General features: G+C 41.8%; 2 protein-coding genes across 2 annotated transcripts in view; one reads left to right on the top strand and one right to left on the bottom strand.

The window, feature by feature from the left end:
- Positions 1-3,762: 3,762 nt before the first annotated feature.
- Positions 3,763-174,500, bottom strand: DNTT (DNA nucleotidylexotransferase). Its single transcript, XM_032232153.1, has 12 exons — positions 174,298-174,500; positions 158,698-158,878; positions 154,706-154,736; positions 146,075-146,163; positions 119,718-119,888; positions 117,174-117,245; positions 111,567-111,690; positions 110,345-110,477; positions 63,401-63,503; positions 28,594-28,857; positions 24,446-24,529; positions 3,763-3,849 (listed from the first exon to the last, which is right to left on the bottom strand). The coding sequence occupies exons 1-12, from the start codon at positions 174,498-174,500 to the stop codon at positions 3,763-3,765; spliced, it is 1,542 nt and encodes a 513-aa protein (XP_032088044.1).
- A 37,497-nt stretch (positions 174,501-211,997) lies between these two features.
- Positions 211,998-227,343, top strand: part of BLNK (B cell linker) — a 105,643-nt gene continuing 90,297 nt past the window's right edge. Inside the window, exons 1-2 of the mRNA XM_032232356.1 lie at positions 211,998-212,120; positions 220,339-220,401. Coding sequence (XP_032088247.1) covers positions 212,046-212,120; positions 220,339-220,401 — 138 coding nt within the window. The 5' untranslated portion in view covers positions 211,998-212,045. The remainder of the gene's footprint in view (positions 212,121-220,338; positions 220,402-227,343) is intronic.

The following is a 227,343-nucleotide window of genomic DNA, read 5'->3' as shown; positions in this document are numbered from 1 at the left end:
GGAACCACCTTTGGTGGGAAGGGAACAGGGTTTCCGTGCGCCTTCGGCATTTAGTCACGCTGTCCACATGGCCATGGAGATGTCTTCGGACAGCGTTGGCTCTTCGGCTTTGAAACGAAGATGAGCATTGCCCCCTAGAGTTGGGAATGACTAGCACATAAGTGCTAGTCATTCCCAACAAAGGGGAATCTTTACCTTACCTCTATTATGCAACCTATTATTTTAAGTTCTGCATTCATAGAGCAGCATCACTAGGATCAACACAGCTGCAAAATCAATTGTAGCAGTGCAAATGGTTTAAGAAAAACTCTTTATAAACTGAACGGTTCCCAAATTGACCATATTGCTCATATATTTATTTATTTATTTATTTATTATTAATTAGACTTATATACCACTTCATAGGGCTTTCAGCCCTCTCTAAGCGGTTTACAATTTTTTTTTTTTTAGCAAATTGAGTCAGCAACTTGCCCCCACAGTCCGGGTCCTCATTTCACCCACCTCGGAAGGATGGAAGGCTGAGTCGACCTTGAGCCGGAGAGATTTGAACCGCTGAACTGCAGATAACAGTCAGCTGAAGTGGCCTGCAGTACTGCACCCTAACCACTGCGCCATCTCGGCTCAATATCTTTTTCTCTCATTTGAAAACAGATTAACTCAAACCTTGATACACAATGCATAGTGACAATCTACAGCTGTGAATCAGCTGTGCATCTCACTTTCTGTCTGATGTTTAAATAATGTTGTTAGACAACATTCTGTCCTGAAAAATTCATAATCCTTAATATCCAGTTATAGATTCCAATATTGGGATTCCAATACAGCTAAAAATAACATATATGCCATCAACAAACAAGGATTGATCCAGAGTTATATCTCAACATCAGCATAAAATGCTAATATATATAATAGGATAAGACTAAGCCATATGTTGTTGATGTTCCAAGTCCTGAATTATATCAACTTCAGCAGGTTAATTTGCAAGCAACCATCATTTGATTTACCAAAACAGGATATTCAAGCTTGTTATAAGTTGAACACGATTTCAAAAAAGTAATTTCATATTTTTAATTCTGTAAAAAAAAATCAACTTCTTCAGAGCTGAAATAATCAAAAGTAATGACTCAAAAATACAGATGTGGATACTATGTTTAAACGAAGCTTATTTAAATCTTGATATCAAATATCATCTTGTTGCCTTATTTAATAAAACCACTTACTATTTTATGCTAATCCTTTAGGGCCTGATCCAACACAATATACAAACAAGAATCTTTGGCATCAGGTTAAGCATAATCTTTACTTCTCAGAGCTATAATCTTATAAAAGAAAAAAAATACAAATATACAATATCAGTAGGGGGACAGAGAAATTGAAAAGTTGTACTGTTAGTACTCAGCATATCATAGATGAAGGATTAACTATAAAAAGCAGAATATATTAAGTTCTTTTTAACAAAAAGGGAAAGGATTTAAAAGTGTTTTTAAATGTCTGAGCTGAATACCAATGTGTCCACTATTTTATTATTTAAAGATAAATCTCTTAACAAAAAAAAGAGAGAAAGAACAGGGAAAAAAGCTAGTAAAAGTACTATTGAGTGAATAATATCTAACTTGCTCTTTGTTGTTTTCCTGATATTCAATATTTAAAAATATTCAAATTTTTCTCATTTTACTTCTTTAGCTAATTCTTTTCTCCCTAAAACCATGCTCCAAATGTTTCAGTTTGCCATGCTGCTAAGATATATGTACATGGACACCATTCTTGCTTAAATTTGGCCATACTTCTGTTATGAATATATGGTGTTAATTTTGCCATTGCTGCTTAGTTTCCAAATTTAAGCTCCCAATGGTAACACCTCTCTTTTCCAAAATTGTGCTAAGTTTATCCTCAAGACTGCCAACATGTATCTCAGTAAATTGTGAGCTTCTTATTGTTGTTGATCTGTGGTGGACTTATTCCTAATTTTAAAATCTGACTTTCATTCAAAGTTAGATTCTAAAACTTTTAGCATTATGATCCAGATCATAACTTATTATAATCTTCTGTTGGTATATATCAGAGTTTCCCAACCTCAGCAACCTTAAGGCACATGGACTTCAACTCCCACAATTCCCCAGCCAGCCACAGGTTCCTTGGTTGGGTTATATGGAAGATTGAGCAAAGGAATTACTCAAAACTTTGGGACAGTAATCACATCCCCACAAAATAAACATTCTCAACCTTTTTTTTTACACATGAAATGCTAGATGCAGTTGCCTGGTCGCAGGCATCATCTTGAATTGTGGTCCACTAAATTTTGATTTTTTATTCTGTCAAATGATGTTTCTACCTTGGGCATGAATGTCAATGAAGCAGGGGCGGGGGGAAGAATGAGAGTAATTTGGCAACAGCTACAGTATGTTTGCGTCATAGAAGTCAAATGATAGCCAGAACCATGTGGTCAGCATGCTCCTTTTGCCCACGCATGTGACATCAACATGTGCAAGAAGGTTAAGAGGTTTGAATGGTTACAGGTTTGATAATGTGGTTGTAGATGCCGCCTTGTTTGACTCTCCATGATGATGCCCCTGGGACAGATCCATAAGCAAGGGCTGGAAAAGGACAATACTGTACTAGGAATAGAAATCAATCAATTTGTTGCAGGTCTGAACTAATCAATATGATCAATTAGATTTAAATTTTAAAACGGACCCGGGTTTACCTCTGAATAAAATCACCCGCATTTATCATATTTCACTATAACAAAAGTTCTCCTACTGTACTCAGCTTTCTGAAATAAATAAGTTGAAATATCCATTCTGTAATATAAGAATTGCAGATGAAAGGAAGAAAGAAAGAGAGAGAGAGAGAGAGAGAGAGAGAGAGAGAGAGAGAGAGAGAGAGAGAGTTCTGTAATATAAGAATTGCAGATAGAAAGAAAGAGAGAGAGGAAGGGAGGGAGGGAGAGAAAGAGAGAGAGAGAGAGAGAGAGAGAGAGAGAGAGTTGTGTAATATAAGAATTGCAGATAGAAAGAAAGAGAGAGAGAGAGGGAGGGAGGGAGAGAGAGAGAGGGAGAGGGAGAGGGAGAGAGAGAGAGGGAGAGAGAGAGAATTTGGACCACTGCATTAATAGAAAAGTTAGTGTATAACTTTCAAATTAGTAAAAGTTCCATTAGCCAAACTAATTTCTTTACTAAAAAATTCTTTACTAACATTTATATCATGTTGGCAAACCATGAGTTCTTTTTTTTATATGGGTTGCATAAAGTTATTTGGAACAGTTGAAATTAGAATATTTTGGGGGTATTAATTATTTTTGCATAGTTAGCTATTTATTTCTTGTTCAAGTAGTTATTAAAACTAAAAACAAGGAAGCATTAAACATTAATAAGCTGAAAAAGCAGTAGGATAACGTTCTATTATTTCGGTCTGTTAGAGGGCAGGAATTCTAAAAGCTGCATCTGGAAGTACATCTGGAGGACACCAAGTTGAATGTCCACAGACATTCATTTTAAAATATGCATGATTTAGCAATCTCATCATGACTTCCTGCCAGTCCTTTCCATTTGATTGTATGGTTATCACAGGAGCAGGAAATTAGAACAAAGAAAACATTTCAAAATATCAATTGCCAACTATTCTAAGGAAATCCACACCTACAACAAATATCCATGGTGCATTTAAGCTCTTTCTTCTTTCTAAGTAATAATAATAAAGATATGCTCTGCAGGTAAAGAAAACTTTGCTTTGAAACAGTGAAAAGATAAAATCTTATTTTCTTTAGGCATTTCTTTCCCAGGGTTCAAGGTAATCCAAGCCAAGGTGTGAAAATATTTCTTCCTCATTTTCAGCACTCAGAAAAATTCTCTGGAAGGAGAGAAAAGTTCAGTATAAATAAAAGGAGACCATTTCTGAAATAACCACCCACAATTAATGTACTTAGCATTTCCCTTGATCTTGGCAAAAATTTGATAATCTGACTGTCAACATTCCAAATGAAAAATGTGTTCTTATTCTGCAAAGTAGATGAATACAGAAAAGCAAATCAACAGCATTGGGTTTTTTTTCCTCCTAAGATGTCATATTTTTAATACGGCATCAATTAGGTCTCTGCAGAACTCTTGCTTCGTTTCAATCAATTATTTCATAAATATTGCATTTAGGTAACATATATTTTCATTGACCTTTAAGTACACTTAATACAAAATGCCTGTTTTGCAAATGATTTCAGACTATGAATTCCATTTCTGTAGTTCTCATTATAGCTTCACTGATCAATAAGGAACAAGAAGCATGAAGTGAACAATTTTAATTAACATTTTAATCAATACGTGATTGCAATTTCACCAAGCCCAAATTTCATACTGTATTGAAGCACAACTTGCTTTTTTAAATATAACCTTAATACTACAAATGGGGCTTAAATGTTCAAATAGCACACAAATGTAGTTTTCCATAATTGCCCAAGAAGCCATTCCTGAATGCAAAATAGGATTTTCCAGTATCTTTGCCATTTTTTAAAATGTGTCCAATTTCTTTCATTTTATTCATTTTATTTGTCTTGTATGCCGCCCACTCCCGGAGGACTCCGGGCAGCTCACAACAGACAAGGGAAGGGGGATAAATAGACATAATAATCCTTAAACTGAGTGTAAAGTTGACATCTGAGTAAGCTGAATACATTAATAATATTAATTAGTTATAAATAAGAATGCATTCATTTTTTTTTCTTTTAACCCTGTAATCCCTTGCAGCGGGGTAGAATCAGGCAACTGAATGTGGTTGAGCATTTATTGGCCGGATGCTCTTCCTGATGCCTATGTGGAGTTCACAGCAAACAATTACTCATTGCCCCAGAGAGAGAAATAGTTGCTGTTACCTAGGATTGAACTCGCTAGCTGTTCTTCACAGGTGCCAGAAAATGGCCTGAAAACAGCCCCAAAAAATGGCCAAAACCCATATCATCTTCCGGGCAATTTTCAGGCTGTTTTTTGTGCCATTTTTAGGCCAAAAATGCCCCCAAAACAAGCATGCATGCACCGGCTAGCTGCTCTTTGGGTTTCTGATGCTCTGGTGTGCGTACACCCACACACACACATGTACATACATTTCGGTTTGGGTACTCAGTGCCAAAAAGATTCACCCTCTGTGGTATAGACTATATGTGTGTAGAAAGTATAGACTTCATCTCTGACCCATTGGACTTACAAGGCTGTATGGAGTCACATGGACACATATTTATCAGTCCGTTTATGCTTTCCACTACTACAACATCACAATGCCTGTTACAAATGAGTAGCAATAGCAATAGCAATAGCAGTTAGACTTATATAGCGCTTCATAGGGCTTTCAGCCTTCTCTAAGCGGTTTACAGAGTCAGCATATCGCCCCCCACAGTCTGGGTCCTCATTTCACCCACCTCGGAAGGATGGAAGGCTGAGTCAACCTTGAGCCGGTGAGATTTGAACCGCCGAACTGCAGATAGCAGTCAGCTGAAGTGGCCTGCAGTACTGCACCCTAACCACTGCGCCACCTCGGCTCCTAGGGTTAGGAGTAGGGCTTATATCATGTGCGAGTGATGCTGTTTTTATCAGACTGAGCCATTTCACCCCTATGGACACTTGTTCAACTTCATTTTCATAACCAATAGTTTTATCCAGCCCTGCCCAAATTAGCAATAGCAATAGCAATAGCAGTTAGACTTATATACCGCTTCATAGGGCTTTCAGCCCTCTCTAAGCGGTTTACAGAGTCAGCATATCGCCCCCAACAACAATCCGGGTCCTCATTTTACCCACCTCGGAAGGATGGAAGGCTGAGTCAACCCTGAGCCGGTGAGATTTGAACAGCCGAACTGCAGAACTGCAGTCAGCTGAAGTAGCCTGCAGTGCTGCATTTAACCACTGCGCCACCTCGGCTCTTCAAATTATCATTTGAAATATATGACATTTAACTACCACAGAACTCTCTACCATTAAAGAGACAAGAACAAATAGATTTCCAATCCTTTCCTTCCATTTCCATTTATCACTAGCTCAGGTAGATCCAGCCCTGGATTTAGAGAATCCAGAATAATGTGCAAATTAAAGAACACAAAAAGAGCATTTTCAAACTGAATTAACAAAATATGGATTGATCCTTCAAGCAAGAAAGTCACTACAGATTTTTTGTTTCCTGTCAAGTTTCAATAGGACGTTGCTTTCTGCAGGTTTTTTAGCCCAACTTTAGCCAATCAAGTCTAAATGTTGTTCAAGCCACAAAGCTATCATCATGAATTACTTTAAAGTCACCGTTTCAAATTACACACACAAGTTAAAACTGCAATAATCTCTGTGAGTTCATAGCTGGAAATTACTACCATGGCTGTTCCATCCTGGCTAGAGATTTGATGTGTCATTAAATGAAGTGTCTATAATGAGAATCAATCTCAAAGAGGAGTGGTTTTTTTTTGACATTAAGCTCCATGGACTGCAATGTCAACAGCAGGGAATCTGTGATTTGGATGCATTTTATTCAAACTTCTGATTCATTCATTTCTAGTTGGTTCGGTGTCAAAATACGGATGCATTCCCCATGACAGAAGGGGGAATGTGTCCTCATGATTGACGTTCAGAGAAGCATAGATGTCCACACTTTCACCAAACAGAAGGATCACATAAGCGGTGGGTTCTGTCTGAACTAGTCTCTGGAGATGAAGGAATCAAGTCAGCAAATGTTAATTCCTATTCATAATAATTTGAATCCAGGAAGTAAGAAAGGGAGACATCCATAAGTCAGTGGAAACGAGCCACAGAAAATGGAATAACCATGAGCTGTGAAACACTTGCAAAGAGTGAGGATTAAAGTCTAAAAGAGACACAGGGAAATAAGGAGGCCAACTGGGCCAATGAACCGAGCTCTTTGGAAGAATGGATATGCAATAACTGTAGCAGCACTATTAAAAAAAACCCATCCAGCTGACTTCCATATGTTGCATTTACATACATTCCTATTGTTTATGAGTTGGCAGAAAAGCAATGTATTGTACAGTACAATATATTGCTTTTCTGCCAACTCATAGATAGTGACGTGCGGTGAGGTTTATGGCTGGTGAGGCAGTCCTCTCCCCCGACACCCCGCTGAATAAAGCACTTTCTTTCGTCCACTTGAACTCGCTTTCTCTACTGTGCTTTCTCTACGGGTGTTTAAGGTTCAACTTGGCTTTATTGAGGCAAAAGACCCGCCCCTGCTGGCGGGCTGCCGTGGACACAGAGAAAGAAAGCTGGTGGGCTGCCCTCCCTGCCTCTTCCCCCTTCCCTCTCTTCCCTTTCAAACAAACTAGCAATAGCAGTTAGACTTATATACCGCTTCATAGGGCTTTCAGCCCTCTCTAAGCGGTTTACAGAGTCAGCATATATCACCCCCCCCCAGTCTGGGTCCTCATTTCTCCCACCTCGGAATGATGGAAGGCTGAGTCAACCTTGAGCTGGTGAGATTTGAACCGCCGAACTGCAGATAGCAGTCAGCTGAAGTGGCTTGCAGTACTGCACCCTAACCACTGCGCCACCTCAGCTCTTTCAAATTGAGAGTTTGTTTGAGTGAAGAAACAAACACACGCACACACACACACTCTCACATACACACACAGACACAAATTACTTACAATTACTTACAAATTACATTAATTTTGAATTCCTCCCCCTCCCTCCAACCCACATACCTTTTCCAGCTGTTTCACAATCACAGAGGATTTCAACTCTGCTCTTGCCTGCCATGATGAAAATGTAAAAATATAAAAGGAAAAAGGCAAGAGCTGCTGAGGTCAGGCTGAGCTAGCTGCTGCCAGAGTCTCCAATGGACGACTCTGCTTAACTGTTTAAAAAAGCCTCTAAAAAAGCGCCCTCTACAGGAGGAGGCGAGAGAACCACGTGCCTCCTTTGCATAAGGAATTTTTCGGCTTTTAACCCTTGCTTAACTCTGCTCGAGTGATCATAAAGAGAGAGTAAAGGAGGCACGTGGTTCTCTCGCCTCCTCCTGCAGTTAAGCACTAAGCAGAGTCATCCACTGTGACTCTGGCAGCAACTACCTCTGCCTTTCTCCTTTTACATTTGTTTTTCTTTTCAGGATGACAGTGATGGGGCCCTGCCTCCTCTGCCTGCATGTCACTGATTGTATTGCTCCCATGATTGAGCTAAATTCTACTTCAGCAATGAGCCAAAGAATGGTTCTTTCTTTGTAGATTTAATTCAGAACAGATCCAAAATAGCTTTCTAGGATTTTTAGGCTTCCTTTTTCTTTCTCCCACACAGCTTCTCCTTCCTCCTTAAGGAAAAACAACCACCATTTTCCTTAAGTGCACCATGTTAAGTTCTGGGCAATGAATGGAGGCCAGAGTGATTTCTAACAGCTCTTTATTCAATACTGCCTGTGAGGCAACTGAAACTCCCTGGCTGACAGAGCTGCTTTTATAGGAAACTGGTCAGCCAAACAACCAATCAGGAGAGAGGATTTTCCCGCTCCAACAGAGGACCAGAATGAGAACTTCAACTGACAACTATAGCCTCCCACCGTACAGTGCGATCCCACAGAGCCTCCTCAGGGTGCCGTCGGCCAGACAGTGTCGGCTGGCCACCCCCAGGGGGAGAGCCTTCTCTGTGGGAGCCCCTTCCCTCTGGAATGAGCTGCCCCCGGAGCTTCGTATAATCCCCGACCTCCGGTCCTTCCGACGCGCCCAAAAAAGTTGGCTTTCCCAGCAAGCCAGCCCGGCCTGAACAAAACAAATCAAATTATTGATCACTGTTAATTTTAATTTGAATTCTTTTTTTAAAAAAATGTCATTGTCAATTTTAATTGGGTTTGGGATATTCTATTTAATTTTGTTTAACTTTTGTATTATGTGTTTCTTTTAATGTCATACGCCACCCTGAGTCCTTGGGGGAAGGGCGGCATATAAATATAAATATGCCAATGGAGTGGTTGACAATTTCAGAGAGCATTGTATCAAAAGACTACACAACCATCAAGTGTGCACATCAACTACTTAACCTGTTTATGACTCAATGACATTTTCTTCTGATATATATAAAAAAGGGGGGGTGTTAATGGATACCCTATGTTGATTATGCAAAGTTCAACATGTTGAAATATCTAAAACAACATTGACTATATGATTTATGAGCCATAGAGACCACTCAAAGTTCTAGCAGAAGTTCACAAAAACACAGTGCCTATGAAGCCGTATAATCCAACTGGCTTGCAAATTATCACTTCCAGGTGGTAATAATCACTAATGAGAATATATATGTCAGGCATTAATTAGGTTTTTAATGAATAAGAGAGAATGGGGTAATAATACAATTATTGGTCAACCAAAGATGACAGTGAGACTTTTAGAGAAATAAAGACTTTCTCATTAATTGCTAGAACATCTAGGTTTTGTTCCTCTAAATCATAAATACAAAGCTTCAGGTCTCCCCTTAAGAATGAAAAGGTGCTTTGATTTCTTCTTTATCAGAATACACCAAATATATGTTATTGATCAGCAGTCATGGCAACATAAACATTAGACCAGTGTTTCTCAACCTTGGCAACTTGAAGACGTCCGGACTTCAACTCCCAGAATTCCCCAGCCAGCATTCGCTGGCTGGGGAATTCTGGGAGTTGAAGTCCGGACATCTTCAAGTTGCCAAGGTTGAGAAACACTGCATTAGACAATGAAGGATTATAAATGTCACAACAACAGTATCTCACCAGTCCAACTAAGTGGTAGTTCAGCTAAGGCCTGGCAAGAAAAAAGAATTGAACTTTGTTTCATACACCTAAGTTACACGACAGTCAAGTTATATATTTAAAAATGGGATTGAAGAGTTTAGGCAGAAAAATCTATCCCGCTCAGGCGCAAAGAACCATAATAATTCTATGAGCTGATCAGGGTTGCTTCTTTATGTTTACCTGCCTATTTACAAGAGTCTTGCCAGATTGGCTGCATTTATTTGGGGCCAGATAAAGGCTTCAGGGGTTTTTTTTGGGGGGGAGGACAAGTCTCCAAGACTTCCTCCCCTGCAAGACTGCCAATCATGCCAATTTCTTCACTCCCCTCCCTACTGTCACATTCTACCTTGATCCATTTGGATATTATTATTATTATTATTATTATTATTATTATTATTATTATTATTATTATTATTATTTATTAGACTTATATACCGCTTCATAGGGCTTTCAGCCCTCTCTAAGCGGTTTACAGAGTCAGCATATTGCCCCCACAGTCTGGGTTCTCATTTCACCCACCTCGGAAGGATGGAAGGCTGAGTCAACCTTGAGCCGGTGAGATTTGAACCGCTGAACTGCAGATCACAGTCAGCTGAAGTGGCCTGCAGTACTGCACCCTAACCACTGCCCCACCTCGGCTCTCTATAACAATAACAATTAAAACATTTATCAGGAAATAAATTGAAATAAAAATGGAAAAGATATAGCAGTTCAGTATTTGTGGATTCAGGAATGTATTAGATTATAAATCTATCTATATATAAATGGCTCTGTCTGTGTGTGTGTGTGTTTCAGCATAACTCTGGAACCCCTTGAGCAATTTCAATCAAACTTGGTACACAGATGACTTACTCTCTGGAAATAAATACTGTGGGGGGTAAGACACCTCTAACACCCCTCTGGGTGTGTGTTCTGTTAAGATACAGTCTGTTGTGCCTTAAAATGGCTTCTACCGTACTGCCGTAAAATGGCTTCTACTGTAATGCAGTGGAGTTGCCATGGTAACCGCTTCACAGTACTCCACAAGGGGCTCCCTCTGGTAAGGGGGAAATTCCAACATTAGAAATTACATTTGGTTTGGGATTATTTATGAGGACAAATGTATGGATTAGGATAAATAAATATCTGGGCAACGCCAGGTTATCAGCTAGTATTTAATAAAAAGTAAAAACCCAGACAGTTTGCTACTATGCTGGATTTATGTCTCCTAAAAATTTAAAAACGAATGTAATGGAAGGTTCTTGTTTAATGATTCCTATTAATAGTATGGACCATTTATAGACTTTGGCCAGAAGCCATTGGCTTGTTTACATGAGCTAAATGCAACCCTTCTGGATGACAGATCTGAAAGCATTCATTATACTCACAAACCAAGAGAGAAAAGTAAAGTAAGAAAAAATAAAAAAAGTAAAGACAATCTCTGTGATACGAGAAAATGGCTAAGGCTACTGCATCTAAGCAAACATGGAAGTTTATTAAACCTCCTCTTGAAATAAACTCTTGTTATGTTGTTTCATGCTCTTCTAAAAAGGCTCATGTCCTCAGAAGCAGATCTTTCTGTTCACTGACAAGGAAAGTCAATTCCATGTTGCAGAAAGCAGGGGGGAAAATTCAGCAAATCACAGCAAGGTTTGGGTCAGAAGTATCTGTGAGAATGGGGGTTCAAAAAGGAGATAGGTCTCCATTTATATTCCCTTTTTTTAAACTCCCTTCTCCCCACTGAAGACATCCTTGCTTCTCTCTCTGACACAGAATAAGTTTATAGTCTCTGTCGAGCCTTGATAGAAATTTTGGAAGTTCTGGGTAGGTATGCACTGATGGAGAAACCTAGGAGAGTTGGGAATTAATCAAGGAGCATGCTTCCATCCGTGTACTTTCGATATCTTTTGCACATATACATTAAGCTTGTAGAGATGCACTTTGAGTAGATGGAATGATCAAATCACACCCTGTTGCAGAAATATCTAGACGCTCCCTTTATTGACATTCGCTTTCCTGCAAGTCCCAAAATAGCACTTCGAGAGGATTTTTACCCCTTGTTCTCATACTCATTTCAATCCTCTGAGTCTGCAAAATTTGGCAGTATATCTCCTAAAGCACTGAAGAATGAATAACACCGAGCAGAAACATTAAAAAGGGAGATCGTAATGTGGCAACTTACAAGCCTGGGGTGAAGATCGCTAGAGAATGAAATGCAGTAAATGATCAATTGGAGAGAAGCCCGAAAGTCTCTTCGCTCAAGAATAATTTGCTTGATTCATTTCCATCAAGAGTTTGGAACTGGTTTTGGGCACTGAAATGGCCTTGATGGCCCACGGCATGATCTTTCTTGAGAAGGGAAAGTGACGTTATATTTATTCTTCTGGTCTGGGCTTCTTCAAAACCTGCTGCCAGGATATTGTAATAAAGGCCACGGTGGCTAGAAGGCAGTATTGCAGGCTAATTCTGCCAGCTGCCAGCAGTTCAATTCTCACCGGTTCAAGATTGACTCAACCTTCCATCCTTCCCAGGACCCAGTTTGTTGGTGGGAAAATGCCGACTCTGTAATCTGCTTACAGAAGACTGTAAAGCATTATGAAGCAGAATATAAATCTAAGTGCTATCGCTAAAAGGAGCTCTGATAACCTTAGAACCTTGTAGTAGTTCTGTCTCCAGATGATACTCAACAATTTCTGGTCAACTTCATGGCGTTTTTGTGCTGATGTTCTGCAAGTCTGTGCTTTAGCCCCCCATGCTGTCTAAAATAGCAATAGTACATAGAAATAGAATAGAATTAGAATAGAGCAGAACAGAACAGAATTCTTCTTTTTCCCTCGGTTTCTTTCTTTTTTTTCCTATTTATCATATACATTTATTCTTTGCACAACTATAAATGGGTGATGATATTAAAATTAGTCACAATTAGCATGGGTAGCATCCTCTGTAATCCAAATATCTTTATCTTTTATCTTATCTATCATCTTATCTTTCTTACGATTATTTGTATCATATCTTTGAGAATAATAAGTGGCCTATAAGTATTATGAGTAACTGTAAATAAAAATAATAGAATAACAGAATGACAGAGTTGGAAGGGACCCCGGCGATCTTCTAGCCCAGTGGTTCCCAAACTTGGCAACTTTAAGACTTGTGGACTTCAACTCCCAGAATTCTCCAGCTGGCTGGAGAATTCTGGGAGTTGAAGTCCACAAGTCTTAAAGTTGCCAAGTTTGGGAACCACTGTTCTAGCCCAACTCCCTGCTCAGGCAGGAAGCCCTATAGCATTTCAGACAAATGGTTGTCCAATCTCTTCTTCAAATGGGATTGAGGGACTTTATATGGGAACAAGTATATGACTATGTCCCATTGCTCCGTCAAACTTATCCAGCACAAGTAGGTATCAGCTCTGCGGGCAGCAGAATTCTCTAGCCCAGCATTTCTCAACCTCAGCAACTTTAAGCAGTGTGGACTTCTGGGAGTTGAAGTCCACAAATCTTAAAGCTGCTGACGTTGTGTGTGGAACACTGTTCTGGACTATTTGCTAATACCTAAAGGGGGATAAAATTCATTGCCCTCAGGCTTCCTTTTAAAAATTTTGTCCAGGTTTTTGCACAATGCACACTCCGGATGAGAACGCAAGATAAAATTAATTTGATTATCAATCTACGCAACAGCAATAAATCAAGTTGAGACTCGTCTCCGATGAGTTCTACTTCTGAAAAGACCTAATACGTGTCCCGATCATATTTGGTACCCAAAGCTTTTCTGAAAGGACACACATTACAGCTTCTCCTAAAAATGATTTCAAATGGGAAAATAAAGAGGAAAAAAAGCACACACAATAATAAAAAGGGTCATAAAGCGGCAGAGCAAATCCAATAGCATCGCAGTTATGGCTTTTATTAGAGATGAAATATGTAGATGGATAATTGGCTGACAAGGAAAGCATCTTCACTGAACGTATGGGAGGGCAGGGCAACTGTAGGTCATCAGAGCTATAGCAGAGATGAAATAAGAGGTAAAATCCAAAAAGGAAAATGGGATAACAGCATGGTTTTGTTTTTTTTAATGTGTTGTATCAAAATGGGGAAAAAGCAATCATGTGTTGGATTGTAATATTTGTATGTTTTTCACTTCGATAAAATAGTCTGCATGAGTAAACAATTGAATTTGCCTCCGGCATTACACTACGCAGCAAATGTAAATTTTATATTTAACTAGCATTATTTCATACAAATACGCACGCATAGCTCCAGCTCTGAAATCTAATCTACCCCAAATCCAGCAAGAAAATATATTGACAAATGTATCGGAAGGAAAGCCATCACTCTTTCAAATAAGATTATCGCAAACTCTGAACAAGGAATTTGAAAATAGTCAAGGCGATGGTTTTCCCAGTTGCAATGTATTGCTATGAAAGTTGGACCATAAGGAAGGCTGAGCGCCAAAGAATTGAGGCCTTTGAACTCTGGTGCTGGAGAAGACTCCTGTGAGTCCCTTGGACTGCAAGGTGATCAAATCGTTCAGTCCTAGAGGAGATCAACCCAGGCTGCTCTTTAGGAGGCCAGATCCTGAAGAGGAAATTCAAATACTTTGGCCACCTAATGAGAAGGAAGGACTCGCTAGAGAAGAGCCTAATGCTGGGAACGATGGAGGGCAAAAGAAGAAGGGGATGTCAGAGAATGAGGTGGCTGGATGGAGTCACTGAAGCAGTCTGTGTCAACTTAAATGGACTCCAGAGGATGGTAGAGGACAGGAAGGCCTGGAGGAATGTTGTCCATGGGGTTGCGATGGGTTGGACATGACTTCGCAACCAACAACAACAATTTAGGAATAGGTATCCTAATTTATTAAGCCATTATTAAAAAGAAGTACAACAGTAGATTGACAAATTTCTGGAAATCCTGAAATCCGGGTTAATAAAAAAATATATCCATCTGGATGATTCTCACTCGCTTCCAAAATATTTATATGCTCAACATGTTTTAATGCTATTTTACCTGAGTCCCCATTTCATTAAAGAGCCTTTTCTGTCACGGCACATGTTCTTTTCAACATCCTTTCCTAAGAACTTGATGGTCCCTGACCCTGTTGGCCTTTCGTCCCAAGACCTAGGAATTTTGGCGTGTGGTTTAACCTGTGCAATGTTTGTGTTGATCTATCATTTTCATCTGGGCTGCAAATCACAAGTGGTTTTCTTTAAAATTGTTTTATGGTTTTAAAAAAAACATATTTTACTCATAAGCTTATGGGGCGTTTGATGGAGGTCCCACATCAAACTCTAGACCATATCGTGACCAGCTGTAAGCTGAGGGCATATACTGGTCCAGTGTCTGATTTTTGATATATATAAACAATGTTGTGCTTCGGTGGTTGGATGGCGTAGGCCTTGGTATTGGAACATAGATCATTTTAACATTTATATTTTACTGGGTTCTACTAATCTAGATGAAATGTTAATATATATTGCTAAATCCATGTATGATATGCCATACGCTAAATAAATAAATAAATATGAGGAGTGGGGGAATGCAGAACCTGGTTTGAAAAATACTAACTGTAAATTAATTTGTCTGTCAAGAGTTCTACGTTCAGTTTGCATAATGAAGTACAACTCATGTAGAAAATCCCTTAAACTATGCACAAGCAGATTTGCTCACTTGACTGTGGAACTGTGCATAGAAATGAAGGCCACCTATTGAGTCTTCTTTCCCAGTCAAAACCCAACCGAAGGAAGAAAACAAAGCAATTAGCTTTTTTTTAAAAAAAATAAATAAATCTGGGAACAAAACAAAGACAATTGCATTTCTAGCACGTTTAGAATAAAAGCATTTGGTCTGTAGTGGAGCTCCACGTTGATCCCGATTTCAAAATATGTTATTGCGGTTTCGAATTGCAGTTTCAAACCATATGCAAAAAGAACTTAAAATGTTGTTTGTTTGTTTGTTGTTTATTAGTTTTGTATGCCGCCCACTCCCGAAGGACTCCGGGCGGCTCACAATAAACAGGGAAAGGGAAATAAATAAGACAATACAAAGAATTTAAAAATGCACAACATTCACAATTGAGGCGGGGCTGGATATTTCAACAGCCCCCAGCCTGTCGGAACAGCCAGGACTTGGTGGCTTTACGGAAGGCCGGGAGGGTAGTAAGGGTCCGGATCTCCACGGGGAGCTCGTTCCAGAGGGCCGGAGCAGCAACAGAAAAGGCCCTCCCCCGGGGGGTTGCCAGCCGACATTGGCTGGCCGATGGAACCTGGAGAAGGCCAAGCCTGTGAGATCGAATCGGTCTTTGGGAGGTAATCGGCAGGAGGCGGTCTCTCAGGTACCCAGGTCCGATGCCATGCAGGGCTTTATAAGTAATGACTAGCACCTTGAAGCGTGTCCGGAGACCAATGGGAAGCCAGTGCAGCTTGCGGAGGATAGGTGTAACATGGGTGTACCTGGGTGCACCCACAATCGTTCACACGGCTGCATTCTGGACTAGCTGAAGTCTTCGAACACTCTTCAAGGGCAGCCCCATGTAGAATGGCAATATCCAACGAATCAATTTTAAGTATGAGCTTGTAATGGATTCCCACGTTGTTGAGGACAAGATTCTTGGAAGTACTTGGTCTAAGGCTATATGGGGATGACCTTGAGACCAGTAGTCAGAAGCAGGGGTGGGGAGATAGCAGTCAGCTGAAGTGGCCTGCAGTACTGCACCCTAACCACTGCGCCACCTCGGCTCAATCCGGGCTGAACCGGCAGCAACCCAGCTGTGGCCAGAAGCCACTACGAAAGCATCCAGGGCAGAACAAAGCTTAAGCTTTGGGGAAATAGATAGGAAAGGACCAAGGCTGACTCCTCCCTGGCTTCTTGAGATGTAGGGTAGGGAGGAAATTTAAAACACAAGGCAGACCTACAAAATCCTATGAATAGAGTCTATCACAATATAGTTTTAGTCTTCTTGTGGAGTCAGTATAAATTTCTAGACAAGGCTTGAATGGCTCAGGTTGACCAGAACTTCCTCTTATGGCAAAATGGAAGTTGAATCAACTAGATTCTTCCTTCTTTAAAGTTGGGCCATTATGTCCACTGCCATAGCTAATTGTTTATGTAGGAATGATGCAGTGGTGGGTTTCAAAAAAAAAATTGAACCTACTCTGTGGGTGTGGCCTCCTTTGTGGGAGTGGCTTGCCGGCCATGTGACCTGGTGGGAGTGGCTTGCCGGCCATGTGTTTTCTTTCTCTCGCTCTCTCTCTCCTTCCTTTTGTCTCTCTGTCCCTTTTTTCCTTTTTTCTTTCATCTCTCTCTCACTCTTTTTCTTTCTTTTTTCTTTTTTTATTTCTTTCTTTCTTCCTTTCTTTCTCTTTCTCTCTCTCTCTGTGTCAGTCTGTCTGTCTGTCTATCTGTGAGTGTGTGTGGGCAGAAGGCCTTCTCTCTCTTTCTCTTTCTTTCTCTCTTTCTCTCTCTCTCTCTCTCTCATTCTCTCTCTCTCTTCCTTTCTTTTGTCTCTCTGTCCCTTTTTCCTTTTTTTCTTTCATCTCTCTCTCTCTCTCTTTCCTTTCTTTTGTCTCTCTGTCCCTTTTTCCTTTTTTTCTTTCATCTCTCTCTCACACACACTTTTTCTTTCTTTTTTCTTTTTTTCTTTCTTCCTTTCTTTCTCTTTCTCTCTCTCTCTCTGTGTGTGCATGTTTGTGTGAGTGGTGGGTTTCAAAAAATCTTTGGAGCCTCTTCTGTAGGTGTGGCCTGCTTTCCGGGTCCACTGGTGGAACCTCTTCTAACCGGTTTGGTAGATTTGACGAACCGGTTCTACCGAATAGGTGCGAACTGGTAGGAACCCACCTCTGGAATGATGGAAAAATGTGGGTTAGACAGCATCACCACCAGATGGATTTGTAATTGGCTGACCAACCTCACTCAACATGTAGTCCTTCATGGAAATGCCTGTACAGGGAGGGAAGTGAATGGTGGGGTATCCCAAGGCTCTGTCTTAGGCCCATTACGCTTCAAAATCTTCACCAATGGGGAGGGGGGCTAGAAGGGGAACTCATCAAATTTACAGACAACACCAAGCTGGCAGGAATAGCCAACACTCCAGAAGATAGGATTAAGATACAGAAGGATATTGACAGACCTGAACACTAGGCTCTATCTAATGAAATGAAATTCAATGTACAGAAAAGTAAGATTTTACATTTAGGCATGAAAAACCAAATGCACAATTATAGAATAGATGGGACCTGGCTCAACAGTAGTAACTGTGAGTGGGTGCCGGACTAGAAGACCTCTGAGGTCCCTTTCAACTCTGTCATGTTATTCTATTATTTTTATTTACAAGTATTCAAAATACTTATAGGCTACTTTAGGGAAAGTATTATTATTCTCAAAGATATGATACAAATAAAGATAAAAGAGAGAGGAGGGGAGAGGATGAAAAAAAAGAGAGAGAGAGAGGAGCCGAGGTGGCGCAGTGGTTAAAGGCAGCACTGCAGGCTACTTCAGCTGACTGCAGTTCTGCAGTTTGGCTGTTCAAATCTCACCGGCTCAAGGTTGACTCAGCCTTCCATCCTTCCGAGGTGGGTGAAATGAGGACCCGGATTGTTGTTGGGGGCGATATGCTGACTCTGTAAACCGCTTAGAGAGGGCTGAAAGCCCTATGAAGCGGTATATAAGTCTAACTGCTATTGCTATTGCTACGAGAAGAGATATTTGGGTTACAGAGGATGCTACCCATGCTAATCTTGACTGATTTTAATATTATCCACCATTTATAATTGTCCAAAAGACAAATGCATTTGAAACCAACTGGAAAAATAAGAAAAAGAAAAACACTCTTAGAAAAAAATCAATCAAAGCATTACTAGAAAACTATTCAATTTCAAATTCCCTTCCATTGTACTCCAAGTAAAACTTCCAATAGACATATTTAGAAGCATTGGAGTTATTTCCGACTATAGTAAGTTATCTTGCCTTTAAAAACAGTGTCTACATTTTCCTCGTGTGATCTATGAGAGCCAGGGGAACCATTCTCACTTAAATTTGGCATGCCTCTCTTTCGAACGTGTGCTGTTACTCTTGCTCTTGCTGCAAATTCCTCGAGTTTTGTTTCTGGTCTGATATCATTGGAAAATGTCTTTTTTTTCCCAAAACTGAGTCAATTTGTCTCCATCAAAGTTTAGGGTCAAATGTAGAATATACTGCTGCCTCCTTACAGCCAGCTCTGTAGCCTCTGGTTCAAATAACATATCTAGTACTTGAACCAATGAGAGTGACAACTCATCTACTCGTAAGAATAATGAAGATTCATCTAAATATGTCTATTGGAGGAGCCGAGGTGGCGCAGTGGTTAGGGTGCAGTACTGCAGGCCACTTCAGTTGACTGTTATCTGCAGTTCAGCGGTTCAAATCTCACCGGCTCAAGGTTGACTCAGCCTTCCATCCTTCCGAGGTGGGTGAAATGAGGACCAGGATTGTTGTTGGGGGCAATATGCTGACTCTGTAAACCGCTTAGAGAGGGCTGAAAGCCCTATGAAGCGGTATATAAGTCTAACTGCTATTGCTATTGCTATTGCTATTGCTATAGATAGATAGATAGATAGATAGATAGATAGATAGATAGATAGATAGATAGATGATAGATAGATAGATAGATAGATACATAGATAGATAGATAGATAGATAGATAGATAGATAGATAGATAGATAGATAGATAGATAAGAGCCGAGGTGGTGCAGTGGTTAGGGTGCAGTACTGCAGGCCACTTCAGCTGTTATCTGCAGTTCAGTGGTTCTAATCTCACCGGCTCAGGGTTGACTCAGCCTTCCATCCTTCCCAGGTGGGTGAAATGAGGACCCAGACTGTGCGGGTGATATGCTGACTCTGTAAACCGCTTAGAGGGGGCTGAAAGCCATATGAAGCGGTATATAAGTCTAACTGCTATTGCTATTGCTATTGACTGCAGCTCTGCAGTTCGGCTGTTCAAATCTCACCGGCTCAAGGTTGACTCAGCCTTCCATCCTTCCGAGGTGGGTGAAATGGGGACCCAGACTGTGGGGGTGATATGCTGACTCTGTAAACCGCTTAGAGGGGGCTGAAAGCCATATGAAGCGGTATATAAGTCTAACTGCTATTGCTATTGCTATCTTAGGAACTAAGCTTCTAAAAATATCTTGGCAGAGTTAAAGTAAAAAAAAAATGGACGCAGGGGCTTTAATAAGAAGTTAAAGAAAATAGTTGAAGAGTACCAATTATACTGACATGCTGAATTGATGCCTTTGGTTGTTCTGCCCAGTGCATTGTCTTGAACATGTGATTTCTTGATGTTTCATTAAAAGCAAACCAAAGCATCTAACCATGCTACGTTATATATATTTAGAGGATATGCACATTGGTTGCATAAAAAGTGACTCTGCGTTACGAATTGCCAGCCATCAAACTGAATCCTTCTGCAGAAAGCTTTGATGTGAATTGCGGCAAACGGCCGTTCCTTTTTATTGTGGATAAATACCAAGATGATTTTAACTCTTGATTTCTAAAGCAGGCCAGGTGCAGAGAAACATAAATCCCCAGACTTGGAAAGCGTAATTGCTGTTCTGCCCAGGGAAATAAAAATAAGGGGAGCACTTTAAGGGAGGAAAATGTACATCTGTTTAAATGACTCAGTGTTTAATTGAAGTAATGACTATGTGAGCAACACTGATCACATTGGAAATCAATATTATAAACTTGGAATCTTTATGTTTACTTTATGGCTAATCCAGTCATTACGGCAGACATCTAAACCAAACACTGCAGCTGTACCATGTTTAATTCATCAATATGTTCGCTCAAGACTGACTGCTTCTCTGTTAGCACTACATAATTTTAGCATCTGCCAAACTCCAGTCTGCAGCATTCCAGGTTTGTAAAGAACTATTGAAGATCCTTTTTTTAGATTGGCAAGTAAAGCCACTTCTGGTTTTTTTGATGATAAAACAGAGTATGAAAACAAACAAATCAACACAAACATTCTCAGTTGCTAGCAAAAGATTTGACAAATTAGGATGCTTTTATTGGCAATTTTGACCCGCTTTCTGTAACTTGTTGCTATCCAGATGTGTTGAGCTTCAACCATGTATTTATCTTCAGATAGAAAGCATTCATCCAGCGGTCAGATTCAAATAATTTAACAACCGGTTCTCTGCCCTAATGATTTCTTCCAACAACCAGTTCACCAAACTGCTCAGAAAGTTAACAACCGGTTCTCCCAAAGTGGTGTGAGCTGGCTGAATCCCACCACTGTATTCATCTTGAACACATTTGGAGGCCAGCAGGTTGCAGAAAGCTGGTCATAGCCTATATACATGGGCTAGGACCACTCCCAATGGCCAACCTCCCATGGCCAACTCATCCCATGGCCAACTCACCATGGTCAACTCATCATGGCCAACTCACCACAGTCAACTTATCATGGCCAACTCACCACGGTCAACTCATCATGGCCAACTCACCACAGTCAACTCATCATGGCCAACTCACCACGGTCAACTCATCATGGCCAACTCACCACAGTCAACTCATCATGGCCAACTCACCACGGTCAACTCATCATGGCCAACTCACCACGGTCAACTCATCATGGCCAACTCACCATGGTCAACTCATCATGGCCAACTCACCACGGTCAACTCATCATGGCCAACTCACCACGGTCAACTCATCATGGCCAACTCACCACGGTCAACTCATCATGGCCAACTCACCACGGTCAACTTTCCATGGCCAACACACCAGAGAAAAACTTACCATGGCAAATTTGCAGTAGGACAACTCTCTTCAGAACAAGAGTTTCACTAATATTAAAGAATTGTGAAATAGAATCATTAAAGAAAGGATACAAAAGCAGGGACAAAATGAAATGTGAATGACAAAAATTAAAATATTTTTATTTATTTTAAATAATTGAATTACTGAATTGTCCTGTGGTAAGTTGTCCCATGGCCATGGTGAGTTGTTCCATTCCGTACATACACAGTCCAAAACCCCAGAGGGATGCTTCATACAGGACGGGCTTCCCTAATTATATTTGATTGATTGTTCAATTTTTATGGCTGCCCATCTCTTATATGCAGTTCTGAGCAGAGAAGACTATTAAAACATCAGTACAACAAGAAGCAAAGTGAAAATAAGTCCTCGATAAGAATAAAACAGAAACATTGACGACGACGGTGAGATTTGAACCGCCGAACTGCAGATAGCAGTCAGCTGAAGTGGCCTGCAGTACTGCACCCTAACCACTGCGCCACCTCAAAAGAGTTGCTAAGCTTCTATCCATAGTAATTACATTAAAAAAAAACATCATGAAAGCATTGATGATGACACTGTGAAATGCCCTTTTTTCTTCTAGCATTTGTAAGTTATTCGATTTCTCTCACATCATATTTGATATTGTTTTATTCTCCCTTATTCTATTCTTATTCTCTTTTTTCTCTGGTTTTTAATATTCTATCTTGGGGAGTTTATATGGCCATTACATTATTTTATTGCATTTGGTCATTACTTTTCTTCTTATTATTGTTATTTGGTTATCTTGCTGGTCAATGGCTATAGCTAAATACATTTGATTTAATCGGCCTTGATTGGTAATTGCTAGCGATAGGCTAATTGTGCAAGTCATTTGAGGATTATCTTATGCTGTATTTATGGGAATACAGCATTGTGATCATAAAAAAATAATAACTGCTCTTTATTCTGCTCTAGTCTGGCCATATCTGGAGAGTTGTGTTTACTTCTTTCAAGAAAGGAGATAAATTGGAGCATGTTCACAGCAGGACATTCAGAATGGTGAAGGAAATGAAATAATTCTATCAGAAATGATTAAGTTATATTGGGGTCTCAGTTGAACCCAGCTAATAAAAAAAATGAAGCCTTCATTTTATTTTATTTTTTAAGGAGAGTAAATTTCACTCTTATCATGTAACAACATTTTGGGAATTGGAAAGAAGAGAAAAGAGAATGGGGAAATGTTTAAAATTTTTATTCGTTTTTCATTGCTTTCCGCATTTGACATTCTTATTTAATTCTGCTTAGTATGCTGCTAAATTCCGTATCTCTTTTTTACCCTTACTTCCCAGATAAAATCTAAAATTAAGGAATGAACTCCTATGTATACTTTAATAACCAACCTTTGGAAAGGTGTTTCAATTCTGAGAAAGGAGACTATAATCATTACATGCGTAGAGCCGAGGTGGCACAGTGGTTAGGGTGCAGCACTGCAGGCCACTTCAGCTGACTGCTATCTGCAGTTCGGCGGTTCAAATCTCACCGGCTCAAGGTTGACTCCGCCTTCCATCCTTCCGAGGTGGGTGAAATGAGGACCCAGACTGTGGGGGCGATATGCTGACTCTGTAAACCGCTTAGAGAGGGCTGAAAGCCCCATGAAGCGGTATATAAGTCTAACTGCTATTGCTATTGCTAAGATTCTGTTAATGTAGCCTTACAATAAAATAGAATTAATTCATGTTTCCAGTCTGTTTGGAGGTTCACAGAGCTGGTCAGAATACTAGCTAGCCACCCCTGAAAGGATCATACAATTATACTTGGGTATTCCTCAGCTTCTCAGGTGGCCTATTTTCAGATCAGTATAGCTTCAGAAGAAAATGTTCCCACGAGTTTCCAAAACATTCCATAGTCTTTGGACTATTACCAGAGGAATACATTTCTTTCCTTTGGATGAAGTATGCATAAAATTATTTTCGTTTCAGCTAGGCTTTGTTTTCAAGGCTAACTGAATCTTATTTATTTTATTCCTTTGGGGGATTAAGAAACAAGGAAGACGAGAAATTAAGTCTTTCTTTTTTTTTATACTCTGAGATCTTAGCTTCTATTCAAAACTTATTAATCTGAGCACTTGAGAGACAAGTTTTCCTTTCTCTCAGTCATTTAGCTAAATCAAATTAAAAGCATTCTATAGGTTGACGAAGTAAATTTTAACGATGATTTCAAACACCCACATTTTACGTTCCGGAGAATATAATTGGAATTTAAAATTAAATTGCTACTTTGACTTTAACTGGAAATTCTCTTCCATTAATATTCTTTCTGAAATGTTCCTCTAAGTGATGTTTTATTTCATATGTGCAATTTTCTCTGTAATACGAAATTGTTTGAATGACTATGCGAGTTCATTTAATTACTTAACACTCACTACCGTCCTTCAAGGTTAAGTCTCGTGGCCCTTGTAACAATAGGAAGCAAGTGAGAGTCGCATAGTAATAAGAGAAATAAAATAAAGGAAAAGAGGCTAGGGGCTGGAAAAAGGAAGGGATTAGGCTCAAATCCAAATCCATTAATTGTTTGTGTATAAATATGCAAGAAACCTGAATTTAAACAGAACGCTAGAATATTACCTGGTGGTAGAAGCTACATAGTTAACAATTTGTGTTTCTCACTGTGGGCATCATTTGCCAACAGGAAATCATATAAATATTGAATAAGTAGGCAGAAACCTTCTCTTCTACTAATCTTTAGAAAGGAAGGAAAAAATAGCCTCACTTCTACATTTTAAACTTTATTTAATTTATTTTTTCCCCTCTTTCTGTACAAAGCTACTCATGTGAAATATTTCAAGGTAATTGCAATTATTTGACCTTCAATTTATTTGACAATCAGAGGTCTAATTTCTGCTTAACAGATCGGGGGATGAAAAAGGCAGTGAACAGGGGAATGATTGATGAATTCAGTAATGACGGTAGAAAGGAAAAGACATTACCTTGGTTTTATCGTATAAGGCATGATTATCCAACATCATTTTCTTCTCATGGCTGGCATATCTCCGCAGATCACGTTCAAATTGCTGCATGCATATAAAATACTCAGTGTTATTACAGCAAAGCCAAATTATCTATCTATCTATCTCTCATCAATCTATCTTATCTATCTATCTATCTATCTATCTATCTATCTCTATCTATCTATCTATCTATCTATCTATATCTATCTATCTATCTATCTATCTATCTTTCTACATATCTTTCTCTCCATCTCTGTATCTCTCTTGATCTATCTATATCTATCATCTATATATATCCGTCTATCTGTCTGTCTGTCTATCTCCATCTTTGCATCTCTCTCTTTGTCTCTCTCTAGAACAATCCAGAGGAGGGCCTTCTCTGTGGCTGCTCCGACCCTCTGGAACGAACTTCCCGTGGAGATTCGAACCCTCACCACCCTCCAGGCCTTCCACAAAGCCCTTAAAACCTGGCTATTCCGGCAGGCCTGGGACTAAAGAGCTTCTGCCCCCCCTTCTCGAATGGTATGGTTGTTGTGTGTTTTTAAATTGTGTATTGTTTGTTTGTCTTTGTTATTCCTTGTTTGTATCTCCTTTCCCTTGACTGAGTTGTGAGCCGCCCTGAGTCCCCTTTGGGGAAAAGGGCGGCATATAAATGAAATAAATCCTAAATCCTAAATCTATAATCTATCATCTATCATCCATCATCTATATCCATCCATCCATCTATCTATCCATCCATCCATTCATTCATCTCTGTCTGTCTATCTATCTATCTGTCTATCTATCTATCGTCTAAATCCATCCCTCCATCCCTGTCTGTGTCTGTCTGTCTCTCTGTCTCTCTGTCTGTCTATCTATCTATCTATCTATCTATCTATCTATCTATCTATCTATCTATCTATCTATCTATCTATGTCTATCGTCTATCGTCTATCGTCTATCGTCTATCGTCTATCGTCTATCGTCTATCGTCTATCGTCTATCGTCTATCGTCTATCGTCTATCGTTTATCTATCTGTCTATCTATCTATCTATCTATCTATCTATCTATCTATCTATCTATCTATCTATCTATGTCTATCGTCTATCGTCTATCGTCTATCGTCTATCGTCTATCGTCTATCGTCTATCGTCTATCGTCTATCGTCTATCTATCTATCTATCTATCTATTTTAATCTATTGTAGCACTCTTTGTTATAAACTTTAATGAATGTACTGTCAATATAAATTTAGGATAAATTTAAGATAAATTGATATCGTCCCGCAATGACTTTTAAAATCCTAAAGTAAAGACGTTCCTCGGAGCTAATATTATAGACTAGTCATGAGGAAGCCTGCCAGGTCCTCATTACTGCACACATAACCATAAGTAATGTGATATTGTGATATTACATTACAAGTTTTGTAATGGATGTTCACCCAGAGCGACTCTGCTGCATGTACAATACTATATCACATTAGCTAATACTGTCTCCTTAAAAATTATAACTTTGTAAGAAGAGATGGTTGAAGTTTAATTGAAACACACAGTGGATTCCATTTGCTTCTGACTCACAGAAGATGCCTGAGTAAAACAAAAATCTTTAGGTGTTTGCACTTTTTCAGGAAACATTACAGTTTATAATATGTTTGTTGGTAGCTGCCTAGAGATTAGAAGCAACTGTCAAAAGAAACACAAAATACATACAATATTAAGGGAATCACTGAAGCCTCCAGCAATATTCAGAAATAAATAGCATTGGGTTAAATACTTACTCTAGAGTTAATATATAAATTACAGTTATAGTCTAGACTTCCTAAATTGTATTCAACAAACTTGGCTGATTCTTTCCTGAAAGCATGCTTCCCATTCTTCTGACCATTTCAGTGTTATCATTTTAGGGAGACAGGAAGACATGAACTAAAGGTTATTTTAAAAAAATATTCTGATTTCCCTATTTATTCCATAAAATCAAATTTCTATAAAATCAGAATGCAATACATTTTTAATTCAAATGTTGTACAGTTGTCTACAAAATATGTGAATTAATATTTGGGTTTTGCTTCGTTTATTTACATTTTTTTTAATCCCTGAAGCCTTCTGCTTATTAAAATTATATTTCCTTCTTTCACATTTACTCTAGAGTTTTTACACTTCTATTCCCTGCCTTTAGAAACTAGTTTAAAAAAACAGAAAACAGAAAATGAAAATGTCAGAATATTCATGAACTGGCAGAGACATAGCAATGTATAGGCATGGCAACTGGGTCAGCCAATAGGAACTCTATGAGAGCCATGCCAAATAGCTAGCAACCTGGGCATGGCTTAACTATGCAGCTCTGAGTCTGTGCAAGAGACCTAATTTAATCTGAATCAAACTTAAACAGTTCTCTGCTGATCTCTCCTCTGCCTGTGTTTATCTGTAATTACTACCAGGTTGGCGAATCCACTGTTGATATTGTATATTTATTATTCATGTTATGTATATAAAGAAGTTAATGAATCCTGATGAAACAGTTATCTTTGTGTGCTTTCTGAATGTGATTTCTCCAACAAACTCTAACAGAAAAGACAAGTGCATTTTCAAGCACATTTTCTCTTAAACATAACTGTTATTTTAAAGAAGTGTAGCACTAATTCCCATAACCAAGGAGAAAGATTTTGAAATACTCAAGTAAAGTCTCCTAAACAAGAGGAACAGATTGATGCATGACCTAATGAGTCTTCATATGCTCAAGAAATTCAAATTCTAAAAAAAGAAAGTAAGTTGTCATCATAGGTAACTAGTGTCAAACTTGAATTTTCCTGTGTGCAAAATTGTTGTTTTTCCTCCAGTGAATTTTGTATTTATAGCTTCTCTGAAATACTGAATCTGGATTGGGAAGACCAGGTAAGACTTACAGAGAGGAGAAATAATATTTTATCATTTCTTGATAAAGATGGCGCAGTGGTTAGGGTGCAGTACTGCAGGCCACTTCAGCTGACTGTTATCTGCAGTTCAGCGGTTCTAATCTCACCGGCTCAAGGTTGACTCAGCCTTCCATCCTTCCAAGGTGGGTAAAATGAGGACCCGGATTGTTGTTGGGGGCAATATGCTGACTCTGTAAACCGCTTAGAGAGGGCTGAAAGCCCTATGAAGCGGTATATAAGTCTAACTGCTATTGCTATTGCTATTGATGGGTCTGAAAGATATATTAGACAGTGCAGAACAGAAGAACTGAAACAGTTGATGAGTTGTTCTCTGTAACTGTTTCAGGATGGATTACAAAAACCATCTTGTTATCCCGTCTCAAGTGTGAAAGGACACGCTATATAGGTGCAATAAAGGGTACTGTTTAGGTTCTAGTATCAGTAGAAAGGGGTGAGCATGGAGCCCTTATAGGAATGTAGAATTTAGATGGATTGGACCAGAACATCGTTAAGTCATGCCATGTTGTTATTAGATGCTGCATTCAGCTGTAAAGAACACAGTATGATTTATATTGCATTCTGGATAATTTCTATGTTACAATTCTGGGAGACTATAACCCATAACCACGATTACAGCATTTCAGGACTCTTTTGCAACCTTGAGGTGGTCGAAGTGGCGCAGTGGTTAGGGTGCAGTACTGCAGGCCACTTCAGCTGACTGCTATCTGCAGTTCAGCGGTTCTAATCTCACCGGCTCAGGGTTGACTCAGCCTTCCATCCTTCCGAGGTGGGTGAAATGAGGACCCAGACTGTGGGGGCGATATGCTGACTCTGTAAACCGCTTAGAGAGGGCTGAAAACCCTATGAAGCGGTATATAAGTCTAACTGCTATTGCTATTGTGGCTGGGACCACAGTAATCACTATAGTTGTTCTCACCAATGAAAGATACTTCATTGCATCAATCAAAAAAATGCTTCCTTTCCTTGTTTAAAGTAGGTATTTTTCTACAACAGTTTATAAAATTCACTTGGTAACCTACACTATTTCAGAAAGTACTTTTCCACCTATTCAGGACATAAAGTACCATTGGACCCTTCAGACAAGAAACAAGAAAAAAATTAATATACACGTGATAAGCCAAAGAAATGAACAATTTTTTTCCCAGATGTATGGCACTGCAATTGTCTTATACAAGCTAGGATAGGAATATAAACAGGAGGAAAGGAAGTTATTTACCCTAGATCCCGTCCATCCTAAGAGAGCAAATGCATAATGTTGAAACGGAGTAACAACCAGATCCACACGAATTGCTTTCCAGTCTTTTGCTCCTTCGTCAGCAAAAAGCTTTGATTGGCTGGCGCTTCCTCTGTTCACGCTTTCCTTGTGGACTTTTAAAATTGCAAAGCACTTCTGGAAATGATCTAAAGCGTCGACGTTTCTGCTTGGCAACTTTGTATTTTCAAACGTTGATTCAATCAGATCATAATATAAGAGCAATTCCTAGAAGGAAACACATTTAGCATTATTTATGCTGAGAGCCAATGTGAGGTGATTGTTGCTGTTTGCATTAAGTTGTCCTCAGCATGAAGATAGCAATAGCAATAGCAGTTAGACTTATATACCGCTTCATAGGGCTTTCAGCCCTCTCTAAGCGGTTGACAGAGTCAGCATATTGCCCCCAACAATCCGGGTCCTCATTTTACCCGCCTCAGAAGGATGGAAGGATGAGTCAACCTTGAGCTGGTGAGATTAGAACCGCCGAACTGCAGAACTGCAGTCAGCTGAAGTAGCCTGCAGTGCTGCATTTAACCACTGCGCCACCCCGGCTCTAAGATACATTACGTGACTTTGGATCAATCTTAGCCCTTGCCTCCTAAGACTGAAATTGTGTGGAAATATTGGAGGAGGAGATGATATTCCACTTTGCCATAAGCCCCATTTTCCGCCGTTGCGGGCAGCGGGGATCGGAATGGATGGAAAATGGGACATGTGGAGGCTGAAAATGGGGCATGCACAGGACAAAAATGGGATGTGGGGGGCGAAAATAGGATGCGCAGAGGCGGCAATAGGCAATGGCAATCCCTGCAGCCTGAACAGCTGATCGTTGGGAGGCCGATCCAACCAACAATCAGCTGCTTGTGCTAATCAGGCTGAAACTGAACAGGCTGTTTGCTGCAAGGAGGCAAATTGCTGGGAGGCAGAGGCCAAAGGGTGGGGGCCAGTGGTGGGTGGGGCTACACTCAGCGTATAAGACGCACCCAAATTTTCACCCTCTTTTGGGGGAGAAGTGCATCTTATACTCCGAAAAAAGACGGTATTCAACCCGTACGTCTCAAAGCACATACATATGCCACAGCAACAATGTGGGTTGCAAAAATCTTTTGGTTTTTTTATATATATACATTTTTATTTTTATTACACAGACAACACATACACACACACACAAAAAAAGCATCATCACATAGAGCATGTTGTTTGGTTACAGGTGTTTTAACATCCATATTCTCGAATAACATTTACCATCTCAGATTTTTCATCTAGTATAACTAAATACCTCACTTTCATTGTACAGTATATGTTCAATTACGATTAGCATTATTTTTTCCCCAATAATTCATAGTTCCCTTACATTCTTGGTTATCTATTTGATAACAATATACCTTTATATAATCCCCATGTGAAAGAAAAGATTTTTTTGACCAACCATCACTATTTTCCATTATACATAATTCCACCAATCAACTATCAGGTATGCTTATATTCATTGTTATCCTTGTACCTCATACTTTCAAACATAAATCTTATTCCTTCATTTTTCAACAAAATATTCTAAATAGTCGCTGCATATATATATATATATATATATATATATATATATATATATATATATATATATATATATATATATATGTTTTCTGAGGTTTTCGCGGGTGTTAGTATGTAGGTCTCTAGTTGTTCGGGTTTTCTCCCGCGTAGAATTGGAGATGTCTTGGCGACGTTTCGACGAAGTCACATTTATCATCTTCAGGCTGCTGCTGACTACTTCAGGTTTGGTGTTTCCAGGAGTAGTGTGGGATCTTGGCTGTTTTGTTCCTTATAACAAAGGAACAAAATATAAGGAACAAAACAGCCAAGATCCCACACTACTCCTGGAAACACCAAACCTGAAGTAGTCAGCAGCAGCCTGAAGATGACGAATGTGACTTCGTCGAAACGTCGCCAAGACATCTCCAATTCTACACGGGAGAAAACCCGAACAACTAGAGACCTACATATATATATATATATATATATATATATATATATATATATATATATATATATATATATATATATATATATACACACACACACCAATTTTTAATTCTTCCCTTATTAAAATTATTTATCAACAATAAGATATCATTGTAATATGTTCTTAAGGTTATACATTATATCACCAATCCTCTATCAAGTATACATAAAATCGTTGTTATCCTTATCCTTTTTTAAGCAAAAAATTCTAGAGTATTCAATTCATAGACTAATCAGTTTTTCATTATATCGTTATTATCTATTTCAAAAAAATCTTTTGCAGAGAGTCTTAAGACTAATTCATTTTTATTTGGGAGGCTTGGATGCAACAGAATTTCAAAAATATGTATTGCAAAAAAAATCTTACTAAGAAAACGTTCTTCTAACATTGTCAGCATTCCCTAAATAAATATGAAGTTAGAGACAAAAGTATTACATTGATCTCCATGGGGTTCTTTCTTTCCAATGGAGGCTTTTGACAATCATGTGATTTGTGAACAGCAGTTCTGCACTATCATTGTAAGGATTGGAGCTTTAACAACTTGAGAGTTTATAACTATGCTAAAATAGTTTTTCAGAAATTATTCACATATCGCCTTTCATGTTTTGATGGGTAGAAGATTTCCACTTGAGCAAATATGAAAATGTCTTCATGATGCGGGATGTGATCCTAACTGATCCCATTCCAGATCAAACATTACAATCACAAAAGAGAACACCTTTTGATGTAGCAGTCAAGAAAATACAGTATTTTTTTTCTACATCATCTTGTAGAGCTTATATACAAGACGAAAAATGAAGTCCATAGTTTACCATCAAAGTTACCCAGCACATTATAGGATTATAAGCAGGACATCCTGGAGTTTTAAGCCCTTAATACGGTGGCAAAGATTATTTACGCAAAAATGTGGAAAGTAAAGTTACTATATATTAATAGCTAAGATTCATGTTACTCCCACATATCACAATTCAAAAAGCAGCTGTATATTTTTCTAATACCTGAGCCAAAGCTTCTATCCATGTTTTTCATATTTAAAATTTAGAAGAAACAATATAGGTTGCCACTATTCTGTTACAGAAGGCCTACAAAGTTTGCATTCTACAAATACTTACAGCTTTCCGTATAAACGTAGTCATACTTAGACAGGGGACATTAATTAAAAATTAATGCTTGTCTTCTGTTGCATTGGAACTTCCTGAGTGTGTGTCAATACGCTGCACAAACTGTTTAGTTGCTAGATTGCAGGCAATCTGGCTTGAAAGGAGAGTCTAGGTTACAGATTCTAGCATGAATGGAATAGCAGGAACATATTTGGGGCAAAATTTGGGCTTCCTTTTTTTCTTAAGCCTAATTCTTTTATGGCAAATGACAGTAATTGTTTTTACCAACAATTTTGCGCTCTACATGGGGTTACCCTTGAAAAGCGTTCGGAGACTGCAGCTAGTCCAGAATGCAGCCGCGTGAGCGATATTGGGTATACCGAGATACACTCACGTCACACCTATCCTCCGCGAGCTGCACTGGCTACCTATTGGTCTCCGGATGCAATTCAAGGTGTTGGTCATTACCTTTAAAGCCCTACATGGCTTAGGGCCAGCGTATCTGCGAGACCGCCTACTGTCACATACCTCCCTGCGGCCGGTGAGATCCCACAGGGTGGGCCTCCTTTAGATGCCGTCAGCCAGACAATGTCAGCTGATGGGCCCCCAGAGGAGGGCCTTCTCTGTGGCTGCTCCGACCCTTTGGAATGAGCTACCCCCAGAGATCCGGACCTTCCCCACTCTCATGGCCTTCAGGAAAGCTGTTAAAACCTGGCTGTTCCGGCAGGCCTGGGGCTGTTGACCTCATTGTTGAGGTCCAACCCCGATTAGAACAACTGCATGTGTTGTGATTTTAAATCTTGTCTTTTTTATTATTTCTTTCTTCCTCTTCTTTTTGTAAGCCGCCCGGAGTCCCTCGGGATTGGGCGACCTATAAATGTTATTAATAAATAAATAAATAATAAATACCAAAAGCAGAGACTGCTGAATGTGGCATGAGCATGTTTATAAACTAGTAACTTTGTCTAAAAACTTCATTAAAACGTGTTATGCGACAGAGTTGATTAACCCAATCCATGATGGGTGATAAGCCCATATTGTGGATCGGCTGTGATAACCAACTAGGAATATAGGAGAAGATACGAATTAACAAAGGAAAGGAGATCAGCTTGTTTATTTGTTTGTAGGAGAAAGGGAGAAATCTGAATAAAGGCAGCCTTATTTCTGGGATGCATTTAAATGATAAAAAATATGGATGTGGATGTGAAGTTTTGATTATAAATGAAAGAACCAAAGGATATGTCACAAAGTATGAGTCGGTACAACATGTGTAGGTAGTCCTTAACTCAGTGTTTTTCAACCTTTTTTGTGCAAAGGCACACTTTTTTCATGAAAAAAATCACGAGGCACACCACCATTAGAAAATGTTAAAAAAATTTAACTCTGTGCCTATATTGACTATATATAGAGTAATTTTCCCACGGCACACCTTACACTATGTCATGGCACACTAGTGTGCCACGGCACAGTGGTTGAAAAACACTGCCTTAACTTACAATGTGTCCAAAATCTCTGTTCCTAAGTGACACCATTGTTAAGTGAGTTATCCCCCATTTAATGTCCTTCCTTGCCAAAGTTATGAATCACTGCAGTTTTTAAGTTAGTAGCACGGTTATTAAATGACTCTGGCTTTTCTCATTCACCTTGTTTTTCAGAAGGTTAGAAAGGATGATCACATGAAGAAGAGCCGAGGTGGCGCAGTGGTTAGAGTGCAGTACTGCAGCCACTTCAGCTGACTGTTATCTGCAGTTCAGCAGTTCAAATCTCACCGGCTCAGGGTTGACTCAGCCTTCCATCCTTCCGAGGTGGGTGAAATGAGGACCTGGATTGTTGTTGGGGGGCGATATGCTGACTCTGTAAACCGCTTAGAGAGGGCTGAAAGCCCTATGAAGCGGTATATAAGTCTAACTGCTATTGCTATTGCTACATGAGCCTGGCACACTGCAACCGTCATAAAGTGGAGTGGTTGTAAGGGTGAAAGATGGTTTTTCAGTGCCATTTTAACTGCGGACAGTCACTAAATGAACTCTTGTAAATTGAGGACTGCCTGTATTAAGAAAGAGGGAATTCCTAGGCTGACATCAGTTAGATGTTTTACTCTAATGAATAATGAAAAACAGGGGGGGGGGGTGAGTTTTGCAGAAAACGGTGCAACGTTCTGAGTGAATGAGATCTAGGGAAAAGATTATTTTGCAGGCTGACAGAAACGCATGAGTTGGAGCTAGATGAAAAAGAAAAGAAGAATTTTGCAGAGACCCAAGAATGAATGAGAATGGTGATTTTTTAAAAAAATGACTGCTTGTTTTACGCCATAGTTTAAGCATCAATCTATTCATACATATACCACCACAACAACAACGACGAAAAACCTTCAACCACCCTGAATTGAACACAGGGCATGATGGATTTAAGAGTTTAGGATAAAGGGCTGAGAGAATTAGTGAAGGATTGCAAAGGTGATGAGATATTCTGAATCTGGGACAGATCATTTTTGGTAGAGTCAAGAATGAGACTTGGGGGGAAAAATATACATGGAAAAACATGAAAGAAATTAACAAAAACAGAGTGAATGCTGAACAATTGGAAAAAATAGAGGAAAAATGCAGATATTGTAGATGGTAGGTTAAAGTTCCAATAGAATAAAGGGAAGATGTGTACTCTATTATACCCAGAATAGAGTGGAAAATAAGAAGTGTGTGGAATTACCCTGATGTGAAATATGAAAAAGAATGCTTGGAAGACTGATAGTGGGAGGGGGATGAAAGATGGGTGTAAATGAGGATGGGGGGAAAAAAAATCACGTAAAAGAAGGATTTCTGGAAAAAAATGAATATCAAAGAACAATATTGCGCTACGTGTATATAAGGAAGAAGATAATTGCAAAGAATGTCGTTAGAGAAGAGCAAGGGACTGTTAAAATTAAAAGAGAGAAAGTGCAGAGCAATGTCAATGAAAAGCGAGAGGGGAAAAAAAAGAAATATTTTGGAAGTGGATGAAGAGAGACAAGCCAGGAGCCTCTAAGCGGAATGAATAAAATAAAAAAAATAAAAATAAAAAGGACAGAATGATTGGGGATGAAATTGAAGCAAGAGGACGCTAGAAGGACTATTTTAGAGATATGTATGAGAATGCTCGGGATGTGTGGAGGAATGAAGCAGAAATGAATGCTATAAATCTTCGTGTCCAAGGGGGGAAAAAAATTATGAAAATAAAGTCATAAAAGTCTCAAGAACGTTGAAAAATGATAGGGCTCCAGGTTTAGAAAGAATAATTGGAGAAATAGTAAAAAAAAAAGAAAATGAATACGTTTTGCTTATGGAGTGGCTGTGCAATTTGTTTAATGTATCTCTGAAGGCTGCATCTGTGCCTGATAATTTTTCCCCCATGGAAAAAGAACCGCAGGGAACGAATCCAGGCAGTTACCAGGAGTCAACTTCGACTCAAAGACACATAAAAACAAGAAATATATAAAACTATTTCCTCTCACTACGATATGCAGCGTGTGTGTGTGTCTGTGTCTGTGTGTGTGTGTGTGTGTGTGTGTATGGTTGTGTGTGTGTGTGTGTGTATACATATTTGGGCATACCAGGGGTTGTGACACAATACATACCTATTTCCCTGGCCTAGCTGATAAAGGAGGAGAGGCTGTGGCTTAAGGGCTAATATAACTGCCTGATATGTAATACAGCCCAGGTTCGAATCCCAGTAAGGGTATGGCTAGCTGATGAGAGCTAAATAGCTTGAAATAGATCTATACTAGTCTCCCTTTATTGATTTATCAGCACAAATGCAACACAAATGTAAAAAAGGCAACAGTAAAAATATTGGCTTTCTGTCGTGATGGTCTCTTGTGATGAGCCGATAGACAGAGAAAGGAAGCAGTAGGCTTCCTCCCATATTTGGGCATACCAGGGGTTGTGACACAATACATGTATGTATGTATATATATACACATACATATATGTATTTATATGTACATATATGTATCTACATATATATGTGTGTGTGTGTGTGTATATATATGTATGTATGTATGTATGTATGTATGTATGTGTGTATGTATATATATATATATATATATATATATATATATATATATATATATATATATATATATCTAGTTGTTCGGGTTTTCTCCCGCGTAGAATTGGAGATGTCTTGGCGACGTTTCGACGAAGTCACATTCGTCATCTTCAGGCTGCTGCTGACTACTTCAGGTTTGGTGTTTCCAGGAGTAGTGTGGGATCTGGGCTTGTTTGTTTTATATATATATATATATATATATATATATATATATATATATATATATATATATATATATATATATATATATATATATATATATATATATATATATATATATATATATATATATGTTGTTGTATTTGTGCTGATAAATAAATAAAGGGAGACTATATAGATCTATTTCAAGCTATTTAGCTCTCATCAGCTAGCTATACCCTTACTAGGATTTGAACCTTGGCTATATTACATACTAGGCAGACATCTTAGCCATTAGGCCACAGGCTCTTATCCATTATCAGCCAGGCCAGGGTGAAAGGTATCTATTAGATTTAATAGATTTATTTATCAGCACAAATACAACAAAATGTAACAAAAAGGCAACAGTAAAAATATTGGGTTTCTGCCTGGATGGTCTCTTATGACGAGCCGAAGGACAGAGAATGGAAGTAGTGACCTTCCTCCCATATTTGGGCATACCGGGGGTTGTAAAAATCCTATATATATACATACATACATACATACATACATACATACATACACACACACACACACACACATATATATACATACATACACACACATATACATACATACATACATGTATGTAGGCGGTGAGCTTATTGATTAGAAAGGTCAGCAATTCAGCGGTTCGAATCCCTAGTGCCATGTAACAGCTTCTGCCAACCTAGCAGTTCAAAAGCATGTAAAAAAATGCAAGTAGAAAAATAAGGACCACCTTTGGTGGGAAGGGAACAGTGTTCCGTGTGCCTTTGGCATTTAGTCACACCAGCCACATGACCACGGAGATGTCTTTGGACAGCGCTGGCTCTTCAGCTTTCAAACAGAGGTGAGCACCACCCCTAGAGTCAGGAACGACTAGCACATATGTGAGAGGGGAACCTTTACTTTTATACATACATTCACAACATATACACACACAGACATATGCATGCCTAAATATACACATACACACACATATAACACACACACACACATTGAATATACAAGTGAGAGGAATTAGTTTGCTAAGTGTGCCTGGGAAGGTCAAGCCAGACTTCTGATTGAAAGGCTACAGAAGGCGACAGCGTGCAAAATTTGGAATTGCAGTCTGCTTTTCTGACAGGCAGAAAATTTGCAAGCCAGATTTTTGCTCTTCAGCAGACCATTGAGAAATAAATGGATGCGAGAATCACGGACTTGTGAAGTTGGAAGAGTCTACTTTTTGAATATAGATCATTTGCATTGTTGGATGAGAGATTCGGTGATTTGCTGCAAATATTAGATAGGTAGGTACCTACTGTGACTAGGAATATGAATTTGAAGGTTGGTGTATCAAAAGTCAAGGCGGTTGTATATTTCTGACAGGGAAAAGATATATTCAGGTGGTGAAAAACAAGAACAGTGGATGGTTTTGTATATTTTACTAAAACGTTTATTAAAATGGAAAGGTGGACGGAAAAATCATTAAAATGGAAAAATGCATGGTAAATGTGATTAAAAAGGAGATTCGGCGGTAGGCGATTGGTTGTACGGTATGAGTGTTTATCGAAATAGATGAAAATGTGTGGGTGGAAAAATGTCATTCTGCTTACTGTTATATAAAAACATCGGGGTGGATAAGTCAAGAGAAACATAAAAGTCAGTTGTATATAATGAGAAATGATACTTATGAAGCGTATGCGATAAAACAAAGCAGAGATAGGGTCCAGAATGATTGGATTCTGAATGTATGTTGATTGATTACAACAATGAGTGATTCAGGACAAAAGAAGTTACTTGAATGAAGATCAAGTCACAAACGCAATATACCGTATGAAGGAAGAATGAATGTGTTAAAGGTGTTGGGAAAAAAACTATAGCTAATTTCCAGTGTAATTTGTAACAAGTGCAGTTCCAGTCAATCACTATGTTCAGATCAGAGCAAGCATACATGAAACTCAATATCACGAGCATAAAATGTTGAAAACATTTTTAAAAATTGGCAAAATTGGGGATATCGAGCAAAAGCAGGCAAGAATTCGCAGTATGTGTATATGTCTGTCTGTTTGTTTATCTCATTAATCAAAAGGCAAAGAACTGTTGAAAGCCAACGTATTTTACTATTTTAATGGATCTATTCCAGTGGTGTAAAACTCACAGCATCACAGCAGCATCACATGACGTTTCATGATTTTTCCCCCTGGACGTGGGCATAGCAATAGCAATAGCAGTTAGACTTATATACTGCTTCCTAGATCTCTCAGCCCTCTCTAAGCGGTTTACAGAGTCAGCATATCGCCCCCACAGTCTGGGTCCTCATTTCACCCACCTCGGAAGGATGGAAGGCTGAGTCAACCCTGAGCCGGTGAGATTTGAACAGCCGAACTGCAGAGCTGCAGTCAATAGCAATAGCAATAGCAGTTAGACTTATATACCACTTCATAGGGCTTTCAGCCCTCTCTAAGTGGTTTACAGAGTCAGCATATTGCCCCCACAGTCTGGGTCCTCATTTCACCCACCTCGGAAGGATGGAAGGCTGAGTCAACCTTTGAGCCGGTGAGATTTGAACAGCCGAACTGCAGATAACAGTCAGCTGAAGTGGCCTGCAGAACTGCACTCTAACCACTGCGCCACCTCGGCATGGCCAGAGTGTGACGCACCCGGCCCGTGGGTCACGAGTATGACAGCACTAATCTATTCTGTTGGTCTGATATGACCATAGGAATTTCAAGTTGATATTTATAATGTCCATTAACACTTAAAGATACTTTATACCTATTTTTTCTGTTTGTTGTAAAATAAAAAATATTTAAGCAACTCTGCCTAAGAATGGTTAGTCATAAAACTGACCGAGCAGGTAATCCTAGATTTAACTGTAAATGGTACCCATACCTTTTTGATATATAAGTATTTGTTCGGCTTCCTAAGAGCAGGAAGCAACTCCTTGTCCCAACAAAAAATCTCTTTTATTAATTTACTGTGAATTCTGCTCATTCACATCCAGCAAAGTCTTTCGAGGGAGGATTTACAGTCACAGACCTTATCTGGCTTGGAGAGCTGACAGGCCGAGATCTGCAAAACTTGGCAAGGAGCCTCGGAGAGTCACGAACCAATTAAGTGAATTAATTGTCTCCTGCAAACTCCACTCCCCTTTCGCTCCTCTTTTATTTCCTCTGGGAGGGGCCATTCATCATTCACCTGTGGTCTTTCTCCCAAATCAAACAGTTCTTTAGCTGTTCCCTTCATCTGGTACCTCTGCACATGCACACACTGGGAACAGGCTCCAGCTGTTCGTCTGCCTCACTGATGTCTGACTCTGAAGGCAGCTGATAACTGGCATACGGCTCTGGCCCCCTCTCTGCCTCCGACACAGAGCCCTCATCCGAGCCTTCCCCAGACTCCAGGACTGGCCCAGGTTCCTCCCCAACCCTCCTCACTGTCTGATTCTGCTGCCAGCTCTGCTGGTGGGCCACATCAGTATTGTTAAACTGATTAGAATTATTTTATAGCGACCAAATTTATTTTATATGCAAGATTAAACCTGCAATGAAGCCATTACAATTCTATTTGATTTGAAGGAGGTATCTTCTTTCAAACGAGAGGTTTGGTAAAATGTAAGTTGAAAGAGAAAATCAACAAGGTCAGATCTCTCCAGAATGCTTCAGATTAATTAAATCCACAATAATACAATTTATGCGCATTTGCGTGAATTTCAAGAGGTCACTAAAAATGGTCAACAAGCTACATTAAAGGAGCTAGCTATTAAAGAGAAGAAAGCTTTATTGAAATAATGGAAAGGAGAAGAATAAATATCACTTGAATGGTATAGTGATATAAAAGGGGATTTTTTTATAAGGGCATATCATTTTCATAAAGGCATATCATTAAGACTATTAAATTCAGCAAAGAACAATATTGTATCAGAAGTAGTAGAGAAATGATTGGATGAAAACAGAAGCAAATAGATATTAAAGAAAGATAAGAACTCTGTGAGGTTGAACAAATTCTTTCCATTTGTCTTCAGGGCAGAAATATCAAAGCCAAAGAGCCAGCGCTGTTCGAAGACGTCTCCGTGGTCATGTGGCCGGCATGACTAAACGCCAAAGGTGCACGGAACACTGTTATCTTCCCACCAAAGGTGGTTCCTATTTTTCTACTTGCATTTTTTACATGCTTTGGAGCTGCTAGCTTGGCGGAAGCTGGACAAATAATGGGAGCTCACTCCATTAAGTGGCGCTAGGGATTCGAACTGCCAAACTGCCAACCTTTCTGATCGACAAGCCCAGTGTCTTAGAGGTGTATAAATCATGCAATCCACACAAAAAAATGGTAAATCAAAACCTAGACTTACTTAGAGCTCGCTCTTTCCACAAATCTTTTAGTTTTGTGACTTGGGTTTATCTAGAGAGTATTCTTTTCCTGCTGGATGATTGTAGGTAATTATAGCCCATTAAGTAAGTTAGCATTAAGTGGGTTCCAACCAGTTCGCACCAGTTCGTCAAATCTACTGAACCAGTTAGAAGAGATTCCACCAGTGGACCTGGAAAGCAGGTCACACCTACAGAAGAGGTTCCAAAAAATTTTGAAACCCACCACACACACACACACACACACAGAGAGAGAGAGAGAGAGAGAGAAAGAGAAAGAAAGGAAGGAAGGAAGGAAGGAAGGAAGGAAGAAAGAAAGAAAGAAAGAAAGAAAGAAAGAAAGAAAGAAAGAAAGAAGGAAGGAAGGAAGGAAAAAGTAAGAGAGATGAAAGAAAAAAGGAAAAAGGGACAGAGAGACAAAAGGAAGGAAGGAAGGAGAGAGAAAGAGAGAGAGAGAGACAGACAGACAGACAGACAGAGAATACATGGCCGACAAGCCACTCCCACCAGGTCACATGGCCGGCAAGCCACTCCCACAAAGGAGGCCACACCCACAGAGTAGGTTCGAAAAAATTTTGAAACTCACCACTGACTCCCATGGAGAGTTTCAGAATTAGCAGCTCATGCTAAGTAGGAAATGTGATGAGGGAGGCCATTTTCGGGAATAAAATCCCTCTTAAGTTATTCTTTATAGCTTTCCCACCATTAGAAGGCTCCGCAGCTTGGAGAAGGCAAGTAGGGAGACCCATAAAGACCAGCAGACTGCAGACAGAGGTATCAATGTTTTCTTTTTTGCACTTAAGCAGCAATGACACAGGTGCTGACTTCAGCAAGTAATAAAAATTCGACTCCAACTTGAAATGCCGTTTTTTAAATAGAAATCAAGGCCCAGGGCTAGATCCATTGGGACAACCTTTCTGATTAATCTGATTTGATGAGGCTCTGGACAAGTCCCTTGTATTGCATTCATACAGCTGAAACGGCGATTCCCAAGCTGCACTCTTGATCTTTTTAGCCAAGCAGTTAGCTGTGGAAATTGTAAGAAGGTCTAATCTGAATGTTGCAGGCTACTGAGGATCAAATAAATAGCACCCTCGGCTGATTTTGCAGGCATCAACTCTTATTTTTGATGGTGGATAAAGCAACATGCAGGGATTTATTAATTTATTTCAGCGTTGATGAAGGAGTCAGATACAAGTGCTCTTTGTAAGACAAAAGGTCTTTTCCTAGACTCTTAAGACTGCTTCTTAACATTACGAGGGAAAGGGAAATCATTTTCCTTATTTATAACAATTATTTTGGTTTAAAGGATTTAAATTTTGTATTTATATCACCTAACGTTCCTTCAGTTTGGTTTCATGCAGTGGTAGGATTCAAAAAGTTTTACTGCCGGTTCTGTGGGCGTGGCTTGGTGGGCATGACATGGCTTGGTGGGCGTGGCTTGGTGGGCGTGGCAAGGGAAGGATACTGCAAAATCCCCATTCCCTGCTGATCAGCTGGGACTCAGGAGGCAGAGAATAGATGAGGGCAGGGCCAGTCAGAGGTGGTATTTCCCAGTTCTCCAAACTACTCAAAATTTCCGCTACCGGTTCTCCAGAACTGGTCAGAACCTGCTGAATAGCCCCTCTGATTTCATGCAAGTATTTTACGTTCCTTCAGTCTGAGGCATTTAAAAATGAACAATGAAAATATGAAGTGTGTCCCCCCCCCCTCTCCGGCACATGCTTATTTTTCCTTCTGTTAAGCCTTTCTAAAGTGAATGCTTTGAAAAGCAGAACACACAGAAATTAGTCAATAGCAATAGCAATAGCAGTTAGACTTATATACCGCTTCATAGGGGTTTCAGCCCTCTCTAAGCGGTTTAAAGAGTCAGCATATCGCCCCCAACAACAATCCGGGTCCTCATTTCACCCACCTCGGAAGGATGGAAGGCTGAGTCAACCTTGAGCCGGTGAGATTTGAACCGCCGAACTGCCGAACTAGCAGTCAGCTAAAGTAGCCTGCAGTGCTGCACTCTAACCACTGCACCACCTCGGCTTCATCGGTCAGTATCGATGAAGTTACCATGCCATTCTCATCCGGCATTCTTGTGTGTTATTCAGTCCACAATGGTAAAAACAAAGTCATATATGGAAGAGAAAAAAATCACCTGCCAGCATCAAGTTAGCTCCATCCTTAATCTAGAAATTATTTGGGCAGACGTTCTACATGAAGGCATGTGAATCATACGGCTGACCTCCTGCAACCCTCTGCTCCATTTTCACTGTCAGAGGCACCAGGGGCCAGGCATTTCCTGTTTCCAGGGCGTTCCCAGATCAAACCACTCTGTGGGCCAGATCCGGCCATCAGACCTCGAGTTTGACACCCTTGGACACTTGAATGTCCCTTTCTTCTTTTGCTATTCAGGGAGTCGATAAGGACTTGCTGTTCCAATAGTAGAGAATATATGCACTGAAGGTCGGGATTGAACTTGGAATTTTTGGGAATTTTAATAAATTTATATGCCGCCCTATCCCGTAGGACTCCGGGCGGCTTACAAAAACAAAATAAAAGATAAAAAGTTAAGAATAGAAAAGAGGAACAAGTTTAAAATAACACACCATACATTCAGTCTAGATGGGACTGGACCTCATTCATGAAGCCGAGGTGGCACAGTGGGTAGAGTGCAGTACTGCAGGCTACTTCATCTGACTGTTATCTGCAGTTCGGCGGTTCAAATTTCACCAGGCTCAAGGTTGACTCAGCCTTCCATCCTTCCGAGGTGGGTAAAATGAGGACCAGGAATGTTGTTGGGGGCGATATGCTGACTCTGTAAACCGCTTAGAGAGGGCTGAAAGCCCTATGAAGCGGTATATAAGTCTAACTGCTATTGCTATTGCTATTGCTATGAAGTCAACAGCCCCAGGCCTGCCGGAACAGCCAGGTTTTAGTGGCTTTTCGGAAGGCCGAGAGAGTGGGAAGGGTCCAGATCTCTACAGGTAGATCGTTCCACAGGGCCGGAGCAGCTACAGAGAAGGCCCTCCCCCGAGGGGTCGTCAGCCGGCATTGTCCGGTCGACGGCACCCGGAGAAGGCCCAACCTGTGAGATCTTATCGGCCGTTGGGAAGTATGTGGCAGTTGCCTTCTGTTGCCTTCTTGATATTATCTGAGTTTGGTTCTTTTGTTGCAAACATTTCATAATCTGGCTAGGTAGAACCACCAATAGCAACCTGACACTTGCTATTCAAACAGGCGGAGCACTTCGCTTGACCTTCTAGCAACGGAAGTTCTTGTCTCTGGGCTGATTGTGATTAATTCTCAATATCCTATATAATGTCAAGTGCCAGGGAAATCAAGGAGATTCAGGCAATGCAAATGAGTATAAAGGTTTATTGCAAGCTTAAGCTCTCTACAAGAACCTGAGCTACTAGCAGTCAAGGGAAATGAGTGGGAATTAAGAAAGCATTCAAAGAGGGTTGGACTTAAATCTCTTGTGGGCGTGCAGTGGCTCATGACTGATGACACATTTAACCCCTCCCTCAGGCTCAGCCTGATCATCTCCTACATATATACTATTTTGCTGATGCAAGAAAATAAAACAAAATGCATACTTAACTGAAGCAACAGGTGAGAAGAATAGTTTAGACTCTGTTCTATCCAGGATTCTGAACAATTCAGTCTATTCTACACTTTAGTGTGCTATCCTGCACTATCCAAATTGGATTTACTTCCATTTTTTAGGTCTGAATTCTGCTTATTTTGAAGCCAAGCTGCAGAGCTAATCTAGAACTGCCTTCTAGCTGAGCTTAACGAGCACAAATGTATTTATCTTTAGACAGATGCTAAATCAGTTGGTAAGAGTGAGACTAGTTACATGTAACAGGAAACTACAGTTCTAGCAACAGGAACAAGGGGAAATTATTAGGCTGGAAAAATTACAAATGGCATAATTTCAGGGTCCATCTAATATGTAAATCTTAAAAGCTTAAAAATGTCATTTCAATTATATATTTTTTTCAGTGACTAATCACAGCCTTGTTCAAAACTGATTTTCTGTTACTTCATTTTTAGATTGGGGAAAGAAAGAAAAGAGAAAAGAGAAAGGCTACTACAGTTGGTATTAGCAATCCTACTAAAATGACTGGAAAAGCAATGTTTGTGATTGCTGGATTTTTCAGGCAGGAAACATTTTCTCCTCCTTCTTGTTATAGCAATAGCAATAGCAGTTAGACTTATATACCACTTCATAGGGCTTTCAGCCCTCTCTAAGCGGTTTACAGAGTCAGCATATTGCCCCCAACAATCAGATAGATAGATGATAGATAGATAGATAGATAGATAGATAGATAGATAGATAGATAGATAGATAGGTAGATAGATACCAATAGCAATAGCAGTTAGACTTATATTCCGCTTCATAGGGCTTTCAGCCCTCTCTAAGCGGTTTACAGAGTCAGCATATCGCCCCCCAACAACAATCCGGGTCCTCATTTCACCCACCTCGGAAGGATGGAAGGCTGAGTCAACCCTGAGCCGGTGAGATTTGAACCGCCGAACGGCAGATAGCAGTCAGCTGAAGTGGCCTGCAGTACTGCACCCTAACCACTGCGCCACCTCGGCTCAATGTTCATTTGAGGTGAGGAAGAGGAAGAATTAAGAAAAATCTGTCTAAATTCCACGTTTTGGTTATCACAAATTTTGTAAACGTTAAGGTTTGAAACCCAATTGGAATCACACCAGGCTAAAAATTCTGATGTAGCAATAACTGAACAACTATTTATAGCACAAATAAGGGGGTGCAGGAATTCCAGTGAGGCTGAATGCAGGCATGTCTCCTGTCGTGTGTGTGTGTGTGTGTGTGTATGCGCACACGCATGCGTGCATGCATGCATGCGCTACAGATTGGAGGGAACAAAGAGCAGCAAGGTAACTAACTGAAGCATCTCCTACTTGAGGCTGTATTACCATTTATTTATTTGTTTGTTTGTTTCATTTTGTCAAACATGTATAATATAACAGATATAAGTATAAACGTGATTATGAATACAGGAAATGGATATGAATTAGTGGGGACAGTAGGAGAGGGACGGTAGGCACATTGGTGCACTGATGTACGCCCCTCACAGACCTCTTAGGAATGGGTTGAGGTCAACAGTAGACAATCTAAGATTAAAGAAGACTGGACTACTGCAATGCGCTCTACATGGGGCAGACCCTTGAAGAGCATTCGGAGACTTCAGCTCGTCCAGAATGCAGCCACGCAAGCGATCGTGGGTGCACCTCGGTACACCCACGTTACACCTATCCTCCGCGAGCTGCACTGGTTACCGATTGGTCTCCGGATACGCTTCAAGGTGTTAGTCGTCACTTATAAAGCCCTTCATGGTATTGGACCTGGGTACTTGAGAGACCGCCTGCTGCCAATTACCTCCCAAAGACCCATTAGATCACACAGGGCAGGCCTCCTCCAGGTTCCATCCACCAGCCAATGTCATCTGGCTACGACCCGGGGGAGGGCCTTCTCTGTGGCAGCTCCGGCCCTTTGGAACGAACTCCCTGCAGAGATTCGGACCCTCACCTCTCTCCAGGCCTTCTGAAAAGCCGTTAAAACCTGGCTGTGTCGGCAGGCCTGGGGTCGATGAGTTCCCTTCCCCTCTCGAATCGTGTGGCTGTTGGTTGTTTTTAATGCCTTGTATTTGTGTTTTTGTGTTCCCCTTTCCCTTCTTGGGTTTGTGTGCCGCCCTAAGTCCCTGCAGGGAATAGGGCGGCATATAAATAAAATGAAACTCAAACTCAAACTAAAGTTATGGGAGTTTGTGGATGAAACCACAGAGTCAGGTAGAGCATTCCAGCACTCTGTTGCTGAAGTCGTATTTTCTGCAATCAGGTTTGGAGAGGTTTACCTTGAGTTTGTATCTATTGTGTGCTTGTGAATTGTTGTGGTTGAAGCTGAAGTAGTCATTGACAGGTAGGACGTTGTAGCAGATAATTTTGTGCACTACACTCAGGTCAGACCGAAGGCGACATAGTTCTAAGTTGTCTAAGCCCAAAATTTCGAGCCTGGTGGCATAAGGTATTCCGTTGTGAGCAGACGAGTGGAGGACTCGTCTCGTGAAATATCTCTGGACTCTCTCAATTGTATTAATGTCCGATATGCAGTGCAGGTTCCAGACAAATAACTGAACAACTATTTATAACACAAATAAGGGGGTGCAGGGATTCCAGTGAGGCTGAATGCAGGCATGCCTCCTGTCGTGTGTGAGTGTGTGTGTGTGTGTGTGTGTGTGTGTGTGTGTTTTGGCTACAGATCGGCGGGAACAAAGAGCAGCAAAGTAGCTGAGGCATCTCCTACTTGAGGCTCTGTATTACCATCCTGTGGCTACCAACCATTTCGCACAGGGAGCCGAGCTATTTTGGAACGATCTCCCCGTGGAGATTCGTACCCTCACCACCGTCCAGGCCTTCCGCATAGCCCTCAAGACCTGGCTAGCCCGTCAGGCCTGGGGACAAGGATAGCCGCCCCTCCCGAATGATGAATGAATGTTGCTCATTATTTTTACTCTATGTGTGTCTATGTCATTGTTTGTATTCCCCCCTCCTGATTTTATGTAAGCCGCCCTGAGTCCCCTCAGGGAAAAGGGCGGCCTATAAATGTTAATAAACTATAAACTATAAACAACTATAAACTATTTCATCATTTTCCTGATTGATCAGCTGCCTTTGGCTCCCCGCAGATATGATCTCCCTGGCAGTGAGTCCACCAGGCTGCAGAGCAGAAAGAAATACGGAAAAAAAGCCATTACCTCTGCTAAATCATCGGCTGCCTCCAGTTCTCTCCAACTGCCACCTAGTTGGCAGGCAGAGCATCAGTGACCTGAACTGTTGACCTTTCAATTGGTCATAAGAGCTCTGTCTTTTAACAACGGACCCTTGAGTGTATTTCCTCCTTTTTTTTCAGCCCCTTTTCTTCCCTTGGAATTTTCTAGTGCAGGCTATAAATTTGAAAGTAGAGGCGGTCTTACTTGTAATGTGGTTTGGGAGCCTGTTTGGCTAATTAAAATATGTTGTAGTGAACCACATGGATAAGAGAGAGAGAGAGAGAGAGAGACAGAGAGACAGAAGCACGATAATACAGATAGGATGTGTATGTGTGTGTGTGTGTGATTCCATTCTAGTAAAGTATATAAAAATAATTTATATATCTTTTCCTACAAAGAGAAGTGGGCAGGTATGGCATCTTTACAACCTAGGGAATTCTGGGAGTTGAAGTTCACAGGTCGCAAAGTTGCCATAATTGCCCATCCTTATCCTAGTGGTGGGATTCAGCCAGTTCGCACCTATTCAGGAGAATGGGTTGTTAACTTTTTAAGCAATTCAGAGAACCGGTTGTTGGAAGAAATCTCTTTTCATTTTTTTCCCACTTTACAGGGTTAATCCTGTAAGGAAGGAAGGAAGGAAGGAAGGAAGGAAGGAAGGAAGGAAGGAAGGAAGGAAGGAAGGAAGGAAGGAAGGAAGGAAGGAAGGAAGGAAGGAAGGAAGGAAACATTCTGGTGTTATTTATTTATTTATTTATTTGTCTTGTATGCTGCCCACTCCCGGAGGACTCCGGGCGGCTCACAAAAGACAAGGGAAAGGGGGAAACGAGACAAAGACAACATATTAAAAACAAAGCCAACATTCACAATTTCCGTGGAGGTAGATGTTTCTTAGACCCCCCGGCCTGCTGGAGCAGCCAGGACTTGGTGGCTTTGCGGAAGGCCAGGAGGGTAGTAAGGGTCCAGATCTCGACAGGGAGATCATTCCAGAGGGCCAGAGCTGCAACAGAGAAGGCCCTCCCCCGGGGAGTTGCCAGCCGACATTGGCTGGCGGATGGAATCCGGAGGAGGCCTAACCTGTGAGATCTAATCGGTCTGAGGGAGGTAATCGGCAGGAGGTGGTCTCTCAGGTACCCAGGTCCGATGCCATGTAGGGCTTTATAGGTAGCGACCAGCATCTTGAAGCGGATTCGGAGACTAATAGGTAGCCAGTGCAGCTCGCGGACAATAGGTGTAACGTGGGTGTACCTTGGTGCACCCACAATTGCTTGCACGGCTGCATTCTGGACTAACTGGAGTCTTCGAACACTCTTCAAGGGCAGCCCCATGTAGAGCACATTACAATTGTTAGAAACAATGTTGTTTCTAGCCTGGTCTTTATTGCCCTGCTTACAGAAAATGCCTCTCCGGTTAACCCTTATTGCATTGTGACAACTTAGGCGAAGCTCCCATTGATGTGAGTGATGTTGAGTTGGCCACCCCCACCCAGTCACATGACCACCGAGCCACGCCTACCCAACTGGTCATTAGGGCAGAGAACCGGTTGTTAAATTATTCGAATCTCACCACTACCTAGAAGGACAAAACAACTTCAATCGGTGACCACCGTAATACAATAAAAATTGAATGTGCAGAATTACACCTTAGATCTCAACATTCTACATACTCTCAACCGAATGAAATCATTTTGTTATGATGGAACTAGGAAAAGTAGAATGAGGCTTATTCTGCAAAAGCTTCATTGTCTACTTATAGGAGTTGTGGTCCAGTTCAAGGTACTATTTGATAGCTATGAAGAGTTATATTGTTTGGGTCCTTATTAGCTTCTCCAAATTGAATCTGCCTTGACCTATATAATTTAACCAAGAGAGAATTTACAATTTGCCCATTGAGGCCTAGCTAGCAGATTAATGCAGGGCATTTAATGGAAGACAATGCAGACTCGATAAAGAGTTTAATATTTGGTTGATTTTATGGGTGTTGCAATGTGTATAGTTTATAAGCCAGGTAGATCATTTGAATTGGTGGAATGAACATGATTTTAATAAATAAATAATGAATGGATGAATGGATTGCAAAAAAAATAGCTTTCCTTCTTGCTGAACATAACATACTTTGCAACTGAATACAATTGCCTTGAATGAGAGAAACCCTTCCTGCATTTCTGTAGTGTTCTCATGTAAGATACTCGGAGGGTGAAATTTAGAGCTCTTAAAGAGGTGTGTGGGGGTGGGGGGGTGTATGTTGTGTTCTGGAGTACTTTGAAGACAATAGCTAAAAGTCTATAGATTTTTCAGTAGGATTCAGGATATTGATTTGGAAGCCAAGGACTGAGCTTACAAAATGAAAGGCATTATGCAGATCTGGATCTGGCATTGACTTTCATTGGCTATTATTTGATATTATGCTCCATATATTTTTTGTTGTTGTTGTTCAGAGCTAAAAGCTTGCATGCAGCTGAAGAATGCAAATCAATGTTGCCTTTGAGAAATGAAGCCTGGGAAATGGAGGAAAAGGCTAATTGCACAGCCATACAGATAAACAGGCCAATAGGGTAATTTCATTGTGCATTTTTTTTTTCCTCCTGTGCTATATCAACTGCCCCCTTTTCCATGTGTAGATCCTTTGCGTGGCATTCCTTTCCACAATTTCCAAGTCTCCAAATGTGTGGACTTCCACTTTAAGAGAGCCGAGGTGGCGCAGTGGTTAAATGCAGCACTGCAGGCTACTTCAGCTGACTGCAGTTCTGCAGTTCGGCGGTTCAAATCTCACCAGCTCAGGGTTGACTCAGCCTTCCATCCTTCCGAGGTGGGTAAAATGAGGACCCAGACTGTGGGGGTGATATGCTGACTCTGTAAACCGCTTAGAGAGGGCTGAAAGCCCTATGAAGCGGTATATAAGTCTAACTGCTATTGCTATTGCTATTGCTAAAGTTCTCAAGACAGCGTAGCCACTGCTGAGGAGGTAAAGTTTTGTCCTGTACAGGCAACCGGAATCACTTCGTGAACAAGGCCAAAGTAGATCTTTTATTGTTCATCATCTATATTTGTCAGGCGCAAAAGATCAAGCCCACATGTGAAGATCCAATTAAACTACTGTATTGCTAAACATGCATACAGGAGTCTTCACAACTAATGGTTAGCAGCTGCTAATGCCCAATGGTTCTGATTGAAGCGGGGCATCTGTCAGTGTGATGTGGCCTTTTGTGGGCATGGAGAGATGGAGATGGTAAAATAAGGATGAGGTTCGGACGGAAGAGAGAAGAATAGAATATGAAATAATTAGAACAGAATAGAATAGATACTGGAATGAAGAATAGAATTGGGATAGAATAGAATATGAAATAATTAGATTAGAATATGAAAAAATAGATTAGAATATCAAATAATTAAAAGAATAGGAAAGAATTTGAAAAAATAGAATAGAATATGGAATAGAATAGAATGTGAAATAATTAGAAGAACAGAATAGAATAGAAGAATGGAAAAAATGGAATGGAATGGAATTTAGAAGAGCAGAATGGAGAATGGAATGGAATGCAATGGAGTTAAATAAGCGGAGTCAATTGTGGTCTTAAGTCGAGGACTGCCTGTTGTCAGCTCCAAGGAGCCCACAGGCCTAGAGTTGCCATTCGGGAAGGGGGAAGCTGTGGGATTGTTGCCAGCTGGAGATCTCCATCCTCCAGAAGCAATCCAGCTGAGAACTCTCCCTAACTCTTCACGACCGACTGCTGGGTGGTTTCCACTGAGAACATCCCATAACTGATAATTGACTGAGAACAATCCATGATTGATTGCCGAGTGGTTTCCACTCTGGGTCACGAGGTGATGGGTGTCTACGTGGGACGTGGGGGGGGGGGGGATGTAGCCTAAATACAAAATAAACTATAAAAGACACATTAGGCTTTATTTATTTATCCATTGCCTTAGTGTTTTGTTGATCAGTTCATGCTGGAGGAAGATAAACTGCATTTTCAAACTGTGTATCCTTAACCCTTCGGAACCTGACATCTATACTAATGCTAGGATATATTCAGAAGACTCCTATTTTTTAAAAAATATACTTTTTAATTTTCCATTTTCATAACCTATAATCACATGTATACTATTACACATCCAATATCCTATTGTATTAAGTAGTAATTACATCAGTTCCTCTTGTCATCAACGCCCAGAAAGATTAAAACCCATTACTAGGTCTTCTGCTCTCCATACACCTCTTTCTTCTACCTCTCTCCTACCTCCTTTCTTCCCTCCATCATCCTTTTCTACTCTACTTCCCCTTCCTTTCTCCTTCTCCTCTCTCTTCATTCCACTCCTCCTTATCCTCCTCATCTTCCCCCCTTACCCTCTCTCCTATCCCTCTCTTCCCATCTTTCTTCTCTCCTCTGTTTCCCACTCTTCCTCTCATTGGTGTATTTCCGCTTCTGAGCAAACTCCATTCTATGTTGATGGTATTTATGCTTCCATATCAATATACTTAACATAACTTAGTTTTAAAGAAAAGATAAGAGAAGACAGTATACATGTGCAATCATATTACATTAAAATCTAACACCCCCCCCCCCGTCAAGCCTAATATACATCCCTCCCTCCCCCCTCCCCCCCCACAAGAAGTCTCCTATTTTTAAAGGATCCACTTTGATTTCATGTTCAGAAGCAGTCACTAAGACATTTTTCAGAAAATGGATGAAATGAAGGACATTGTATAGACAAGGGCTACCATATATATATGAGTTTGCAAAATTCAGGATGAATTCAAATGACAACAAAGAGATACCGAAAACTCTAACCCTTTATTGTCACATAATAACCACCCCAACTTTTGCAGCTGAGATCTGATCATTTCCTTAGAAGCATCAGGGGAAAAAATCAACCAGTCTAAAATGTAATTACTTTATTAGCAGGCGAAGAAGGCTGGTTAGAGCAATAAGGAATGGTGGAATGGTGGATTCTCCCAATTCAAATGAGTGGTGTTTCTACTCAAAAGTAAAATGTTTACAGTGAGTCTGGGTATGCTGTTTTAGCATACAAACCACCATTCAAAAAAAAACACTGTTCTAGTTGAACAATTGATCGGAGAAAATATCTCTGTTAAATTATAATCTTTGTGATGGTGGTTGTGTTTTATGTTGCAGCTGTGTGTCATTTATTTTGCCCACATCTATTCTTCCTTTCGTGGCTTTAAAAAAACCACGCAGTCATTTTTACTGAGAATCAAGTTAATCTAATATGAAATATTAAAATACTGGAAGAACACAGATGGCCTGGGACAAAACAGTTTAAATATAGCAGGTATTCAGATGTTCTGACAACAAAAGGTTAAATTATCATTTGCATTGTTCTATAGTTTTGATTGTTTTCATATATTTGCTAACCATTCCAAACCAGCAAGAAAGGTTGAATTAAAAAAAGGAGTGTTGGGTTTTCTAAAATGATATTGTACATATTTGGAAAAAATATATATTTAAAATTATGATATTGCCACTAGGCTTAGAATAAATAACATTCATACATAGAACCAGTTTGATCTAAATACAGGTAGTCCTTGACTTACAACCATTCATTTAATGACAGTTCAAAGTTGCAATGGCGCTGAAAAAAGTGACTTACGGCTGTTTTTCACACACTGACGATTATTGCAACATCCCCAAGGTCACGTGTTCAAAATTTGGATACTTGGCAACTGGCTCATATGTATGGCAGTTGCGGTGTTTTGGAGTCTTGTGATCAACTGTTGTGACAAGCAAAGTTAATGGGAATACCACATTCACTTAACAACCAGGTTACTAGCTTAACAACTGCAGTGATTGACTTAACAACTGTGGCCGGAAAGGTTATAAAATGGGCCAATAACAAATCTCTCATTTAGCAACATAAATATTGGCTCAACGGTAGTCATAAGTCGAGGGCTACTTGTAGCCAGTTTGGGTTAAGGCACCAAGCTAGAAACCAAGAGATTGTGAGTTCTAATCCTGCCACAGGTGTGAAAGACTACTGCCTAATTTTAGACTAGACACCAGTGGTGGGTTCCTACCGGTTTGGACCAGTTCGGCTGAACCAGTAGTAGTTTGGTGTAGTGGTGGGTTCTGGGAAGTACAGCCTGGTACGGCTGTACTGGTAGTAGCCGGGAGAAGCGGCCACCGTACTGGAACTGTGGCTCGTTTGGCCCACCCGCCCCCCAAGAGCCGAGGTGGCACAGTGGTTAGGGTGCAGCACTGCAGGCCACTTCAGCTGACTGTTATCTGCAGTTCGGCGGATCTAACCTCACCGGCTCAAGGTTGACTCAGCCTTCCATCCTTCCGAGGTGGGTGAAATGAGGACCCGGATTGTTGTTGGGGGCGATATGCTGACTCTGTAAACCGCTTAGAGAGGGCTGAAAGCCCTATGAAGCGGTATATAAGTCTAACTGCTATTGCTATTGCTATCTATCTATCTATCTATCAGCTGACTGCAGTTCTGCAGTTCGGCGGTTCTAATCTCACCGGCTCAAGGCTGACTCAGCCTTCCATCCTTCCGAGGTGGGTAAAATGAGGACCCGGATTGTTGTTGGGGGCAATATGCTGACTCTGTAAATCGCTTAGAGAGGGCTGGAAGCCCTATGAAGCGGTATATAAGTCTAACTGCTATTGCTATCGCTATTATGTGCAAATACACACACACGCGCACACCGAAGTGGCAGTAATGCCAGCAGAAACGCACCTCTCCTATTCACTGTTTCTCAGCGCAATTCATCTCACAAGTTATTATAGTGAGGAAAACAGAAGGAGGAAGGAAATAGGATTGTTCCTTCCTTTGACATGCCTATGGAGATTACCAGTCATTCAGGTCATGGTTGTCCCTAAAGAGCTTTCCAGCTCAGAGCTGAAGAACCTTCTTGGATGAGAAGCAAAATGCCTTCAAAAAAAAAAAAACCCAGAAAGTCCAGTTGCCTCTTGTAAAAGCACCTTTGGAATATACCTAAGATCTGTCCACTGAAAAACGTATAGTTTTTCACCTCAAAGCAATAGCAGTAGACTTATATACCGCTTCATAGGCCTTTCAGCCCTCTCTAAGCGGTTTACAGAGAGTCAGCATATTGCCCCCAACAACAATCTGGGTCCTCATTTTACCCACCTCGGAAGGATGGAAGGCTGAGTCAACCCTGAGCCAGTGAGATTTGAACCGCTGAACTGCTGATCTAGCAGTAGCCTGCAGTGCTGCATTTAACCACTGCGCCACCTTGGCTCTTAGATTTCCAATGTGTTGGAAAAACTGCACAACAGCACAGCCAATAGGGAAGTGATGTGATTTATCAGCAGTAGGATTCCACTAACTTTCTAATTCTATCTTCATCTGCACATTGAAATATCACATCAGATAAATAACTGTGCTATCTCTTTGTCCCCCCTGTGTGTGTGAGAGAGAGAGTGTGTGTGAGTATGTGTGTGTGTGTGTGTGTAAGTGTGTTTGTATATATGCATACATCCATATGTCTCATTTCAACATTACAAACTACATTAAAATCATGTGATAAGGCCCATGAAACAGGTTTTAAGATTATTGTACAAAATACTCTATGGACTACAATGCAACTTATCTTATTTATTTCCCTTTTAAGTTAAAAGAAGGAGGGGGGGGTCTTCCCAGACTCACTTCTCCCCCAGTGATGCTACATCAAAATGCATCGTAGTGTTGACTTACTCCATTTGTTTTCAACAGCCTTTAGGAGGGTTTGGTAATGTTAAACTTCCAACTGAGAGGAATAAATTCTTCCAAACTATTGGGCCCATGGGAAGGTGGGGTGGGGGGCTGGGGGGGGGGTTTAACCGCCGTTTACAAATCAAATACTGTGGAATGCTTTCTCCAGGAAGCAGATGAAAGGAAGTCAACGTGTGACCTCAGCCAGAACTTTTTTTGATGCATTTTAGGCTTTGAAGCGGCTGTACAAAAGCAGAAAAGAAGAGTTAAATACAGAGAGAGGCTTGCTGTCAAAAGTATGAAAGTGCTTTCCGTGAAAGATGCTTTGTTTTCTTCAGCTCCCCAAAAAGGCTAGAAAAGTATTCTTCCTTGCTTCGCTTTTTGATTTGTCTTTTTTAAAATAAATTGTTCTCGAAGCAAACACTTTCAGCCACGCTATTTAGGACTGAGATGATTTTTTAAAAAAAGAAATCCATATGAAGTTACTAAAAATTGGGCCCCGGATTACATGATGGGAATTGTGAAGATCACAACCCAACGTGGAAAGAGTATCATCTTATTTTTTTTTTTTCATGCCCCGTTTTGGATGGTCTACCATCTGGTTTTGATATCGCACATTCTGGATGTCCACCTTTGGATCGTATTTATCCGTGGGGAAAAAATTTAACCATCTTTAATAAGAGATTGGGCAAACATTTGTCTGAAGGGATGTAGAGTTTCCTGCTTGAACAGGGGGTCGGACTAGAACTGTGATGGCGAACATATGGCACGCGTGCCACAGGTGACAGGTGGAGCCATGTTTGCCGTCATGGCAGCTCTCCGCTGATTTTCGGCCTTATGGAGGGCCAGAGAAGACCGTTTACGCCCACCCCAGGCTTCAAGAAAGCCTCCACAGCCTAGGGACAGTGAAAAACAGGCCCAACAGGCCAACCTGAAGTTCTTTCCCGAAGTTCTGGTTGGACCATTGGGTCGTTTTTCTCCTCCCCAAGCTCTGGAGGCTTTCCTGAAGCCTTGGGAGGGCCAAAAACGGCTCAATGGGCAAACCAGAAGTTCAGGAAACTGGGGAGGGGGAAAACGGAGGGCCGTGGGAGGCCGTTTTCACCAGGGGTGGGTTCCTGCCAGTTCTAACCTCTTCTACAGAAGAGGTTCCACAAATCTACATTGCTGTTTAGAACCGGTTCCAGCTCCCTCCCCCTGCCCGTCCGCACATCATCAAGATGAAGAGAGAGAGAGAGGAATTCTGGGAGTTGAAGTCCACAAGTCTTAAAGCTGTCAACTTTGAACAACCCTGGGTTTTTTTTTCTAAAGGGTTAGGGGTGTGAGGGTCTGGTAATTTGACAGCTTGAAGACTTGCGTGCTTCAAATGCCAGAGTTCCTGAGCCAAGGTGAGTGGAGGAGGAATTCTGGGAGTTGAAGTCCACAAGTCTTAAATCTGTCAAGTTTGAACACCCCTGGGGTTTTTTTTCCTAAAGGGTTAGGGGTGCGAGGGTCTTGTAACTTGACAGCTTTAAGACTTGCACACTTCAAATGCCAGATTTTTTGAGCCAACATTTTGGTTGCTAAGCAAAAGCGTTGTTAAGTGAGTTTCACCACATTTTACAAGTTTACAAGCCACGCCCACCCAGTCACATGACTTCCAAGCCACTCCCACTCAGTCACATGGCAGGTAAGCCACTCCCGCCCAGTCACATGGCCAGGAGGCCACTCCCACAAAGCAGGCCACACCTACAGAAGAGGCTCTAAAAATATTTGAAACCCACCACTAATTTTTGCCCTCCCCAGGCTTCAGGAAAGCCTCCAGAGCCTGGGGAGGGTGAAAACTCCCCCCATGCAGGGGGGAGCACACACATGCAGGGGGGGGTCATGCATGCACAGGGGGGTTGTGTGCACATGCACAGGTGGGTGGGCATGCATGCATGCACAATGGTGCATCTGCACACAATTTTGGCACACTTTTAGAAAAAGGTTAGCCATCATTGGACTAGAAGACCTCCCAAGTCCCTTCCAACTCTGTTATTCTGTTATTGTTCTGTTGTGTTTGAAAACATAATGAGCTATTCTCCTGGTAACATATAATGGGCTGTTACTCGATCATGTTTTTCAGAAGGCAAACTCAGCAGACTTGTGGGCAATGCAATGGGAAGAAGAAAAACTTGAATTGTAGAGAAAGTAGTGCACTTGTGTCACATTAAATGTAACAATCTTTGTGTGTTTATCTCTTAGGGAATGCTGAAAATGGGCCTTGAAACTTATAATGTTGTTTTGCATGCACTTCCAATATAATTGGTATATATCCTAGTTGTTCAGGAGATATACGGTTCTTCCTTTGAGGACTGATCAAACTGTAGCTCCACTGTAGAATCACTGCAAGATGGATTTTGAATGGATATGTTTTTCACAACAATCTCACTCAGAGGCCTTCATTGCAGACCTTGATTTACTCTTATTTTAATTGATGTTTTTATACCACCTTTAACTCAGAGGTGGTTATTCAGCAGGTTCTGACCAGTTCTGGAAAACCGGCAGCAGAAATTTTGAGTAGTTTGGAGAACCAGTAAATACTCTCCTCTGACTGGCCCCAGAGAGGGGTGGGAATGGAGATTTTGCAGTTTCCTTCCCCTGGAGTGAGGAGGGAATGGAGATTTTGCAGTTTCCTTCCCCTGGAGTGAGGAGGGAATGGAGATTTTGCAGTTTCCTTCCCCTGGAGTGAGGAGGGAATGGAGATTTTGCAGTTTCCTTCCCCTGGAGTGAGGAGGGAATGGAGATTTTGCAGTTTCCTTCCCCTGGAGTGAGGAGGGAATGGAGATTTTGCAGTTTCCTTCCCCTGGAGTGAGGAGGGAATGGAGATTTTGCAGTTTCCTTCCCCTGGAGTGAGGAGGGAATGGAGATTTTGCAGTTTCCTTCTCCTGGAGTGGGGAGGGAATGGAGATTTTGGTGGGCGTGGCATGGCTTGGTGGGCATGGAGTGGCTTGGTGGGCGTGGCATGGGAAGGATATTGTAAAATCTCCATTCCCTCCCCACTCCAGGGGAAGGAAACTGCAAAATCCCCATTCCCTCCCAATCAGCTGGGACTTGGGAGCCAGAGGCGGGGCCAATCAGAGGTGGCATTTACCGGTTCTCCGAACTACTCAAAATAGCAATAGCAATAGCAGTTAGACTTATATACCGCTTCATAGGGCTTTCAGCCCTCTCTAAGCGGTTTACAGAGTCAGCCTATCGCCCCCAACAATCCGGGTCCTCATTTTACCCACCTCGGAAGGATGGAAGGCTGAGTCAACCTTGAGCCGGTGAGATTAGAACCGCTGAACTGCAGATAACAGTCAGCTGAAGTGGCTGCAGTACTGCCCCCTAACCACTGCGCTACCTCGGCTCAAATTTCTGCTACCGGTTCTCCAGAACTGGAAACAGCTGAATACCACCTCTGTAAAACACCAACATCCTGCCACCTGGCACAGGTATTTATTCCATTCATACACCTCTACCAAAGTGTTCCCTTACATTTTCCAACTAGCCTTTTCCTTTATTTTGAGTAGCTGTAGCTATCTGTCGTTTCTATTTTATTACAATGATTCTTTTGCTGAGGTTGGAAATAAAAAAAAAACCGGTTCTCTAAGACTTAAGTATTACTTTTCAGCATGGTTCATTTTTTTTTTTTAATATTGAAAAATGTAAAACATTTCCCTGGATGAGGATTGAAAAGAAAACAAATTATGTCCATAATGCTCACTAGGAAGTCAGGTGTGTTTATTTGTTTCCTTATACCTTGCCAATATTATTTTTACAAATAACTCAAGGTGGCAAACATATACAACACACCTTCCACCCAGTGGCGGGATTCACTTACCTTCCCTACCAGTTCACAAATGTGTGTGCATGTGCCACCTTCTGCCCATGCATACCACCTTCTGCGCATGAGCAGAAGATTACACATTACATCATGGCGGGTGGGCAGAGCCTCCCGCAGCTACCGGTTCGCCAGAACCAGAGAGAACTGGCTGAATTCCACCTCTTATTGTCCCCACCCTGTGAGGTGAGCTGGTTTGAGAGAAATTGACTGGCCCAAGATCACTCATCTGTCCATTAGAACCTACAACTGCTTCGTTTCTAGCCTGGATATCTCCGTGACCGCCTCCTGCCATATACCTCTCAGCGCCCAATAAGATCGCACAGGGTGGGCCTTCTCCGAGTACCGTCGGCTACGCAGTGCCGTCTGGCAGCTCCTCGGGGGAGAGCCATCTCTGTAGCTGCCCCAGCCCTCTGGAACGATCTACCCCCTGAGATCCGGACCCTCCCCACTCTCTTGGCCTTCCGTAAGTCTGTTAAGGGTTCCACCACAAAACCGCGTTCGACTAAACCGTGCTCGACGAAACCGCGTAGCTGACGTCATCAACAGCGTGACAACAGCGCGGAGACAGAAGCACGCTGTAAACGCTAAACCTAAAATTACCCCCTAAACCTAAACCTAACCCCCCTAAACCTAATCCTAAACCTAACCCTAAACCTAATCCTAAACCTAACCCTAAACCTAACCCTAAACCTAACCCTTAACCTAACCCTAAACCTAACCCTAACCCTTAACCTAACCCTAAACCTAACCCTAATCCTAACCCTTAACCTAACCCTAAACCTAACCCTAAAGCTAACCCTAAACCTAACCCTTAACTTAAGTTGAATCGGCTTGCTTTCAAAGCGCTATTTAAAGCGCCCTTCTTTCTCCGCGCTGGCTGTTGTCGCCCTGTTGATGACGTCAGCGACGCGGTTTAATCAGGCGCGGCTTAGTCGAGCGCGGTTTTGTCGTGCCACGCTGTTAAGACCTGGCTGTTCCGGCAGGCCTGGGGCTGTTGATCTTGACTAAGCTTCAGGCCCATTACAACTGAGTGCATGTTGTGCTTCTGTTTTTAAGTCGTTTTGTCTTGTGTTTTAATCTTTTTTAATATTTTTAAACTGCTTTTATGTGGGCTGCCCGGAGTCCTTCGGGATTGGGCGGCATACAAATCTATTAAAGATTGACAAATTGACAAATGGGTGCCTTAACTACTTGACCAAACTGGCAATAAGAAGCAAGGAGGACAGCAGGATTCAAGCTGTTCCAAAAAGTCTGATTCAGAATAAAAAAATCGATCTGTGATATTAGGTAATGAAAGATACCTTCAGGACATAATAAAATTTGGGAGACTTACTTAAGTGCTCTCTCTGTCTCTCAGGAACTGTGCATGCTCAGCAGAAGAAAAAAAACAGTTGGGAAATTTGTTAAAAACCACCAAGATAGCTAAGATGCTGAGATACCCAAAAAAAAGTTGTAGTGATCTGAATAATGACAATTCCGAGCAACTTTTTAAAGGAGTACAAGGCTGATTTGCGAGTTGATTTAGCACCAGTAGTGAATCCACTGTAGACAGATTCAAATTAAGGAATGTGAGGATAAAGTTGGAGACCAGAGAGCTGAAATGCCAGCTTCATCTCTTGAGACAAGTAGCTGGCTTTTTCTCAGATGTGGTAAGCCTTAAATGGAGAAGCCAAGTCTCTGAAGGAAGATGAAACTTTCAGTACTCAAAATACTCTACACTGAAAAAAAGTGACACTAACAGGAAACTGAGAAAAGGAAGTATTTGAGAAGGGAGAATTATCAATATGAATTTCCTTCTAGTTAGGTGACATGATACATACAGACACATCCTTGACTATTGATAAGGCATACAGGATCATCAACAAAAGTGGGGGTTTACAGCAACTACAACAATATTCTATACATTCTTAGGCCATCTGAACACATGTGCCTTGTTCACTCTTCAAAAAATATATAGCCTGCTTTTCTTCCTGCATTCAAAGCAGCTTGGCATTGTACTTTCATTTTGAAGGATAAAGTGTGTCAGTTAATTATATCAAATAAACCATTAATTAAGAGACAATGGGAAGCAAAGCTGAAGAAAAATGGGAAGAATTTTATGAAACAATAGTCCAAAATGATTAAGTTGACTCAGCCATTTTCATAGCAGTCCAGAAAACCCTAGGAGAAATGGATGTATTACATCTAGCATAAACAGAAGTTTGAAATTAACTACTTTAGGGTTTTGGAATTTTTAATGCATGATATTATGGCATGCTTTAGTTTTCATTGGCTGGTAAAAGGTGCAGTTAGTCTAGGATTCCAAACACCTGTGGATATGTTTAAACATATAAAAAGGTTTAAAAAGGTAAAGGTTTCCCTATCCAGTCATGTCTGACTCTAGAGCATGGTGCTCATCTCCATTTCTTGGCTGAAGGAGCCAGTATTGTCCAAAAACCATTTCCATGGTCATGTGCAGGAGTCAAATCAGCAGATTTTCACAGGTTCTGGAGTGGAAATTTTGAGTAGTTCAGAAAACTGGCAGATACCACCTCTGGCTGGCCCCAGAGAGCGGTGAGAATAGAGATTTCCCCACTCCAGGGGAAGGATACTGCAATATCCCCATTCCCTCCCCACCCCACTAACCTGCTTTCCAGCTCCGTTCTCCTGTTCAGGGCAACAAAAGAAGATCAGCTGGGAGGCAGCAGGGGCAGGGCCAGCCTCTTTGCTGGTTCTCCAAACTACTCAAAATTTCTGCTATCGGTTCTCCAGAACCTGTCAGAACTGACTGAATACCACCGCTGCTGACTTAGTATTTATCACTAATAGAAAGGCAGCCATGCCATGATATCAGGCCACTGCTAAGAGCAATATATTTTTGCTGACAAGCACCAGATTATCATCAACCTTTATTTATTTTTTCCTCCGAGTTACAGCTCTGTATTAGGGCTCAAATCCCCTTATTATCCTGAAGCTCACTGAGTTGACTTGGGCCAATCATACATTTCACAGCCTCATCTATCTCACAGGCTTGCCGTGATATAAATCAGGAAGCAAGAATCACGTTCGCTACCTGGATGAAATGTAGGACGGAAATGACCTATAAATGAATGAATTTTTCTCTTCCGTGAAAGAATCAAAGACTGGGGGACCTCACCTAAGATGCCAACTAGCCACTGATCAGGAACTGTTCAGGTCAACTTACATTCAAGGCATCCTGCAGCCTCATTCGATGGGTCAGTAAATGAAAATATACTTCGATAGCAATTTTCATTTCTATATTTATTGCCTCTCAGGAACTACTGCTGCTTGAGTCTTTCGTAGACTCAACCAATAGTATATTATGAGTAACTCTTCTTCGACCTACCATGCATGCACAGATAAACATATTGTGCACAGATGTGAGTATGTGTATGAGTCAGGGGTGAGTTCCAGCTTCTGTTACTGCCAGTTCGCTCAGGGACATGCTTCGAGCACATGTGTGCTTCGGGCACATGCATGCTTGATGCGTGCCATGCACACATGTGCAGTAGTGAAAAAATTATAGCAATAGCAATAGCAGTTCGACTTATATACTGCTTCATAGGGCTTTCAGCCCTCTCTAAGCGGTTTACAGAGTCAGCATATCGCCCCCACAGTCTGGGTCCTCACTTTACCCACCTCGGAAGGATGGAAGGCTGAGTCAACCTTGAGCTGGTGAGATTTGAACAGCCGAACTGCAGAACTGCAGTCAGCTAAAGTAGCCTGCAGTGCTGCATTTAACTTAATATTTTCCATACTTACCACTTTTGCAGCATCCCCATGGTCACCTGATCAAAATTCCAATGTTTTGCAACTGGCTCGTATTTACAATGGTTGCAGTGACCTGGGGTCACGTGACCTCCTTTTGCGACCTTCTGACAATCCAAGTCAACAGGGAAGCCAAATTCACTTAACAACTGTGTTACTAATGTAACAACTGCAGTGATTCACTTAACAACCCCGTGAAGCCAGGCCATTAAATGGGGCAAGACTCAATTCAAGAATATCTCACTTCACATTTTTGGGTCATACCCATCCATGAAATCATTAAATCGTGGAAAACAGAATCAGGGCATAGTGTTATATACAACTGGAGTTTGTTCAGAAAAATTAACTTCAGGTAGGAATAATAAATATGTGTCAATCTCAAAGGAGAATCCCCCAGTCATTCTAGCAAACAAAAGGACAATTAAGAGTCTGTGGCCTGGGAATAGATGAAAAGAAAGTAATTAGCACCTTTCCCCCCCCCCTATCTAGAGCTACTCACAAATTAACAGAAGCCAATAAGTGAGACTGAAAAACAACTGCTGTGGTGTTGATTGGCGCAGATAAAGTATTTAGCCGGCAAATATATTGTCTTCATATATACGGTATACATCAGGGGTGGGTTTCTCACCCCGTTCCAACCGGTTTGGTTGGAACGGGGCCGGTGGTGTCCTCGTGCACGCGTGCGGCGCGCGCGTGCGTACTAGCATCTGTGCGATGCTCCAGCTGCTCCTGGAGGATCGCGCAGGCGCTGTATGCGTCCTGTGCATGCGTGGAAGCGCAGAACTCTTCAAAACCGGGTAAGGAGTGCGGGCGGGCGGCTGGGCCCTTCGCCGTTCCTGGAAGTTATTTACTTCCGGGTTCGCCGACCAACCGGTTCGCAGGGACCGCCGCGAACCGGTTGAAACCCACCCCTGGTATACATCAAGCAAAAATTAGTGAACACTGTGACCTCAGGAGAGTTTTTCCTACCTGTTTCTTCCAGATATCAATCACGGTGTGTAACAATTCTTCTTCCTGCCTTGATCCTGGAACGGTAACCAGAAAGTCTACATCATGTCCAGTCTGCTTCCCCCTGTCAATCACAAGTTTAGAAAAAAAAAAGGAAGAACAAAATCATACGGTTTCTGTGGGAATTGGGCTCTGTTTTCAGAGACAGATGAGCTCTTTTTATTCCCTGCCTGTCACTCTTTCTTGCGAAAGAGAAGTTTAAAGGGCTTGATGTACTGTATTTTATCTCTAACTTGAAGTGGATCAATACACCTTTGGGGCAATGGGGGAATGTTGAATTTTTTTCTTCGTCTTATTTTTAGAAGGCTTTCCCCCCACCACCACCATTGGAGATGCAAAGCTGAATTGTGCCACTAATACAACTGACGGCCACAATGGAGCCCCCAAATTTCTGTTGTTAAGTGAAGCAGTTGTTAAATAGGAGCCGAGGTGGCGCAGTGGTTAGGGTGCAGTACTGCAGGCCACTTCAGCTGACTGAACCGCTGAACTGTTATTGCCCCCAACAATCCGGGTCCTCATTTCACCCACCTCGGAAGGATGGAAGGCTGAGTCAACCTTGAGCCGGTGAGATTTGAACCGCTGAACTGCAGATAACAGTCAGCTGAAGTGGCCTGCAGTACTGCACTCTACAGGCCTAATCCTTTACTGAAGGGAGGAAGGAAACATTCTGGTGTTGTTTCTAGCCTCATCTTTATTGCCCTGCTTACAGAAAATGCCTCTCCGGTTAACCCTTATTACATTATAACAGCTAAGGCGAAGCGCCCATCGACCTGAGTGATGTTGAGTTGGCCACGCCCACATGGTCACATGACCACCTACCCAGCTGGTCATAGAGCCAAGGTTGCGCAGTGGTTAGGGTGCAGTACTGCAGGCCACTTCAGCTGACTACTATCTGCAGTTCAGCAGTTCTAATCTCACCGGCTCAGGGTTGACTCAGCCTTCCATCCTTCCGAGGTGGGTAAAATGAGGACCTAGATTGTTGTTGGGGGCGATATGCTGACTCTGTAAACCGCTTAGAGGGGGCTGAAAGCCCTATGAAGCGGTATATGTCTAACTGCTATTGCTATAGATAGATGATAGATAGATAGATAGATAGATAGATAGATAGATAGATAGATAGATAGATAGATAGATAGATAGATATAGATAGATAGATAGATAGATAGATAGATAGATAGATAGATAGATAATGATAGATAGATAGATAGATAGATAGATAGATAGATAGATAGATAGATAGATAGATAGATAGATAGATGATAAACAGATATAATGCATGGATGGATGATAGATAGATAGATAGATAGATAGATAGATAGATAGATAGATAGATAGATAGATAGATAGATAGATAGATAGATAAGAGCCGAGGTGGTGCAGTGGTTAGGGTGCAGTACTGCAGGCCACTTCAGCTGACTGCTATCTGCAGTTCAGCGGTTCTAATCTCACCGGCTCAAGGTTGACTCAGCCTTCCATCCTTCCAAAGTGGGTGAAATGAGGACCCAGACTGTGGGGGGCGATATGCTGACTCTGTAAACCGCTTAGAGGGGGCTGAAAGCCCTATGAAGCGGTATATAAGTCTAACTGCTATTGCTATAGATAGATGATAGATAGATAGATAGATAGATAGATAGATAGATAGATAGATAGATAGATAGATAGATATAGATAGATAGATAGATAGATAGATAGATAGATAGATAGATAATGATAGATAGATAGATAGATAGATAGATAGATAGATAGATAGATAGATAGATAGATGATAAACAGATATAATGCATGGATGGATGATAGATAGATAGATAGATAGATAGATAGATAGATAGATAGATAGATAGATAGATAGATAGATAGATAGATAGATAGATAGATAAGAGCCGAGGTGGTGCAGTGGTTAGGGTGCAGTACTGCAGGCCACTTCAGCTGACTGCTATCTGCAGTTCAGCGGTTCTAATCTCACCGGCTCAAGGTTGACTCAGCCTTCCATCCTTCCAAAGTGGGTGAAATGAGGACCCAGACTGTGGGGGCGATATGCTGACTCTGTAAACTGCTTAGAGGGGGCTGAAAGCCCTATGAAGCGGTATATAAGTCTAACTGCTATTGCTATTGCTATAAGGGCAGAAAACCAGTTGTTAAATTACTTGAATCCCACCACTCTTGGGTAGAATATGGAATTGAGCACTACAATGGACATATTCCTAAACAATGTGAAACAAAATGTGAAAATGTTTTGAAGTAGCATAAAGAAATATCCACTAAGGTGTTTTTTTTTATTCACACTGGCCCCAAGTTTTGCATAGGTTTAGAAAAAAGAGGTCGTTGCCAGTTAATTGTAGCGTCACATTTGTTTTCCAAATCAAATTCTCAATACTTTCAGCATCCTTTATAATTACCAAGCTTAATTACATAGAGAAAAACCCAACATCAATTATTGTTGTGACTTCCCTTTGGATCCGTTTTATTCTATAATATTTTTAAAAAGACAGAAGAAGCCAGCATGTCTTTAAAGGTGGCGCAGTGGTTAGGGTGCAGTACTGCAGGCCACTTCAGCTGACTGTTATCTGCAGTTCAGCGGTTCAAATCTCACCGGCTCAGGATTGACTCAGCCTTCCATCCTTCCGAGGTGGGTGAAATGAGGACCCGGATTGTTGTTGGGGGCGATATGCTGACTCTGTAAACCGCTTAGAGAGGGCTGAAAGCCCTATGAAGCGGTATATAACTCTAACTGCTATTGCTATTGCTATTGCTAAAAGGCCCTTCTTTGGGATTTAATCCCTCTGGGAGTTAAGTAGACTCCATCAAAGAAATAAAACACACAGTTACACTTTGCTCACTGGCTGGTGTGACATGTAACCAAAGAAGACATGCCAGTAAATTAGGACCACCAAAATGCACGCAAACTGAAGACAAGATAAAATCTAACAAGTGGAGAACTTCATCCTCCAATGCTACCAAATGAGCTAAATCTCCTGTCTCATTCCATGCTTCCTTGGTTCCTTTTTTTTCCCCCAGTTCTTAGAAGCATCAAAATGAGATTTATATGAAAGGATACCATTCAAAATGATATTTCAAAATGATGAGATATGAAGAAAGATGTCGATTCTCAACATAAATCAGCCACTTTAAAGGACCTTCTGCTTTGCAATTTAACAGCTGCTTTCATTAACAGCAATCAAGTAAAAAAAAATAGCGAAAGGTAAACATCCTTGTTATGTATGTAGTGTTATATGAAACACCTTGAATAGGACTTACAGCTCTACTGCATTTTCAACTGCATGGGCCTATTGTGACTAAGGCTGAAATTGCTATGACTGTTTTACCAAGGACCCCACTGAATCTCAGCAAGTCTCCGTCACAAGCAAACACATCCATGCATGAATGGTTCATTCGTTTCATTTCATTTCATTTTATTGAGTTTGTATGCCGCATTGTTCCCGGGGACTGTCAGGGCGGCTAACAATAAGAAGGGAAGGGGGTACAAAAATAAAAACAACAATTAAAAATTCAGCAACAGTCATAACATTGGATGGGGCTGGATAATTCAACAGCCCCAGGCCTGCCGGAACAGCCAGGTCTTAACTGCTTTGCGGAAGGCCGGAAGGGTAGTAAGGGTCCGGATCTCCACGGGGAGCTCGTTCCAGAGGGCCAGAGCAGCCACAGAGAAGGCCCTCCCCCGAGGAGTCGCCAGCCGGCATTGGCCGGCAGATGGAATTCGGAGGAGGCCTAGTCTGTGCGATCAAATTGGTCATAGGGAGGTATGTGGCAGGAGGCGGTCTCTCAGGTACCCAGGTCCGATACCATGTAGGGCTTTAAAAGTAACGACCAGCACCTTGAAGCGTGTCCGGATGGGCAGCCAGTGCAGCTGGCGGAGGATAGGTATAACGTGGGTGTACCGAGGTGCACCCACAATCGCTCGCGCGGCTGCGTTCTGGACAAGATGAAGTCTTCGAACACTCTTCAAGGGCAGCCCCATGTAGAGTGCGTTACAGTAGTCCAGTCTTGAGGTGACGAGGGCATGAGTGACTATCCGAAGGGCCTCCCCGTCCAGGTAGGGCCGCAATTGGTGCACCAGGCGAACCTGGGCAAAGGTCCACCTGGTCACAGCCGACAGATGGTGTTCTAAAGTCAGCTGCGGATCCAGGAGGACTCTCAAATTGCGGGCCCTCTTTGAGGGGCGTATAATTTCACACACACCCCAGGCTGAGAGATGGAATAGCTGGACCATCTTTGGGAGGGAGCCACTCGGTCTTGTCGGGATTGAGCGCCAGCTTGTTCATTCCCATCCAGACCCTGATAACCTCCAGGCACTGGCACATCACTTCTACCGCTTCACTGAGTTGGCATGGGGCGGACAGATACAGCTGTGTATCGTCCGCATATTGATGATATTTAATTCAATTTGTATTCCACCCATAATACTTAAATGTCCCCAAACTGCTCACCCTTCCTTGGAAACAAAGATGGAAAGTCCCATAGAATTTAAGAGGGATCAGTTCTAATTTTCTTGTGGGTCTGCAACAATTCGAGGCTAACTCCCCGCTTGACCCTTCTTTCTTGCCTGGCTAGTAGTTTCCCAAAAGCAAGGCTTACTTTTGCCTTTTGAGATATTGGACCGTATTGTATCAGCACTTTACTGGCAAACTTTTCTTCATCCATTAGCTCATAAATGTGCCACTTTCTTTAAAGAAGTAATTATTTGGTTTCATTTTTACTCATTATCGTAGAGCGAGTTGAAGCAGCAAAATTAAAAAAACATGTATTTTATTTAAAAGATATATTTGGAAAAAAATGGGGCAGAGTCTTCAACAAGGCAATAATTGTTTTACAGGAAATTTATGCCGATTCTACATCTGGATAAGTATTCTATATATTTATGCAGATCCTGTCCCAATATTTGAGGGGCTGCCACAGAGATGAAGGGGTTGAGCTATTTTCCAAAACACATGAAGGGAAGATAAGAAACAATGGATGGAAACTAATCGAGGAGAGAAGCAGCTAAGAACTAAGGAGAATTTTTTTTTATTTTTTTTATTTTATCAATTTCATATATACATTCACAATTATATAATCTCATAACTGTTATTAATAATATGTATTTATAACAATTTTTTCCCTACGGTTGACAATATACCTGAAGATTGCTTTTTATCATCCCATAGATCCATCTTATCTTACAACGGTCCTACTTCTTCTTCCCTCCCTCCCTCTTTCCTCCCCTCGTTTCTTCTCTCCTACTCCCCTTCCTTCCCTCCCTCCTTCCCCTTCCCTCCTTCTCTCCTTCCCTCCTTCCTTCCCTCCTTCCTTCCTTCCCTCCTTTCTTTTCTCCTTCTCTCCTTCCTTTCCCCCTTCCTTCCCTCCTTCCTTCCCCCTTCCTTCTCTCCTATGTTCCCTCCTTCCTTCCCTCCTTCCTTCCCTCCTTTCTTCTCTCCTTCCTTCCCTCCTTTCTTCTCTCCTTCCTTCCCTCCTTCCTTCCCTCCTTTCTTCTCTCCTTCCTTCCCTCCTTTCTTCTCTCCTTCCTTCCCTCCTTCCTTCCCTCCTTTCTTCTCTCCTTCTCTCCTTCCTTCCCTCCTTCCTTCCCTCCTTGCTTCCCTCCCTCCTTCCCTCCCTCCTTCCTTCCCCTAGAACTAAGGAGAAATTAGTGAGAACCATCAACCAGCGGAATGGCTTGCCTTCAGATGTTGTGGGTGCCCCAACACTAGATGCTTTCAAGGAGACATTGTTGAGCCATTTGTCAAAAATGGTATAGGGTCTCCTGCTCGAGCATGGGTTGGACTAGATGACCTCCAAGATCCCTTCCAATTCTGTTATTGTTCTATCCGTCAGCATTTTTAGTAGAGATAATCATCAAATCCCAACAATAACGATGCTCATTTTACACTTCAAAATCTAAATACAAGTGTCAATTACTGGGCCTCTACTCTTATAAATTGACTAACCACATTGCAAAATAATGTCTTGAAATGCACAGAGACCGGAATTTCTACCTTGTTACGGGGCCCATTCACGCTAAAGATTTGAGGGAATCCTCCAAGTGTTCTCTGAAGTGGTGAAAGAAGTTTTAAAGGACGAGAAACCAGCAGAAAATCTAAATAGATACAAAAGTGCCTCAAATACACAACATGAAACGGATCATTACTCAATAAATTCCTGCCTTACTTAGTGGGAATTTGGCAAAGTGTTATTTGGAGGGAGGGTCCCCGCTCTCCTATTATATTAAATTAAGTTGAAAAAGCTCAAAAAAACTATTTTCATAGCGCGTGATAATTTGTCAAAACTTGCAAATTATTCAGAAATGTGCACATCTCTTACATAATGGGGAAATTCTCTTCTTCTATTTCTGTCCTTGCTTCCAGGTAAAATACTATATCTTTGTCATCCTTCTTTCCCTTGCGAAGGAGAAAAGAAAGCAAAAATTCAGGTGGGTAAGGCATTCAATGCTTGCATTAACCGGAGATGTGGGAAAAAAAAGTCCCTGTAAATTGAAAGTAAACCCTCTTGCAGTATTTCAGAATATGTTCATCACACAAGTTTCAGCTTTTACTTTGTCACTTAATTCCTGGTGGTGGGTGGAAGGAAATTAGATGCAAATATTCAACCCTAATCAGATCTTTTATAAATTAAGCAGATTAAGCACCGTGACTTTAATATTCACAAGTATTCCCCTTATTTACTATTCATAGTTTATAGAGCCGAGGTGGCGCAGTGGTTAAATGCAGCACTGCAGGCTACTTCAGCTGACTGCAGTTCTGCAGTTCGGCGGTTCAAATCTCACTGGCTCAAGGTTGACTCAGCTTTCCATCCTTCCGAGGTGGGTAAAATGAGGACCCGGATTGTTGTTGGGGGCCATATGCTGACTCTGTAAACCGCTTAGAGAGGGCTGAAAGCCCTATGAAGCGGTACATAAGTCTAACTGCTATTGCTATTGCTATTGCTATATTCCCAAAATGGTATATACTCAATAGAATATCTCAAAAATACAGTAATGATAGGTTTCAATTGGAATATGATATGCAGGATGGGTATGTTAGACCTAACTCAAAGACTGTACTTTAAAAACCTATATTTCAGATACTATTCATAGAGCACAAGATATCCCACGTCTTAAAATGTCATGGGATCAAAGATCAGAAGACAGTCCTTACAAAAAACAGAAATATGAGAACAGTCCTTTATATCATATTTGTTCACTCTCAGAACGCACCGCATGCTTCTGTTAAAACAGATCTACCCTAAAATGCACAAGGTTATATATTTACTGCTGAAGTAAATTGGATTATTTATGCCGTACTTTATATGAGGATTTATATTTAGCCTCTAATCCTATGTGCACACACAAAGCTGGAAATAGCTGCCATTTAGAGGTGTCGGGGAAAGGTTTTGTTGAAGGGGGCAACAACAAAAGTCACATCATGTCATCGTGATACAGCCTTCACCTCTCTTGTGCATGCAGTGTGATATCATTTGTTATTTTGATGCAAGTGTCATAGCCCATAGACACCTCTGTTTCCACTGAAATTAGGAAATGCCTGCCGACAGGAGCTGCTGTGAAAGTTAAAATCTAGCTCACTGCCATAGATTTAATTGATGGTTATGACTTATAGCTATTAGATGAGCCTTTCTGCCAGAAATAAGTAATTGTCCTTTCTACACAGTGAATCACTTAATATTACGAAGAACAAGGGCATATCTTCTTATCCCAATCTTCATTTTCGTTATTCGCTATTTACAATACAAAGAAGGGAATAGGAAAGCAGAATACAAATAACCTTATTTAATCAAATTACTCAGAAACCTATAACTGGGTACCATTATACTTTTATTGTGCATAATAGATGTAAACCAGCTATCTAAATGACTAAATTATAGCAATATCGATAGAGGGGTTTGGTCAATATTTCCAGCAGACGAATTTTTTTAAAACGTATTTGCTACCATAGAAAAATATTCAAAACCTTTCTTGTTTTCCAACCAGCCACTGGCTGTGTGTCTCCAAACAAGAAAACGTCTAGCAATTCTTTATGCTCTAAAGTATGATTTGGATTGTCTATATCTAGATCTACGATTAATATCATAGATCTGGGTTGTAATCTGTGCTCTTTTAATTTGTTTTAAAATACAACAGCAATAGCAGTTAGACTTATATACCGCTTCATAGGGCTTTCAGCCCTCTCTAAGCGGTTTACGGAGTCAGCATATCGCCCCCAACAATCCGATAGATAGATAGATAGATAGATAGATAGATAGATAGATAGATGATAGATAGATAGATAGATAGATAGATAGATAGATAGATGATAGATAGATAGATAGATAGATAGATAGATAGATAGATAGATAGATAGATAGCAATAGCAATAGCAGTTAGACTTATATACCGCTTCATAGGGCTTTCAGCCCTCTCTAAGCGGTTTACAGAGTCAGCATATATTTCCCCCAACAACAATCCGGGTCCTCATTTTACCCACCTCGGAAGGATGGAAGGCTGAGTCAACCTTGAGCCGGTGAGATTTGAACCGCTGAACTGCAGATAACAGTCAGCTGAAGTGGCCTGCAGTACTGCACCCTAACCATTGCACCACCTCGGCTCTCGGCTATTTATTTATTTTTGTCTGTGTGTATTTTTCTTATCCTGACATTGTCAGTTTAGTTTGGGGTATTTTGTATAGTCAAACCACAGTTCTCTTGTGCTGGTTAATGAGTTCAATAATGTTAAGTAGGACACTCTTCTGTTCCTTTGCAATTCTACGCACAGACATCCAGAAGTAAACCCTATGAAATGCAGCGGGATTGACTTTTAAGTAAAGAGGCATGAAATTGATTGGGCTGTCAAGCTTCAAGCGAAAATGTTTCCTCAAGAGAAGCCAGACCCTCCAATCTCACATGAACCAAGTGTTGACTGACATGTGTATAGTTCATATGGCATTCTATAATTGTATTCTAATGCAGGAAAGTCCAGCTTCAGTTAAAGGTTAAAATCTGGTTCCTAAAAAAAAATCTCCAAAGCAGTTTTTTCTATCGCTGGAATCCATTCCATATTTTATTATCCAAACCTAACACTGTTCTTAAGTTTTGACTCGCTGGAAATCCAGCCACAGGTTCATGTAAATAATAGAATTCTACCTGGCAGCCATTCACAATATTGTAAGCCTTTAAAGCTTAAAGCTTATGAAATGTAACGTGCCAATCTGTCACTGTTTTATATGAAGTCATAAAATACAGGGCTGGGGTTTTATTTTTGCTGCCTTGGCAGATCTCGTAAATTGCATTCGTTTCCAATCAAGCATTTCAAATGGTATCATGGCAACTTCCTGAATGCATAAATTTTTTTGTGAGTGCCAATCAATGCTGAAAGTCAGAAGTGTGGGGAGAGGAGATGGGTCGAGCGGCTCTAACAGATATGCGCATTCCACCGAATATTGATGAAGTTTGGGCACCAGCTACGCTCAGCTGAAATGTTAAGAGCGTACCATAATCCATTCTTTCATCTTAAAACATCTATCTGGATTTACATACATAGAAAATAACAGTCAGCACATTTTTCTCACGCTCGGCAGCACATTTTCTAACTGGTGCAAATGCCCTGTGCAGTGGGGTAAGGCAACATGGACAATCTAGAATGATGACTTTTGAATATGAAAAATGAACAAGGGGAGGGGGGGGGACACGCTACTGGTGAAATAAGCACTACGTATCCCAAGAGAGTATGGATTTTAAAAACAATGACTGTGTCAGATGAGACTTTTAAGGTTGCTTCCACCCGTGCGACAGTTTTTTAGCAGAGGGAGAGAAAATAAGCTGAGTCTTTTAATATTTCAGCTGCTACTACCTAAGCCTATTTCTCTGTTCTGAGCTAGGATTCCCCAGTAGCACGAAGCCAAGTCCTCATCCCAATAAAATCCCTTTTATTTAATTTACAGTGAATTCCTCTCCAGCAAAGTCCCGGCCCACAGTCTATCAAGATAGTTCACAATTACCAACCTTTATCAGGCTTGCAGAGTGGCTAGAACGATATCTTTCAGACGTTGCAATACTTGGCAAGAATGCAGGACTGAACTAATTAGCAATAGCAGTTAGACTTATATTCCGCTTCATAGGGCTTTCAGCCCCCTCTAAGCGGTTTACAGAGTCAGCCTCTTGCCCCCAACAACAATCCGGGTCCTCATTTTACCCACCTCGGAAGGATGGAAGGCAGAGTCAACCCTGAGCCAGTGAGATTTGAACCGCCGAACTGCAGATAACAGTCAGCTGAAGTGGCCTGCAGTGCTGCACCCTAACCACTGCGCCACCTCGGCTCTTCAATTGTCTCCTGCAAACACACCTTCCTTTTTGCTCCTCTTTTATTTCCTCTGGGTGGGGCCATTCGCCATCCACTTGTGGCTTTACTCCCAATTAACTAATGAATACTGAAATACCACAGCATCTTATTGTGAAGTGGTCTTGATTTTTATTCAAATCAATAGAAGTTCAGCTTTTCATATTAGAAGGTTTGCTAGGACAGTATCACTACTTCATTTTATTTTTACCAGTTTCCTCAACAAATATTTACCTTAAATATATGCATACTGTATATCTAAAGTATCAGAATTTTTTATGATAAGTTTCCCTCTTAGCACATTACCTGTTTGCTAGAATTATTAAATGAGAAAACATAATAATGGGAAGCCTTAGTCCCTGACAGATTTGCTCAAACAATAACTGATTGATTGCTTTAGTTTTCATTAATAATGTAGCAGTGGAAAAGAGAAAGGTCAGCTGCATAAAAATTATTTACTGAAATAAGTGGACAGTGTTTGAGGTTATTAATTATGAAAGCTCTGTACTTTAAAGGGAGATCTGATTTTATAAATCTATTTGTTGTGCTTACTGTTTTGTTTCGGGGTTTTTTTTAAAAAAAAAACCACTGGTAGAAAAGAGGTTTTGAAGCAAGACAATTTCCATTTACCAGTTCAGGTTTTTATTATCCAAAAGAGAGTTGTTTGTTTTGGAATTACATTTCTATTCTCTTCCTCAGAACCTCATTAATATATAAATATAAACTAGTGAGTCTGAGCTTTTAAATTTTCTGTGAAGGAAGTAGGAAGAAGACATGTTTCTTTACTGAGGCTCTAATAAAAATAACAAATTACTTAATGGCAGAGTGCTTGCTCAGTTAATGCATTCTATTCAGCTAGCAGAAACAAACATCCAGTTCTGACTCCCTCCTTTTATGGTTTTAAATGAATTATTTCATTGTCTTGTTTACCACTCCAATTTTTAACATGCTCTTATTGGGGAAACATCAATTTTAGTCTATTGGCAGGCAAAACAATGTTCCTTTTCTACAGCCCTTCAAAATATAACGTTGACAATCTGAAATTCTGTTGGTCCTTGGGTGCAATCTGGGTGCCTCCAATTACAAAAATGCAAAGGTTCCCCAAATGCTACCACGTAGGTGTAGAAAATGCTCCATTTGCTACTAAGTTGGTAATTGTCCATTTACATTTCCAGCTCTGTTGTAGGAGAAATTAAGTAAAGATGACAGCCTTTTTCATTAAATGCCGAGAAGTGGAAAACTGAAATTCACATTGGATTAGATAGGCATTTAACTTGAAATGGGAATTGTGTGTCTTGTCTCCATAAACTGGCACATATATAGCAATAGCAATAGCAGTTAGACTTATATACCGCTTCGTAGGGCTTTCAGCCCTCTCTAAGCGGTTTACAGAGTCAGCATATCACCCCCACAGTCTGGGTCCTCATTTCACCCACCCTGGAAGGATGGAAGGCTGAGTCAACCTTGAGCCGGTGAGATTAGAACCGCTGAACTGCAGATAACAGTCAGCTGAAGTGGCCTGCAGTACTGCACCCTAACCACTGTGCCATATATGTGTGTGTGTGCGTGTTTGTGTGTCTGTGTGGTGTGCAACTGTTTACAGCTGTTTACCTGCTGAAAATGTACCCTTTCCTCCGAATCGTTCCAAAAGAATGTAAGTCTTTACTGAAGCATAGCACAACAAATGACTTAACCATTGGTATGATGGGTTGGGATAAAACACAATCTGGTACAAGCTGAATTCTTAGCGAGCAGCTTTCTATGTTTCTAGGCTCTTCTTCCCCATGCAAATTATTGATAGCTTCAGAGGGTAATTTTAGTTCAGGAACTGGGATAAAGAAAAGGTTAAACTGTGGCCTGTTTAGGGACTAAGCAGATACTAAGAGGCATTGATAGAATCGTGGAATGATGGAGCTGAAAGGGATCTCAGGAGGATTATTCCCAGGAAAAAAAAAATGGCTGGGACACAAAAGGTGACGCTTTCGAAGACGTCTCCGTGGTCATGTGGCCGGCATGACTCAACGCTGAAGGCGCACGGAACACTGTTACCTTCCCACCAAAGGTGGTTCCTATTTTTCTACTTGCATTTTTTACATGCTTTCGAACTGCTAGGTTGGCAGAAGCTGGGAGAAGTAATGGGAGCTCACTCCGTTATGCAGCACTAGGGATTTAAATCGCCAACCTTTCTGTGATCAACAAGCTCAGCGCCTTAGCCACTGAAACACTTATCCCTTCCATAATTACATACTGGTTACCAAGTACCTGGATTTCGATCACATAGCCAGGGAGATGCTGTGACAGTCATAAGTGTGAGGACTGGTCGTAAGTCGCATTTTTGTGACTCCAAACTGTCTCTAAATGAATGGTCGTAACTCCAGGACTACCGGTATATCTTCAATATTTGTTTCAAAATAAATTCTTAGGGCTTTGGTTTTTTTTCCCCCACTGAAATTCATGTCTTAAAATTGCTTCAATCAATTTATTAACCTTTACGAAGTGAAATACCCACAACGGACAAGCACTTGCTGTGTGTTGTTGCCCTCTTTATAAAGCTTATGCTTGAAAAAAATAAAGCAATGATTAGGAAAACAGCAACAACATGGAAATGTACGGAATGAGTGTCACCATTACTAATGCAGCTTTCACGTCCCTGTGCTGATATATATTTCCCAATTTCCACAAAATCCACAAATCTAACTTTATGACATTTATCTTTCATAGATTAGATGCTCAAACAAGCTTCTCTGGAAACTTTTTCACTCAAGGTGCTCGCTGCGAATGGCTTGCCAATTTTATTGTGCAAATCATTTCCCATTATTTTCTTTAAAACGCTCTTGCTTTCCGAGGCCACAATTAAAATCCCTCCATATGGATCCAAGGGCAAATGGGCTTTGCTGAAACATTGCTAAGACTCTTTTGCAAATTACTTACTTTCATCCCCTCTGGATAATAGCTTCAGATGCTATCCAAGTTTCTTCTATGGCTCCCCTGGCATTGCTCATTTTGTAATAACCAAGCAGGAGCTCCCGCATCAGCAAGTTATCCACACTTTATGCAGAAATACGTTGTAGCCAGTGATGCAAAACAGGTGAGATATTCTTTTGGAAAGTCAGTTCGACCGTTATGAGCACTCGGATAATTTCATGACCCGACAAAAGCGTGCCGACAAAACCGCGTCGCTAAAACCGCGACGTCATCAACGCACCGACAACAGCGTGTCGACAACAGTGCGTCGACAGGAGGGCGGTTTACAACAGCGCGTCAGCAGAAGGGCGATTTAAGTTAAGGTTAAGAGTTAGGTTTAGGGTTAGGTTTAGGTTTAGGTTTAGGGTTAGGGTTAGGGTTAGGGTTAGGGTTAGGGTTAGGGTTAGGGTTAGGGTTAGGGTTAGGGTTACGGTTAGGGTTACGGTTAGGTTTAGGATTAGGATTAGGTTTAGGGTTAGGTTTAGGGTTAGGTTTAGGGTTAGGGTTAGGTTTAGGATTAGGTTAAGGGTTAGGGTTAGGTTTACAGCGCCCTTCTGTCGGCGCGCTGTTGTCGGCGCAATTCAGCACTCGTTCGTTGGCGCGGTTCAGAACTCGCCATTTTGTCACCGCGGTTTAGTCGGACGCGCTTTTGTCGGGCGCGCTTTTATCGGTGAACCAGATAATTTGACTTTAAATTCTATTTACCTGAAATGTGGAGATCTGAACCTACAGTTCAGTGACAAGCTGTATCATGTGGGTGAGATCTCTCTCCCAAATTCCATGCATAAGAACTGACCAATATGGGTGGCAACAGTTATTCCATCTGTCCCAGATCAATAGACAAGTTATTACAGCGAAGCAGTATATCTAAGTCTATAGCAATAGCACTTAGACTTACATACCGCTTCATAGTGCTTTATAGCCCTCTCTAAGCAGTTTACAGAGTCAGCATATTGCCCCCAACAATCCATGATGGTGAACCTATGGCACGGGTGCCACAGGTGGCATGCAGCGCCCCCTTCTGTAGGCCTGTGAGCCGTTGCCCTAGTTCAGCTCCGCCATACACACATGCGTGCCTCCCACCAGCCAGCTGGTTGTTGGGTCTCTGCCGCGCATGCACGGAGGTGGGCTGCGTGCAGGGGGTGCACGCACATGCACAGGGGCAATGTGTGCATACATGCACAGGGGGTGGGGTGCTTGCGCAGGTGCCACACACACGTTGCATTTTGGGTGTTCAGGCTAACACAGGCGCATTCTTGTGTGCTTTGGGCACTCGGTCTGGAAACGGTTAGCGACCACTCATCTAGGTCCTGATTTTATGAACCTCGGAAGGTTCAATGCTAAAGAAGCTGATAAAATTCAATGAAGAAGCTGATAAAATTTCTCATTTACTATATATGGATGATTTGAAGCTCTATGGAAAATCAGAAATAGAAATCCAATCACTGACAAACACAGTCCGAGTATTCAGCACCGATATTTCAATGCAGTTTGGCATGGAAAAATGCGCCACTGTATCCATAAAAAGGGGCAAAATCACTCCATGTGGGGGAATTGAAATGCCCAATGGCCAACTAATTAAATGCAGCGAAAATGAAGCCTACAAATACTTAGGCATCCTGCAGTTGGATAACATCAAGCATGGAGAAGTAAAAACTATTGTCAGGAGAGAGTACACCAAGAGAGTTAGGAAAAATTTGAAATCTAAATTGAATGGTGGAAATACAATCAAGGCCATAAATACCTGGGCAATACCAGTTATAAGATACACAGCTGGTATAGTTAACTGGACACAAGCAGATTTGGACATTCTGGACCGAAAAACCAGGAAACTAATGACAATGCACTACAGTTTACATCCACGTGGTGATACTGATAGACTCTACCTGCCCCGAAAATCAGGTGGCAGAGGATTATTACAAGTGAAGCAAATAGTTGAAGAAGAAAAACATGCACTGGCTGATTATTTAAAAGAAAGTCAAGAACATCTATTAATCGAAGTAAAGAACAAAAATCTACTGAAGGCCCAACAGACGAAACAAGAATACAGAAAAGATGTGATAAAATCAAGAATGGAGAGTTGGCAGAACAAAGCACTGCATGGCCAATTTCTGGAAAAAATAAAAGATAAAGTGGACAGTGAACAAACTTGGTTATGGTTAACAGCAGGTACATTAAAGAAAGAAACAGAGTCACTAATCCTGGCTGCCCAAGAACAAGCTATCCGCACAAATGCCATTAAGGCCAAAATCGAAAAATCCTCTGATGATGCCAAATGCAGACTTTGCAAAGAAGCTGATGAAACTGTTGATCACATACTCAGCTGCTGTAAAAAAATTGCACAGACTGATTATAAATTGTGGCACAATTCAGTAGTGCAAATGATCCATTGGAATTTGTGCAAAATTTTTAATATTAAAACAGCAACAAACTGGTGGGAACATCAGCCTGAAAAAGTCACTGAAAATCAGATGGTCAAGATCTTGTGGGATTTCCGTATACAAACGGACAAAATACTGGCGCATAATACACCAGACATCACACTGGTTGAGAAAAACAAGGTCACAATCATAGACATCGCAATACCAGGTGATAGCAGGGTCGCCAAGAAGGAACATGAAAAAATCGCAAAATACCAGGACTTAAAAATCAAAATTCAACGACTGTGGCACAAACCAGCAGTGGTAATTCCAGTGGTAATTGGCACACTGGGTGCTATTCCAAAAGCACTGGAATTACATTTAAAACAGTTAAAAATTGACAAAATCACCATCAGTCAAATGCAAAAAAGCCGCACTGCTTGGATCTGCACGCACATTATGAAAATATGTTACGACGTCCTAGGCCCCTGGGTGGGGCCCGACTAGTAACCAGTGCCAAATCCGGCGAAACAACTGGCCGCTGTGATACAATTAGCAATAGCAGTAGACTTATATACCGCTTCATAGGGCTTTCAGGCCTCTCTAAGCGGTTTACAGAGAGTCAGCATATTGCCCCCAACAATCTGGGTCCTCATTTTACCCACCTCGGAAGGATGGAAGGCTGAGTCAACCCTGAGCCGGTGAGATTTGAACCGCTGACCTGCTGATCTAGCAGTAGCCTGCAGTGCTGCATTTAACCACTGCGCCACCTTGGCTCTATTGAAGAATAATAATAATAATAATTGGTTATTCTAAATTCTCTCCTTAATTTCCTTTATTTTCGCTTCTATTTGCATTTCATCCCACAGTAAACTCTAATATAAGTTTCTTTTTAGAAAAAAAAAGCAAAGTTCAAAACTTCTAAAAAGACTCACTCTTATTAACTTTGAGATGAGTTCCACAAGGGAAAAGAAAATATCTCCGGCAAAGTTCCTCAGCCTTACCAAAATAAAACATTGACACTAAAGAAGACATATTTATGCATAAGATGGAGAGAAACAAAAGAACACTAGAATAGCAAGAACATGTCAAGCTTTTACTTGCATGCCTCAGGGGAAGGAATAAATGTTATTTAAAGATGAGCGTGTTTGTAAAGTATACATGAATAGATAGAAGCCAAATAAAAAGAAGTTGCTTTTGCTTTCAATTAGAGCACTGAGACATTACGTTGCCCTTTCATAATAATTAATTTTCTCAGTCTGTCTCAGTAAATACGGTAAGAGCAACGCTAATTACGATGCCATGGCTACCTTTTTTAGATAGTTTCAGTGTGCACAAACATGCGTGCCTACCTAATGCTAGTGGAGTTGTGGCTTGACAAGGAGCTATTTCTGGGAGTTTATGGCAATATTTCCTGACCCACTTTCATGTTAAGAGGGATGTGATAATAAATGTCAAAACAATCTTGGCAGATCTTAACACTACTGAGAGAGTACGAAAAGGAAGTAGACACTGCAAAGATGGAAATATCGCCAGTTTTTGGTCTTCGGCATCAGTAGCTATATTTAAAAGTCTTCCGATATCTCAGGGGTTGCCACAAAGAAGAGGGAGTCAAGCTATTCTCCAAGGCACCTGAGGGTAGAACAAGAAGCAATGGGTGGAAACTAATCAAGGAGAGAAGCAGCTTAGAACTGAGGAGAAATTTCCTGACAGTTAGAACAATTAATCAGTGGAACAGAAGTTGCCTCCAGAAGTTGTGAATGCCCCAACACTGCAAGTCTTTAAGAAGATGTTGGATAGCCATTTGTCTGAAGTGATGTGGGGTTTCCTGCCTAAGTAGGGGGTTGGACTAGAAGACCTCCAAGGTCCCTTCCAACGTGTGTGTGTGTGTGTGAGAGAGAGAGAGAGAGAGAAAGAGAGAGAGAGAATGTAGAATGCATTTGATTAATCCGAAGGGGGAAAATGAATCTGAATTGATCTAGGCATTTTTGTATTTTAGAATAGAATAGAATAACAGAGTTGGAAGGGATCTTAGAGGTCTTCTAGTCCAAACCCCTGCTTATATACATACATATACATGCATATGTGTGGCTCACTTCTGTGCAGCGAGTGGACAAGACCCTCATGAACCTTGCTGCTGCTGGCAAACGGTATGACCCTGCCTGGAGGGAACCACCCTGGGAATGTTTCTTTCTTCGCACAGTGTTGGTAAATGTGCCCGGTCCAACGTCTTTCTAGCAATTGAAAATTGTTTCTCACATGGACAATTATATGCTGCGTGTTCTGGAGTCGGCAAACCAGACAATCTCTATATCTGCACAGACAATGGAACAACAAAAAATATTGTATACCCACAAGCATTGTGAAATTAAACTTATTAGAAACTTACACTTTCTCTTTTCTTTCTTTTCCATTTAACCAGACTGGGCCACAGCAATGTGTGGCCGGGTATAGGTAGTGTATATATATTTATCATTTATCAACACAGCATGAACAGGTGGGACGGTACCTCCCGCCTGCCAGCCATTTGGAAGCCTGCCCTTATTGATAAACGAGTCCCTAACATGATGAATGACACCACACTTCCAAGAGCCACACAGGATGTCACCACCAAACACCCACAAAGAAAGCAGACAAAAACCCACACTGATGAGGAGGCACGACCAAGGACCAGAAGCCGGACTGCAAATGCACCATTAGCCTCTTCAAACCCCTCCTATCCTTACATGAAACACAAACCCCCAACCAATCAGAACACACCTCCACCCAATCAGAACACAGCCAAGCTCCCACCCAATCAGCTCAACCCCCCACTGGCAGTTAAAAGGAAGAAACAGCCGAGATCTCACATTGCTCCTGGAAGCACGAAGCCTGAAGATGACGAATGAGACTTGGTCGAAACGTCACCAAGACACCTCCAATTTTACGCGGGAGAAAACCCGAATAACCAAAGACCTACATATATATATATGATTCACCTCTGGATATATTGTCCAGTCTTGCCCTTCCACCCACTCCTCATACCCACTCCAGAGAGTAGGTGGATGGATGTTTGGTGCTGGCTTTTTTATAAACAAAACACAACTCCTGAGAATTGTGGTTGAAACTGGATACTTAGACAGCTCAAGTTCCTCTCTTGAAATGCAATTCTAAGAGTAGAAGGGTTAATGACTATTTAACCAGTTTAAGTCATAATACAGACAAAGCCTTTAAAACACTTGGCAGATTGCCACAATTATAATCTTTCGGCTTTATGCTTCACTCTGCCTTCTCACCACAGGAGGCTTTCTTCATCAGAGAAGCAGATGTATAAAACTCCTTAGCAAAACAATGACCCCTTTAAAAGCTTTTTAAGCTGTGGTGGCACAATGGTTAGAATCAGTGGTGGGATTCAAAGAATTTAACAACCGTTTCTCTGCCCTAATGATTTCTTCCAACCAAACTGCTCAGAAAGTTAACAACCGGTTCTCCCAAAGGGGTGCCAACTGGCTGAACCCCACTACTGGTTAGAATGCAGTATTGCAGGCTAATTCTGCCGACTGCCAGAAGTTCGATTTTCATGGGCTCAAGGTTACCTCAGCCTTCCATCTTTCTGAGGTTGGTCAAATGAGGACCCAGATTGTTGGGGGCAATAGGCTGACTCTCTCTGTCTTCACAGAAAAGGCTGTGCAATATATAAGTCCAAGTGCTATTGCTATTGCTATTTTCATCATGTCATTTGTATTTCTACCGAGATTTCTCCAGCTTTAACAATTGTTTATGATGGAGCTTTGTTCTGACCCCCTCCTCTGTCCAGTAACGAAAGCCGAGACACGCTTAATGAGAATGTCCTTTAATAACAAGACCAGACTCTCAGTGGCTGAAAGCCGAGTAAACAAACAGATAAGGACCTTGGCAGCAAGGCCGACAAACCTTGGCAGCAATTCAGACAAACTCTGGCAGCAATCCAGCCTGCCAAGTTTGTTTCTCTTTAGTCCCAAACGTTGACTTCTGCAAGAAGGGCGTGGCACAAGCAGTCTTTTTTATAGTCTGGAGAGGAGCCTAACGACCATCAGCTGAGCGTAATTACCTCCTGTAATTACGTAGTTGTTCTTGACACCGAGTAGCTCTTCGACGGCATGCATCCCGGAACAACTCACTGTTGCTTTCCGGCTCACTCTCCCTTGTCTCCTCCCCACTGATCCAAGGCTCAGGCGCCACCTGGTGGCCAACCAGTCTCTCTGCGTCCTGCTCGGAGTCGGAACCTTGTCCAGGGTCCTCCACATCCTCCAGGGCCGACTCATAGGGCCCCTCACTGTCGGAGTCTGGTGGCAGCTCCAACGGTTCCTGCTGGGCCACAACAGAGCTCTAACAATGCAATGAACTCTGCAATGAACAATTAGTTCCTTGCAATGAACTAATATCCTTTCATTTCCCCCCCCCCCCCACTAGCATTAATCCATGTATTCTACTGTCACATAGATATAGGATTCAGTTCTGGATATATTTACCAATCTTCTCCTTCCAGCTCTTCCATGTTACATACTTCACAAACTAGATAAATGCAGCTGAAAAAGGTAGCCCAGACGGTAATGCTATTATTGTCCCGGGGGCATAATTGAGCTTAAATTGTAGGCCAAGTATCCAGATGTTGATGCAAATTTGGAAACAAATTGGAATATAGCCGCAGTTCCAGCCTTATCTTCTTGTCTTTCTTTCTCTTCCAGGTTCATGGCAAAGCTTGAAAAAGGTTGGACTGCTTCAATGAACTGTGAGGAGTGGCAGATTTCTGCAGCTTTTGCCAAACCTCTTCAAAATAAGTGCATCCCTAATTTGGATGTGGCTGTGATCATGCAGAAGCCTGTTTTTAAAAAACGTTACCTTGTTTTTTAAAATTTAAAAGCTACGGACGCAGGCAGTCTTTGACTTATGACCACAATTGGACCCAAAATTTATGTTGCTAAGTGAAACGTTTGTTACGTGAGTTTGCCCCATTTTACGACCTTTCTTGCCGGCGTTGTAAAGTGAATCTCTGCGGTTGTTGAGTTAGTAATACAGTTCAGTGAATCTGGTTTTCCCCATTGCTGGTCAGAAGTTCACAAAAGGTGATCACATGACCCCCATGGACACTGCAACCCTCATAATGTGAGTCAGTTGGCAAGCATTTCAAATTTTCATCGCATGGGAGTGCTGCAATGGTTGTTAAGTGTGAAAAGTGGTCAGAACTCACTTTTTTACTTCAAATGGTCACTGAACAAACTGTTGTAAGTCAAGGACTGCCTGGATTTACTTTCAGCCTTACAGCTATTTCTTCCCTATTGATTCTTGTTTGGAACAATTCCAATGAAATTATAAGCTCACGGAAGAAATTTCCAGCACAGGACAGGAGTAACCATCCCTGATTTATTGCTAGTGGATAATAACAACTCCACTGCACAATATTTTATATATATATTTAGTGTCACAACCCCTGGTATGCCCAAATATGGGAGGAAGCAGACTGCTTCCTTTCTCTGTCTATCGGCTCGTCACAAGAGACCATCACGACAGAAAGCCATTATTTTTACTGTTGCCTTTTTGTTACATTTGTGTTGCATTTGTGCTGATAAATAAATAAATAAAGGGAGACTAGTATAGATCTATTTCAAGCTATTTAGCTCTCATCAGCTAGCCATACCCTTACTGGGATTCGAACCTGGGCTGTATTATATATCAGGCAGTTATATTAGCCACTAAGCCACAGCCTCTCTTCCTTTATCAGATAGGCCAGGGAATTAGGTATGTATTGTGTCACAACCCCTGGTATGCCCAAATATGGGAGGAGGCATACTGCTTCCTTTCTCTGTCTATCGGCTCGTCACAAGAGACCATCACGACAGAAAGCCATTATTTTTAATGTTGCCTTTTTGTTACATTTGTGTTGCATTTGTGCTGATAAATAAATAAATAAAGGGAGACTAGTATAGATCTATTTCAAGCTATTTAGCTCTCATCAGCTAGCCATACCCTTACTCATCCAAACCAGTCCGAACCGGTAGGTGAACCATTGGACCAAACTGGCTAATAATACTGCAAATACTATTGCTGAAGTCGTTAAGCTTCCTTACAGAAAAATCTACTTGACATTCTTGCTACAGATTTTGAAAATATAGTTCATTCAAACTATAGTTCATTGATATTGTGTTAATATCAAGCAAAAAAAACCGACATTGCTTACATCTAATAAGAACAATGTTTTTATATTTGCATTATATTCTCACATCATCTTCCTTGGCAATATTGATTCATAAATCATCAGAACACTTGATGTGCAGAAACACATCAGTGGTTAAATGCAGCACTGCAGGCTACTGCTAGATCAGCAGTTCAGCGGTTCAAATCTCACCGGCTCAGGGTTGACTCAGCCTTCCATCCTTCCGAGGTGGGTAAAATGAGGACCCAGATTGTTGGGGGCAATATGCTGACTCTCTGTAAACCGCTTAGAGAGGGCTGAAAGCCCTATGAAGCGGTATATAAGTCCACTGCTATTGCTATTGCTATTTGGAACCACCAATTCTAACACCTAAATTACCTTATAAATCAAGTTTCAAAAAAGTGAGCGTGTACCACCCGATTATCACTTCAATGCAAGTGAATCTTAGTAGGAGGTGATGAGTATAACACGGTCTTAATAGATATATGTCTTAAATAGAATTAACGTGGTAATTGGTGTTATGTTTGATCCCAAGCACATTTATAGAGATAAACACACATAAAAATACATTATCTCTGCCTTGAGGAGAACTATCAATATATTTTGAGCAAGGCTCGTCAAAATGCAACCAACATTTGATTCAGAAGGAAACTGTGGCAGTTTCCTAGCTACATTTGTTAATATTTAAGATGCCGCAAAATCCTTCTTTTTTTTGTTGGTTTGTATGGCTCTTCCCATATAAATTGATTTCTTTGCTGTTGTTGTTTCTGTTATCTCTGATTTCTCACGATTGTGGTGTTGTGGCAAGTATATCGCCTACAAAAACAATTAAGAGCTATGAGTGGTGCAGTGCAGTTGTGGGTTTCCAATTTTTTTTTACTACTGGTTCGCTTGTGCATGTGCGTATACTTCAGGGGTGGGTTTCTCGCCCCGTTCCAACCGGTTCGGTTGGAACGGGGCCAGCGGCGTCCTCGTGCACGCGCGCAGTGCACGCATGCGTAGTAGCGCCTGTGCGATGCTCCAGCTGCTCCTGGAGGATCGCGCAGGCACGGTATGCGTTCTGCGCATGCATGGAAGCGCAGAACTAGTCAAAACTGGGTAAGAAACGCGGGCGGGTGGGCCCTTCGCCGTTCCCGGAAGTTACTTACTTCCGGGTTCGCCGACCAACCGGTTCGCAGGGACCGCCACGAACCGGTTGAAACCCACCCCTGGTTCAGTCGACCTTGACTTTCTGAGAAAGAATCTTATTATAGCTACATAGCACCCACACTGTGTATAATCCTCCCTCCCATTTTCCCACAGTAGAAAATGTGGCGGGCCCGAAGTCCTGTTATTCTGTTGTGTTAATTCTGTAAAAATCAGAAAACAAACAAAAATGGCCACGTCACCAAGGAAAAGTATAGATAAGTAACCCAAAGCTATAACTATTGAGCTATTAAAAAAAAATAAGTGGAGGTTAAAATGAGTATGTATGTATATATGTTCCAGAGGTGGGTTCCTACCAGTTTGCACCTATTCGTCAAATCTACCAAACCGGTTAGAAGAGATTCCACCAGTGGACCCGGAAAGCAGGCCACACCTACAGAAGAGGTTCCAAAAATTTTTGAAACCCACCACTGATATGTTCACGCTTAAAGGAAAAAGAATGTATATCAGTCCTCAATGAAAATAGAAAACTGCTAGAAAATAATCAATCAGTATCAATCAATCAATAATAAATCAGTCTCTTTAACAAAAGAAGAACACATTTGTCCAGGAAATGGTAAGGTACAGGATAAAGGAGATGAATGAAATCCCAAGACTGTAAAAAAGAAAACTCATAAGACTATATTTAAGAAGAAGAATTCTACATTTCCAGCATTGCATCAAAGATACTGGGGGGAAAAATAGATGGTGGTTTATCCGGTCCTTTTTAAATTATCTTTGAGCAATTTTGGAGAACTCGTGAAGCACGTATTGTCCAATATTCATGGAAGAGGGTACGGGAAGATTCCCAACAAAATCATTTCAAATGGACTCATTCGAGTGTATCGGGAGCTGTAATGTAGCCAGCACCTGAAACGGATCCCTAGGAATGAAACCATGGAATTTGGCTTATAACTGAATGGAGGTTCCAGACCAAAAGAGGATTTCTTGGTCTTATTATCGGTCTTTTAGAACGAATGAGTGCCTTCCTCTTGCAGAGAGGATCACTTCCTTTAACATGAGGCCAGTCCCATCCTGATTGATAAAATCAGACCGGAGAGGATTTAGGGTTGAGTGAATGAGCAGTAATTATCATCTCTCCAGACCATCTGTTCTCAAGACTTACAAGCCAAAAATTAAAAAAAATTGTTACCAATACTACATCCCAATGATTTGCTCTAGCAGGTCCAAACTGAGAAGGGAAATGTAGCATGTATGGAAAGAAACAGCGCATATTGTTCACAGCAAGTCACTCCCCAGCCCCATTCTGATTTTTCTTGGGGGAGGAACCCTGCGTAATATTGAAAAGGCGATACTGCTCTGCTCTTTATGGACTTGATGTTTGTAAAGCACTTTACGCTGGCTCGGAAAAGAGCTTAATGAGGCCCCCTCTGTTCTTGATCTGATCCATCACAAGAATTCCTCCATATGTACTCCAGCTGAGGTCCCATCTGCTTCATTGCGCTCAGCTCTTTAATAAACCAAGAGGAAACCATCTGGATCCATCAGACTTTGAGGTGAAACTGTTTTAACTTGGAAAAATTTATGGCAACTCTCTGACTAAAACTGACCAGGGAGGGAGTTTTATAAGAGACATGACAGGCAATCCCACCCAAAGCACAAAGCATTAATCTGAACTCTACCATCCAAGCTGCAGCATCCTGGTGAGATCTTGTTTATGTATTTGATCAGTTTACTGGGCCGCCCAACTTAGAAATTTTGATTCGCACCAAAAGCAGGGACTACCGGATGAAATATAACACAGAAGAGATCATTCCATCTATTACAGATGGGCTTATCTGGCCCAATGCCTGTGAGAAAAACTGGTTTTTCACTTCCTTTACAGGCCACCAAATCTTGAGGAGGACGCTGCTTTAAAGGGCAGGGACTGCTAAAGAGAAGGCGACCTCCTGGGTTTTGCAAGATGACATTGTGTTATAGAAGGGAACTCCATTTCCCCTCCTCTCAATTTCCCTAGCTTTGTCTTTCTTCTGTCAGAGGATCCTTCCCCTTAGCTGTACAGGCCCACGATCACCCATGCTCTCAACCATCTAGGCATCTCTTTTTCTCCATTCCCTATAATATACTTCATTATATGTTGTGCAAAAAAGGAATCATGCGCTGTGAGTTCGATCCTAGATAGAGGCAGATATACTCCACATTGACGACAAGAAGGGCATCCAGCCATTAAAACACTCTGCCCAGACTCCACCTCGCAAGGTATTATGGGGTTGTTAAAAGAAGATATGTTGTACAAACAGTTCTTGGTGCTCTCTGAGCTTGGTTGTTTTCTTGCAGGTGTTTCGTTTACCCAAATAGGTGACTTCATCAGTGCTGACGAGCACCAGTACTGCACTGATGATGCTACCTGGTTGGGTAATGAAATGTCTTCAATAAATCAATCTAGTTCAGGGGACACTAAGGGCCCCAACAGTTCAGAGTTGAATTAAAAATATTTTCTTCTACTGATTAGGTAAAGTCTCCGCTTTCATGAAAATAAAATAAAGCACGGAATACGTGCTCCATCTTAAGGAATAAAAATAAGATAGAAACAATAGCAATAGCAATAGCAGTTAGACTTATATACTGCTTCATAGGGCTTTCAGCCCTCTCTAAGCGGTTTACAGAGTCAGCATATCGCCCCCAACAACAATCCGGGTCCTCATTTCACCCACCTCGGAAGGATGGAAGGCTGAGTCAACCTTGAGCCGGTGAGATTTGAACCGCTGAACTGCTGGTAACAGTCAGCTGAAGTGGCCTGCAGTACTGCACCCTAACCACTGCGCCACCTCGGCTCTTACGAACATTTCCTTTACGAACATTTTCTTATGAGGAAACAAACATTTCCTCATAAGAAAATATTGAGCATCCATCCTGAATTGTCAACCCGTTGTTTATATTTCAACTTTAAAAAGAATAGCATTAAAATCTTATTAAGATTATAAAAATAAGAATATGATGCTGTCAACAGAAAGAAGAAGAGAACCAGTAGCAAAGATGCCTTTTAAGAGAGAAGTACATTTAGTAAAATTAAGTTAAATAACAATAGCGTAGTAGACAACATTGCAATTATTTTCAGCAATTATTCTTCCATGGGGAATGGAGAAACGTTCTAACCTAAGAATTAATCTCGTGGCTCCTCCTGCTTAGCATTCAAGGCGAAATCTTTCCATATCCCGAATTCTAAATATGAGTAAGGTTTTATCTCAGTGGGGGTCTCCACTTTATCAAGACAGTTCTGAGAGACTGTCGTAAGGGGGGGGGAACCTAAATAAAACTGGAGCAATGCTATTGTGAGCACACCAAAGGAATAGAGTCGCTCTCTCAAAGCATGATCATAATTTGGTTATTTATAAGCTTGTAAGTCTCTAAATGCATAAATTGGCCATGAAAGCATTCAATTAAATCATATTACATGAACACTGAATAAATGGCTCTAAAGACCCCAGGGAGCATCTAACCTTGTTTGGAGATCATGCCATATGCAAGGTAGAGAGAGAGGTGGGGGGGAAAGAGATAGAGAGAGAAGAGGGGATGGTGATGAAGTTAATCATAATACTTATGATTTCCATTTCACATCAAGTGGTTTTCACTTAGACATTTCCTTTTAATATTGGCTAACAGCTTGTTTTCGCTTCTTATTCAATACGGTGGGTTTTTTAAAAAATTCTACACAAACTTCATACCCCTGAACCCATACTAAACAAGGACTAAACTTTTTAATTAATAAATTGACGGCACGAAGGTGAATATTGGCATTTCATAAATAATTTAAAAAATCACCTTTGTTTATGCAAAGGGTATCAAGTTTGCTTTGCCTTAAAAATTGAACTAATTGAAGAGGCTATTCAGGTCAGCTCCTGGTAGTAAAGTTGACTGGATTACATTGTGATGTTTCAAAAGGATGTGATCGGGCAAAAGAAAAGGAAAAAAAAAATAAAAAAAGGAAGAAAGAAAAGTAAGCCAAGGCTGTGAAAATTTAATTTGACTGAGCAACACCATTAACATTTCAGTTTTATGCAATGGGAGGGGGGGGTTCTAAAAATATGCCTGCATAATTTAACCACCCAGAGTTGCCAAGTGGAGAGTTCCCACGTAGAAAAAAAATAGGATGTGTGACCTTAAAAGAGAAATTACAGAAAGAATCAAAGGTGACAACTTTATTGGCTCCCAGGGATAACTGACAGACTAGCCTTAGGAAGCATGGAGGTGAATGAATTTTCATGAGTCGCAATGCGAGCAGATGGCTCAATTTTGGGACTCGTTGGCTTTGTATCAACTCTTCTCCTTTTATGACTGCCGTCTTTAGTGTCGCTGAGAGTTTTGAGGCACCACAGGAGATTATGCAAATGGGCAGTTATGACGCTGAGTTAATTACTGGCAAGCATGTGTCAATCTTGTCAGAATCAAGTTAAACACGAGCGCATAGGCCCGCTCTGGAGAGTAACAGAACAAATGCAAAACTGAGCAATAACCATCCATCATCTTATTTCTGATGAAGAAGATTGGAGAATATGCATGACTCATACTAATACAGAAGGAAGCAGGATTGCTCCAGATTAAGTGAATAGCAATAGCAATAGCAGTTAGACTTAAATACCGCTTCATAGGGCTTTCAGCCCTCTCTAAGCGGTTTACAGAGTCAGCATATCGCCCCCAACAACAATCCGGGTCCTCATTTCACCCACCTCGGAAGGATGGAAGGCTGAGTCAACCCTGAGCCGGTGAGATTTGAACCGCCGAACTGCAGATAACAGTCAGCTGAAGTGGCCTGCAGTGCTGCACCCTAACCACTGCGCCACCTCGACGAAGGAAACTTCTGGTCCAGATTTCATTTAACAGGGTACTAAGCACCTTATATTTCACATTGTTTAGAATTTAGTCTAAAGGTATTTTAAGGGAAACATAATTCTGTGTTAAATCAAAGGGGTAGCATCTACGGCCAAGCAATATTTCTAAGCTTCAAGTTCTAGCAACATTGATATGCCCATTGTTCCTAACCTTCTGCCTTTTAGGTAGCAATAGCACTTAGATCTATATACCACTTTACAGTACATTGCAGCCCTCTTTAAGTGGTTCACAGAGTCAGCCCCCAACCATCTGGGTCCTCATTTTACCCACCTCGGAAGGATGGATGGATGAGTCAACCTTGAGCTTGGTGAAACTCGAACTGCCAAATTGCAGGCAGCCAGCAGTCAGCAGATGCAGCCTGCAGTACTGCACTCTAACCACTGCGCCACCATGGCTCAATAGCAATAGCAATAGCAGTTAGACTTATATACCGCTTCCTAGGGCTTTCAGCCCTCTCTAAGCGGTTTACAGAGTCAGCACATCGCCCCCACAGTCTGGGTCCTCATTTCACCCACCTCGGAAGGATGGAAGGCTGAGTCAACCTTGAGCCGGTGAGATTTGAACAGCCGAACTGCAGATAGCAGTCAGCTGAAGTGGCCTGCAGTACTGCACTCTAACCACTGCGCCACCTCAGCTCAAAATAAGGATGCAAATTATTCATGGCTAGAAGCTAAACACTGTGATCCGACATGTTTCTCCTTTGCTTTTCACACAGAGGCCATCACAGATAATTCTGTTATTTTATTTATTTTCACATCGATCGCTTTCCTGTTATTTCAGAAACTCAGTAAAGCCTAATTGTCTTTTTCCCTTTGCATTCTGTGAGATGGATCAGGACGATGGAGAAAATGATAGTGATTTCACAGCTGGATGGGTAGTTAGAGACGACTTTCCCGGTTCCTAATCCAACTTTGTAACCATTGCTGGTAGAAAGGGTTTAAAAAAACTGCCGTCTTATTTCATAGCAGCAATATTCTTTTTCTTTGCAGCAATATTCATATTTATTAATAATTTGCATCTTTAGTTTTTTAAAACTAAAGGTTTTTACAGGGTTAAACTCTGAAGTAGGTACTTTTCATTTGTTCATTTGTTTGTGTCTGCCTTCATTATTTTTACAAACAATTCAAGGGAGTGAGCATGTCAACACAATTTCCTCCTGTTTTTTACCCCCCAACAGTGAGGTGAGTTGGGCTGAGAATCACTAGCCCAAAAGCTCCTGTAGGAGCTTGAACCCATGATCTCCTGCTTTCTAGCCTGACAATTTAAGTGTCTTTAAGCCAAAACTTAATTTAAAGTTTGGGTCCTTTCAGCCTTCCACCACCTAAAAACCAGATAAAATATACAAGAGGGAAATCACAGAAGCTGAAAATTTCAACCCAACTTTTTCCAGTAATCCTATGATGTCATTGGCCCTGCTTCTTCGGTCCCCTGGCAGGGCAAAAAAAGAAAACAGATCAAATAAACCCTGGGGCCAAAGAAAGATGCTGATTTCTATAAGGAGCAGATGGATGGGTAAACAATGAATAACGAATGAGGTGAGAGAATAAATTAGTGCAAATAATCAGCCACAAAAATATCCTCATAAAACTAAACAATTAGAAGAAGAAAAAGGAACAAATTAAGGTTCTTACAACTTGCTTTGAGTTTGAATGTTTTCAATGATTTTATTGGGTTCTTTTAAAAAAATAATAATGCTTTAAGGGTGTTTTATTGGTTTAAGGTTAGGTTTAATAAATTTATATGCCGCCCAATCCCGAATACTAAAAAATTTAAAATAAAGAGACAAGGCAAGTTAAAAGACACAACATGCACTCAACCTTAGTGGGGGCTGGACCTCAATCAAGAGGTCAACAGCCCCAGGCCTGCCGGAATAGCCAGGTCTTAGTAGACTTTCGGAAGGCCGCGAGAGTGGGGAGGGTCCGGATCTCTGGGGGTAGATCGTTCCATAGGGCCGGGGCAGCTACAGAGAAGGCCCTCCCCTGAGGAGCCGCCAGACAACATTGTCTAGCCGACGGCACCCGGAGAAGGCCCATCCTGTGAGATCTTATCAGACGCTGGGAGGTATGTGGCAGGAGACGGTCTCGCAGATATTGGGTTGGCCACCTTTGTTATCTTGACATAATTTAAGGAACAGACAGAGTGCAGAAGGAAGAAGAAATTGATGTCTTGTCCTTGAGTGTTTCCGGCATCAATGAAATTCAGCTCCTTCTGTCATCCACTCTGGAAAACAGAAGGAAGCAAACCTAATTCTGATTATGGCAGCATCTTTGCCTTCTCCTTCTTGTCAGGGATGAGAACTTGGAAGGAAACCTACAATGAACGTTCAGCAGTGATCTTCAGAGAAAGAAGTGAAACCAGTGAGCGAAATGGTCCATCAAAATCCCTGTGCCCAGGGCCGGATTTTCCTATAGGCTAACTAGGCTTCAGCCTAGGGCCTCGAGATCAAGAGGGGCCTCCATTCAAATTGTTAGCAAAATTAAAATCACGCTATTCTAAAAACAGTGAACACTAAAACACTGAACCGAAAAGAAGGAGAAATTCTATGCATATGACTAATAAACAAACATAAAAATGTATTGGTTAAGATCGTTCCAGCACCGCGGCAGTTGGGGAGCCCGCCCACATTCCTGGCAACGGCGGTCGGGCAAGAGGCGCGGCCGCTCCCAGTAGCCGCCCCGTCGACGCGGAGCCCACCAGCGGCCAGGCAGGTGAGGGCGAGGGGGCCGAGCCGGGCAGCTGAGCGCAGCAGGGGAGGCGGCTGGCCTCGCTGCCTTTGCCGCAGAGCAGAGCCGCCCTCCGTCGGGAGGCCAGTTATATATATTGATATATATTGATATATATCACAGTAATGATGTATTTTATTGTCTCTCATGTCATTTACAAGCTTAAAAATGGGAGGTGAAAGGGCCTCATAAGTGGAATAGCCGAGGGCCTCTTTTCATCTAAATCCGGCCCTGCCTGTTCCTAAAGGCATTCAGGACCTACCTTAAAAAACATGCACTCCACACATCATGAGCGAAGGAGTAATCCCGCTCAATATTGAGACATGGACATACCATCCATCACCCTATGCTCATTTCTGCTGCTTGGAAACAGATAGTGTTCAAAAGCTATAAAGCCCAGGAGAATTGCAGAGAAGTTGGGTGACTCAGAAGCACATTGGAATGCAAACGTTTTATTTTTGCCTTTTAGTTTTTACTTTCCTCTTTCTTCCACTGTGGCTTTTGATTGATGCTATTGTTGCATTTTACTGCTTGAAGAAGTGTTTGTCTCGGAAGCCTTATATAAACATGCCAAATAATAAACGAATAAAATCTTGAGGAAACAGGAGAGTCCTTTGGGATTCTCAAACATTCTGGAGTCAGTTTTACGGTGATCATCTTGCTCATTTCTCTTACCAAAGGCTTTTCTGAAGACAGCAAAGCGGGGGCTTCTTCTAACCTTAACTGAAAAAGAGTACATGGAAGGTACTTCAGGAGGTTCTCTGTAGGAAAAGAACTGTGGTTCCCTAGAGAAGAACTGCACGGAACTGAGATGTGGAGCATGTTCAAAAAATCTTCTTGAAATCCTGTCCTTGACAGAGTCTTCCAATCCCTGTAGGAATTCTTTCACTTGGAACCTTTGTCCATTCTCTCAGAGGTTCCCTGAGCAAAATCACCACAATGAAAACTTGTTTTCATAACAATTTGAAATCAACACTTGACCAGTGAAGCCAGGGGTGAGATCCTACTGGTTTAACAACTGGTTCGCTGTACGGACGCACACAGTTTTGAGAATACTTTCCTTCTGCATTGCTACTGGGGAGGGAAACAGCTGAGATGAGGCATTCCACTCTGCCACGCGACTCAGCTTAGAAGATAAAGCTCAATAGCAATAGCAGTTAAACTTATATACCGCTTCATAGGGCTTTCAGCCCTCTCTAAGCGCTTTACAGAGTCAGCATATCGCCCCCAACAACAATCCAGGTCCTCATTTTACCCACCTTGGAAGGATGGAAGGCTGAGTCAACCTTGAGCCGGTGAGATTAGAACCGCTGAACTGCAGATAATAGTCAGCTGAAGTGGCCTGCACCCTAACCACTGCACCACCTCGGTGGGCACAGGTGGGCTCACTTGATCGTCAAAGCGAACCGATTCACTCCCAGCTGATCAATGGAGCTACCGGTTCACCCGAAATCAGTCCGAACCGGTAGACTCCACCCCTAAAGGTAGCTGTTCTGTAGCTGGCTTTCTTAGAGTTGTCAACAGTGGAAAATACAAAAAAAATTATAGTCATTTCAACTTCAGCATCTCGGTGCATTTTTTTTTTCCCCTGAGTTAGATATAACTGTGTTTTGGAGAGGGGAGAAGAGGGGTGATCATAAATTCGGTGATAGCAGCTTCACTACAAAACAATACAGTGACATGTTTTCCAACACTAGGATTCATGTACCTTAACTCCCTCCTGAGACTGATAGCAACATCACTGCATATTTAAGGCGATAATCTACACCTTTCTAGCATTGGCAATGTCAGACAAACGGTTCTTCTACTAACGGTTAACTTCTGCCGAGCTTTTGCAATTCCCCCATTCCAGAAGCTTGGAAGCATGTGACTCCCCCACTATTGATTGTTTCCAAGCTGAGCCGCGTGAAACAGGCACCATATGTGGCAAGGGGCTTGTTTTACCTATGACTGAGTTTCCACTGTTGTCTTAGTCGCCCGAAACAATGTGAGCTAGGTGTGAAGACAGCATCTGTTGTCCTCATTAAACTTAATCTCCTTAGACTGGATTTTCAGCGGAGTTCTCAAAGCAATTGAGATGTTCTAGGGGAGGGGGAGGGAAATCATCAAGGCCATCTGGAGGAACTTGTAAAATCATCATTTCTGCTTCCTATTTCAAAAGTGATTCGGCCTCAAGCAAATCATCTTTCATCTTCGACCCTTCCTGTTCAAAGGGAAGCTTTCACTCTCTTCTGTGGATAATGCTGATGGAAGCTCTAGAACAGCTTGGCCTCTGCCTGGCTTGATTCATTACTATAAGTTCTTTCTCCATTATATAACAGCTCCAGGGTCAAATTTATAGGTGACTCCAAAGGACAAAAATGTTGACTTTTAATGCTTCCGCTTACGAAATGCTGGCACTTCTTAGAATATATGCATTTATTTTATTGACTGCATGATGACAGCCAACCTTCATACGGGCAGCCCTTAACATACAACCAATTGCTTAGTGATTGAAATTATAATGGACTCAAAAAAAAAAAGTCCTGAAGGTTGCGACTGCTGCATCACCCCCGTGGACACGTGATTGTATTTCAATCATTTGGCAACCGGCTCACATTGTTGACTGGTGGCAACCTCCTGAAGTCACACAATCATATTGGGTGTCATTTTTATCATTTTCTGTTTCATTGGCAAAACAATCATCCATTGGATGATATGGGTTCAGACTTACAATTCACTTAATCACCATGGGATTCACTTAAAGGCTGCAGCAACTCATTTGACACCCATCGTAACAAGCGTCATAAATTTATGTCTGGTCATGTGGTGATTCAGCTTACAACTGCAAGTACTTCCGGTCTCAAATGCGGTCGTAAGTCAAGACTACATGTCCGAAGTGGCGCAGTAGTTAGGGTGCAGTACTAGAATAGAATAGAATAATAATGGAATGGAATGGGATGGGATGGGATGGGATGGGATGGGATGGGATGGGATGGAATAGAATAGAATAGAATAGAATAGAATAGAATAGAATAATAATGGAATGGAATGGAATGGAATGGAATGGAATGGAATGGAATGGAATGGAATGGAATGGAATGGAATGGAATAGAATAGAATAGAATAGAATAGAATAGAATAGAATAGAATAGAATAATAATGGAATAGAATAGAATAGAATAGAATAGAATAGAATAGAATAGAATAGAATAGAATAGAATAGAATAGAATAGAATAGAATAGAATTCTTTATTGGCCAAGTATGATTGGACACACAAGGAATTTAATTTTGGTGCATATGCTCTCAGTGTCCATAAGGAGAATAAAATACATTCATCAAGAATAAAGAGATACAACCCTTAGCGCTAGTCAAGGTTACTAATAAGCTATCAAATCGTACTAGGAAACAAATAAAAAACAATGCAAGTTGAAAGATACAAGCAACATGGTTATAGTCATAAGTGGGGAGAGTTAGGTACTAGGAAGGAAGGGAAGAATAATAGTATGCTTTATTGTGTTTTTATTTTCTGTAAACCGTCTAGAGTCGCCGCAAGTAGGCAGCTGTATAAATTTTTCTAAATAAATAAATATTAAGGACATATTTATGTGACATCAGCTGGGGAATCCCAGCGTTGACTCAAAGCAATAGCTTGTGGTTGAGGAAGGTATGTAGTGCAATGAAGCGTTGGGTACCGTTCTGCTGTGTCTAGTCTTTGGGGGGGAAAACCCTCTCACAGGATGAATGGCAAGGTGGCGCAGTGGTTAGAGCTGAGGTGGCGCAGTGTTTAGAGTGCAGTACTGCAGGCCACGTCAGCTGACTGCTATCTGCAGTTCAGCGGTTCTAATCTCACCGGCTCAAGGTTGACTCAGCCTTCCATCCTTCCGAGGTGGGTGAAATGAGGACCCAGACTGTGGGGGCAATATGCTGACTCTGTAAACCGCTTAGAGAGGGCTGAAAGCCCTATGAAGTGGTATATAAGTCTAACTGCTATTGCTATTGCTATTGCTAATGCATTTGTCAAAACTCGTCTGATGAGATAAACCAGGCAGAATCATGTTATATTTTACAATCAACCAAACTGTGCTCATTATTCAAAACAATGCTACAAATATCCACCAAATGGGACATTTTTAAGAGATCAGCCATCTCTTTGAGCCTGTGGCTACGTCTGCCCAATTTCTCAAGTGGATTTAATGTCTGCAGATGGGCTGCCAAGCCCCAAGGATCTCTGCAGAATAGTACTTTCATTCAGTACCACAAACGCTCCTTCCATGCTAATAATGGCTTCTTTGCAAGTTTCTCTCACCCAAATTTTCAAAGATCTAACAATTAAGCCCCTTCTGCTGCTGCCCTTGGATTCTGGGCTCATTGCCAAGACTTAAACTGGCGGGAAAACACAGATAAGAACCAGCTTGCTAATCTACCCGAGGACCTTGAGAAGACCAAAACAGAAACTTTGCTGAGAATGTCTTTATTATGGGCCCACGTAAGGAAATAAGTGAACATCACAAAGAAATAACACATTCATGTACACAGACAAACATTTGTTTCTTTGGTTTATGTCCTGGTTTTTTTGTAGAGGACCTTAAGTTGGCATATAAAGGGCTCCTTCCGATTTTCCTGCACAGTAACAACTATGGTTGAGCCGAAATAGCAATAGCAATAGCAGTTAGTCTTATATACCGCTTCATAGGGCTTTCAGCCCCCTCTAAGCGGTTTACAGAGTCAGCATATCGCCCCCAACAACAATCCGGGTCCTCATTTCACCCACCTCAGAAGGATGGAAGGCTGAGTCAACCCTGAGCCGGTGAGATTAGAACCGCCGAACTGCAGATAGCAGTCAGCTGAAGTGGCCTGCAGTACAGCACTCTAACCACTGCGCCACCTATCAAGTGTCTATGATTGAAATGCAGTGTCAAATTTCAGGGGTGAGCAGGTGTGTCAAACTCAAGGCCTGTGGGCCAGACCTGACCCATGGGGTGCTTAGATCTGGCCCGTGGGGCTACCCTGGAACCAGCAAAGGACCGGCCCGCAGTTCCTCTGCCAGCAAAAATGGGCTCTCGGTCTCCATGTTTGGCTGGGACAGCCTCTTGCAACCCTCTGCCAGCAAAAATGGAGCTCCTGAAATTGGAGCAAGGGCCACCACAAGTACCCCTGACACAAGTGATGTCCAGCTGCCCACACCCACCCACGTCCGCCCCAGCTCTCCGAGGTCAAACACAACCCTGATTTCAACCCTCAATGAAATCGAGTTTGACATCCGTGAATTAGATTCAGAGTCTCTCTATTCCTTACCCAGCATTACACCACACAAACTATATACACACACACACAGAGTGATGTTTCTTATACTATACAATACACTATACACAAAACATAACATGGGACCAGGATATTTGAGGGGCTGCCTCTCCCTGGCTACATCCATTCATCCCATCTACTAGGAGAAACAAGTCCCATCTACTAAGGAATGTCATCTTATGGAACCCAGGTAGAGATCTATATTGGAACGTATGAATTATTTGGGGAAAGAGAGAAAGAGATGCTCTCTAGGAAACCATCAGACAAGAGAAGCCCACAGTCGCTTAGCAGTCAGGGAAAGGAAATTAGGTAAGACCCACCCTAAAGACAGGAAGTTGTTCCTTCAGTCCAGAGGTGGGTTCCTATCAGTTCTCATCAGTTCGGTAGAACCGGTTCGTCAAATCTACCGAACCAGTTAGAAGAGGTTTCGCCAGTGGACCCGGAAAGCAGGCCACACCTACAGAAGAGGCTCCAAAAAAATTTGAAACCCACCACTAACAGACACACACACACACAGACTCACACAGAGAAAGAGAAAGAGAAAGAAAGGAAGGAAGAAATAAAGAAAAAAAGAAAGAAAAGTGAGAGAGAGATGAAAGAAAAAATGAAAAAGGGACAGAGAGACAAAAGGAAGGAGAGAGCGAGAGAGTGAGAGAGAAAGAAAGGAAGGAAGGAAGGAAGGAAGGAAGGAAGGAAGGAAGAAAGGAAGAAAGGAAAAAAGAAAAAGTGAGAGAGATGAAAGAAAAAAGGAAAAAGGGACAGAGACAAAAGGAAGGAGAGAGAGAGAGAGAGAGAGAAAGAAAGAAAGAAAGAAAGAAAGAAAGAAAGAAAGAAAGAAAGGAAAAAAAGAAAAAGTGAGAGAGATGAAAGAAAAAAAGGAAAAATGGACAGAGAGACAAAAGGAAGGAAAGAGAGAGAGAGAGAGAAAGAGAAAACACATGGCCGGCAAGCCACTCCCACCAGGTCACATGGCCAGCAAGCCACTCCCACAAAGGAGGCCACACCCACAGAGTAGGTTCAAAAAAAATTTGAAACCCACCACTGCTTCAATCTGTAAATGTAGCCTTACAAAAAAGTAGAATTAGTTCATCTTGTTGTGTTTCCTACCTGCTTTACCTGGGAAGACTGGCAACAACCTTTTCTGCTGTGCTCCCTACTCCATGATACATAATTACTCCTGAACCCTAAACAGACCTAGGTCCCAGGCTTTAGGAAAGGCTCTGTCTTAAAACCACACAAAGCAACAATCCTTGTGGATTGGGCCTACCCTAAGAAATCTACCCTGTAAATCAGGGGGATCTGTTTCAATTTCATTGACGGCCACATCAGGGTTGGGTTGACTTCAAGGGGGGGGAGTGTGGACACGGCTGGATAGTTGCAGCTGTCTGGGTGGGCGTGGCTGGGGTGGGTGTGGCCAGCTTGATGTCGCTCCTCGAGTACCTGTGGTAGCCCGCACAGGGCTGGGGAGATCCATTGTCTCCAGCATGCTCCGAGGGATGGAGTTAGATTGGCTTCAGGGCAGCCCCACGGAGCTTAGGCTGACCACGTTCCAGCACAGATGGTAACCACCAAGTTGTAGATCAATGGCCGGCTGGCCGGATGCCAGGGACCAAGTCCTTCAATGTTTCCAAGGCAGCTCCACGGGCCAGATCTAACCATATTGTGGGCTGGATCTGGCCCGCAGGCCCTGAGTTTGGTTCACCGACAAAAGGGTGAACGACAAAAGCACGCCCGACTAAACCGTGGTGACAAAAACGTGAGTTCTAAAGCACGCTGAAAGAGCGCTGAAGCGCAGCAACAACAGCGCGGCGACAGAAGCGCGCTGTAAACCTAACCCTAACCCTAACACTAACACTAACACTAACACTAAACCTATAGCAATAGCAATAGCAATAGCAATAGCAGTTAGACTTATATACCGCTTCATAGGGCTTTCAGCCCTCTCTAAGTGGTTTACAGAGTCAGCATATCGCCCCCAACAGCAATCTGGGTCCTCATTTTACCCACCTCGGAAGGATGGAAGGCTGAGTCAACCCTGAGCCGGTGAGATTTGAACCGCTGAACTGCTGATCTAGCAGTAGCCTGCAGTGCTGCATTTAACCACTGCGCCACCTCGGCTCCTCCTAACCGTAAACCTAACCCTTACCTTAACTTAAATCGCGCTTCTGTCGGCGCGCTGTTGTCGTCGCGTTGATGACATCGTGTTGATGACGTCGCAGTTTTAGAGCCGTGATTTTGTCGGTGCGCTTTTGTCATACACGCATTTGTCGGGTCACGCCTGAGTTTGACACCCCTACTGTAACTTGTTGATTACAGATGTGTAAGAGACATGCTTATTCCAAAACTACAGAGACAAAAGTTCCTTTGAAACCAGCCAAAACTGCACCCAAGGAAGGGATCAGATACCGGTAGTCTTTGACTTAAAACAATTTCATTTAGTGACCATTGGGAGTCACAACGGCCCTGAAAAAGTGACTTATGACCATTTTTCATACTTATGACTGTTGCACCATCCCATGGCCATGGGACCAAAATCCAGACGCTTGCATCGAAAGCTAAGCTCTTTCTTAATATTCTGTCCGGCTTCATCCCATTCTAAGAATGTTTCCTAGAGATGCCTTATGCACAGCCTGTTAATAATTTTAAGTGGACCGGCTGGCCTGTAATTAGCTAGATCAAAGCATTTCTGTTTTTTATAGATCCAGAACTACAATAACTAGACTCTGATCCCGGGGGATATTACATTGTCTGATCAGTACAAGTACAATTAGTCAAAAGATTAGCCAACATTACTCTTCATCATTCTACATTTACTTTTCTTAATTCTGGTGGTCAAAGATCACCTCCTGGGGGTTTCCCAAGCTTAATTTGAGCGTGGTGTCCCCTTGATGAGAACTAGAGTCACCGACTTTTCTGTCATTCCTAAAGTTCATTTTGTAATTAATTTGATTTGTTTTATTCTGCAACCACGTACTTCTTAGGTCTGTACAATAATTGCCCTTTATCAGTAAGTATAAGCTTGATTGTCATTGTACTTAAATACAATGAAATTGGTTTTAACCTGACTGGTGCAAAATTATAACAGAAACGAAAAAAGAAAGAAAAAGGGGGAAAAAACTAGCTTGTGCATGGAATGATTGTGGTTATATTTAAAAGTCTGACAGCCCAAGGATAGAAACTATCTTTAAACCTGTTTGTTCGGCTGGCTATACTTTGATGTCTTCTGCCCGATGGTAGAAGTGCAAAGAGACACTGACAGAGTCTGAATCATCTCTGAGTATCTTCCTTACTCTGCTAAAGCAGAGAGATATGGCGATGTCATCCAGCGGTGTCAGAGGGCAACCAATGGTTTCTTCTGCCGAATTGATCACTCTCTATAGCGCCTTCCTGTCCGCAGCTGTTAAACCAGCATATCATACTGTAATGCAATATGTGAGGACACTTTCTATGGTGGACCGATAGAAAGAGGTCATCAGCCGTGGTTCCACCTGGTTTTTTCGCAGGACTCTAAGGAAATGAAGTCTCTGTTGGGCCTTTCCAATCACCAGAGATGTGGGTTGTTACCATGTGTTCGTGGAGGGTCTTGTTCACCCCAATCAGAGGTGGGTTCCTACCAGTTCACACCTATTCGGTAGAACCGGTTCGTCAAATCTACCGAACCGGTTAGAGGAGGTTCCACCAGTGGACCCGGAAAGCAGGCCACACCTACAGAAGAGCTTCCAAACTGTTTTGAAACCCACCACTGGTCCTTGGATAGGATTATTCTACACTATCATGCTCCTATTTATAAAACTCAGGGCCTCTGTGAAAGGTAAGGATGACTACTGTGTTTGTGGTGCAATCAGAACATTGCGTGTGTTGAAGTTGTTTTAACGCAAACCAAAGATGCCTTTTAAAAAACAAGTTTGCATCCTATTCTTATGCATGCCAGTGCTGTGTGGGAGGTCATTTAAGGTGGTTCTGACAAGTGTCGTCGGCATCTTCATATCCGGTCATATGGGCGGCAAGCCACTCCCATCCGGTCACATGGGTGGCAAGCCACTCCCACAAAGGAGGCCACACCCACAGAGTAGGTTCAAACAATTTTTGAAACCCACCACAATGATGCTCTGAGCTCTAATGGCAGGAATGAAAGCGTCATCTACTAAAAGCCCCGGAAAGATAAGAGCTTTCATCATATATATAAGAGAGTGGTGCATACTTGAATCCAAGGAATCTTAGGATGAAACTAACACAACGGAATGCACTGACGCAGAACTTTTAGACGAATAAAGAAATGAGCATTAGAGCTATATAAAAGAAAGACCTTTGCTCAATTTATCACACATATCTTTTCGGTTCAGATTCCCTAAGATATTTATATAGATATTGAAAGTCTCCTAAATAAATAAACAATAGTATGTGAGCTGTACAAATTACAGCTTTCCGTTCTCCCAGCTCCGAGATTTGTCTTTTTGTAATCAGCAGCCTCAACGGGCAAGGACAAAGCATAATTCCACGTACAAGTATTTCCATAGTAATGCTCTATAGCCTCCCTCTACCATTGCTATGGTGATAGAAAGCCTTCATTAATGATGCATCGCCATAGTGATGGTCGGATGACACCATAAATTGCTTCTATGGAAAGCTTCCTTGAAAGGCAATGTTAATAAGCATCCACGTTTTGCTTCATTTTCTTCTTAGGCCATCTTCCTTTTGTTGTACTTTCAATTGTTTCATTCCTACAATTTCATTTGCCGTTCTATAACTGTCTGGCTTGGTACAGCAAGCAAACAGGACAGGTAGAGACTTCAACGGATAGGTAGGACTGCAGGAAAAAGAACAATTACAACCTTCCATTGAGGACCTGTATACTGGGCCAGAAACAGGGCTGATGTTCTGACCCAGCTCCCCAAACATGACAGGCCCTCTGAAGCGTGGCACGACAAAACCGCGGTCCACTAAAGCGCGCCCGATTAAACCGCGTCACTGACATCATCAGCAGCGCGACAACAGCGACTGCGGAGAAAAAAGGGCGCTTTAAAAAGCGCTTTGAAAGCAAGCCGATTCAAGTTAAGGTAAGGGTTAGGTTTAGGGTTAGGGTTAGGGTTAGGGTTAGGTTAAGGGTTAGGTTTAGGGTTAGGTTTAGGGTTAGGTTAAGGGTTAGGGTTAGGTTTAGCGTTAGGTTAAGGGTTAGGTTTAAGGTTAGGTTTAGGGTTAGGGTTAGGTTTAGGGTTAGGGTTAGGTTAAGGGTTAGGGTTAGGTTTAGCGTTAGGTTAAGGGTTAGGTTTAGGGTTAGGTTTAGGGTTAGGGTTAGGTTTAGGGGAGTTAGGTTTAGGGGTTAATTTTAGCTTTAGCGTTCACAGCGTGCTTTTTTCGTCACGCTGTGATGACGTCAGGTACGTGGTTTCATCGAGAGCGCTTTAGTCGAACGCGGTTTTGTGGTGGAACCCTCTGAAGTGGACTCAAAGATTCCTTTATTAGGAGTGCTGGCAGCCCCGGCAAAAAGTTTATCTCTCGCAGCAGGCTAACAAGTCTGTCCGGCCGGAAGATGAATAGTTGTCTGCCACCTCTGTTTATCTCCGCCCCCTGCCTTTGATCCCCAGAGCTAGGGTGGGCCTTTGATAGCAGTGGTGGCTCTTCCTTCCCAGGGATCAGCCCACGGATTTCCACTGCCCTCCTCTCCTCTGACTTCTGCGCATCCGTGCATCAGGCACTGGACCCAGCTGTTCCTCCTCTTCCTCATCAGCCACCTCCAGACATGGGGGCTGTTGACTCTCCATCTGAGGGCTAATAGCCCAAGCTCCGTGACCCGACAAATGCACGCACGACAATAGCGCGCCGACGAAAACGCGGTGAGAAAACCGCGATGTCATAAATGCGCCCACAACAACACGCCGACAAAACCGCGCCCACAAAAGGATGATTTAAGTTACAGTAAGGGTTAGGGTTAGGGTTAGGGTTGTTAGGATTAGGGTTATGGTTAGGGTTGTTAGGGTTAGGGTTAGGGTTATTACGTTGTTTTCGTTGTTTTTTGATGGCGCGCTTTGATCGGCGCGCATTTGTCGGCGCGCTTCTGTGCACATATGTCGGCGCGATTTCAACCTCGTGGTTTTCTCGCCGCGGTTTTGTTGGCACGCTTTTGTCGAGCGCGCGTTTGTCGGTGAACCCCAAGCTCCACCTCCCGCCTCCTCTGATTCAGCTGCTAGAGGGGCCATGGCCGACAGGCCACTACAACTGTGAAAATATCTACAGACCCCTCACAATCTGTACATAAACTGTTTCAACTCCTCCCTTTCAGGACGCTGCTCCAGGGCATTTCATTGTAAAACAACTGGACACAGAGACAGTTTTTTCCTTGTGCCCTCACTCTGCTGAACACCTAATTCCCACAGTAGTGGGAATTATGTCTAAGGATATTTACCCATGTAGTAGGGCTGTATTACTATTATCCTTGTCATCGTTTCTACTATCTTCTCTTATCGGTATCGTTATTATGATCATCCTTCAGCACCGATAAAGCTTCTTGGATGAGAAGCGAAATGTCTTCTCCCTTCTCAAGGAAAAAACAGTCCAGTTGCCTTTTGCGAAAGCACTTTTGAGACATATTTATAATGTAATATGAGCAGGCATACACACATACAGTATGTCCCATTTATAGGTAATTATTGAGAGGGGGGAAGCAGGTCATATTTTGTGAAAGCAAGTGAGTAAGAGACTTTTAAGATAACCTTTCTGACTATGTGGTACCTGACCGGATTAGATAATCTTTCCGGGGGGAAAAACAGGAAAATAAAAACAGAAAGTGGGCAAGAAAGCTACTAAAACAACAGCAATTTAGCAAAAGGCATTCTACTGAACACGTCTGAGATAAAAGGAGAATATCTACCTCAAATTATTAGTCTGTCAAAATATGAAGCCGAAAAAATATTCAATGCAGTTCTGGTTTATAAAACTTCAGGCTTTGCTATACTCTTTTTTTAAAAAAAAATACATAATCGTGAAGTCCCTACTGTAATTGACTTCGTAAAATACTTTTTGCTTCTGTTTTGATGTAAGGAGCTAGCTATCATAGGGCATCATTATATAATATGCGACACTAAATCCAAATACAGTATGCACATACTTTACAATAATTTATTGAAACATATTCCGACTTCCTTTGTATGGTGTTCAGTCAAGACCCTTGCTAAGAACACCATGAATTCATTCCCAGTGACATTGTGGGTGGAAAAAGAGATACTTTTAGGGGGTTTTTTATCACCGTTTTCTTGCTCTGCAATATTTTTTTTTTTAAATTACTCAGATAAAAGTATGATTCCTGAAAGGCATTTTTATCATATCCTAACCCAGTGCAGCAGATATAAACAGGCAAAAAGTCACAAGGCACAGATTAATAAAAGAATATTTAGAATTCAGTTGTGTTAGTGTCCATGATGCATACATGGCATAACAGCACAATTTCCAGAAAGCTTGATCTTAAATGCCTTTATTCAGAGCAAAGCAAAACAAATATTCTTCCAGGAAATTAGTTTAATGTTAGTGAAATCCTGTAGTCCTTTGACATCAAAGGAAGACGTCTGTTTACAGAAAGTGGAATCTGAAGTTTTGCCCTAGCAAAAGCTTCAGGAAATAAAGCCAGGACATTTCAGGTGAAATTCTCAGGTAACTGTATCGCATATTGCTAATTTAGACTGACCCTTCAACATTTTAGATCAGCGTTTTTCAAACTTGACAACCTTAAGATGTGCGGACTTCACCTTCCAGAATTCCCTATGCTGACTGAGGACTGTCCACACATCTTAAAGTTGCCAAGTTTGAAAACTTGGTCACCTCCTACACAAGATGCTTCCCTGAGTGCTACTCACTATAATTCAATGGGAGGGGAGCATGATTTTAGGATAAAGGTAAGAAGTTATGGAAATATGGCATTACGGCATAAGTTTTTCATACATTCATACATCCATACCAGCACCCAGAACTACAGCTGAATCTAATTTAGTCTTGCAGTTATGTGCAGTTCAGCAGTTCAAATCTCACCGGCTCAGGGTTGACTCAGCCTTCCATCCTTCCGAGGTGGGTAAAATGAGGACCCGGATTGTTGTTGGGGGCAATATGCTGACTCTGTAAACCGCTTAGAGAGGGCTGAAAGCCCTATGAAGCGGTATATAAGTCTAACTGCTATCGCTATTGCTATGTTACTACTATTGCTGCAATATTAAACTAACTATAATAATATTGCTAGACTATTACATTTCAATATCAAGTAAAGATCTATTCTTATGCCCCTGTATCATTATCTGTGGATTCCTTATTGACGCCTGATATTTTCCAGACTTTTTTTTATTCAGGAATACCGGCGAGATCAGAACAGATGTCATTTTTATACATAAGTAACTCAAATACATAGGAACAGTGCTGATTATTTATTTAAACATAGAAGCCCCGAGTTTTCTCACCCTTTCAACTATTTTCATGTAAGGTTTGTAGCCTGTGATCTGTTGGAAGGAATTCATGTTTGCCAAAAGCAGCAAGAAGTGTTGCGCATAAGGGTGTGTGTCTTCCAATTTTACTAAATGGATATGTCATATCAAGAGAAAAATAACCACTGAATGCAGTGAGAATCCTTTACTTAAGACATGTGCATGGTACAACAGAGATAGGGGCCAAGAATGAGTGGTTTCTGAATAGATGTGGATTGAATACAAAAATGTGTGACGCTACAACAGAAGTATATGGGGGACAGCGTTACGGGAGTAGCGTTAGCATACAGACAGGAGTGATATAAATTGTTTAAAGTTAGCCTAGCAAGGAGGAGCTAAGTTCAATGTAAAGTTGTTATCAATTTTCTATTCTTTTTTCCAATATATTTTAGACTGTTTTTGTTAAAGATTTATACCGTGTATGGGTTCTGGGAAGTCAGGGGAGGGAAGGCTGGGGGGGGGGGGGCAGGGTGGGAGGGAGGGATGAATATTAGGCTTGACGAGGGGTGTTAGATTTTAATGTAATATGATTGCACATGTATACTGTCTTCTCTTATTTTTTCTTTAAAACTAAGATACGTTAAGTATATTGATATGGAAGCATAAATACCATCAACATAGAATGGAGTTTGCTCAGAAGCGGAAATACACCAATGAGAGGAAGAGTGGGAAACAGAGGAGAGAAGAAAGATAGGAAGAGAAGGATAGGAGAGAGGGTAAGGGGGGAAGATGAGGAGTGGTAAGGGGAGAGAGGAGAAGGAGAAAGGAAGGGGAAGTAGAGTAGGAAAGGATGATGGAGGGAAGAAAGGAGGTAGGAGAGAGGTAGAAGAAAGAGGTGTATGGAGAGTAGAAGAGCTAATAATGGGTTTTTATCTTTCTGGGCGTTGATGACAAGAGGAACTGATGTAATTACTACTTAATACAATAGGACATTGGCTATGTAATAGTATACATGTGATTGTATGTTATGAAAATGGAAAATAAAAAAAGTATATTTCATTAGCATACAGACAGAATGGTTGAAGATAGAATTGCAAAATAAATATATTGAATGAAGGAGTGAATGGGACAAGAAGAAGAAGTTGATGAGACCTTGAAAAGAATGAGGTGAGAAAACATTGTATGAAGTAACACACCTATGTGTAGAAAAAAAGTAGGAAAAAACAAAATGAAAAGTATTGGAGTAAACTAATTTTGACTATTTGTTTTCTTATTTTGTGCTTTTAATTTCTTAACATTTCATACAAAAGAGCCATGGTGGCGCAACGGTTAGAATGCAGCATTGAAGGCTAATTCTGCCGACTACCGGCAGTTCAATCCCGACCAGCTTAAGGTTGACGCCACCTTCCATCCTTCTGAGGTCAGTAAAATTGTTGGTGGCAATATGCTGATTCTGTAAAGGCACTTAGAGAGGACTCGAAAGCACTATGAAGCGTTGTATAAGTGCTATTGCTATTTCTTTCCAATAGTCTGTATAACATACTTACTTTGAAAGGAAATACCATGATGAGTACGTGTTTGTATTTGTATAGCAGGCCACTAATTTTTCAGTTAAAAGGGCGTGGGTAAAAATCTGTGTCACTCCAGATGTCATTTAAGCTACAACTTGGAACATCCCTCAACATTATAGCAATGCTGGTTGAAGTTAATTAAAATTAAAGTTCATCGAAAGCAACATCACACGCCATTATTCTATAATAGTGTTTCTCAACCTTGGGAACTTTTAAGACATGTAGATTTCAAGTCCTAGAATTCTGGGAGTTGAAGTTCACTTACCTTGGACCAAGATTAGGGCTAACCCCATCACAGAGAAAGGTAGGAAATCTGTAAGTATTTTCTCTCCATCCTTTGGGGACAATGAATACTCCAAGTTCTTGTCTACAAATTGGTTGTTTCTAAAACCCTATCAACATTCATCTCACTCTGTCCTGAAATTATTTAGCAATTTTTTTTCAATGCAAAACATTTGTATAACGTATTTTATTTTAAATATCTGACCTGATTCAACCTGGCATTGGCATGGTTTGCAAAAACACTAACCCAGCCCTTCCACACAGTGGTGGGTTTCAAAAAAATTTTGAACCTACTCTGTGGGTGTGGCCTCCTTTGTGGGAGTGGCTTGCCGGCCATGTGACCTGATAGGAGTGGCTTGCCGGCCATGTGTTTTCTCTCTCTCTCTCTCTCTCTCTCTCTCTCTCTCTCTCTCTCTCTCTCTCTCTCTCTCTCCCCTTCCTTTTGTCTCTCTGTCCCTTTTTACTTTTTTCTTTCATCTCTCTCTCACTTTTTCTTTCTTTTTTCTTTTTTATTTATTTATTTCTTCCTTCCTTTCTCTTTCTCTCTCTGTGTCAGTCTCTGTCTGTCTGTCTGTCTGTCTGTCTGTCTGTCTGTCTGTGTGTCAGTGGTGGGTTTCAAAAAATTTTGGAAGCTGTTCTGTAGGTGCGGCCTGCTTTCCGGGTCCACTGGTGGAACCTCTTCTAACCCGTTCGGGAGATTAGACGAACCGGTTCTACCGAATAGGTGCGAACTGGTAGGAACCCACCTCTGCTTCCACAGATAAAAATTTCCAGAAAAGCTGTATTTTATACTTACCTTCGGAAGCCACCAGTTAATGTTACAATTGCATGGGGTGAAATTCTCCACACTGTATCTTGAACAATCCGGGTTGCTGCGTCTGCTTCGGCTTTAGATACACAGCTAATAAGGTCATCGTAGTACAAGAAACCTGAAAAAATGGTTCTTATATTATACATCTCGTATCATTGTACAATTCAAAGTACTGATTTAATAGCCGAGGGGCTGGTTGTTTGTAGCACTGCTTCTCTCCAAAGCCTGTTCTATTCACTCTGATAGGATAGGAAAACTCTAAATCCCTTCCCTTAAATGTTACCATTTAGTGGGACCCAAACACTTCTGGTGGGCCTTGCCCTTTGGAACATCTCCCTGGGATCCAAAAGTACCCCCATCTCTTACTCTTCTGAAAAGTCTTGAATATATGGCTTGTCCCATCAGCATGCGGGGTAGTATGAGGGTGCAGTCTCCTAAAGTTGTTTGTGAACAGATGGAAATGTCTGCAAGTACCAGGAGGTTACATGTTGGCTTTTCTGCTTTCCATTATTTTGTTGCTGTTTATAAGTAACCTAAGATTGTGTTGCTTAAGATGGGCAGATATACGCATCTTCTAAACACCTTATAAAGAAAATAAATAAATGATGAAGTTGTCCAGGACAGCGTTTCTCAACTTGAGCAAAATTTCCGCTACCGGTTCTCCAGAACTGGTCAGAACCTGCTGAATACCACCTCTGCCATACAGATATATCCATGTTATGCAACCAAAGAGCTTAGAACTGAGACCCTTCTAAAAATATACTGTACGTATTTTACATCCAAAACAATGTTTATTTTGATAAAACATGAACCATCTTACTAACAACTGAAAAGGTGACTCTCCAAAAATATATTTACTACTTTGTGTTATTTGCCTCGTAAAGTTACAAGGAACAAACCTCAAACTAATATGTAACTTTATTGTAGGAATGGGGGAGACAGGCAGTTTAGAAAAAGAAATAAACATTATGAAATGTGTCCGACTGAATGTTCTTCTGATACTCTGGGATTATTGGGATTACAACTCCCAGATTTTCTGGCCATTCTGATGAGGAACCCTAGGAATTGCAACCACTATATATCTGGGAATCCCACATTAGGGGACGCTGCATTAACCAAACAGAGCATATTTGCACACCTATCAGGGGTTTAACTAAGTAGTTTAATGCTGTTTTCAAGACTGAACATACAGTTAGATAATGTTTACCTGCTCTTTGCATTCTTGTCAATGTTAGGTTCTTGTTACATTTGACTTCTTCCAGAGTTCGTAGTCCCATTCGGTACCATTTGTCAGATGTCTTCAGTCCAACTCCAAAAACAGAAGTGAAGAGCTACGTAGAGTAGAAATGTGTTCAGTTTAATAGTCTGCGGAGTGCTAGGCCATATGCAGAGTTTCATATTTTCTCTTGAATTGCAATACAAATGTAAGAGTTCCAGCCATACTGTAATTAATGTATGAAACTCTATGGAAATGCAGCCATAGAGTCCCCATTCCCACCCACCCCCACACGCACCATCTGTGATGGCATAATTACAAGCCAGTCACTGAGCATCTGTATATCAAATGCATGTCCATGGAGATACTAAGATGTCCATAATTACAATAGAATAATACAGTAGCAGAGTTGGAAGGGACCTTGGAGGTCTTCTAGTCCAACCCCCTGCCTAGGCAGGAAACCCTATACCGTTTCAGACAGATGGCTACCCAACATCTTCTTAAAGACTTCCAGTGTTGGGCCATTCACAACTTCTGGAGGCAACTTCTGTTCCACTGATTAATTGTTCTAACAGTCAGGAAATTTCTCCTCGGTTCTAAGTTGCTTCTCTCCTTGATTAGTTTCCACCCATTTCTTCTTGTTCTGCCCTCAGGTGCCTTGGAGAATAGTTTGACTCCCTCTTCTTTGGGGCAACCCCTGAGATATTGGAAGATGCTATCATGTCTCCCCTGGTCCTTCTTTTCATTAAACTTGACATACCCAATTCCAGCAACCGTTCTTCATATGTTTTAGACTCCAGTCCCCTAATCCTCTTTCTTGCTCTTCTCTCCACTCTTTCTAGAGTCTCCACTCCTTGCTAAAATTTGTGAAGCCTACTCCTGAATACAATGCCCCCCCCCCCGGGCCGGTCTTCTCGCTCTCTTTTCTGTAATACATCACCCCAAAAAAGGAGGTTTTTAAGCCTTTTCCCTTTTTCTTCGTTTTGGTAAAAATCATGTTCTAAGGCCTTGATGGCGAACCTATGGCCTTCTTTTGAGGCCGTTTTTTTGCCCTCCGGAGCCTTCAGGGAAACCTCCGGAGCGCAAAAAAAAAAACGCCCCTATGGGGAAACCGGAAGTTCAGGAACAGACTTCCGGTTTGCTCGTAGGTCTGTTTTTCGCCCTCCCGAGCCTTCAGGAGGCTTCCCTGAAGGCTCCTGAGGGCAAAAAACAGCCCTGGGGACAAACCGGAAGTCACCATTTCCGAACTTCCGGGTTCCCCGTAGGTCCATTTTTCGCCCTCTGGAAGCTTCAGGGAAGCTCCTGAACCCTCCGGAGGGCCTGTGGGGGTGGGAGCTGTTTTCGCCCTTCCCAGGCTCCTAGAAAGCCTCTGGAGTCTGGGGAGGGCAAAAAAACCGTGGCAAAAGCCGTGTGGGGTTGCAGGTCGCGCCCATGCGCATGTGCACTCGGAGGAGAGCCTTCTTGGTGGCTGCTCCGACTCTTTGGAACCAGCTCCCCCTGGAAATCCGGACCATACCCACTCTGATGGCCTTCAGGAAAGCCGTAAAAACTTGGCTGTTCTGGCAGGCCTGGGGCTGTTGACCTCACTGTTGAGGTCCAGCCCCGATTAGAATGAATTTATGATGGATGATTGTTGTTTTAAATTGTATTATTGTTATGTTTTTTATATATTCTGTTTGTAAGCTGCCCGGAGTCCTTTGGGATTGGGTGGCATATAAAAGCTTTAAATAAATAAATAAAACTAAATAATAAGTTGTCGTGCACATAGCATTAAGGGTGTGGCACGCCCATGCACGACCCCCACTGCGCTCCCCCCCGCTTTTGGCATGGGAGCCCAAAAAAGTTAGCGATCACTAGTCTATGACGTAGTTCTCTCCTAGATCAAGTAGATAGCAATAGCACTTACACTCCTATACCGCCCCACAGTGCATTACAGCACTCTCAAGAGTGGTTTACAAAGTCAGCATAAGGTGACTTTGAGCCGAGGTGGCGCAGTGGTTAGGGTGCAGTACTGCAGGCCACTTCAGCTGACTGCTATCTGCAGTTCAGCGGTTCAAATCTCACCGGCTCAAGGTTGACTCAGCCTTCCATCCTTCCGAGGTGGGTGAAATGAGGACCCGGATTGTGGGGGCGATATGCTGACTCTGTAAACCGCTTAGAGAGGGCTGAAAGCCCTATGAAGCAGTATATAAGTCTAACTGCTATTGCTATTAACCCTAACCCCAAAAATCTAGATCCTCGTTTTACCAACCTCGGAAAGATAGAAGGCTGAGCCAATCTTGAGCTCTGTCAGGATGAAACCCCAGCCTATGGGCCGTGTTTAATCACTATGCCATCGGGACTCCCAGCCATAAAGTTTTGTTGGTGCTTTAACTAGAGACTTGTTGATCCTAGAAAGCTATTGAGAAAACAAAGCAATGATCTTCACACAAGCTGATATCTCAGAAGATCAATGCATCTATTATGTATGTGCCACCTTGTAAATGGATTGTTTCTCAGAGTTTCATTGCAAGTAATTGAATTCATTGAATTTTAGAACTGGCTGGAAAGGCCTATTTAAATCTTCCTTTGTGCTGAATCTCCAAGCTTTGAATATGGGTCATTGCTAATTTATCTTGTATTCCCAAGAAGATTATTTATTATTGCAAAAACAATAAAGAAAAGAAAAGCATGATTCTGGAATATGTATGGCTTGTCATTTTAGATACAGCAAGTGAAATTATCTATTCTTTGTGGAAAGCATGGTGCTTGTGAGGAAGAGCTATTATATTTTGTAATCTCATTTGTCAGAAATTACTTAAATTCTTATCTATTAATTCTCTAGCATTTTGTTAATGGGATCATGACAATTCACAGAATTGTTATTAGCTCTTGCACAATGGTCAGAATAAAGTTTATAAAGCATGAGTTATCTGTGGCAAAAAAAGGAAACAAAATTAAACTTTTCCATCACTCAGAAAAATTATCTGCTTTTTAAAACACTCTCAGTAAAGTTGGATTTCTTCATGGCCATCTTCCTGTAGTAAATCACTTTATGTGCAATTAAACTTCAACCTAAACAAATTTACTTGGAAATCAGGCTTAAATGAGCCAACTAAATGGATTTAAAATTAAGGGTAAATCCTGATGACTTATATGCCACTGTTAGCACAATTAGTAACAGATAAATGAAATGGTTAATTAATTAATTACTACGCTTGTATCTTGTCTCATTCAATAGATGTTGGGCAGTTGAAAAATTATTCATTAAATGTGGGGATTGCTGTTCATTTAGAACAAAGAAGGATTGCAAATGCACTCTTTCAAGAAGTAGGTTTTCAGAGCAGATTCTGAGGTTTATATTTGACATCTGGATAAAGCTTCTCCAGTGTCCAGGTGCTCAAATCCATGCTATAGACAAATATTTATTGTAAGTTTTGTATCTCATCACTAAAGTCATTTTATAAAGACAACAACAATCCTGTTGTTTGGAGAAATTCTCAGGGTTCCAAATAGCATCCAAAATTAAATCAGAATCCAAGGCAAAGTATTGCTCAAAGTTCCAATTTATTAAGAGAGCCATGTTGGCACATCTGGGAAAACCCGAAATCTGGAAGCTTCCCGGTTTTCCCCACCTAGTTGAAAGTTCAAGATCTTGCCCCCACACCCACGTGATTCCATCACGTGGTCCAATCTCCCACTGCCACGCTGGCAGTTCCACCCATTCCAGTTCCGGTCAGGTGCAAAGGCAAAGGATGACCTTGGGTTTCTAGAAAGAATTTTTGTTTTGGCTACGCAGTAGGTAATTCATACCTCCCAGCGCCCAATAAGATCGCACAGGGTGGGCCTTCTCCGGGTGCCATCGACTGCACAATGCTGTTTGACAGCTCCTCGGAGGAGAGCCTTCTCTATAGCAGCCCCGGCCCTCTGGAATGATCTACCCCCTGAAATCCGGACCCTCCCCACTCTCTCGGCCTTCCGAAAGTCTGTTAAGACCTGACTGTTCCGGCAGGCCTGGGGCTGTTGATCTTGATTGACCTTCAGCCCCACTAAGATCGAGTGCATGTTGTGTCCTGTTTTAATTTGTTCTGTCTTATATGTTAAATTTTTAATATCTTCTTTTTAAAACTGTTTTTATGTAAGGAACCCGGAGTCCCCCGGGATTGGGCGGCATACAAATCTATTAAAATTGAAATTGAAATTGAATTCTGTAGAATCCCCCCTCCCATTTTCCCACAATAGAAAAAGGCATAGTAGAATAATAGAAAGTGTGGCAGGCCAAAGATCCAAAAGGAAGCTGCACCAGAATAATGAGGCATCTAAAAATCACTCAGTATATCCCACATAGGGGTGAGAGGGTTAAATTTGAATGCTAGATTTCCATTCACTGGCACCACACATACTTTTCATATACCTAACATTGGAAAAGTAAAGTATCAAAGTCATTTGCCATTCACTAATTACATTTCCAAAGGATGTCCAGCAGAATTTTCAGATGTCCCGTATTCATTACAGGCGATCCTTGACTTACAACAATTTCCTTAGTGGCCATTTGAAGTTACAATGCCACTGAAAAAAGTGACTTATGACCATTTTCCACACTTAACAACCATTGCAGCATCCTCATGTCCACGTAATTAAAACTCAGACCTCAGCAACTGACCCATATTTATGACCAATGCAGGGTCCCGAGATCAAGTGATCCCCTTTTGCAACCTTCTGATAGGCAATGTGGAATCCAGATCCATGTAACAACCATCTTAACAACTGAGTGATTTGCTGAACAACTGTGGCAAGAAAGGTCGTAAAATGCGGTAAAACTCATTGAATAAATGTCTCACTTAGCGGCAGAAATTTTGGGCTCTGTTCTGGTCATAAGTTGAGGACTTACCTGTACACTGTATTGAATAATGTGCTGGGATGACATGTCCCAAAGGTGCTTTTTTCAAGACTTTCAACTAGACTTTCTGGTTTTTCTTTGAAGACGTTTCACTTCCTTCGCCACTGCATTTCCTTCTCAACAGTGGTGGATTTCAAAAATTTTTCGAACCTACTCTGTGGGTGTGGCCTCCTTTGTGGGAGTGGCTTGCCAGCCATGTGACCTGATGGGAGTGGCTTGCCAGCCATGTGTTCTCTCTCTCTCTCTCTCTCTCTCTCTCTCTCTCTCTCTCTCTCTCTATCTATCTATCTATCTATCTATCTATCTTTCCTTCCTTTTGTCTCTCTGTCCCTTTTTCCTTTTTTTCTTTCATCTCTCACTTTTTCTTTCTTTTTTCTTCCTTTCTTTCTTCCTTTCTTTCTCTTTCTCTTTCTCTCTCTGTGTGAGTCTATCTGTGTGTATGTGTCAGTGGTGGGTTTCAAAAAAAATTTGGAACCTCTTCTGTAGGTGTGGCCTGCTTTCTGGTGGAACCTCTTCAAACCAGTTCGGTAGATTTGACGAACCGGTTCTACCGAAGAGGTGCGAACTGGTAGGAACCCACCTCTGCTTCTCAACCAAACCAGGGTTAGATTTCCTTCTTCCTTGCAATCCTGTCTGGAGACTCAGAGGAAGAAACGCAGAGAAAATGTATATACACACCCCTTGGCGACTGTCAAAACGAAAAGTAGAATCCGACTTACTTTAATTGATCTGTAGCTTTCATCGTTTAGCACCGCGTTCACTTTAGAACTCTCCCCTTCTTCTAATATATCCTGAATGCATAGGAGAGAGATATTTGTGCAGGTTTATACACATTTCTGTGGTATTTATGTTGCAATCTAATTACTTCTAATAGCCTCTCAGTGCTTTAGCAATCCTGTTTTAAAATTCAGGCTGAACCCTTTACACATACTTAAGTGTTGTTGGTTTTGTTGCAAGATAAGCATGCGAGGCATTTTTTTTAAAGGCTGCTGAGCTTTCTACTGTTGCACAATAAACCGAAAGGAGAATCTGAACAGCGATTCTAAGGCAGCATTTAATTATAGTGTCCCCCTCCTCTTCCTTTACATCCATCCACATTGCAAAGAGGGAAATACGTCTGTTGCTAAAAGTGATCAGGGGAAGGGGCTGTTTTAGCAAATTATCTTTAATTTTAATGCTTCGGTATAAAAGTGATTCCTAGAGACTCTCAACAAAAATTAACACAATGGAATGATCTTGTTTCGAAAAGAGAATGGGAGGGATTTCTAATGTTTCTTGCTAAGTGGTAGAAGGGATGTTATTGCCTTGAGACTCCCTTGTACCCAGAGAGAGCTAAACTACACGCAATGTTTGAGGTGTAACATGCTAAATATTTTCTTTCTTATCTCAGGGATCAGGTCTAGATCAGAATCCCAGCATTATATCCCAGGGGAGACAGGATAGCAATGTTCCAATATTTGATGGGCTGCCGCAGAGAGGAAGGGGTCAAGCTATTTTCCAAGGCACTTGAAGGCCAGGACAAGGAATAATGGATGAAAACTGAACAAGGAGAGATTCAACCTAGAAATGAGGAATTTTCTGACAGTGAGAACAATCAACGCATGGAACAGAAGTTGCCTTTAGAGGTTATGGGAACTTCATCACTGGAAGCTTTCAAGAAGAGACTGGGCTGCCATCTGTCAGAAATGGTGAAGGGCCGAAAGAAAAAAGAGGAAAGGAGAGGAAGAAAGGGAGGGGAAATGAGAGTAGGAGAGAGGGCAAGAAGGAGAAGAAGAGAGGAGGAGTGGGGGAGAAGGAGAGGAAGAAGAAGGAGAAAAGAAGAAGGAGAGGAGGAAAGAAGAAGGTAGAGAAGGGAGGTCGGGAAGAAAGAAGGAGTAAGGTTGTTGCAAAATAAGATGGAGATGCTTGGTGACAAGAAAGCAAACCCACTTGTGTTTATGATATTTATTATATTTATTATATTCCTTCGGGATAGGGCGGCATATAAATTCATTAAATTTACAATTTTTAAGCTGATTGTGATCAATGCTAGATGTCAATAGATAAATGTTAATAGTATTTGCAAGAATGTATATTTGTGAATGCATATGGAAAGGAAAAAAATAAAACTTTTAACAGGAAGAAAAAAGAAATGGTGTAGGGTCTCCTGCTTGGGTGGTGGGTTGGGCTAGATGACCTACAAGGTCCCTTCCAACTCTGTTAATCTGCATCTTTATATTTGCATGTGGTATATTTTATTGTTCCCGCCACACCGTTTTATACAAGATGAATACAGATAGCCCTTGGCTATGTCCTCAATTGGGACCAGATTTAAGGTTGGTAAGCAAAATGGTTATAGCAATAGCAATAGCAATAGCAGTTAGACTTATACACCGCTTCATAGGGCTTTCAGCCCTCTCTAAGCGGTTTACAGAGTCAGCATATATTGCCCCCAACAACAATCTGGGTCCTCATTTTACCCACCTCGGAAGGATGGAAGGCTGAGTCAACCTTGAGCCGGTGAGATTTGAACCGCTGAACTGCAGAACTGCAGTCAGCTGAAGTGGCCTGCAGTACTGCACTCTAACCACTGCGCCACCTCGGTTATGAAATGAGTTGCAACTGATTTTATGACCGTTTGGGTCCATGTTTCTTTTAAGCCAATCCCTGCAGCTGTTGATTGAATCACGTGGTCGTTAAGCAAATCCAGCTTCCTCTATTGACTGTGCTTATCGGAAGCAGGCTGGGAAGGTCACACATGGCAATCCCACGACCCTGGGATGTTGTAACCATTATAAATACATTCCTTTTGCCAAGCACCCTAATTTGCACCATGTGATCGTAGTGCAAAAACCAGACATAAGTCTTTTCTTTTTTCCAGTGCCATTGTAACTCTGAACAGCCGCTAATAGCAGTAGCAATAGCAGTTAGACTTATATACCGCTTCATAGGGCTTTCAGCCCTCTCTAAGCGGTTTACAGAGTCAGCATATCGCCCCCAACAACAATCCGGGTCCTCATTTCACCCACCTCGGAAGGATGGAAGGCTGAGTCAACCTTGAGCCGGTGAGATTAGAACTGCTGAACTGCAGATAGTAGTCAGCTGAAGTGGCCTGCAGTACTGCACCCTAACCACTGCGCCACCTCGGCTAATGAATTATTATAAATCAAGGATGATCTGTATTGAGAGGAGAAAGACCAAGATGGGCGCAAGGGGATCCTGGATAGGTGTTTCTGAGTGGGAATGCTTTCAAAAAGCCTTTTGTGACATCTCACATAACATACCTCAATTACTTCTTTGACTCGTTCTCCCATCCAGGGAAGCCCTTCAATGTTACTCACTCGGACTACAGGGAATGGAAGATACTTCAGCACGGAAGCTGCTCTTCCAAATGTAAGGCACAATTCTTTATTTTCATTGAATTCACAGTGTTCAGCCAGGATTTCAAAGGCATCCTTGAAGCAGGAAACAGAGGAAACAGGGCGAAAGTTAGTAACAATTTAGAGCAGGCAGAAAGTTTCAAACTTGTAAGTGGATGAACGTATGTCTTTATATTGTGATAAATGTGAAATACAATTGCTAACCCACTAAATATTTTGCTCATGGCTATCTTTAACCCCAAGAGTTGGCAGAACAAAGCATTTGCATGGCCAATTTCTGGGGAAAATAAAAGATAAAGTGGACAGTGAACAAACTTGGTTATGGTTAACAGCAGGTACATTAAAGAAAGAAACAGAGTCACTAATCCTGGCTGCACAAGAACAAGCTATCCGCACAAATGCCATTAAGGCCAAAATCGAAAAATCCTCTGATGATGCCAAATGCAGACTTTGCAAAGAAGCTGATGAAACTTTTGATCACATACTCAGCTGCTGTAAAAAAAAATTGCGCAGACTGGTTATAAATTGCGGCACAATTCAGTAGCACAAATGATCCATTGGAATTTGTGCAAAAAATATAATATTAAAACAGCAACAAACTGGTGAGAACATCAGCCTGAAAAAGTCACAGAAAATGAGATGGTCAAGATCTTGTGGGATTTTCGCATACAAACAGACAAAATACTGGCGCATAATACACCAGACATCACACTGGTTGAGAAAAACAAGGTCACAATCATAGACATCGCAATACCAGGTGATAGCAGGGTCGCCGAGAAGGAACATGAAAAAATAGCAAAATACCAGGACTTAAAAATTGAAATTCAACGACTATGGCACAAACCAGCAGTGGTAATTCCAGTGGTAATTGGCACACTGGGTGCTATTCCAAAAGCACTGGAATTACATTTAAAACAGTTAAAAATTGACAAAATCACCATCAGTCAAATGCAAAAAGCCGCACTGTAAGAAGTAAGGTTATTATTACTTTAGACAACTACTGCAAATTGAAACTTGATCATATAAAAAAAATTCTGAAATCCCCGTAGATGCTGAAATCTTCAGGTTTTAGAAACTTACAACATAGTACATGCTCTAACATACACATACATAAACACACACACGTGTGTGTGTGTATATGCATATATTGTTACTAAAACATTGCTTGGAATAAAATGTGTGTACTAGGAAAGGCATGTATAAATATATACTGGGTATATGAATATCAAAGTCATTAAAAGCAGGGCTGAACATAATTAAGAATGACTAAAATAAGAGCTAAAAAACAACACTGACAGAATCATAGAAACTTCACAGTATCAGAATTGTTTGTTTTTCACAGTTAAAGCAAGAACACTCAAAATAGTTTCTCTGCACAAGAAGAAACTTAACAGCCATGGTTCACATTGACAACATGGTGTGCTGTATCAGTCCAATAAACTTGGTATCTTGGCAAATTAAACTTAGAAGAGAGGTAGTTGCTAAAACTAACATTTCTTTCCTGCCTTCTTAGCAATAGCAATGGCAGTTAGACTTATATACCGCTTCATAGGGCTTTCAGCCCTCTCTAAGTGGTTTACAGAGTCAGCATATCGCCCCAATAGTCTGGGTCCTCATTTCACCCACCCCGGAAGGATGAAAGACTGAGTCAACCCTGAGTCTAGTGAGATTCGAACCGCCGAACTGCAGATAACAGTCAGCTGAAGTGGCCTGCAGTGCTGCACCCTAACCACTGCGCCACCTCGGCTTTTCTTCTCTATTGAGAAGCCAGTTTGGGTCACTCAGATGCAGGAAATACTCACAAAATGTCAAAAAATATTTGTTGCTTAAAATACTAGAGTAAAGTACGCATTATTTTGTTCTACTGGAGGACAATGGAGGTTAAGTTTCCCTTTTGTATAAAGCTTTTCTTTTGGCATGTCTTGTAAATGAAATGAATAACCAGCTAGTATTAAGGTTGTAGGCTATTTTTTTTTTAATAAATTTTTATTTTAAACACATAAGCACATCAACAGAAACAAACACATGACTTAAAAACAACATAGGAACAATAAGTTCCAACGTACTGTATATACTCGAGTATAAGCCTAGTTTTTCAGCCCACTTTTTGGGCTGAAAAAAGCCGCCTCGGCTTATACTCGAGTCAGTGAAAAATTTGCCCGAAATGGAGGAGAAAAAGGGGCGGAGCCATGCCGCTGGGTGACACTCGTGAATGGCCCGGCGCCCCTGTGAGTTTCCCCTCCCTCTGTGTCAGTTTGCCGTGCAGCGCGCACCGCACCATCCCCCCTCCTCACGTTCTAATGTAATGCAGGGCTGTCTTACGATTCCCCTTCCTCCCCCTCCTGCCGCTCTGCAACGATGTCCCACCTCCTCCTTGTTATGGCAAGCAGCCACATAGCGATGTCCCACCTCCTCTGGTACAGTGATCCAATGATAGGAATCACTGTGCCGTGTGTCATAGGAGGCGGGACATCGCTCCCGCGGCTGCACGGGACATCATCATCACAGCGGGACATCAGCATCATGAGGTGAGTGAAGTATTTCATTGAATACACCGCTAGTTTACTGTTTTTCTTTGAAATAAATATTCAAAAACATTATTGGTATCTATTTTTATTTTTGAAATTTACCGGTAGCTGCTGCATTTCCCACCCTAGGCTTATACTCGAGTCAATAACTTTTCCAGTTTTTTGTGGTAAAATTAGGCGCCTCGGCTTATATTCGGGTCGGCCTATACTCGAGTATATACGGTATATCATTCAGCAATTCTGAATCGGTTTCGTTGCAGTTAGTGTTTTCCCTTCTATACATTTCTATCTTGCGTTCATAATCTCCTTATTCGTTATCCATGTACAATTCTTGATTTATTTGTACTTAGCTACTTATGACCAAATATTATTTACCTATATTGTGCTTTATATTTTTACTGTCATTTATTCTCTTACATACAGTTATAGATATACATTCACATAGTTATTCTTTTTCTTTGCCATTCTTATATTATTATTATTCCATTTAAAAGGTTATAAGGTATAGTTTGGAATGCTTTGTTTACCATCCTTCGCACCTGCTATGACACCACCTTATTTTCTTTCTTTTATTTTCTCCCTCCCTTCCTTCTCTACTTCCTTCCTTCCTCCTCTCCATCCCCTTCTTCCTTCCCTTACTCCTCCCCTACTCCTACCCTCTGTCTTCTCTTTCCTATCCTCTCTCCTTCTTTCTCTCTCTTCCTCCCTCCTCTCCTTCTCTTTCCCTCCTACCCACCTCTCCTTACTTCTTTCTTCTTCCCCTACCTCTCCTCCACAACTCACCTTATTTTCTCTTTCTTTTCTTTTCTCCCTCCTTTCCTTCTCTACTTCCTTCCTTCCTTCCTCCTCTCCTTCCCCTTCTTCCTTCCCTTACTTCTCCCCTACTCCTACCCTCTGTATTCTCCTTCCTACCCTCTCTCCTTCTCTTTCTCTCTCTTCCTCCCTCCCCTCCTTCTCTTTCTCTCCCTCCCACCCGCCTCTCCTTACTTCTTTCTTCTTCCCCTACCTCTCCTCCACAACTCACCTTATTTTCTCTTTCTTTTCTCCCTCCCTTCCTTCTCTACTTCCATCCTTCCTCCTCTCCTTCCCCTTCTTCCTTCCCTTACTTCTCCCCTACTCCTACCCTCTGTCTTCTCCTTCCTACCCTCTCTCCTTCTCTTTTTCTCTCTGCCTCCCTCCTCTTCTTCCAGCAGAATGAAAAAAAGTAGACATAAGGAAAAAAGATGCGGAAATTGTTTGACGGAGAATGAAAAGAATTATGCGTCCAAAAAAGCATATGGAATTATGCTAAGAAATATTTAAAAGATGTTTCATGGAATGATAAAATAAAAGTGGCTGATGATTTAAAAAATGGTTATAAGTGAACAATTTCTTCCCCCCCCCAAAAAAAGAACTATTGTATAATGTGTATGTGGAGTAGATGAGGTCAACTTTTTCAATAGACTTATTCTAGCTTATTTCTTTATTTTATTAACCACGCAAATCTTTTTTGATCCTATGAAAGTTCAATTGTTTTTTCTTAAAATTTGCTGGGAGGTAATTGGTTCATTATTATTTTTTCTGAAAGTATTAATATTTTATTAGACCTTTAATTCAGTTTTGAGCATTTAAGGGAGCTTAATTTTATCGGTATTTTATCACTGATATTTTATTTCAATTTATTCCTATTTTAATATTTTAATTGTCTCTAGCATTGCACTTAGCTTGTTTTTTCTGCTAATGCATCTGCTGGGGGGCTTAATCTTAGTTTCTCTTATATTTCATAGTTTCTGTTTTGATGCCATATTCTTTAAATTGACATTATTGGTCAATGAACGCAGTTGGTGGATTGGTTGCTGGTCGGCTGGCTGGCTGTGCACAGAAAGCAAAATATTCTTGCAAGCAGCTGCAAGAAACAGGTTAAGAATAAAGGTAAAAACAATGCAGGTCAATTTTTATGGGAATGTATGGGGTTTGGGTCAGTGAATGTGTAATGGGGCCAAGGAGGGGTAAACACGAAAATCCCAGCATCCTGGAAGAACTGTTCTGGAGATTTATACTTAGAAGAAGGTAGTGATATATTAAACAGCAGAATTAAAATCAATGTAATAAAAGTTAAGAGTTAGGAGAAGTAAAGAGGGGGGGAATGATAGAAAGAAAATAAAAAACACCATGAACCTGTTGAAAAATGACAGGGATGCCAGCATAGATGGTGTAATTGGAGAGACGTTGAAATATGGATATGATAGCAAGTCTTCTACTAAATGCCCAAAAATGGAAGGATATTTCAATTCCCACCATGGACGGATGGCTATAGAAGCTGATGGAGTTGGCAGACATGGCTAAATTGACCGTTTTGATCAAAGAAAAGAATATAAGTACTTCTGTTTGCTACATGGACACCACTTCTGGACTTTGTGCTTGAGGTGGGGGGAAAAAATGAGACTTTGATTTTAGGTTTTATTGATTCGATTCAGAGGCGGTATTCAGCAGGTTCTGATCAGTTCTGGAGAACCAGCAGCTGAAATTTTGAGTGGTTCGGAGAAGCAGTAAATACCACCTCTGGCTGGCCCCGCCCCCCCATCTATTCTCTGCCTCCTCACCTCCAGCTGATCGGGAGGGAATGGGGATTTTGCAGTAACCTTCCCCTGCAAGGCCCACCAAGCCACGCCCACCAAGCCACACCCACAGAACCGCTAGTACAAAAATTTGAATCCCACCACTGATCCGATTGATTTGTTTCTATAGAAATGGCTAGTTTATATTATTATGGAAAAGTAAAAAAGTTGTAGTTCGATGTTAATGCTTTATTTTATGGCAATAGAGGGAGTCAGAAGTCAACATATTTTTTTTCTTTTCTCCTTCCCCCACTCATTTTTCTTTCCCCTTCTTCTCCCCCCCCCCATTAAGTGACGTTAGCCAGAGTGAATGCGAATTTCACTGAAGTTCCCACAGTTTAACCCTAATATTCTCTTCTATGAAAAATATGGTGGATATGTGTTTTTGTATAAATAAACAGTACACACTCATTCATTGCCGCTGCTTTGTGAAAAGCTGGAACTGCAGAAGGTTCCGACTTCTTTCAATGTGCTAACTTTCTAAGGCATTATAGGCCAGCATATTAGATCAAGTCAACTTAAAAAGCATGCAAGAAACTGATCTCTGCAGGTAGGTATTAGCTGAAATGCAATTTATCTGGCCAAACCAGGCATCAAGCATGATTCTCTAGAACCTTTGAAAATGACTGATTTAAAAAGTATCAAAGATTACTTAGTACATTACCAGCATACCAAAGGAGACCAGAAAGCCAGAGGGACTTTAAAAGAAACATCAATAGCTTCCTTATGGAATTAAAGACACACAGAGAAAGGCAAGAAAAATCACCCCATTCCCCCTATCTGCATAACCTCTCAAGATAAATTAAATAAAACAAAATAATTGGGGAAGGGGGGAGCATTATAGTTTTAAATTGAGGGGGAAGCTAAAATGCTAAATATGTCTAATCAAATACTGTTGGCAATCAATTGAAAGATGTCAGCGAGTCTTCCATTTCAAACAGTGATTTCATTACTCAATGTTTTCTCCCACTACTAGGAACTCATTAAGACGTTTTAAATAAAAATTAAGTCAACACTGAATATATATTCCTCCTTCAACAAAACATTGTTGATGAATGCAGAAATAAATTATGCAGTTGCCTTTTTTTCTATAAGACACATTTTGGCATGTTTTGATTTATTTACTCACAATTTTTTTTAAAAAAATGTCATTATTTCTATCTTTGTTCAACTGGGTATAATTTGAACTGACTGCACGCGCGCACACAAGCACACAAATACACACACACACACACACACAACAAAGAAATAAACACAGCACTTCAGATTCAACACACGTTTAATAAAGTGAAGGTCTTCTTTTTAGGGTTCACCGACAAATGCGCGATAGACATATGCGCGCCGACAAAACCGCGATGGACAAATGAGCGCGGTCAAAATTGCTAATTGATTTTTGACAATAGCGCGCCGACAAATGTGTGCTGACAAAATCGCGCCAGTGAGTAACCCTAACCCTAACCCTAACCCTAACCCTAACAGTAATTTTTTTGATTTTTGCTTATCATCGTGCTTTTGTCGGCGCGATTTTGACGTCACGTTTTAATCGGCGCTATTTTGTCGGCGCGCATATGTCTATCACGCAATTGTCAGGTTACGCTTTTTAGGACATTTTAGGACTATGTAATATAAAGAGTTATGTGCTTGACTGCTGTTGTACATTAAATAATAAAACAGATATTTCACTGCCACCAGGGTGGACTGCTGGGGGTTCGCAGGGGTTCAAGAGAACCTCTAGCTAAGATTCTTTGCCGTTTGGAGAACCCCCAAATCCCACTCCTGGCTGGCCCTGCCCACCCCACCCTTCCTCTCCCAGGAATCCCCACGTGGCCCCTTTTGGTAAGTGCAGGCCACACACGGAGGCTCGGGGATGGCGGAAAACGGGCCTACCGCCTCCAGAGGCCCTCCAGAGCCTGGGGAGGCCATTTTCACCCTCCTGGTGGCTTAAGGAAAGCCTCCAGAGTCCGGGGAGGCCAAAAAGCCCCCCCCTGCCATGGTCATGAGGCCGACTAGGCCATGCCCAACATGGCCATGCCCACCGAGCAACCACGCAGAGAACCCCTGCTAAAAATCCAGCCACCCAATCTGTTTCTATGGCTGAGGATAGATTTGACTCTGGGCTGTTCTAATCGTAATCCAATACTTCACTTATATACCAGTACAAGTCAAATGGCTGCCCATCAATCACCTTGTAATTTAGATTATTATTATTTTTAATCCCATGCTCCACTAATGAAGTTGTCACCAAATCTACAAAGAAGGAAGACAATATTTCTTTATTAAGTTGAATAAAAATAGTCACCTAAAGATATTCATTAATAATATAATCGCGACTACAGCTTTGTCTGAAAGTTTTCCCAAACCCTCGTAATAAAGTGGACTCCACTAGGACAGCAGAAAATAGATGAACTATTTCTCATGTATGCATTTGTGTATCTTTGCTGTACCAATTTATCGTCCGTGTGCAACCAAACATTTTCTTAAACGCATACAAATTTAAATACACTTTCCCGTAATTCCTTTTCAGAGCATCAAGAGGGGGAGGGAGAAGATAAGATACACCAAAAGGATGCCTCATCCCCAGATTGGTTTGCAGGTAGTCAAACCAATGGAGGATACAGGTAAGTCCTTGACTTAGAACCATTCAATTAGTGATGGTTCGAAGTTACGACGGCACTGGGGAAAAAATGGCTTATGAATGTTTTTCGCGCTTGCGACTATTACAGAATTTTACCTTTTATCATTCATTTCTTATTTAAGTAACTTCGTTGGTGGGTTGTGCTCTAAACAATACTTTGCTTGTTCAGAACAATCAAATTCCTAGAAACAATCATGTTCCCAGAACTGTGTTTTTGCTTACTGTTTTGACACGCCAAATGGTGAATTTCTTTTCCCTAAAGACTTTTCCGCACTACAAAGAATATTGCTTAGAAGATATATACCTTTCAATATTCTGCCACCTGTGAGAAGCCAAATGTAACTTTTTAAAAAAAGAGAAGTGCTTTCTGATTTAAAGCTGTATTGTATTTAAAGTCTTGCTTTCTGATTTAAAGCTGTATTAATAATAATTTTTGTTTATCGATATTTGTTTATCGAATGACGAAGCCGTTTCTCTTTTAAAAAATACAAATGGAAAAGAAAAAGAATTGCTCTTCCCAGATACAGTGAGACATCAGGTACTCACAATATTCAAATATACACTTCCTTATTATCATGAGTAATGGCCTGGAGGACAAGGCATTTGTAATGAACTTCGGGATGGCACCAACCTTTTATTCCAGACTTAACTAGTTCCTCCTCTCAAAATTAAATTGTATTTGTCTACAAGAAAAATGCCTTTCTGAGTTCATGGCAGCTTACAATTAATATCGCCATCCAAACCAACTCCTCGTGGGGAATGCGGGTGTGGGAGAAAGAATACAATTTTTTATCTTACCTCATAAAAAATCACCCTGCAAACCTGAATTGCACCTTCAGTGGGGGGAGATGGATAGGCAAGGAAGTTTTTGGTGCATTAAGGCAAGAAGAATAGCTTGCCACCATCAAATAAGTCAGGGATATTATTAAAATTGCATCATGAAAGTGAAGAAAAAATATTCAGCGATCTGCAGATAAACGATTTATTATGCGACTTGACCACAAAAATCATGATTATGCCGCTATTTGACAAAAATCAATTTTCTGACTGACAATTCTCAAAGTTCGGAGGGTTGAGCTCCCTCCATGGTCGCATGATTAAACTTTGGACGCCCAGCAAGAAGGCCACAATTGCTGTGCTTGCAGTGGCCCGTGGTCATCTGACCACGTTTTATGACAATTTTGCTGAAAAACAAAGCACTTGTTTTCAGCAAAATCGCATCCATAATAAACCATTGTTTGCTTAACAACCATGCTGTTCGCTTAACGACTGCTGCAAAGAGGTCATAAAATTAGGGTCAATCACATTTTATGATCATTACGACATACAACCATACTAGGCAAGCTCCATTAGGTTGTATATCAAGGACTACCTGCAAACCAATCTGGGGGTGAGGCATCCTTAGCAATAGCAATAGGAATGGCAGTTAGACTTATATACCGCTTCATAGGGCTTTCAGCCCTCCCTACACGGTTTACAGAGTCAGCATGTTGCCCCCAACAATCCGGGTCCTCATTTCACCCACCTCGGAAGGATGGAAGGCTGAGTCAACCTTGAGCTGGTGAGATTTGAACCGCCGAACTGCAAATAGCAATCAGCTGAAGTGGCCTGCAGTACTGCACCCTAAACACTGCGCCACCTCAGCTCCTTGTTTCCAACCTCCTCAAATATCTTCCCAGGGAATCCCCATCTTTTAGTAGGACAGAATAAGATCATCAAACACGTTTAGCAGATCTGTAGCTTCCATTCCTGCTCAGATGCACGGATGTTTTAGCTGCCATTTTGACCAGTAGACACATAACAATAGCAGTAGCAATAGCAGTTAGACTTATATACCGCTTCATAGGGCTTTCAGCCCTCTCTAAGCGGTTTACAGAGTCAGCATATCGCCCCCAGAGTCTGGGTCCTCATTTCACCCACCTCGGAAGGATGGAAGGCTGAGTCAACCCTGAGCCGGTGAGATTTGAACCGCTGAACTGCAGATAGCAGTCAGCTGAAGTGGCCTGCAGTACTGCACCCTAACCACTGCGCCACCTCGGCTCTGTGTCTGCAGCAATACCACATCCTCTTTGCCTGAGTAAGAAGAGCTGGTATTGCTGCAGACACAAATAACACCGATTCTCAGTTGGCAGAGGAGTCCTAATCTGAGAAATTCTCAGGCATGTGGCATGCTGAGAAACACAACAGGCCCTGCACAAGCTCACACCTGGGCAGGCAGGCACTGGGCTTACCTGTATCCTGAACATGACACATTTATAAGAGGGAGAAGCAGAGTTGGTACGGCTGGTGTGTGAGACTGTGGCTACAGGCCTAATGCGCACATTAGTTTTAGCCAGCTCTTCATTGGGATGGATCCAAAATCCATGCACCCTTGTTAGTATTTTAAACTTTTGTCCTTAAAGTTTCTTGCTCTCACTGGCAAAGTGATGTCAGGAAAAAAGGAGGATGTTTCAAAGCAATACTCGGCCATCAAGACTTCGCTTAAACAGTGATATATTTTAAAAGAAATAAACATCAGCAAACGATTTCATAGTGTAAACTCTTGAATCCATTATGAACAAACAATTCAGATAATATAAGTAGAGAACAACGGATAAGAATTTGCCTTCTGTATGAATGACAATTCTAGGCAATTATTTTAAAATGTTTTCTAGATGTCATTTCTTTCTTTATGTGAAATTTCTGCCTTATTATTAATCACAAAAACAGCATATCCCAGTGTATGTGTGTGTGTATACATACATACGCATATACACATACACATACATACATATATACATACTAATAGAGCCGAGGTGGGGCAGTGGTTAAATGCAGCACTGCAGGCTACTTCAGCTGACTGCAATTCTGCAGTTCGGCGGTTCAAATCTCACCAGCTCAAGGTTGACTCAGCCTTCCATCCTTCCGAGGTGGGTAAAATGAGGACCCGGATTGTTGTTGGGGGCAAGAGGCTGACTCTGTAAACCGCTTAGAGATACTGCAAAATCTCCTTCCCCTGGAGTAGGGAGGGAATGGAGATTTTGCAGTATCCTTCCCCTGGAGTGGGGAGGGAATGGAGATTTTGCAGTGTCCTTCCCCTGGAATGGGGAGGGAAAGGGGATTTTGTAGTATCCTTCCCCTGGAGTAGGGAGGGAATGGAGATTTTGCAGTATCCTTCCCCTGGAATGGGGAGGGAATGGGGATTTTGTAATATCCTTCCCCTGGAGTGGGGAGGGGATGGAGATTTTGCAATATCCTTCCCCTGGAGTGGGGAGGGAATGGAGATTTTGCAGTATCCTTCCCCTGGAGAGGGAAGGGAATGGAGATTTTTCAGTATCCTTCCCCTGGAGTGGGGAGGGAATGGAGATTTTTCAGTATCCTTCCCCTGGAGTGGGGAGGGAATGGAGATTTTGCAGTATCCTTCCCCTGGAATGGGGAGGGAATGGGGATTTTGTAGTATCCTTCCCCTGGAATGGGGAGGGAATGGGGATTTTGTAGTATCCTTCCCCTGGAGTGGGGAGGGAATGGAGTTTTTGCAGTATTCTTCCCCTGGAGTGGGGAGGGAATGGAGATTTTTCAGTATCCTTCCCCTGGAGTGGGGAGGGAATGGAGATTTTGCAGTATCCTTCCCCTGGAGTGGGGAGGGAATGGGGATTTTGTAGTATCCTTCCCCTGGAATGGGGAGGGAATGGGGATTTTGTAGTATCCTTCCCCTGGAGTGGGGAGGGAATGGAGATTTTGCAGTATTCTTCCCCTGGAGTGGGGAGGGAATGGAGATTTTTCAGTATCCTTCCCCTGGAGTGGGGAGGGAATGGAGATTTTTCAGTATCCTTCCCCTGGAATGGGGAGGGAATGGGGATTTTGTAGTATCCTTCCCCTGGAGTGGGGAGGGAATGGAGATTTTGCAGTATCCTTCCCCTGGAGAGGGAAGGGAATGGAGATTTTTCAGTATCCTTCCCCTGGAGTGGGGAGGGAATGGAGATTTTTCAGTATCCTTCCCCTGGAGTGGGGAGGGAATGGAGATTTTGCAGTATCCTTCCCCTGGAATGGGGAGGGAATGGGGATTTTGTAGTATCCTTCCCCTGGAGTGGGGAGGGAATGGAGATTTTGCAGTATTCTTCCCCTGGAGTGGGGTGGGAATGGAGATTTTGCAGTATCCTTCCCCTGGAGTGGGGAGGGAATGGAGATTTTGCAGTATCCTTCCCCTGGAGAGGGAAGGGAATGGAGATTTTTCAGTATCCTTCCCCTGGAGTGGGGAGGGAATGGAGATTTTGCAGTATCCTTCCCCTGGAATGGGGAGGGAATGGAGATTTTGCAGTATCCTTCCCCTGGAATGGGGAGGGAATGGGGATTTTGTAGTATCCTTCCCCTGGAATGGGGAGGGAATGGGGATTTTGTAGTATCCTTCCCCTGGAGTGGGGAGGGAATGGAGATTTTGCAGTATTCTTCCCCTGGAGTGGGGAGGGGATGGAGATTTTGCAATATCCTTCCCCTGGAGTGGGGAGGGAATGGAGATTTTGCAGTATCCTTCCCCTGGAGAGGGAAGGGAATGGAGATTTTGCAGTATCCTTCCCCTGGAATGGGGAGGGAATGGGGATTTTGTAGTATCCTTCCCCTGGAGTGGGGAGGGAATGGAGATTTTGCAGTATTCTTCCCCTGGAGTGGGGTGGGAATGGAGATTTTGCAGTATCCTTCCCCTGGAGTGGGGAGGGAATGGAGATTTTGCAGTATCCTTCCCCTGGAGAGGGAAGGGAATGGAGATTTTTCAGTATCCTTCCCCTGGAGTGGGGAGGGAATGGAGATTTTGCAGTATCCTTCCCCTGGAATGGGGAGGGAATGGAGATTTTGCAGTATCCTTCCCCTGGAATGGGGAGGGAATGGGGATTTTGTAGTATCCTTCCCCTGGAATGGGGAGGGAATGGGGATTTTGTAGTATCCTTCCCCTGGAGTGGGGAGGGAATGGAGATTTTGCAGTATTCTTCCCCTGGAGTGGGGAGGGGATGGAGATTTTGCAATATCCTTCCCCTGGAGTGGGGAGGGAATGGAGATTTTGCAGTATCCTTCCCCTGGAGAGGGAAGGGAATGGAGATTTTTCAGTATCCTTCCCCTGGAGTGGGGAGGGAATGGAGATTTTTCAGTATCCTTCCCTGGAGTGGGGAGGGAATGGAGATTTTGCAGTATCCTTCCCCTGGAATGGGGAGGGAATGGGGATTTTGTAGTATCCTTCCCCTGGAATGGGGAGGGAATGGGGATTTTGTAGTATCCTTCCCCTGGAGTGGGGAGGGAATGGAGTTTTTGCAGTATTCTTCCCCTGGAGTGGGGAGGGAATGGAGATTTTTCAGTATCCTTCCCCTGGAGTGGGGAGGGAATGGAGATTTTGCAGTATCCTTCCCCTGGAGTGGGGAGGGAATGGGGATTTTGTAGTATCCTTCCCCTGGAATGGGGAGGGAATGGGGATTTTGTAGTATCCTTCCCCTGGAGTGGGGAGGGAATGGAGATTTTGCAGTATTCTTCCCCTGGAGTGGGGAGGGAATGGAGATTTTTCAGTATCCTTCCCCTGGAGTGGGGAGGGAATGGAGATTTTTCAGTATCCTTCCCCTGGAATGGGGAGGGAATGGGGATTTTGTAGTATCCTTCCCCTGGAGTGGGGAGGGAATGGAGATTTTGCAGTATCCTTCCCCTGGAGAGGGAAGGGAATGGAGATTTTTCAGTATCCTTCCCCTGGAGTGGGGAGGGAATGGAGATTTTTCAGTATCCTTCCCCTGGAGTGGGGAGGGAATGGAGATTTTGCAGTATCCTTCCCCTGGAATGGGGAGGGAATGGGGATTTTGTAGTATCCTTCCCCTGGAGTGGGGAGGGAATGGAGATTTTGCAGTATTCTTCCCCTGGAGTGGGGTGGGAATGGAGATTTTGCAGTATCCTTCCCCTGGAGTGGGGAGGGAATGGAGATTTTGCAGTATCCTTCCCCTGGAGAGGGAAGGGAATGGAGATTTTTCAGTATCCTTCCCCTGGAGTGGGGAGGGAATGGAGATTTTGCAGTATCCTTCCCCTGGAATGGGGAGGGAATGGGGATTTTGTAGTATCCTTCCCCTGGAGTGGGGAGGGAATGGAGATTTTGCAGTAACCTTCCCCTGCCACACCTACCAAGCCATGCCCACAGAATCAGTAGTGATAAAAAATTAATTTCACCACTGAAGTAGGCCCTGAACTTCAACATACAAAACACTCCTTTGCCAAGGCCTGTGGGCATGGTTTTATTTTTTATTTTTCTTAGCTTGAAGACAGTGCCAGCCCCACCTAGTCTCAGCGCCAAGATCCCTCTCAAGATGAAGCCCAAGGAAAGCAACAAAACAAGCCATCTTCCCACCAGCAAAACAATTCTGGCCAAATAATACTCTTTGCCCAAATATTGTCCCACCAGAAACAGCTGCTTTTAGAGTGTCTGAAGCATCTAAAGAAACGGACCATTGTCAGTTTCCTGTTCAATAGCATTTCTCACAATGCACAGGCTTCAGGCCAAGCATAATGGGATTCTTTTCCAAAAGTATCGCAATTATGCACACTTAGGACATTAGAGTATCTCCGGCATTCACAGATCTGAATACAGGTGCAAATGAAAGGTGCCTGGTTTGCGAAATACTTATCTAAAAGGCCTTGCCTGCTATTTAGAGATGAGCTCAAACGGTGCCTGAAAAACGTATGTTGATTATAATTCAGGCTGAAAATTAAATGGACGTTTTCTCCCCTGGAAGTAAACACTGAAAACTCTCAGCCGTTATCTAAGAGTTGCTGCCAGGTTAACAAAGCACCTGTTGTCTTGTTTGGTTGTCGGTATGGAAAATGCCACATTTAATTGCCTTTATAAAACAGCTCCTTTTCTACACAAGAGTTCCGAAAAGGCATTGTGAAATCTCAGAGGCCCCCTCGAAGTTGAAAGAGCTGGGGGTGGGGGGGTGGGGGGGGGAGAAATATCCTGTATTTATCAAAGATTTCACAACCAGCACAGGGTGAAGCTGTGACATCGAAAGCTAAAAATAAAAACAGAAGGGGGAGAAAAAGATCATCAAGTTGCAAAAGGAAGAAAAGGCAATGCGCCTGTATCTTAAAATTAAGTGGTTCTAACAAGATGCTATCGCTGACACATAATTCAGGATGCTCTTGGACCTAATTTGCCGCTTACATGGCACTCAGCCAGAGACAATGCAGCATTTAATGGTTGAATGCCCACAGCTTGTGTAAGTAAATTACACAGATGCCTCATTGAAGCTCCATATTTGCATAGAAAATAATATTTGGGGACATATTTTTCTAAGCATATGAATTACAGTCACAGTGCAAGCATCAGATAAAAACAGCAGGATTTAAGATTATAAAACTGTTGGTATATTGAGTATCTTTTGGGGTAAGTACAAGTCCCCCATTTTCCTATACTACATGTCATTTGGTAGTCACAAGGCAATTTGCTGGTCATTTGAGGCCACCTGCCCAGCCAATCTTTGCTTGTTTTATAACAATTTAGATTTCTGTTAAAGAAATGTGGAAGTTGTCCATTATCTTCAAAAGCTCTTCTGGGCCCTCCAGAGACCTCTAGTCCACAAAATTCCTGGAGAGTGAAAACGAGCTTATAGCTCGGAACATCTTTCTCCAATCTGCTGTGCTCCAGATGTGTTGAATACCCAGCACATTTTTGTCATGTTATTTTGAGTATTTGGGGAAATGCAGTCCCAATACATCTGGACAACATTCAGTTGAGGAAAGCCAATACAGCTAAAACTTGTTTTTTTCAGATGCTGGTGTGCATGTAAAATGAATGTGTGTTCATCAAGGCAGCCCATTCTGCCCTTCGACCTATTTATCCTTGGGAAAAGTCTCAGGATGACCATGCTCAATTTCTGTGGTTGCTGCCCCACAGATGCTTTTTGAAAAGGCAACTGGATTTTGTTTTTCCTTCAAGGTGTTTCGCTTCTGATCCAAGAAGCTTCTTCAGTTCTGACTGAATGGTAGAGGATGGAAGGATTTATATTCCTTGCAGTCCTCTGGTCATTCAGTCAAAGACCAGATGACTGCAAGGAACATACCATATTTTTCGGAGTATAAGGCGCTCCAGACTATAAGACCCGCCTAGCTTTTGGGGAGGAAAACAAGGGGAAAAAATCTCCCTGTGCCTCCCAGCAATTTGCCTCCTTGCAGCAAACAGTCTGGTCAGCTTCAGCACAGCCTCATTAAGTGTGAACAGCTGATTGGCAGTTGGATCGGCCTTCCAGAATATCGATCCGCTGTTCCAGGTTGTGGGGATCACCGTTGCCCCATCGGTGGCGGTGGTAGCCATCGGCATCACTACCTATTGCTAGTTTAACACATCCTGAAGAATGCATGACCTCTTCCTTCCATCTCAGGCGTCAAAACATCTAGTAACTGTAATTGTGTCAGTACTGGCATAGAGTTCTGAAATGTATCTGGAGACAGATGTTTCGTTTAAGGATGCAGAATTTAACAGAACTGCTAAGGAAATCAGGAAATTTGTCTTAGCTCATTTATCCATTGGCAATTTACAGTAATTCAGGCTTTAGCCCAAGAGTCTTTTGAGACTGCAGTGGTTTATGAGTCTCGTTCATTTATTTTATTTTATTTTATAATTTTTATTTATTTATTTTCAAAACAAGCATACAACTCCTCCTTCTTCACATATTGTAGAAAGTGTATCAGCTGGTTACAAAGGGCTTTTGTGCATCTCTTCCACCGTCATCAAATATAATTCGTATTAATTCAAATATCTTAACTCAAATATTTACTGATATTAACATCATCACACCTCCACTTTTATTTGACTATAGTTATTTAAACATCCTTCATCCTTAAATATACCAAGATTCAATACATAGCCACATGCTGGCATTTCATTTACTTATTTGCAAAATCCTCCATTAACGTTTTATTTTATTTTATTAAATTTAAAGACCACCCACCTCACTTTCAGAGTGACTAAAAACATAAATAATCACCATTGTACCAACATAAAAAGAGCCATGGTGGAGCAATGGTTAAAATACAGTATTGCAGGCTACTTCTGCTGACTGCCAACCACCAGCAATTCAGCAGTTCGATTCTCACCAGGCTCACGGTTGACTCAGCCTTCCATCCTTCCGAGGTCAATAAAATGATGACCCGGATTGTTGGGGGCAAGAGGCTGACTCTATAAACTGCTTAGAGGGGGCTATAAAGCATTGTGAAGCAGTATATAAATGTACGTGATATTGCTATAACAGTAATAAGAACAGTTCTACGACACTTCGGTATAAGTGAAGCCCTTCAACCAGTAGTGGAAAAATGGCCTTAAGCTGATAAGTTTCATTTTACTTCATTAAGCTTTCCCAGTCTAATATAGTCATATAATTAGGTAAAGGTTCCCCTCGCACATATGTGCTAGTCATTCCTGACTCTAGGGGGCGGTGCTCCTCTCCGTTTCAAAGCCAAAGAGCCAGCGCTGTCCGAAGACGTCTCCATGGTCATGTGGCTGGCATGACTAAATGCTGAAGGCGCACGGAACACTGTTACCTTCCCACCAAAGGTGGTTCCTATTTTTCTAGGAAATTGTATTTCGAACTGCTAGGTTGGCAGAAGCTGGGACAAGTAACAGGAGCTCAGGGATTCGAACCACTGAACTGCCAACCTTTCTGATCGACAAGCTCAGCATCTTAGCCACTGAGTCACCGTGCCCTTAGTCATATAATTACATTTCTATAATAAAAACCCTTCACATTTTCCAGTGCCATTGTAACTGTTGTAAATGGAGGACTACTGTATATCCAATTTCCGCACGTCAGTCAAAGACATAGGGAATTGCAATGCAAAAACACCATATTATATCCGCAGCACACAAACTAGGAAGACTTTGAAAGTTGTTAAGACTTTAAAAAGTCAGGATCCATGCAACCGCTTCGCTTTGAGTTTCCTGGTTAACAATTATGCCTGACAATCTTCCAACAGACTAAGCGTGCCCAGTCATTGAAAGTGCAAAAAATTACTTTTTTGAACTTATACAAACTATAGTGCTACCTCCACGTTTCATTGGCTGTAAGAACTATGCAAGCAGAAACTCAATAATAGTGACACTAATAAAGTTTACTCCTCAGTTATTTTTACTAGGTATATGTACTGACTTTACAGCGGTAGAGACTAATTTGGTTCTACACCTAATAACGGCAGCAAGACTGTTGGTGGCGCAATACTGGAAGAAGGAAGACTTGCCTACAACTCAAGAATGGACATTGAAAGTTACAAACTTTAGCCGAGATGGCGAAAATATCGGCATATCTTAAAGACTATTCAAATGAGAGATATAAATGAGACTGGAAAAAAATGGATTGACTATATACAAAACAAATACGGGACTAAGAAATTCCAGATAGCCTATGCTTAAGATTAGGAATAATTTAAACTGCTCAAAGTTAGTGTAACAGGAAGAAGCTGAGTTCAATGCAGAGATATTATTAATTTCCTTTTTTTAAAATTTCCTTTGTCTTAATATATTTTAGACTGTGTTTGTTAAAAATCTATACCGTGTACAGGCTCTGGGAAGTCGGGGGGGGGGGAAGGGAGGTGGGGTGTTAGGGGGAGGGGGGAGGGGGGATATATAGTATGTGATAGATTTTAAAGTAACGTGACTGCACTTGTATACTGTTGCTCTTTAATTCCACTGTAAAAATAGGATAAGCTGAATATATTAATAGATAGTAGAAATACACCGAAGGGAGGAGTAGAGGGATAGAAGAAAGAGGGGTAGAGAGGGCGGGAGAGAGGACTGGAGGGAGGGTGAGAAGGAAAGGAGGGAGTGTACCGGGAGAGGGGAGTGGTAGAGGGGGAGGGGAAGTAGGGTAGAGGGGAATGATGGAGGGAAGAAGGGAAGTTGGAGGGGGGCAAAAGAAAGGGTGTATGGAGGGTCGAAGAGGTACATTGGGTTTCTATTTTGGGGGGTATTGTTGACAAGAGGAATGGCTGTGTTTATTGTTTAATGTTATATGGCCCCGGTTATGCCCAGTTTATATGTGACTGTACGAAAATGAAAATGGAAAATAAAAAACACATTTACAGCAATAATAGTGACACTACATATTTACCAGTCCTAGGATTCACACAAATCTATGTTGCTATTCTAACATATCTTACACACAACACTAGTAACTTTCTAACGTCAAAACAAAACCAAAAGTTTCTTCCTCAATTAAGTGATATTATGAGTGCACGGATCATTTTCATCCATGCTTGAAATCACTGCTGTTCATAAACCCAGTTGCAAATAATTTTAGGTTCTTAATTTCTTTTTTCTAGAATTCAAGTTTTACGTTCCCTATTCCAAAAGGACAACGGTATGCCTTGCCATCTCTCTTACTTTCATTATCTTCTTAACTAATTATTGAACAAAGCACAGTCTGAAACAGATTGAGGCTGTCCGGAGTTATTTACCTTCATACAGTAGTAAATCTTGCAAATTCTAGGCTATAAATATTAATTGAAAAATGAAGGGAAAGACGTAGCTGTTTAACAGTATTGACGCAAATGAGACAGAACAATATATTCTGGAACAGATTTCAGATATGTCGTGTAGCAGGCACACAAAAACTTTATAATAATATTCCTGTTTTGGGATGTCAATTCAGCTATGCAAAGTAACAAAGAAGTTTCAAACAAAGCAATATATCTTAATGTTAAAATATATCTGAAATAATAATGGGCGGGGGGGGGAGAGTCACACAGTGAGTGTGGTGTACGGTGAATTTCCTAAGTGAAGAAAACAACTTAGTAGTGTGAACAATTTCTGAATTATTAGTGATGTGGTGGATCGAAATTTAGCACCTAGCAGAACCTGCTTGCCGTCTGACATTCAACGCAGCCAATCTGTTCCTCATTTCAGTGGAGTGATTAGCATTCTTTTCATCCTGAAAATATACATATATTCATATTTAATGCACAGAGAGAGCAACAGCAAGGATGCTTTGAAAGCCCATCTCCCAGTTCGTGGAACTGATTTCACAGTTGCTCCAAGAGGTCTCGGTAACCTTTGCAACAATTCTATATTCGTACGTCAACCAAGCACCAAAAAATAGATCAAAGAAATGGTCAACCCTGCACAGCCTTGTCTTAACAGCAGTGATAGGCAAGAGGCATCTGTACCCAACACCTACAAAATATTAAGAATGTTCCTATTAAGAGCCGAGGTGGCGGAGTGGTTAAATGCAGCACTGCAGGCTACTTCAGCTGACTGCAGTTCCGCAGTTCGGCTGTTCAAATCTCACCGGCTCAGGGTTGACTCAGCCTTCCATCCTTCCGAGGTGGGTGAAATGAGGACCCGGATTGTTGTTGGGGGCGATATGCTGACTCTGTAAACCGCTTAGAGGGGGCTGAAAGCCCTATGAAGCGGTAGATAAGTCTAACTGCTATTGCTATGCTATATCTATCTGTCTGTCTGTCTATCTATCTATCTATCTATCTATCTATCTATCTATCTATCTATCTATCTATCTATCTTCTGTATCTATCTTATCTATTATCTATCCATCCAAGGCTTAAGGTTGACTCAGCTTTCCATCCTTCCGAGGTGGGTGAAATGAGGACCCAGACTGTGGGGGTGATATGCTGACTCTGTAAACCGCTTAGAGAGGGTTGAAAGCCCTATGAAGCGGTATATAAGTCTAACTGCTATTGCTATTGCTATGCAAGTTTAATGCAGCAGGCTAGAACAGACTTGGCATTTTATGGCTCCCGGTGCACAGTAGTATTTTTTTTTTCAATTTACATAGGTGCATACCTGCACACCTATGCACCTTTACAGCCCTATTGGTTCAGCCCTTCACAACAGCCCCAGTTTTTCGTGTGGCTCCCTGGAAAAATCAACTCCCTCCCCGTGCACTAGAGATTGGGAGATTGGGAGTTCTATTCCTGCCTTAGGCATGAAACCACCTGATGACTTTGGGCCAGTCATTTTCTCTCAGCCCTAGGAAAGAGGCAAGATTTATTCCCCAAGAAATGATAGGCCTGAATCTAAATCAGAATAACAGAATAACTGAGTTGAAAGGGACCTGGGGTGGGGGGGGCGTCTTCTAGTCCAACCCACTGCTCAAGCAGGAGACCCTCCACCATTTCAGACAAACGTCTGTCCAATCTCTCTCTTCCTAAAAGAAAACTTCTTAAAAGTTTTCTTTCAATGGGTATGAGAAGCTTCTCACTGGGGCTTCTTCTGGATGCTTTCCTCTTAGTGATACTCAGTGCCAGATTTAGATGAAAAGAGGCCCTAGGCTATTCCACTTATGAGGCCCTTTCACCTCCCATTTTTAAGTTTGTAAATTACATGAGAGACAATAAAATACATCATTACTGTGATATATATCAATATATATCAATATATATAACTGGCCTCCCGACGGAGGGTGGCTCTGCTCTGCGGCAAAGGCAGCGAGGCCAGCCGCCTCCCCTGCTGCGCTCAGCTGCCCGGCTCGGCCCCCTCGCCCTCACCTGCCTGGCCGCTGGTGGGCTCCGCGTCGACGGGGCGGCTACTGGGAGCGGCCGCGCCTCTCTCCCGACCGCCAGTGCCGGGAACGTGGGCGGGCTCCCCAACTGCCGCGGCGCTGGAACGATCTTAGCCAATACATTTTTATGTTTGTTTATTAGTCATCTGCGTAGAATTTCTCCTTATTTTCGGTTCAGTGTCTTAGTGTTCACTGTTTTTAGAATAGTGCAATTTTAATGTTGCTAAGAATTTGAATGGAGGCCCCTCTTGATCTCGAGGCCCTAGGCGGAAGCCTAGTTAGCCTATAGGAAAATCTGGCCCTGGTGATACTATTTACATCAGAGGTGTCAAACTCGTTGCCTGTGGGCCGGATGTGTCATGTGCTGGCCAGGCCTCCCCCATTTGAGCAGAGGAGGAAAAATTCACGATACGACACGTGCTGCCAACACGGGTTTGACACCCCTGATTTAGGTAATCAAAAAACGAAATACTTATTTCACTGACTAACTTAATAATTTTTATTCCAAAAACTTTTTATTGCATCATTACTTTTCTTCCCCCCCCCCCAAAAAAAAAATTGTGGTTGAAATAATAGCAATTTACTTCCAGTTTCGGAGCCCCAAGTCAGAATGAATCCTGCAGAGTGAAGAGCTCTAATTGATTACAGCAGATTGTTAATGACTGTGCTCTGAAACAACCCATCTGATTGATTCCATGTTTGCCAAGCTCAGAACTCAATCGCTCTTCACTCTTCAAATCATTTGATTGTAAATGCCACTACCAATATTGAAAAAAAAGACAGCTTGAAGATCTCAGCTGGGCACACACTGAAACTATCAGAGGTATGGGAACCCTCTCCCACATACAGAAGAATGGAATATTTTGGGAAATATTTTAAAAAGGCAGAATGTTATATTTCCCTAATGGAGAAACATGTTTTTAGAGGCAGAAAGCAGCCAGCAAGTCTTTCTTAATAGCTCCCAGCGGATCAGTGGCAGGTTGCAGGCGGTACACCCCGGTACCAGTGCCTGCCGGGAGCACTGAGTATCATTCTGGTATGGTGCTCCGCCTTACCTGTATTTGAGCTCTTTGGCGCTTCCGCGCACGCACATGGAGAGTACAATGCCTGTGCGATGCTCCGCCAAGCAGCTGGAACATCGCAGAGACGTCGCGGAACATCACAGGAGGTAAGGAGGCAAGCGCGTGCTGCGTGCATGAGCACGCAAGCTGCGCACGTTCATGTGGTGGATGTCGGGCTGTGTTGCACCGTACCGGTTGCAACGTTGATCCGGAACCCACCACTGCAGCAGATATTTTGAGCCCATTAAGAAACATTGGGCCAGCATGTTCACAAAACAAAAGGACTTCCCCTCCAAGGATGGGATTAAAATTTACATTCTCCTTCCACCCAAAATTCTAAGAACAGGACATGACCCTTTAGGACATAATAGGATTAGCCCACCGCCATTTAACAAAAAAAACACAAACCCCTTCATTGCACAATCCCCCAGAAGAGTTCAAACTTGAAAGTCAGAGGAACCTTTAAAGATGCATCCACTCCTTCAACCATTTGGCCAGTCGCTCTAGAAGTGCTGCTGGTTCTGCTTCATCAATAAACTTCCTTTCCAGTCAGCCCCCATGTTGTTTCCAGCAACTTTCTCCCAACTTGGAACGGAACCAGATGGATTTTTCCTCCAACAGAGGCCTATCTAGGATGTTAGCACCCCATTTCCTAGAGAAATGAAGAAGCCGAGGTGGCGCAGTGGTTAAGTGCAGCACTGCAGGCCACTTCAGCTGACTGCTAGCTGCAGTTCGGCGGTTCTAATCTCACCGGCTCAGGGTTGACTCAGCCTTCCATCCTTCCGAGGTGGGTGAAATGAGGACCCAGACTGTGGGGGCGATATGCTGACTCTGTAAACCGCTTAGAGAGGGCTGAAAGCCCTATGAAGCGGTATATAAGTCTCACTGCTATTGCTAAATGAAATATCCTGGGAAATATTGAAAAGGTAGAATATTTCCCTGGAACAGAAATGGAGAAAGATGGTTTTAGGCAGGAAACAGGCTCACTCTTAATAGCCCCCACTTTTGTTAATGGGCCACTTTAAAAAACCTGGGGCAGTCCATTCTACATAACAAAGACCCCTCCCCTTCAGTTCCAGGGTGATGGGATTAAGGCACGATAGTAATAACCGTTTACCCAACTCGCCACATGGCATCTGAGAACTCAACCAAACGTGGACTCAAAGCGCAGCCTAGAGAGTTGCCCCTGCATGGCCCCGTGGGAGTCTGACAACCAATCAGAATACATGTCTTACACAGGAACAGGAAACAGAGAGGTGGGGCTGAACAGAGTATTAAAAAACCAGCAAGCCCCTTCTCTCTTCTTCTTCTTCTTCTTCACCCAACATCTGGAACCATAGGATCACATTTTTCCCCAGGACCTCAAGCCATGTGGTCCTGTCCACCATTAAACCATCTTTCCAGAAGGACATTATTATTGGAAAAGAATTTTGACAAAAAAAGGATTCATTTATCAAGCCTTCAGATAGGTAGTAATCTCTCCCTTGCTAGGGTGTTTCCAAGCAGATCCTGGAGAGCGGAAATACCCTGACTATTAATTTCCTGCATGAAGCAGAAATTGAAATAGATGTCTTATTATCCTCCACTTTTATGATTGACCATATGAACATCAGTTTGCTAATTGCTTAGTTATTGCTGGGCTTATATGTTGTCCAATCAATAGCAACTCTGAGCAATTGGTATACTGGGAAATATAGAGCCGAGGTGGCGCAGTGGTTAGGGTGCAGTACTGCAGGCCACTTCAGCTGACTGTTATCTGCAGTTCAGCGGTTCTAATCTCACCGGCTCAAGGTTGACTCAGCCTTCCATCCTTCCGAGGTGGGTGAAATGAGGACCCAGACTGTGGGGGCGATATGCTGACTCTGTAAACCGCTTAGAGAGGGCTGAAAGCCCTATGAAGCGGTATATAAGTCTAACTGCTATTGCTATTGCTAGATAGATGATAGATAGATGATAGATAGATAGATAGATAGATAGATAGATAGATAGATAGATAGATAGATAGATGATAAACATATAATGCATGGATGATAGATAGATAGATAGATAGATAGATAGATAGATAGATAGATAGATAGATAGATAGATAGATAGATAGATAGATAGATGATAGATGATAGATAGATAGATAGATAGATAGATAGATAGATAGATAGATAGATGATAAACAGATATAATGCATGGATGGATGGATGACAGATAGATAGATAGATAGATAGATAGATAGATAGATAGATAGATAGATAGATAGATAGATAGATAGATAGATAAGAGCCGAGGTGGTGCAGTGGTTAGGGTGCAGTACTGCAGGCCACTTCAGCTGACTGTTATCTGCAGTTCAGCGGTTCTAATCTCACCGGCTCAAGGTTGACTCAGCCTTCCATCCTTCCGAGGTGGGTGAAATGGGGACCCAGACTGTGGGGGCGATATGCTGACTCTGTAAACCGCTTAGAGGGGGCTGAAAGCCCCATGAAGTGGTATATAAGTCTAACTGCTATTGCTAACTGCTATTGCTATACTCTAGAAATCATGTCCCATTGCTCTTCAGGTCCCAAGAGAGATAAATTTGTCTCAGAAATCCCTGCAGCCAATTGCTATGAAGATTTATCTGGGAGAGAAAGAGGGCTGTTTGAGTTGGCTTTCCCCTGCACACATATAAAGAGAGAGGGAAACACAAGGAAGGAGAGAAAACAGGGTGTGATTCACACCCTCTGGTGTAGCTTATGATGCTGGGACTGTGTGTGTGAACTGAAGTAAGTAACCATGTGGGAAAGGGCTAATAGCACGCATGTTTCCTTCACACTTCCTCCTTGCAGGGATGCTGATTAGCTCAGAATGGATCTGTCTCCACATTTTCTTCACTCAGACACAATTCCCAGCCATTTGACAAGTAGCTCCAATTACTCTGGGTGGATGAGATCAAAGGAACTGTCATTCATTCACAAGTATCTTTGGCCAATTGTTACCTGCCAATGTATTGGAACAACTATTCTCAGAAAACGTGTTCAAGGTAATAAACTCCAGAAACGATTAGGTTGCAGCTCGCATACAAGTCTCTCCATGCATATCAAAGGACTCCAGTGCGGAGAAAACTCCATTCTACTGATGGAGATTCAAGTTCTATGATATCACCAACAATGTGTAACAATGGGGGAAAGCTCCTTGTCACTCAGTGTTGAATTTTGCATGAAACTGTAGCGCCTATACGGAGCTTTATGATCAAAGAGTTTGTAAATGTGTAAGATTTAATCCAAAATTATCCAAACATTGTATGAATATTTGCTTAAAACTAAATCCAATTGTAATTTACAGGAATTCTTTCCAAATGGGGGGGAAAAAACTGGAACAGTTATTTCTGATGAGTATATAATCCACAGATTTATGACTCACAATTTGCATATGAAAATATTAGCAAAATTCCTTTAACCTTGGCAGTAAAACTATATATATGTATGTATGTACATATAGGAAAGGAAGCAGTAGACTTCCTCCCATATTTGGGCATACCAGGGGCTGTGACACTAAATACAAACCTATTTCCCTGGCTCAGCTGATAAAAGGAGAAGAACCTTGTGGCTTAGTGGTTAACACATCTGCCTAATATGTAATACAGCCCAGGTACCGCCACTTTCCCCATGCGCTTTGAGTACCTCTCTCAGTCCAACACCTGCACCATGACGGATCTAAAAAAACACCGACGCCCCCCCCCCCCACCCCCAAATATATTAAGATTCTGGAATTATAAGAAGAGAATTTTTCATCACACAATGTTTATACGAACATATATAAGTGGTTAACACATCTGCCTGATATGTAATACAGCCCAGGTTCGAATCCCAGTAAGGGTATGGCTAGCTGATGAGAGCTAAATAGCTTGAAATAGATCTAGTCTCCCTTTATTTATTTATCAGCACAAATACAACACATATATGTGTTACCGTCAACTTTTGGTTGAAATTCTTTAAAGTTGTCCTTCTCTGGCAGGCATACGGGGAAATGCGAATTCCGCCAATATCTGGAGTAGCAGAATGATCTTCATCTACCTAAACAGATGGTGGGAAAGGAGGATACCATTTGTCAATCCAATAAGTCGGAGAACAAAGGTTTCAAACCATTTCAAATGAGTACCCTGATCTGCCATAAGTATATTTTCTGCACAATCACCTCCAACCATATTCACATTGAAGTGGATACAGATAAAGCTGTAAGATGAAGAGAGTAAAAAAAACTTGTGTGCGTAATGGATGGGTATAGGCCTACCTATGGAACCAACCAGTTAAAAAATAAATATGTGGCCTTAAGGTGAAGCACAAACATTTTAAACGTACATATTCATGTTTTTATTCAGAGCAACGTTTACGAAGTTAAATGTGATCAGAAAAACCATTATTATTAAAGCTTCTAAAGGGTGATCAGATTCAAACAAACGTACCTCTCCTTTCTACAAAGTTTTTTTTTCTCCAAAGGCTACTGTTGTAAATATTTTCATTCTAGTGCAAATTCACACCGTTTTATGTCACTAACCAAGTCCTATTTTAGTCTAGTCCAGTAAAAAGCTGTTGTTTTTGGCCACTGTGTAGAACTTGTACATTGAGCTAAATTGGGGGGAGGGGGTTTGGTCTGATCTAATAACTGTCTTCTTCTTCTTAAGGAATGTCGTCATGCAGGTGTTAAAGTAGGCAACAAGAAGAATTATATAGAGTTTTCTTTTTGGGTTAAGCAATCAGGGCTATCCTAGATCTGCTTCTTTTATTATTCCCCTCTTTTAGCAATATCAATAGCAGTTAGACTTATATACCGCTTCATAAGGCTTTCATCCCTCTCTAAGCGGTTTACAGAGTCAGCATATCGCCCCCAACAACAATCCGGGTCCTCATTTCACCCACCTCGGAAGGATGGAAGGCTGAGTCAACCCTGAGCCGGTGAGATTTGAACAGCCGAACTGCAGAACTAACAGTCAGCTGAAGTAGCCTGCAGTACTGCACTCTAACCACTGCGCCCATTTCTTTTCCTTTTCTTGTAAATTTTTTGGGGCCTTGAATTTTCACCAATTATCTAGTCCCGTGATGGCGAACATCTGGCGTGCCATAGGGGCTATATCTGCCGGCAATCAAGCCATTAACTCCAGTGTCCATGCATGCACCGGCTAGCTAATTTTCGGACTTCCAGAAGACTGGAAGGACTGTGGGGGGGGGGGGTGTTGTGTGTGCATGTGCACGAGGGGGGGCGCTTTGCATTATGGGTGTGGCGCAAACACGTGCTGTCGTGCACGCGCCCTCAGGTTTTTGGCACTCAACAACAAAATGATTAGCCATCATTGGTCTAGTCTCTGCCTTGAAATACAATAATATTTCCTCGATTTAGGCAGAATTGTTTTCAGGAAAGTAAAAGTGTTAACATAGGAAAATCTGATGCAACAGAAACTTTGTACTTCCGACTTAAAGTTACAAATACATTATCCTATACATCTGTGTTGTAGGAGTAGCACCCATTTAATTCTGCACGAACAGAACGATTAACGGAAATCTCAAAAGAACTTTTTCGTTCCAAGATTTTTAATTTTTGTACAAACACATCAATGTGTTAACAGGGTGGCACCCGAGTATCATACATTTTAATGCAAATAAAATAGTATCAATCATATTTGTTTCATTTGACAAGCTCATATAAACCTTGTAATGATACACGTATTTTTATCAAATTATATTCTTTCATTATTTAATCATTCAATACTTCAACGTGTCATTTCTATGCCAATCACCCAATTCTAATTGACTTGATTATTAGTCATATTTATTACTTTTAGCAAGCTTATGTAATTCTAATAATAGTATGGACATTTATGCTAAATTGAAATCTTCCATTATTTGCATGTTCAATTTATAATCCTTCATTTTTTAATTATTCGATATTTCAATATGTTATTTTTATGTCGATCACCATATTCTGCATGTCATACATTTTATTACCAATAAAGTATTTTTAATCATTATTTGTTACATTTAGCAAGCATACACCTATTCAGGGGGGGGGGGGATTAAGGCTCACTGGTGTCCTAAGCACTGACCAATCTTGGTGCCCCCCCTTCCTTTGTACATACTCTACAAATCTTCATTGAGGTTTTTTCTTTCTTTCTCAACTCTTGGGCCTGGTGCCCCAAGACCAGGCTTAGTCTGCTTAATGGTTAATACACCACCGCACCTATTCATATTAAATTATAATCTTTCATTAGATTAGCTGACTTTAGATCACCAGTTATCGGCTGTGACCAGGGGGACCTTTGCCCAGGTTCGCCTGGTGCACCAATTGCGACCCTATCTGGACTGGGAGGCCCTTGTGATAGTCACTCACGCCCTCGTGACCTCAAGACTGGACTACTGTAATGCGCTTTACATGGGGCTGCCCTTGAAAAGGGCTCTACATGGGGTTGCCCTTAAAGTGCATCCGGCGACTGCAGTTAGTCCAGAATGCAGCCGCGCGAGTGATAGTGGGCGCACCGCGGTTCGCCCACGTTACACCCATCCTCCGCGAGCTGCACTGGCTACCTGTCGATCTCCGGGTGTGCTTCAGGGTATTGATGACCACCTTTAAAGCACTCCATGGTAGTGGATCTGGGTACTTGAGAGACCGCCTTCTGCCGATCACCTCCCTCCGACCGATTAGATCGCACAGACTGGGCCTCCTCCGAATCCCATCCGCCAGTCAATGTCGACTGGCGACTACACGGAGGAGAGCCTTTTCTGTTGCAGCTCCGACCCTGTGGAACGATCTCCCCGTCGAGATACGCACCCTCACCACCGTCCAGGCCTTCCGCGCAGCCCTCAAGACCTGGCTCTCCCAACAGGCCTGGGGATAAGTCTTTAATTTGCCCCACCCGAGTGTTGAATGTTGAATGCAAGTTGTGTTTTTATCACTTTATTTTGTTCACATATTGTTTATTTTGAATTGCACCCCCTCCCTAATGATTGTAAGCCGCCCTGAGTCCCCTCAGGGAAAAGGGCGGCCTATAAATCTTAATAAAAAAAATACTAAATACTGAGAGACCGCCTCCTGCCAATTACCTCCCAAAGACCAATTCGATCGCACAGGCTTGGCCTTCTCCGGGTTCCATCTGCCAGCCAATGCCGGCTGGCGACCCCCCGGGGGAGAGCCTTCCCTGTTGCTGCTCCGGCCCTATGGAACGAGCTCCCCGTGGAGATCCGGACCCTCACTACCCGCTCGACCTTCCGTAAAGCTACTAAGTCCTGGCTGTTCCGGCAGGCTGGGGGCTGTTAAAGCACCCAGCCCCGTCTTAATTGTGACTGTCGTGGGTTTTAAAATTGTTTGTATTGTCTTATTTATTCCCTCCCCTGTTTATTGTGAGCCGCCCGGAGTCCTTCGGGAGTGGGCGGCATACAAAACCAATAAACCAACCAACCAAACGAACCAACCAACCATGTAATCAATAGCTCAATATGTATATAACAAATGAACTTTGTATAACCAAAAACGCAGAGCAGAATTCCCATAAAAATTGTAATGAAATAAAACCAGGTAGAAGAATATGTTTAAAGATGCTTGAGATGCTTTGCTTCCCCCGAATGAACTTAGTGCAGGCTACTTTGCAACCTCTAGAAATAAGGAAGAGTTGAAATAAAGGTTAATTGGTTTTTAAGGGTTTTCAAATTAATTCTGCTGTAATTTAATTGGAGCTACATGAAATAGACATTGCTTATGTTACGATCAGCTAATTTTAGATGAGGGTCAGTGACAAATGTTGGACTCTGGTAGAGTGGCAAGACTTGCCCACCGCGGGGCACCCAGAGAGGTCACTCTTACCTGGGAGGTGAGGGAAAACTGCTATGATTTGATGCTGTAATTAGGCAGAATAAGGCAAATTTAGGCTATCGGCATAGAACAGCAAATTGTGTATTTAAAGAAGTCTTTGCGTTCCCCGCAATCCAGCTCCAGTTATTTTTTTTTAGCTTGAAATGATCATATAATTGATCTAAAACTGTTCAGGTAATCAAACAATTACAAAATTAGGGACATTCAAACCTCAGTCGAGGCAATAATCATTTCGTTAATTCATTCAATATGCTTATCGGATATCTTGGAGATTAAAAGAAAAGGGCTGTTGTGAGGAGGTAGAATAATGAAACATGTTGCCTACACTAAAGTCATGGCTGATAATTTATAACAGCCTGAAAGCAAATTGAATTAAAATGGCTCACCCCACCCAATGAGATAATCAAATTAAAACAGATTCCATTCAGCATCTCAGTGGCACCCATAAAAGGAAGCAATAAAGAAAAAAAATTATCATTTGAGCTCTTCTAAGAGACTATGAGGGTGAGATCTGACACTCTCCTGCATTATCTATCATAGCAGTCAAACTCTTTTTAGAACAGTGTTTCTCAACCTTGGCCACTTGAAGATGTCTGGACTTCAACTCCCAGAATTCCCCAGCCAGCATTCGCTGGCTGGGGAATTCTGGGAGTTGAAGTCCAGACATCTTCAAGTGGCCAAGGTTGAGGAACACTGTTTTAGAACATTAAGTAATAAACCACGTCATAAAGACATACACCCAGAGAGCATCAAGTAACTATCAAGATCATTGATAAAGTATACAGAAAAAGGGTTGTTTTAACTCACCTTTTGAACATGATCAAAAGGTGTTGAGGCGTGCCAAAAGTGGGGGGGGAGCAGGGGGGTTATGCGTGCGTGTGCCCACGCCCATAATGCAATGCCCTTCCCTCCTGTGCATGCATAAGAAGCTTATATATATGTTTACAGACATCATCACTTTTATATTTTCGTTTGTGGCATGCTGGAATAAGAAATCAGGTTCAATCAAGTTGTGTGTTTACTTACATGGTGTTATGAGTTTCACATAACATGTTAACACATTTAAGTTTATAGGGAAACATAAAAGGCCCCCCATACATGCGTGCTAAGCGTTTCTGGCTCTAGGGGCAGTGCGCATCTCTACTTCTAAAGCTGAAGAGCCAGTGATATCTGAAGACGACTCCGTATTCATGTGGCTGGCAGGACCTTCCCACCAATGGTGGCTCCTATTTTTCTACTTGCATTTTTTACATGCTTTTGAACTGCTAGGTTGGCAGAAGCTGGGAGAAGTAACAGGAGCTCACTCCATTACACTAGGGATTCGAACCACTGAACTGCTGACTTTTCTGATCCATAAGCTCAGCTTTGTTCATAGATGTCCTCTACGCCTCTCCTGTAACATCCTTAAGAATGGAATTTTTTTAATTATTGACCAATCTGTGTCAGTTAGTGACTACGGTAGTTAGAGTTTAAGCAGCACTCAAGAATATGTACTGTCATACAGCTTTATCTCTTCCTGCTATAAATGCAGGCTCAGCTAGTAAGAATAAGTACAATCTTCACCCATTTTATATATCAAAGTGGTTGTAGGAATATAATGTTTTCAAAACGATGAATGATATATACTGTGTTTGTGTTTCTTCCATTTCCTTATCAGTTGCAAAGCAAATCTTTATTTGTTTGGAACCTTCTGGGAAGTCTGGGAAGATGCTCAAACCATCTTTGATTGATTATCCGTGTGCGATCTGTGTAACCTTGGTCTTTTGCTCTTGGCATTTCTAGGTGTGAGAGACCAGGAAGTCACTTAACCTGCTAGCTTTGGACTGAATAAAATGGCCATTTGGACCTTCTCAATTTCCTTGTTTCTTGATAAGTGATTTTTACCAAGACACAGTTTTAAGCACTTCAAATTTCAGAGGCTTAACTCTGAATCTCCCACCTAGATTACTTTTTCAATCCTTTTGGTGGAAAACGTATTATGGATTGAGAACCAAGGCACCAAACAGGTGTTTCCTTCTGCAAAAGAGCGGAAACAGTGTTTGTAGAAATCACCTATAAAAACATGAAATTATTTGTTATAATTCTCATTTGCCCCGATGTCTTTGATTTTTTTAGGAGACATAATTGCGGCATCCACTTAGCTACCGTATGTTTCATACTATTTCCCCCCCAAAAAAATCTGGGTGGGAATGTCTGTGCGTCTTATAGAGTGAATATTGTGATGGAGGGATGGGGGTTGGTGTGGCGGTAGCATTTGCCTGTCGCACACACACACACAAATGCACACGCACGCACACACAGAGACCCACACGCTTCTCTGTGTACTTACTCTTCCTTTTCTACTTAAAGATGTCAGTAAAAAAAACTAATCTATCCGGAACTACATACTGTGTTTTTCAAACCGGACTGTTCTATATAATTTCGAGTCGTGAAACACATTTTTTAAAGAAAGGAAGCAGCGTCCTTCTGCTAAACTCTGTGTTTTTCCCACAGGGATACCACTTATCCTCCACTCAGTCTATTCTTGGATTTCGGGAGCCCAGTTTAAATGTCCCCACGTTACTGTGTCCGCTTAATATTTTGGCAGCCTTCTTGGTTGTGGGAGGGGAGGGGTGCATGCATTTACCTTATACAACACACGGCACAGAAATCGTTTAATAATATCGGACAGAGGCTGTGTTGCCCATTGGACGACAAAAGTGGTCATCTCGGTGAAATACACCAAGTGAATGAGAAGAAGAGTGGGAAGTAGAGGAGAGAAGAACGATAGGAAGAGAGGGATAGGAGAGAGGGCAAGAGTCGAGGTGGCGCAGTGCTTAGGGTGCAGTACTGCAGGCCACTTCAGCTGACTGTGATCTGCAGTTCGGCGGTTCTAATCTCACCGGCTCAGGGTTGACTCAGCCTTCCATCCTTCCGAGGTGGGTGAAATGAGGACCCAGACTGTGGGGGGCGATATGCTGACTCTGTAAACCGCTTAGAGAGGGCTGAAAGCCCAATGAAGTGGTATATAAGTCTAATAAATAAATAAATAAATAAATAAATAAATAAATAAATAAAGGGGGGGAAGATGAGGAGAATAAGGAGGAGTGGAAAGAGGAGAGAGGAGAAGGAGAAAGGAAGGGGAAGTAGAGTAGAAAAGGATGATGGAGGGAAGAAAGGACGTAGGGAGGGGGAGGAGAGAGGCAGAAGAAAGTGTTGGATAAGGCATAAACAGGGTGTATGGAGAGCAGAAGAGCCAATAATTGACTTTCATTTCCCCCCCCCCCGGAGTTGATGGCAAGACGAACTGATGTAATTAATAATTAGTACAATATGATATTGGCTATGTAATAGAATACATGTGATTATATGTTATGGAAATGGAAAATAAAAAAGTTTTGCTTTAAAAAAAAGTGGTCATCTCCTTCTGGGGTAAATCCCCAACTTTTCAGGTAAAAGCCCTTTGTTATTCTAAGATATCTCCAAGTAGGGTCAAGATCTTGAAGCATTAACACCAGTCTATAGATAATCTTGAGTTATATAATTTGCCTTGGTATAGCAGGTTCTTAGATACCTATGCTTATTCAATTAGGAATGTTGAATTTTTCCCCCCTGAAAAAACTAACGTTTTGCAACAAAGAGGATGAACATTTTTATTTTATTTTATTTTAGTTTGAAACAGAGATCTGGGGAAATATCATGGCCAGAAGTGCTGCAATTATATCAGAGGGATGAATTAGAATGGGCTTTTTTAAAAAGCAAGGATCCCCCTTTGATCTAAATAACTCATATTCAGCCATTCCTTTATAGATCAATAGATCTCATCAGTTATAGCATGTCAATAATGCTATATATCTCATTTCATTTAAAGGCGATATACAAATCTTAAGTTAATTACAATGAACTCTTCAGAAAGTATTTTCAAACTCTGGATGATTTCGATGTTGGAAGTTAATAAATCTGCTGGGAGCATTTGATAGCATTAAATTTCCTTTTAAATCCATTTTAGCAAGTCAGTGAAAATTGACTGGAAAGATAATCCATAATGCTGTTATATATGACACGAGATCAATTGCAACTTCTGTAGATTGTATTGGGGTAATTGAGCAAATTTTTACATGCTACTGTAGGAAATTAGCACCCATCTCTGTCCTAGAAAAATGAAATATTTTTCGAAACATTAAAAAGACAGAATATTTCCCTTAAAAGGGGGGCAGAAACTCACACACACACACACACTTTGTCAATGGGCCATTAAGATCTGAGCCAGTCTATTCTACATAACAAAGATTCAGGCAGAGCCATGGTAGGAATTGCCCAAATCACCCAGCAAGAGTCAACCAAGCCTGGGACTCAGGACAGCCTACAGAGTTGCCCCTGCTTGGCCCCTTGGGAGTCTGACAACCAATCAGAATACAAATTCAAGTTCAAAAGTCCAGATAGGGTATAAAACTCAGGCACTCTCAGCATCTCTGCCCGTTTTCTTGTCTTCACCCAACATCTTCAAGGCATGTGGTCCTGTCCACCATTAAAACCATCTTTCCAAACAACCTCCATGTTTCCAGTGTCCTTCTCCATACTTGGAACTGAACCCAGAAGGGCATTTCTTCCAACTCTACCCTCTTGGGCGTCATTCAGGTGGCGCAGTGTTTAGGGTGCAGTACTGCTGGCCACTTCAGCTGACTATTATCTGCAGTTCGGCGGTTCCAATCTCACCGGCTCAGGGTTGACTCAGCCTTCCATCCTTCCGAGGTGGGTGAAATGAGGACCCGGATTGTTGTTGGGGGCAATATGCTGACTCTGTAAACCACTTAGAGAGGGCTGAAAGCCCTATGAAGCGGTATATAAGTCTAACTGCTATTGCTATTCCTTTTTGTGAAAATGGTTTTACGAGAAATCGGAAAAATTCAGCTAAGGCGCATACAATGATGAAGCATAAGAAATTAATTCAGTTTTCCAATTTATGGGAAATTGAAACACATACACTATTGTATTTCTCAAAAGAACAATATTGTAAAGGGAAAGGAGATGGAAGAAAAACTCAAGCTGTGACCTGCAGGTAACTTAAACTCTTCAAAATCTATATTTTAATGACATCAGACAAGTATATAGCCTTCGTGTGGCCAAGGGTTCTACTTGACACGAGCACTCGCTAGGGAAGCCCACTTCAAAGGTGAGGGCAGAGAAAGGAGGTGTGAGGTGCTCTCACATTCAACTTTCTAACTTAAGAGGCAGTTTGGGAAAAGATTTGGGAATTATTCTCTAAACACTAATAGCAATAGCAGTTAGACTTATATATCGCTTCATAGGGCTTTCAGCCCTCTCTAAGCGGTTTACAGAGTCAGCATATTGCCCCCAACAACAATCCGGGTCCTCATTTCACCCACCTCGGAAGGATGGAAGGCTGAGGGAAGGAGGAAAGAAGGGAGGGAGGAGGGAAGGAAGGAAGGAAGGAAGGAAGGAAGGAAGGAAGGAAGGAAGGAAGGAAGGAAGGAAGGAAGGAAGGAAAAGCAATAGCAGTTAGACTTATATACCGCTTCATAGAGCTTTCAGCCCTCTCTAAGCGGTTTACAGAGTCAGCATATTGCCCCCAACAACAATCCGGGTCCTCATTTCACCCACCTCGGAAGGATGGAAGGCTGAGGGAAGGAGGAAAGAAGGGAGGGAGGAGGGAAGGAAGGAAGGAAGGAAGGAAGGAAGGAAGGAAAAGCAATAGCAGTTAGACTTATATACCGCTTCATAGGGCTTTCAGCCCTCTGTAAACGGTTTACAGAGTCAGCTTATCGCCCCCAACAACAATCCGGGTCCTCATTTCACCCACCTCGGAAGGATGGAAGGCTGAGTCAACCTTGAGCCGGTGAGATTTGAACCGCTGAACTGCAGATAGCAGTCAGCTGAAGTAGCCTGCAGTGCTGCATTTAACCACTGCGCCACCTCGGCTCTAAGAGAAGTAAATAGCCCTAGAGCAGAGGTGTCAAACTTGATTTCATTGAGGGCCGCATCCGGGTTGTGTTAGACCTCGGGGAGGCTGGGCGGGCGTTGCCAGGGTGGGTGTGGCTAGCTCGATGTCACTCATGTTGGGGGCACCTGTGGTGGCCCAAGTGTTCTGCCAACAAAAATGGGCAGCTCCAAGCTCCGTTTTTGGCTGCGACGGCCTCCTGCAATCCTCTGCCGGTGAAAATCGAGCTTGCAAGACTGACCATGTTTTCGCTGACACAGGCACTGAGGGCTGGTCCTTCTCTGTTTCCAGGCCACCCCCGTGGGCCAGATCTAAGCGCCCGTGGACTGGATCAGGCCCCCAGGCTTTGAGTTTGACACCCCTGCCCTAGAGATTCTGATTGGTCCTGTCTGACGAGAGAATTGTTCTCATAGAGTTGAGCCTTGTTCAGTCAGCAATTAACTCTGATTCGGTAGACCAACAAACGAACAACCTAAGCTGAAAATAAGTCCAAAAAATAAGGTTTTCAGAAAAAAAGAACATGTGAAAGGAGAGATGTGAGACTAAAACAGAATTGGAGTGGCCATTAAGAGCTGGTGCCCATGGGCAAAAATGAAGACGAGAGCTAGAATCCAGATGCTGGATCATAATAACACCTCCAGTTTAGATTTATGGGTTCAATGGTGCATGTAGAATAATTGAGGAAAAACTGCTGGCAGAAACTGCTAATCCTTAGTAGTACTCCTAAAATAGTAGCACTGGCACTATTGATTGGGCATGTTAATGCATGCCACATTAGTTAATTATGGTGGATGCTTTACTCTTGATTTGCGTACTTTCAAGCACACAGTTCATTTGTTGTTTCTTGTCTTACAAAATACATTTTGAGGTTGGTATCTGCCCCCATGCCAGGCAGTGTGCCCAGTCACGAATTTATGCCTACGTATTAAGAAGTCTAACTTTACAGCTTTGAACTTTGTAGGTTTACTCTATTTTTTAACCCTTTTTAAAATCTTCTTCTTCAAGACAATAATGGCTAAAAATACAATTCCTGCGACGTTCTAAGCAATAGCGCCACTTGGTGGAGCATTCTGGATTCTTGCTGTAGGATTGAATACAGTAGATCCATTTTTTTCAGACTCATTCAAAATTCAGTCATTAGTTCATGAATTGCCTTAATGCAAGTAAACGGAGTGTAAACATACTGTGATGAATTGTACAACACAACGGCCTCAAGAAATTTCAGACAGTCTTATATTTGCATCAGGCTGTACAGACCAACATCTCTACAAATGTTACCTCCTGCAAAATCCAGATGAGAAGATCGGAATAGAGCTGGAAGGGACCTTGGAGGTCTTCTAGTCCAACCCCTTGCTCAAGCAGGAGACCCTAGACCATTTCAATCCATCAATCAATCAGAATAGAGCTGGAAAGGACCTTGGAGGTCTTCTAGTCCAACCCCCTGCTCAAGCAGGAGGCCCTATGCCATTCAGACAGGTGGCTGCCCAGTCTCTTCTTAAAAACCTCCAGGGATGAAGCACACACAATTTCTGAAGGCCAGCCGTTCCACTGGTTCATTGTCCCCACTGTTAGGAAGTTTCTCCTAAATTCCAGCTTGCTTCTCTCCTTGATTAGTTTCCATTCATTGTTTCTTGTCTTGCCTTCCGGTGCTTTGGAGAATAATTTGACCCCCTCTTCTTTGTAGCAGCCCCTCAAATACTGGAATACTGCTATCGTGTCACCCCTAGTCCTTCTTTCCTGTAGACTAAACATACCCAATTCCTGCACCCGTTCTCCATATGTTTTGGTCTCCTCGCCTTTCATCATTTTAGTTGATCTTCTTAGTAATAGCAATAGCAGTTAGACTTATATACCGCTTCATAGGGCTTTCAGCCCTCTCTAAGTGGTTTACAGAGTCAGCATATTGCCCCCACAGTCTGGGTCCTCATTTCACCCACCTCGGAAGGATGGAAGGCTGAGTCAACCTTGAGCCGGTGAGATTTGAACAGCCGAACTGCAGATAACAGTCAGCTGAAATGGCCTGCAGTGCTGCACCCTATCCACTGCACCACCTCGGCTCACCTCGGTGAACATTGGGCAGCATACAACAAAATTAAAACATTATTTTGTTCTTCTCTGGGGACACATAACACATTAGAAAAACTGTTGCAAGGAATATCTCTATCTCTTAGTCATCCGATCCTATGTACAAAAAAGAGATTGAGCTAAAGAAAAGTATTCAGTAAAGACTTTGGGTAGATATAATGTTGCCTCTAATCCATCCAAGGTCCATTTAGTCCCACTTTCTCTTTGTACCAGCGGCCAATCAGAAGCCTAAGAGAAGTTAACTGGCATGAAGAATATAGTCACCTATCACTGTTTTTGTACTATTGATATTGATAGTACTATTTTGTACTATTGATATTTTGTACTGTTTGAACATGTAGAAGATTGCTTTAATATACTGCAAGTTATTATAGCAATTAGACTTATATACCGCTTCATAGGGCTTCCAGCCCTCTCTAAGCGGTTTACAGAGAGTCAGCATATCGCCCCCAACAACAATCCGGGTCCTCATTTCACCCACCTCGGAAGGATGGAAGGCTGAGTCAACCTTGAGCCGGTGAGATTTGAACCGCCGAACTGCAGATAGCAGTCAGCTGAAGTGGCCTGCAGTACTGCACCCTACCCACTGCGCCACCTCGGCTCTTAGATGGTTAAGCTTAGATGTCTAGCTTAACCATCTATCCGTCATGGCCCATCTCGCTTTGTAACTCTTGATGCTCTTCCCATCCCATTGCTTTCACATTGTTCCACTTGACTTACAGGAAGCTGATATTTCTCAAAATCCACTGGTCTTCCCACCTCCATGCAGGCTGTCAACCAGCTGATATCAAGAATCCTGAATCTTGAGCTGTCCTCCATCTTGTGTTTATGCAGCCATCCAAGGATTTCGGAGCAGGAATTATTCTCAGCCACAATGTGGGTGACACAATCACTAGAGAAACAAGCATAAAGGTTGAACTTCCTCTTGAGCAAGCAATAGCAATAGCATTTAGACTTATATACCCCTTCACAGTGTTTTACAGCCTTTTCTAAATGGTTTAGCATCAGCGTCATAGCAATAGCAACAGCAGTTAGACTTATATACCGCTTCATAGGGCTTTCAGCCCTCTCTAAGCGGTTTACAGAGTCAGCATATCGCCCCCAACAACAATCCGGGTCCTCATTTTACCCACCTCGGAAGGATGGAAGGCTGAGAGTCAACCTTGAGCCTGGTAAGATTTGAACAGCCGAACTGCAGAACTGCAGTCAGCTGAAGAAGAGCCAAGGTGGCGCAGTGGTTAAATGCAGCACTGCAGGCTACTTCAGCTGACTGCAGTTCTGCAGTTCGGCTGTTCAAATCTTACCGGCTCAGGGTTGACTCAGCCTTCCATCCTTCCGAGGTGGGTGAAATGAGGACCCGGATTGTTGTTGGGGGCAATATGCTGACTCTGTAAACCGCTTAGAGAGGGCTGAAAGCCCTATGAAGCAGTATATAAGTCTAACTGCTATTGCTATTGCTATTGCTGCATTTAACCACTCGGCTCCATGTTGCCCCTAACAATCCGGGTCCTCATTTTACCCACCTCAAAAGGATGGAAGGCTGAATTAACCGTGAGCTGATCAGGATCGAACTGCTGATAGTCGGCAGAATTAGCCTGCAATCCTGCATTCTAACCACTGCGCCACCACAGCTCTTAGCAAGATTTTATAACAGCAAACAGGAGAACTGCCAGGGAAGGAGGGAGGGAGGGAGGGAGATGCAATTTGATGTTATAGGAACTCCAAATATGTTATCATATTGCAATGATTCTCTGAAACTCAGACTTAGTATCAATTAACAGCCTCGTAAGGTAAAAGTCTGTAGAGGTTCTCAATCATCCAGGTCATGGTTGACCCAAAGGTGCTTTTTCAGGAGGCAACTGGACTTTTTTTTCTTTTGAAGATGTTTTGCTTCTCACCCAAGAATCTTCTTCCCCTCTGACTGGATGGTGGGGAATGGAAAAATGGATACTCCTTGCAGACAAATCCTTCCATTCCCCACCATCCAGTCAGAGGGGAAGAAGATTCTTGAATGAGAAGGAAAACATCTTCAAAGCAAAAACACAGTCCAGTTACCTCCTGAAAAACCACCTTTGAGACAGCCTCATAAGTTGCATTTTCCTCAGCCATTTCATGCCTGCAGTATGAAAAAAAATGCTATGCTTATATCCTATAATAATGAAGAATCTTAATATTACCCAGATTGCCTTCTGAATAAATTGTGTGCCTGGTCAGTGTCTGGAATATAGCCCAAAAAAATCTCTTTGGTGCTAAATATTTTAAGCATTTCATTGCTAATATTTTCCACTAAACTTCAAACCTCGAAAGTAAACCCTTTGTACATAACAATTTGTTAAGCATACATGAAATAATCCCTTTGAACTATGTGCTGTATATAGCAAGCAAGCACATCTTTAAGTGTAAGCATAACAGTCTGTGCTACACTGATATTTTAGTTGTGGCTTTAATGAAACTTTAATGATTGGGTGACTAGGTAACTAATTATAACGGTTCTTAAATCACTACTCAAACAGACGTCCTTATGGCATATTATGCAAAGCATTAGAAATGGGCAGGCCACAAGATGTGTTCTCTGAGAGGGTTAGCACAATTGTTTCAAAAGGTTTCCTTCGCACATATGTGCTAGTCGTTCCCGACTCTAGGGGCTGATACTCATCTCCGTTTCAAAGCCAGAGATCCAGCGCTGTCCGAAGACGTCTCCGTGGTCATGTGGCTGACATGACTAAATGCCGAAGGCGCATGGAACGCTGTTCCCTTCCCATCAAAGGTGGTTCCTATTTTTCTACTTGCATTTTTACATGCTTTCGAACTGCTAGGTTGGCAGAAGCTGGGACAAGTAACGGGAGCTCACTCCATTACGCGGCACTAGGGATTCGAGCCGCCAAACTGCCGACCTTTCTGATCGACAAGTTCAGTGTCTTAGCCACTGACCCACTGCGTCCCTATGCATATGTGTGTCTATAATCCCTTCACTTCACTGGGGGTTTTAGCAGAAGAGTTGTTGGTTCATGAACACAAGTGCAGGCAGCTTCAAAACAACCATGCCAACTCTTTTAGAAGACCCACTCCAAATACTAGAAATGTGTAACGTTCCCTGCTATTCACCCACAGAATGTAATGACCCCACAGCTCCCTTTCAGTGGCAGTGACGTAAACAATGACTTGCCATAACATACAATCACATGTATACTATTACATAGCCAATATCCTATTGTATTAAGTAGTAATTACATCAGTTCCTCTTGTCATCAATGCCCAGAAAGATAAAAACCCATTATTAGCTCTTCGGCTCTCCATACACCTCTTTCTTCTGCCTCTCTCCTACCTCCTTTCTTCCCTCCATCATCCTTTTTCTACTCTACTTCCCCTTCCTTTCTCCTTCTCCTCTCTCTTCATTCCACTCCTCCTTCTCCTCCTCATCTTCCCCCCTTACCCTCTCTCCTATCCCTCTCTTCCCATCTTTCTTCTCTCCTCTGTTTCCCACTCTTCCTCCCATTGGTGTATTTCCGCTTCTGAGCAAACTCCATTCTATGTTGATGGCATTTATGCTTCCATATCAATATACTTAACATATCTTAGTTTTAAAGAAAAAATAAGAGAAGACAGTATACATGTGCAATCATATTACATTAAAATCTAACACCCCTCGTCAAGCCTAATATTCATCCCTCCCTCCCCCCCAACCCCCCCCCAACCTTCCCTCCCCTGACTTCCCAGAACCCATACACGGTATAAATCTTTAACAAAAACAGTCTAAAATATATTGGAAAAAAGAATAGAAAATTGATAACATCTTTACATTGAACTTAGCTCCTCCTTGCTAGGCTAACTTTAAACAATTTATATCAGTCCTGATCTTAAGCATAAGCTATCTGGAATTTCTTAGTCCCATATTTATTTTGTATATAATCGATCCATTTTTTCGTCTTGTTTATATCTCTCGTTTGAGTGGTCCTTAAGATATGCAGATATTTTAGCCATCTCGGCTAAATTTGTGACTTTCAATGTCCATTCTTGAATTGTAGACAAGTCTTCCTTCTGCCAGTATTGCGCCACCAACAATCTAGCTGTTAGTCTTCTCATCCTTCCTATCACCCATCTCCTCCCACTTATGACTTCAGGACTGTAACTTTGCTGCTTGTATCCTTACGATTGATATTGATTGTTTCCTGATTGCTTATTTTCACCCTATGACTATCATTAATTGTTGATTCGTGATGAACATATCTTTTCTTTTATGTACACTGAGAGGATATGCACCAAAGACAAATTCCTTGTGTGTCCAATCACATTTGGACAATAAAGAATTATATTCTATTCAGTGAATTAAGGAAGTTTCTTTCGAAGCTACTTCTAAATGTTATTTCATAGCTCTGGTCTTAAAGCAATATTTCAGCCCCTTTTGCCTAGGTATCAGTTCCTTCATATTTCCATCAAGCCTTTTTTTCTTTCTTTCTGCAAGTTCCCAGAGGCAATAAAGCAGCAAATTGCTGAACATCGGAAATGTGATTATCTGTTGATTTGGGGCAGGAAATGAAATAAGAGACATCCAGTCTTTGGATAGATTTAATGCATTTTAAATGTAGCTTCCCAGCTTGCCATGATAACAGAAAACATAACAGAAGCGGTGACATCACAATTCCTTCCACTCTTGCATCCCAATAATCACAAGAAGGAGCATGAAATGTGGCATTTGATTGGGGCAATCCAATCACAGCACATTTCATCATTTCCCCCTCTCGGACCTGTGGAGACCCATGACCTTAAATTGCAAATTTTAAAAACCAAGATTGACACACATCTCAAAGCCACATCTTTGGAAGTCTATGGAGATTCTCAGTCATCCAAGTCCTGGTTGTCTCAAAGGTGGGTTTTTTTTCAAGAGGCAACTGGATTTTCTGGGTTTTCTTTGAAGTTGTTTTACTACTCATCCAAGGAGCTTCTTCAGCTCTGACTGGATGGTGGGGAATGGAAGGATTTATATTCCTTGCAGGCAACACAACTCCTTTCAACAGTTCCAAGAAGGCTGCACAACCATTTGCACCACTCAGGTGACCCTCACAACACAGATTAACCCCCAGGTCACCTTAACAACTTGCTAAAAAGAATGGAAATGACCAGCTGTATGAAAAGGAGTATAAATCCTTCCATTCCCCAACATCCAGTCTCAGCTGAAGGACGAGAAGTGAAACATCTTCAAAGAAAAACCAGAAATTTCCTCTTGCCTCTTGAAAAAAAAAAACACTTTTGGGATGCATCTCTTGAAATTAACCTGGCCTTTTGCACAATATCATGGCATGACCCAGGATTGCTAGTCCTGATCACTGCAAATAATCTCTCAGTCAAAAAGAAGGATGCTTCGCCCAAAAATGGAACAACAAAGAGAAGAATAAATAATAAATAAGATACTAACATGCACAGAAATGGACAGACTGATTCTAGAGCTCAAGGACAAGGGTGAGACGGGATACTACGAAATCTGGGAGAAATGTTTACCAATGGTTAGAAACGAGGGGGAAAGTTCGGGACAGAAAAACATAGATAAGTTAAGAATTGGAAATATGATATTAACATTGTAGGATAGGTAGGAATTGGATATGTATATGTACTGGTAGTAACTATATAATGAAAGGGATTAATGGGTAGGTAATTTGACTGATTCCACATATCTACATAAGAGATAGCAATAGCAGTTAGACTTATATACCGCTTCATAGGGCTTTCAGCCCTCTCTAAGCGGTTTACAGAGTCAGCATATCGCCCCCAACAACAATCCGGGTCCTCATTTTACCCACCTCGGAAGGATGGAAGGCTGAGTCAACCCTGAGCCTTGGATGGATAGATAATAGATAAGATAGATATAGAAGATAGATAGATAGATAGATAGATAGATAGATAGATAGATAGATAGATAGATAGATAGATAGATAGATAGATAGATAGCAATAGCAATAGCAATAGCAATAGCAATAGCAATAGCAGTTAGACTTATATACCGCTTCATAGGGCTTTCAGCTCTCTCTAAGCGGTTTACAGAGTCAGCATATCGCCCCCAACAACAATCCGGGTCCTCATTTTACCCACCTCGGAAGGATGGAAGGCTGAGTCAACCCTGAGCCGGTGAGATTTGAACAGCCGAACTGCAGAACTGCAGTCAGCTGAAGTAGCCTGCAGTGCTGCATTTAACCACTGCGCCACCTCGGCTCTCTCCAGATATAAACTGTTATTGTTGTAAGATCTAAGAACTCTGTGGAAATGACTATACCAGAGATGATGTACTATGTCCAACGTTTTTAATGTTTACCTAATAAAAATCTTTTTTTTAAAAAAAAGGGATGCTTCCGTGATCATCCCCTTTTTCCATTTTTAAATGGAGTTCCTGGCTTAAGTTTTATGGCTCTTGTGTTGTTTCCTTTGTGTCTTGAGAATCCCCTACTTTATGCAACTCACTGGGCTTGGCTCACTTTAGGGGATGTCAGCAAGAGCTTTGAAAGCTAATCCAGAATTCTACTTTCATATCAGTCCCACCAGCTGTTAACAAAAATGATAGAGATTGGATTTACGCTCCACACTTTCTTATTATTCTCTAGTCCAACTTCCCGGAAGGGAGAATTAGAAGAGCTTTATACTGTCATACTATACTATATATACACAAATATACCACTGTATATAAGCACATTTGTATCTGTGACAATATAGTATTGTACTATGTTGTATATTTATTCCATTTTAAATCATTCTGAGCATTCGTTTACACTGGAACAGTGTGATATAAGTTGTCCTGGGTAAGTCGACGCTACGGATATTTGCTCAAAAGAAAGTCTCATTCAATTCAGTGGGTGGCGCAGTGGTTAGGGTGCAGTACTGCGGGCCACTTCAGCTGACTGCTATCTGCAGTTCGGCGGTTCAAATCTCACCGGCTCAAGGTTGACTCAGCCCTCCATCCTTCCGAGGTGGGTAAAATGAGGACCCGGATTGTTGGGGGCAATATGCTGACTCTGTAAACTGCTTAGAGAGGGCTGAAAGCCCTATGAAGCGGTATATAAGTCTAACTGCCATTGCTATTGCTATTGCTAAGCGGCTCAGGGTTGACTCAGCCTTCCATCCTTCCGAGGTGGGTGAAATGAGGACCCAGACTGTGGGGGCGATATGCTGACTCTGTAAACCGCTTAGAGAGCGGCTGAAAGCCCTATGAAGCGGGATATAAGTCTAACTGCTATTGCTACTATTGCTATTGCTATTTATTCTGGGAAAATGAAACTGAACTGTAGTACTTCAGATTCGAAGTAAAAAAAAATGCTCTTGAAATGTGCGTTTCTATGGATCACACAGAAGCTGTGGCGAGCAGTCACAGGTTCCTGGGAAAATTTAAACAGCTGCCAATTTAAAGAGCTAAAAACAGTCACATAAGAATTCCTACGTATTCCATATCACATTTTTTTTAATATATGGGCCTGGAATGATGTCCACTTCTAAGAACATCTTTCCCCAAACTTGTGTCTAGATATGATGAGATTTCTGCTTGCAAATTTCTAGCCGGTGCCCAACTGGTGGGTCCCAGGTTGAGGAAAGCCAAAATAAAAAAAAGATTTCAGCAGAGAAGCATAATCCTATGCATGCTTGCTCAGAAGTAAGTCCCACTGAGCTCAATTAGACTTCTTTCCAGCAAACCCAGATAGGACTGTAGTCTGTTATCTTAATGATCAAACTGGTTACACATCATTTTTCAAATCAACACTGTGTTGCCTTCCCCCTTTAATTAAACTGATGTGATCTGCTTTGTTGTCTCAAACAACAACAAAAAAATTCAGTTAAGAGTTGTTTAACTTCTGCTTCCTGTGGTTTATATCCCTTTATATAAAATGTGCATATTTAATGTATTTTGTACATAGCTGAAGTTCTGGGAACTCTGCCATTTCTGCACTCACAATAACAGATCAGCCAGCATGCCCTACTTTTCTTCTGTTATTCTACAGCTGCGTTGTATCCTTGGTCCAAAAAAAAAAAAAAATAATGTAAAAAACGTAGAATTTCCACCGATATTGTTGACATATTTTTTTTTTTAAAAAAAAATAGATTGACAGTTAAATTGTCCTGGTTGAAGTGAATTCAAAACGGTTTCCAGTCAAACAAGGAACACCTCCCAGGGCCTGGATAAAATAAATAAATAAACCAAAATTGTCAAGTCCTCTTTTCTTCTTCACATTTGCTCTGGCTGAAGTTATCAATTTGCTATGAGGGGCGGGAAGAGACAGAAAGAAAAGAGGTCACTTGCTTTTCCTCTGTCCAGCTAGGAAGATGTGTCTAGCTGACTCGAAAATGTTAAATGGAATTGAATTGGGGGGGGGGTCAAAGCCTGCGTGGGAATCCACAGTCCATCCCATTTAGAGAAATCTAAAAGTATCCAGCAAGAAGACCGTGGCAATTTATACTTTCACCAAGAGTAGCAGGGGTGAAATTCAGCAGGTTCTGACAAGTTCTGGAGAACTGATAGCGGAAATTTTGAGTAGTTTGGAGAACCAGCAAATACCACCTCTGGTCTGCCCCAGAATGGGGTGGGAATGGGGATTTTATAGCACCCTTCCCCTGGAGCGGGGTGGGAATGGAGATTTTACAGTATCCTTCTCCTGGAGTGGGGAAGGAATGAAGATTTTATAGTATCCTTCCCCCGGAGTGGGATAGGAATGAAGATTTTACAGCAACCTTCCCCTGGAGTGGTGAGGGAATGAAGATATTACAGTATCCTTCCCCTGGAGAGGGAATGGGGATTTTACACTATCCTTCCCCTGGAGTGGGCAGGGAATGGAGATTTTACAGTATCCTTCCCCTGGAGTGGGGAAGAAATGGAGATTTTACAGCAACCTTCCCCTGGAGTGGTGAGGAAATGAAGATATTACAGTATCCTTCCCCTGGAGTAGGAAGGGAATGGGGATTTTGCATTATCCTTCCCCTGCCATGCCTACCAAACCACACGCACAGAACTGGTAGTTAAAAAAAATTGAATTTCACCACTGAAGAGTAGGGTTGGGGATTAAGGGCACATAGATGTGCCCAAGAACTCACCAGCCTGAAGAAGATTTTTGCACTCCTGACTGATTTTTGTCTCTCCTACACTGGCAGCTGCAAATGCCAACTAGCCATTGATCATTTAAGAATATTTTTTGGGGGAAAATGGAACAGACACTATTTGGGTCCTAGTTTCTGACCATATTTATTTTTGGGTCAGCCCAGACAAAAATAGCAATAGCAATAGCAATAGCAGTTAGACTTATATACCGCTTCATAGGGCTTTCAGCCATCTCTAAGCGGTTTACAGAGTCAGCATATCGCCCCCACAGTCTGGGTCCTCATTTCACCCACCTCAGAAGGATGGAAGGCTGAGTCAACCTTGAGCCGGTGAGATTTGAACCGCTGAACTGCAGATAACAGTCAGCTGAAGTGGCCTGCAGTACTGCACCCTAACCACTGCACCACCTCAGCTCTTAGCTCCATATAGCAGAAAACATGAGCAATTGCACCAAGGCGCTTAATGGCAGGTGAGATGGCAGGCGGGCCTTAGAAACCGAAGGGCCAGAGAGCTCCATACATTCCAGATGTTTATAATCTCCAGTATCATCTCCCTAAGTAACGATACATGTGTTTATTCAAGATAGATCCCTCCCTCAATTTTGCATCAGTGTAACTGATGTGCTTCCACATATGTAACAGATATAATGTTCATGTAATAGAAAAAAGGCAGCTGATAGAAACCCTCCTCGTGTAAGATGGCCAGGAGCAAAGTTAATTTAATTGTGGCTATAACATTCAGCGCTAGTGCTATATTAAGATGCCTGAGTGTTCTTTCAACACTTGGCTAATGAGATTCTCCAAATTAAGAAGGTTTATTTACAGGAACAAGATATTATGCACTGTGATATTATTTTCCTTTAACATCTGCTATTGAAATTTTCCACATTTGGCCATTTAGGTTAGCTCAGATTTTGGGATAGAGATCATTGCGTGGATCAACATTTTATAAAAATGTGACATCCAATGTGGATCAGAGGGCTAGGACCTTGTCCCCATCCCCGTGTTACACTTCTGATCTAGATATCACGCTATAGCTTTGGGAAGAATCCTTCTTTCCAAAACATATATCAACAGTATCTCAGAAACCACCAACAGACTATTACCACCACGTGGAATCAGCAAAGCACCAACTAAAGCCCTTCAAAACATCCTTTAAAAACCAGAAGATTCGGCAACCACAGAAGTAGAAAAAAAAACGAGAGGCATCTACAACGTACAGTGTAATGACTGTAACAGTGGCTGTGTAGGAGAAATAGGCAGAAGTCTGGCAGAATGCACCCATGAACATCAATTAGCAACGAGAAGTCATGATGAAATCTCTTTAATTTCACAACATAGGGACAGACTTAACCAGACTTAACAACTGGGAGATTGTGACCATTGTAACTATCCTAGATGAAGCCAAGTCAAAAAATGCTAAACAATTCCTAGAAGCTTGGCACCCTGACAACAGCCATCAATAGACACATAAACGATGTCTGTTGTGGCCCGGCAGTTGCCGTTGGAGCTGCGCGCCAGACTCCGACAGCGAGGGGTCTTATGAGTCGGCCCTGGAGGAGGTGGAGGACCCTGGACAGGGTGCCGACTCCGAGCAGGGCGAGGAGAGACTGGTTGGCCACCAGGTGGCGCTGGAGCCTTGGATCAGAGGGAGTGATCAGGAAAACACTTGTGAGTTGTTTCGGGATGCACGCCGTAGAAGGGCTACTCGGCGGCAAGAACAACTGCGTAATCATAGGAGATGATTACGCTCAGTTGATGCTTATTAAGATCCTCTCCTGATTATAAAAGAAACCACGCCCTTGTGCAGAAGTTAAGGACTAACCAGAAACAAACTTGGCAGGCTGGATTGCTGCCAGAGTTTGTGTGCATTGCTGCCATCTTTTTGTTTATGTGGCTTGCAGCCAATGAGAGTCTGGACTGATTAAAAGAAACCTTTTTAGTTACATGGGTTTTGGCTTTCGTTCCTGGATGGAGGAAGGGGGTCAGAACAGAAACAGAAAGACTAAAACACCTCCTCACCAGCAATCAATACCCAGATGATCATAGATTTAACTCATGGGTGGGCTTCAAAAATTTCACCAATGGGTTTTCTGCCTGGTTGCTGGGTGGACATGGCCATGGTGGGTGTGGCCTAGTCGGACTCCTGCAACACAGCGGGGGGGGGGGTGTTTTCCCCTTCCCCAGGCTCCGGAGGCTTTCCTCGAGCCTCTGGGAGGGCGAAAACTGCATCCCTCAGGCTCTGAAGGCCCTCCAGAGGCCAGAAACAGGCCTGTTTTTGGCCTTCCGGAATGTTCAGGAGGCCCATTTTTCCCCCTCCCCTCACATTCAAAACGGGCCATGTGGAGACTCCGGGGAGGGATGGGAGGGGCGGGTGGGCGGGTTCAGCCAGGGGTGGGATTTGGAGGTTCTCCGAAATGGCCATAACATTAACTATGGGTTCTCCTGAAACTGTGCAGACCCATAGCAGCCCACCCCTAGATTAACTCCAAAATTAATATTAGACCAACTGTTCTGACACCCCCCCCCCTCTTCGCTCATTCACAAACGACAGTCAGACAGAACTTCAAAGGAAATATCTTTATCAGTCCTGGCTCAAGCTGGCTGCGAGCCCAAAAATAAATGTAGATAAAGTCTCTGGCAAAAAGTTACACAGCAAAAGCAAAAACAAAAAGCTCTTACAGCAAACCAGGTTTACAGAAAGCAAATCACTTATCCAAGTGCCTCTTGGAATCAGGTTTACAGAAAGCAAATCACTTATCCAAGTGCCTCTTTGAATCTCGAAACGATGAACCACACACGACGAACGACGAACCACGAATGTTGACTTCTGCCACTAAGGCATGGCACCATCCGTCTTTTATCTGCAGAAGACGACCCTAACGAGCAACAGCTGCTCATTATTCCTGCATCCCGACGCAACTCACGGCAAGCTGCTGCTGAGTCACAACAACCAACAATCAAGAATTGAACAATGCCCCAATTGAGGAACTGCCGAACAAGCTAACAGTAAACAGCCCAACCAAAGAACCTCCGAGACCATTTCCACCAACACTGCTACGGCAAGCTTCTAGAATATTAATTGAGAGTCCCCACTCCTACTAGCGCTGATGATGTTACCTAGTTTGGGTAACGAAACACATGCAAGAAAACAGCCAAGCTCATCAAGGACCCCTCAAGAATCCTTCTGCTGTCTGGAATAGCAGCTTTCTTTCCAAACTAGGCAGCAGCTTCCAAATATTCAGATTTACAATAGTGACAGCTAAGAAATATATACTGATAAAGCAGTGACGTGCGGTGAGGTTTATGGCTGGTGAGGCGCTGACACAGTGGTGGGTTTCAAATTTTTTTAGACTTGTGGACTTCAACTCCCAGAATTCCACAGCCAGGCATGCTCAGTTCCGATTTAAAGCGACAGCATTTGTTTTTCTCCTTTGCGAAAAAGTTTTCCTTCATTCTTTTTCTTCTCCGTGCCTCATCTACGTCAGGAATTTTTCGGCTTTTAACCCTTGCTTGGCTCTGCTTGAGGGATCATAAAGTCAGACTAGATGAGGCACCTCGTTCTCCTGCCTCCTCCTGCAGAGGGCAATTTTTTTAGAGGCTTTTTTAAACAGTTAAGCACTAAGCAGAGTCATCCATGGTGACTCTGGCAGCAACTAGCTCAGCCTACATGTTTAGCAGAGAAACAGCCCGCTGTGTAGATAGTTTAGAAGGGAAACACCCCAAATGTAACAGATTCTATTCATAATTGATCTTAAGTAAAAGTTAGACATAAAGTATTGACATTTTGTCTTGTAGAAGTAAAACATTTACTCATTTTGCTTCAGCAAATAGGACCACATTCAGCTCCTCTCACTCCATATTGGTGGCACCCAAAAAACCCTTTCCCTTCAAAATCATAACCACCAAACTTCACTGGCTTATTCCTGATTTTCAGTGACATGGTTTTATATTGGTCTTCTTTTTAAGTCGTAGCTTTTTGCTAATCTTAACTGAACCTGAATAACCCAAGCAGACCAGATTATTATTTAGTATAAATCTCAGGGTCGTAGGGTAAACTGGGAAGTTGAAAAACCACATCCTGTAAAAAAGCAATAGCAACCTGGTTCCATGTTGTGGCCAAGAAAATGACAAGGATGCGTCCAACTAGTTTTTGAGAATAAGGGAGATGGCTTTGGTAAAGATTTTCAGGCTCCATAGCCTAGTCAAAAGGGGCTAAATCTGAAGAGGAGAGGAGAGGAGAGGAGAGGAGAGGAGAGGAGAGGAGAGAAGAGAAGAGAAGAGAAGAGAAGAGAAGAGAAGAGAAGAGAAGAGAAGAGAAGAGAAGAGAAGAGAAGAGAAGAGACAAATTAGAATAGAATTATTTATTGGCCAAGTGTGATTGGACACACAATTTGTCCTTGGTGCATATGCTCTCAGTGTCCATAAGGAGAATAAAATACATTCATCAAGAATAAAAGGATACGACCCTTAGTGCTAGTCAAGGTTACTAATAAGCTATCAAATCGTGCTAGGAAACAAATAAAAAACAATATAAATTGAAAGATACAAGCAACATGGTTATAGTCATAAGTGGGGAGAGATAGATACTAGGAAGCAAGAGAAGAATAATAGTATGGGTGGATAATGTTCAGAAGTGGATCTCCTTATTAAAAAGAGGGAGGCAGTGTAGCAAAATCAGACTTGCAAGTTTACCTCATTATAGCCAAATGTCAATAAAAGTAGTTTTAGCCCTCCCATGCATCTGATTTCCTGGTCAGATCAACCTACTTGGGCTGATAGTACTCATCAGGAGGTGCACTTGAGTTGAGAGAGACTTCACCTAAACTGGTGCATTAGACTTCTGCAGAAATAATACATTCCTTATACATTGAATGAGCTTCTCCCGCCTTCTCCAAAATTGTCCCAAAGTTTCAAACCTTCCCTCTCTTGAAACATAACCACACACCTAGCTCAGGGGTGAAATCCACTTACCTCTGCTACCTATTCGGTAGCAATGTGAGTGTGTGCATGATTGCTTTGCTCGCAGGCACCACCTCTGCACATGTGCAGGACCTTCCGTGCATGCGCAGAACATCAAAATGACATCCGAGGGGGCGGGGCCTGCTACTGAGTGCGCCTGGCAAGCAAGTAAGCGAACAGCAAGGTAAGCGAACAGCAAGGTAAGCGAACAGCGAGGGGGAGGGAATCAGCTGTGCCATGCGATTTAGATTAGCTAGAAAGCAGGAAATCCCCTGCTTTCTAGTTAATATAAATCGCACAGCAGAGTTGATCGTCAGGAAAACCAGTTCACCCAAACTGGCAGCATTTTTTTTTTGCTAACGGTTCGGGCGAACAGCTGGCATCTTTGCTACCAATTCAGGTGAACCGGTCCAAACCGGTAGCATATCACCCCTGACCTAACCACAATTTTACGCTCCCACGTGTTAATGCACACACTTTAAGAAAAGAGGGGGGGGGGGAGTTCACTCTTGCCTTTGGGAACTGGTCTAGATTTGCAGCTAGAATTGTGGGAAGGCAACCTGATTCCTTCAGAGCAGGATTCCCAATCAGGTTTTCCCTCCTAAACAACCCCAATTAAAAATCTGCAGTTATTAATTGCCTGCTGAGTGGGTACCATAATATCAGGGGTGGGTTTCTCGCCCCGTTCCAACCGGATCGGTTGGAACGAGGCCGGCGGCGTCCTCGCGCACGCACGTGGCGTCCTCGCGCACGCACGCGGTGCGCGTGTGCACACGCGCAATGCGCGCGTGCGTACTAGCGTCTGCACGATGCTCCAGCTGCTCCTGGAGGATCGCGCAGGCGTTCTGCGCATGCGTGGAAAGCGCGAAATTCAAAAAAAACGGGTAAGGAGCGGGCGCGGGTGTGCGGGCGCGCGTGGGCGCGGGGGGGGGGGGCTTCGCCGTTCCCGGAAGTTACTTACTTCCGGGTTCGGCGACCAACCGGATCGCAGGGACCGGTGCGAACCGGTCGAAACCCAGCCCTGCATAATATATCCAGCTCCTTCACACGCCTTCTCTATTGAAATAATAAGGATGGCCCACTTGTAGAAAGCCTTCTTATTTACTATAAAACGCCCACGTTACTTTGAACTAGGGCACTGAAATCAGAGCACTGCAAAACGCACGGAAATATCATTACACACAAGACTAAAATCTCATTCCATAATTGCCACGTAGTAAAATATGCTTAAATTTAACCCTATATGCAGAATTAATTATTTAACAACGAGGAGGACCTCATTCTGAATGTATAGATATTTACCATCAACATACAGGCAGTCCCCGAATTACAACAGTTCATTAAGTGACTGATCAAAGCTACCACAGCCCTGAAAAAAGGGACTTACGACCCATTTTTCACACTTACAACCGTTACAACGTCCCCATGGTCATGTGATCAAAAATCAAGCGCTTGTGCAACTGACTCATATTTTTTGACGGTTCGAGTGTTTCAGGGTCATGTGATCAGCTTTCGCGACAAGGAAGTCAAGGAGAGTCAGTGGGGGGAGCCAAATTCACTTAACAACCTTGTGACTAACTTAACACCTGCAGTGACTCATTTAACGACCGTGGCGAGAAAGGTCACAAAACGGGGCAGACTCACTTAACAAATGTCTCACTTAGTGGCAAAACTTTCAAGCTCAATTGTGGACATAATTCGAGGAGTGCCGGTACCGCTAAACGCAGTTGTATATCAATAACTATTGTTATAGGACTAAATGAAGCTAGACATAAATGCTACTCAACAAGCTACTTATTCTAAAGCTGCATTTATATTTCATATTAAAGCTTGACGCTTTGTTGTTTTGCTAGCACCTTTTCAAATGTGGGAAATGTATACAATTACTAAAAAGATCTTCAGAAACACACTTTCTGGTACTTCGCACACTCCAGATGCACAGACATGTAGGAGCTGAGGACAACACTTGAGTCCCAAATCATGCTGGGGGAAGCTCACATCAAAAGAAAACGCACTTGGCATGACATTTAATAGGCACCAATAGAATTAAATGAACTTCAGACCATATGATTATTTCATATTTTTTCCCATCCTATCACATTAAAGATTATTAGACTGAGCCAGAAGCTCTGGGGCATCTCTCAAAGTTTCTCAAAGAGGTATCTGTGCTTTTTAGTGCTCAGACGCTTCAAACCTGTTGAACACACTTATCTACACGGATATGCATAGACTTGCACTAAACACTTTTTCAAGCCAACCTTCCATACAAAGAACTTTTTGTACCTGAGTTCATTCTCTACCCGGAAGCCTTTTCTTCTTGCTAGATCCATCAGGAAGGTTCTCCTGGTCATTCCCATTTTCCTCTCCACAATGAAAATAATGATGTCCCTAAAGTCTATTTTGTAGCTGCTCGGAGGAACTGCAATTTGCATTCTTTTCTGCCTCTTCCTCATGGGACTGAAGTTGGTAGTTTTGATCTCATTCATGACAAAACATCTACTGTCTTTCGTTTGCTAAAGCCTAGACTTCACTCGGGGGAAAAAAATAAAGCCTGCAGTCGATCTGTCTGGCCAACCAAAAGCCTGCTTTTGAAGTTACCATCCAGTGATATCACTTGCTCTCTTTTCCCCCAGTCACCCAAAAGAAAGTTTTATACTGTAAACCTATTTATCACTTTTCAGAGCGCTCCTGAGTCAGACAATGGCAAGTACTTTCCAGAAAATCAGAAGAGACAAAATTACTGTCTTTTTGTCTGTCCTATGTGAAAGAATAACTTCCATGAAACTTATTTGCAGAGGGCTTTTGAAATAATAGCCCAATTTATCTAGGGAACTATAGCAATAGCAATAGCAATAGCAATAGTAATAGCAATAGCAATAGCAATAGCAATAGCAATAGCAATAGCAATAGTTAGACTTATATACCGCTTCATAGGGCTTTCAGCCCTCTCTAAGCGGTTTACAGAGTCAGCATATTGCCCCCAACAACAATCCGGGTCCTCATTTCACCCACCTCGGAAGGATGGAAGGCTGAGTCAACCTTGAGCCGGTGAGATTTGAACAGCCGAACTGCAGAACTGCAGTCAGCTGAAGTAGCCTGCAGTGCTGCATTTAACCACTGATGCCACCTCGGCTCCTATACAGCAGGCAAATGTCTCGTATAAACAAAATGGCTTCAGTGTAAGATAATCAACCAAGCTGTACAGAGGCTAATTTAGCTAACTAGTCAAAATATTGTCCTCATTTTCAAGTACAAAGTACTGAGCACATTTTCAAAGATAGCTTCTTAGTACAATGGGGTGGGAACTAATGTCCTGAGCACAAAAATCTATATGGATTTATAATATTCCTGCTCAAATGCTTGCCCATTCAATATCACATGTAAAATTCCTTACTTCTCCAATGTAACCTTAATTTAAGATGGAAATCTAAAGAGGCATGACATGTATACACACACTGCAAATGTATGTAGTGGATCTGGGTACTTGAGAGACCGCCTACTGCCAATTACCTCCACGCGACCTATTAGATCGCATAGATTGGGCCTCCTCCGAGTTCCATCTGCCGGTCAATGCCGCCTGGCAACTACGCGGAGGAGAGCCTTCTCGGTGGCTGCTCCGACCCTATGGAACGATCTCCCCGTGGAGATTCGTACCCTCACCACCCTCCAGACCTTCCGCACAGCCCTCAGAATCTGGCTATCCCGTCAGGCCTGGGGCTAAGACTGTAACCCGCCCGAATGGTATGAATGTTGTGTTTTAATTATGTATTGTCTTATATGTTAAAAGTTTGTCTCCCCCTCCCCCTTGGGTTGTGAGCCGCCCTGAGTCCCCCCCAGGGAAAAGGGCAGCATATAAATAAACTTCTACAATCTACAATCTACAATGTGCCTATATACCTATGAGGTAACATGCGTGCTACATGTTTTCCAGCTCTAGGGGGCGGTGCTCATCTCCGTTTCAAAGCCGAAGAGCCAGCGCTGTCCAAAGACGTCTCCGTGGTCATGTGGCCGCCATGACTCAATGCCAAAGGAGCACGGAACACTGTTACTTTCCCACCAAAGGTGGCTCCTATTTTTCTACTTGCATTTTTTACATGCTCTTGAACTGCTAGGTTGGCAGAAGCTGGGACACTTAACAGGAGCTCACCCCATTAGGTGATGCTAGGAATTTGAACCACCGAACTGCCGACCTTCTGATTGACAAGCTCAGCAGCTTAGCCATTGAGCCACCACGTCCCCTATATATATATACACCTATATTTATACCTCTATACATACAAACATACACACACGTATGTATGTATGCATTACATAGTTTCTCAGTGAGAATGTTCTATCAGTGTTTTATCAGTGTTAGGCCTCAAGTCTTGCTCACCTAATCTCATGAAGACATCTCTTTCAAGGGGAATATCAACAACTGGGTGAAATATATGGTTCTCTACCAAATGACCAAGGTAATTCTCTTGATCTAATTCAGTGTTTCTCAACCTTGGCAACTTGAAGATGTCTGGACTTCAAGTCCCAGAATTCCCCAGCCAGCAAATGCTGGCTGGGGAATTCTGGGACTTGAAGTCCAGACATCTTCAAGTTGCCAAGGTTGAGAAACACTGATCTAATTAGATTAATGCAGAGTTTTGCAAACTTTTCCTTCATCAGATATCATTACATGATGTCATATAATTGGTCAGAGTCAAAACAACTGGCCACATTTCTCTGAGGCTACCCGATTTTAGAAAGTAGCTATTTAAAGTTGTGATTTAGTACAAGCTTATTCAGGAGATGTTGGCAATCTCCAGAGATTTCAGCCATTGAATCTGCACACAAGAGAGGTGGTAGATAATAATTTCATAAAAGTTGCAGCTTCTGGGGCTTCTGGAATATGCATCACCTCGGGCGTATAAATCCAGAAGACTGCCTAGAAAGTGGAAACCCTTCCTGTGAATTTTTGACAAAAGTTGAACAATTCCCTTTCCATTCTTCAATTAAATTTTGGAAGACATTTTGAGGAAAATGGATTTTCTCTTGTGATGCTTATATATCTGTGGCAATTCCTTTTTATGAGAGCCAGGTTAAGGCATGAATTCTAAGCCTAAAGCCAGCTAAATGACCTTGAGCCAGTCGCTCTCTCTTAGATCTAAGAAGGAACCCCCAAATCACTTCCAAAATTTTGCCAAAAAAAACTGCGGGCTGTCTTGGAAACACTAGAAAAGAAAGAAAAAAGAAAATCCTTTCTTCACGCTTTGTATCATGGCTTCTAGACGCCACTAATTGATTCAGAAATCATGATAGAAAACTCAGCAATCTGAAACAATTGCAGTGTCAGAGCTGCCTCAGCTTGAACCTCTAAGTAAAATACGATCCCTAACTCCAGTCGTTGAGAAAGGTATCCTTTACTGGTTAGGGCAGTGTTTTTCAACCACTGTGCCGCGGCACACTAGTGTGCCATGACATAGTATAAGGTGTGCCGTGGGAAAAACACTTTATATATAGTCAATATAGGCACAGAGTTAAATTTTTTTAACATTTTCTAATGGTGGTGTGCCTCGTGATTTTTTTCATGAAAAAAGTGTGCCTTTGCACAAAAAAGGTTGAAAAACACTGGCGTTAGGGTGCAGAACTGCAGGCCACTTCAGCTGACTGTTATCTGCAGTTCGGCTGTTCAAATCTCACCGGCTCAAGGTTGACTCAGCCTTCCATCCTTCCGAGGTGGGTGAAATGAGGACCCGGATTGTTGTTGGGGGCGATATGCTGACTCTGTAAACCGCTTAGGGAGGGCTGAAAGCCCTATGAAGCGGTATATAAGTCTAACTGCTATTGCTATTGCTAGATAGATAGAGATAGATAGATAGATAGATAGATAGATAGATAGATAGATGATAGATAGATGATAGATAGATAGATAGATAGATAGATAGATAGATAGATAGATAGATAGATAGATAGATAGATAGATGATAAACAGATATAATGGATGGATGGATGATAGATAGAGATAGATAGATAGATAGATGATAGATAGATAGATAGATAGATAGATAGATAGATAGATAGATAGATAGATAGATAGATAGATAGATAGATAGATAGATAAGAGCCGAGGTGGTGCAGTGGTTAGGGTGCAGTACTGCAGGCCACTTCAGCTGACTGTTATCTGCAGTTCAGCGGTTCTAATCTCACCGGCTCAAGGTTGACTCAGCCTTCCATCCTTCCGAGGTGGGTGAAATGAGGACCCAGACTGTTGGGGGCGATATGCTGACTCTGTAAACCGCTTAGAGAGGCAGTATATGAAGCAGTATATAAGTCTAACTGCTATTGCTACTGCTATTGCTACTGAAATTCAAAGCCTAGTTAAAAAGTCAAAGAAAAAGATCTATTAGAAAGTTCTGATTTTTTTTTTAAAGTGTTAAAAAAATTTTTAGTACTTTGAAGAAAAAAAGAGTGGAAAAAAGAGGGATCCCCCCCCTTTTTTTTCCCCCAGTAAGTTCAAAGAACTTGAAACAATACAATGAATCCTGTAAATAAAAATGGTGACAGTTAACAAAGATTATTAGGTGCAAATAGAAACACATTCTATTTCCATAGCAAGGAAGATAAAGCAGGAATGAATAAATTGATTACTTTATTCAAAGAGGAAAATATGTTTTCATTTGAATATCACTGCTGGACCTTGTGCTTATGATGAAAAAAAATGAAACGACTTTGGTTTTGTTGATCAGAAAGATGTCGTTATAAAAATGGCTAGTTATGCATTATTGTGTAAAAGCAAAAACTTGAGTTTGGAGTGTTTTTATCTTGTACTGTGTTAAGAAGAGTTGGAACTCAATGCTCTTCTCTCTCTCCCTCTCTTTCTCTCTCTCTCTCCCTCCCTCCCTTTTCCCCACTCCCTTTTTTCCCCTGAATTTCCCATTTTTTTCTTCTCTTCTTTACATTTTATGTAATAAAACTAGTTAAAGTGCAAAATATTAACTTCTTCATTGGCACTTATAAAGCCCGCAGAACCAGTCACACACTGGCTGGCAAGATTCCAGCTTCACGAAGCGCTTCGGGGCTTCCTGTTATCTGAGTCATAGCACCATGTGCCATATCTCATTCTTCATTACCCATGATTAGAGATATAAAACCACATTGGCCACAGAACTGTTTGCAGTGAAATGTTATGTCATAAGACTTCCTTCAGATCCTCATCAGTGGATTTCCTTGAGAAACGTGCGCAGCACTACCAAAGTGAGGGAGATTAAAACTTTGTTTTCAAAGACGCCTCTGGGCTATGGGGAGCTATAAGCCTTCTATGGCAGTTTGAGGAACGGGATGAAGAATACTTTATTCTCATTGTAGGTACATACACAGTATAACCATACAACGAAATTCACATAACACCCAGAGACCAGGCCCAACACACACGACAATACCCAAACACACCCCCACCCACCCAAAAATTCCCCGCCCCTAAATCACCCAAGCATCCACACAACAGACCAAGTAATGCTATCCAACACCTCACTGACGGTGGCCCTTTAATTCATTGTTGAGTGCAATGATATCTCTGGGATAAAAGCTATTCAGAAGATGTGTAGTCCCAGTTTTAATTGTTCTGTATCTTCTGCCAGAAGGCAACAATCTAAAAAAGATTGTAAGCAGGATGGGAAGAGTCTCTGAGAATGTTGTGCAACATCCTCAAACAGAGAGATGCGAAGATGGTTAGCTGGAGCCCGGTGATATTCTGGGCAGTTTTAATGATTCTCTGTAGAGCATTTTTCTCTGCTACAGAGCTGCTCTCATACCATGCAAGAATGCCATATGCCAGGACCAGGAGTAGGTTGCTCCGGGCATTACTGCCAGTTCGGTGCACGCAAAAAAAAATTTTTTTAAAGAAAAAAATTGCATTTGTGCAATTACAATTGTTCTGCACATGCGCAGAACCGAAAATCAAGATGTCGTCCCTGTAGGAGAACCAGTTCAGATGGTAGCAAGAGCAATAGCAGTTAGACTTATATACCGCTTCATAGGGCTTTCAGCCCTCTCTAAGCAGTTTACAGAGTCAGCATATCGCCCCCAACAACAATCCGGGTCCTCATTTCACCCACCTCGGAAGGATGGAAGGCTGAGTCAACCTTGAGCCGGTGAGATTTGAACAGCCGAACTGCAGATATCAGTCAGCTGAAGTGGCCTGCAGTGCTGCACCCTAACCACTGCGCCACCTTGGCTCTATGGTGCTGCAATGGTGCTGTGATAGTAGGACAGAAGTAGATGCCGAGATAGATTTATCTTCCTGAGCATTCTCAGGAAGTGCAGCCTCTCCTGTGCCTTCTTCACAAGCATATTAACATTCATAGTCCATGAGAGGTCCTCCAAGATATAAATTTAAAGCTACCAACCGTCTCCACCTCTTCGACGTTTATGTACAATAGGATAACGATTATTAATAAGCAGTTTTGGTTAAATTGTGCCTGGTGAAGCTTTAGACAATAAACAGTAAGGCGCGGTTTATCCTAGATTAGATTATAGTCTAATTGTCCATTGTGTGGATTAACAATCTTATGCCCTCCACTTATTTTAGTCCATAGCTCCCATGTTATTGGTCATGTTGTAGAGAGCCGAGGTGGCGCAGTGGTTAAATGCAGCACTGCAGGCCACTTCAGCTGACTTCTATCTGCAGTTCAGCGGTTCAAATCTCACCGGCTCAAGGTTGACTCAGCCTTCCATCCTTCCGAAGTGGGTGAAATGAGGACCCAGACTGTTGGGGGCGATATGCTGACTTTGTAAACCGCTTAGAGAGGGCTGAAAGCCCTATGAAGCGGTATAGAAGTCTAACTGCTATTGCTATTGCTATTCCCCACCTAGTTGAAGTTCAAGACCTTGACCCACACCCACGATTCCATCACATGGTCCAATCTCCCACTGCCATGTTGGCAGTTCCACCCATCCAGTTCCGGTTAGGTTCAGAAATAATTCTTTCTTCCTAGAAAGAATTTTGTCTAGGCTACACAGTAAGTAACTCTGTGCAATTCCCCCTCCCATCTTTCCCATAGTAGAAAAAAGCATAGTAGGATAGCAATAGCAATAGCAGTTAGACTTATATACCGCTTCATAGGGCTTTCAGCCCTCTCTAAGCGGTTTACAGAGTCAGTATATCGCCCCCACAGTCTGGGTCCTCATTTCACCCACCTCGGGAGGATGGAAGGCTGAGTCAACCTTGAGCCGGTGAGATTTGAACCGCTGAACTGCTGGTAACAGTCAGCTGAAGTGGCCTGCAGTGCTGCACCCTAACCACTGCGCCACCTCGCATAATAGACAATGTGGCACGCCAAAGATCCAAAAGAAAACTGCAGGCCTGACACCTCTTAAAGGAACAATCTGTGTTCTCATGTTGAGAACGAATGAGTTTAGGATGCAGCCCATCAACACCTTGCCCGTGATACAACAAAACTCTCACACTGACTTTGACAGGCTGCAGAATCCTTAAAGGACTCTTGGTGGCAACATTCTTCTTCTAGCATATCATATCAAGAGGTTCATCTAGAAACGGGAAGGAGATGAAACAGCATTGCAAAAACACCACTAATTCATAAACAGCTCCAGAGGCCACGAAAAACCCAGCGGCTCATGTGGGGTTTGGCATCGACCGACCTCAGCTGTCAGGTCCATGTGTCCATTTATTTATTTCTCTTTATTTTAGCATCCAAGTTATGCAACATGTGATCCGCCCCGAACGAAAATGAAGACACGGCTCTAATTACCTAGTTTCTTTTTTTTTTCCTTCTGTGATTCTTTTTTATTTTTAATTAGCTTTTTGCTATTTCTCCGCACATCTTCACTGTCATTTCTGCAGCCCTTCTGTTATTCGTTTCTCCTGTGAGACCTGCTAGTGGCTCGAGAACCGTTTGTAGGGTTATTTATTTATTTATCCCCCCCGTTCATTCATTCCTCCGCTACGAGCGTTCCATCTGTCGCTAGCGCCAGTTAGAGAAAAGTTTAGAATATATTTGAAAGTATCTCGCTTGCCACCACCAGTTCTTTGAAGGATTTTTGTTTTAACAAGATCTCACAGTGGGGCAGATTGAGAATGAAAATAGAGCTTGTGAGCATTATTTTTTGCTTTTTAAAAAAAAAACCAAGCCAAAAATAGCACAGAGTCAGATATCTGCAAAGATATAGCACCTAGCTCGAAGGAGGGATGGATAGGATGCATTCTAAAGTTGTTTTCTAAGTTTCTGTTTCTTTTGTTTTCCATGTGTTAATTTCCTATCACTTCAGGCATCTGCTCTGATTACCACCAGGGAATCATTCTGCATTCATTACAGCTTGCAACTTCTGTTCATAATCCAAACTCGGTCTGAGCAAAGTGTTAATTAGTTGCTGTCACTGTCAAGTTGGCAACCCCAGGCTTCTACAAAATATAACTGTTGTATCAGACTCCGAGGGTTCAGATTATACTCGATAGACACAAAGGATCTGCTTGACTTATAGAGGCGGTGGGCCTTGAGCTACATCAGCATGGCCTTTGAAAGGCTCAAACCGTATCTATCTATTTCCAGAGACAATGTTCTCACAGCATTTTCCCAGTATAAATGATGACAAAGTGTGCGCTGAGGTTTAATTCAAGCCACTATGCCATTAAAGAAACAGTGTGTGATGCTCTCCTACTTTAAAATGATGATGACCTCCGAGGTGAGTCCGCCGTAGAGCCGGATAATTGTGTCAGTGAAATTCAACAGTTTTGGATTAAAGCAGGAGTGTGCAACTTTTTCTGGTGGGGGGGAGGCGGATTGAGGCTGTTTTTGTCTTTTGAATGGCCTCACAGAAGGGGGTATAAAATGAAAAAGAGCGAGGGGAGCTTGGACAACAATTAAACTTAGATTTATTTTGTTTCCACTACACTTTGCAGAATTAAATTAAAAAATGGTATGATTACTCCCCAGCCATCTATGTAGCAATAGCAATAGCAGTAGACTTATATACCGCTTCATAGGCCTTTCAGGCCTCTCTAAGCGGTTTACAGAGAGTCAGCATATTGCCCCCAACAATCTGGGTCCTCATTTTATCCACCTCGGAAGGATGGAAGGCTGAGTCAACCCTGAGCCGGTGAGATTTGAACCGCTGACCTGCTGATCTAGCAGTAGCCTGCAGTGCTGCATTTAACCACTGCGCCACCTTGGCTCTTAATCACTTCCCCCATTTTAACGCATTAAAGATTATAATTTGTTAACCGTGTCTGAAGGTTACTGGAATTCAGGTTTTCAAAGGCCTCTTTCAAAAACAATATGTCCCAAAAACAGCTTGTCCTCTTTGATAATCTCAAGGCTCAGATAAACTGACAGTTTGCAAATTAATAACGTACAACTGAAAACAAACCAATCCATTAACCAATGGAGGAGTGGGAGATAGTAGATGTAAGCCAGTTCCTGCTAAAACTCCTTAGCTCCTTCTATTCTTTCCCGCTGTTTTATGAGCTTTCAAAGAAAAAATGCTCAGCAATTAGAAAGGCATAGAAAATGAGTTACTAATTCTGCGTTCTACATGGGGCTAGCCCTGAAGAGTGTTCAAAGACTACAGTTGGTCCAGAATGCAGCCGCGCGAGCGATAATGGGTGTACCTAGATACACCCATGTTACACCTATCCTCTGCGAGCTGCACTGGCTCCCTATTGGTCTCCGGACGCGCTTCAAGGTGCTAGTCATTACTTTTAAAGCCCTACATGGTATTGGACCTGGCTACCTGAGAGACCGCCTCCTGCCATTTACCTCCCAACGACCAATAAGATCGCACAGGTTGGGCCTTCTTCGGGTACCGTCGACCGGACAATGCTGGCTGGCGGCCCCTCGGGGGAGGGCCTTCTCTGTAGCTGCGCCGGCCCTATGGAACGAACTACCCGTAGAGATCCGGACCCTCACCACTCTCCCGGCCTTCCGTAAAGCCACCAAGACCTGGCTGTTCCGACAGGCCTGGGGCTGTTGATTAATATCCAGCCCCTCTTGGATAGAATGGATGTTGTGTTAATTTTAATATTGTATTTCTTATTTTTAAATTTTTAAAAATGCTTTTATCTTGCCTGTGAGCCGCCCAGAGTCCCAATGGGAGTGGGCGGCATACAAATTTCATTAAACTAAACTAAACTAAACTTGTTTCAATTTTCATTCTACAAATATTGGTCAAAAGGATGGTAGACATGATAGTGGTAAAAAGTGACTGGGGAAATATGCAAAAATGTTACCTAAGTGTTGTGGCTCGGAAGGAGCCTTTGGAGCTGCTATCAGACTGACACAGAAACCTCCTGTGAGTGGTTTCAGGATGCTCACAGGAGAGGATAACGAGCAGCTGTGGCTCGTTAAGGATCTCCTCCTGCGGATAAAAGACTGATGGTGCCACGCCCTAGTTGCAGAAGTCAACGTTCGTTCGTTCCGTTCCTGTTCTAGTCAAGGTTCCCCGTTCGTGTTCATGATTCAGAGAAACCAACTTGGAGAAGTGGTTTGTTGTAAGAGTTTGTTTTTGCATTTGCTGTTTAACTTTTTTGCCAGAGAATTTATCTGTGTTTATTTTGGGCTCACAGCCAGCAAAAGCTGGGACTGATAAAAATATTTCCTTTGAAGTTCTGTTTGGCTATAGTTTCTGAATGAGCAAGGTGGGGGTCAGAACACCTAAGTAAAGGGGGCAAACATATTGTCATATTGGCACGTCTGGGAAAGCCCGAATCTGAAGCCTCCCGGGTTTTCCCCACCCAAAGGAAAGTCAAAGTCCCTTACCCTGCCCCCACATGTCCATCACATGGTCCAATCAGGTCACCATCCAAACTGGAGTTGTTTCCCAGTCACGCCTCTCCAGGTGCATACTCAACATCCTTGACTTCCAGTGAAAGAATGTTGTTGTTGTTATGACTATTCTTCTCACCCCGTCGCCATCCAACCTCCCTCCCAGTTCCCGCAACATGCCCATCCACCAAGTGTGGCAGCCCTGAAGATCAAGAGATGTCCTCCAGGGCTGACGCTACCTTCTCCTATTGGCATATTATGGTTTATCAATTGTTGTTTGTATCTAGAGGCGAGGTGGCGCAGTGGTTAGAGTGCAGCACTGCAGGCTACTTCAGCTGTTCAAATCTCACCGGCTCAAGGTTGACTCAGCCTCCCATCCTTCCGAGGTGGGTGAAACGAGGACCCAGATTGTTGTTGGGGGCAATATGCTGACTCTGTAAACCGCTTAGAGAGGGCTGGAAGCCCTATGAAGCGGTATATAAGTCTAACTGCTATTGCTGCTATTGCTATCTTATGATTTATGATCTATGACTTATCACTTTGTTGCTTGTATGTACCCTGACAGCTTATGCTCCAGAGACAAATTCTTTGTATGTCCAATCACACTTGACCAATAAAGAATTCCATTCTAAAAATAATAACAATGTTTAGAAACTGTGTGACTAGATTTTAACCACTATTGCTTGTTCCAAATCAATCCATCTCATTGCAATATTTTTTGAAATCTGCATTCCAGTTTGAATTATTTAGTTCAGCGTCCCTCCTTTCTGTTATCTGAAACTTATTATTCCTTAGATTAGAGAAGCTGTAAGTGGCACCAAACAGTGATTGAATGATTACAAAGTATTATGTATAATTTGGGATAAAAAGAAACCCCTCATCACAATAACAGATGCAAATTAATGAGCTGAAAAATAAAAGACTGGAGAGAGTCAGAGTCAGACTTAATTACGATATATTATTTAAGTGATAAGGAACAGCATTTTGATGTTATAGAAGAGTCTTTAACATATAAATGTGGAATAGCAGTCAATTTCTACAAAATATATCAGAGTGAAGCCATGCCCCTTTTTAAGTGCATTAATAGATACAAAGATATGGGGATTTTATTTTACTGCTGTAATGAGCATGTTGACTTTTTTACAGATAGTCTTTAGTGACCATTCAAAGTTACAACAGCATTGGAAAAAGTGACTTATGACCATTTTTCACACCTGTGAGCATGGCAGCATTCTCATGGTCACATGATCAAAATTCGGATCCTTGACCACTGGATGGTCGCAGTGTCCCTGGGTCATGTGATCATCAAGAGCCGAGGTGGCGCAGTGGTTAAATGCAGCACTGCAGGCTACTTCAGCTGACTGCCATTCTGCAGTTCGGCTGTTCAAATCTCACCGGCTCAGGGTTGACTCAGCCTTCCATCCCTCCGAGGTGGGTAAAATGAGGACCCGGATTGTTGTTGGGGGCAATATGCTGACTCTGTAAACCGCTTAGAGAGGGCTGAAAGCCCTATGAAGCGGTATATAAGTCTAACTGCTATCACTGTTGCTATTTTATGCAAAGTCAGTGGGAAACAAAATTTACTTAACAACCCTTGGCAAGAAAGGTTTCATTTAACAACTGCAGTGATTCACTCAGCACCTGTGGCAAGAAAGGTCATAAAATTCATGCAATGATCACTTAGCTGTCTTGCTTAGCAACAGAAACGTCGCTTTCCCGCATGCTGCAAAATGTGTCCTGGGGGACTTTTATAGAGCTCAATTGCTTTTTACAAGGTTAAAAAGGAAAACCACAGAGTAATGTGCAGCTGTATTATGTTTTTTTCCATTTAATAACCTCCAATGGATCTATGAGACCCAGGCCAGAAGCATCTCTAGTAGAAGGTTAAAAAAAAAAAAAACCCTCAACAGGGTAGCGTTGAAGGCATGCCATCTTCACCGTTTTGATCTCCATGCCAAGGCCGCTCTCTTTAATACAACTGAGGAAGGAAGTTTGAAACAGTCAAGCCATTTAATGTAATTGTAGTCCTTTTGTCATTTTTGGGGGAGTGGGAAATGTCTGTGAACGTTTAATAATTTGTTTTAACTGAGGCTTAAACAAACGGTTGGACGATGCCCAGGAACCATACAGAGCCAGTGGGTAAAAACGGTCTACCATCAAACCAAAAATGCACAAAGAAATAAATATCAGAATCTGGTGCATGGGGGGAAGCTTCTCGTGTCTTCTGCAAATGGTGCAGCTAAGTCAATTTATTCTGTCCTTTCATTATTAAGCGAAAGGTGTCAAGCTGTTGTTTATCACGCAGATGAATACTAAAGGATGGGTTTGCTCTGCGTTCAGAAGAGATCGCAGACACTGAAATGGTGTGTGTGTCGCGGGGGGAAGAGTGAAACACGTGCCTTGGAGAGGACCGAGCAGGTGTTTAACCATAAGATGAGACATGAGATTTTCCTCCTCCCAAGTGAAGGTTCAAAATCAATTAACTGACTCTTTTACTCTGAAAACATTAATTGGAAACGGCCCGCAAAAACTCCAGGAACACCAAAGGGAGAGACAAACTTCCCCCTGAGTTCTGAGAAAGCGGCTGTTTCACTAATGCTGGTGCCTGCATTGTTATATTCTCAGGCATTTTTCTCTCTTCGTTTTAATGCGGAATTAATTGCTAAGCCCCCCAAAAAAAGCAAGCAGAGCATGCCATTAATGAGCCATTATGAAAAAAATTGTTTCATTTCTCCAGCTGATTATTTTTAGATCCTTGGTCGTTGGTGTCACAGCAACGTGTGAATGCACTAGTCGAGCGCAGTCCAGGCCTGCATAAATTTAATCAAAAATAAATCCAATTTATTTCAATGGCGCTTACTCCCAAGAAAATATGCCCAGTTTGGCAGACTAAACTATTTTTGAACCAAAAGTGCACCAGACTAAAATGCAGTAATCAGAGCTGAGTTCAAAACTTTCGCCTTGGAGATTGTGCACTTACACAAATACATTATTTAGTTAGAGTGTCATTCCTTAGTAAGTTACGTAGTGGTACAAGGCTCAGTGGATTTGATCAGACGTGTTCTCTTGAGGTCAAGAGGAATTCACAAATTGATTAACTGGACTTCCTATATTTCTTTTATTATATTCAATCTAAAATGTATTGAATATATGTAGCGTATGAGGAATGCTAGGCTGGGTAGACACCAGTCAGGGCATAGAAAAACTCATAGAAGTTGTGGAAGATTGGAAGATGTGGGAAGACCTGGCCCATATAATTGCCAAGAGTTGGACAATGAATCATCATTAATATGGATGGGTATGTGGCAGTGGTGGGTTTCAAAAATTGTTTGAACCTACTCTGTGGGTGTGGCCTCCTTTGTGGGAGTGGCTTGCCACCCATGTGACCGGATGGGAGTGGCTTTCCGCCCATGTGACCGGATATGAAGATGCCGACGACACTTGTCAGAACCACCTTAAATGACCTCTCACACAGCACCGGCATGCATAAGAATAGGATGTAAACTTGTTTTTTAAAAGGCATCTTTGGTTTGCGTTAAAACAACTTCAACACACGCAATGTTCTGATTGCGCCACAAACGCAGTAGTCATCCTTACCTTTCGCAGAGGCACTGAGTTTTATAAATAGGAGCATGATAGTGTAGAATAATCATATCCAAGGACCAGTGGTGGGTTTCAAAACATTTTGGAACCTCTTCTGTAGGTGTGGCCTGCTTTCCGGGTCCACTGGTGGAACCTCTTCTAACCGGTTCGGTAGATTTGATGAACTGGTTCTACCAAATAGGTGCGAACTGGTAGGAATCCACCTCTGGTATATGGGTGAGTGTTGTGTTGGTGCTGGCAATAGTTACATTCCCATGAACTGAACAGCAAAATAATGTAGCTACAAGACAATTGAAGTGTCTACCAATTGCTCCATGAAACTGTTCCCTGAAGTCAGAACCGATGTGCCATCAGCACTACAAAACAATATTTATGTAGCCAGTTTTCACAATATTACCCAAAGAAAGAACAGATGTGCTCCTAAAAAGCTTCCTGCAAAATCAAACTCCCAAGGATTTGTCCCAAGCAAGTGAAGAAAACCACATTAAAAGAAAAAAGAAAAGAAAAGTAAGATGTCAGGGAGGAGGGGAGTGATCTCTTTGGAGATGAGAATGATAAAAAGAATTGCAAAACGCGATGCTGTATCTGATCACAAATGACCAAAAACAGCATTTCATACAGTAGTGGGATTGAAAAAAAAATTACTACTGGTTCTGTGGGTGTGGCTTGGTGGGTGTGGCTTAGCAGGGGTGGCAGGGGAAGGACACTGTAAAATCTTCATTCTCTCCCCACTCCAGGGGAAGGATACTGTAAAATCTTCATTCCCTCACCACTCCAGGGGAAGGATACTGTAAAATCTTCATTCCCTCACCACTCAAGGGGAAGGACACTGTAAAGTCTTCGTTCCCTCCCCACTCAAGGGGAAGGACACTGTAAAATCTTCATTCCCTCACCACTCAAGGGGAAGGACACTGTAAAATCTTCATTCCGTCACCACTCAAGGGGAAGGACACTGTAAAATCTTCATTCCCTCACCACTCAAGGGGAAGGACACTGTAAAATCTTCATTCCCTCACCACCAAGGGGAAGGATACTGTAAAATCTTCATTCCCTCACCACTCAAGGGGAAGGACACTGTAAAATCTTCATTCCCTCACCACTCAAGGGGAAGGATACTGTAAAATCTTCATTCCCTCACCACTCAAGGGGAAGGACACTGTAAAGTCTTCATTCCCTCCCCACTCAAGGGGAAGGACACTGTAAAATCTTCATTCCGTCACCACTCAAGGGGAAGGACACTGTAAAATCTTCATTCCCTCACCACTCAAGGGGAAGGACACTGTAAAATCTTCATTCCCTCACCACCAAGGGGAAGGATACTGTAAAATCTTCATTCCCTCACCACTCAAGGGGAAGGACACTGTAAAATCTTCATTCCCTCACCACTCAAGGGGAAGGATACTGTAAAATCTTCATTCCCTCACCACTCAAGGGGAAGGACACTGTAAAGTCTTCATTCCCTCCCCACTCAAGGGGAAGGACACTGTAAAATCTTCATTCCCTCACCACTCAAGGGGAAGGACACTGTAAAATCTTCATTCCCTCACCACTCAAGGGGAAGGACACTGTAAAATCTTCATTCCCTCACCACTCAAGGGGAAGGACACTGTAAAATCTTCATTCCGTCACCACTCAAGGGGAAGGACACTGTAAAGTCTTCGTTCCCTCCCCACTCCAGGGGAAGGAAACTGTAAAATCTTCATTCCCTCACCACTCAAGGGGAAGGACACTGTAAAATCTTCGTTCCCTCACCACTCCAGGGGAAGGATACTGTAAAATCTTCATTCCCTCACCACTCAAGGGGAAGGACACTGTAAAATCTTCATTCCCTCACCACTCAAGGGGAAGGATACTGTAAAGTCTTCGTTCCCTCCCCACTCCAGGGGAAGCATACTGTAAAGTCTTCGTTCCCTCCCCATTCCAGGGGAAGGACACTGTAAAATCTTCATTCCGTCACCACTCAAGGGGAAGGACACTGTAAAGTCTTCGTTCCCTCCCCACTCCAGGGGAAGGAAACTGTAAAATCTTCATTCCCTCACCACTCAAGGGGAAGGACACTGTAAAATCTTCGTTCCCTCACCACTCCAGGGGAAGGATACTGTAAAATCTTCATTCCCAACCCACTCCAGGGGAAGGATACTGTAAAATCTTCATTCCCTCACCACTCAAGGGGAAGCATACTGTAAAGTCTTCGTTCCCTCCCCATTCCAGGGGAAGGACACTGTAAAATCTTCATTCCCTCACCACTCAAGGGGAAGGATGCTGTAAAATCTTCATTCCATCCCCACTCCAGGGGAAGAACACTGTAAAATCTTCATTCCCTCCCCACTCCAGAAGAAGGTTCCTGCAAAATCCCCATTTCCTCATGATCAGCTGGGACTTGGGAGACAGAGAATAGATGGGGGAGGGGCCAGTCAGAGGTGCTATTTACCGGTTCTCTGAATTATTCAAAATTTCCGCTACTGGTTCTCCAGAACTGATCAGAACCTGCTGAATGCCACCTCTGATTACATAGTGAACTGCCTTGATGGAAAGTGATGAGGAGATGGTACGGATACAAAGGTATTGAAATGCCAGCCAAGATTGAAATATATTTTATACTTGATATATTTATTTAGAAAATTAAAAACCTAACCTTTTCCTTGAAACATGAAATGAATGGTCACAGCCAAGGTGGCCAGATGGACAATTGCCATGACAAATGGAGAAGTCATCCCAGTAATAATGTGATCATTCCCAGTTTGCAGAGAACATCCCCCCAAAATGATATGGAGCATTGGAGAATATTCTCCAGTTTCTCCTCAGGTCGTAGAAATCTTTTGGCCTTTACTAAAATTACTTCTAGTATACCAAACAATCTTATTTGTTTTAATGAGTGTGGTTATCAGCTGAAACTCTCTTCAGGTCTCCCCAAAGTCCTTGCTCTTTTATTATTTAGAAGCAATTTGGTTTGGCTATGTCTTACCACAAGATTTTTTTTTATTGTATCATTACAGATATACTAATAATTCATTGTTGTATTTTTCATTGGCTTTTCCCTGAAATATCCTGGGACACACAAAGAAACAGCCCTTGAAAATCATCGCTGATGCAAGCAGAAATTTCAGTTTGTATCCTAAAAAGAACCTTATCTTTATTTTCCAATGGCTGCAAATCTTATTAGAAATGAACTTGCATTCCTCAGACCAAGAAATAAATATAGTGGGTAGAATGCTATGGTAGGTTTCCATAAAGTTTGCAGAATGGAAATGGGTGCTACTCTCCATCCATAGTCTAGAATTTGTTCTAGAGGATACCTGAAGCAACTGAAGTATATTTTGGAAGTATGGAGACATTTTGTGAAGGGGGAGGACAAAAGGCAGTCCAAGTGTATGAGCAGAATACTTTTCCAGTGAATAAAGATAAAGGTAAAGTTTTCCCTGTCAGTCGTGTCCAACTCTAGGGTGTGGTACTCATCTTCATTTCTTGGCCAAGGAACCCAGTGTTATCCAAAGACAACTTCCGTGGTCATGTGGCCAGCATATGCCGAAGGTAAACGGAATGCTGTTACTTTCCCATCAAATGGTACCAGTGGTGGGATTCAAAAAAATTTACTACCAATTATTTGGGTGGTGGCTTTGTGGGCATGATTTTGTGGGCATGACAGAGGAAGGAAACTGCAAAATCCCCATTCCCTCCCCCTCCTCTAACCTGCTTTCCAACTCTGTTCCCCTGTTCAGGGCAACAAAGGAAGAGCTGGGAGGCTGAGAGGCAAAGCGGGTGGCACCAGCCTATTTAGCAATAGCAATAGCAGTTAGACTTATATACCGCTTCATAGGGCTTTCAGCCCTCTCTAAGCGGTTTACAGAATCAGCATATTGCCCCCAACAACAATCCGGGTCCTCATTTTACCCACCGTGGAAGGATGGAAGGCTGAGTCAACCTTGAGCCGGTGAGATTTGAACAGCCGAACTGCAGAACTGCAGTCAGCTGAAGTAGCCTGCAGTACTGCACCCTAACCACTGCGCCACCTCGGCTCTATTTGACGGTTGTCCGAACTACTCAAAATTTCTGCTACCAGTTCTCCAGAACCTGTCAGAACTGACTGAATACCACCTCCGAGTGGTACCTATTAACCTACTTTCATTTGCATGCTTTTGAACTGCTAGGTGGGCAGAAGCTGGGATGAGTAACAGGAGCTCACCCCATTATGTGGAGCTCGGTCTTAAACCAAGGCTGTCTGCTCTCCAGCTGACACAGTCAGTATCTTTAACCATTGAGCAATGAATAGCACCCATTCAATCCTGCATAAATTAAATATTAACCTCTACGTTATTTATAAATTCCATTAATGGTTATGCCAGTGGGATGTCACCCACTCAAATTCAACTAGAGAAATCTTTACTAGTCCAGACTCTCCTAAATATATATATTTGATATATATTTATATCAAATATAAATTATATATAAATTATATAAATTATATCAAATATAATTATACCCTCCTGATAAGGAGGAGACCTGTGGCTTAATGGCTAAGACGTTTGCCTAAGATGCAATACACCACAGGTTCAAATCCCAGTAAGGGTATGGCTAGCTGATGAGAGCTAAATAGCTTGAAATAGATCTATACTAGTCTCTCTTTATTTATCAGCCCAAATAACACACACACACACACACACACACACATATATATATACATATATACATATATACATATATACATATACACATATACACATATACACATATACACATATACACATACACACATACACACATACACACATACACACATACACACACACATACACATACACATATATATATATATGACCAAGGGATATATATATCCCTTTCATCCTATATATCTACTTTATCCATTCTCTTCTTTTTCTTCTATTTCTATCAACCTTGCCAAGGTTAATCATTTTTCCCCTCATCCATCATCAGCTACACATGTCCCAAAGAAGAGTCAGCCATCCTTTGATCCAAGATCAATCAATTGATTCTTATTTGTGGTCTCCAAATCCACAAGTCAAAGGCATTTGCCTTTTTCTCCCCCCCCCCCCTTCTGTACTTGCAGAAATCAACTATCACTTTCATCCAACATACAGGAAAAACCATCGCTTTCACTCTTCTGAAGTGCCCTTATCTTGTGGAAATTTCTCATTGCGGTTCCTCCAGGATGAACCCCTGTATACCATTCATCTTTTGTTTATTCTTCAGCCCAAGGAAACAAAATTATTTATCACTTTCACTTCTTTGCCATTAGCCAAATGCTCATTAAATATTAACTGAGATAGTTTAGTGTTCATATTTATGTTCATAAAGAGCTTGTCTAAGTCATCTTTGTCTAATGAAGTAATGTCATCTGCATATTTCAAATGGTTAATCAATCTAATTTTTATTCTAATTGTCACTTGTACCAGTCTTGACGTTCTTACTATAAATTCATTGTATGTATTAAACATGCGCAGGGATATTATACATCCTTGTCTCGCTCCCTTCCGTCTGTTTCTCCGGATTTAGTTCTTGCAGTAGCTTCTTGAATCTTGTAAAGATTCCTCGGAGAATATTTCAGTGAGGGGAACTCCTTGAATCCTTCGGCTCTTTCTAATATCATCTTACATTAGCTATTTGTTCCCATGTTCCTTTGCTACTTCTGAAACCTCCTGGTAACACATTATTATTTTTCCCCTTGGTTTAACAAAATCTGCCTGGGAAAAGAGAGGGGGGGGAGGGAGGGAGAAAGAGAAAGGAAGGAAGGAAGGAAGGAAGGAAGGAAGGAAGGAAGGAAGGAAGGAAGGAAGGAAGGAGGGTGTCAGGCTCTGCTTTGCTGTTGCTTCGGTTGCCATGAAACAGGGAGGGAGGGCATGGTATTTGGGAGGGGTTACTCATTGTGCTGGAGGAAGGTTCTGGAGTTCACCGGCTGATTGGACTACGCATGCGTGGGAGTTTCCCGCCAGGACTAACGGCACCGACATTCCATCTTTGTGATGCCTTTTGAAGTTATCTCACACCTGACACTTGGAAGAATTATGATTGGACTGGAACTGTGATGCCAAGGGGTGGGGAATGGGCTATTCTATATATCAATCGCTTTCGCGCCTAAATAATCAGACTTCGCTTCGCTATGCCTTTAATCATTCTTAATTAGTAAAAGTACACTTGATTTCCACACATGGAGTCTTGTGGTCTTTCTTTCCTAATTAATTAATGGAGAGGTGCTGACAGAGGGAGGGAGGGAGGGAGGGAGGGAGGGAGGAAGGAAGAAAGAAGGAAAGAAGGAAAGAAAGAAAGAAAGAAAGAAAGAAAGAAAGAAAGAAAGAAAGAAAGAAAGAAAGAAAGAAAGAAAGAAAGAAAGAAAGTCAGCCTTAGGGTATCCCACTCACAATCTTCTGCATGTCTTGCCTGGTTTAACTATAATTTTCCTTGGCTTTAATAAAATACAAGTTCAAGTCACAGCTTGAAAACAATCGTTTCCTGAGATCTGTATAATTGGCACATAATTCTTCCATTCACATAGAAAAGTGGGATGGTCAAATTGGCAATACTGCATAAAACCATTGATTCTCATCCTTTCTATCCACTCTATCCCATGATCTGTATTACGGTGGGAATATTAAAAGCTATCACCAGACAGAAACGGAAGATTCTCTAAATTTTGCTGAAATCCTCCTTCCGACAATCGCAGCTTCTGTTGCAACAGTCCATTTGTGAACATGGCAGAAATTTATACTCGTATATTTGTGCACATAATTGTAGATTTTTTCCCCCTAATGCGATGCATGCTACTGTTTTATGCATTTATTTTTGTCACAAGAACCTGGATATGTTCCTTCTGATCAGACACACATGGAGACTTACAGCTATAGATAAATATACGTACTAATAACATAAAACATACTTTCACAAAATTCTAAGAGAAAATCACTGTGCTCTTGTGGGTTTGTGGATTTCACACATTCGTTTATTATTTGCGACAAAGGGGAAACATGGAAAAGAACAGATGTTGGTATAAACATGGGTATTGTGGTGGTGCATTGGCCTAGAGGTGGAGCTGTCACCTCACAATCAGGAGGCTGTGAGTTCAATCGTAGGTAGCGGCAGTTAATTCTCTCTCTGGGTACAATGAGTAAATATTAGCTGTGAACTCTGCATTGGCAACAGGAAGGGGATCAGGCCAGTAAACCCTCAGCTCCATTCTGTTGCTCCGACTTCACCTCACAAGGGATTACGGGGTCATTAAAATATGGGGGTGGGGAGTTAATTGTAGCAGCAGCTTACCAAAATCTCAGCAGTTACTGAAGATTTATTTGACAGCCAGGCCAAAAAATTGCCCCCAAAACCAAGAGTACAGAGATATAAAACTAATAGTCCTAGATATCAGGACAAAATCCTATCCAAGCTCCTTTCTTATTGTTAACAAGGGAGGATAACAGAAGACTTAAAGGCCATTTGCAGTGGTACAGCATCCCAAAGAGCAATTGGTTTCTAACAAATCATTTTCATCCCTTTATAAACATTATTGGCTAGAAGATTTATGTTCTCACCACCCAAAGTAATACTCATTGATCTTTCTGGACATTGCCTGATGATGTTTTAGCTATAACCTTTATGTTTGTTGTTTGTTTATTGGATATATATGCCGCCCTTCTCCCAAAGAACTCAGGGCGGTGTACAACATTAAAAAAAAACACATATTACAAAAGTTAAAACAGACCAAGGAGAGATTCAACCTAGAAACAAGGAGGAACTTTCTGACAGTGAGAACAATCAACCCATGGAACAGAAGTTGCCTTCGGAAGTTTTGGGAGCTTCATCACTGGAGGCTTTCAAGAAGAGACTGGACTGCCATATGTCAGAAATGGTGTAGGGTCTCCTGCTTGGGCGGGGGGGCTGGACTAGATGACCTACAAAGTCCCTTCCAACTCTGATAACCTGTTAAACAACTGACTGTTGCCATCTTCAACTTGTCAGCATCTGCCATCTGAAATAATTACCTCCTTCTGCTTAATGTTAGAGCCGGCCTTTGATTGAATGGAAGTAAAAGTAGGTACAATTCTTCTGTGACTGCTAGAATGCACAATTGTCGTGGCTAGCTAGTTTATACTGTATCTACTAGCAGATATAATTCTTAGCCTATTATATGAGATTGTTTCCCTCTATGCCACCACTATGAATATTTTACTTCAGTGTTTCTCAACCTTGGCAACTTGAAGATGTCCGGACTTCAACTCCCAGAATTCCCCAGCCAGCATTCGCTGTACACCTGGTTTTGCATTCGCTGGCTGGGGAATTCTGGGAGTTGAAGTCCGGACATCTTCAAGTTGCCAAGGTTGAGAAACACTGTTTTACTTTATTTTGAAACAAGAAATTGTCTTCAGAAATGTTGATATTTTCAGCATCTGTTGTGAAAAAGATATCTAATTTGGAATCTGGGAGGTGCTCTTAACCCAATCAAATATATAACATCAGATCCTGTTTTTAACATATCATTTTATGCATGTTTTAAACTCCAAAAATAATAAATTAACTGGAGTAGTAAGCATTATTTAAACCAACCAAATATAATGGGTTGCGTGCATGTATAAAAAACATTATGGCTAATGTAGGGGAAAATAAAATAAAGAACCGAGTGGGTCATTAAAAGGAGATTATTGCTTTTCCTCAAATGAGCCTAAGCATGTGAGCTCCCCCTACTGATTCACGTGGCAACAACTGCATTTTGGTGTCTGGATCTTGTTTTTGAATGTTTGTGAAGGTCCTTGGTAGATCCCAGGGATTTCTAAAAAATCAGCAGAGCTTAGAGACGTGTCAAACTTTAGGAACCATTCAACACGTCTTCGGCAAATGATGAAAACTCACGTTAAAAAACTGAGATGCAATATGCAGCAGTTATGAAAAGTTAGATTTTTCATTTTTTTTTTTAATATTACGCACATTGAAAGATATTAAAAGCTCAGGACTGTATTGGTTGAAAACATGCAGAAGTGGCCTTCATCGTGCGGTGGTGCATGGATAACCGTGAATCATTAAAAGATTTACTTGCTGAAAATAGCAATAGCAATATCACTTAGTCTTATAAACAGCGGTGGGATTCAAATAAATTAACAACCGGTTCTCTGCCCTAATTATTTCTTCCAACAACCAAATTGCTCAGAAAGTTAACAACCACTTCTCCCAAAGTTGTGCAAATTGGCTGAATCCCACCACTGCTTTCTGTATATACGCTTCACAGTGCTTTTACAGTGCTTTAAGCGGTTTACAACATCAGCATATTGCCCCCCAAAAGCTGGGTCCTCATTTTACCTACCTTGGAAGGATTTAAGGCTGAGTCAACCTTGATATTCAAAAAATATTCAAAAACAACACATTACTAAGTGGTAACCCAACAAATTGTCTACTGCACTGCTTGGTAATCCCATACAGTTTACTAACATGGGTTGTTAAGAGCCAAGGTGGCGCAGTGGGTAGAGTGCAGCACTGCAGGCTACTTCAGCTGACTGTTATCTGCAGTTCGGCAGTTCAAATCTCACTCTGAATGACTCTGTTTAACTGTTTTAAAAAGCCTCTAAAAAAGCGCCCTCTACAGGAGGAGGCAGGAGAATGATGTGCCTCACCTACGTCAGGAAGTTTTCAGCTTTTAACCCTTGCTTAACTCTGCTCGAGTGATCATAAAACGCCTAAAGTCAGACTAGATGAGGCACGTCGTTCTCCTGCCTCCTCCTGTAGAGGGCGCTTTTTTAGAGGCTTTTTTAAACAGTTAAGCAGAGTCATCCACACGGTGACTCTGGCAGCAACTACCTCAGCCTGACCTCAGCTCTTGCCTTTTTCCTTTTACATTTTTTCTTCTTTTCATGGTGACAGTGGTGGGGCTCTGCCTCCCCTGCCTCTCCTGACTGCACGTCCCTGGCAGACCGCTACTCAGTACTTCTCTTCAGGAATGGATCCAGGAGGTGGGACATAAAAATAAATGAAACAAAATCAGCGGAAAAAGTAAAACGACTGCCATTGTACACAAGAATACGAGACAATCTCCCAACCAAATAATAAAATGTAAATATAAGCTGAAGCTGCTTAAACAAGTGCAAGAATTAGATTGAGCCATGTATAGAAGCATATGGAGTTACATTAATGGGATAGCAATAGCAATAGCAGTTAGACTTATATACCGCTTCATAGGGCTTTCAGCCCTCTCTAAGCGGTTTACAGAGTCAGCATATTGCCCCCAACAACAATCCGGGTCCTCATTTCACCCACCTCGGAAGGATGGAAGGCTGAGTCAACCTTGAGCCGGTGAGATTTGAACCACCAAACTGCAGCTAACAGTCAGCTGAAGTGGCCTGCAGGACTGCATTCTAAGCACTGCGCCACCTCGGAGGTAAGAAAAAAGAGGCTTGATGGAATGATGAGATTTAAAAGACTGGGGAACGATGCTGTTAAATAGCAAGAATATTTTTTTAAAACCTATATAACAATTTATCGGTGTCACCTCCTTATCTCAATGATTTCAACAAGTCTGAATAGAACTGAAAGCTCCATTATTTTCTTTCATAATTACCCAGAACAAAGGCCTGTTGAACTCAGTAGGAATTAGTTCCGAAAGAGCATCGCTTGTTCACTTCTTTCTACAGCTTAAAAGCAAATTAGGAAATCTCTATTGTCCTCCTAAATTGCTTTTTGAGGTGGCCAATAAACAGGGAGATCATGGTCATCCAACAGGTATTGAATTCTTGGAAGATCTAAAAGCCTCCAACATTTTTTCAGCAACAGTTACCGAACAAAGTAACGAAACAGAGGATATGTTCTATCACGGACTGACAAATGGTTAAAAAAGCAGGAAACCAGTAAGAGAAACAAATAAACAATTCTCACACAGGCAAAGATATGCAAAATCTAATCTCCCAGGGAATGGCTCTTGAACTTTACAGATTGTATATAAATGTTCGGTTAGAATTGTTGAATGAAGGGTCATGTTTGCCGAGGACACCAAGCTGTGCAATGCGGTAACATGAAAAGGGGGGTTCCAAAGTGACCTTTGGGTGAAAGAGATCCACATGGCACATGCTGTTCACCGCAAATAAATGTAAAGGGACCCAGGTTGAGTATGTTGGCACACACAAAAAGGTTCATTCATACCTAGATAGAGTCTGATCTGTCAGCGTCAAAGCAGGATCTCAAAGCGATGGTGAATGTCTTCCCAAAATACAGCTGCTGTAAAGCCGGGATCTTTGGGGAAATGAATTGAAAATAGAACTGCTAAAATAATCATGATCTTATGCAACCAATGATGAGGCCAAACAGAGTGTCCTGCTCTCTGTAAAAAAAATTTTAAAAAGTCATTGCGGAGCTAAGGAAGGGACAATAGGAAGCAAACGAAAATGACCTCGAAGGAAAGACTACAGATAATCCTAGTTCATTTAGTGACCACTCGAAATTAACAACCGCGGTGGGAAAAAAATGACGTATGACCGTTTTTCACACTTACGACCATTGCAGCATCCCCATGGTCGTGTGACACTTTACCAAAATCTTGAAAGCTTGTCCTAAACTTTCACCGTTCCTTTTTAAGGACAACAAAGTCGAGACAGGATTAGCTCTGTGTCCCTCTCTCACACTTCTACTTTTCCTTTTTTTTATATATATATATATATATATATATATATATATATATATATATATATATATATATATATATATATACATTTTTATTTTAAACACATAAGCACATCAACAGAAACAAACACATAACTTAAAAACAACATAGGAACAATACGTTCCATCGTATATCATTCCGCAGTTCCGAATCGGTTTCTTTGCAGTTAGTGTTTTCCCTACTATACATTTCTATCTTGCGTTCATAATCTCCTTATTCGTTATCCATTTGTATGTACATTTCTTTATTTATTTGTACTTAGCTACTTATGACCAAATATTATTTACCTATATTGTGCTTTATATTTTTACTGTCATTTATTCTCTTCCATACAGTTATAGGTATACATTCACATAGTTATTCCTTTTCTTTGCCATTCTTATATTATTATTATTCCATTTAAAAGGTTATAAGGTATAGTTTGGAATGCTTTGTTTACCATCCTTCGCACCTGCTATGACACCACCTTGTTTTCTCTTTCTTTTCTTTTCTCCCTCCCTTCCTTCTCTACTTCCTTCCTTCCTCCTCTCCTTCCCCTTCTTCCTTCCCTTACCTTTCCCCTACTCCTACCCTCTTTCTTCTCCTTCCTACCCTCTCTCCTCCTCTTTCTTTCTCTTCCTCCCTCCTCTCCTTCTCTTTCTCTCCCTTCCACCCACCTCTCCTTACCTCTTTCTTCTTCCCCTACCTCTCCTCCACACTTCTTCTTCCTCTCCTACTATCTCTCCTTTTCACTTCTGCTTTTCCAGGGGTCAACAACTATTTCCCCTGTGTTGTCTCCCTTTCTAGTCCAGGGATAGATTGCTCTGCACAGCAACATTTACTCATCCCCCGCCCGCCCGCAACATGTTATTACCGTGATTAAAATATCATATTTTACAGATAAACATTCTTTTAAAGGAAGCTGTAAATAGTCAATTGGGCGCAGTGATAAATCTAACACATTATTATATTCTTCATAGACGCACCAATGTATTAATATCTCCGTCAGCAAATTCTGCTTCGTGCATCGGTTGCTTTGAAATTGGTAAGGATGCTATCTGAGGCCTAATCCTTTTTCTTAGAAAATGATGATCAAATTAAGCGGACAATAATTTTCCCACCCCGTTTCTGTCTAAACTGAAAAGAAATAATCATTAAAAAAAAAACCTAGCAAATTATTTTTAACGACGAATAGAAAAAGATAGCAAGGGAAAGGGAGGCGGGATTTTTACATTAAACGCTTGCGTGCCTCAGAAATACGATCGTCTCGGTTTTGTCACATATGGAGATTAGTAACCACTTGATTGAATAGACCCAGAGCGCAACTCCACAATTAGCTGGTTGGAAAAAATCTAAATCCATCCATTCTTTCCAAATTCCAAAACAAAATGAAAAGAATGGAATAAACAAGTCACTGGGATGTTTTGCTTCACTGTTCTAATCTCCCTGAATGGCACCATTACCTACTCAAAAATATCACGGTAATTAAATGATCTTGCCACAGAACCAAGTTGTCAGAAACATATCTGAAGCAATAATTGCAGTTATTCAGGTACACAGTTAATTCGGGCTCCCATTATCACTTCATTGTTGATTAGATAGAGCAAGCAGTTTCCTACATCTTCTTCAAGGACCAGTTTAGCCTTCCCTAAGTTTCCAATTATACTGCCAGCATGGCTAATAGAGGGCAGGTTTCTACGCAGGAGAAATGAAGCTGGCTACGCCTTCCCATATGGAAAAGAGGAAAGCAATTTGCACAGCATCCGTGAGCGAGGCAATCAGTTGGATAAAATCTACTCCTTTGCTATAATGTTAATTAACGTAACACATCCTTTTGGACCATACACATTTGACGCCTGACACTCTTGATGGCTTGGTTCTAATACAGACGCACTCTAGGGCTCTAACTTCAGGGTTCGAACTAGGACGATCGGCATCATTTTCCCCTGCAAGATTATCCTAACAAAAAAATGAGGAATTTAAAGCTTTGGTAATTGAGACGTCTAGTTTCTCCACAAATCAGGCTAGTTGTAGGACAGGGAAAAGGAGGAACAGATGAGTGAAAAGTCTTCTCCTCTTTCTATACTGAGGTTATGGTAAGGTTGATAATTAAGTACAGTAAGATGCAATTGTTCTAAAATGAAAATTCCCCAAAGCCATTAAGATCATGAACAACAACTTTAAGAGATCGAAATAAATAAATATTGAATTTTCACTTCCACATTAATGGGCTGCATAAAAGAAAGAAAATCCCTCCGTATTGATTTTTCCCAAAAATTCTCTAGCCAGTTATTTGCTTATTAGCAAGGTTATGAATTGTTATATAAAACACAACCTAATATAAAAACCTATGGGTTTGTTGAGGAGGAAATATAGCAACAAATCCTTGGAACTATTGATCAGTATAAGGGAGTACCGGTAAGTCATTTGAAACTTCTACCACTTATAAAAAGCTTGGTGAGGATTAAAGTATTATTTCCAACTTGCTCTAAACTCGGCTTTCAGAAAATGAGTTGCTAAAGCGTGAGAAAGCACCCTGAGTACCTACTCAGCACTCAGAGCTGAGTTAATTCCAATTCCCTGGTTTTAAAATCTTAGTTTAGCAACCAAGCCACATATCATTTAATAGAAGTGCTGGAGGAAGATTGGCAAAGAATTAGCAAAAAGCACCTTGAGATTGTTCTAGGATACAGGTAGTCCTCAATTTATGACTGGTCACTTAATGACCACTCAAACTTGCAATGGATCACTTACAACAATTACTTACAATCTATATATACTGTCTTCTCTTATTTTTTCTTTAAAACTAAGATATGAAGTATATTGATATGGAAGCATAAATACCATCAACATAGAATGGAGTTTGCTCAGAAGCGGAAATACACCAAGGAGAGGAAGAGTGGGAAACAGAGGAGAGAAGAAAGATAGGAAGAGAGGGATAGGAGAGAGGGTGAAGGGGGAAGACGAGGTGTATAAGGAGGAGTGGAATGAAGAGAGAGGAGAAGGAGAAAGGAAGGGGAAGTAGAGTAGAAAAGGACGATGGAGGGAAGAAAGGAGGTAGGAGAGCGGTAGAAGAAAGAGGTGTATGGAGAGCAGAAGAGCCAATAATGGGTTTTTATCTTTCTGGGCGTTGATGACAAGAGGAACTGATGTAATTACTATTTAATACAATAGGATATTGGCTATGTAATAGTATACATGTGATTGTATGTTATGAAAATGGAAAATAAAAATTTTAAACGAAAATAACAATTACTTACAACCTGCCTTCAAAACTATCACTGCATGAAAGATGATTAGGGGACTGGAGGCTAAAACATATAAAGAACAGTTGCTGGAATTGGGTATGTCAAGTTTAATTAAAAGAAGGACTAGGGGAGACATGATAGCAGTGTTCCAATATCTCAGGGGCTGCCCCAAAGAAGAGTGAGCCAAACTATTTTCAAGGCACCTGAGGGCAGAACAAGAAGCAATAGGTGGAAACTAATCAAGGAGGGAAGCAACCTAGAACTAAGGAGAAATTTCCTGACAGTTAGAACAACTTGCCTCCAGAAGTTGCAAATGCTCCAACACTGGGAGTTTTTAAGAAGAGATTGGATAACCATTTGTCTGAAGTGATGTAGGGTTTCCTGCCTGAGCAGGGGGTTGGACTAGAAGACCTCCAAGGTCCCTTCCAACTCTATAATTCTATTCTACCATGGCTGTGATGACGTGACATTTCAGGGCAACTGACACATTTACAAGCAATTGCAGCAAAAGAAATGGGCAAGAAACACCCATTGCATAAGTTATTTATTTCATGACCATCTACTTCACTCAACAACCATGACAACTCACATAGTGCCTTAACTTATAATTGCAACAAGTTCTGACCCAAATTCCGATCCCAATTGTGGTCGCAAGTTGAGAACTACCTGCACATCCCATGATATCTCTGCAGTCAGCTGAAGTAGCCTGCAGTGCTGCATTTAACCACTGCGCCACCTCGGCTCTGTATATAGCGAGCCTCTTTGGAAGCATAAAATTAGAGAAAGTAGATCTGGTCCTTCTATGTGGTTCTAACTGGCCGAGATCCAGGCAAGGGAGATAAGGGGAGAAATGGCTGCAAATCACATCAAGGATCTGTTTTTTAAAAACAGCCTCGAAATCATGATGTTCGCTTTTCAAGAATATCCACCTGAAGACATTTAGCATGGCCCTGATCTTCCCATGCATCTTTTCCCCTTCTTTTATCAATGGTTTTTGCATGTGTGCTTTGAAAAGGGGATTTGATATCAGAGATTGCCGTAAGCCCGTAGGTGCACAGGAATCTCAAAAGCCCAGGAAAACAACAGCAGCTCAATATTGCTGAAAATTGGCTTTGCCAGCCAAAGAACAAACATAATTCAAAGAAATTGCCCAATTAAATTGAAAAGCACAGTGAAGTGTGCACAAAAGGAATGGCAACGGAGCATTTCATCATCAGTCGTTACGAGAGATGGGGAAAAAAAATGCTTGATACAGGTGGATAATAAGAGCCTGATGAGAATTCTCCTTCGGTTTTTATTTTTTTTATTTTTTGGTCATCCTAGTTAAGCTTTTAAGGCCCCAATCTATGGAGACTTTATGCGGGGATTAATTCTGAGTAGATCTGCAGAGGCACAGTGGAAAGGCAGATCCTCTCATGCAATCAGTAGGGCCCAAAGGATGCAGAGAGAAAAGGGAAAGGAAACATGAAAAACAAGCAGGTTAAAGTTAGGCACTGGATTAAAGCATTTGAAAACACAACTATTTGTGTTTGGATGTGGTGAATTGCTCTTTAATGCCGTGCATCTTTACGTGATTGTTTTGCTTTCGAACACTTTAATGAAATACATGTATATTGGCTGTAGGAATATAAAAAAGAGTGTGTTCATCATAGTGGCCACTAGCGTAATGTCAATATTGATTTCAAAGGCTGCTGTATATTTCATATGTGAAATAGCCACAGGATCATCTCAGCTACAATTGAGCAAGAAGCAGGACAATTTCCAATTAAGTGCCGCTTTCATGGATACAGTAAGATTGCTTTAATGACCAAAGCCATGTAAACAATAATAAGGAATGTGGGGATCTGCCGCTTGTTTCCTTCAAAGGAATTTGCTTCCTGTAAGTGGAAAAAGTGTTTAAAATAGTTGGTTTCAGTATTTGGCCTGCCTGGCTCACTTTGAATACAGAAACTGCAAAGTGGTGGATATAAAGCAGACTTCAATGTAATTCCATTCGACTTTAGTTCTTAAAAATAAATTAGGCAACCGGTGGAGGGGGGGAGAGTTACACAGGAAGAAGAGAAGCAGGATGTGGAATGGAATATCCTCACTCTTCAATCTTTATGGAAAATTTTACATTCGTTGTGTCACAATGACTCAGGATTCCCAGACCCAACAAGCTGACCTTTGTCAAAATGTTTCGCATAATTGCTGCGGCTTTATTTCGGAATGGCAAGGTTTCCACTGAATCTTCTTTACTTTCAAAGGGATGCATTTGTTCCTTTTTTTAAAAAAAAGGAGGTTTTATAGCACATAAGGACGAAAGACTGTCCGCTTGGGGATAGCATCTTAGACTGGGTTATACAAGTCCCCCTTCAGTTTTGGGGGTTTCTCCCTTTCTCCCACTGAATTGTTCCACTGCCTATTCTTGTTTCTAAACTACTGTGTGTTGTCTGTATATTGAAGATACTATATCACGGGTGTCAAAACTCACCGCGTCACATTGCCGCCACGTAACGTATCATGACTTTTTCCCCTTTGCAGAGCTGGGGTGGGCGCGGCCTGCCTGTGACACATCCAGACTGCGGGCCACTAGTTTGACACCCTTCTACTATATGCAGGGGTGGGCTTCTGGGGGTTCTCAGGGGTTCAGGAGAACCTCTAGCTAAGATTCTATGCAGTTCGGAAAACCCCCCCAAATCCCACTACTGGCTGGTCTCACCCATCCCACCCCTCCCAGGAGTCCCTACACAGCCTGTTTTGAATGCAGGTAAGAGCAGGGCATGTGCAGAGGCTTGGGGAGGGCAAAATGGGCCTACCAAAGTTTGGGCCAAGGTGGCGCAGCGGTTAAATGCAGCACTGCAGGCTACTTCAGCTGACTGCCGTTCTGCAGTTCGGCTGTTCAAATCTCACCGGCTTAGAGTTGACTCAGACTTCCATCCTTCCGAGGTGGGTAAAATGAGGACCCGGATTGTTGTTGGGGGCGATATGCTGACTCTGTAAACCGCTTAGAGAGGGCTGAAAGCCCTAGGAAGCGGTATATAAGTCTAACTGCTATTGCTATTGGGAAAGCCAGAAATGGACCTCTGGAGCCTGGGGAGGGCAAAAACACCCACCCACCCACCCACCGTGGTGCAGGAGGCCAACTAGGCCACACCCACCATGGCCATGCCCACCCAGCAACTGGGCAGAGAATCCCTTGCTAAAAAATTTGAAGCCTAACTATATGGATCCAAAATATCCAACTTTAGGTTCTGGGGCACATTGGCTTTTACTCTGCAGGAAAATCACTTCAAAATATAGGTGGGTTGCTGTATATTTGAGCCGGTCAGATTAGAACCACTGAATAGCAGTTTACCATGCCGGCCTACAGAATTTCAATCTTACAAAGGGCTGCCCATTGTTCCTGGTGAATAGGGAGGATTCTTTCAGCATTCTTGACTGTAGTCGGATGAGAGCTTGTTGTCTTCTAACGTGGGGCAATATGATATTGCTAAGTACTAGTAACCACTGCACAGGAGTGGGGTGCAGTGTGCCAGAGATAGCAATAGCAATAGCAGTTAGACTTATATACCGCTTCATAGGGCTTTCAGCCCTCTCTAAGCGGTTTACAGAGTCAGCATACCGCCCCATAATCCGGGTCCTCATTTCACCCACCTCGGGAGGATGGAAGGCTGAGTAACCCTGAGCCGGTGAGATTTGAACCGCTGAACTGCAGATAACAGTCAGCTGAAGTGGCCTGCAGAGATGATAACACATTCTCTGGCATACAAACAGATATAAGACTTGATCACAGAAGAATGTATGAACCAGTCCATATATCTTCCAATTCCAAGAATATAACTAAAAAGGTCTTATTATTATGGGCTTATATCTCTCAGAGTGAGTGGCGCAGTGGCCTAGTGGTGGAGCTCTCACCGCAGAATCAGGAGGCTGTGAGTTCAATCCTAGATCGAGGCAGATATTTCTCTCTCTCTCTCTCTCTGTGTGTGTGTCTGTGTGTCTGTGTGTCTGTGTGTCTGTGTGTCTGTGTGTGTTCAATGAGAATATATCTGCTGAACAACACTCCGCATTGGCAGCAGGAAGGGCATCCAGCCAGTAAACATTTAGCTCCATTCAGTTAAGCCGCCTGGAGTCCTTCAGGATTGGGCAGCATATAAATTTATTAAATTACAATTACAATTAAATTTATTAAATTAGTTGCCTAGACTCCACCCCACAAGGGATTATGGGGTCATTAAAAGGATATCTCTCAAGGTATGAAGCTGGAGAAAAAGTTTCATTTTACTATAGAAATCCCTGGGTGTAAACACCTAGAATTCTACACAAAAGTTGGGAATTATAATAGGAGATGTTTTAAGCCTCTCTTAATTCCTTGATACTCATAAATGTTCTCAACCAATATATTTCAGCGTGGCCCCACATATAAATAAGATAAGATGCTCTATACAAAGAGTATATAATCTCCTTCTATTATAAAAAAAAAAAGAATCGGCAAACGGCAATCGCTTAGGAGAACTCAAAGAACTTGATGGTGAGCCACCAAGAGTAAGATTTTTGCAGCTTGCCTGAGCAAATCAGCACAGAATTGAGCCAAGCAAAAGAAGTAAAATTGACTCATTTCAACACAGCTCATGTAAAACATTGAAGCAACAAAAATAACTTAGGTGGCCTCGGTTGAATGCATATTTCCCTTCGATAACCCAACCACCAAAGAAAGCAGTTCTTAACAATTAGCCTAAGTCCAGTTTTGTTTTTCCAGTGTATGAGTTGTCCCACAAGAGGAACTTGGTCTAGGTCAATTCTTCTGCATCCTTTTATGCAGTTCAAAAACAAAAAAATCAGCAGCATATTAACAGGATTTGTTAACATAGAGATATTGCCAGCCTCTGCTTTGCTGGCTGCCATTGAAACGGGGAAGGGGGGCATGGTATTTGGGAGTGGAATCCTGATGTGCTGGAGGAAGATTCTAGACGCTGGCCTGACCATCTCATTGCGCATGCGGAGGAAGGGAGTTCCCCGCCAAGGTTAACTGTCCGGCATTCCATCCTGGTGATGACTTTTGAAGTTATCTCCCACCTGACAGTTGGGTGCATTATAATTGGACTATGGACTGGGGTGCCAAGGGGAGGGGATTGAATTATACATGATATTCTTTGCTTTCGCGCCCAATTAACCAGATTCAGCTTAGCTTTGCTACTGTTCGTTTATAATTAGTAAAAGTACACTTGATTTCAAACAAATGGAGTTGAGTGGCTTCTTTCCTGATTACGAAATGAAGTCGCAGATGACAGATATAATGCAAATATTTGCATCCGGCAACTTGTTTCAAAGCCCAAGAATCAAAAGCAACAACATTTTGCCCTTGATCATTCATTTATTCGCTTATATTCTGTGTCAAGCTGGTGTACGTGGTACAGGTAGTCCTCGACGTACGACCACAGCTGAGCCCAAAATTTCTGTTGTTGAGTGAGACGTTGGTTGAGTGAGTTTTGCCCCCCATTTTACGATCTTTCTTGGCCACAGTTGTTAAGTGAATTACTGCAGTTGATGAGTTAGTAACCTGGTTGTCAAGTGAACCTGGCTTCCCCATTGCTGATCAGAAGGTCGCAAAAGGGGATCACAGGATCATGGGACACAGCAACGGTCATAAGTAAGAACCAGTTGCCAAGGATCTGAATTTTGATCACAGGGGATGCTTCGGAGGTCATAACTGTGGAAAAAATGGCCATGTCACTTTTTTCCAGTGCTGTTGTAACTTTGAACAGTCACTAAATGAACTAAATAAGTCAAGGACTACCTGTATTCACTCTCCCACAATGAGATGGATTGGGCTGAAGGAGAGTGACTGGTTCAAATTCACTTCTGGGTTTCTGTGGTTCAGAAACTCAGATTCATCATCCTAATCCAACACCTTAATCATAATCTATACTGGTTCCCTATGGCAAGCAACTGTTGTTTATATACCAGGCACATTTTTTGCATTTGCTAATCTGCTGGAAAAACCAAATACGACCTACTAAAATTCCACCATATTACATTTGAACCAGTGGTGGGTTTCAAAAAAATTTTTGCAACCTCTTCTGTAGGTGTGTGGCCTGCTTTCTGGGTCCACTGGTGGAACCTCTTCTAACCGGTTCGGTAGATTTGACGAACCGGTTCTACCGAACCGGTGCGAACCGGTAGGAACCCACCTCTGATTTGAACCCTGTAGACCCCTCACTGCTTAAGTAGCTAGTTTAAAACATATTTTACAGGATTAATTCTACAGAGTAGAGGCGGCCATCTGATTAGGCAACGGTTGGCTTGACCTTGCAGCTCAAACTCTCGGCCTTTCTATGATCTCTTACTTGTGTTTTATTTTGAAAAGCAGCAATCCGGAATAATTCTCAGCACCGGAGCGGCGCTTTAATTGACTCAGTGGTCCTCCATCCCTCCTCAACCCTTTAATTAGCATCAGCATATGGCAACAAAGACTGAACGCATGCCTGCTGTTTTTTTGGCTAATGCAGTCTCCATGGCTTGAAGGACTCAGGGGGTGGGGGGAAGCAAAACCCCAATTTGCAGGATGCTGGAAGATTCAAAAGTATATGTAACAAAAGACCATTTTTGGCATCAGATTCTGGAACTTGGGGAAAGCTCTGAATATTTGAAACCAGCTATATTCTAAGCTCAGAACATTTGAAGGCCAAAACATTTGGCTCAAGCTTATTAAGGAGCAATATAATAATTAATATAGCTGAAATACGGCAAAGCAAGAATGACAAATTAATAAATTAAATTAAAAAACTGTACTAAGACGTGAATAATAAGAAAGTACATTCGAAAGACTGTGAGCTGCACAGTTGGGCCCTGAGCTACATATATTCTTTTCCATTGGATTTGAAAGATTATCAAAATTGATTGGAGGAGTTAAAAAGCATTTTCATTTTTTTTAAAATTTCACTGTCTTTTTTAAAAACTTCTAACTCTGTTCACTTTAGTACCCTTTGGTACCAATCAGCGTCGGTGTGTATCAGAGGTGGGTTCCTACCAGTTCGCACCAGTTCAGTAGAACCGGTTCGTCAAATCTACCGAACAGGTTAGAAGAGGTTCCACCAGTGGACCTGGAAAGCAGGCCACACCTACAGAAGAGCTTCCAAACTTTTTTGAAACCCACCACTCACAGACAGACAGACAGACAGACAGACAGACTCACAGACAGACTCACAGAGAGAGAGAAAGAGAAAGAAAGGAAGAAAGAAATAAAGAAAAAAGAAAAAAGAAAGAAAAAGTGAGAGAGATGAAAGAAAAAAAGGAAAAAGGGACAGAGAGACAAAAGGAAGGAGAGAGAGAGAGAGAGAGAAAGAAAGAGAGAGAGAGAGAGAGAGAGAGAGAGAGAGAGAGAGAGAGAACACATGGCCAGCAAGTCACTCCCACCAGGTCACATGGCCAGCAAGCCACTCCCACAAAAGAGGCCACACCCACAGAGTAGGTTCGAAAAAATTTTGAAACCCACCACTGGTGTGTATGTTGATCTTCATACATTAACCACATTCATATACATTCAACCACAACAACACACAAGCACACAATAGATACAAACCACTCCAAACATGATTGCCGAAAATATGACTTCTGCAACAGTGTGGTCAATGCCTGGAATGCACAACCTGACACTGTGGTTTCTTCCCCAAATCCCAAGACTTTAAGCTTAGACTCTCTACTGTCGACTTCACCCCATTCCTAAGCGGTATTTAAGGGGCTACCGTCCTTGTCCTAATATTCCCTTGTATTTGTATCCATTTCATTCTTAAAATATACTTTTTTTATTTTCCACTTTCATAACATATAATCACATGTATACTATTACATAGCCAATATCCTATTGTATTAAGTAGTAATTACATCAGTTCCTCTTGCCATCAACGCCCAGAAAGATAAAAACCCATTATTGGTTCTTCTGCTCCCCATACACCTCTTTCTTCTACCTCTCTCCTTCCTCCTTTCTTCCCTCCATCATCCTGTTCTACTCTACTTCCCCTTCCTTTCTCCTTCTCCTCTCTCTTCATTCCACTCCTCCTTCTCCTCCTCATCTTCCCCCCTTACCCTCTCTCCTATCCCTCTCTTCCCATCTTTCTTCTCTCCTCTGTTTCCCACTCTTCCTCTCTCCTATCCCTCTCTTCCTATCTTTCTTCTCTCCTCTGTTTCCCTCTCTTCCTCTCCTTCACTTGGTGTATTTCAGCTTCTGAGCAAACTCCATTCTATGTTGATGGTATTTATGCTTCCATATCAATATACTTAACATATCTTAGTTTTAAAGAAAAGTATCCATTTCATGTATTCATAATCATGTTTATATCTGTTATCTAATTCATGCTTGATGAAATAAACAGATAGATAAATAGATGGATATATTCTGCAATGTGACACTTGCCCTCAAATAGCTGCCTTACATTACTGAAAAAGAAGACTTTCAGTAAGTCTTACATTACTGAAAAAGAAATTTGGTAAACAGTTGGTTAGAGATATTCCTCAAACTGTTTTAAATTTCAGATTCAAAGTGGAACTTTGTCTATTCGACAGGCTGTGTTGAGAAAGTGAAAATTCATCTCAATTTTTTTAATGTAATAAGGGCCAGCTCATCTCGTTCAAAATTCTAACGTGACATGCTGATTGTCCCCAAATCACTTTAAAGAGCTGTATGACTTTAAGCCATGACCACAGCGAGGGGGTGGTGGGGGAATTGCAGAGGAACTTCCTCTAATGACTTCCAGAATTCAGTCTATGTTTAGTGAACCGAAGAAGTTCTAGCATTACCAGAAGCATCTCAAGTCTTCCTGGCAGGGACCCACGATGAATACGAAGCTGCCCTTGCGAGAAGAATTTGAGACCTGGACCTCTCTACAGGTGGCAGATCTTCTAAGACAGGTACTGAGATGTTCTAAGGCTGTACTCGGCTGATGGTCCAAAATAGATCAAAGTTTCTTTCTATTTCTGGTTTTACTCCAAGAAGTAACAAGGGGCAAGCTTTTAGATGCAACCGAGGGCAGAACATGCCAGCAGAAGCCTTTATGTATTAATCGATTGATAAATTTATAATCTCTTTTATCAGATTTGGAAAGTTGGGCATTTTCCAAGAATTCACTGACAGGCATAAGAGTATATATTATATCCAGATTTAATTGTATTAAGTAGAAGCCCACCAAAACGAAAAGGAACATGGATTCAGTTAGTTAGGATTGATTCAGCTAAATGTTTCTTTCTGTTCATTCAAGAAAGGTCCTGTCTGAACCAGAGTTAAACTTTTCAAAATGAAGGAAGAGAGGATGACCGTCCTGATTCTGGGGAAAGAGAGGGCCTGGAGGGAGAGATAGAGGGCAGAAACGAGGAAGGGGGCTAAAGAGGTCTAGAGCTGAAGGCGTCTGAGAAGTGGAAACATCTAGGGACGCTTGTGAATTCCTGAAAGTTGTTCCAAGGGAGCTTTTTCAAAAGGCAACTGGACTTCGTTTTTCCTTGAAGCCGTTTCGCTTCTCATCCAAGAAGCTTCTTTAGTTGAGAAGTTTCATCAGAACTGAAGAAGCTTCTTGGATGAGAAGTGAAGTGTCTTCAAGAAAAAACGAAGTTTTTTCCTTTTGAAAAAGCCTCTTTGGGACAATCATGACCTGGATGATTGAGAACCTGCACAGATATCCTTAAAGCTTGCCATAATGGAGGCAGTAGGCACATTGGTGTGCACACCCCTTACAGACCTCTTAGGAATGGGGTGAGGTCAATAGTAGACAGTCTTAGGTTGAAATTAGGGGGGTGGGGTTTATGGGATTAATCCCATAATCACACAATCCTTGTCATTCAAGGCAGGTTGTAATTTGGGAAACACTAATTCAGCTTTCCTGAGCCAAGCATTCCTCAAATATATTGGGACCCCAGTTCCTGAAATTCCCAGATAGCACAGCCAATGTCCATAGTCATTGAGAACTGAGGAATGCTGGAGAACACTGCATCTGAAATACCAGGATGGGTCAAGGAATAACTCAGGCGCAATTTTCAGTGTGGGGGGGTCTCTATGGATACAAAACAATTTAAGTTTTTCAAGTAAGTATCATGAGACCCGAGGTGGCGCAGTGGTTAGAGTGCAGCACTGCAGGCTACTTCAGCTGACTGCTAGTTCGGCTGTTCAAATCTCACCGGCTCAGGGTTGACTCAGCCTTCTATCCTTCCGAGGTGGGTGAAATGAGGACCCGGATTGTTGTTGGGGGCAATATGCTGACTCTGTAAACCGCTTAGAGAGGGCCGAAAGCCCTATGAAGCGGTATAGAAGTCTAACTGCTATTGCTACTGCTATTGCACTGGAATTGAACAGATTATAAATCCAATTAAATCCATAAAGTTAACTGTCAGATTAATCAATCTTTGGGAAGGACTTCTTGTCAGGATTTGAGAAATACTGTTATTAAAGGAGTGGAAATCATGCTTGAAAATGCGTTGCTTCCTCAAAATTATATCACATTTTAATCATATGGTAAGATGCAAAGTGATATTAGGTATATTAAAATCAAGAGCAAAGTAGAACAAATCAGTACAAGGAGACATATATTTAACCACTACTGAAAGTTGTCTGAAGGTTAATAAGCAGCTACTGGAACCTGTTTGGGGAGGTCTCTAAACTAATAAACATCCATCATCAATAAAATTAAATATATACAAGCAATTAAAAGTCCATAGGGTGCATGTTATTTTACTGCCTGTAGCAGAACCATTTGCAACTATATCGAACTAAATCCAGTCACACAACAGGAAAGCCATTAAAATCAATGGGACCAGTTCAGTCATGACTAAATAAAATTAAGCTTTCTTTATTTCAAATCTATTAAATATGACTATATACAGCATATGATCTACTTATCTGTTCCAAGGGGGAATTAAAGGCACCCTTGTGCACACATCATCATTTCATTTACTGGTCTTCTAAAATACTTTCCAGTAGATATTAAGCTTGTTAGTCAAACACTATCATAATTAATATTTTAGTGTAATATCCAATAGTACAGGTCGATGGAATATTGCTATATTTTCACATGCACTGTAGAGCAGATATTTCTCTGTATTGCTGTTTTAATATACTCTTCATGTGGAAACCAATAGAACTTTCTTTGCAAAAAATGTATTTAGAACAACAGCTTCACAGCAGTACTACTAATTCGTAGTAGATTTAAATAAGGTTTGAGCAGATCAAATTGGATCAAACGGCAGTCTAAGATATGTAAAACACCAGGAATTCAAAATATTGTGAGTTCAAAATAGTCTAAGGTCAAAACAATAACTTCAGCTTCAAAATAATTGTCTCAGAAGTTTCAAAAACTTGAAATTGAAAAATTGTGCGCTCTTTTACATAACATCCATCTAATTCTGTCCCAGCACTGAAAACCAGAAGCTAAAGGGGAAACAATTAAGCAGGATATAAATGAAATCCAGTTCATTGCCTAGCAACTAGCATTAAGATGCAGACTCCTTTTGATACTGGAGATAATAGTAGCTTTCACTGAAAGTAAAAATTGATAGCCATAAATTCCTTATGACCACTAACCCTAACTTAAATTTGTGGCACTGAATTCCATAGATTATAATCTAAATCCGACGTATGGAACCCCTTATGACTTGTGGACTTCAACTCCCAGCATTCCTGAGCCAGCCATGTTGGCTTAGGAATTCTGGGAGTTGAAGTTCAGATGTGTTGAAGTCCACAGGAATTGAAGTCCATGGTGGGGGTGGCTGTTAGGAATATAATCTAACGGTTGGGTTGGCAATATATAAATCATGTAACCTGTTTCTTTAAATCATACTGTAAAATGTGATTGGTTGCTGTTTTCCTCAATCGGCCATAAGAGGGAGCCAGAATGACTGTTAGCTCTCTGTTGATTAGATGCTGGGCTGATCTGATCTGAGTGTTTTGGAAGCCGGCTGTTAGAAAGTGCCATAAGCTATTGTAAGTTTTGCAACTGCTAGCAAATTTTGAGTACCGGACTGTTTGTATGATCATGGACTATGTTATTTGGATTATCCCTTAACTGAAAGACATTGATGACTGACTGTCTTATCCGTGTATGACTTAAGACTGTTTGATGGACTCTGATACCTCTATTTCCACGAAAGTAAACGCCTATTTAAACTGCGGTGTCTCTGTATGCTGGTTTGTGTGTTCTCCAACACAACTCTCACAACGCTTCGCTGAACGTACTGGCTCTCCCAACGGGGAGCTTAGCTAACAGTAGCCATAGCTCTCCACCCTGATCTGAATGAACAATGATTGATTGATTGATTGATTGATTGATTGACTGACGACTGTGCAGAATCTTCCATTAGTTGTCTTCATTGAAAAATTCTGGATTATGTTGGAATGTGAAAAGTCCTGATCTCTTTTTCCCCTTACCAAGTTTATATGACTTGATTACATCTCCCTTACCTCGTGTTTTTCTATTTAGGAAAAAAAAATGGTTCCTATCCTGCATTCTCATCAGTTTTGCAATTTCCTTTTTGAAGTGAGGCAATCAGACATCCCCATTTTTTTAAGGGCAGTCACACCCTAGATTTCCATAAATACTTTATCATGTTGATAGATCAAGATTAAGAAGATGGAAGGGAGGAGATAAGACCAGTGGTGGGATTCAAAAAATTTTTTACTACTAGTTCTGTGGGCATGGCTTGGTGGCAGAGGAAGGATACTGCAATATCCCTATTCCCTCCACACTCCACTAACCTGCTTTCCAGCTCTGTTCTCCTGTTCAGGGCAACACAAGAAGACCAGCTGGGAGGCAGTGAGGGAGGGGCCAGCCTATTTGCTCAAAATTTCCACTTCCACTAAAAAGATGTTTGGAGAATTGGATCCACAAATGGCAGTAGATATAAGATTGTCTTGTTATTGGAGAGATACAGGTTGATAGACGGAAGAGTATAATTCAAAATTAGCTAAACTTAGTTAAATCCATTGGTAATAGGTATAGCTAAATAAAAATTGATAATGATAGTAATGTATACAATGTTGAGCTGTTATGATAAGTAATGACTGGATATGAGAAGGGAAGGTTAGAAAATATTTTTGGACTATATATAAAGGTTATTAATAACAATAATAATTATAATAACAAAAAAAACAAAACTAGATACAGTTAAGTTTAACTAATAGGGGGAAAATGTTATGATATAGGACATAGTTAAATAAAGAAAGGATATGATAATAATTATATACATGGAGGATTAGAAAATTTTGGTATTAAACATTATGGATGTTTAGCTAAAACAGGATATGAGGACTTAATGTTAATGGAGGATTTTGCAGATAAGTAATGAAATGCCAGCATGTGGCTATTATTGAATCTTGGTATACTTAAGGATGAAGGATGTTTAAATAACGGTAGTCAAATAAAAGTGGAGGTGTGATGATGTTAATATAGTAAACATTTGAGTTAAGATATTTGAATTAATATGAATTATATTTGATGACGGTGGAAGAGATGCACAAAAGCCTTTTGCAACCAGCCGATACACTTTCTACAATATGTAAAGAAGGAGGAGTTGTATGTTTGTTTTGAAAATAAATAAATAAATAAATAAATAAATTTTAAAAAAAGAAATACCACTACGGTTCCCCAGAACTGGTCAGAACTGGCTGAATGCCAACTTTGATAAGGACTCCCAAATCTTAAATGGATTTGGTGCTGGGCTTCTTTAAGACCTGAACTGAACAGGTTCCATGGGCATCCTCACATACAAGCATATATATTGGGGTGAGAATTAAAGATATATTGCAGGAGGGGATCAAAACAATTTAGCGAAGCTTTCCTACCACAACAGAGAGTCCTAGGACTCAAGAGTCCTAACAGGCCAATCCTTCTTCTAGATATATTAATAAACGTTCCCTTCTGTTTGTTCTGTAGTCTAATGTTATACTCATTAATATTTACCTTTATACTCTATAGCACTCTGCAGTAGGTTGATCTGAACTAGTTACATCAGAAGCGTGCAGGATTAATAAATTGACCACAATCGTGTAAGTTCTCTTCTTTTAAGAATGTCGCAATCATCCGAACGTGCTTGTTCTAAAAAAAGACGACATCCTGACTCATTCAATAAATACAATTAAAATCAATGAATTACGTGGTGTAATATAAAATAGAGAATAAATTAAATGGGTGAAAGAGAGAAAGAACATACAAAGCCAATAGATTGTCCTGCTAGCTGCTCATTACTACTCTCCATTCAGCATCATTTGCTATCCTGACAATGTGTGTAAAGGTAAATCTGAAATACAGCTGCACGTTTACAGATGTGTAAGTAATCTTCAGAGTGTGTCTATGTGTAGAAAATGCTTATTCTCTCTCTCCTCTCTCTCTCTCTCTCTCTCATCCATTGCATTTTCTTCATTTTTAAAAAAATAACCTTTACAGTCCTGATACTTTCATTTTATGTTTGCCTTTAGTCCAATTTGCTAAATGTTTGCACTACTGAATTTTCCATGAGTACTAAGTTCCTCTTTAAGAACTAGACATGCAAGCAGGAGGGGGCTGTTTGCAGAGGAGATGTCCACGCACCAGAGAGTTATAACACAATAGGTTATAAATCTTTGAAATAAACCCTCAACTGCCCTGCCACCACACCAAGAACCTTGTGCTAAATTTCTATTCTCTGTGCAATTAGATCCTCTAATCCAGTGTTTCTCAACCTGGGCGACCTTAAGTCCTGTGGACTTCAACTCCCAGAATCCCCCCAGCCAGCACAGCTGTGCTGGCTGGGGGATTCTGGGAGTTGAAGTCCACAGGACTTAAGGTCGCCCAGGTTGAGAACACTGCTCTAATCTCTTTAGATGTGCAATGCAAGCATCTTCAGCAGGATGTCCCTAGGACATTTTTTCCCCTTCATTAACCAAAACTGCTCATCAGAAAGTCCTTTTTGCCAAGCTAAAACAGTTTAAGTCAGGATAAATGCCCCTGTCGTAGTTGGGCAATGCATTTTTGAGTTGTTACCCAAAGAAAAACCACTTTTACTCGATTTTGGGTAATTTACCCAGGTTTGAAAAACGTTGTCATAGAAGAACTTGAAATCCAGCTTCTGTACCCATGTGAATAGGAGATCGTTGTAGGTTGGGTGACCTGTCCAGAATGTGAATGAGATGAGGACTTAGACTCCTCCTTAAGGCAGCGATCTCCAAATCTTTTGGCCAATAGCCACATCATGGATGTGGTGAACATCTCATGGGCATGCAGTTCAGTTCAGTTCAGTTCAGTTTATTAAATTTCTATGCCACCCCTTTCCCCCAAGGGGGACTCAGGGCGGCTCACAACTCGAACCCGGGAAGGGGATACAGACAAAAGATTTAAAAACAACAACATAACAATATATAATTTAAAACTCATAACAGTCATACCATTCGAGACGGGGGCAACGGCTCTTTAGCCCCAGGCCTGTCGGAACAGCCAGGTTTTGAGGGCTTTGCGGAAGGCCTGGAGGGTGGTGAGGGTTCGAATCTCCACGGGGAGCTCGTTCCAGAGGGTCGGAGCAGCCACAGAGAAGGCTCTCCTCCGGGTAGTCGCCAGTCGACACTGGCCGGCGGATGGGATTCGGAGGAGGCCTAATCTGTGGGATGCTGAACAAAAAGGCTACCATAACAAGTCCATTGACCAAGAAGGCAAACTATTAAGGTTGCTACCTTCCTTCTGCTCTGCCTCTTTCACTCCAAAATACTATCAATACTTTACTATTTCTTAGACAAGGATGGGGCACTTCAAAAAAAAAAAACCACTTTACTGCAGCCAAGGAGCCTTTATATGTACTAAGAATAACAGGGGCTATATCTTTCAGTACAAAAGATGATACACCTGCCACTTTGCATTATGCTACCCATCCTTGTTTCCTGGCCTTTAAAAAAAGAAAGTGTTTGGGGACATTCTGGTTCCCGTTGAAATCTCAAAGCTCAGATGTGGTATATGTGGCGTCTTACATGTGAATCCAGTCCACTTGGAGTTAGTCCACAAGCCATGGTTAAGGAAATAGCTGGTAAATGTGCTATCTCAACAAATCCAAAAGGCTGAATCTAGGAGGTAGGGAGGTAGGTTCATTGGTTCGTTCATTCATTCTGTGCCATCAAGTTATTTTTACTCCTAGCATTAGTTTTGCTCCTAAAGAGCCGAGGTGGAGCAGTGGTTAGGGTGCAGTACTGCAGGCCACTTCAGATGACTGTTATTCTGCAGTTCGGCAGTTCTAATCTCACCGCTCAAGGTTGACTCCAGCCTTCCATCCTTCCGAGGTGGGTGAAAGGAGGACCCGGATTGTTGTTGGGGGCGATATGCTGACTCTGTAAACCGCTTAGAGAGGGCTGAAAGCCCTATGAAGCGCTATATAAGTCTAACTGCTATCAGATACTATATAAAGGAGCTGAGGTGGCGCAGTGGTTAGGGTGCAGTACTGCAGGCCACTTCAGATGACTGTTATCTGCAGTTCGGCAGTTCTAATCTCACCGGCTCAGGGTTGACTCATCCTTCCATCCTTCCGAGGTGGGTGAAATGAGGACCCGGATTGTTGTTGGGGGCGATATGCTGAGTCTGTAAACCGCTTAGAGAGGGCTGAAAGCCCTAGAAGCGATATATAAGTCTAACTGCTATTGCTACTGCTATTGCTACTTCAGCTGACTGCTATTCAGCAGTTCAGCAGTTCAAATCTCACTGGCTCAAGGTTGACTCAGCCTTTCATCCTTCCGAGGTGGGTGAAATGAGAACCCAGACTGTGGGGGGGATATGCTGACTCTGTAAACCGCTTAGAGAGGGCTGAAAGCCCTATGAAGCGGTATATAAGTCTAACTGCTATTGCTATTACTAGCAACCACATAAGTAGATAGAAGATACACAGAGTTATTATACAGAGACTTCTAAAAGTTCAAGCTATGAACAGATTGTCAATGCAAATGACCCATCTTAGTATTTTACATCAGTATCAACAGGATAACTTCATGACACATTTTTCATCACTGGACCTATTGGTTCCTCCAACCCCCACTCTGTGTATGTTCATGGAAGGCAATATTGTTGTCCCAAGTGTTTCATTTAAAAAAATATAAATTGCAGAATGTATATCATCTTCTCTCCTTCCTTTTTTCCAGTGTGGAATGCATGACTGTGCCAGAATAGTGGAAAAATTAAATATAGACGGAGTTCGGTTTTTGGTAAGTTATTTAAATTTTCCATTTAAAAAATGTAGATCATGCATATGTAGAATAATTGTACCAATATGTATAAAATGGGGAATGTTTCTGCACTGTGCATCTAATAAGACAATATGACACAGCCAAAACATTTCATTTGAGACCAATAAAAGGAGCCAAGGTGGCGCAGTGGTTTAAATGCAGCACTGCAGGCTACTTCAGCTGACTGCAGTTCTGCAGTTTGGCTGTTCAAATCTCACCGGCTCAGGGTTGACTCAGCCTTCCATCCTTCCGAGGTGGGTGAAATGAGGACCCAGACTGTGGGGGCGATATGCTGACTCTGTAAACCGCTTAGAGAGGGCTGAAAGCCCTATGAAGCAGTATATAAGTCAACTGCTATTGCTATTGCTATTTATATCTATCCACAACATCCCAGCTGCCCTTCAAGGCTGGAATTGATCATCTTCACCCCTTTTCTCCTCCATTTGCCGTCTCACACCAGCACAAGTGCTTCCTGATCAATTGCCAGTAAGATAAAACATATTCGTCTGAAATGGGATCTGCAGCCAGAAAGATATAAGGAGAAAGAAAAAATATCCCTGGCCATGCAAAATTCTGGGAGTTTCAATTCTATCTTGTTTGAAGGGTATGGAAGTTGTTTAAAGCAATTTCTGGTTAGCCTGGTTTTCAGATTTGACAGAGAAGTTTGTCGAAACCCAGAATATTCTTGGTAGCCATTGGAGTTAATCGTTGGCCAATCTTCTTTAAGTCTACAATTCTTAATCTGTTTAAGCTAGCAGAATTCGGCGATACTTCTGAATAGACATGTACAGAATGCGTTTGTGCTTCTAAGATTTTGAACTGAACAAAAACAAACACAGAACATATACTCTATGCATGGAAAGACTAACACAATGTTCTCAACCTTGGCGACTTTAAGTCCTGTGGACTTCAATTCCCAGAATCCCACAGCCAGCACAGCTACCCTATGAAGGCGGTATATAAGTCTAACTGCTATTGCTATCTCTAGCTGAGGGTGTTTTAATTAAACATTCTATCTTCTGAAGCAGCAATCTCGCATTTGAAGGGGAGCATAAAAGGGATCTGATTTACATCAATCTGCGTATCCATATGCTGACCCTAATTGGAGAAGGCGCATTTAGATTATTTGCTTTTTATCTTCCTTCTAGTAGTTTTAAGATGAGTCGTATTTTCCACCCCCCGTTTATTAAAGCCTCTCTTAAATCAGTTCCGAGAGAGTTTTGCACAATGACCTGATCTTTTGTATTTTGCAGCCTGGAGCTAATTTGACAGGCTGTCAAGCTTATTCTCTTTTTGAATAGGGGGAGAAAAAAAACCTAGAGAATGCTCTTATGTGAATCTAAAATGATTCCCAAAGGCAACAAGAACCAAGATGCCAAAAAAAGAGTTGTTTTCAAAATTCTGTAATGAGCTTACTCGTCAAGTGTGGGACTGAAACGAAACCAGGAAATAGGGAAAGCATAAAGCTAGTTGCATTTGGGATCTGCAGAATATGGGGTTCCTGGATCCCCTCCTGGCCCATGCTTTCACAGTAAAACACAACATAATCTCTCTAGACCAGAGGATTCATTCTTAAAGAAGGAAAGAAGGGTATCAGGATCATGGCGGCCAACTTCAAACAAAGAGTTTTCAGAGTTTTCTGTAACAAGATTTATTGAAAGGGAATGGAATAAGGTTGAAGAAATCTCAAAAACTGGACCTCCTTTCGCTTTAAGTAGCATATTTACCTCTTAGCTTCTTAAAGCAGAGGCTGTCTTCATTTTTTAACTGTTGAAAGAAACGTCCTTCTGGTTCGGCTCCAAGTGGGGGGAAAGACACTGGAGACATGGAGGCTGCTTGGAAAGATGGTTATTGTTGGACAGGGCCACATGGCTTGAGCCCTGAACAGAAAAGGTGATCACATGCTTCAATGTTGTGGAGAAGAAGAGAAGGGCTGAAGGAGGGGCTTGCTAGGCTTTTTATACCCTGTTTAGTCCCACCTCTCTGTTTCCTGTTCCTGTGTAAGAAAATTGTATTCTGATTGGTTGTCAGGCTCCCATGGGGCCATGCAGGGGGCTCCTCTCTAGGCGTGATGAGTTCTCAGATGCCTTGTGGTCAGTTGAGTATATTATCATGCCTTTCTGTAGCTGCTGGTGAAGTCTTTATTATGTAAAGTGGGCTAGCCTGGCCATCTCAATGCCCATTAACTGGGGATGGGCAGGAAGCTACAGGCAACTATTCTGTCTTTTAAAGCATGCTTCTTTCACATCCAGAGAAACATTCTGCCTTTCAATATTTCCTAGGATATTTCATTTTTTTTTTCCCCGGGAGAGGGCTGGATGATACTTCCCACATAACTAACAGCTTCTCTGTGAACCTTGAGGAGGTCATTCTTTCCTTGGTAGCTCAGGAATGTGCAGGTAGTTAAGACATGGATTCTGAAGTCATAAACACACAACGACTAAGGCTGTGGATGACAGAGAAGCCACTGTGGCTGCTACACCACTTCCTTTCCTGCTACTGCTTCCAAATTAGCCATTGCTTAAATTAGTAGCAACCTTGGTCTGTGACCTATCTCCTGTTTCTCATAAGGACATTTCAAGGTGACTGAAGAGAGGAGGGGAATCCTTATACAGCTCTGGCCCGTTGCTGAGGTGATAGTAACAAAAAAAGGAAAGAAAAATTCCTCTCAGGACAAGAAAAAAAATGAAGACAGCAACGCAGACCAATTATGATCAGTGAGGTGTAGAATATTAGAGTAAAGGGTTTGCTGGAAAGAGAGAAAGAGGGTATCAGGAGAAATGCATAGCTGGCAGGGCACCGTCCGTTTCTCAGGTGTACAACACAAAGTACAGATTATTCTAATGGAAATCAAGAAGGTGTGGCCATAAATTATCCATGACTGATTACATTTTTTTATTGAAATAGTTGTCAAAAACTTTAGAAACACATGTAAATTTATGAGAAGCTATTATTTGTGCTGCTGCTTTGTTCTATTTCCTTATTTTATTGATATTTTCCTTTCCTTTGTTCTGTTGAAATAAAGGGGGAGGGAGGGAGGGAAGGAAGGAAGGAGAGAGAGAGAGAGAGAGAGAGAGAGAGAGAGAGAGAAAGAAAGAAAAAGAGAAAGAAAGAAAGAAGAAAAGGAAGGAAAGAAAGAAAGAGAAAGAGGACAAGGAAGAAAGAAAGAAAGAAAGAAAGAAAGAAAGAGAAAGAAAAGAAGAAAAGGAAGGAAGGAAAGAGAAGAAAGAAAGAGGAAAGGAAGAAAGGAAAGAAAGAAAGAGAAAGAAAGAAAAAAGAAAGAAAGAAGAAAAGGAAGGAAAGAGAAAAGAAAGAAGAAGAGGAAAAGGAAGGAAGGAAAGAAAGAAGGAAGGAAGGAAGGAAAGGAAGAAAAAAGAAAGGAAGAAAGACAGAAAAAAGAAAGAAAGAAAGAAAAAGAGAAAGAAAGAAAGAAGAAAAGGGAAGGAAAGAAAGAAAGAGAAAGAAAGAGGAAAAGGAAGGAAGGAAGAAAGAAAGAGAAAGAAAGAAAGAAAGAAAGAAGGAAGGAAGGAAGGAAGGAAGGAAAGAAAGAAAGAAAGAAGAGAGAGAAGAGAAAGGAAAGGAAAGAAAGAAAGAAGAAAAGAGAAAAAAGAAAGGAAGAAAGAAAGAGGAAAAAGAAGGAAGAAAGAAGAAAGAAATAAAGAAAGAAAGAAAGAAAGAAAGAAAGAAAGAAAGAAAAGTAAAGAACTGAATTCTGATTATTCTTAGGAGTTTCTAGAACTAAGTTACAAGAGGATAAAAAATCGAAGTGACTTCTTTGCTGTCTTCTGACATGTTGGCAAGTGGGGTGAAAACATTGGCTGATCATGGTAGGGATTCCCACCCCCTTATCCTCTGCCATAAAAAGGGGGGAAATACAAAAAACATAAAGAAGCCCTATGTTTAATTATTGCCTTGCTGCCGTAAGGGTAGAATGGATATATATATATATGGGTTGTCAAGCTGTTGCTTCAGTGCTCCTTCTATAAATAAAATAAAATAAAGTATTCAGCATCTATAATGCTTCTCCCCTGGAAGGAAGCCAGGCTCTTAATGCTCGCTGGATGTTAGCAGTGTCAACCGTGGCCTCATTAATGAAGTCGAAACAGGGCAGTTGCTGCTGAAGGAAAAAGCAATTTTGTACGATTCCAAGTTGCTTCAATACAAGCTCAGAGATGACTGGTGAATGGCTAGCATTCATCCCAGCCTTATTCTTTTCTCTGAAAGCTTTCCGGATTATTTGAAGCATTATTATCCATTATGGAACTCTTTTTTTTATAAAGCATTCAGGCAAAAAAAAAAATATGTCATCTCTCACAAATCCTTTTCTCCTCCCCCCCCCCCCCCAAGAAAGTCATAGAGGAAACTAACAAGCCAAGTCAGTAACAAGTGCTTCAGCGAGCTTTTGAAAGAACAGAGCACAAAAAGATATATTATAAAGCTGGGATGCTCCTTCTTTCACAGCTGAAGATGTTTGTGCTCCTCGGCAATCACTCGTTAATGGCACGAAAGTATACAGTGCAAAAGGATAAAAATAGAACGCTTATTTATTACTAATTGGCAGACAAAGAGGGCGAGTCATTGATATGCCTGCATCCTCTGCAGTGGTGGGTTTCAAAATTGTGGGTGTGGCCTCCTTTGTGGGAGTGGCTTGCCACCCATGTGACCAGATGGGAGTGGCTTGCCACCCATGGTGACCGGATGGGAGTGGCTTGCTGCCCATGTGACCGGATGGGAGTGGCTTGCCGCCCATGTGCCGCCCGGATATGAAATTATGATTAGTACTTAGGTCGGTCCAAGTAGCTATTCAGAAGTTAGTGGTTAGAAGCAATCGTAAAGCAAGATATGGAATTAAAACCAAATATTTTGTTGGCTATTTGAAAGGGAGTATAATATACATTTAATTTTACACATGTTAGCAGCTGCTGGAATTGTGTTTGCACAACAGTGGAAAAACAGAGATATGTAAATGAATAAATATTACCATGTGGCGGGAATAAAAATCGACAATTAAAACCAAGAAGGCTTTGAATACTTTTTCACCTGGGATTGGTTTTAGCAATTGCCAGCTACGAAACAGAATTAGAAATCCAAAAGTATGAAAGAAAACACCAATTAGGTAAGAAAGGGTAAAATGTATAAGGAAATATTACTAGATCATTATTAATGCATAGATAACTGCGGGACATTAGACACCGAGCCAAGTGGTGGTTTCAAAAATTTTTGGAAGCTCTTCTGTAGGTGTGGCCTGCTTTCCGGGTCCACTGGTGGAACCTCTTCTAACCGGTTCGGTAGATTTGTCGAACCGGTTCTACCAAAGGTGCGAACTGGTAGGACCCACCTCTGATCCTCTGTGACTAAAGCTATTACTAAACTGTAATAATCAGGGCAAGGACGGGTCAAAGTCGATTTCATTGAGGGGTTGTGTTTGACCTCGAAGGGCCAGGTGGGCTGGGCATGGCAAGGAGGGTATGGCCATGTTCGGCGTGACATTTCGGCAGCACCTGTGGTGGCCAACTGCTAAGGCAGGATTTCCCAAGACCCTCCCTCACTCTCGTTAAAATCTTCCTCCCTCCCTCCCTTTTCTTCTTTTTCCTTCCCTCTTCATTCTCCCCTCTTTCCTTATTTTTCCTTCCTTGCACTCTTCCCTTCTTTTTCTTTGTCTTTCCTTCCTAGAGAGCTGAGGTGGCGCAGTGGTTAGAGTGCAGCACTGCAGGCCACTTCAGCTGACTGTTATCTGCAGTTCGGCGGTTCTAATCTCACCGGCTCAAGGTTGACTCAGCCTTCCATCCTTCCGAGGTGGGTGAAATAAGGACCCAGACTGTTGGGGGCGATATGCTGCGCCCTAACCACTGCGTCACCTCGGCTCTTGACTTAAGCCCACCCTGTTTGTGCAGGGAACAAAACTATAAGATTATTTGCATTCCTACTGCTAAAATGTTCCTGACACGTCAACCGAAATTAAACATTTCAGAACCAAGTTCTGATTTATCATCGGATGAGCTGTGAGTTTCAAACAAACACAAAAAATATAAGCAACTCCCATTTAACATTAAATATGGATTAAAAGAGCCGTAGCTCTTTGATGTCTTGTTCTTTTATTCTGAAAGTTTATAGCTATGAATTCTGGGAGATAGAACAGGCTTTTATGTGGCTCGGAGGAATACACTGAGTCATGCCATCCTCGTTTTCTTTATTATTTAGCAATTACCCACTATTAAGCCATCATCCAATAAAAAGACTCTGACAGATCTCCACAAAATAGTGGAGATCATGGTTTTCCCAGCTGTAATATATGGCTGTAAAGAACTGGAGAAAAGTGGATCCCTTTGGACTTTAACGCTGAAAAATATTGCTGAGAATATATTTTGGATCAGAAAGTAACTGGCTGCTCGCGCTAAAAGTGCTAATAGAGAAATTGAAGCTTAAATATTACGGACATAAAATGAAAAGTTCAGAGCCATTGAAGAAGACGTCGATGCTTGGAAAACTTGAAGGCAACTAGAAAAAGAGGCTGACAGAAGGCAAACTGGCTATCAGTGATAGATTTAAACGTCAGCAGTATTTTAGACAAGAAAGAGAAAGGTTTATTGGCAGACAGGCCTGGCAAAATAAAATTCCATTGAGTCAGGAAAAATCAAAAGCAACTGAACAACGGTGAGTCAAACTTAATCAAAAAATTTTAACAGAGGCTGGAGGTTTTTTTTTTTTTAACTGCTTATATAAAACTTTTTTTTCTCACATATTCAAAAATGATAGCAATAGCAGTAGCAATAGCAGTTGGACTTATATACCGCTTCATAGGGCTTTCAGCCCTCTCTAAGCGGTTTACAGAGTCAGCATATCACCCCCAACAACAATCCGGGTCCTCATTTTACCCACCTCGGAAGGATGGAAGGATGGAACGATTTTATGTATACTTGA

This window comes from Thamnophis elegans, chromosome 15 (genome assembly GCF_009769535.1).
Source record: "Thamnophis elegans isolate rThaEle1 chromosome 15, rThaEle1.pri, whole genome shotgun sequence".
NCBI lineage: Eukaryota > Metazoa > Chordata > Lepidosauria > Squamata > Colubridae > Thamnophis > Thamnophis elegans.
Note: the sequence above shows the minus strand (reverse complement) of the source record. Positions and strands in the feature narration are given on the sequence as shown.

Coding starts and splice junctions, on each gene's coding strand:
- DNTT (XM_032232153.1), bottom strand. CDS start 174,500: ATGAATGAGATCAAAACTACCAACTTCAGTCCCATGAGGAAGAGGCAG. Junction 117,246..119,717: donor GAGTCAAAGAAGTAATTGAG/GTATGTTATGTG, acceptor CTATGCATTCAG/GATATATTAGAAGAAGGGGA. Junction 111,691..117,173: donor AAAGCTACAGATCAATTAAA/GTAAGTCGGATT, acceptor TACTCTACGTAG/CTCTTCACTTCTGTTTTTGG.